This window comes from Molothrus aeneus, chromosome 7, assembly GCF_037042795.1.
Source record: "Molothrus aeneus isolate 106 chromosome 7, BPBGC_Maene_1.0, whole genome shotgun sequence".
Taxonomy (NCBI): Eukaryota; Metazoa; Chordata; class Aves; order Passeriformes; family Icteridae; genus Molothrus; species Molothrus aeneus.
In genome coordinates this window covers 23,351,135-23,609,493 of record NC_089652.1, presented here as the reverse complement: position 1 = coordinate 23,609,493, position 258,359 = coordinate 23,351,135, and the positions used below count along the sequence as shown (strand labels likewise).

At 55.2% G+C, this 258,359-nt stretch overlaps 21 protein-coding genes across 31 annotated transcripts; 14 read left to right on the top strand and 7 right to left on the bottom strand.

Moving 5' to 3' along the window:
• The first annotated feature begins 28,439 nt into the window (after positions 1-28,439).
• RUFY4 (RUN and FYVE domain containing 4) lies at positions 28,440-33,486 on the top strand. The gene is made up of 10 exons (XM_066553745.1): positions 28,440-28,485; positions 29,242-29,348; positions 29,686-29,811; positions 30,084-30,190; positions 30,339-30,482; positions 31,096-32,140; positions 32,216-32,322; positions 32,915-33,061; positions 33,171-33,302; positions 33,374-33,486. The coding sequence occupies exons 1-10, from the start codon at positions 28,440-28,442 to the stop codon at positions 33,477-33,479; spliced, it is 2,067 nt and encodes a 688-aa protein (XP_066409842.1). The 3' UTR covers positions 33,480-33,486.
• A 1,300-nt stretch (positions 33,487-34,786) lies between these two features.
• On the bottom strand, positions 34,787-38,170 carry LOC136558950 (C-X-C chemokine receptor type 2-like). Its single transcript, XM_066553746.1, has 2 exons — positions 37,988-38,170; positions 34,787-36,125 (listed from the first exon to the last, which is right to left on the bottom strand). The coding sequence occupies exon 2, from the start codon at positions 36,118-36,120 to the stop codon at positions 35,044-35,046; it is 1,077 nt and encodes a 358-aa protein (XP_066409843.1). The 5' UTR covers positions 36,121-36,125; positions 37,988-38,170; the 3' UTR covers positions 34,787-35,043.
• Positions 38,171-39,761: 1,591 nt separating this feature from the next.
• ARPC2 (actin related protein 2/3 complex subunit 2) lies at positions 39,762-59,284 on the top strand. Its single transcript, XM_066553215.1, has 10 exons — positions 39,762-39,928; positions 49,299-49,333; positions 50,291-50,403; positions 52,419-52,464; positions 53,068-53,254; positions 53,666-53,759; positions 56,012-56,138; positions 57,499-57,599; positions 57,948-58,048; positions 58,843-59,284. Exons 1-10 carry the CDS (start codon positions 39,855-39,857, stop codon positions 58,865-58,867), a joined length of 903 nt encoding a protein of 300 aa, XP_066409312.1. The 5' UTR covers positions 39,762-39,854; the 3' UTR covers positions 58,868-59,284.
• A 376-nt stretch (positions 59,285-59,660) lies between these two features.
• On the bottom strand, positions 59,661-63,817 carry AAMP (angio associated migratory cell protein). The gene is made up of 11 exons (XM_066553214.1): positions 63,683-63,817; positions 63,239-63,391; positions 62,718-62,837; positions 62,446-62,585; positions 62,217-62,361; positions 61,985-62,068; positions 61,609-61,724; positions 61,167-61,270; positions 60,602-60,692; positions 60,179-60,333; positions 59,661-59,926 (listed from the first exon to the last, which is right to left on the bottom strand). Exons 1-11 carry the CDS (start codon positions 63,768-63,770, stop codon positions 59,851-59,853), a joined length of 1,272 nt encoding a protein of 423 aa, XP_066409311.1. The 5' UTR covers positions 63,771-63,817; the 3' UTR covers positions 59,661-59,850.
• Positions 63,818-63,971: 154 nt separating this feature from the next.
• PNKD (PNKD metallo-beta-lactamase domain containing) lies at positions 63,972-75,569 on the top strand. 2 transcript variants are annotated; one of them, XM_066553403.1, is made up of 10 exons: positions 63,972-64,071; positions 64,480-64,687; positions 72,813-72,928; positions 73,130-73,242; positions 73,475-73,533; positions 73,674-73,766; positions 73,979-74,142; positions 74,250-74,336; positions 74,449-74,564; positions 74,756-75,569. In XM_066553403.1, exons 1-10 carry the CDS (start codon positions 64,044-64,046, stop codon positions 74,927-74,929), a joined length of 1,158 nt encoding a protein of 385 aa, XP_066409500.1. In that variant the 5' UTR covers positions 63,972-64,043; the 3' UTR covers positions 74,930-75,569. The 2 variants fall into 2 exon arrangements, with proteins under 2 accessions (XP_066409500.1, XP_066409499.1); XM_066553402.1 differs by lacking the exons at positions 63,972-64,071; positions 64,480-64,687 and adding an exon at positions 71,747-71,849.
• Positions 65,439-87,560, bottom strand: TMBIM1 (transmembrane BAX inhibitor motif containing 1). Of its 2 annotated transcripts, none has more exons than XM_066553405.1 (12): positions 87,466-87,560; positions 68,041-68,285; positions 67,857-67,939; positions 67,722-67,786; positions 67,557-67,610; positions 67,392-67,442; positions 67,193-67,232; positions 67,020-67,057; positions 66,711-66,798; positions 66,498-66,593; positions 66,177-66,230; positions 65,439-66,086 (listed from the first exon to the last, which is right to left on the bottom strand). In XM_066553405.1, exons 2-12 carry the CDS (start codon positions 68,255-68,257, stop codon positions 65,943-65,945), a joined length of 930 nt encoding a protein of 309 aa, XP_066409502.1. In that variant the 5' UTR covers positions 68,258-68,285; positions 87,466-87,560; the 3' UTR covers positions 65,439-65,942. The 2 variants fall into 2 exon arrangements, with proteins under 2 accessions (XP_066409502.1, XP_066409501.1); XM_066553404.1 differs by lacking the exon at positions 87,466-87,560 and adding an exon at positions 71,267-71,345.
• CATIP (ciliogenesis associated TTC17 interacting protein) lies at positions 75,861-78,959 on the top strand. 5 transcript variants are annotated; one of them, XM_066553329.1, is made up of 9 exons: positions 75,861-75,959; positions 76,204-76,416; positions 76,549-76,604; positions 76,925-77,011; positions 77,160-77,330; positions 77,513-77,637; positions 77,729-77,805; positions 77,902-77,986; positions 78,216-78,959. In XM_066553329.1, the coding sequence occupies exons 1-9, from the start codon at positions 75,884-75,886 to the stop codon at positions 78,517-78,519; spliced, it is 1,194 nt and encodes a 397-aa protein (XP_066409426.1). In that variant the 5' UTR covers positions 75,861-75,883; the 3' UTR covers positions 78,520-78,959. The 5 variants fall into 5 exon arrangements, with proteins under 5 accessions (XP_066409426.1, XP_066409425.1, XP_066409428.1 ...); XM_066553328.1 differs by having other exon boundaries at positions 77,148-77,330; XM_066553331.1 differs by having other exon boundaries at positions 77,898-77,986; positions 78,216-78,463.
• SLC11A1 (solute carrier family 11 member 1) lies at positions 79,257-85,567 on the top strand. Of its 2 annotated transcripts, XM_066553327.1 has the most exons (16): positions 79,257-79,348; positions 79,936-80,039; positions 80,717-80,839; positions 81,132-81,251; positions 81,974-82,080; positions 82,167-82,237; positions 82,331-82,398; positions 82,530-82,685; positions 82,823-82,981; positions 83,161-83,250; positions 83,439-83,558; positions 83,992-84,141; positions 84,222-84,295; positions 84,753-84,906; positions 84,986-85,083; positions 85,147-85,567. In XM_066553327.1, exons 1-16 carry the CDS (start codon positions 79,330-79,332, stop codon positions 85,367-85,369), a joined length of 1,836 nt encoding a protein of 611 aa, XP_066409424.1. In that variant the 5' UTR covers positions 79,257-79,329; the 3' UTR covers positions 85,370-85,567. The 2 variants fall into 2 exon arrangements, with proteins under 2 accessions (XP_066409424.1, XP_066409423.1); XM_066553326.1 differs by having other exon boundaries at positions 84,986-85,200.
• Positions 87,561-88,567: 1,007 nt separating the features above from the next.
• Positions 88,568-93,456, top strand: CTDSP1 (CTD small phosphatase 1). The gene is made up of 7 exons (XM_066553270.1): positions 88,568-88,641; positions 89,868-90,010; positions 90,168-90,269; positions 90,507-90,563; positions 91,023-91,115; positions 91,386-91,571; positions 91,678-93,456. The coding sequence occupies exons 1-7, from the start codon at positions 88,575-88,577 to the stop codon at positions 91,804-91,806; spliced, it is 777 nt and encodes a 258-aa protein (XP_066409367.1). The 5' UTR covers positions 88,568-88,574; the 3' UTR covers positions 91,807-93,456.
• Positions 93,457-96,531: 3,075 nt separating this feature from the next.
• On the top strand, positions 96,532-102,030 carry VIL1 (villin 1). 2 transcript variants are annotated; one of them, XM_066553422.1, is made up of 19 exons: positions 96,532-96,621; positions 96,829-96,903; positions 97,029-97,225; positions 97,476-97,584; positions 97,814-97,924; positions 98,023-98,225; positions 98,728-98,806; positions 98,926-99,024; positions 99,121-99,274; positions 99,384-99,484; positions 99,619-99,756; positions 99,913-100,071; positions 100,151-100,330; positions 100,446-100,591; positions 100,687-100,831; positions 101,109-101,297; positions 101,450-101,518; positions 101,688-101,825; positions 101,917-102,030. In XM_066553422.1, the coding sequence occupies exons 1-19, from the start codon at positions 96,547-96,549 to the stop codon at positions 102,028-102,030; spliced, it is 2,481 nt and encodes an 826-aa protein (XP_066409519.1). In that variant the 5' UTR covers positions 96,532-96,546. The 2 variants fall into 2 exon arrangements, with proteins under 2 accessions (XP_066409519.1, XP_066409520.1); XM_066553423.1 differs by having other exon boundaries at positions 96,547-96,621; positions 100,151-100,320; positions 100,454-100,591.
• Positions 102,031-102,683: 653 nt separating this feature from the next.
• USP37 (ubiquitin specific peptidase 37) lies at positions 102,684-137,485 on the bottom strand. The gene is made up of 24 exons (XM_066553570.1): positions 137,434-137,485; positions 136,395-136,604; positions 133,392-133,563; positions 132,204-132,304; positions 130,767-130,948; positions 130,365-130,439; positions 129,741-129,838; positions 128,161-128,245; positions 127,080-127,241; positions 126,416-126,547; positions 124,530-124,653; positions 124,077-124,282; positions 123,210-123,327; positions 121,929-122,008; positions 121,235-121,399; positions 119,705-119,770; positions 118,622-118,772; positions 114,600-114,852; positions 112,446-112,612; positions 110,571-110,631; positions 108,310-108,425; positions 107,386-107,455; positions 106,741-106,879; positions 102,684-106,145 (listed from the first exon to the last, which is right to left on the bottom strand). The coding sequence occupies exons 2-24, from the start codon at positions 136,548-136,550 to the stop codon at positions 106,058-106,060; spliced, it is 2,967 nt and encodes a 988-aa protein (XP_066409667.1). The 5' UTR covers positions 136,551-136,604; positions 137,434-137,485; the 3' UTR covers positions 102,684-106,057.
• Positions 137,486-137,697: 212 nt separating this feature from the next.
• CNOT9 (CCR4-NOT transcription complex subunit 9) lies at positions 137,698-150,602 on the top strand. The gene is made up of 8 exons (XM_066553308.1): positions 137,698-137,812; positions 142,748-142,927; positions 143,281-143,396; positions 144,856-144,965; positions 145,734-145,843; positions 146,292-146,390; positions 148,192-148,283; positions 148,969-150,602. The coding sequence occupies exons 1-8, from the start codon at positions 137,789-137,791 to the stop codon at positions 149,135-149,137; spliced, it is 900 nt and encodes a 299-aa protein (XP_066409405.1). The 5' UTR covers positions 137,698-137,788; the 3' UTR covers positions 149,138-150,602.
• A 3,064-nt stretch (positions 150,603-153,666) lies between these two features.
• Positions 153,667-161,087, top strand: PLCD4 (phospholipase C delta 4). The gene is made up of 16 exons (XM_066553444.1): positions 153,667-153,774; positions 153,911-153,963; positions 154,313-154,471; positions 154,943-155,171; positions 155,394-155,523; positions 156,051-156,282; positions 156,677-156,878; positions 157,137-157,281; positions 157,701-157,853; positions 158,217-158,357; positions 158,717-158,873; positions 159,278-159,394; positions 159,652-159,830; positions 159,965-160,100; positions 160,181-160,330; positions 160,458-161,087. The coding sequence occupies exons 2-16, from the start codon at positions 153,939-153,941 to the stop codon at positions 160,562-160,564; spliced, it is 2,262 nt and encodes a 753-aa protein (XP_066409541.1). The 5' UTR covers positions 153,667-153,774; positions 153,911-153,938; the 3' UTR covers positions 160,565-161,087.
• Positions 161,088-161,221: 134 nt separating this feature from the next.
• ZNF142 (zinc finger protein 142) lies at positions 161,222-171,164 on the bottom strand. 2 transcript variants are annotated; one of them, XM_066553834.1, is made up of 9 exons: positions 171,068-171,164; positions 170,301-170,628; positions 169,156-169,779; positions 168,647-168,910; positions 167,376-168,188; positions 166,973-167,150; positions 163,145-166,355; positions 162,151-162,256; positions 161,222-161,839 (listed from the first exon to the last, which is right to left on the bottom strand). In XM_066553834.1, exons 2-9 carry the CDS (start codon positions 170,581-170,583, stop codon positions 161,349-161,351), a joined length of 5,970 nt encoding a protein of 1,989 aa, XP_066409931.1. In that variant the 5' UTR covers positions 170,584-170,628; positions 171,068-171,164; the 3' UTR covers positions 161,222-161,348. The 2 variants fall into 2 exon arrangements, with proteins under 2 accessions (XP_066409931.1, XP_066409932.1); XM_066553835.1 differs by having other exon boundaries at positions 168,647-168,907.
• A 62-nt stretch (positions 171,165-171,226) lies between these two features.
• Positions 171,227-175,890, top strand: BCS1L (BCS1 homolog, ubiquinol-cytochrome c reductase complex chaperone). The gene is made up of 8 exons (XM_066553475.1): positions 171,227-171,271; positions 172,050-172,426; positions 172,683-172,822; positions 172,938-173,132; positions 173,337-173,400; positions 173,757-173,926; positions 174,374-174,491; positions 175,193-175,890. The coding sequence occupies exons 2-8, from the start codon at positions 172,107-172,109 to the stop codon at positions 175,443-175,445; spliced, it is 1,260 nt and encodes a 419-aa protein (XP_066409572.1). The 5' UTR covers positions 171,227-171,271; positions 172,050-172,106; the 3' UTR covers positions 175,446-175,890.
• Positions 175,891-176,684: 794 nt separating this feature from the next.
• RNF25 (ring finger protein 25) lies at positions 176,685-183,772 on the bottom strand. 2 transcript variants are annotated; one of them, XM_066553862.1, is made up of 11 exons: positions 183,720-183,772; positions 183,511-183,585; positions 183,336-183,438; positions 183,175-183,242; positions 182,383-182,452; positions 182,187-182,258; positions 181,341-181,481; positions 180,527-180,616; positions 179,894-180,028; positions 179,728-179,778; positions 176,685-179,523 (listed from the first exon to the last, which is right to left on the bottom strand). In XM_066553862.1, the coding sequence occupies exons 1-11, from the start codon at positions 183,755-183,757 to the stop codon at positions 179,056-179,058; spliced, it is 1,311 nt and encodes a 436-aa protein (XP_066409959.1). In that variant the 5' UTR covers positions 183,758-183,772; the 3' UTR covers positions 176,685-179,055. The 2 variants fall into 2 exon arrangements, with proteins under 2 accessions (XP_066409959.1, XP_066409958.1); XM_066553861.1 differs by having other exon boundaries at positions 176,685-179,778.
• Positions 183,773-184,063: 291 nt separating this feature from the next.
• STK36 (serine/threonine kinase 36) lies at positions 184,064-196,292 on the top strand. The gene is made up of 26 exons (XM_066553577.1): positions 184,064-184,147; positions 184,940-185,080; positions 185,776-185,853; positions 186,280-186,410; positions 186,661-186,910; positions 187,310-187,403; positions 187,669-187,838; positions 188,052-188,251; positions 188,330-188,450; positions 188,561-188,704; positions 188,974-189,153; positions 189,369-189,466; positions 189,813-189,918; positions 190,677-190,818; positions 191,099-191,226; positions 191,818-191,922; positions 192,132-192,230; positions 192,420-192,514; positions 192,832-192,895; positions 193,060-193,170; positions 193,315-193,389; positions 193,773-193,947; positions 194,344-194,491; positions 194,695-194,854; positions 195,113-195,853; positions 195,954-196,292. Exons 1-26 carry the CDS (start codon positions 184,064-184,066, stop codon positions 196,140-196,142), a joined length of 4,029 nt encoding a protein of 1,342 aa, XP_066409674.1. The 3' UTR covers positions 196,143-196,292.
• A 6,973-nt stretch (positions 196,293-203,265) lies between these two features.
• On the top strand, positions 203,266-223,401 carry TTLL4 (tubulin tyrosine ligase like 4). Its single transcript, XM_066553413.1, has 18 exons — positions 203,266-204,560; positions 205,244-205,353; positions 205,781-205,844; positions 207,825-207,949; positions 208,341-208,451; positions 209,374-209,450; positions 210,096-210,290; positions 210,374-210,456; positions 211,545-211,673; positions 212,298-212,420; positions 214,437-214,535; positions 215,095-215,229; positions 215,957-216,094; positions 217,930-218,029; positions 218,558-218,768; positions 220,973-221,043; positions 221,633-221,715; positions 222,517-223,401. Exons 1-18 carry the CDS (start codon positions 203,332-203,334, stop codon positions 222,656-222,658), a joined length of 3,225 nt encoding a protein of 1,074 aa, XP_066409510.1. The 5' UTR covers positions 203,266-203,331; the 3' UTR covers positions 222,659-223,401.
• A 1,459-nt stretch (positions 223,402-224,860) lies between these two features.
• On the top strand, positions 224,861-228,576 carry PRKAG3 (protein kinase AMP-activated non-catalytic subunit gamma 3). Its single transcript, XM_066553472.1, has 12 exons — positions 224,861-224,893; positions 225,753-225,792; positions 226,067-226,287; positions 226,372-226,453; positions 226,540-226,598; positions 226,861-226,906; positions 227,028-227,082; positions 227,183-227,309; positions 227,412-227,577; positions 227,741-227,778; positions 228,008-228,154; positions 228,234-228,576. Exons 1-12 carry the CDS (start codon positions 224,861-224,863, stop codon positions 228,348-228,350), a joined length of 1,131 nt encoding a protein of 376 aa, XP_066409569.1. The 3' UTR covers positions 228,351-228,576.
• A 2,304-nt stretch (positions 228,577-230,880) lies between these two features.
• On the bottom strand, positions 230,881-236,138 carry CYP27A1 (cytochrome P450 family 27 subfamily A member 1). Its single transcript, XM_066553471.1, has 9 exons — positions 235,905-236,138; positions 233,670-233,860; positions 233,201-233,400; positions 232,920-233,117; positions 232,621-232,781; positions 232,125-232,291; positions 231,815-231,896; positions 231,541-231,741; positions 230,881-231,444 (listed from the first exon to the last, which is right to left on the bottom strand). Exons 1-9 carry the CDS (start codon positions 236,136-236,138, stop codon positions 231,319-231,321), a joined length of 1,560 nt encoding a protein of 519 aa, XP_066409568.1. The 3' UTR covers positions 230,881-231,318.
• A 9,144-nt stretch (positions 236,139-245,282) lies between these two features.
• On the top strand, positions 245,283-257,503 carry WNT6 (Wnt family member 6). Its single transcript, XM_066553781.1, has 4 exons — positions 245,283-245,359; positions 253,329-253,549; positions 256,420-256,721; positions 256,999-257,503. The coding sequence occupies exons 1-4, from the start codon at positions 245,283-245,285 to the stop codon at positions 257,458-257,460; spliced, it is 1,062 nt and encodes a 353-aa protein (XP_066409878.1). The 3' UTR covers positions 257,461-257,503.
• The last annotated feature ends 856 nt before the right edge of the window (positions 257,504-258,359 follow it).

Genomic DNA, 258,359 nt, shown 5'->3' with positions numbered 1-258,359 from the left:
GGGCACCTGGTGCCCCCCACATCTCTGGGATTCCAGATGGATTCTCCATGGTCAGACCCTACAGCTGGGAAGTAAACAACAGGGCAAGCCCAGTGCAGTCCCACACCCAGCCTGGCACCTGGCCACCACACCAGCAGGACCAGCTCCCCAAGATAAGCCTGATCCCACAGGGCCAGTGAAGGACCCCAGTGGGAGCAGAGCCAGGGTCTGAGATGCTCAAAACAGGGGGAAATTTGGTGACATGCCACTGGAGAGACCTCTGAAAGGAGGCTGGGGACAGGAATTAACTTCCTGGGGTGGGGGAAAGTGTCTGGACCCCAAATATAGGAAGCAGGAGACAGATACCTCTGTCTGGGAATGGTGCCTGGGGCTGGCACAGCAAGAGGACCCAGCTGAGCAGGTCCCCAGATGGGAATCTTGGGACCAGGAGGCTGGAGGTCACCCCCAAAACCAGGCTGCTCTACTCTTGGCAGCAGGGCCAGAGCAGACATTTCCATCCACGAGGCAGGGCAAACCCTTTCAATTTCCTCCCAAAGCCACAGTAACGGTCCCAGCTCGAAGCCAACATATTTTTGCTGTCGATAAGTGCCCAAGGAGGTTGGCAGGGGTGAGGGATGCAGGCAGAGATTAAAGCCAGGGCAGATAACTACCATGAGGCCCCAGAGCAGGCAGCATGTTCCACTCCTACCCCATGCCCTGCTCACTTGGGCTCTCACACTGCCCTCAGAGCCTGCAGGTGGTCATCCCCTACACTCACTTTTCAGGTGAGACCCCTGCCCAGCCCAGGGCCTCATGTGAGGCATGGATATTGCGGCACTGCCAGGCTGCTGAGCCTGAGCTGAAACCCTGCCAGGGCCTCCTCTCCCCGGCGCCTGCCCCAGCAAGCCTTGGCACACGTCTGGAGCAAAAAGGAAGGGCTGCTGCACCAGCCCCAGGCTATGCCAGTCTCCCTGCTGCCACGTGCCTGCTCTGCCTGCTGCCACAGCACCACCAGGGTGGGGACGGGGCAGGGGAGCTGCTCTGCTGGCAAGATGCTGCCTGGTAGGCACCCTCATGTCATGCTTCCCAAACCCCTTGCTGGGCACAGCCCTGCTCCAGGTGACATCCAAGTGCCCTGGTGCCCCCAGAGCCCAGCCATGGCCTGGAGCAGTGTGGCAAAGGACTGTGGCTGTCTGCCCAGTACCCCCCACCTGCCCTCCCCAGGACAGCGTGAACGGAGATGATGCATCCAGCTGTTCTCCTCATGTCCAGAGAGGACAGGGTGGGAACAGCCTGTGTCACCCTGGCTCCAGCAGATTACTAAAGGCCCCTAGGAGAGACAATAGTAGAGGGTGACAATAATAAGAGCTCAAATGCATGGCCTTGGGCGCCCCGAGCCAAAGGCACATCTGGTACAGCCATCTCCGGGTGTGCAAGAAACCGCCCGAGCTCTGGCCAGGGAGGGAAGGCCAGGGGACCCCAGAGTCCTGGATGGTCACGTCCTCTCTGCCTGTCCCTCTCAGCAACCCTGCAGGCCCCTCTTCCCTGAAAGCTCCAGCTCCAGAAGTCCTGTGATAGTTAAGCTGCTCCAACTTTTGCTGCTCGATTGTGGGATGCCCTTTGGCCAGCAATGGTGGGGGGAACAGCACCAAAATGGGGGTGCCCTTTCCCCCAGCACAGGACCCATGTGGTTTTGAGGGTGGAAGATTCACATCCTGAAGCCCTCGGACAGAGAAAGCCCCATACCCAGAGCAGGATGCTCCAGCATCCCCAGAGCCCTGGCTGTCACCCATGGCTCACAGTGGAAGTGTCACTTACCAGCTCATAGTTGCCAGTGGGGGAGCAGGGGGTCACAGCCTGCAAGGAAGCAGAAGAGAGCCAGGATTAGTCCCTGAGCACCTTGTCCAACACAGGGCATAGGAAGAGGCTAGAATGCAGCATTCACCCCCCACCCATGCCACAGGGAATACAGCACCCAACCAAGGAAAGGATAGGGGCATCCATGGCCTTCCCACACCAGGCAGGAGCAAAGACATCATCCCAAAATCAAGGCAGGCAGTGGGAGCGGGCTCAGGGCTATGGCAACTGTGCCATTCATCCTTGGCCAGGGAGCCAGGACAGCCCCAGCCCCAGCCCGGGTGGGCATGGCGAGCACAGCACGGCACAGTGCAGGGCGGGCGCCTGGTGCCAAGAGCAGCTCCTGGAACAAACCCCAGCCCAGCCTCGTGAGCTCCTGCAGCCGCCAGCTGAACAGCCCAGCTATTGTTACCTTAATTACCAGCGGCAATTACTGACAATTAACCTTGGGTTTTGTGTGCACCCCAAGCAGCAGCATGCCAGGGTGGGAGAGGCAGCGCCTCGTAGGTGCTGGGGCAGCGGGCACAGGCACTCCAGCTCTGTGTTGGCCCAGAGGTGCCAGCAGTAGTGGGAGGGTGTGATTTGGGGCATTTTGTCCTCTACAAATCCCACCAGGAGCAGTGACCCACAGTAAGCCATCCCTTGCCCCATCCCAGGATGGAGCCAAGATGGCAAACACCACTCAGGGGCTGGTCCCCTACCAGGGCAGCATGGGGACCCACTGCACCCCACTCTGCCTCTCCTGCCCCGGGCCATAAACAGAAGGATTTGCCCCAAGTACCCCACTTGGAGCACCCCTATCCCATCCTATCCTGGTCTCCAGAGCACGATGCCCAGCACCTGCTCCCCTCCCCAGCTGCCAGCCTGTTCCCATCCCATCTCACTGTTTTCTTCAGGGGTTCCTCCTCCTCCCGCTCCCTTCCCCGGCGCATTATTATTATGATTTTATTCTAATGCAGAAACGCTTCCATAAAAGGCCCTTTTCCCTGCCCCGCGGCGCTGGCCCCGCGCCAGCCTCCCTGGAATGTTCTCCGGCAGCGGCAGCGAGCCGCTGCTGCGGACCGGGCCGGCGGCGAGGGCTGTGCAGTACCGTGCCCCGCACGCTGCCCCCGTGCTCTTCCCCCGGGGATGCTCAACAAGCGCCCCTGACCCGTGCCCAGCCCCACCTGCAGGGCCAGCGAAGGGGGGAAATGCACAGCTCCCCCACAATGGGACACACTGGTCCAGGTAGGGTCCATGCCCAGTCCTCCTCTACTGTCGGCATGAGGAAGTTTGCAGGCTACAAATGCACCTCTGGCTGGAAAAGGGAAAAACTGGGGTGCCTGTGGTTGTATTTCCCTGCCCTTAAGGATTCTCTGATGTGTAATATGGGCTTGTGCTCACCCGACACCACTCTTCCCATCCACGGGAGACAGTAGCTCAGGCTGTATGGCACTCTTGCATCCCAGAAAGGCAGTTTTACAAGGACTGCAGGAATGTAAAGCTGTTTCCCTCTCTCAAGTTTGGCTCAAACATGCCCCCAGTTCAAGAAGAAGAAGGAAGACTCTGTCCCAGACAATGGACCCCCCCCTCTAGGGAAGTCCAGTTCCCGACCTAGAGGTGTATGAGCACCCCTCCTGCCCCACGGACCGGTGAGAGGATCACTCCATACACTACTGCAGCGACCCCCAGAACAGCCACCATCTCTGTCCTCAGCGATTCCTGCATCCCTCGGTGCAGGGAGGGGTGGGAAAGGCAGGGGGACCCGCACACCCCTGGTCCAGGCTCCACTTTGCCGTGGCAGACACAGCGGCCTTTCTTCTCCCCCTCACCGGTGTTTGCATTCCTGCCGGCTGGCCCCCGCCGCCGACCCCGCCGCCCGGCAGCCCTGCCCAGGAATGCGAGGAACGAGGCGCAGCAGGGCTGCCGCCCACCCCACCAGCCCCCCACGGCCCCCCACCCGCCCACCCGGCCCCCCAGGTCGCAGCCCCATCCCTCCCAGCAGCCACATCCCACGAGCTGCTGCCTTGAGACCCGAGTTTTGCCAAGCAGAAAAATCACTTTCCCAGTAAATGAGGCCCCGTGGCCAGGAGTGATAGGAGTCTCTGATGTCTCATAAAGGGTTGGGCACACCCTGCAGCCTTCCGCTGGAAAGTGATGATGGGCTCCCTCGCTCATCACCAGCTGTCACTATACCTAGAGAAACTCTATCCCCTTGACATGTCCAAGCCCAGAAATAAACACCTGGCTGGCAAACCCCTGACAGTCCCTGGCCACACCGCCATAGTGCAGAGTAGCTCATGAGATCCCTCTTCCACCTAACCCCTCCAGCTGCAGCTCAGGGACTGACCTCTGCACCATAGATCCCGACAGGACTTCAGCACCATTTCACAAGAACTGAGCGAGGCTGGAGGAATGCAGACATCCACCTCCTATCCAGGGATGAGACACCTCAGGGCCTTCTCCATGCTGCAACCACTGCTCACACCTCCCTCCCTCAGCACCTCCTTCCTCTCCCTCTCCTCCCTCGATATAACAACTCTTGCACCCATGGAAGTGCCCAGGGCCACTGCCAGGTCCTGCTCCAGCAGAGCATCACCGTGGGTTGTAGCCCCAACCTGCAAGATGCCAGCAGGGCTGGGGGAAAACAAACCTCCATGGAGGGGCGCTGCGATTCAGGAACGGGCTGGATCAGAGCAGCACCGGGGTCTCCCCAGCCGGGCTGCTGGAGCCGGGTGAGCACTGGCCCACAGCCCACAGCATGGCCCGGCCGGCTGCCGGTGGGTGATCCAGGCCCATCTCTGACGCATATCCCTTCCTTTGGGTGGCGGTTTTTGTTTTTCCCTTCCCCAGGAGCTCCGATAAACATTCCGGAGCCGGACGATATCCGGGCTGGTGCTGACCCTTGCTATGCCAGGAGCAGACTCAGCACCAGCCACCCTGGCCCTCACGCAGACCCCCGCACACCAGAGATGCTTCCCATGGCTAGGCACTGAGATACTGGCATGCCAGCCCAGCTGGTGTGGTTGGAGCTGGAGACACGCTGTCAAAAGGGACACTGACGTGCCAGACCCTCCCGAAGCAAGCCAGATTCATGGCCCCACTATTTAGAAAGAATGTGGACCCCAAGAGAGGGCATCAAGGCACCCTACTCCCTCCAGCCCTGTAAGTGGTTCCCCTGCCCAAGCCACCCTGTGGTCTGGAAATGCAGTTGTCAAAAAGGAATGTGACTCAGTGGCCACATTGGCATCCCACAGGACAGTGCCTGGGCAGCATAAATGCCTTCTCAGCCCATGTGATCCCACCTCATGGGGTCCCACATCACCCCATGAGGGACCACTTCCTCTCAAGCAAGTTCATCTCAGCTTTGTGCCACTTAAATCCCAGCTGGGCTGTGAATCACTTCCGCATGCACCCCACGATTCTCTGCTCACCTCGAGACCCTGCCTCAAGTACAGGGGATCCCAGGGACAGCCACAGGCCACAGCAACTTCCCCAGCCATTCCCAGAGCCTTTCCCCTGTTTACCAGTCCCTCCAGCCCAGCCACAGCCACCAAGCCCTGCGAGCCCTCTCTTAGCCTCTTAGCCACAGTGTCGGGCAGTGTGAGCTGCCATCAGGCACCTCACAGCAGAAGATACTTTTAGGGGACAGGTTGGCACCACTAAATTGGGGATATTGGGGAAGGTTTTTCGCTCTCCAGCACCCCTGCTCCCCATTCCAACTGCAGCATCCTTCTCCCCTGCCAGGCATAAGGGACTGTGGTGTCTGTGCTCTGGTCGCACTCCTGCCCTGCACAGGGGTCAGGTACCCTCTGCCCACACCACGTGCTGGCTGCTCCTGCCCTCACATTTTTTGCAGCTCTGGCAAAACTCCTGTTTATGCAACATGTCCCCAGCAGGAGGACGGCATGTTTCCATGCACAACCACTCCCCCCCTCTCCAGCTCCACCCTGCCCAGCACAGCCCCGGTGTGTGAGGCATAGGGCAGCCACACAGAACCCCAGACCCCTGGCACGGGGGTCCCTGGGAGGAGGCAGCACCCCATGCACCCCACAGCCCCTCTCTGCCCCCACCAGTACCCAGGAGTGCTGCTTTTGGGACTTCTTCCATCGGGTGGGGGTAACTGGCAGATGCGCCGAAGGGCAGGGAGCGGCTTGGCCGGCGGCTCAGGGTGAGTCAGACTGGGCTGATGCTGGGGCACAGAGGTCCCACCGCTCCCAGGCTTCCCTCCAAGCATCCCCAGTCCACCCTGCAGCTGGGTCAGGGACTGTCACTGTGCCATCCTCTCCATGCCTGGATGCCTGGACAGCACCCATGCCAGAGCAGAGACCATTCTCCAAAAGGTGCACCAGGCAAAGAGCCACTCACTCAGGGATGTCCCCTGAACTGGGACAAACGCTGTCTCCTGTTTCTCCCCTGGTATGTTGATGAGGAGCCGCCCTGTGGCCCATCCCCGCCAGGAAGGCGGCAGCAGGACCAGGACAGAGGTTACCCAGTACACACGGCCCTGCAAATCAGGGATGAAATGCCACAGGGGACATCAGCCATTCCACCCCACAGTGGCCACGGGGGCCACCCCTGGCACCCCATGACACCCTGGGACACACAGCGCACTGGGACGGTAACAGCCCACAGCAGCCCATGGCTGGCCTGGCCAGCAGCCCTGGCACAGGGGTATGGGACAGGACAGGAAAAACAATGTACAGAGAAGCTTCAAGGGGTTGCAGTGGAGGCAGCTGCACCAAAATAGCCCTGGTTTCAACCCAAATAAGGGCAGGTCCCGGCTCTGGGGTGGTTTCAGCAATCAGCCTCAATGCTGCCAAGTGCAGATGAGGGGAAGGGAGAGAAGGTAGCATCCCTGACCCTGTCTGGGGAGAGAAGGGTGTTTTTGGGGGTCAGGAGGGGGACAGAGATGCCTCCACATGACCAGGACAGGGACTGTCCCTACTTTGCTCGCAGGCGCTGGCTCGGCACAGGGCCGGCCACAGGCAGGGATATGCTGTGCTCCAGTGCCTAAAAAGGCAACATCTGGAGGCAGCAGGTCTGGATCCAGCCTCACGGGCCAGCACGCGCCTGCCTGGCTCTGGCCCCACAGCACCAGCCCTGCCCTGCTCTGCCCTCAGCACCACACACATGTGCTGCCACCCCACTGCAGGGACAGCCCTCAGCCCAGACCCATGGGGACCCACAACCAGCCTAAGGAAGCATGGGGTCACTGCCCCCCTCTGCACCAGACTTCCCCCAGCAAAAGGACCAGGATCCCCCCAGCCCCTCATCAACTCCCCAGAGCCAAACCAGACACCAGGATTAGTCAGGGAGCAGCTTCTGCACCAGAGATAGGTCGGGAACAGAGTGACACCAGAACTGGCTGGGACAGACTCTGCTGCAGGGGGTTTTACCAGGACTGGTCCATGAACAGGTTCTTACATTGGATTGGTCAATGCATGGATTCTCACATGAGATTGGGCAGCAACTGGATTCTTATCTGGGGCTGGTCTGTGCATGGATTCTCACCTGAGATCAGTAAATGCATGGATTCTCACACAGGATTGGCCAGCACATGGATTCTTACACGGGATTAATCACTCACCAGACTGTCCCATAGGACTGGTCAAGCCCTGGATTCTGACAGGGGATTGGTCAGAGCACTGACTCTCATGCAGGATTGGTCAGAGCAGTGATTCCCACACAGGACTGGCCAGCGCTCGGATTCTCACATGGAACTGATCAACAAATGGATTCTGACATGGAGCACGGGCACTCCTGTGGGACTGGTCAGCACACCAGCCTGGCAGCAGGCTGTGCCCCACCCTGAGCCCAGGGCAGGATCCTTCCCATAGATCCACTCTGGTGAGCATCAGGCAAGCCCCTTTCTGTGCACTCAGACCCCGCTGCACACTTTTGGCAGCCTCCCCACATCAGGGGCATCTGCCAGTGCCCATGAGTCTGGGACCCGCCTCGAGGGGTGGTTCAGGTGCCAAAATAAGCCCTGGCTGCCCCTAGGGGTCTTAGCCCCCCAGTACTGAGCCCTACTTGTGAGAGTAGGAAAGGCCCAAGGCAAATGGAGACTGGAGTCAGAGCTGTGTCCTCAGCAGGACAGAGCTGAAAACACTACAGAGGACCTGAAATGCTGAGCAGCACCTCCAAAACTGGTGTCCCCCGAATCAGCAGTTTTGAGGAGATGAGGAAATAGGAGGGAGAAGTGGAGACAAAGATACACTCTCCATACCCAGGAACTGTGCTGTGGGACTGCTTTCTCTCTTGTGTCCCAAAACCCATTGGGGAAGCTCCAGTGCTGATCAGGGTCTGCTGGCACTGTGACCAGATACCCCGGGGATGAGCTCTCACAAGGCTAGGAACTAGACACTGGCAAAGCAAGGAAGGTTGCCCAGGGCATAAGCAAATGGACCCTTCTGCAACTCAAGACCCCAAAAGGACACATGGGAGAGCACAGCTCCAAAGCTCAGCACTTTGCCCGGGGCCAGCAGGATCACTAAGAAGAGGCTTAGTAGAGAGCTGCAGGCTCGTTTCCCACAGATACACTTTCCCTGGGGGTGACTTCAGACTCCAGACAGGACACACGTTGTCTTCCCAGTGCCATCACGCTGTAGGGAAAAGAGGTGCCTGCTGGGTTGCCCCCCAGAACGCCCAGAATCAAGTGCCATGAGCACCCAGGGGGTGCAGCCACTGTCACCCCAGTGTCCCTGCCAGCTGTCCCCCAGCACACACACTGGAGTCACCCACCCACCGCACCAGGGCTGACGCCAGCGCCGAGCGGGCTCAGGCTCCCGGGAACGGAGCACTTCTCTTTTTTTCCTTGTTTTCCCCTTAAACGCAAGCGGGCTGATGCCTCCCTCGCTCGGTCGTTTCCTCTCCCAGCAGCACAGCCCAAAAACATCTGCGCTGGGACCTGCCCTGACGGAGTTAACCCTCTGCGGGCCCGGCGGCGCCGAGGGGCCGGGGATCCCTGCCCGGGGGGGCGGCGGGGGGGCTGGCACCCGCCGAGGCTGCCTCGCCACTCATTAACCCGGAGTTTAACCATTGACGGTCCCGCCGGGGCGGGGGGGTTAACCCGTGGGCTGCCAGGGTGTCCCGGCCGCGGGGCAGCCCCCCAGAGTGTCCTCCCCGCGGGGTGACAGGAGCTCGGCATCGCCCTCCCGGCTGCGGGGCGGGAGCGGGGTGCCGGGGGCGGACCCCGCTTTCCCGCGCACTCCTCGCTCCTCGGGGACGTGTCCCTACGCACTTCGGGGAGGCGAGGGGGGGACGCAAAGCCCAGCGCCTGTGTGTCCCCCTCCGGAGCACCCTGAGAGTCACTGGCCCTGGCGAGGCGGGGAGGGGGGCACGGGGGACGCGGCCCCCGGAGCCGCTCACAGGTCCCTGCCGGCAGCAAACCGGCCCTCGCCCCCTGCCCAAGTCCTCCTCCCTGCGAGCACCGCATCGCCCTCTTCAAGCCCCCCCCGCACCCCGAGACCCCTTCTGGTGACAGACAGCTGCGGACGCCCCCAACACCGGGGGGCAGCAGCCCCCTCCACGCACCACCCCATCACCGCTCGGATATCACGCGTGGCCCCCGCCCCCTGGAGAGATGACACCCCCGCCAGCACCCTCCCTCCCGGGGGGCCTGGGGACCCTGCGCCCTCACCTCCCGCCCGTACCTGGTTCATGACGCTCCCGAAATCCATCCGGGGTCTCGCCTGCCTACATCCGAGAAGGACGGCACCGCAGCCTCACCTGGCCCGGGGGGCGCGGGGGGCGGCCGGAGGGGCCGCGGGGGGCAGGCGGGAGCCCGGCGTCGCCCGGGCGGGCAGGAGTGAAGGCAGACTGCAGGCAGAGCCCCCCTCCCTCCCCGGGCCAAGCCTGGAGAAGGAAGGAAGGAAGGAGGGAGGGAGGAGGGAGGGGAGGGAAGGAGGGGGAGAGCCGAAGGGTTTCGCTCCCCAGAAGCGGGACCCCGGCGATGGAGGGGCGCGGGGAGGTCCCGCCGGCTCCCCGCTCCCCTCCGCACCCCCGGGGCGGCCGGGGGCTGGGGAGCCCGGGGCGCCGGCCCCGGCCCTGGGGAGGAATGGGGTCTCGGTCGACTTTTTCCACCGCTCCTCTCCCTTCTCTCGCTTCTTCTCCCTCTTTCTTCTCCTCTTCCCTCTCCCCAGCTGCACGGCGCGCTCCAAGTCCGGCCCCGCTCCGCTCCCCTCGCCTCCCCCAAAAACGCCCTTAAAGGCAACCGGGAGCCTGACTCGAGCAGCTGGCCCTGGGGTAAGGGTGCCGGCAGGTGGGCAGACCCCCCCCCCCACCCCAAAAAAAAAAAAATTATCCCCCCCACACCTCGGCCACCTCCGCCTCCAAAGTCCCTGGCAGCCGGTGCCGAGGGGCCGCGGCGGGCGCCGGGGTGCAGCGGGGTCGGGGCCTTATCGCCCCGCGTGACGCCACCGGCGTCCCGGTGCCCTTGGCGGGGAGGTGGCAGGGACCGGTGTGTGGGGCCCTGCTTGGGGCCTGCCTGGCACCCCCTGGCACAACGTGGTGCCCCCCTGCCATATGCGGGACCAAGTGCCCATCTAATGGTCCTCGGGTGTCCCACACCCCCAGCGTTGGAGAGGATTTATCAGCCCGCCTCTCAACTAAAAATCAAAGCCAAAATGCTGGAAAAGCCCCGTCTGTCCCTTAGCACCTAAGGTCATGCCAGTCCCAGCTTGCCTGTCCCAAACCTGGAGTGTGCCCAGCATCCCCTGGCCTTCCTCCTGTCTCCCCTCCTCCTCCTCCTTCCTTCTCCTCCTCGGGGGGCTGCATGTTGATGGATGGAGCCCCGGTCTCCCTTGCTGCCCCTGGGGCAACCCAGCCCCAGCCCTGCTGAACAAGCAAGTGCTCAGTGCCAGGAGACCCCCCCAGCAAAGAGGGGAAGCCCACCAGCAGCAGCCCAGAGAGCGGCGAGCTGGCCAGGGAGGCGGTGAGCCAGGCACCCGGCCCAGGGCTGTTGACATTTTCTCACCCAACGCCTCCCCGTTCCTGTTTGCATTTCCGTCCTGAAGCCGTGGGCTCAGCCAAAAGGCTGGAACTGGCTCTGCTGGAGTGGTGCAGGACCCCAACACCCCTCCTACCTCACCACCCCTTCAAAAGTCACCAGGGAGGGGTCTGTGCTAAGGGGCTCTCCCATTGCCCACCTCCAAGTCCCCCTAAGGGACACCACCCCTGCGAGTACACTCCAGTTCAAGGAGATCTTTCCCAGTCCCCCCCATGCCTCAGCTTCCACAGCAACCCAACAGTGCCATGGGATGGGAGCACCAAAAGGCACTGTGGGGACCCTTCCTGCTGCCAAGGACAAAGCACCAGAGCCAAACATCTCTGGAGAGCATCTCCTCATCCCCCTCCCAAGCAAGCACCAGCCAGCCCTTCTGCCCTCCCCAGCACCCAACAGCACAGGGTCAGATCCCAACAGTCACCACTCTAGGGACAAAACCCCATGGCCAGGATCCACTGACACCCCTAAACAAGTCCCACCATCCCCACAGCCCACAAAAACCAGGCATCCCAAAAAGATGGGAGTGCTGCAACATGGATGGAGGGGCAAAGAACATCCTGCACCAGCAGTGCACAGCATGGACCCCAGCCCAGCTCCAGCACAGACCCCTGAACAGGCCCCAGAGCCCAAACTCCTCAGGAGGAGGCCACAGGATGGCTCCCAGGCCCTGGGAAACATCAGCAGAGGAAGAGCTGGGGCCAGATGGGAAAGTACCAGCAACTGAATGGGATGGAAATGAGTGCGTGAGCGAAGGGCACTGATAGCTCCTCGTCCCTGTCCTGGTCCCCGGGGCAGTGACAGGAACTGTCCCCTGGGGACATGACGTGTCCCTTTCACAGGACACAGCCAGAGAAGTCCTGACAACATCCTTGAACTACAGCTGCCAAAGTATCTCCCAGAGCCATAGGGTCAAAGTGCCAGTGGGAGCAAGTCCAGCAGTCTGCAAAGTGGCTCCAGTGACTCCCAGCCCCCCAGACAAACCACCCCTCACATGAAACAGCCCCTCTGTGACCCAAAACAAACACCCTTGAGCATCATTACTCCACATGTCAGTGGAAGAAAGGAGACCCGGGGACCAGGCACCCAGGTGTGGTTCATCTCCAGAGATTACAGAACACAGGAGGTAAGCCCCAGTGCAGGGTCTGTAGAACCCCTCTTGAGCCAGACTTTTCAGCTGTTTTGGGATCACTGACACCTCTTGGAGGTTCCTGGGAGTTCCCAGGGACCCAGCACCCTTCCCAGGGCAGGTATCAGGAGGAGTGACCATGGGGGATGCAAACTGGTCTGGCAAGGGAGACAACCAGTGGGAAATAAGGCAGCCCTGGACCCTGCTTCCCACCATGACAGGCTCTGGGAAGATGGATGCAGCCCTAGGAGCTGCCAAGGAGGGAGGCTGGCGGTACCCACTGCCTCATCTGACACCTCCCAGGCCAGTCCTGGCCAGTGCTCACCAGTGCAGTGAGCATGAGCAGTTTCAGCATGCCCTCTCCCCTGCCCATCCTCTCTGTGCAGCACCTCGAGGGTGCAGGGAAGGGCCCCAAGTCCTCCCAGCAGCCGAGCCGGCCCCCCACCAGAGCTGAGAGGCCGAATATTTGGGCAGTGACGTAAAGAAGGGGAAAAAGGAAAGAGGGAAGGGAGAAAAACAAAACAAAACCCCCTCCAGGACCTGCTGCACAAATAGGACCTGGCACAGCACCGGGGCAGGGCTGAGCCCCACAGCTCCCCATCCCTCCACCCCAGCTGGGCCCACACCAGGGTCAAGGACATATTCCTGCTCCATTCCTTCCCTCCTCCGCCCCGCCCCCTCTGTTGTGGAGACCAGGGGTGTTGCTAATTACCTGTGCCAAAGCACTGGGGGGGTGGCTTTGAAGGGGGCCATCAGGGACAGGGACCTGACGGGCAGTTCCCCTGTGACCAGTACGTCATCCCCTCTGAGAGCACGGGGAGGAAGCAGAGTGGCTGGGGCAGGGAGCAGGGACCGCACAGCCACAAATCCCTTTACAAGAGTCTTACGCAGCTGGGACATGGATCTCCCCTCCTTGCAGCCCCCAGGAACCTGCAATACATGGCCTGGCCATACCCCACAACACTCCCTGGGCCCCTGGCCATGGCACGGCTGGAAGGTGGCAATCACCAGGGCTCAAGCCTTCCTGGAAGTGTCCAACCACGCCTTGCCTCAGTTTCCCTTCCTAGTTCTGACTAGCTTAACAAGCAGGGGGTGTTCCCAGCACCAGCTGAGGGGTGGCACATCCCCTCACCCCCACCACCACCCTCTGCCATGGGTCCTGCAGCCATCCAAGGGCCCGTCACTGCCGCGGGCACTGGGAGCGATTGCTCTGGCCAGGACATGCCTCGCTGCCCGGCCCTGGCCCTGCTCCAGCCCCCGGTTTAATGATGGACAAACCTGCCCCCACCGGAGCCCCATCACAGGGGGCACTTGAAAAACAACCCAGGCCTGGCATGAGGCCAGCGGGGATGGATGGCAGTGAACTGGGAGCACATGCATGTGACCACCTGCCTGTGTGTGAGCGTGCTCCCGCACACAGATGGATGTTCTTGCACACACGTGCATCTCCTGCAGCTCATGCACTCGTGCATGCATCTGTGAGCACACACAGTCACACACACACATGCTCGCATACACAGGCACACACACACGTGTGTGTGGCATGGCTCCAATTCACACTTTCAGCTCCCTAGGAAGAGACACAAGGGGGACAACCCCTAGACCCCTTGGCCCCGTACTATGTGATGTGCCTCAGTTTCCCCTCTTGGCACAGTCCCGCACCCCCACTCCCCCAGCACTGCTGGGCCTCTGTGTGGCAGGGGCGAGCAGGGCAGGCTGGAGCCTTGCCAGGCCCAGGGGCTGGCACAGGCGCCATTTCCCAGAACCAAGCACCAGCAATCTCTAGCCAATCCGGCAGCCAAATGCCACAGCACTCCCTGTCCCCCAGCCAAACCATCCGTCATGGGGCCAGCTCCCTCTACGGGAAGCAGCACAGTCCCCCATCTTTTCCCAGCCTCTCCAACCAGCATCATAGCAAAATCTGGCCACATTCAGAGTGAAGGCATCCCGGGGGACGGAGACACTCCTAGGATATCCATTGATTTGGGACATGCCTGCTGGGCCCCACTGCTCAGAGCATCCTCGGACAGAGAGCAGTGTCACCACCGATCCTGGCTGTGCCACTGCCAGCACATGCCACCCACAACACAGGCTCACCCATGCCTGAACGCAGGCACAGAAGTACTGCACCCCACACCACGTTCCCTGCCTCCTGCTGCCCCCACACAGGGCTGGGTGACTCAGTTTCCCCGCTTTTCAAGGGAAGATACTCCCACACAGCTTTGGGCAGGCAGTTTTGGTGCAGGGAGGGAGGGAGGGGCAGGCTGTGTGTGTCACATACATACCAGTGTCCATCCATCCAACCGTCCCTCTCCGAGAGAGGGAGGGAGGTTTGCTAAGCAAGGAAAAATCCCTGAGCAGAGGCACAGGGCACAAGAAGGGCCTTACATGGGCATGGGAACAGTGTTGTGCTTCCCAGCTGATGAGTGTGCAGCTGCCCTGGCCCCTCCACAGCCACCCACGGGCACCAGGCATCCCACCAGCATCACTGCCAGCACAGGGCAGTGGGTTCCACCACTGTTGCCCCACTGTCTTTCAGGCAGGATGGAAACTTGAGGGATGCAGGTCACTGCCAGGGCACAGGTCCTGCCCTCCCTGCTACAGCTCTGCCTGCTCACTGCCTTCTCATGGAGGGGGCACTCACTAGCACCCCAAAAGCTCCCAGGCATCCCCACATACACTCCAGTGCCCCCCTCCCCTTATCCCCATCACACCCATGGTACCCCCTGGCACCCCACACTGATTACCAGGAGTGCAACTCTTTTACACCCCACCCACACCCCCATCTGTCCCCGCTCCCCTACACCCGGTCCATTTGAGGTTTATAAGTAGGGGCTTTCCCCCCAGGATGCAGCTGGCTGGGAGCTGGCCGTGCTAGGGGGCAGAACAAAGAGCTGGAGCGAGTGCCAGGGAGGTAAATATGGGGACCAAAGAGCAGACTCTGCCAGTAGCATGGTGGGGCAGACTCCAGGGCCAGGAGACACCAGAGCCAGGGGACACCAGGACTTTGGCAGCATATCCAGGGCAGGAAGAGGAAGCACTGGAGGGTGCAGCTGCCAGCACTTTGGGGGTGCGTTCGTCTTCCCTCTCCAAAGTATCCTGGAGGTGCAGGGGTTAAACATGAGGGACTTCAGGTAAACAAGAGGCCATTTTTGCTCCATGCCAAGCCCCCTCCCCACGTGCACCCTCCTCAGAGACCCTACAATAACAGGCTGGCGTGTGAGTCAGCTGGCCATCTGCCCGACCGGAGGAGCCCCTCCCTGGGCGCTGGCCCAAAGGAGCTCTGCAGAAGGCCCCTGGCCCTGGCCCCATGCACGCTCCCCCCAGCAGCAAACCCCTCGGCTAGCTGGCCCCACCGAGGGGCTCCAGCTTCCAGCGAGCGTGGGAAGGGTGATGGAGGCTAATGAAATGCAGCCGGCCGAGAGAGCGGGCCCCGGGCTGCCCATGCGCACAGCCCAGCCAGATGTGGGAGCCTGGTATGACCCCCCTTCTTGGTGTACAGCCCCCTATCAGACATCAGAGAATCCCCACCGGGCTCACACCCAGACACACACACTTCCTGACACTCCCTCCTGCCTGGAAACCACTGGCAGATGCTCCCTGCCACCGTACCACAGGCATCCCCCACTGCATGCCCCTCCCAGCTCTCCCCACAGCACCCCGGCAAGGCCACCTTCCCCGGCCTCAGCCTTCCTGGCATAGGCTGCCTGGGGTGACACAGGGTCCTGGGGCTGGCACAGCTCCACTAAAAAACCTCCCAGTCACCTTTGCCCAGCCTACTCAAGGTCCAGGGTACCCCACAGTCCCCATTTCCCCCCAAGAGCCCAGCCAGGGCTCGGTGCCAGGGCTGCTGCCAGCGCCTGCCCTGCACCACCACCCGTACCATGGCACCCTGCAAAGCCCAACATGTGCCCGGGCCCTGGCACAGCACCCTCCCTTCCTTCTCCCTCCCTGCCCAGCTGGGCACAGGCAATGGGCACGGGAACAGGCATGTCCCAGCCTACGCTGTCTGCCTGGGGCATGCCAGGCTCTTCCCGCCCAGGATGCCAGCCCCAGAGATAGCTGGCATACACGCCTCCCCAGGGATTAAGAACACGAAGCCTCCCCTGCCCCGGCAGCACAGTAATGGGCACCGTGCCCACCTCCAGCTCCTCGGAGAACCTGGGTTGCAGTAGGGTCCCCCTCTGCTGGTGCAGCAACTGGATAGACAGACACCACTGGGCATCCTCTGTCTCCTGCCAGCAAGATCCGCCCCTGGCTGGGCATCGGCAGAGCTGCTCAGCCTGTGTGCACGCAGCTGGCAGGGCTCAGCCACGGCGCATGGCACCCACGTGCAGCAGCACTCACCCTGGCAAAGGGCACTCCGCTCCAGGCACTGGGGCACAGATACCTGCTGGTCTGCTCTGACAAGGGCTGCACCCCAAATCCCAGCCTTGTACACAGACAGGCACATGCTGTCAGTGACCAGGCAGCAGGATGGCACTGTCAGCCTCACCCAGTGGTGACACAGTGCCACCATGACCAGCCCAGAGCCACCAGCCCATTTGGGTGCCCATCCAGTGGGGTCAGCTGGCATGGACCATGGTATGTCAGATGGCATGTCAGATGGCATGGACCATGGCATCCTTCCTCTGAATCCCCAGCACCCGCAGCCAGGGCTGGGGACACCTCAGGACACTGCCTTACCTTGGCTTGGCATTTGGTGTGGCAGGAGAGCTTGCAGCCTGCGGGAGAGAGAGGGAGAGAGGGTTATTGGAGGCAGGAGGGGGAGCAGAACCAGGGGGCAGCCTGCAGGCACCCCACATGCAGGGCAGGAAGGAGGGGCACCCAACACTGCAGGGCACTGCAGAGCACCTTGGCACTGGGCACTGCCAGGACGTGCACATGCGTGCAGGGACGCCCACACCTCACATTGGTGCACACACATTCCAGGTGGCACCAGCACAGCACAGCGGCAGGCACACAAAATGTGGCTCTGGGGCACACACGGTGCCAACGTGCCAGTGAGTGTGTGGGAGTGCAAGCCCCCATGCCCAGGGTGAACAGCATGGAGGCAGACCATGCACACAAAGGTCTCATGGGGTCTCATGGACACTGGCATGACTAAGAGCACCACAGGGGTGCTGCCATTGCTTGTGTTCCCTCCCTCCATCCCACGCACTGCTGCTGCACATTTTCACCCGTGCCCTGTGGAGGGCACCTGCTCATGGGCAGTGCAGGCTTGTTTGCCACTGCTGGGGACACACACTTATACAGGGCACCACTATGCTGCCTGAATAGCCCTGCAAAGACACATGTCCCATCCCCAGGGGACACAAGGGTCCCCACGCAGCACGGCCACGGCCGCACCCCAGTCCCTGTTCCCCTTGGGCCTGTTTCCTGCAGCACAGGAAGCCTCATTGTTCCCGTTTCCTCTGTCCGCCCCTCGCACGGGGCTCAGCAACACCGCACACGTGCGAGGGCTGGCGGCCCCACCTGCGACCCACTGGGTGCCACAGGCAGCGAGCACAGCTCAGGGGTGACACCCACGTGTGTGCACAGACCCCGACCCGTGCACACATACGTGGCGGCCGCTGCACACTCACTGCACGTGCACGAAGCTGACACAGCCATGTACACATGCGACACCTCAGTGTCTCCATGGGCCACCCTGGCCTCCCAGCCACCTTCCCACCCACCGCACACACTCTCTCACAGCCACAGCTCTCCCTCTAACACACAGGCACACGTGTGTGCACAGACTGGCACAGGTTCCCACATTCAGACCCTTGTGCATGCAGACATACACACACATCCCCAATGTCCTGACCTCCCCGGCACGTCCCCGTGCACCCGCGCTCCCACAGCCCCAGCTCACCTCTGCAGGTGCTGCCCTGGCGCGTGATGGCCTGCCGGCAGATCCCGCAGGCCTTCACCTTCTTGAAGCTGGTCATCTTGAAGGAGTGTGCTGGAGGGGCCTCCAGGTCCTGGGGCTGGGGGAAACACGGGGCTTCGTCAGCAGGAACAAGGTGGCACCAAGACCCAGACACTCAGCTCTGACCTGCCTGTCTCCCCTGGCCGGCAGTTCATCCTCCACCTGTGTCCCCCACACCCCTTCACCTGTGTCCATGTCCTCTGCAGCAGTGGTACAGGGTATGGGCTACAGGATAGGGGGTACAGGGGAAAGAATGGGGGGTATGGAGTGGGAATAGGGGATACAGGGGAAGGGATGGGGGGGATGGAGGGGTATAGGGGGTACAGGGCAAGGGATGGGGGGGTATGGAGTAGGGATAGGAGGTACAGGGGAAGGGATGGGGGGTATGGAGTGGGGATAGGGGGTACAGGGGAAGGGATGGGGGGTATGGAGTGGGGATAGGGGGTACAGGGGAAAGAATGGGGGGTATGGAGTGGGGATAGGGGGTACAGGGGAAGTGGGGGGGTGGGGCACTGCCTCCACCCCTTTAAATAGTCTCTGCCGCCCCCTGGCGGTGCGGGCCTCTGTGTAGTGTGTGTGTGCACGCATGCACACACTTGTGTGTTCATACGCTTGTGCATGTGCACATATATGTGTGTGTGCACGCACAGATTGTGTGCACAGATGTGTATGTGTGCACATGTGTGTGTCCACGCTGTTTGTGCTGTGTGTGTGAACATACAGAGGTGTGCACAGCTGTGTGCATGCACATGTATGAGCACATATGTGTGCGTGCCCAGATGTGTGCACACTCGTGCCTCCCTGCATGCTGGTACATCTCTGTGTGTCCCTGTGAATACGTGCCCTTGCACAAGTGTCTCTGTGAGCACATGTGTGTGGGCACAGCTGTGTATGTCTGCACACACAGGGGGTGAAAACGCTTGAATGCACATGTGTGCGTGCAAACTCGTGTGCACGTGTGAATGGGCATAGATAAACGTGTAGATAATAAATGCGTGCATTTGCATGTGTGTGGGTACACAAATATGTGCACAAAAACCTATGTGCACACCCGAGTATGTGCGAGTGCTGCCAGTAAGGTGCCCATGCTGGGGGTGTCTCACTGTCATGCTGTGTTTTGGGGTGCATGCCAGGCAGCATGTGCTGAGGTATGTATTGGAGGGGTGTAAAGGGGGCACAGAGCCCCCTGAGCATGAGCAGCCATGCCCACCCTGTCTGGCACAGCAAGAGGAAGCTGATGCCACGAGTGTGACTGAGTGCAGGATGGATCCAAACTGTGCAAGCATGAACTGTGTGTGTTCATGCATGGGGGTTGAGGACAGGGAGGGGTCTTGGCACAGCTGCAGGCAGCCAGTGATCCTCCCAAACTCCCATTTGACTGTTTTTGGAGGGGGGCAACCCTTGGCAGCAGGCCAGCCCTGCCCACCCACCCGCTGCCAGATGAAGACGTGAGCCCCTGTAAATCCGCCTTTTCATGCCAAGACTAATGAGATTAAGCAGAGGCCCGGCGGCCCCCCCTTGCCTTGGCGCCCCGCTCTCCTCCAGCCCACTGCACCAGAGCCAAAAGGGATGGTGCCAAAGTGTCAGGGGGCCAGGTACCTCCCCACAAAATTCTCAGCCTCAGTTTCCCCAGTGCAGAGAGAGACAGGAGATGGGCCATGCACGTGCACTGCACGCCCGTGTGTGTGTGTGTGCAAACACCCCTGGGGCTGTGAGGGTGCTGCACATGTAACGTGCAGTGCATTGTCATGGCACTGCGTGCACATGCACACCTGCAGGCACACATGTCCCCAGCAGCCACAGCAGAGCAGTGGCATGGGCTCATTGCTCCCATACACAGGCCCATGTGCCACTGTGCCCACACTCACACGGATTTGTTCATGTGCCTGAAAGCTCCTCTTCCCTGGGCACCTGCTCCCACAGGGCCGCTCACAGGTGGTGCCTTGGCAGCCCCCTGAGCTGGTGCCACCCTGCTGGGTGTGTACACACACACACACGAGTGTGTGCTCAGACGCGGCATCACCCACCCGGCAGCCGTGGGAAAAGCTCCCCCAGGACAGGGGCTCCCACGCCGCAGTTGCTGGGTGACAGTGAGACCTAATGATGCCATGAGCTCCTTTGCATATGCAAAGCAGCATCATTGCTGCAGGGCGCCCCGGGAAGAGGCCTTGCCCCCCGCTCCCAGGGACCCACTGGGATGCACAGGGATGCCGACACATCTCCCATGCACATACCCCCCGCTCTGCCCTGGCCTCCATGGCTTCATTAACAGCAATTATCCTCACTAGTGAAAGAGCTGGCCCTTTGATTCCCACACCCCCAGAGTCTCTTCTGTTTGTCTCATTGCCAACACCATCACTGTGCCAGAGGGGGACCAACGCAGCACCCAGCTTTATGCGCCCCCAGGACCCTGCTGCTGGAGGGGCACTCTGCCCACCCAGTGCCACTCTGCCAGCCAGGGAACCAGCCCATCCCACAAAACAATCCAGTCTCAGCTCCATACTGGCAGCATCCCAATTAGCCTCCCTGCCCCCAAGGCTGGAAACTGTTGGGGGGATGCAGGGGCATGGGCTGGAGGGCTTCTTGGGCACATCTCCTGGATATCCACCCATGGGTACCCACCTCCAGGGACCAGCACCCACATGGTGCACGAGCAGGGGTGCAAAGGCATCCCTGGCCATGGGGCCCGCCAACATGCAGACCAAAGGAGGCTGGAAGGGGACCCAGGTGTCCTGGGCTGGAAGAGGCACCAGACAAAGATGCCAAATTAATCAAGAGCTAGGAGACCTGGGTTCATTGCCCAGCACTGCAGAGAGTGCAGTGGCAGCGGGGGGGAACCTGTGACACCCAGTTCCCCTGAGGCTGCAAAGCCACGGTGGGTGGAGGGCACCTGAGTGCAGCCTTGTAGGCTCAGGTCCACCCAGAGTTTTGCAACCCGCTGGGCCCCGGGACCCAGCTTGGTGACTGGGGAGAATGCAGAGTCCCCCATAACTAACCGGATCCCCCCCCAGTTTTCCGAGTTGCCCTTCCCTCGGAAGGGCAGATGAAGTAGCAGATCCCCTGCCCCAGGGAATGGTGGAGCCCCCGGCCAGTGACGCAGGCTGGGCATCGTGGGGGATCAGCCTCCCACCCTCCCCAAGTCCACAGTCCTTCCACACACAGATCCTTCTACAGCCCAGTATGTCCCGCAACCCAGCCCGGTCCCCTCTCTTCGTGTACCCCCCAGCCCACTGCCCACGGCCACTTCTCTCTCGGGCTGCGTCCCGCTCCTCTCCCCACAGTCCCCGGGCTCCTCCCGGCCCCGCTCAGGTCCCCCCAGCCCCACCCCGATGTCCGACCGTCCCTAGCGGTCTCCGCTCCGTCCCGGTTCCCCCAGAGCCGGTCCTGGTGCCGGTCCAGCCCCGCCAGTTCTCCCTGCTCCCAGTCCGCCCGTCCCGGTGCAAACGCCCCCGCTCCGTCCCGCTGCCCTCGCATCCAGTCCCATCCACCGCTCGCTCCCGGGAGCAGCCCCGCTCCGCGACCCCGCGGCGCTGCCGTGCTGCTCCCCCCGGTGCGGCTCGTACCCAGAGCAGGCAGGAGAGGCACAGCCCGGTCATGCTGCCCGTGGCGCGTCCCCGGCCGGCCGAGCCCCCGGTCCCTCGCTCCGCCCGCCCGCCCCACCCCGGCCCCTCACCGCCCCTCCGGCCGGGGGAGGGGGGGAGCGGCGAAGCCCCCCCGACCCCGCAGCGCCCCAATCGAGTCGGCCCGGAGGCGTCTGGGACACCCCCCCACCGCCAGCAGAGGGGCTGCGGGGGCCCGGAGTGGGGCTGTGCGTGTCCCAGGCCCCCTCTTCCCCACTCACACACATTTGGGATCCATTTCCTCCGCTGACCGGGGGACACCCGCCACCCACGTCACCCTCATCCCTCCTCCGGCCTCTGGCGGGTCCTGCGGCGGGATGCACCCCCCCCATCCTCAGCCGAGTCCCCTGGGTGGTCCCGGGATGGGAGACGGGGAGGGATCAGCGGACATCCATGCGCGGAGCTGGGGGGCCTCAGCGAGGGGGGACAACCTCCAGGCGGGACGGAGAGCGGCTTGGCAGCCTGCGGCCCTGACGGGAATGGATTTGGCAGGGGGGTGCTCCAGCCACTCCTGGGGGGCTTGGCCGTGCGACACACGGTTCCCCCTCTCTCCGCCAGTGCTGACTCCGGCTCCAGCCTGGAAACTTGTGCTCAGCTGGCCGTGACCATGAGGGTGTGAGTCAGGGTGCGGGACGTGCCAGGGGGAAGGACACACCGACAGGACGAGCCATGGCTGGCATGGAAACCCGGGCATGGAGAGGACGTGGGCACTGTAATGCCCCCCTCCCCATGCCTCGGTTTCCCATCCATACTCTGCATAAAATCGCCAGGCCAGAAAGGAAGGACAGGGTGGGATGGGGGTAGGCTGCCCTTCCCAGAGACTGGGGTTGCATCTGGCTCCTCGCAAAGTGCAGCATCCCCTCCCCAAAATATCCGTGTCCCATTGCCCTCCACCCCACCACTATGCTGTGCTCACCCGGCCCAGGGTAGTGGATACCCGTGTGGGGATGTGCCAGCTGGGACAGAGGACAACACTTCCCACCTCTCCATGCCAACCAGATCCAGGCTGGGGGGACCGATCCTGCTCACAGCACCAAACAAGCAAAGAGCCACGCCTGCCCACCCCTCTCACACACCCCTCCCCATCATTACAGCCCGTCTTAATCAACCTCGTTACTGCTCACAAATGAAAGCCCCGGTGGAGAGAAGTGTCCACACCCCTCCATAAATCACCTCCTCCCATTCACTGGCGTGACAATCCCAGGCTCCTCAGAAGGGCAGGGACAAGGGTCATGCGACAGGGACAGGGTGACCGCAGGGACACAGCCCATCACCATCATTTTAGGCTCATTTTCTCAGCAGGTGGACACGTATGGGGTCACTTAGCACAGGGACTCCTGCACGGGTTCTACTGGTGTAGGCATGTACTCCCAGTGCAGGGCCAGCCTTGGCAGGTCTCCTTTGTGTCCTGGGGTCACCACATCCCCAAGGCCCCCACACCCACTTCCAGCAGAGTGTCTGCACACTGCTCATGTGTGATGTGTACTCTCACATGCACACATCACACATGTCCCCCCGTGTACGTGCTCATGTACACCACACACATAGCCCATGTCACACATGGTGGGTGGGTCCCACGTGCGTGGGTACCTGTCAGCACAGAAAGGTCCAAGACACCCCTCTGTAACAGCTCACACCAACAGAGAGCCCTGCTGCTGCTGCCCCCAGCATACACAAATGTGTTAGGGGATACACACCCCATGGCAGCTCCATCGAGACCTCCTGTGCACCCACACCGGTGTGAGCTGCAGTTCACTCTCACCTCAGCCCCACCTGCATGCCCATGAACACACACGCACAGGTACACGTGTGCTACAGCCCCCCACGAGTCCATGTCCTCACACCCACATCCGAAACACAGGGACAAAGTGGTGGACACAGGACTGCACAACCACCAACCCACATCTCACCAAAGCCACCCACCCACCCACAGCCCTGACCACCCCCCAGTACTCCCATCAGTTCATGGTCCTGCGTCCCCGGCACGCTCTGGGGTCCCCAAGCAGTCAGAGGCCTCTCCTTCCTCCAGGCTGTGTCCCTGTCCTGGCATATACTGGACTGTCACCAGCCTGCAGTGACTCCCTCAGGCGCTGCCCGACAGGGGCTTTGGCACCTGCTTTTCTGGCATGGTGCAGCTGAAGTGTCCCATGCCATCCTGCCAGGCACGGGGCAGCTTCCCAAAGACTGAGAACGAAGTGAGGGTGGCGCAGTGGGAGTCCAGCACCCTCCAAGAGCTTCCCCCCCTCCCCGCCTCAGCTTGCGCAGCCTGGGTGGCAGAGCAGAATGAGTCCCCACAGCAGGTGCTGCATGGGCACGGGGATGCCCTGTGGGGCAATCCTTCGGCACATGGAGCCCACACATGCCAGGTGCTGAGGGGCCCAGAGGTGCCCTACACAAGTGACCCCACAGGGGTCTCACACACTGGGCACAGGGAGCCCACACTGACTGGGTACTTTATGGGCATGGTGCTTCCCAGTGCCAGGTGTTTACAGGTACAGGGATCCCCCACACTGACCACTTTATGGGCACAGGGATTTCACTTAGGGGTGTTTTATGGGCACTGGGCTCCCCTCATGCAGGGCACAGCGTTCCCTTTGTGGGTTCTATAAGGACACAGGGACACCCCCTGCCTCTACGGTCTCTCTGGTTCTATAAGGACACAGGATCCCAGCAGATCCCTTAGAATGAAAGGCTGTACAGCAGATCCTCTCCAGGCAGGCACTGCAGGGCTCCTCGGGTGTGGGAAGAGAGGGTCACAGTGAGACGCTGGGGGGGGGGGGGGGGGGGGCAAAAGGAGGGACAAAGGACATGCCCTGCACCCGGGCATGCATATGCAGGGTTTAACCCCCAGCTGCCCGGAGCAGGCAGGGCCAGCGGCAGCCCATACCCCACTCCCCGCACCCCGGAGCCCCCCAGCCCCCTGTCCCGCGCAGCCCCTAACCCTAACGCCGTGCCCGGCGATGCCCGCTTACCTCCCGGCGGCGGCGGGCGCGGAGGGGCAGGAGACAGGACACCAAGGACTTCCCCCAGCCAACCAAGGTGGCAAAGCACCAGCTCAGCCGGGTCATGGTGCCCCTGCCAGGGGCTCACCCGGCGGGGGGAGGGTGCAGGGGCCGACCCCTGCCCAGTGCACGCTCGGACCAGCGGCCGAACCCAGCCGTGCGTCGGCCGCAACAAGCTCCGGCGGCCGGGCAGTGCCCCCGAAGTGCCCAGCCCTGGGCACGGGGCCGTGCGACAGTGATGTGCTGGGGGGCTGCGGTCCCACCGGGCCCTGTCCCCCCCGCCGGTTCCCCAGCGTCGCCTGCGCGCTGGCAGCCAGGCAGGGAGCACCGTGCCCGCCCCTGTCCTGCAGTGCTTGGGTGGGAGCCAGCTTCGACACGCTCCCCCTCCTCCCCCTCCTCCTTCTCCTCCTCCTCCTCCTCCTTCTCCTCCTCCCGCACACGCGGCTCGGGGCTTTGCACCTCCGGCGTTCACCCGCCTGCCCTCCGGGCACGGCATCCCTGGGGTGGATGTCAGACCTTAACAGGGTCCCCCACTCCAGCGCCGTCAGTTTTGGGGGTGCAGGAGGTCGCACACGGTGGGTTCGATCGCAGCTCAATCCACGACCCTCTCCCCGACCCTGCCTCAGTTTCCTTACAGTACCGCCTGCCCACCCTCAGCCCTAAGTGGCAGTGCCTACACACGGGCGGGGGGGACTTCCCTCTCCCCTGCCAGTCCTCCTTGTATCCCACCGAGCCGAGCCTCAGGAGCCTGAGGACACAATCAGGGACTCCCCACACGGTGCCCTTGCATTGGGGTCTCCCCAAAGCCTGCCTGGCTGACGTGCCATGCTGTGGGCACAGAATTATCGTGGGGAACCTCTCCCTGCAGGACAGCTCAAACCTGGGCATCTCTGCCTCACCATGGGCCTTGCACAGGGCAGGGGAACAGAGTAACAGGGTGCAGCCCCCTGGGCACCACACACCTCCATGCACCCATCGAGGTGGTGCCAAGAGCAGCAGGCAGCAGCACCCCTGGATGCTGCCATGACGCCATGCTGGTGCCGGGCAAGGACCCATCCCCACGGGGCAGCTGCTGGTGCCAAGCGTGGGCAGCGGCTATGCCAGGCATGGGCACTAATTGCATTTGCCTTGGGAAGCCTCCCAGCAAGCAGCAGCAGCAGGGTGGGGGTGCAGGAAGTTTGGGTGGTCCCTCACACTTCACAGCTGTCCCCCACAGCTCTGTCTGGCACCCTGGCAGTGGTAGAGGGCTGGAGGGCAGAGGGGGCCGGTGAGCCTCAGGGAGGTGACATCACTGCTGGCTCCACGGTCCCCCACCCCCATTTAATTAGCAGATGGCCCCCGGCTCCCCCCCTGCCCCCCCACCCCAGCGGGCAGCGCCAGGCCTGTGCGGGGCCATTAGCTTTATTGGCTGTGCTGAACCGGGGCCAGGCCTCGTTAATTGAATTGCACCCACGCCAAGGATGGGTGAGAGTCTTCTCTGCCCCCCCAGCCCCTGGCACCCTCACCCTGGCCCTTGGCTGGGGCAGGGAGAGGGGACCCTGCTGCCAGGCTGCCGCAGTGGCGCGACGGGCAGGGGCACGTTTCCCCTGCAGGTGTTGGGGTCCTGCCCTCGCAGTGCCTGGCACAAGGCACGTGGGTGGTGCAATGAAGGGCACACACTGTGCCCTCTCAGCCTCACACCCACGCCAGCCACACGTGTACAGCTTGCACCCACACACGCAGCCACATAGCTGTGCTCACACAGCCTGCACACACGTGCAGTCACATGCATACCTGCACACGCATGCACACACACACGCGGTGATGCTGCTCCTCCACTGCCACCCAACACCCTGCCCAACCCCTATCCAATATGGGGTGCTGTGCCCCCTGCCCACAGTGGCACACACTGCAGGCTGGCATGGGGCAATGGGGTGATGAGGAGGCTGGGGTCACCCCAAGTACTGACAGTGGCTCCCCTCTGCTCCCCAGCTGCACCTACAGGCCAACACCCACCCCAGAGCCAGGAGGGTGCTGGGAGGCCCAGGCTCCCACTCAGCATCACTTCCTACTTTCACTTTGGTGTCGAGCGAGGCCTGGCCGGGGTGACAACTGTGTCCCCAAAGACATCCAGGTGACACAGGTAAGGGCAACCTGCTCTACAAGGAGGGTCATGGCAGAGGATAGGACATGGGCATCGCTGTGGCCATCCACCAAGATGGTGGTGGGGAGCAGGATGGCAGTGGGTGCCCCTGCCTGGACTGGTGGGATGGGCTGGCATCACCTTTGACCTCCCCCCCACAGGGGTTTTCAGCCCCCGGTCAAGAAGGAGCCCACAGGACAGGACTGACACAGTACAGGGGTTCAGGCACAGTGAATGAGGTGCACTGCTGGGTTGGGGGCTCCCCAACAAGAGGGAGCCTTGTCCAGAATGCTCTGGAAAGAGCTTCCACGCTGGCTCTGGGTACAGCCCCCATGTGGAGGCCAGATGATTGGGGAGGGTTGTGGTCCTTGCTAGGGGGGGCTGCAGCTCCTGCAGGGGTCTCTGTGCCCACGGGCTGTTGTGCATGGGGGTGGCCTCTGTGCCAGGGTCTGCTGCTGGCTGCTTCTAGCACAGAATGGGTCCTGGACCCCCTCCACAAAAACTGCAGGCAGGTTCTTCAGAGCATTCCTAATTTCCAGTCTTATTGGAGAGCATCAGGGTCCCCCCACGTCTGACACTGTCCTTCCTCTGCCCCTGCAAAAGCTGCACAGGGGGACCAGCCTTGCTGACCCTTTCCCCAGAGCTGGCACCCCCCAAAACAGGGAGCCAGGTGCTGGAGGCTAAGCTGCAGTGCCTGATGTGGTGTGGGCCGGGCGGGCTGTGGCTTCTGCAGCCCCACCGACCTCCCACACTTCCTCCTGCTCAAGGTACAAAAGGAGAAGCAGGCAGGCACAGCGTGGGCACAGGGACATGCCAGCGCACCCGCAGCATTCAGCAACCACCCCGGGGCAGCACACAGCTCCTGGACACAGGTAAGGGGCTTCTCCTCCCAGGGGAAACTGAGTACAAGTGGGGTGGGCAGATGCAAAGATAGCTCATCCGAGGTCTCTCAAGGGCACTGGAATGGGAACACGGGCAGCCCCAGACCTGTGTCCTGCTCCCTCACTGTGCCGTGGTAGAGGGCACAGGGCACTCACACGCTCAGGCACGTTTGGGCACACCAGTGCACCCCCTCCTGTGAGTGCACATGCACCCTGCTGGGACACACACCCCGATCCCCAAAGTGCTGCCCCACACCAGCCACAGTGACAAGTCACAGACCTTCCACCCCCATGGGCTACTTCCCTCACCCTGTCCCCAAGCTGCCACCCACCCCAAAATCACTGCACTGTGCCCTGTGGCCCGTCACCTCATGCCCGCAGCTCACCCAAACCCCATGCCAGCCATGCAGGCAACAGGCTGTGCCAGAGGGCTCTGCCTAGGGAGCTGAGCTTAGGGGGCTGCATATCAGGGCTGGTGTGCCCCCGTGCTCAACCACCCAGAAGCCCCCGCATTGTTCGTGATGTGAGTGAGGGAAGCGAGAGCAGAAGCAAAAGCAGCACTTCCCCTGCGCCAAACCCACATCCTGAATCCTGGCAAGCAGGGACAGGGATAAGGACAAGGACACAATAGGGATGTGGTGGGCTCAGTCCCTGGAACTCCCCAAGGAATGGGAGCAGAGGCTGAGAACATACAGGGGCAGGGCACATGGAGAGCTGAGAGGGTGCAGGATGGGACACCTTTGTCCCCCCATCTGCTCTATCCTATATAGTGGGGGAACATGGGCAGGGTAAGGGGTGCCTAACCTCCCCTCTCCACCTTAACAGCAGGCAGCTCTGGGGTAGAGCTGAGGGGCAGACACTCTCTCTGGGACAGAGTTTGGGGGTGCCAGGGGAGTGCCAGCCTGGAACCTCTCATCATTGCCCCTGCCTCTGCAGATCCCTGTAAGCAGCCATGGCAGGGGAAGGGGAGCTCAATCGTGTCATCAAGGACCTGCAGAGTAAGTGTGCCAACCAGTGCCCTGCCAGCATGCTCCCTGCATGGCACATCTCACCCTGGCCGTGCCAGATCCCTTCTTGCACCCAAGTCATGGGCAGTGGGGGGTGTCACTGCCAGGGGTGCTCCAGAGAATCCTTGTGCCAACTCTTCCACTGCTGCCTGCTCCCATCCTCACTGCCAGTCCCTGGAACTGGCAGTGCCCAGGAGGTGGCCATGCTCCTTGCTCCCCCTGCTCCCCTCCTTCATCCTGAGTTCTTTTTTCTCTCTGAAGAAAAGTAGGCTCGGTGGGGGATCTTATCACTCTCTACAACTATCTGAAATGAGTGGGGGAACATGGGCAGGGTTGTAGCCAGGAAGGAGTCAGTCTCTTCTCCCCAGTTACAAGGGTTAGGACAAGAGGAAATGGCCTCAAGTTGTGCCAGGAGAGGTTTAGAGTGGATATTAGGAAAAATTTCTTCATGGAAATGTTTATCAAGCATTGGAACAGGCTACCCAGGGAAGTAGTGGAGTCACCACCCATGGAGGCATTTAAAAGACATGTGGAAGTGGCATTTGGCTACATGGTTTAATGGTGGATTTGGAAGTGCTGGGTTAATGACTGAACTTGATCTTGGAGGTCTTTTCCAACTTAGATTCTATGATTCTATGATTTCATCCACCATGAGAAATCCCTGAGGCTGGCCGTGGTGAGGCAGTTGAGGGAAGAGGGGTAGGATGGGAGAGGGTGCCATGCCAGCCCAGCCCTGCCATCCCGCAGAGACCGTGGCCGAGCTGAAATGCAGCTACCAGGAGCAGAACCTGCCGGTGACAGACGGGAGCCGGGAGCTGCACAGCCTCTGTGCCCAACTAGAGTTCCTCCTCCAGGTACTGCTGCTCCTCCATCTCTGCTGCCCCCTGCCTCCTTTCCCCTTAGGCACAGCTAAGAGCAGAAGGGACTCTGAGTTAACCATGCAGGGGATGGAGGAGCCCCACCCAGCATTGTCTGGCCCTGGGCATCCCCAGCCACCTGGACCAGGTTCTCCCTAATCCACATGTGTAATTACATGTGCTGCAAAAGGGAAACTGAGGTATGGAGTGAAGAGAGGGACATCTGGACCAATCCTGCTGGGGGAGCTGGCTGGATTCCAGCCCCACAGGGGACAGGCTGGGGGGAGCAGGGGATGCTCCCAAAAAAAAAAGTCCAAGCTTGTACCTCTGCCAGTTTGACCTCAAGGAGAAGAGAAGCTTCTTTGGGCAGCGCAAGGACTATTGGGACTTCTTGTGCCAGGGGCTGGCACGGTGCCGGCAGGAGCATGAAGGCATTCACTTCGTCACTTCCCTGGACAAGGTGGGCACAGGCTGGTGGGATGCCCAGGGACTTGTGCACATACACGAACTTCTGCTTGCTTGTGGGTGCACACACACCTCTGCACAGGCACACACTCGCTTGGGCACCAAGCATTTGCCCACTGGTGCTATAAACGGTTTTGTCCCTTTTGGGATCCCCACTGCACCCCAGGCTGAGCCCTGGGGACCCTCTTTCCCTGCATGGGCTGGAAGGGAGGTGTGTGGAGGGGCAGACTGGAGTGACAGGGATTGATAACCCCCTCTCCCCCACAGCTGAAGACCCCTGTGGGCAGGGGCCGAGCCTTTCTGCGGTACTGCCTGGTGCACCGGCAGCTGGCAGAGTCCCTGCAGCTCTGCCTTCTCGACCCTGAGAGCCTCTGGTGAGAGCAGGGGCACACTGAGGGCATGCTCCTGGTGGTGGGGGACATGGCCAGGGTGGGCAGTGCCCTGCAGCACCCAGTCAGCAGAGGTGCTGCAGGCATGTGTGACTGTCCAGGGCATAGAGGGATGCATGTTTTGTGGTTGCAGTGAGTGGTACTACGCCCGTAGCCCCTTCCTGAGCCCCAAACGGCGAGAGGAGATCCTGGGCAGCCTCTATGAGCTGGATGGTGTCACCTTCCACCTGGCTCTGTACAGGAGTGACCTGGACACCGCCTGGCCCATGTTCTCCGAGTGAGCTTGGGGACACTGGGGGCACCAGGGGCATTGGCAGCACTGGGGATGTCAAGGGCATCAGAGGCACCTGGGGCTTAGCATTGCAGAGAATCATGTATGCATTGCCCCACTGCCCTAGACCCCACACAGCACTCCAGATGTGCCAGCTCTCAATGGAGGGCACAGTCCCTGGCACCAGCATGCACACCCTGCCTGTGCCTGTAAACATGCCACATGCATGTGTACACACACACAGAGTGATCCTCTGCTTGAGTATATCCCTGCTGCAACACCATGACACTGTGACATCTGACACGCAGGGACACATGTATGTGCTTGCACACCCTTGCCCCAGGCACACTTGTGGGAGCATCATGGATGCAGCTGTTCCAGCGCACTCACACCTGTTCTGCTGCCCACACACCCGTGTGCACAGACTGTCACAAGCACACATGCTTGGGTTGATGGATGCCACATGTTCTGTGGGTGCTCAGGCTGGTGGCTGATCCCCTGCTCTGCTGCCCCCCAAATTCCTAAAGGCTGCTGTGCCCAGCAAGCCTAAATGGAGGGTGGTAATGCCCTTTTCCCCTTGGGGGTGACCTCGTAGTCCTGAGCCCTGTGTCCCCTCTAGGCCACTGGTACGGCCCAGCCTGGTGACCAGGAGCAGCCCAGCAAAGACAGCCCTGCAGACAGACAGGATCAGCACTGTGGCACATGGATGGTCTGATGGCACTGGCCATCTCACTGTGGCACTCCATGAGCCACCAGCCCATCCCTGCCCACCCACTTTGGCTGCCCTGCAGGCAGGGAGTGTGCAAGTGGAAGATATAGAGGAAGATGCAGAGGATGGGGAGATGAAGAAGGACATGGAAGAGGAGGATGAAGAGGACGTGGAGGAGGACGACAGTAAGGATACAAAGGAGGTGAAGGTGGAGGATGTGGAAGTGGATGTGGAGGAGGATTTGGAAGAGAAGCATGAAGAGTTGGAGGAGGAGAAGGAGATGAAGGATGTGGATGTAGAGGAACTGGAGGATGCACATGGCACTGGCAAAGCAGCCCAGCCTGGCATGTCCCCCCTGTCCAGTGGCACAAGGTGCATGCTGGGGTCCCTGTCCCTGGTGCCCAGGCAGCCGGGTGGGACAGAGGAATCCCTGCAGGCGCTGGTGTCGCAGCTCCGGGCCGAGCTGGGGCAGCGGGAGGCGGCGGCCCAGGCGCTGGCGGCGCGGCTGGCGCGGGCGGACCGGCGGCAGCGGCGGCAGGAGGAGGGCAGCGCCCGGCGGGCACAGCTCTGGGCACGCCAGGAGGAGGCACTGCGGGAAACCAACACCTTCCTGCAGCGGGCACTGGAGGCAGCGGTGGCAGCGGGGGAGCCGGGGGCACTGGCACGGGCACAGGAGGAGGCACGGGGCTGGCAAGAAGTGGCAGAGGAGCGGGGCACCCAGCTGGCCAGGGCGCTGGCAGAGACGGCGGCGCTGACCTCGCGCCTGCAGGAATGCCAGGAAGCGCTGGTGGCGGCAGGACGGACGGACGTGCTGAAGGATGCTGGTACCTCAGATGAGTTGGCTGCCGTGGAGGAGGTGCTGCGGCAGGCACTGGAGCTCGCCCGTGGTCTCCAGGAGCTCCCACGAGCCCCACAGGCAGAAGGGGAGCCCAGCACGGTCACCAGCATGGCCATGGTATGGGCAAGCCCATGGGAATCCCGTGGTGGGGTCGGGTTTGGGGTCCAGGATTGAGCCCCCACTCTCCCCCAGCGCTTGGCCAGCCTGGCTGCCTCAGCACAGGAGGAGACCTGGCAGAGCCGGCAGCAGCTCCAGGCCCAGCGACAGGAGATGGCACGGCTGCAGGAGGAGCTCAGCAGGTCAGGCAGTGACCCCTTCTTCCACCACCCATCACCCCAGAGTGGGACCTCCTATCTCCACCTGCCAGAGGGTTTACCAATGATGTCCTGCTTGGACACAGCCAAACAGTAGCTGGGGATTGGCAGGGGGAGGGAGGGAGGGAGGGAGGGAAGGATTTGAGGGGGGAGGACTGGAGGGAGGGGTCAATTTGGGACTGGTAGGTGGGTGGAAGGGTAGGTGGCAGAGTTGGAGTAGTTTGGCGTTAGTAGATAGAGGGAGAGAAGGAGGGATCAATTTAGTGTGAGTGAATGAAGATGGGATGGTGGATGGAGAGAAACAGGGATAAATTTGGGGTGAGTAGATGGGTGGGTGGGCAGAAGACCAGAGGTATGGATGTGGAGAAGGATGGATGAACAGAGGGAAAACGGATGGGTGGCAGTGGAAAAACGGATGGGGAGAGAGCTTGAGGATGGATGGGCAACAGCAGAGAAAAGAAGGGAGGGAGGGAGGGAGGGAGGAACCAGCGGCGGGAGGTTTATCCGCATGCATGGAGGGACAGAGAGACGACCAGCTGACAGACAGGGAGACCGTGTCGGCACTGTCCCGCGGCAGGGCCCGGCAGGACGGTGAGCGCTGGGCATCGGCGCTGCAGCGGGCGCAGCGGGAGGCCCTGGAGCGGGAGGCCACGCGCGGCGCCGAGCAGGCACGGCAGCAGGAGCTTATCCGCGACATGAAGGGGCGGCTGCTGGAGCTGCTGCGGTGAGAGCCCCGGGGACTCCACGCAAGGGCAAGGGGACCCACACCCCTTTGCCCAGAGGAGGGCACCAGAGCCCAGGCGAAGGCAGTGCTGACCTCTCCCTTCCCGCAGGGAGAAGGATGCCCTGTGGCAGAAGACAGAGGGCATTGACGTCCCGGTGCCCAGCCCGGTGCCCCGCGACCCAGGGCTGTGTGCCCGCTGCCACAAGGATTTCCGCCTCCTCTCCCGGCGGTACAGCTGCAGGTGGGCTGGGAGGGGAACGGGGGCTGGCTCTGGCACGGTGCGGGCTCAGCTCTCACCTCCTGCTCTCTCAGCAGGCTGTGCCAGGGCAAGGTGTGCCACACCTGCTCCGTGGACATGGGCAAGCACGGCCGCTGCTGCCTGATTTGCTACCAGCAGAGGCACCCGCAGGCCACATGAGCAGGGACAGCAGCCCTGGCACCATGTCTGGGACACCTTCCACCCGGGCTGCCTCCTCTTGGACTTACTGGGGTGTCCAGGGCCCGCATGCAGGTCCTGCTGCCCAGCATTTTGGGTTTGACATGTGTCTTTCTTGCGGCTGGTCCACAAAGAGGAAAACTACTCATTTCTGCTACCCCTGTGTCTTCCGTGTCATCCATCGGTCGCTGCCAGATTGACACTGGGGTTGGGTGCGGGTGGGGAATGCTGCTGTGGGGGTGTTCAAGTTCTCCTGGGGGGAAACCATCCCCAAAAAGGGTGTCCTAGCTGCAGCCAGGGTGAGCCACTGCCTGCACCATCCCACAGTGGGGAGAGTAGACACTCTTGGCCAACAGCTCTGGCTTCCTACCACACTGCAAGCAACCACTTGGGCAAGAGGTTTCTCAGATGCAAAGGTGATGGGCTGTCCTGGCTCAGCACCCCCACTGCCTCTGCTCTGCCCCAAGTCTCCAGGGTTCCCACCTGGGTGCTTGGGACCCCCGTACCCACCCATGAGCCACTGCATGGGTGACATCTGCTGATGTCCCCATGGTTATGAACCCCTAGGAACCCGGATCAAGGTCAATGGAGGAGCAGTATGGGACTCCAGTGGAGAGATGGGTAGATGTGTAGGTGTGTAGGTGTAGGGCAGACATCCTGAGGCTTGGCACACAGAGTGGAAGGAGACTCCTCAGCAGGGTCACAGTCCCCTCTTCAGCTCCTTGACCCCAGTCAAGTGTCAGCCCCAGTTGCCCAAGCCAGGGCGGAAACATCCCGGTTGTGTAAGGCACAGGTTCCCAGCCCTTTGCACAACAATCTCCTGACACCGTGGCTGGTGGGGAGAGGGGGTGCCTGGGGTGCTGGTACCCTTCAGGCAGGGGTCACAGGGCTGGCTCAGTGTGAGGGGCTGCTCAGAGATCTTTCAATTATTTGCTCTGCTGGGGTTGAGATTGGGTTGGAAAGGGAATGACTTTGTCCCCAGGTGGGATACACTGCACATAGAGATTATCGAAGTGCCAGGACCTGTCTGGGGAGCTGTAGGAAGCAAAACCTGGGCTTGGGTCTCCTGTGGGGATGTACAGGATGCTGAACCCTGTCTTGGAAGAAGGGTTACCCACACTCTGACAGGCTCAGCAGGCAGCACTGTTTTGGCACTGTCACCAGGGAGGTGCCCTCACCCTGACCTGCCATGTCCCTTCCCATGGCAAAGAGGAGGCAGACATGGGTGACAAACCCATCAACTCCTTTATTGCTGGATGGTCATCGGGTAAATACACCATCCCCACAGCAGGCTCACAGAGTCCACAGGGTCACAGGCTTTGTCCCAAAGAGAGGGAAGGGTGGAGAGTTGACATCACTCCCCTGGCAATGGGGTCCTACCACCTTGCCATCCAAGCCCCCTTCCAGCTGGGGTCCAGCATCCAATTGTGGCCCTGCCCATCCCCATGGCATCACCACCCACTTTCCAGGGGGCTGGATGAGGATGCTGAGGTGTGTGGGGTGCTTGGACCTGCTGGTACCCACAAGGGCTGGGTCCTAGAAGAGCTCAGAGGGTGGTGGATGTATTGCCAGAGGTGGAGGCATAGGAGGCGCGGCCGTAGCGGGCAACAGCATCCTTGCTGATCAGCCCACGCTGCGCCAGGATCTTGAGGAAGCTGTTGCGAAACTTTTGACCGATGAAGGCGTAGATGATAGGGTTGATGCAGCTGTGGGCAAAGCCCAGGACCTGCGTGACAGAGAGGGCAGTGTCAATGCGGTTCCTCCTCTCACAGGTCTCGGCAATGGCACGCGTCCTCATGAGGGTATCGCTCACCAGTGTGATGTTGTAGGGCAGCCAGCAGATGAGGAAGACCAGCACCACAGCGAAGATAACCTTCATGGCCCGCTGCTTCTGGGCATTCTTGGTCTGCAGGAGGGTGTGGATGGTGACGCCATAGCAGAAGAGCATCACCAGCAGGGGCAAGACAAAGCCAAAGGTCTGCGGCAGGATCCGCAGCACCACCCGCCACTTGGCCGTGTCCTCGCCGCTGATGCGCTCATAGCACACGGTGCCATTGTTGGGCGAGCGGAAAGCCTCGCGGAAGAGCAACACCGGCAGGGAGAGCAGCGTGGAGAAAACCCAGATGCCCAAGCAGACAAACTTCACCCAGTGCCTCTTCTCAGTGGCAGCCCGTGTGGCGTAGACGATGGCCAGGTAGCGGTCCACGCTAATGCAGGCCAGCAGAAGGATGCCACTGTAGAAGTTGGCTTCCTGCAGCACAGAGATGGCTTTGCACATCACAGTGCCAAAGACCCACTCGTGGGCTCGGTAGGCTGCCCAGAGCGGCAGGGTCAAAGCGAAGAGCAGGTCTGCCACAGCCAGGTTGAGCAAATAGACGTCGGTGACGGAGCGGCTGGTGTGGATGGAGGTCACCACCAGCACCACCAGCCCATTCCCCACCACACTGAGGATGAAGACGAGGCAGTAGATCACCACTACCAGGTACTTGTTGAGGGCAGAGCTTTCAGGCCGGCACGGAGAGGATGAGATAGCAGTGTCAGGCATGGCTGTGCTGTAGTCATAGGTGTAGTTGTAAAGGTACAAGATGTTGGAGAGATCCCCACTGTAGGACAAGGACTCCATTTTGCCTGTGGAGCACAGAATGGCATGAGCTGGGTGGGGTGGCAGTGTTGTGGACCAGGGGTGACAGCATCTCTGGGTCCTCTGGCATTTCCATTGTCCCCCAGGTCCTCTCCCAGCCAGTGGGCAGCAGTCTTTCGTCACTCCACTGTGATGGAGGACACAGCATCCACATTGTGGATGGCCAGTACTGCAGGTAAACACTGCTCCTCATATACCCCCTTGTAAAACACCCCCTGCATGCCTCAGTCTCCTGCATCTCACCCCAATCCTGTTCCTTTCCTGACTTCTGTGGAAGAGGTTCCCCCACAGATTGATCATCTTTTCTCAGTTTGAGAGGCTTCCCCATCAATGTAGCATCACATCCCTCCAGGAGACATCTGGCTCCTCCAGAAACCCTGGGCTACCCTGCTTACTGTGGGTCCTTCAAAAGCCTCTCAGCTCTTTGGCCATCTCAGGGCCCCTCAGGCACCTACAAAGTTCTTCAAGAACCCCTGTATCCCTCCAGCCTCTCCACCCCCTCAAGCATTGCTGCTGTGATGCCTGGAACGGAGCTGCCCCTCCTGCCACCTCAGCCAGCAGCAAGGCTGTGGTCATGGTGCCTGGGCAGCAGCACTCAGGAAGGTCTGAAGGTGTTTTTGTGCCCTTCTTCCACCTGGCAACACTGGTTTTGCTCCTGCGGGAGTGGTTTCAAGCCCTGGGCGGAAAGACATGTCGCACTTCGCAGGCAGCTTTGGAAATATTACATCTCTGGTTTTCCTGTTGCTCAGCTGGGCACTGCCGTGTCCCCCCGTGCTTGGCCTCAATGGGGAAATCACAGGTGCCAGTCGCTTTTCCTGTCTCCTCACACATAGGAGATGGTGAGCTTGCTCTGTTCCTGCCTCCCCAAGGACCACTGGCTTTCAGTCTTCTCCCAGAATGGATCTGGACTCTTGTTTCACTCTGGTTTCACCCCTCTGTCCCATTTCTGAGCCCCCAACCCCTCCAGGGCTTGGAGATGCCGGGACTGCTTGGGGTGCTGAGTCCCCCCAGTGGTGGGGGCCCCAGCTCCAAGCTGGCCCTGTTTGAACCCAAACCATCTCTGGAACCGACTTTCCCCTTTTGCCTGATGTGAACTCCCTGCTGCAGCTGGGCTGGTGCCACCGCCCAGAAAAATCTGTCCCTGGCCCTGCTTATCCTCTCTTGCAGTGATCCAGGGATGGAAAGCCTGGGATGGTAACCCCAGGGTGGTGATGCTGGGATGCTGAGACATCAGCATCCCGGAGGACTGCAACCAGGGATGCTGCCAGTGCTGATAGGGGAATGTCCTCCCTAGTGGGGCTCCCACAGGCACGGGGCAGAGCCCGATGCCAGTACTTCCCCTGCATCTATTTCTGGCTGCTGCTTTCTGCCTCCCCGCTCCAAAATCCTGGTGGTTCCTCTGGAAACATGTATTCCCTGGGTACAGCACACACAGACACCCCACAGCTGGCCCAGATGAGAGGAACAAGCAGCACTCCATTTCCCCTCCTGACCCTGGCAGGGCTTGGGGACAATGGGGTGGCTCTGGGGCTCCCAGTGGGGAGGAAAGAGGGACATGCCATGGGGAAGGATCCTCCTAGCTCATTGCTGTGCAAGGAAATGGGAGCAGTTTTTTTCCCCACGGCACCCGAGGTTGATGTCCCTGGAGACTATGGAGGGTTTGCACCCCAGATGAGCCCTCAGCACAGCCTTGGGCATTCTCACCCACCACCTTCCTCTACCAAGCAGCCTCTTGGGCAGCTGCAGCAACCCACCCCAGCCCCCAGAGTGGAATCTGATGGGGCTCAGATGGGAGCTGTCAAAGCCCAAGGAAAGCCACAATCTCCAGTGGCACACCCCACGGACTCACTGCTTGCTGCTGTCGCCGTCCCCTCAAATGTGGAGTCTTCTCCTGATCCCAAGTTGTTTTTCACTGGGAAGCACACAGGTACAGGTTTAAATCCAGATGTCACCCCCAAAGGGCTCCAGTACAAAATGTGGTGGGATGCAGGGCAGCCCCAGACCCAGGGATCTCTCCAGCCGGAGGATCCCTCACCTGCGCCTGCAGCTGTGCCACCTCCCAGCACCCCGTCCCTCCACCGCCCACTTTATACTGCCCGGGGAGGAAATGTTGCAAAATCTTCTCCCAGAATGAAGCGGAAGTGGCAGCCAAATGGACCCTTCTGTGGTCCCCCCAGATGCCTTTCCCAGTTCAAGGGGAGCCCTCAGCCCTCTGTCACCCTCCTGTCCCATCCTATCCCAGGATGTCCCAGGTGCACGGGGGGTGCACCCAGGGGTTCATTGTCATCCCTGTGATGATGGACCCTGGGGGTCTCCAGCTGGGGGTCTCCAGTTTGTCCCCAGGTCCTCAGTGGATGAGGGCATCCCCTTCAAGGCACCCCTGTGTGCTGCAGTCCCCCCAGGAGAGCAGAAGGTCTCCAAGGCCATGGCCAGTGGGTGATGGCAATGCAGGGCTCTGTGCCTCAGTTTCCCCACTGACAGAGCAAGGGTGGTGTCAGCATTTGGGGGATGCACAGGGGCACTGCAAGGCTGGTTGCCTTCTCTTGGGGGTTGCTGTGGGGGATCCCCCTAGAGTAGAGTCGCATGTCCCTCCTGCCCTGGCTGTGCCTTGCCAAGCGAAGCCAAGCCAAGCCATGCCATCAATGCCACCAGACAGAGCCGTGCCCCTGTGCCAGCCCCACAGACTTAGGGAGTGCTGTGGCTCTGAGTGCCCCCATTGCTTTTAGGGGAGAACTGCACACAAGGGCATTCCCCATGCACCCCCATTAATCTGGGGCTCTCACAAACCCTGTGAGCACCCCCATCCTCACAGCTTTCCATGCTTGTCAGTCATAGGGTAACCCACGTTTTGGGGCACCTGGCAAGTGCCACCATCATATGCCTTGGATATCCCCACAGACTCAAGGACACTCCTATTCTCTGTGGGAACACCTGCCCAGTTTTGGGCAAACCCCAGCTCCAGGGCACCATTACAGCCCCCCTAGGATACCCCCATTCCCTGTGTCACCTCACATTTTTGAGTCCCTGTAGCTGTGAAATTATCCATTTTGCAAGACACCATTTTTCCCTGTAAGCACCCCCATATTGCGGGGGCACCAATTCTTACACAGACCCCCATACACTGGGGCACACCTGCTGCTTCCTAGGGCACCCCTATAATCCTAAGGGCACCCCACTGTTTCGGGGACGCCCAACACGGTGAGCATTCAATTAACGTGGGGGGGAACCTCACACTCTTGGGGACTTCCAAACCGCAGGCACCCCGCATATCCCTGCCTCACTCCGGCTGGCCGTGATGCCCATACCACGAGGATCCCCCAGTGCACCCCTGCACTTGTGTCCCACCGTATTTAGGGGACACCCCCGTGTCCCACCGCATTCGGGGCACACCCCTGTGTCCCACCGCATTTAGGGGACACCCCCGTGTCCCACCGCATTCGGGGCACACCCCCGTGTCCCACCGCATTTAGGGGACACCGCCGTGTCCTACCACATTTGGGGACCCCCCCCCTCCCCCTTTCCCTCCCGCCGCGGGGCGGGGCTCCTTGTGACGTCATTTCATGTGGGCGTGGCGAAGGCGGGGCGGTGGCGCCGACGCCGAGCCGGAAGTGACGCGCGGGCGCGAGAGCGGAAGCGGCGGCGCAGGCTCGGGCGGGTCCCCGGTGCGCGCAGCGGGCTCGGCTCCCTCAGAGCCGCTCCCGGCACCCGGCACCGACATGATCCTGCTCGAGGTCAACAACCGCATCATCGAGGAGACCCTCACGCTCAAGTTCGAGGGCGCGGCCGCCGGGTAGGGACAGGGGGGCCAGGGCAGGGCGGGGACGGGTCCGCGGACCGAGGGAGGGGCGAGGGGGCGGTGGCTGGCGGGGCCCGGGCCGTGCCAGGCGCCCGGGCACGGAGCAGAGCCTGGCGGGTGGTGCCGGGGCAGGATGGGGCTGAGAGGGGCGGAAGGTGGGGGCCGGGGCACGGTGACAAGGCAGGATGTGGGGCCGGGGAGCGGCGCCGAGCCAGCGGGTGCTGTGCTACCGGAGGGCGGCCCGGGAACGAGGAGGGCAGAGCGGGCACGGGTGTGGGCCTGCAGGATGCCGGGCTGGGAGGGGGTGGTCCGGGTGCGGGACCTGAGCTGCGGGCGGCGGGGATGGGCAGAGCTTGGGCACAGGGAAAGCCTGGGGAATGAGGGAGCAGAGCGGGACAGGGCAGTGTCGGAGGGGACAGTTGGGCTGGATGGGGTCGTTAGTGCCGGAGCAATGGAGAGCCCCGGGGGAGCAGGACGAATCTGGGAGGGGTATACCGCAGATTGCCGTGCTGGGGTGGACTGGAGGACAGGGCCTGGACAAGGAGGAAGTTGGGAAGGGAGGAAGGTGGATTTGCAGGGTGTTTGCTTTGGGTAAAGTGGGCTTCATCAGCCTGGTGCCAGCGCTGGTACAGAATGTGTAGGGGGAGGCGGGGAACAGGAAGCTTGAGTATGGAGTCATGGCCTCAGCCTTTAGCTTTGGGCTGAGGAGCAAATTCCAGCTTGTTCCCTCTTTGCTCTTTCAAGTAGAAGGGATACAGGCACACGGGTCAGCCACGGCCGCTGGTGCCAGCCTGGTGGGTGTCCTGGCCTCGGGGAACAGGCTGGGGGTCTAGTTCACACCCACATCTCTGACTGGGACAGTTCAGTCCCTGGGGAGCCAGTGGGGCTTTTTACTGAGTATTGCACCAGGGCAAAAAGATGCTTGAGAGGACCCAGCTTAGCTTGGAAGGAAGCCCCTTAAAGTATCAATGTCCTTATCTGCAACCGAGTGGCCTGTGGGTTCGATGCACTGTCTGCTGACTGAGACACCTTTGTACAGACACAAAGCCTTGAGAGGCAGAGTAGTGTTATCTCTGGGGTGGAGCCTGCCCTGGCGCCTCACAAGGCAGGGCTCAGGCTGCTCCAGGAAAGGACCCCCCAGGCAGGTGCTTTTTTCTGTGTTACCATTTTTTCCTCCAGCGATTTTTGAAGCTCTCAGCCTTTTGCATGCAGAACATTGTCGGAGGTCACTTACTCTGCTTTGCCCCCACTCTCAGTTGACTTGTTGCTCAGATCCCTGTTTTGTTTTGGAGGGGTTTTTTTTCCATAAAATAATTATGCAGGCTGCTCTGCCTTGGAGGACAGCTGAGCTTCTCCCAGATTTTGATTTGTCTTGAGCCCTGATCATTAAATGCAACAAGTTTCCCCAGAGTACAGGCGCAGCACTGGGCAGAGAGAGCTCCCAGGTGACCACTGTATTGCAGCCACTTCCATTAGAAAATATGGCATGTACAGAGCTTCACAGTGAGTGTCAGAACAGCTTGCCTGTGCCAAGGCACTCTTCCTGATGGAGAGGGAAGAACAAGCATGTGTCTCTGTGTTGAGCTGATGTGGAGGGGCAGTTTGCAGCTTTACATGCACCCCAAAACTCTGTGAGCAGAGCTGTGCTTGCTTGCCCTGCAGCAGCCTGCAGGCCCCTGAGATTTCCATTTTGCTGCATGGCAAAGCCACCTCACTTGTGTGTTGGCACGTGTGCCTGACATACTGATTGTTCCTGGATCAATTTGTCGGGTGGCTGATGGTGCTCTGCTTCTGCCTTTTAGTCATCAGTGGCATGTGCTGTTCTTTAGATGGCGTTTCTAGATAACTTTTGTGCCTTGAGTGTGTTGCTGAACGTGAGGAAGACATTTACTTCTGAATTTTCTTCTGTGCTTGTTCTGGGGTCCCCCATGCAGGCAAGTGCAGGGAGGTTTCTCCTGCTTTCAGGTCTTGTAAGGAATGGATGTTTCAAAACATTTATTCAAGTTATTTCTTTTTCCTATGCCCACAGCTCTTGGGTTATTCCTGTGGTGCTCAGCCTGGAGGCAGGAAGGGATTTCCCGTATTTTGCTGTTTTGGTGATGGTTTTCCAAGGTGTATCTTGGGGCCGAACACAGGATAGTCAGGGCAAGGTCAAGCCTTGAAGAATTTGGTGACTGGGAGGAGTGAGTCTGGGCACTGGGGCAGAGTTGGGTTTACATTATTTGCTCTAGCCCCGAAGTGCAGCAGATGTGATGCAGGGATTTGTCAATAGTGGTTGTCTCAGAGCCAGGTGTGCCTGGTGGCTTCAGCACCAGCCTGCAAGTGGGGCAGGGCAGGGCTCATTTCCAAATCCAGTGCCAGAGACTTGTCCTGTGACATGGGCTGTGTTGCTCCCCTCTACTGCAGCGCAGCCATAGTTTGGCAGGTTCCTGCAGAGCTTTCCTGGGCTGTCAGGTGGGAGACACTCCACATTTCACCTTGTCATATAGAACTAGGTCACTTGTAAAAGATGGAATTCATTAACTGCCATTATTGTAATATATATGTCAAAATCTGCTCTGCGTGGAGGTCCATCAGCTGTCCCTGGAGTTCCCAGTGTGAAAGGTACCTTGGCAGGACTGCAGACAGAGATCAGCACTTGAGACAGGGCCTAATCCACCTCTAAGAGTACTCCCTGGATGAGGTCCTTGGGGCTCGGCAGCATCCACCTGTAAATAGGGTAATTTCAAATTTAATTTGGTTTTGTGGGCAGCCCCTATGGAAATCTCACCTCCTTGGACAGCCACTATTGAAACAGGATTTAGATCAAGATGGTAACAGATGATGGACTTCAATGCATCTGATTTTTTTTTCCTTACTTAGGTCTAGTAATTTCTGTGTTTAAATCTATTCTCTTAAACCAACCACATTTTAAAATAAAAACCTAAAGCTACCAGAATCTGTTGAAATAACTTGACTTAGGAATTTGCTGCTGCAATGTGGAATATCTGGTCAGTATCTGGAAATAAGTTTATTGAAATGAGGTTGGCTCATGACCTTTTTTCATGTCAAGAGGAAGTTTCCATAAGCTTTTGACCAATTCATTTGTACATGAGATGTTGCCTGGAAGCTCGTGTCACAGATGAGTTTTCCCATTTCTTATAGAAGTGTCGTGTGAGGAGAGGACCTCTACCAGTTGGAAAATCCTGTTTCTCATCATTGCTTTCCTTTGCTAACTGCACAGACATTAAAAAAAACCCACAAACACTTTAAGCATAAAACATTTTGATGATTGTGTCCTGTGTCTGATGAATACTCACTCTGTTTGACACTAGCAAATTTGCCATCCAGTTTTGTCCTGCACTAATTTAACTAACCCCAGGGAAAGTGTGGCACAGGACTTTGGTCTTAGGGTTTGGTTTTCCAGTCATACATAGCTTACCCAAAATCTTTAGTCAATTAATCATCTGTCTCAAACTGTTACTTATTATTTACCCACTGTGCCAAAGAACACAAATTTGCATAGCTGGGGTACAGCATGCCTTTTCCTAGGTTGGAGGCGGAGGGAAGAGAATCGCGGATTTAAATTGTTGGTTTCTTTACAGCCATTAGTAGGTGCAGCTCTGCAGGGCTCCCTGACAATTAGCTGCATGGGAAATCAACTGAAGCTTGGACTTCCCTGATGCAGAGTGATGATTCCCGTGAGCCAGTAGGAGCTGGGCTGAAGCTGCACCCACCTGATTTATGGTATTTCCCACCTGCAGTCACTTGATGATTGTTTGCTGCAGAGCTGAGCCTTTCAGACACAGAGGCTGAACCCTGACTGAAACCAGGCAGTGAGAACTTTGTGTTCATGGTGTTACTTGAAGTGAGTTCATCATGGGGAGACAGGAGTGTCTGGAGGCTGTTGATGTGCTGGGAGGGTAGAAGAGCTTTAAATCCTGCAGGGTACTACTGAGGAACTCTCTTCAGGAGTGGTTGTGGTTATATGTGGCTCCAGTGCTTCAGGGATGCTCAGAGACCCACACCAAAACCAGATTGTTCCTCTGCCACCCCCTTGTTCTTGCTGACACAGCCATTTTTGTGGCTTCAAGGGAAATGGGATTGGGGAAGTGACCTAGGTTAACATTAAACAGGCAAAACTGGGTATTTTTAGCTTAGATGAGTTTAGCTTAGATGAGTTTCCTCATCTCATTGTGTCATGGCTGCTCACCATGGACCAGGGATCAGATCTCCCTCCTTCAGCAGCAGTGGCAGCTGCTGGCTTAGTGTCGTCACAAGCTCAGCCTGGAGCTGCACATCCCTCCAGGCACAGCCTCACCTGCTGAAACTCAGTCTGCCTGAATGCAGAGTGCTCGGACATCAGGGAACGTGACTTAGCATTAACAGTGGATTGTGAGCCACCTCTGTCTGGAAGTAGATAGTGCTCCACTCTTGTGCAACAGCACAGGGAGCAGGAGGGAAGAAAAGCCAGATCTGAAAAGTGTTAGGCTTTCATAGGTGGTTCTGTCATCACTCCAGCCTCAGTTTTTATCTTGGGTTCCTAAGAGGAGCCTACTCTGTTTTATCTTCAGAGAGTGGTTCTCACTGCAGCCACCAATGCTTGACAGCAGAGAAGAGTAGGTGTCCATCACTGTACTAAAGAAACACAGTAAAAGTGTGTGCAAAATGAGGTTCTTACCTAGAGACTTGGCACAACTCTGGATCTCTCTGGTGGGGAACCACAGGCTAGCTGCCTACAGCTGAGGACGGAAGACAGCTGAGGACAAAGATCTGGCTGGAAGGGGATGTGCCAGTGCCAGCATGCTGCAGGACCATCTGTGCTTTGTCCACTGTGAATCCCACTGCTTTCCTAACCAGCCCGCTCCTCCAGGCTATCGGGCACACAGCAAGGGAAAAGCTTGGGCATAGAGGGGTCACTTAACCAGGAGGGGAGAATTGGCATGTGTAGGGTGCTGTACACAGCTCAGCGCCACCCACTGACAGAGCATTCCTGCTCGTGTTCATGGTGGGTGTGCTGCCAGAGCTACGGGAGCTCCTTGGTTGCATATGCTCCTGCAGCTTACGCAGAGAGGCTTTTGTTAGCTGAGCGGGGCCCAGAAGTGGAGGAACTGTTCAGAGAATTTTAGTCATTGCTCATAAATTTTTTTATTGAGGTGACCTTTCTGTATCAAGAGCCTGCAGTCTGTCACTGAATCTGGCTCACTTTATCTAAATTGTATGTTGACTCTGGTGATCTGAAAGCTCTGCTCAGAGCTTTAAGATTTGAAATACCCCTTTTTTTTCCCCTCTCCTATGGGACAAGAGGTTAGAGTATCTGCATGCCTGCAGCTTTTGAAATAATTGCCTTTCTCCATTATTTGGTAGAGGCCTTCATTGTGTGTGGAAGATGCTTCAGTATGGTTGTCAGCCCAGTTCTTAAATTTGTCATATCATACAGCTAAGAGCCTTTGTGGCCTGAGAATGAAACAGGGAAGTTCTCTGAATCAAGTGAGGAAGTGCTGTCAGAAAAAAGATTTGCTATTGCTCTTAAGTGCTCGCTGGTTCTCTCCATGGGCACCTGTGGCTCTTTACGGATGTTCTGCCGGGGTGAAAAATCTGATTTGGAGCTGGCCCTGTATTAGATAGACAGGGCGTAGGAGCCATTTGGAGATTAATAGAAGGAGCACAGGCAAGAAGACGTAAAACCTGTCAGGGTCTTTTATTGTTACAAGCAGAGGGCAGATGGGATTTGGTGTGGGTTTGACTTCAGACCTGATAACTGTTATCACAAAACAGACTGCTGCTGGGAACAGCTGCCATTTTAGCATCGGAGTTCAGGCAGGGGTTTGCAGAAAGGTCTGGTCTGTATTCAGTGCAGAGAGAAGCCATCTTAATTATTCCTGGTATGAGCTGGTTTTATTGTCCATTCAGGGCAGAGGGTAGCAAGCAGGGAAGGTCACTGAGGGATGCTGTGGTTCAAGTAGCATTGGAGGTGAGGAGCTTGCAGGGGTCACAGCAGCTCTCTGCCCCAGGAGTGGATGAGGTGTCCTGTCTGAAATCCTCTGAATATAGCTAGGGTGTGGAGAGCCTCCTCATGGAGGCAAGGGACACCAGAGCACACTAGACTGACAGAGCTTGTTGGGATCATGCCAGTAATCTGGCAGTAGCTGGTACCCACCCTCAGTGGTGCAGGCCCCATCCCAGGCCTTCTGTGAATCCTCTGCACTGAGCCGTGGCTGGCACAAGAACAAGAAGGACAGAACACGGAGAGGACACATTGTGCCTCCATAGAGTTATTTCCGGTGGTAGAAGATGGGGTTGCTGGAAGGTCAGGGGGAAGTGAACATGTGTGTTGTTGCTAATCCAGAAACTATGGAACCCTGGAGGTGAGAGCTCCTCTCTCTTCTGCCTGGGGACTTCTTGAGGTGGAAACAACAATCCAGGTAGCAAAAGGGGTGGTTTTTCTGTTGGAGAAAAATTTTGAGTAGCCAGGGTAGTTTTGATGAGGTGAGCCAGAGAAATAAATAGAAGCACTTTAAACACTGTGATTATAAAGCTCATGAACTGTGAAAGGCTAAGGGGGCTCACTTTGCTCCCAGCCCCACTTTCAGTGCTCTTCCTTGTCCTCCCCTGGGCCAGGCCAGGCCTGGCTTACTTAAGTGTGTGCCCGGTGAGGCAGAAAACCACTGTGCTGTAGGTGACAGGGCCAGCGTGGCTGCAAGGAGCTCTGTATGCAGCTCACGTGAGCTCTTGCTTCACTGAGGCTGTGCTGGGAAGTGGTTGAATATTCAGTACCCAAAGTTCTGCCCAGTTACCTTCTTTTCCCTTAAATACACCCCCTCCTCACCATCCCCGAGTACCGGAACTGAGCCGCTTGGGAAATCAGCATTAAAATAACTTCTCTAAGAAATGACGTTTGCACAATAACAGGCTCAAACCCAGCTGTGTTAGCAGTGAGCTTTTGTGTGCAGAACAAAGGCTCTGTGCAGAGCCATCAACTGGCTCCTGTACATGGTCTTGCTCGGCTTCTTCAATGATGTGATGAGTGATCTTCCTGTCATCCCCTGGGTACAGGACAACCAGATGGGGAATCATCCTTCCTCAGCAAAACTACTCCAGTGCACGGACTGTCAGCCACTTCCTTGCATTTCTCAGAGGGAGGTGCTGTGTTTGGAAGGCTCTGCTGGGAGCGGGGGCTCTGGGAGGTGTCAGCTCTATGTATGTGGGGAATGGGGTTTGAAAGGTGTAATTCTGAGAAGATGGAACAGAGGTTTAAGGATGCATCCTGTTTAATATTCCTAGCTCTCATGTGCCTGGCTGTGCTATCTTTAAAGCTTCCTACATAGGTTTCTTTTTTTATAAGAATTTATACTGCCATCCAAGCTGATTCCCACGTCTGAGTGTGGTGCTCTAAAAGAGGAATACGTCTGCATCAACTGACCGAGTGGGATCTCTGGGATTTTCTTTCATCTCTGCTCTGAGCCATCCTCAGTGAGCAGAAGTGGCTTGGACATGCTTGTGGAATTGCTCCCCTTTCCAAGAGCCCAAGCTAAATAAGCAGCCAGGGATGCCTGCTGAGCCTGTCTCAGCCTCAGCTGGGGAGGAGAAATGAAAGCAAGAAAGGTCACAGGTAGCTGGCACAGCTTTCAAACGAAAGGACCTGCTTTGGGTGCCCTTGCTCTGCTTCTTTCAAGTGTGTAGTTTTTATCCTCAGCAAGGTGGCACAAAAGACAAAGGCTCCCCAGCCTTCAGACAAAAAAAGGGCTGATGCCTTTCACAGCTGATCACTTTTAAGAAGCAGGAACACCTCCTCATTTTCACCTAGGTTCTCCATCTGGGAGTTAATTCCTCCCTTTCTGCTGGAGTAAAATGTTGTTGACCTGGTGAGTGTCTGGAATCAGTGCAGTGCAGTGTCCTAGTCTCCCTGTATTGCCCAGCTTGAGTTTTATCACATTGTGGTCATTTCTGCCTTCCAGGAATGAGGCTCGCTGCAGAAAAGCTGATGGAAAAAAACTATGCTTGCTGCTGAGATAAAATCATTTAAATTGTTACACAATATTGTCAGGGAAAATAGATATTGAGTCATCACTTCCCCCCACCTTCCATAGGGTATGTACCACAGTGTAACCAGTACCCAGCAGCACATAAATGTGTGGAAGAGCAAGTTTTGGCAAAACAGTTGAAGCTGGTCTCTGGGCAGCAGCAGCAGCATAGCTGAGACCACTGACTTTACTCTGGGGAGTTATTTCAGTATGTTGGTTCAGACAGGTGGGAATTAACTGTTAGAGACTAGATTTCTGTTAGCAGCAGCATTATTAGCCTGTATTCGAATATTATCTACTTTTGAAACATAAATGGAGATACAGTGTGAAACAGTGGTAGCAGACTGGCATTTTTATCCTGTTCTCATTTTCCATGCCTGCTCTCAGCAGTGGAGATACCTTTGCATCAATTCCCTGTTGGAGAATGACCTATTAATACCAGTCCCCTTGGAGCTGTGAAAGCAGTTATGTAGTGCCAATCCCAATGAAATGACCTTCCAAAGCAGTTACATCTTTCATGGAGTCCTACTCTTTCACAAATCGTGAACAAATGTCAAAATAGGGTTTGTTAAGAAGCAGTTTAATCTTCATAGTCACAGTGTGAGATGTGATGTGCCTTTGGCTTGCAAAGGGTTTTGTTGCTGGGGTTTTGTTGATGGGGTTTTGTTGATGGGGGTCCCAGAGACCACTCAGGACAGTGTTAGAGCACATCCAGAGCTACAGTTTTTCTGCAGAGGCTATTGGCAAAATGTTGGGGTGTTTTGGAAGGGGAGCAGGATGAAATGAACGTGTGGAAAGTTTCCTTCTTTGACCTGCTCCTGACACTAATACTTTCCCAACTTGGAAGACTTCTCTGCAAGCAAGTTATATCAATGCATCTGCAGAACTGGTATTGATGGCAAAGGGGGCACTGTGTCAGGAAGGATTACTCAGGTCCTTCCAGAACTGGTATTGCAGAACCTTACAAAAGATCCTCTGTCCCAAAACTTGTGTCATGGCCATTCTGTACAGAGCGTGTGCTTGTGAAAACAAACTTCTTAGAAGGGGTAGCTTTCTTAGGCATTTCTAACTGGAAATCTGTGATGTCAAAATTTATTAATAAACTAGAAATATTAGAAATCTGTGCCAGCTTCAAAGTCTATTTTATGTCATCTGGGGTAAAACTGGTGCTTATAGGAAGGGGAAGAAGTCTAAGGTCTCTTCTCAGAGGTTACTATTAGTCGGACAGCAGGAGATAAAAGGGTTTTGAGGAAGGGCTGCCTGTGAAAAATAAGGTGTTGGAAATTAATCCTCTTTCCTTTACAGCTTGGAGGCTGCTGTTAGAGTTCTCATTTACCTCCTTTGTTTTCTTTGCTTTTTAGAAATAAACCAGAGGCAGTAGAAGTAACATTTGCAGGTAAGCTCCACAGCTCTCTTGACTTTTCTGAACTAAGGGCTGGCTTGAACGGTCTGCCCACACCACTGGGCAGGGGCAATGTGGAGACCCTGCAGTATCCCCAGAATTGGCTGCCCCACTATTTGTCTGTCTGTCTGCCTTCCCTGGGACTTCCCTAGAGCATTGAGTTCACTGGTGGTAGTGCTTTGGTGTGTGCCTGCTACACAGCTCTTCTCTTTTACCTCATCTGTTCTCTAGTCCTGCCCTTGGTACTACTTGTTATGAGGTCTTTAGCACCATCTGGTTTGGGTTGTTAGGAAGCTGACTTAGGGTGACAGGCAAAATGGATTCATCACCTCAAGTTTGCTCTTCAGGAAGAGAAATGCCAAGAAAGTTCAAGTACTCATTCAGCAACTGATTTTTTGCTACTGTTATCAGGAATCTGGGTAAGCTGCAAAGCTCCGTGGGGAAGTGGAGCTTGCTAGGTAGCTGGAGGGTTGCCTTTCCCTTCCTCCTGCCCTCCCTGCCCATTCTGCAGTGAAGTGGAAGCTCTCACAGCAGGCGGCAGCTGCGCTACCTTTGCTGGCAGAGAGGTTTTCTCCTCCAGGCTGTAGCTCTGGCCTGGTGGGCATGTCAGTCACTTTCTGTGCTGGCCCTCCAGAAGGCTCCGTCTCTGCATGTTTGTATCCTTGTGCATTGAGCACAAGTGGACTTGCCAGGGATGCTAAATGACACTAGACTAAAGCTTTCTGTGATGGACAGGTGTCAAAATGGTTTCAGCCCTGTGAATGATACCAGGTCTCCCTACATGACATTTTCATTTCCCTTAATTGCGAGTTTCCCTCTTGCTGTCCGTGTGAAGGCTGGAGCAAGAGGAGCAGTGTCACTTTATGCAGTTACTAGAACTTGTAGGGAAAGCCTTCCTCAGAAATAGGAACTGGTTCCTGTTCCCTCACATTTCTCTTGCTTGCTTCTTAGACTTTGATGGAGTCCTTTACCATATTTCAAACCCCAATGGAGACAAGACAAAAGTGATGGTCAGTATTTCTCTGAAATTCTACAAGGAACTCCAGGAACACGGTGCTGATGAGGTGAGTAAGCATCTGCAGGCCTCCTGCCTACAAATACTGTGTTGATGGCAATGCCTTTGTGATGTTGATGGATCTAACATCTGACTCTTAGAGAAGCATCTGTGTTCCCATCTCACACTGGTCAAAGGATCAACCCTGTGCCAACCAGGAGTCCCACTTTGCTGAAAGACAAGGGCAAATGTGTTCACACTCTCTGGTGCAAAAGTAGTCATCCTGTATGACCCTGCAGCCTGAAAGGCAGAATGCACCACTACTTTTGCAAGTTCAAAGTGAAGCCTGACCATGTAGAAATAGTTTCCCTGACTGATGTGTTGAGCCCACAAGTGAAGGAAGGTGCCAAGACAGAGCTGTGGTGCTTCTCTTCTGACTCCTAACCACACTTGAGAGCAAGTGTTGGGCTCCTGTTGTGTGTGCAGACCTTGGTTTTCAGACTGGTTCCCTTTTCACTGCTGCTGTGTAAAGTCCCAGGCTCAGTTCCTGTTGACTGGGCCCTGTGGCTGCGGAGGGCCATTTATGGTAGAAAAAAGGAGCCTCTCTGAGCTGTGGTTGGATGGCAAGGCAGGAAGTGTGACTCAGTTCCTGAGTCAGTTTTCAAATCTCCACATGGTAGCGAATGGGGTTCACCCAGGGCTTTTCATCAGGCTTTTGCCTCTGGGTGTCTGTCCTTGGGAGAAAACAAGGAAACTTCTCCATCAGTTTGTTGTGAGTCTAGTAAGAAATGGGTGATTTGAACCCAAAGTGAATTCCTGCGAATTGCTATAAGACCCACCTAAGTCAGAAGAGATATGATTGAATGTCCTGCTTTCCTGGTTCCTGAAAGCAGAGCTTTCTAGGTGCAGCACTGCCTGCTACTGAAGGTACCACTGCTGGCATGAGGAGTGTCAAGCAGCCCAAATGGTGGAGCCTTCCCAGCATGTATAGTGAGGATCAGTGCAGTGTGTGATCCCAAGAAAATTCCTCTGGTGGGCAAGTGGCTGACAGCACTGTGCACCAGCAGCCATTGTAGTGGTGAAAGGCAACTTTTATAAACTTTTAGAGGAAAATGGGATCTGCACAGAACTGGCTTGGAAGTACTAAATAGAAATTACATTTTTCAGTCTCCAGTTGTCATAATGTTGCTTTCTGCACTTCCCTGCAGACAACGTTGCTTGTTTCTGCTCTGTCTTTGGTGGAACCCCACTGTGAGGAATGCAGAGTGGGCTTCCTGCTAAGACAGGGCATCTTCCTGCACCGCTGCAGGCAGGCTCTCTGCAAGGAGGTTCTGGCATGCAGAGAGTCTGTGTATCCTTTCCACGTGGTCGTGGGTGTCATCCCAGGAGGGCCAGTTCTGCCCTAACACTGTGTTCTTCTCTGTGAAATACGGCCTGTTCCCAGCCCCCTCATTGACACAGAGCTATGGCTCAGTTGGAAAATGGCATTGATGTAAAATTCAGCAGTAATTACGCTTGAAGAAAGGTTTTTGCTGTGCTGTAGGCGGTTCTGCTTCTGGGACGCATCCAAGCCTGCGTAGCAGTCTCCTCTCGATCCCCATCTGTTTGTGCACTAGGCTGAGACAGTCAGTGTGTGATCACCAGGCCATGGTGTGCTCTGAACTAACTTGCCATCCTGTGAGGAGAGAGACCAGGCACACTTTGCATCTGCCTTTGTATGGAAGGAAAAGTGGTAGCCCTCAGGTCTGTTGTGTCAGGCTCTGCTGATTGTTCTCCTTTGAAGGTATGAGCTGTAAGTCTTCTTCCCCACATAAATCCGACTAGCAAGAACTTGAAAGAGTTCCGGTTTTGAGTCCTCTCCTGCAGTATGTCCCCTGTCAGTGGAGTTCAGGGAGCCCTCCCTAGACCAGGAACAGCCAATAGTACTAGAAGCTGATGACTTAATATTTGTCTAAGTTCTCTTAGACTAGGGGAGGCAGGTGCTGTAATTTGATACTTTGAAAAGAAGATCAAATATAGCCTAGGCTGTGCAGGAGGAAACAAGTCTTGATAGCTTGTGCGTTCAATGTTTAATTTCTTTTCTAGGTATTGAAGAAAGTCTATGGAAGCTACTTGGTAAATCCTGAATCAGGTAACTCTGCAATAACATTCACTCTGTGTGTGTGTGTGTGTGTGTGTGTGTGTGTGTGAATTCCAAACTTACTTAAGTCACCTGAGAAATGCTCATGTAAAGGCCGCACTTATAGAGCTTGATATCTGAGGCTCTCTGTACAATGCATTGCAGTTTGAAATTGCCAATTTAAAAGGTGGCTCAGACACATCAGGGATGAAGTAGCTTGCAGCACAAGCTGTAATTCTTTATGCAGTCCTCCTCCAGGAAGCCTCTGTTCCTCACGGTTGGGGTCTTTGTTCTTCTCAAAGATGCTTTGTAAGACACAGAAAAACCATGGTTACCTGTGACAACATCTCTTCCTACTCACTGCAAAAACTTGGGAGCAGTTCAGCCAGCACGTGTGTCTGGGAGCTTGGGAAGGAGCCCCGGGAACGTTGCCATGGCCACACGCCGAGTTCAGGCATGGCTTTTGGCAAGTGCTTGGAGTGGGAATAACTCACCCCTGGGGCTTTTGGGAGGATTTAAGGCAAAGTGGGACTGTAGGTGTCTCTTAAAAAAAATGTCTCTGCTTTCATTGAGGCCCTATGTAGATTATTAAAGCTAGTGGCTGTCCTTTCCCAGGTTACAATGTCTCTTTGCTCTATGACCTGGAGAACCTTCCTGCAGACAAGGATGCCATTGTGCACCAAGCCGGCATGTTGAAGCGCAACTGCTTTGCTTCAGTCTTTGAGAAGTATTTCAAATTCCAGGAAGAGGGCAAAGAAGGAGAAAAAAGAGCAGTCATCCACTACAGGGATGATGAGACAATGTAAGTGTTCAAACTAAACAGCACGGGGGTTGGACAGTGGTCAGTAGTCTGCTCCTGTGCACAGCTGTAGGTTTTGGTGGAAAGTCAGGAAATCCTCCTGCTCCATGCTTTGGCCAAGGTAATAAGGGCCTGTTCTAGGCTGCCACAAGTATCCCATTAGGGTAATGCTTATGCCTCGGGCTGCTGGGATGTTACACAAGAGTCTCTGTTAGTGGCATCACTTGTGGCTGCATGCAGGAGAGGAACTGGCCACTCCCAACAGAAATGTTGTGCTCCCTGTAAATACTGTCTCAGGGGAGGAGAAATTTACAGCAGCCAGGCCTGTGAATGGCTGTTGTATCTACTTGACCTTGTCCAGTTGGAATGTCTTAGCTCTGGTTCACAGGTGGGTTCTCTCTCTGCCACCTACAGGTACGTTGAGGCAAAGAAGGACCGTGTCACGGTTGTGTTCAGCACGGTATTTAAGGACGACGATGATGTGGTGATTGGAAAGGTGTTTATGCAGGTATGGAAACTGAGTTACAGGGAAAGGGTCTGGTCCTCACTTCAGATGCCTGCTTGCTTGAAGCAGCATTGCCAAATAAGCTGCTGAAGTGAGCACAAAGGCAGTTTAACACATGAAAATGCTTTGCTCCATGCTGGACTGGGATGGAAGAACATGCAAATAGGCACAGACAGTGTATTTTCCTGGCTCTTGCATTGGCATCTGTATCATCAATAGTCTTGCTCATTTGGACAATCAAGCATATTATGTGTTACAGATGAGAAACACCACATGAGAAACACCAGTGAATACTTCAGTCCCCACATTGAGGCCCAGTAGTGTGGATAGCTATGGTGTAGGGATCTCCAGCCAGCTGAGGACCTGAGCATGTTGAGGAGGCTGTAAAGGGAGAGGAGGGGTGAGATAATGTCATGCCATGCCTGAGGATGAGCAGAGAATGGTCTTCACCTTGAAGTTTCATCCTGGTAATGCTCAAATCCTTCAGGAACACTCAGCAGCTCAGTGTGACAGCTCTCAAATCTCAACTTTTTAGAGCTATGAATATACTGAATTTGTGGGCTTGAACCAACCATTGCCAGGTTATGGACTGGACTCAGCTGAGTCTGGACTCAGCTACCTTTTCCAATTGCTGTTTAGCTGAGAAGCATTCAGAGACTTGTAGTAAGCACTTTGCATGTCTGTGAACAACTATATGCAGCCTGGGGAAACTCAGACATCTGTGCAGCTGGGGAGGCTCAATACATGCTCGTACCTGTGTTCATCTGTGCCACTGGCCCACCTCACTCATCTGCTTAAGCTCCTGGGGAGCCAGCCTCCTGTTTGGGCATGGCCATGGAGCAGGGCCTACAGGGTGTTCCAGGGACCTTTAACCCACCCATTCAAGGGCACCAGGCCATGCTGACAGGCTCATGGACAGCAAGTTACTGGCCCAGTTTGCTGGAGACCAGTGTACCTGTGTTGGGTGTCATCAGAAGGGGGTCTGTTGCAATGGCAGTCTTCACAGCTCAGTTTGCTGTGTTCATTTGCTCCAGACAATACGTCTGCTCTGGCTTTGAGGTTTTCCCGCACCAAGCATATCCCTCAGTCTGGAATTCAGTTTTTGAAATGGGAAGGGAGGCATGATGTGAACAAAATGGGGTTAGTGAGGTTCCTGGGAAGATGGCAGTGCTTCAAGGCAGCAGCTGTCCCGGAGTCTCCATGTCCCGAATTCTTGGTTTTTAGAACAGCAAACCCTGCCTCTGCCCAGCCACAGGAATTTCCACTCTGAGTCACACTGGCTCTTTCCCTCCAGCTATTGCTCTTGCATAACGCAGCTGGGCATGGTGTCTGCTCATCTGGGCTCTCATGGAGAAAATGTGACCATTAACAAACCAGTGAAGCCATTTGAACCATTTCACCCTCTGGCATAAGCAGGCAGAAGTGCAAGCTAAGCATTTCATTAAGGAAACCCCAGCAATCTACTCTAAAAGGGATGTGGATGCCCTGCCTTTCCCAGGGAAACTGGTCAGAGGAGAGGCCAAGGGTAGCTGATAATGTGTAGGTTGGGGTGGAGGTCAGTGAGGCAGAGGGAAGACTGCCCTGCCTTGGGGCAGAAGAATGGTCTCTGGACATTCCCAGCCCACATAGAGATGGTCCTTACAGTTCCTGAAATGCAGAGCTAGTACATTTCCTGTGAGGTGGGAGAAGGGATCTCCCTGCCTGAAGGTATTGTTTCAAGGTGTAGGGAAGCATTAAGAGGAGCAGACTTCACATACAAACTTCAAGCCCCCAGATGCATCTTGATGCCTAGGCAGACTCCTGTGGGAGATGGTTTCTCAAATGGCAGAACTAGGTGTGATGGAGACCTTGCAGGCCATCCTGAGAATTTCTGTTCCTCGGGAGTGATGGGTACTGTGCACTTTCACTGGAAGCATTGAAGTTCCAGCAGGAGCTGTGCTGTCTCGTGTGCTTGCTCAGACTGAGGTGTCCCTTTCACAAAACACCCATGGCAGGGGTGTGACACACTGAAAGGCAGTCCAGCTGAGGGACTGTGCTATGGTCATGTATAAACCCAGGACAGCCATGCATTTTGGGCCGGTTTTGCTGGGAAAAAGAGTTACTTTCAGGGTGTTTGGCCTGATGAACTTAATCAATTCAAGGAAAACTGGGCCACCTTCTGCTCATTGCCCTTTGGGAGTGAGGAACCCCATTTGCTTTCCCAGCATGTTGCTGAAGGGTCACAGTGGGAATCACCTTCACTTTGTCTTGTTCAGGAGTTCAAGGAGGGTCGCCGGGCCAGTCACACAGCCCCACAGGTGCTCTTCAGCCACAGGGAGCCACCCTTGGAGCTGAAAGACACGGACGCAGCTGTTGGTGATAATATTGGCTACATCACTTTTGGTAAGCAGGCAGCTCTGAGGCTTGGGGATGCCTGGGGAGGAGAGAGGTTCCTGTTGCTGCATGAAAAGCAGAAAGGAATTCACCTTCCCAGAGTGTTGAAGTGGGCAGTTCAGGGCTGCAAGGACTCTGGGGTTGCATTCTGTCCTGTGTGCCCCCTTTGGAGTGTCCCTTTTCTGTATCAGGTCACCACAGCTCTGCTGTGGGCAAGAAGATGTGGAAGTGGACAGTGAGTTTAGTGTGTGCCTACAAATTAAGTTCAGTATTTGGAAGCAAAGGGAAGAGTGGCTTTGCTGTGATATTTTGGAAACTAGAGGTTTCTTGTGAAAGTTTTCATGCAACTGTACTTGTAGGTAGTCCAGCTGCAGGGAGCTGTGCAGTGCTTGATCAGCAGAGGCAGTCAGAGAGCAGCAGCAGAGCAGTGCATTCTGCTTCTCCAGCTCTGCCTCTTTGCTCTGGGCCAAACACTGATGAGCCACTTTCCCCTGCCAGAGGTGCTGGCCAGCAGAGCCATGACTTCCCCCTGGGTAGCAGTGTTGAGGAGTCTAAACCCTGCCCTGTTGAAAGGGATAGGTCCCTTCAAGATGTTTGGGTGTGTTATTAGGGTGTCTCAGGCCAGCATTCCTGTAGTTTGGAGCTCAGAGATGGAGCACAGACACTGCAGGGAAAGGTGAAGATAGCATTGCCCTCCTCCTGTGCTGGAAATGGTGCTTTGAGGCCTGGGCAGCTGTCAGCTATGGAAAGAAGAGGTCCAGGATGGTACATACTTTTGTTCTTGTTGAGACTAAATTTCCCAGTTATCTCATCTGACAGTCTCAGGTGAGATCATCACCCAAACAAAATGTTCTTTCAGCCCTCAGATCTGGGACACCTAACAGAGCACCAGCTTATGGAAAGAGCAAGCTACCTGCTTGTACCCAAGTCTGTCTTATGTTACAGGGCTGGCAAGCTGCCAGGCAAAGATCCACAACCAATTTCAGGACCCCAGGGCAGAATGGACCTTGAAATTGGTTGAGCAGCCTGGGCTGGGTGCCCTGGTCTGCCTCCCAGCTTGCTCCTCCAATTCTATCTCCCAAGCACTGATCATGTGGTTTCCTACAGTGCCATTGTTTCTGGACACCTGGCCTTACCTGTGTCCTGCAGAGTGCACAGGCTGCTGTGGGAAATGTGGAAAAGTGCTCTTAAGCCTTGTATTTAAAATCACAAGTGCTGCTTAATCTTGGTACATGTCAAGAGTAAAGGGTTCTTTATAGAGAGCAAGGCAGGGATTCAGTGCAGCACACCCTGAAGCCTCCAGCACTGATCCTGAAGGCCTTGGCAGCCTCAGGAGGTACTAATGGTCTGTGTTGGCCTCTTCTTTCAGTGCTGTTTCCCCGTCACACCAATGCTGCAGCCAGAGACAACACCATAAACCTGATCCACACATTCCGGGACTACCTGCACTATCACATCAAGTGCTCGAAGGTATGAGGGCTGGGGAACACAGGGTGGCTTCAGCTCATCTAACCTGGCTGCTGAAGGGAAGAAGCAGGGACAAGGTGCCCCTTGAGAGCTCATTAGAGTCTGCCACTGCCCTCCCCAGTCATGCAGGGGTGGCAAGTGATGCATCGTTGCCTTCTCCCTGCTCTTGGACACAAGACTTTCCATTCTAGCAGTGAAGTAGGATTTTTCCCTTTTGGATCTGGTTTGTTTCCTTTCTGAGAACAGAAACGAGGGTAATTGTTCAGAGTGACCTGGCTTTGATGTGTCCTGAAATCTCAGCTATGAAGAAAGGCTCCTGACATGTCCCCATTTTGTCCTAATGAAACACAGGCCTATATTCACACGCGTATGAGGGCGAAAACGTCAGATTTCCTCAAGGTGCTCAACCGTGCCCGTCCAGACGCAGAGAAGAAAGAAATGAAAACAATCACGTGAGTAGCAAAGCAGGGCATGGCTGCCTGGGCTTCTCTGCCAGTCATGAGCTCAGTCTTGCTCAGTTTGGCATGCTGCAGTCCTGGGCAGGCAGGGGGTGACCCACAGCTTACTGCCTCAGATGTCCTGTGAGGAGCTGGGTCTGAGACAAAACCCTGTGCTGGCAGGTCCTTCACAAAAGGCTCGTACATGGCCTTGCAAGCCCTGGTATCTCCATTTCCCCCCACCAAACCCTTGGTGGCGTTCCTGGGGGCTTTTTCTCTGTTATATTAGAGCTGCCTTGTCCATGTCTGGGGGCAGCTCCGGCTCACAGGAAGCGAGAGGAGCCAGGTCCTTCCTTGGGGTTTGTGGGCACTGGACCAGGTGTTGCTGCCCAGTGTTTTGCAGCTCCTCAGTCACTGGCTGCCCTTGGCCAGCTGATGGCTGGGGCCAGGCCACCATGCTGGCTAACTCCTTCTTGTGAACAGCAGCCCACAAGGAAGTGCATGGAGGAGAGCAGTTGTGTGAACATGTTTCACTCAGGTCCCTTACCTTCTGCTTATCCCAGAGCCCCTTGGTGTCCTTTTTTCTCTGCTTGTCCTGTCATGTCCCCTTTGCATGCTGCTTTGGGGCAGGAGGGTTGTCCCCTCTGCAAAAGTTAGCCCCTCCTTCCCACAGCCCTGTGACTTGGTTCTGCAGCCACAGACCCTGTGACCTCCAACCCAGCAGTGCCTGCCTGGCTTCGAGAGCTGTGCCCCAGCACAAGCCCCACAGGTTGCTGGGGCTGTGCTGACCCCTCTCTCCATCCTTCCAGGGGGAAGACATTCACAACCCGTTAATGCCAAGTCACCGAGGCTGCCGGAGGACGAAGGTTGGGGCACTTGCTACCCCATAATCGTAGCTTTTAATGTTGCACCTCTGTGGGCTCATAAGGAATTCAAGCAATCGGGGTCTGTTTGTACGACACTTGGGGGAGTAATCTGCAGAAACGAGCTGTGCTTGCGAGGACTCGATCGTTCCAAGAAACAAAACTTTAATTCCAGTTTGATTGACTTAATTTCTTTTCTTTTTTAATTTTTTTTTTTTCTTTTCAAGCTGTTTCGCTTTGCAATATGTTACCGGAAATAAGTTGCAGTATTTCTTATGAGAATAATGCAATATTAACTTGTTTTCTTCTGAGTATTTGAGTTCAAAACTCCTGTATCTGAAGAAATACTGTTGGGGTTCATTAATAAAGAAGATCTTTCTATCTTAAAGGACTGTGAGGCTTTGGCTTGGTAATGCACGTGACTTTGCCCTGGAAGGGGTGTTTAGTCACAGCCCCAAGGGAGATAGTTCCTGTAATGTGGAACATATGCCTTCTGGTGAGCTTTGGGGTGCAGTATCCAGATCTGGGAATAGCGTGTTCTGTTAGGGAACTCCTGGACTGTACAGAGCAGGATTCTCCTTCCTTCAGCTAGCAACCTGCACCCTCCTATCCTGACCCCTTCATTCCCCCTAGCAGGGAGAGCTAGGATGGGAGTCTCTGCCACTGATCCTCAGGCCGTGGTTGGATGCCAGGGAGATCCCTGAGGAGGGAGCATAGCTCCCCAGATCCTCTTCCCCCCAAGAAGCAGAGTAGCTGGCATCCAGTTAAGTGAAATAATTTATATAATTAAAGACATCTTCATACAAAACCCCTGGCTTGGCCCCTGGATGGTGAGGGCAAAGCAGGGCAGGCTGGAAAAATTACAAAGCACGCACTTGGAGAAGGGTGGTGAAACCATGTCCCTCTGTACACAAGGCGCAGGGCAGCGCCGGGACGCGGTCCCTTGACACAGCTCTAGCGATCGGGCCGCTGGACGCAGAACACTTTGGCTTGGTGGTCACCAGAGGTGGTCACCACAATGGAGGCATCCCTGCAGGGAGACAGGGCTCAGAGGTGGGGTGGGGGCTTCCAGTATCCCTGACCATCACCCCTAGCCCAGCTCTGAAGTGCTGCACTCCCCCCTGAAGTGTCAGCATGGACCTAGGTTTGTCCCCCACCTTGGGCCCAGACCACAGGGGCACTCAGAGAAGAGGCAGCTTGTGATGTGAGCTCCTAGGCTGGAGGCCCCTGCTATCCCTGCTCCCCCCACCAGCAGGGAAGGGGTCTAGGGGTGCCTGCTCACTTGTTGACGGCGAAGTCGAGGATTTCAGCAGAGTGCCCTCGGTACTCGCTGATCATCTTCCCCGAGCGGGCGTCCCAGAGCCGCACAGCCCCGTCCAGGCTGCAGGTGTACACCACGGCCGAGCTCTCCTCCCACAGCAGCTGCACAATCCCTGACTGTGGCAGGGGGACACCACAGTGGGGACCTCCCGCAAGGCTCGGCTCCCCCCATGTACCCCCACCCCCTCATGGTGTCTGCCATCCCCCCAGGAAAGCCAGACCCCAGGGCCAAGCACATCCGCTTTGCAGAGACTGCGGCTGCCCTCTGGGGAAGCCCAAGGCTTAGGGAGAAGTACAAATTGGGAACTGGCCCTTGAGCTCCAAGGGAGATCTCCAAAAGGCCCAAACCCACCTCTTGGGCCTGGGTGGGGGGGGAGGGCAGTACCTCATGTTGGCACTTATGCCTCAGGCTCTGTGTGGAGAGGTCGTAAATAGCCAGTGTGCCGTCAAGATAGCCCACAGCAGCCAGTGGCATCCTACAGACAGGGGAAGAGGAATTACATGGGACATGGGGAAGCAGGGATGCAAACACAAAAAGGCTTCAGGTAAAAGGCAAACCCTATGCTGAAAGCTACAATGTATTAAGATGAAGGACAACCTGATGGCTGGAGCCATCAAACACCCCACTTGGGAAACCCAACAGTACAGCAAGTCAGCAATTAGCCCGTGCTTTGTGAAGATGACAATGTCCTGGCAGGAAAACAGCTGTCTGCAGAGTATCCCAGCCAAGCAGTGGTCCATCAGGCTAGCCCAGAATCCCAACAGTTGCAGGCAGGACTGAGCAGCTGGTGTCCCTTGGCCTCATACCAACGGGATCTGGCATCTCCACACACAGCTGGGGAGGATGGAGGCAAGAGGAATGCAGCAGACTGAGCGCAAGGGATGCAAATGGATCTGTATGACAAGCCCTGTAAGATGTAGCACTGAAGAGGGGCTGTCCCAATACTCACACATTACAGAAGCCCAGCGACTCCACTGAGTTGGACTCCACCTCCTCACCCTCACTGATGGGTGCCTTGGGGGTCACACTCTCCATCTTGAACACGCACACCACCTGGGTAGAGGGAGAGTGACTATACCCCGAGGGAAGGAGACCCAGATTCACAAAGGTCCCGTTCGTACTCGATACCGAGTCTGCGCCCTCATTAGAACAAGGCGCGGCCTCAAATCCTCAGCTCCTGGGAGCAAACAAGAGGGAACGAAGTTCCAGGAGCCGGGCGGGACCACCCAGCCCGCGCTCCACCCGCAGCGCGAGGGCGCCGCCTGCCGATGGCCGCACACCGGCCCCGCATGTGAGGGGATCCCAGCGCTCCTGGCTCTGCCCCCGGCCCAGGACAGGGGATTTCAGGGGTCCCTAGCACTCCTAGCTCTGCCCAGCCCCCACAGACGCACCTTGCCCGTGGCAGAGTTGATCAGCTTGGCATGACAGTCCACAGAGCCCGTCATGATCAAACTGCCATCCTGGTTGCTGGCCACACACGTCAAGGGGTCCTGATGGCCATCCTGGCCTGGGGGGTGAGCAGCAGGTATGAGCGTTATGTGCCCTCCCCACAGAGACCCAGTGAGCCTTGAAACACCATCCTGCAGCCTCCACCCTGCCTGGCTCTGCCAGCACTCCCACAAGCAACAGCCACCCTTGTGCCAGAGAAACCCTCCTGCCCTCACAGGATGCCTCCTCCCCACCCAGGCAGAGGTCAGAGCCCACTAGAAGGGGCTGTTTGCCCACTAGAGAGTAGCCCAGGTAATAAACCTCTTCCTTCTTCCTTACCTTTCAGGACATGCAGGGAAGTTCCCTGCTTGAGGTCCCAGATGCGCATGGTCCCATCCTCATACCCAACCACTGCTCGCTTCCCTGGGTGAGACAGAGACAGCAGATAGAGACAGCCCCCCCCCCCCCAATCCCCTGCCTCCCATTCAGCACAGCCTGGGAGAAGCAGGAGGACAGATGTTCCACACAGAGCTGGTGACATTTCACACTCCAGAGAGGCCCCGTGCCTCACCATCAGGCAGGATCCTGCCACATGTGGCTGGGCATGCTGGACCCTGAAAGGTCTTGCAGTCCCCACTGGGGATCTTCCACATCCAGGTGTTGCCATCAGCTGTACCAGCCAGAAGTACGTGGGCTTGAGGGTGCCACTCCATCCACTGGGCAGAGAGAGGCACAGGCAGTGTCACCAAAGTGCTGCCACCCCACTTGCTGGCTGGGCAACCCCTCACAGCACCACTCACCTCCAAATCCCCCACTTCAAAGGACCACACTTCCTCCTTGGCATCCACCCGCCACACTTTGATAAGCCCAGACATGTCACCTGTGGCCACGAACACAGAGTCGTGACTGAAGCCAGCACAGGTGACCGAGTCCTTGTGTCCTGTGAACATCAGGGGACAGAGACTGCTCAGGCCAAGCTATGGAAGATGATCAGGAGCACAGCATCAGCTGGAGGGAAATGTGTGCAGATAGACACTGCTGAGAGGGGACACAGCTGCTCACTGTACCTCACCTGAGCACTCAAACAGGAGCTCCCCATCACTCACGCGCCACACAAAGGCCTTGTCATCCTCTCCGCCTGTCACTGCCAGCGTGTTGGTCTTGGGGTCAAGGCTCACACAGAAGACAGAATCTTCACAAGAGAGCAAAGAGAGGCTGCATGGCTATGGTGCTGATCCCACCTCACCTGACGTTCCCAGGGGATCCAAACCCCATGCAGCACTGGGTCTGGGTGGGACATCAGCAAGCTGAACTCTCAACCCAGCCCAGTGGGAACCAATTCTTCACATGGGAGAAGAGCAGCACAAGCTTTCTGCTGAGCTTAGGGCCAGCTGCTAATGGAATGGGAGGCCCAAAGGGCTCTTCTGCCAGAGCACAAGGCAGAAACAAGCCCAGGGCAACTCTGAGTCCCAAGAAGGCTGGGAGACAGCAGCCGAGCAAGGCACTCTGCACCCCTGGACTCTGGGGAAAGCCAAGACGAGACCAGGTCCCGAGGGGGGGTCCCAGCTGCTTCTGCCCGTGCCCAGCACTCACCCGAGTGGAGGGAGAACGTGACCTCGCTGTCGTCCTGTGCCTCCATGCCGTCCTCCACCCCCTCGTCATCCTCCGACTCCCAAGCCTCGCCATCGGGCTCTTCTGCTCCCTCGTCCTCAAAGTCCACGTCCTCCATCTCCTCGGCCAGGTCATCTGCAGAGGGCGAAGGTCAGGGCGGGGCTCGCGGCCTGCCCGGCTCGGCGGGACAGCGGGGGTGGCTGCGGGACGAGGCAGCGGGGGATGCGCGATGCCGCCGGGGCCACGAGCCCCAGGGCAAGGAAACCGCAGAGGAACGGGACGCGACACGGGGAGAGGCCGCGGGCCGAGGGGATGCCCCGGCCGGGCCTGGCACTGGGGTGGGGCCGCAGCGCTCCCGGTGCCCCGGCGGGAGGCCGGACCCCCGCAGGCCCTGCCCGGTGCGTGGCGCAGGGCGCCCCGTCTCACCCGGCCCGGGCGGGCCCAGCTCCACCACCTCGATGATCTCCTCGTCGCCGTGCAGGTCCAGCGCCCCCGGGCCCTCCCCGGGCTCCATGCCGACCCACCCCGCAGCCGCCGCCGCTGCCGCCGCTTCCGCCACGCGCCCCGCCCCGGCCGATCCCCGCCCGCCCCGGCCAACCACAGCCCGAGCCCGCGCGCGGAACCCGCCCTTTCCGCCGGCAGCGCGGGCCGGCCCCGCCCTGCGCGGTGCACCCTGGGAGATGTAGTTTTCTGCGCACACACCGTGCGGCGCCGCCCGCCGACAGTCCCCGAGTGGCGAGACTGCAGCTCCCGGCATGCAGCGGAGCCGCTGGTGCACACGGGCACCATGGCGGCGGCGCGAGGCGTATTGCGGGGTAACGGCGGGCGGGCGAGCGGGCGGGCAGGAGCAGGGGGCAACCCCGGGGCGGGGGGGCCGGGACCGTTCCGCCACCTCCCTCACGGCACTGCTCCGCGGCCTTCGGCACAAGAGCCCCGAGACGGACGCACCCCCGCCCCGCCCCACCCCGCCGAGGAAAGGGCGTAGTGCCACGCCCCCGCTGCGCTTGGCCACGCCTCAGTTATGTCGGTCGCGCCCCCGGCGCAGGGCCCGCCTTCGAGCGCCCCCTGGCGGAAGGGCAGGGCCTATGGCAGGGGGACGGGAATGGGGATGGACAGGGAAGAGGGCCGGGGTAAGGGCAGGGACAGGACCTTCAGGCAGCCCGGGCTGGGCCCCCGACACTCTACCCCATGGCTGCCCCTCCCTAATGCTTCTCTCCCCGCAGGACTGCTGGTGGCAGCAAGAGCTCCAGCCAAGGGCTGGGGGCAGCCGGACGCCCGGGGCACACGGCTCTTTGGGCAGAACTGTCCCCGGCCCGCGGGACAAGGGGCAGGTCAGGAGCCAGTCAGGAGCGGGGGGCTCCCCGAGGGCGTGGAGTACATCCCCACACGCAAGAAGGGCAAGAACCCGATGAAGCCGGTGGGGGTGGCCTGGTGAGTGGCTCACTGGTGGGAGAGGTCGGCACTGGGAGGGCTGGGGTGGAACAGGGGTCCTGGGGGTCTGTACTGCTGAACAGGGCACTGTCCACGCAGCCCCAGCGTGGCTCAGCACCCTTGCTTCCCCACCCACTCTCTCCATCTCCATGACTGCTGGCTGTCCTGCAGGGCCATTGGATTGCCTTCCGGCATCATCCTCTTCCTCCTGACCAAGAGGCAAGTGGACAAAAACCGCCTCGAGCAGCTCAAAGTCCGCCAAGCGATGATGGAAGCCAACCAGGGCGAGTATGAGACGGATCGATACAGCAGGATGGCCAGGAGGGCATAGCCAAGCTGCCCCCATGCCCAGGCTGTCACTGCAGCACCCTGGAGGGACTGGCCAAGGTGACACCAGCCCCATGGAACACATGACAGTGGCATCTGCCCTGCCTGTCCAGACCATGCTGTGGTTGTGGAGCTGAATAGGAACAAATAAAGTGAAACAGCTCAGTGCCACTGTGGTTGCTCCCTCAGTGCTCAGCCCCAGGCTCTGCCTGCCTCAGCAGTCGGGGCCCCAGCTGTTCTGCAGCTGGGCTTCTGCCCACAACAGCAGGGGCTACAGGCAGGCGAGGGAGGCCAGCCTTGGAGCAGTGTGACCTTGTTTTTCCCATCCCAAATCAGTGTTTGTGCTGCACCAGGCCGCAGCCCCCACTGAGTCTGCCCACAGGTTTTTTGAGGGAGTTGCCACACAAGTAAGACTGGGACTGTCTGGAAAACTGAAGTGTTTTATTTAGCAAGTGCAACTTTGCTCACATCCGTGGCTGCGGGGCTCTGCAATGTGAGCTCTGCCACAGAGGTCCCAGCTGCCCCCTGCCCACACCGGGCACAGCCACAGCCTGGGAGGGGGCATGGCCAGAGCCACATTTAAGGCACAGAGTGAGTGACACCAACTGTTCTCTGCCAAAAAATCCCAACATGATCCCAGCAGCTGCTGCCAGCTCCCTGTGCCCAGGCAGGGCTGTGACATTCCGCTGCCAGCCCAATGCCATTGGCACAGCCTCCGCAAGCGGTGCCAAAGCTGGGCTAAACGCTGGCAACCAGTCTCCCCCACTGCCCTCAGAGCTTGTTGGGGGATGATCAAGGGAAGCCCTTTCCTTAGCAGCCTACAGGTAGGAATGCCAAAGCATTAAGAGTCACAGTAAGCAGACTATCCTGTACAGAGACCAGAGGAGGGGTGGGGGGCATCTGGAGAGGGACAGGAGGGGTCCCAGGGCTAATCCCGGCCCACTATCTGCAGGATGAAGGTGAAGATGTAGATGATGTCAGTGTAGATGGTGAGGGCACCATAGACATACTCCTCGGGGCTCAGCGTGTTCTTCCTGTTTCCCAGCACGAGTTGGGTGTCATAGGCAAGGAACTGCAGGGACAGAGAGTGTCAGGCAAGGAGCAAGGGAGAATTCCTCCCTCCCCAGTGCCCACCCCAGTGCCTCTGCCCGTCCCAGCTCACCAGTGTGAAGGCGATGGCCCCGATGGCCGCATACAGCATGTGGAGCCAGGGCACCTGCACGGGAAGGGAGCACAGCAGGGTGAGCCGGGCTGCTGGCAGGCAGCAGGCGAGGCAGGGCACGTCCCGCCTGCTCCCGGCTCCGGAGGAGCTGCTGCCGATGCTGACACACCCTCTCCCTGCAGGCAGGCTGCCTTCCACGGCTGGAACCACACCCTGCTTCCAGCAAAGGGACCACCCAAACCCCCCGCCGGCCCCAGCCCTGTGGACAGCCAACCGGGAATACCCAGGGCTCCCCACAGCCCCTCTCTCCTTCCCACTCACGTATTTGAAGGAGAGGACAATGGCAGTGATGATCCCGGTCACCATGACCACGATGCCCAGCACGCAGAACAGCCCCGGACACGATGTAAAATCAACCTGATGGGGGCGGGGGGAACACACACAAATGTCACAGGAGAGCCCAGGGTGTCCCCACTGACCAGCTCCCCACACCTGGCCCATACAGAGAAGGGCCGGGTGCATCCCTCTCCTTGCCTTGGTCTGGAAGCAGAAGATGGTCACAACGATGGCCACAATGGCGGTGATGAGCATGGCAATCAGGACAGCTTTCGTGTTGTACATGCTAGAGACAAAGAAAGTCACCTCCCACTTCAGTATCCGACTGTCAGAGGGGTGTTGGAGACCCTCCCTCACAGCCCCAATCCTGGACAGGAATTCTGCAGTCCCTGAGCCCAAGGGACTGGAGCATCCCCTGGCTCCTGGCAGCCTCTCAGCTGAGCTGGCTGCATAGTGGGGGACAGGAGGGACCCCAGATTCTATAACAGCAGGGTCCCCAGGGCATACCTGGCAATCGTCCCCGTCATCAGCCCCATGGCCAGCGTCTGTGGGAGAGAAGGGTGAGCTCAGTAGTCTGCCCACCTGCCCACATGTCCTCCTATCCCGCCCAGCACACCCAGGGGGAGCTGGAGTGCCATGGGGGCACCACCAGGACCCCCTGCCAGTCCCAGCCCACTCACAAAGATGCTCAGCAGGATAATATTCCAGGGGAAGCGTCTCCTGAGAACGAAACAGGAGAGAGGTAAGCTAGTGACAACAACCATGTCGTGTCCCCCTGGCCCCCACCACCCAGGGGCAGCCCTAGGCAGGAACCTATCTTGATGCTCTGGAGATACCCCCCATACCCACGCACCCACCCTGGGGGCCCTAGGGACTCACCGGGGACCCTGGCAGCAGGCCAGCACCAGGTAGGTCACGAGGAACACAGCACTGCAAGGAGAGACAGCAGGTGTGAGCCCCACAGCCCCCACCAGGATCAGCCTGGGAGGCTGTGGATGTGGGGGCATGAGCTGGGGGGTGCGAGCTAGCAGAGCCCCTACTCACTATGAGGCGTAGTAGATGGCAGCATTCCTCTGGACAAAGGAGCGGACAGGGTGGCTGTGGGACAGGAGGGACAAGTGTGAGGGAGAGGAGACAGCAGCTACTGTCCCCCCGAATACCCACGGAGGAACTCAAGCTCCTCTTTTTCAGGAGGAACCCTGTACTCACACAAAGGTGAACACAGAGATGATTCCCACCGTCACCAGGAGCTGCAGGGAGATGATGGCATAGACCTGCAAGAGACAGGAGGGTCAGCACTTGGCCCCCCACCCTGACAAGTGCCCCTGGCCCCTTGGGACTCACCTTGCGGATGAAGGCATGCCGGACTTTCCTATCGTCCCAGTCGACTGATTGGAAGGCAGAGCCATCCCCAAGGCCACTGTCACCTGTGGGGGACACCCCTCAGCACCAGGGTCAGCATGCAGCCCCTCACAGCCCCCCCTGTTTCTAGTACCCTCCCCCAAATAAACCAAGGTGCCCCACTTACCAAACCGCATGGGCATGGAGGGCATGGCCATGCCGGGATGAGGGTACCCCCCTGATGCTGGGTACCCCCCTGGCTGCGGGTACCCCGCCCCCGCAGGGTATCCCCCAGGCTGCGGGTACCCCCCGGCATAGTGGGGGGGCGGGGGGTACGCCCCGGGGGGCGGGGGGTAGAGCGGGTTCTTGTCATCGTAGAGCGGGGGTGCGCTGGGATGTGACATGCCGGCTCCCTGCACCTCCCACGGGCACCTGCAGGGGACAGAAGACGCGGGGGCTTCAGCACAGCTCACCTGGGCAGGACCTGTTCCCGGTGAGTGGAGCCGCAGGGACAGGGACAGAGGGGATCGTGCAGCCACAAAACCTCCCCCTCCCACTTTAATAGTGGCTCCTAATGAGTAAGGACAAGGTGGCCTCAATGCCAGCAGGTCAATAAGAGACCAGGGATATCCCTTGGCTGGGGCCACCCGCATTCCTGTGCCCTGAGTCCCCGGCATCCGCGTCAGTGGCCGGCCGCGGGCAGGGCACAGCCACGCGCTGACTCAGGCTGCACCGGGGCCGTGACCTTTCCAGAAGGGACCTGACCCCTCTGGCCGTGACCTTTCCAGAAGGGACCTGACCTCTCCGTTCTTTGAAGCCCGCCCTGAGATTGCCAGGGAGGAAGGAGCAGCACCCCTGGCTGGTCTGTGGCTCCTGGTGGCACCACACTGAGGACAAATGGCATCACCCTGCCAACTGCCTGGGATGGAAACACAGGCTCTGATCCTCATCACAGCCACGCAGATCCCACTGCCACTCCCATTTCAGGGGTGTCCCCCACCCAACAGCCACATGCGTCACACAGGGGCTCCAGAACTCCTGAGTCCCCTTATAAGGGGACTTATAAGATGGACTCTTCCTCTGGGAGCGGAGTTGGGACCCGCCTGAGGCTGAGCTCCCCTGCTCAGCCACACTAGGCTCCCTCACAGAGCCCCCAGCAGCTGTGAGCAGGCAGCCCGGGCTCAAGGCCAGCTGGGCTTGGTCCCAGCAGGAGGAGGAGAAGGAAAGCAGGATCTCCAAGGCCAGGAAAACAACAGCGCTGCCAGTAGAGAGTGCCAGGCCTTTACCCACCTCCCAGCCCCTCAGCACTGGCACCCCAGACCCCAGGAAGGTGCCAGGACCCCCCACCACCCTCCTGCCCACAGCAGTGATATGATCTTGGGATCAATCCCAGGGAAGGAACGAGGATCTGATGCTAACCAGGCCCAGGCTAGAAGGGGATTGGGCCCTTCCTCCTGTGTGACGCCAGTGCTTCCTGCAACCCGGGGCACACCCATGCCAGCCATGCCAGGCTGGGAGAGCAGTTCCGTGTCTGTCCCCCCATCCCTCCTGCCACCCAACTGTGCCAGCCATGGCAGAGCTGCCACAGTCATGCTGCCCTTCCTCATCGTGATGACGACAGCACCAAAAATAAATAACCGGCATGGCAGTGACCATGCGGACAGGAAGTTCACTTTCTCCACACTGGTTTCCCAGAAAGCACAGGGGACCCCCTGGTGCCGCCTCATCTCTGGGGCCAGGGAAGGGCCCAAAATAGGACCTTGACCCTAGGAAAGCCTCTGTGACTGACACTCAAGTTACTGGGGGACCAGAGTCCCCAGGAGGGAGCCCAGGTGTCTGGGGAAAGCGAGGTGTATTTAGCTGGCACCAGATCAGCAGGGTCCTACCCTGTGCCCATGACCAGCACCTTGGGACTGCTCCAGCCCCTCCTGCTTCCACCGCATTGGGGTAGCCTTGGGCACAGGGAAGGAACCAGCCGGACGGGTCCCAGCAGCTGCCACACCCAGGGAAGCAGGCAGCCGAACCCTCCTAGGTCCATGGCACTGCATGGTCCCGAAACTCAGGTCACCAGCTGGATGGTAGATGGCAACCCGGGGCCAGCTCAGTGGCATGACATGGTCCCTGGGGACAGGGTGCTACTCTGCACTGGCACCGTGACTCAGCACAGATAAGGCACATATAGCAGGCACATGGGGCACAGCCAACCATCATCCCTTCCATAATCTCACAGGCAGCACAGGTTGCGTCCCCACCATCCACCGTGGCACTCCTGCCAGGCTTGGGGCCCTGCCACAAGCTCCACAGGTTCCTGGGGGAAACACAACCACCTTAGGAGCGGATCATGGTTTGGAGCAGGGAACAGAGCTCCCCACATTCAGGCTGCCTGAAAAAGCACCTCACTCTTGAGAAACCTGGAAGCTCCCACCAGTACAGCACAGGTTGGTACAACACAGCCTAGTATGGCACAGCAGAGTGGCACAGCCTGGCATGGCATGGCACAGCCTGGCACAGTACAACAGGGCACAGCTGCGTCCTGCAGCACAGCACGGCTCAGTACAGCACAATCCAACAGCACAGCACAACACAACTTGTCCCGGCCCGGCCCAGCCCAGGCCAGTTGTGCTCAGTTGACACGAGAGGGTCAATACGGCCCACCCAGGCGGGATGTCCCTGCTGGCCCACACCACTCACACACTACACAAGCTTGCTGGGGTTTGGCATCACCTCTCCCACATCTCTGCCCCTCTGCAAGCTCTCTCCCGGGGGCACAGATATGGGACAGAGGCATCCTCCTGTGCCCCAGCCCTGGCACCCCCACGCTACCCAGTGCTGGTCCCCACGCACCCCCATGGTGTCACCCCCACACCTTACCGAGCACAAACCCGTGCCCACCCCTCCTGAGACACCCCACGGGGTCCGTGAGGACACTCACGTCCGTGAGGACACCGTCCACAGCACAAGTGTCGCTGCCCTCCCACGAACCACCCCGCACCACGCCCCAATCCCCTGCCACGCCATCGCGTGGGGTCCGGAAAACAGCACCAGTGCTACAGAGGGACCCCGCGCGTAGGGGTCCCGTCCCCCCGCGTCCCTCCCCGCGGGACCCCGTTCCCTCTCCTCCCGCCGCCGGACCCCAACCCGACGTGCCCCCACCCACTCCGGTGACAGGGGAGCGGGGTGTCCCCGCTGTTAGCGACCGGCCGCCCACCCTCGCCTAGTCCCCGTCGGCCTCCGGGACGCTCGGGAGAGCGCTGGGACAGCCCCTCGCCGTCTGTGGCACCGGAGAGCGCAGGGTCAGGGGGGTGAGGGGACGAGGCGGGCGGAAAGGAGTCGAGAGAACGAGGGGGACCGCCGGGGGCCGCGGGCGGGACTCGGGAACGGCGGGGGTCGCGGAGCGGGGCGGGCCAGCCTACCTGCTGCGCGCTGCTCCGCCGGGCTGCGGCCGCCGCCGGACGGGACGAGCCGGGACGGGTCGGACGGGGCGGGGGCAGCCACCGCCCACCGCGCCCCCCCGCGGCGGCTCCGCGCCCTGCACCCGGGGCGGCCGGGACCGGCGGCGGGGCGCGCTGTCCCTCCCGCCTGTTGCTCCCGGGGACGGACCCCGCTGCCCTCGGCCGTTCCCCCGGGATTTCCTTCCCGCCGGCTCTGACGTCACTCAGGGACCCCCCTTCCTCACGAAATGACGTCAGCGGGGGGACACCCCTCGCGGCGGCGGGGGGGGAATCCCCTCCTCTCGGCGGGTGACGCGAGCGCGGTGCCGAGTGTGTGCCCCCCCCCGCTCCCGGTGCCGTGGCGGCGGCGGGGCCGGCAGGGGGCGCGGCGCGGCGGGCGCGTGACGCCGGTTGGCGGCATGGCCGCGGGGCCCGGCGGGGCGGCGGCGGCGGCGGCGGCAGCAGCGGCCGGGGCGCGCGGGCTCGGGGCCGCCTGCCTGCGCCTCCTCCGCCGCGCCGCCGCCGCGCTCATGGCCTTCGCCGCCCCGCTGCTGTTCCGCCTGGGGTGAGTGAGCGAGAAAGCGAGAGAGCGGGGGCCGCTGCGGGACCCCCGCAGGGAGGCGGCCGCCACCGCCCGCCTTTGTGCTGCCGCCGGGAGGGAGGGCCCACCGCCTCCCCTGCTTCTGCGGAGCCGTCCGGGGAGAAACCTGCGGCCGCGCCGGCACCGAGACACCGGGCTGGGGCTCAGCCCGCTCCGGCCGGGGGCGTGGGGGCGGGCGGTGTCAGCCCGGCCGCCGGGGCCGGGGATCAGCCACCGGCTCCCCCCGCGCGGTGCCGGTCACCCTCCCGTGCGGGGCGCCTTCTCTCGGGTGTCACCGCTGACCTGCCCCGGTGCCCCGGCCGTGGTCAGGCTACCCGGTGCTGGCAGGAGCCCCTGCTCCCCGGTTTCGGGCTCCCACCGCTACTACAGGGATCGCTCCCGGAGTGCCATCCAGGGGTGCCCTCGGCCGGGAATGGGCTTTGCAACCCGGGTCTTTACATGTCCGTCATTGCAGCATTCCCCGTCCGGTCCCAAATTGCTGCTGTGCAAACGGGGAGGTCCCTCCGAGCCTTATGTCTTTTGCACCCCCACATGCACGGGGGCATTTCTTGCCTCCCTTTTCCTCGACCCATTCTCTCCTAATTCCCCGGACCATGGCAGGCTTGGGCATGTTTCCCCCCCCCGGAGCATGGAGAGGAACATCCAGCTCCAGCCCCTCCTGGTGAGCACCCCGCAGCAATGTCCCCCCCCCCCCCAAGTCCTTGCTGCTCGAAGGAGCTGGAGGATGCCTGCTCGGGGAACCAATTCTGCCCTCACTACACATCTGGATTGTGGGGTACACATAGAACACCTGTAGCCCCCCCCGAATGAGAAAGCAGCCATGTATGTGTTCCCTGTGAGAGTGACAGCCCCGGCAGTATTCCCCTTCCCAAGTGGGCTCCTTAGGGGAACTGGGGTTTAATGCCTAGGAGTGTCTGCCCTCCCTAGGTACAGCCTGTACGCCCGCACACGCCTGGGCTACCTCTTCTACCAGCGGCAGGTGAAGAAGGCGAGGGAGCGGTACCCGCACGGCCACTCCGTGCCCCAGCCCTACTGCTTCCCTGGTGAGTCCGGGCAGCCCCTCCCACACCTCGGCCCTGCAGAGCCCCCAGCACCGGCGCTTTGGACTGGGGAGAGGTTGCCATCACCGAATTGCCCGAAGCATGTTTAACTAAGAATTTGATGTAAGATGTGGGGAGTTTGACCCGGACTCCCCATTTTCCAGCTGGGGGGGATCATGCCCTGATTGTGTCTCTTCCCCCCAGGGGTGAAAATCCTGCCCATTCCCGTACTCTCCAACAACTACAGCTACCTGGTCATCGACACTGGCTCCAGCCAAGCGGCCGTCATCGACCCCTCTGACCCGCTGGCTGTACAGGTGGGACCCCCACAACCACTCTGACCTGGTGTTTGGCTGTCTCCAGGTGAGGGGGTGCCATGTCTCTGCATTTTGGGGTTAGAGGGGAGCAAATTTGCTCCTAATCTGCAGTCCTTAGTGCCCAAGGCAAGACTGGATAATGACAGGGGAGCTGGGAGAGAGGGTTTAGGGAGGAAACTGGTACTTGGGCTCTCTGTCCCCCCTTATCTCTCTGTCCATATTTCCTCCCCAGGCTGCCATCGAAGAAGAGGGGGTGATGCTGGAAGCCATATTCTGCACACACAAACACTGGTAAGGGGCAAGAGGAGGCTCTGGAAGGGTTAGTGGCTGCTGTGAAGGCAGCCCCACCTGAGGTGACCCCCAGCCCTGCCCCATTTAGTGGGGAGAGTAGGGCGGGGTACATTTGGGGTCTCTGACCTCCCTGTCTGCAGGGACCACAGCGGAGGGAACGAGGTGCTCTGCCAGAAGCACAGCTCCTGCAGGGTGTATGGCAGTGCTCTCGATGCCATCCCACGGCTCACCAAGTAAGTCCTGCACCCCCCTAGCACCCTGTAAATCTGGGGGGGCTTCATTCCCAGCCCCCACTGTCTGCAGCACTCACCCAGCAGTCCATCCCCGCAGTTCCATGATGGACAGAGTCCTGGCACGCTGCTGACACCAGTGTGCGAGAAGGGTTGCCAGGGGAGGTGCTGGGTTTGGGGGAGCACCCTGACGGTGCCCCCTGTTCCCGGCTCAGCCCACTTGCAGACAGGGAGAAGGTGACTGTGGGCTGCCTGACCTTCGAGGCTCTCGCCACTCCTGGGCACACTGTGGGCCACATGGTCTATGTGCTGGACGGGGGCCCCTTCGGCAGCCCCCCCTGCCTCTTCTCCGGGGACCTCCTCTTCCTCGCTGGCTGTGGTGAGTGCACCCAACCCCAGACAGGGGGTTGGGGGTTATCCCATGCTGGGATGGCTTAGGGGTACCCCCCAGACCCCCCCGTGACAGGCAGTTGTGTGGGGGTGCAGGCAGGCCGTTTGAGGGCTCCCCTGAGACCATGCTGGCCTCCCTGGACGTGGCCATGAGCTTGGGTGAGGACACGCTACTTTGGCCAGGTGAGTGTCCCCAGCAGCAGCGCAGAGCTGCTGCTGCTGTCCCCCTAGTCCCACTGCCAAGGGGGAGAGCCAGGTGAGGGTGATGCTAAGAGCTGCATATGGGGGTCCACAGGCCACGAATATGCACTGGAGTGCCTGACCTTCGCCAGCCTCCTGGAGCTGGACAATTCCGCACTGGAGCAGAAGCTGCAGTGGGCGGTGCAGCAACGCCAGGAGAAGAGGAGCACGGTGAGGCCTGGGGGTCCCTAGGAGCAGCCCCCACCACCCCAACCCCTCACGGGGTTCCCTTGGCAGGGATGCTGCATCCCAACACCCTCTTGCATGGGGGGTGCCATAGGGGCAGGGGGCTCTGGGGGCATTCCCAGCTCCCTGCCGGGGGTGCTGCCTCCAGCAGGGGAGCTGAGCTGCTGCCCCCACAGTGCCCCTCCACGCTGGGGGAGGAGCAGACCTACAACCCCTTCCTGCGGACCCACCGGCCCGAGCTGCAGGAGGCACTGGGACTGTGGCAGGCCGGGGGGGAGGACCCCGACGCCTTCCGTGCCCGTGTCCTCAAGGAGGTGCGGAGGCGCAAGGACCTCTACCAAGCCACCTAGAACTGCCCCCCACTCCCCGGGCCCCCCCTTTCCACGGGGCTGGGTGATGGTTGGGCACAGGGGGCCCAAGACTGTCTGGTTTGTTTTGCTGTGAATCTCCCTCCTGGGGTGCAGGGTTGGGGGAGGGGGAAGAGTGGACACCCCCTTAAGTGGGCACCCCATAAGTGATCCTTGCCTTTGCTCCCTCGAACTTGGGGGTCACCAGCTGTCACGTAGAAGCACCTCAATCCCCTCTCGGGGGGTCTGTAGCCCCCCACCTCACTGCTGGGGCTATAGAAATGGCACCAAGGGCTTCTCCTACAATCCTCCCCCCCACTTCCCCGTTTTTCTGGGAGTCTCCATTTTCCCCTCCACCACCACCACCCTCTCTCTCAGCCCCCTCCCCTTAAGCCCCCAGTGTTGTGAATCTCCTTTGTGGGGGCTGGGATGGAGCCAGCAAGGGGAGGCGGGCCGGCAGTTCTACCTCCAGGCACGGGGCTCCCATCCTTGACGCCGGAGCCCCCCTGTACGCACACACACGCACGCACACACTGCGACGGGGCCAGAGGGTCGCACTGCTGGGGTATGGGCGGTGCTGCTTCGCTGGGGATCGGAGCCACAATCACCCCCACGCCCCAAATAAAAGACTGGATCAATTTTACACCTGTTCCTCCTTTTCTCTCCCCCTCGGTGGGGAGCCCCCGGCGCTAAACCCCGCGGCGGGGCGCGGCCCCTTTAAGGGGTGGGGCCAGGGCGTTGCCGGGAGACGGAGACGCGTCGGGGGCACCGGGTGGGTCCGGCAGGGCGGGGACCCGGGGGTGGCGGGGCCCGGGGGGACCCGACAGGGGCTGGGGGCTGCGGAGGCAGGGTGGGTGTCACTGCCCCCCAGGGTCACGCGTGGGGTGGTCCCGAGGTTCGGGGGAGCCCCGCCGCACCCTGACTGAGACCCCGGCAGCAGGAGCCCCCAGGCGAGGCATGGAGCCCCCTCCCGAGCGCCCACGGGACAGCCCGAGCGTGGCGGACACCGCTGCCGAGTTCCTGAGCCTCATCGGTGCGTGCCTCCTCCAGCTTCCCCCTTGTCCTGCAGGGTGAGGGCACCGGGCCCGGCAGGAGGGAGCCGGAGAGTGAAGGATTGAGAGGGATAAATGGCGAGGGGCTCGGCCCGGCCTGCAGGGGGAGATGGAGACAGGGAGCACGTCTGCAGGGGGCGGCAGTGACTTTGGGAGGGAGTGACCAGTGACCATCTCCTCGCGGTCACTGTCCCTCTGTGCTGGGGTCACCATCCCTCTATGCAGGGCTGAAGGAGCTGGAGAGGTGCCTCTTTGCTGAGACGCTGGCAGTGGTGGCCGTGGGGGGCTCACCGAGGGACAAGGCACAGGGCCAGTGGTGGATGGCAGCCCAGTGGGCACCCTACCAGCAGGAAGGTGCGCCGATGCAGAGCTGCATCCTGGTGCAAACCAGGTTCCGAGGCAAGCAGAATGGTGTGCCTGCCTCCAGCACCCTCAAGGGTGAGCCAGGGATGGCCTTTGGGGGGTTCCTTCCTCCCCAGGGCTGGAACATCCCTGTCCACCAGCCCCAGGGCTGGGAATGGGGACAGTCCAATCCAACAGGATTGTTTGAGCATGGCTTTGTTCTGCCAGCCTATGTGACCTGGCAGCTGGAGACCCTGGAGCAGGAGGAGCAGGAGTGCCTGGAGGTGACTGATATGGTGGTGGCATTTCCCCTTCCTTGTGTCCAACCCGCTGCCCTGCGGTGTGCCCTGCAGTGGTGCCCTCCTGGGGGCTGCGCCCCCTGCAAGGCTGCTGTGGGTAGTCTGGTGTCCTTCGTCATGCTTAGACTCCAGCTCTGCCCCACCAGCCTGGTCCCCATGCCCTCCTCTGGGTGGCAGCTGGGGTGGGGAGTTTCCCACAATGCATCTGCTGTGGTACCCGACTGACAGCGGGGCTGGAGTCGCCCCCTCAGAGGAGGGGTGCCCTGGCTCTGCCCTCCACCCCGTGCCTCCCACCCCTCCTGCAGCTCACACCACACCCCACCGAGAAGACGACCCACATTGTGAGCCACGAGCACGGGATGACGGTGACGAGGACCCTGCAGGAGGGAGGGGTGAGGCTGAGGGCAGGGTGACATCCTGGGAGGGAACAGCACAGCTGGCCTGTCTCACCGGGGCTGCCCAGCTCGGGGGGGATGCTGCCCCTGGGGATGCAGGACAGCATCTGTGGCTGTCCCATGAGGCAGGCAGGTCTCTCTGCAGGCAGAGCCGCGGTGCCACAGCTTCTCGTACGGCCGGGCCAGGCTGCGGGCGCGGCTGCTGGAGGGCGCCAGCCTCCTGCTGCTGCGGGTGCTGGCCCGCCGGCAGACAATGCCCCCCGGCCTCGTCTTCCCAGCCATCAACAGCGAGGGCGACCTCTGCACCTTCAGCTATGTGAGCCGCCAGCCGGGAGAGCCTGTGGGATGGGCGGGTCTGGGTCAGGCTGGGACACCAGGGTGGGATGCGGGAAGTGGGAGTGGGCAGAATGTGGTGGGCAGCATGGGGGACACGGGGGGATGGCAGCTGGGGGCAGGGGTGACCGAGCCAAGGCTGACCCCTGGCTGTACCGCCCCCAGTCTGCCCTGGGCATCCAGCGGCAGGCGGTGGGCTCGGCAGAGACAGAGGTGTTCGTGATCCGCCGAGCCGTGCGCGCCAGCACAGGCGCCCCCAGCGTGTGGCACAGCAGCTTCCTGCCCAGCGGGTAAGGGCAGCGCCCCGGCCCGGGGCACCCAGCCCTGCCAGGCTCGAGGGACCCTCGATGGGAAGGTCAAGGGCTCTGCTTCCCCTCTCAGGCATCTGGCTCAGCTGATGCAGATTGGCTCCCCAGTGCTCATGCTTCTCCAGGATGAGTCCATCCTTAGCAAGTCAGGTACTGAGCAGGGGAGGTTTGTGCTCTCCCAGCACAGGCAGCCCCTCCCCGCTGTCCAGGGGAAACACCCTGCCCTGCCTTTCTGCTGCCAGGTAGGTTTGAGCCCCAGCTCCCCTTCCCCAAAGAACCCCTGGACTGGGAGGAGAACATGGAGCTCTACTCCTATTTCCTGGACAGGAAGGTAAGATGGGTGGACATGGGGACAAGGGGACCTGGGGCTGTGCCAGTCTCCAGCAGGGTCTCCCCTGGTGTGCCCCCACACAGAGGGGGCAGGGGACAAACATCCTTCCTCACACCGTCCTAAGTGTGGGAAAGGACACAGGCTCCTGTCCCCCTCACCCTGGCACAGTGCCCAGGGGGGAAATGTGTGTTTCATGCCCACCCCACCCATCCTGTCCACCCCACTGCAGGAGGAGCTGCAACTTTCCCATGCTGCCTACCTCCAGCAGCACCCAGAGGTGCGGGCACTGCTGTCTGACTTCCTCCAGGCATTGCTCCACCAGCAGCCACACGACACCATCTCCTTTGCTGCGGAATTCTTCGCCCACCAGAGGCCCATTGGGACCCCCTTTGCCTCCACTGGGGCTGCCAGCCCCCTCCCCAGCTCCCCAGCTGGCCACCCTCCAGCTAACAGCAAATAAAGCAGACAGCACTGCCTGTCCAGTCTTGTTTGCTTTGGGGAAACTGAGGCTCAGGGAGGGCAGGTGGAGCTGAGCTGTGTGCTGAAGCCCCACCATTCCTTCTGGTAGAACCCTGCCCCTCTCCCAGCTGTTCCAGCCCTCGCTTAGGGGGTGGGGGTGCCTGGAGCATACTGTGGAGCAGGGCCAGGCTCACATCCCTGCACCTGGCACCACCTCACGTGTTCCTGGGGGACACCCCTTGCCCATCTCCCTGTAGGACACAGCCTGGCTGGCAGAAGGGCACCCACTTTTGTTGGCACAGCTTGACACTGCAACGCCAGCACGCCATCCTTGGTGTGATGTGAGCACCCTGCGCCCCAGAACCCGCCTGGCTGGGTGCTTCCCCAGCAGCCAAGGCTGCATTTTGATCTCCTTGTGCAACACGTGCCTGCTTCCTCCTCACTCCCACTTGTATGGCATTTCCCCTACTCCCGTGGGGCCAGTCCTCCCTTCTCACCCTGTGGGACACTGTCCCCTGTCCCCACAGTCACCCCAGCAGAGCCTTTGGCATGTGATGGACAGTGACACGCAGAAGTGCTCCCACGCCCAGCGAGGGTGCCTCGTGTTTGCACGTGTGTGAGGCAAAGGGGAGGGAAGGGAGGGAAGGGGAGGGAAGGGAAGGGGAGGGAAGGGGCCTCCTGGCACGGGAGGGGGGGGGAACCGAGACTGTGTGTGCTCATAAGGGTAGGGAAGGAGCACTTCCTTCTCCTATCCTCCTCCTCTCCTCCTGAGGAGGGGGAGGGATGACACAACTGCGGGGGATCCTTTAAAGGCAGGGCAGCGGGCACTGCACTCAGAGCTGAAATCAGGAAGCCTCAGCACTGTGGCTGGATCGGGTCTAGCCATGGCATCACTGGAACCAGGTGAGCCTCTCAACACTTCTTGAGACCCCTTGTGCATCCTTTCATCCCCTAGACCCCCTTCCCTCCACCCTGGGACCCCTGGCTGTGCTCCATCTTTCAGTGGGCACCATCCCCCCCAGCCTGTCCTGGATTCCCCACCTGCCCCATCCTCTGTTCCCTCGAGCCTGGGAATGTGATTCAACCAATTCCCAGGATGCAGGTGGGCTGCAAAGGGGGGATTAGGACCAGTACCAGCTTCTTGTCCTCACTCTATGCCCATCCAGCAGCAGGAGCTGGAGTAGGGTCTCCTCCTGTCCCCGCTGCCCAGAAACGCACTTGGCTCTTGGACTGCTGAAGACAGGGCTCAGACCAGGGGTTTTAGGGACACCTGAGCTGGAGGCGGCATCTGATCCCTTTGGGTGGCCTTTGATAGATCCCAAATAGCCATCCTCATGCCCCCCCTGGAAAACTGGTGCTTTTCCCTCATGGGGTTCATCAGGCAGGGTCAGGTGGGACTGAAGGAAGCTGGTACCAGGGCTGCCAGCCCACCAGTGTCCTTGTCCCCCTGGCAGGCTGCCACCTCCCTTCCTCTTCCTTGTCCTCCTCAGGCCTCACCAGGTCCCTGAACAGGGGCCCCGTGCCCCCACAGCGCCCTGGCACCCAGGCCCAGACCTACCTGGACGAGCTCATCAGCATCCCCAAGGGCAGTGGGGTAGGTGCTGCACGGCTCTCTCAGGGAGGGCAGGGGAACGGGACAGTGCTGCAGGGAGCTGGAGGTGGGGAGGCAAAGGGCCACTGCGGTGGGGAATCTGTGTCTTGGTCATGCCCTGGGGACATGCCCCCAACCCCCCAGACCCAGCTCAGGCAAGTCACGGCCCCAGGTTGAGTGTTTCCATGCTTAGAGTTTTCCAGATGGAGAAGCTGAGACAATGGGGCAAGGTGCTACCCAGCCACAAGGATCACCCCACAGCTCACACAACACTCCTGGGCCACCCATGGATGAGCCCAGTGGGGCTTCCCAAGGCTGCTTGCACCCCACCAGCCCCCCCATCCTTGTCTGGTCTCGGGGCAGTGGAACAGAGAAGGGGAAGGAATAGTATTCCCTAGAGTAGCAAAAGCAGAGGACAGCAGTGGAATCCTATGGGTGCCTGACAGCCCTGGGACCCCCCTGCAAACCACTGTCCAATGGTTCAGAGGGGCCTCACTGCCCCTCCAGCACTGCTGCTAACAGGGAAAGGCTGGGGGCACCATTCCCTCTCCAAAACTGTCAGGAAAATGCCCTCCGTGAGCTAAACACATCCGTGCGGGCAGCACCGGGCTAAGGGGGTTGGATTAGGAGACCCTGGCTTTGAACGGAGCTCCCGGCTCTGACCTGCTGCCTTGTCCCAGCCCGGGTTCAGCTTCAGGAAACTCTGGGCTTTCACCGGTCCCGGCTTCCTCATGAGCATCGCCTACTTGGACCCAGGCAACGTGGAGTCAGACCTGCAGGGCGGGGCACTGGCGGGATTCAAGGTGAGCCGGCTCCCCCCGGGCTCAGGAAGCAGGCGGGGGTTTCGCAACCTCTCCAGCGCCAACGGCTGCCCATGGCAGCTGGCTGCCCCGGCCCGGGAGCAGGAAGGGCAAGGGGGCCTCGGCACAGGGTGAGCACACCCGGGGGTGCCGGGGGGCGCCCCTCTGACTGGGCTGGGAGAGCACCTGCACCCCCTCTCTTCCCTGAAACCCTGGTTGAACCGGGGACCCCCGGGCGGCTGGGTCCTGCCCAGCACACCCAGTCCCTGCTGCCTGCCTCCCTCCCGCCCCCCAGCTGCTGTGGGTGCTGCTGTGGGCCACCGTCCTGGGGCTGCTGTGCCAGCGCCTCGCCATCCGTCTAGGCGTGGTGACCGGCAAGGACCTGGGCGAGATTTGCTACCTCTATTACCCCAAGGTGAGCAACCACGGGGAGTGACAGCCTGGGACCCTGTGCTTGAGCTGGTGACAGTCCTAGCAGGGCCTTGCAGGGCTGGAGAGGAGCAGGAAGATGCTGTGAGCAACCTGCCTCTCTCAGCGGCTCCCCAAAGTCCCCCAAGCCCTGCTGTCCCCCACCTAGTGCCCCACCCCTGCAGTGCAGGGGCCCAGGGTGAGAGGTGGTAAGCAGCTGATGTGACCTGGGGACACATGAGAGCGTCCCCGCAGGACTGAGCCCAGGCGTGGGGCAGCAACGCGAAGCGGAGACGCAGGAAAGCCTGAGCGTGTTGGGGCAGAAAGTGGGGGGAGCTCCAGAGGAGGGATCACATGACAGAGGAGGGGGGAGTTGGGGGTCCCATCTAAGTGTCAAGATCCTGATGGGAGGAATGACAGATCTGGGTGAATGACAGATCCCCAAAAGGAGGGTTGGATGCATTCCTCTGCCCCACCTCCCTCAAACCCCCCTATCAGACAGATCCTATCCTCAGCTCTCACTGGGGCAGGGATGAGGAGGGGGGAACAGGCCCGGATTTAGCATCCATCTTTCAGCCTGAGATTGTGTTGAGAGGGGTCTTCTGGGGTCCCCATGCTGCTCTGCTACAGCCTGGAGACAGGGATTTGCACCCAGGATGCTGAGCTAGCTTGCCTAGAGCTAGGCACCACTGGGGGCTCAGGCACCTCATGGTGCCCTGTCCCCTCCAGGTGCCCCGCGTGCTGCTCTGGCTCATGATTGAGATAGCCATCATTGGCTCTGACATGCAGGAGGTGATCGGGACAGCCATTGCCTTCAGCCTGCTCTCAGCTGGCCGGTGAGCCTCCCCACAGGCACCCCCAGCCCCCCGGCCCTGCTCCACAGAGGGCCATGTATCTAATCCCACCCCTGGCCATCCTGCAGCATCCCCCTCTGGGCTGGGGTCCTTATCACCATCGTGGACACCCTCTTCTTCCTCTTCCTCGATAAGTATGGTGAGCACCAGGATGAGGGCTGGGGGTATTGTCAGTGCCCATGTGGCACCAGTGTCCTCTGCTCTGTTCCACCCCCTCTCTTGACCTCTCTAGGGCTCCGCAAACTGGAGGCTTTCTTCGGCCTCCTCATCACCATCATGGCCCTGACCTTTGGCTATGAGGTGAAGGGGGAAGCTGGGGACAACCCTTTTCCTGCAAGGCTGGCAAGGGACCCCGCCACACGGTGTCCCCATGCTACCAGCCTGTGCTAGGGGGGTGGCAGCTCACAGTGCCCCCTCTCACTGCTTCCCAGTACGTGGTGGTGAGGCCAAGGCAGGTGGAGGTGCTGAAGGGCATTTTCCTGCCCAGCTGCCCGGGCTGCGGGCGAAAGGAGCTGCTGCAGGCCATGGGCATCATCGGCGCCATCATCATGCCCCATAACATCTTCCTGCACTCCTCCTTGGTGAAGGTGAGATCAAGGCACTGCCACGGGCACGGTTCCGTCAGGGTGCCTCAGGGTACACTTGGTGGGGACCAGATGGCCCTGGCTGTGGGACAGGGGTGCTCAGGTGACCCCTTGTCACCCATGCCACTGGCCATGCCCAGACACGTGTGATCGACCGCTCCAAGAAGGAGGCGGTGCAGGAGGCCAACATGTATTTCCTGACCGAGTCCTGCCTGGCCCTCTTTGTCTCCTTCCTCATCAACCTCTTTGTCATGGCTGTCTTCGGCGAGGCTTTCTACCACCAGCGAAACGAGGACGTGGTGAGTGTCACCTCACGGCCACAGGGAGATGGCAGCTGTGCCCAGCTGTGGACATGGGTGGGACCAGCATCCCCTGGGGACTGCACGTTCTCCTTCCCTGAGACGTGATGTGTGGGGGTCCCCTGTGCCTGTGGGAGCTGCTGGGTGGCTGTCACACTCGTGCCTGCCATGCCTTACAGCACAACAAGTGCATCAACAGCAGCATCAGTCACTACGCCAGCATCTTCCCCACCAACAACGAGACAGTCTCTGTGGATATCTACCAGGGGGTGAGTGCCACCAGGCTGTGTCCAGTGAGCATCCATTCCCAATTGGGGGACATGTCACTCTCCCCATCCACCCCTGGCACTGGGGGGGGGGGGGGGGTGGGTTATAACCCCACTAGAGATCTGAGAGCTGATGGGAATGCCTGGGGTAGGGGACACTTTAGGGTGCCCACTGGAGTGTCCCTACACAGGGTGTCATCCTGGGCTGCTATTTCGGGGCAGTGGCACTGTACATCTGGGGCATCGGGATCCTGGCAGCAGGACAGAGCTCCACAATGACCGGCACTTATGCAGGGCAGTTCGTCATGGAGGTGAGAGACAGGGATGCTGGCTCTTGCCCCACGGGGAGGGGCTGAGAGCAGGGAAATCACAGGTGAGCCCTGGGTAGGGGGTTCTATGAGCAGCACACTCCCCCAGGAGTGCTTGGAAGCGTTAATTGCCCACCATTCCTGCAGGGAGCTGCTGGGTGGCAGCTTGCGAGCACCAGTGTCCCTGTTCCCCAGGAGGTGGGATGGAGACAGTGCCCACCCACTGCACCCTGTGGGTGCCCCACGCAATGTTTCCCTAATTAATTAGATCCTCTGTTAACGAGTCGGAGCTGACACCTAGTGGGGCCCGGCAGCCCTGCAAGAGCCTGCTCAGTGCCCTGGCACAAAGGAGGGGGAGATGCCGCCCATGTTCCCCCCAGCCAGGGTTTTGGGGGGACACAGGCACAGCGATGGTGCGGGCTCTGCCGTGTTCCAGGGCTTCCTACAGCTCCGCTGGTCCCGCTTCACCCGGGTGCTCCTCACCCGCTCCTTTGCCATCCTGCCCACTGTCTTGGTGGCCGCTTTCAAGGACATCAGCCACCTCACAGGCATGAATGACCTGCTCAACGCCCTGCAGAGCATCCTGGTAAGGGGGTGGGAGGGCATCACCTGCCCCAAACACCCCGGCCTGGCAGCCATGACATCCCCATCCTGCTCTCCTTTCAGCTGCCTTTTGCCGTCCTGCCTGTGCTCACCTTCACCAGCCTACACCCACTCATGCAGGATTTCAGCAACAGCCTGTGAGTGCTAGGGCACGGGGAGGCACAGGGGAGGCAGAGCAGGGAGCTCTGGCTGCAGGCACCTTCCCTTTGGCCCTTCCTGCCCCCCAAACCATGCCATGGGGCAATTAGTGTACAGACATTGGAGGGATATGTTCATTCCCACCTGCCCAGGGCAGCCAGAGCGGAACAGACCCCATCACTACCCTCATCATCCTCCTCCCAATGACACATCTGGTTCCTTGGGCACCCCTGGACCCTCAGCATCCTCCTGGCACTGCCAGTCCTGGATTTGGAAGGTGGCCAAAATCCACACCTAGAGCCACAACCACGGGGTGAAATATAGTTGTGGGGTGCAGAGATGTTCCAGTTGGGGTCTGGCTCACCTACAAACTCAGTTCCCCCAGCCCTCTGCGCCCAGTGGCACACAGGCTGGGTGGCCCTGCCCTGGCACTGATGCCCACTGCCCTGCTTGCAGCCCGGGGAAAGTGCTGATGACCCTCATAACCGGGCTGGTCTGCGCCATCAACATTTACTTCGTGGTGGACTTTTTGCCAACACTGCATGGCCTGGAGTACCACATTCCCCTGAGCCTGCTACTGGCTGCCTACGTGGCTTTCGTCGCCTACCTGGTAGGGCTGGCACCACGGGGTAGGGGCGGGACAGTGTCCCTGGTGGGTGCTCATCCACCTGTCCTCTTCGCCCCTGCAGATCTGGACATGCAGCATTGCACACGGAGCCCGGTTCCTGGCCCGGGGACACCACAGCCGCTTCAATTTCGGTCTCACCCTCGACCCAAAAGAGACCCGGTGACAGATCCCATCCCTGCCTGTTATCCCCATGTCCCTGCCCGAAGCGGCCTCGGGGACAAGGATTTGCTGCCACTCTGAGTCCGGGCATGTTTTAGCCAGAGATGCACCCAGCAAGGAAAGGGTTAACAGACAGGCAGACCTCCCCCCAGGATCTGAGCACTCAGCGCTTCTTCCCACCCCCAACCCCCGTCAATTCCGGGGTGCTGGTCCGGGCTGGATGCGAGGGGAGTGGGATAGAGCGGGACATTCTCCCATCCACTGGCACAGACGCTCCAGCGAATGAGCCGCGTCGGAGACTTCCCCTGCTCATTACTGCCAGGAACGGCCGGCCCCCGGGACCGCTAATTACCGCTGGGGACCGCTAATCACCGTCGGGGACCGCTAAGCACCCCCCGCCGCCCGGGACCGGCCCCATCCCCACGGGGGCCTCCGAAACTCGGGGGGAAGGGGATGGCTGATAAACGGCGCGTTTGGAACCCGGCCTCGGCCTCGGCCTCGCTGCTGCTGCTGCGCGGCCCCGGTGTGGGGCGGGAATCCCCCGGGCCCACCCGTACCCCGGGGGCGGCCCCTTTACCCCGGGCGGGGGAGTGGCCGGGGTTGCCAACGCGTGGGGGCTCGGCGCCAGCTTTTCGCATTCCGCCGGGGGGAGCGGGGCGGTGGGGGGCCCGTCCGTGCCCTCTCCGCCCCGGATGCCCCGTTTCCCGCCCGCCGGTACCGCCGGATGCGGATGCGAAGCCGCCCGGGTCCCGCACGGCGGGCGGGGGGTCCCGGCGCGCTCGGCCCCGCCGCGGTTCGGTTCGCACTTGCGAGACGCTCCCTGGCCGTTTCAAGGCTCCCCCCTCTGCCCAGGACCCCCCACCCAAAATCCCCCTTCCCGACCCCGCTGCTGGACGGGGAATTCTGGGGCCGGGCACCCCCCCCGGCCCGTGCCCCCCCACCCCGGGAAGGGACCCCCCCCCCCCCCCCCCCCGCGCTTGTTTATGTGAAGAATGTCCCCTTCCTTAAAAGGGCGATGGCGGACGGGGTGGGGCGGTGCCTCCCCCGCCTCCGCGGTGGCCCGGCCTGAAGGAGGGGCCAGAGCTGTGGGGCCCGCTGAAAGGCGGGGGCTCCCCTGAAAGGCGGGGGCTCAGCCCACCGAGCCACGGGAGGAGGAGCAGGAGACGCCCCTGGCTCGGGGTGCACCTGCCCGGGGGTACAAAGCTTTTGGGGGGGGGTCCTCAGCGGGTGGAAGGCTTGGGGGACTGGGGTCTGCAGGGTTATGCCTGTGGGGTTTGCTGTTCTCCAGCTGGAACCTGCAACCTAGAGCACCCTCAGCCCAGGGACACCTGCAACCTAGAGCACCCTCAGCCCTGCCTCCACCCAACCCTTAGGAGAAAGGTCTTGGAGTGGGACACTATCTCTGTGGTCTTTTGGCCGTGGGGCTGCTCTTGGTGGGGCACAGCAGCCAGGGCTAGGTTGGAGAACAGGGGAAAGCTTGCAGGACCCCAATCTAGGAGCAGTGGGGTGGGACAGAAGGGTCCCTGAGTGCCCGATTGAGTGGAGCCTGATGCTTTTTTGCCTTGTGTCCTCACCCTGCAGCCCAAACAATCCAGCTAGGCGCTGCCTACTCCTGGCCTGGGCTTGTCCCACAGCCCCAGGACAGGGACAGCGTCTCCCTGAGCTTCCCAGCTCAACCTGCCCCCAAGCAGGCAGTGGAACTGGAAGTAGTGCTCCAACCACCGCTGCAGGCACTGGCCCGGAGATTTTTCTAATTGCATTAATTGGTGGACTAACAGGGCCTGTCTGGATTCATCAGGGAGAGAGGAGGAGGAGGAGGATGTAGCCAAAGGGACAGGGGTCCTGCAGGGGGACAAGTGTGTGGCCTCTGCAGCTGTCCCCACAGAGAGCAGCATCCCCCAGCAGCCCAGCCCAGCCAGATGCTGGGGATGAGGCAGACATCCCATCCAGCTCCACCTGGGCTAAAGGAGTACAGGGGTCAGCCCAAAATAGAGAGCAGAGGAAGCACAGCCCCTTTCTTCTTTTTCCTTCTGCTGGGCCAGGAGACAGCTGTGGCTGCCCGATGTGGGAGGCTGCTGCCGTACAGAGGAGGGGCAGCGAAACTGAGGCACGACCGCTGCCCGCCGTCAGAACCGGCGGAGGAGGTGGCAGGATGTAATGTCCCTGCTCCCAACAGGGGCTGGTCCCTGCCACGGCTCGTGGTGCCGGGATGTCCCGCGTGGAGCCGAGAGTGCGGGAACGGCAGGTGGAAATCGGCTTTTGTACGGCCAGAGCTCCGCCTGCCCCGCAGCACCGCGGCTCCCTGTGCGGGCACCTCCCAGTCCCGGACCCCATTCCCCAGTGCGGTCCCTGTGGGCATTGGGCCAGAAAAGGCGATCTCACCTCCTGAAGCTCCCAAACCGCAGGCGGGAGAGGTGGAAAGATTTCCAATGAGCTCAGATGAGAGATTTCCAACCTGCTGCACCCTCGAGGCAGCGCTGGCAGAGCGCGCAGCATCTCCTGCCACCGCGGTGGCGGGGTGGGGACCGGGACGGGCCCCTCCAGGGCCGGCCGGGGCGGGGTTGGGGGGCACGGCGGTGAGAGGCTGCCCGGACAGAGCCCCCCAGGGCTAGCGAGAGGAGGGGGCTGGGGGATGCTGCGCTTGGGGGGCTTGGGGGGCGGATTGAGAATTTGTGCCATCCACAAGCTCCCGTCAAGAGTCGCTTTTCAGAAAGCGCCTGGAAACAGCCCGCCGAAGGCAGGAGGGAAGGAGTTGTAAGGAAATATACGTATTGATAATAGAGACTTATTAATTGCCCAGATAATTGGGGGATTGCAGGAAAAAGAAGAATAGAAAACGCGGCGGTTGTTGGTGCAGCCCGCAGCACCTGCTGTCCCGCACGGCTGGCCGGGGCAGGCAGTGCGGGATGTGCCCTCGGGAAAATGGGGACCCCCAGCCTTGAGCCGCTAGTGCAGGGGCTCTGGCGGGACGGGCACATAGGCCGGGGGCAGCTGCAGAGGGATCCCCGGGCTGCCAGCAGGATGTGGGGTGACAGCAGCACTGATCCCCCTCTCCGCGCTCTCTCAGCCGGAGTGTGGGACAGCCCGGCGGCGTGTCGGGGCCTCCTGCACGGTCACCATGGAGCAAGGGGGGGGGTGTCCTTCCCAGCCAAACCACAGAACACTCCCCGTCTGGGTCCCAATCGCGGCTCGGCGGGGACCCCCACTCCTGCCGGGCGGCGCGGGTGCCGTGAGGAGGGAGGAGGAGGGAGAAGGAGGAGGGCCCCCCCCCCGCCGTCGTTGCCCTTTTAAGGGGTTCCTTGAAACCGCGCCCGGGATCCATGTTTGCAGCCCCAGCCCGGGCGGAGGAAACTCCATGTTGTAACAAAGTTTCCTCCGCGGCGCCGCTCCCGCGCCCGCCGCCCCGCGCCGCCGCCGGCCCCCGCCCCGCCTCCCCCCCGGGGGCCGCGCCGGGGGGGGCCGCCCCCTCCCACCCCCCCTCCCCGGCGCCCATGGAGCACCAGTCCATCATCGCCCAGGTTAGCAGGGAGGAGGGGAGCGCCCCGCTTCAGGAGAAAGGTAACGCCGAGGGGGAGATGGCTCCCCCGCACCCCCTTCCTGCGCGGCACAGGGGGAGGTCCCCGGGGGGCTGGGGGCCTGCTCCCGGAGGGTTTGGTGAGCTGCGCGCCGCCTCAGCCCGCCCCCCTGCATCCCGCCGCCCAGGGCTGGGAGATGCGCAGGGGCTTTAGCTCGGAGCGAGCGGGGCTGTGTGCAGCCGCCCGGGCGCGGGGGGCTGTGCTCCGGCCGCCTCGGAGCCCGGCGGGGCCCTGGAAGGCTCGGGGCGTTGCTCGGATTATCTGCGCTGTTTCCTCGGGAGCCGGCGAGAGGTGCGCGCAACGCCGGCGGGGAAACTGAGGCAGGAAGGGCGCCGGGCGCTCAGCTGCATGCCGGCGTCCCGTCCCCCGCGTCCCCTCACCCCGCCAGGGGGGTTTGTCGGGGGCCGCTGCCTGTCTCCCTGGCTTGGGAAGCTGCCAGGGCCGGGAGGAGCAAACGTGGGAACGGGCCCCGTCCCCAGTGGGCAGCTCCTGCCCCACGAGCTCCCCACTGCGGGCTCGGGGCCCTGGCCCGCCTGAAGGGGGGCACAGCCAGGGCGGGGTGCAGCCCCGGGCCGGGCTGCGGCAGGACCCGGACCCGGCGGGGCCGCTGGAGCCGTCGCGCTGCCCCTGGGGCACGGGGTGGGCAGGAGCAGCTCCTCTGCCTCAGTTTCCCCTCGCTCCGCCAATGGGGACTGCGGGAACGGCGCCCAGGGGCGGGCGGTCGTCCTCATTGGCCTCTCGCCTCCCGTGCACTCGAGTCGGCCAATGAGACGAGGGAGTTGTCTGGAGGCGGGGAAAAGAACGGGCATAAGCCCCGCCCCCTCGGAGAGACCCCGCCCCCAGGGCCCCCCTCCCTCCCGAGTGGGGCCGTGTCCCCCGGGGAGGGACAGCGGGGACCGGCCCCGAACCCACGGCTGCCCCCGGGCTCAGCCCCGCACCCTCCTGAAGGGTCTCCGGCCACTCCACGGGGGTCGCTTGTGGAGTGGGATGTGCCGGGTGAGGGGCTGCGGGGGGTCACCAAGCACTGGTGTCAGCGACGCTGCCCTGGCACCGTCGCTTGGCAGGGCAGGAAGGCCGAGCGGATGGGTGTCGGCGTCTGATAAGGGCACGGGGGCTCTGGGGCAGCACCCAAACATGGCTCACCTGGCCCCCAGTGCTGTGCTGGGAGTGCCCCGGGGTAACCCTTACCCCCCTTGTGCCCTCCCGCAGGTACCCAGACCCCTGCCAAGAAGCCTCGGAGCCGCAGCATTCTCCAGTCCCTCTTCTGCTGCCTGTGCCGCGATGAGGGGGAGCCCTGCACCGGCACCACCGGCGCGCCGCTGCTGGTGGAGGAGAACGGAGCACTGCCCAAGGTAACCCCCATCCCCAGCCCGGAACCGGCGGGGCCGGGCTGCCATCCCCTGCGCCTCCCCTGTGGTGTGGGCAGGGCTGGGGGGTGAACAGTCGCTCCTCCCCGTGCCCCTCCGGCCTCCCTGTGGATACCCTGCTGACTGTGTCCCCCTGCTGCAGGCTGCTGTCAAGCACCTGCTGCCCGAGATCAAGCCGCAGGACGCCAGCAAGCTCTGCGTGGTCATCGACCTGGATGAGACCCTGGTGCACAGCTCCTTCAAGGTGGGGGACGCCCTGGCCCACCCCACACCTCTCCCCCACATGCTCCCCCAGCTGCTCTGCCACCCTTTTCCCCCAAAGTGATGCCCAGCACCCAGCACAGCCTGGCTGGCTCAGTTGGGGTGTCCCTGTGAGGGGGCTGCGGGGCTGGCAGGGGTGCACAATGAGCAAAGAGCAGGCAGTATTTGGGCAGGGGGTGCCTGGTGTGCCCAGTGCTGATCCTGGTGTGCCCTTCCCCAGCCAGTGAACAACGCCGACTTCATCATTCCGGTGGAAATCGATGGCATCATGCACCAGGTAACAGCGGGGTGGGTGCCTGCTGGGAGGGGGGCATCATTCCACCTCCCCTAGGACCGGCAGCCATCCCGGGGTAATGGGAGGTATCAGGGTGCCAGCTTTGTGGGGGCAGAGGTGGGTGCTCCTCTCTTTGCAGGGCAGGGAGGTGAGGGGTGCCCTGGCATGGTGCCCTCCTGCAGTGGCCAGCCCCGGTTTCAAGTAATCCAGGATAGGCTGTGGTCTGGGCAGTCAGCCTGTTCTCGGTTACTTGGCTCTGGAGCCGGCCAAACTCTTCACCCTGCACACTCCTGTGGGGCTATGGCATCCCCCAGCCCCCAAGGGCAGCTCCTGTGAGGTGTGGCCAGGGAGCTGCTGGCTGTGGGGTCACACGTGTCCCCTGGGCAGGACGTGGGGGCGCCGGGTGAGCCGTGGCCGGTGCCAGCAGCGCGCTGCCCTCTGTCCGTCTGTCCGTGCCCACAGGTGTACGTGCTCAAGCGGCCGCACGTAGACGAGTTCCTGCAGCGCATGGGCGAGCTCTTCGAGTGCGTGCTCTTCACTGCCAGCCTGGCCAAGGTGGGTGCCCTGACCTGCCCTGGCATCGCCCACCCCTTCCCAGACACCCTTCCAGTGGCACAGCTCCCTTGCCTGCCCACCTGCAGGCATCACTGGCCTCTTGTCCCCTGTGTACCCGCAGGCAGCACCAGCACTGGGCAGCCTCCCTACCTGCCCCTCCAAGGCACTGGCTAGGGAAACTGAGGCACAGTGAGAGCTGGGTGCCACTGTCACTGTGCGGTGGGCAGGGCGGTGTGGTGTGCCATAGTGATCCCCTTCCTGTGCCTGTAGTATGCAGACCCTGTGGCTGACCTGCTGGATAAATGGGGGGCTTTCCGGGCACGGCTTTTCCGGGAATCCTGTGTTTTCCATCGCGGCAACTACGTGAAGGACCTGAGCCGCCTGGGCCGCGACCTGCGCCGCATCATCATCGTGGACAACTCGCCCGCGTCCTACATCTTCCACCCGGATAATGCCGTACGTACCCGCAGGGCACGGCTGGGCCACCTGGGGAGGTCATGTGCTGGGGGACCCTCTCCCAGCGTTGTCCCCCATGCCACTCTGTCCCCTGTGCCGCCTGCAGGTGCCTGTGGCGTCCTGGTTTGATAACATGGCGGACACAGAGCTGCTGGACCTGCTGCCCTTCTTCGAGAGGCTCAGCAAGGTGGAGGACGTGTATGCAGTGCTCAAGAAGCAGCGGACTAACAGCTAATGGCCCCCCCACGCTCCGGGTGCTGCCAAGGGGCACCCCCGGGGGAGCCAGGTGCCTTATTTTGGGGGAGGGAGGGTCTCGGTGTGCCCCCCATCATCCTCCCCAGCCCCGGCGGGTGCCCTCCGTGCCTGCTGCTGGTGGGAGATGTGGATGCCCCCCTTCTCAGAGAAGGGGGGCCATGGGTGACCCACTGCCTTGCTGTGCTGAGGACCTATTGGGGGGTCCCATCCTCCCCCACTGTCCAGCTCCTGCCCCTTTCTCCCCCAACCTGTGTCCCCACTCCACAAAACGGTTCTCAGGTCCTTTTCCCCTCTGTCCCCCGACTGGGGAGGGGGGTGGGGTCAGCAGCTGCTGCTTTCCACTGCCTTTGGGAGGACTGGATCTCTCCATCCAGACTGCCTGCTGGGAGGCTGGCAGCCCTTGGCCCCTGTCTGCCGAGGCTGCGGGACAGGTAACACCTTGTCACCCTCCGAAAACGCAGGGAGTCTTACTGCCCTTGGTGCATAGGGCTGCCACCATACCCTTAACTGTGGTGCCACCATACCCTGGGTGCAGCTGATCACCTCGAGGCGGGCATGTCCTTGCCTCTCCTCATGCCTGCTGCCCCCACCTAGGGGTTGTGTTTTGCAGGGGCAGCCCAGCCTCAGGGCTGAGCCCCTGGGCACAGATGCCTCCCATGTGCCTTGAGACGCCGTGTCTCTGTTCCCCCTTAGCCCTGCAAGGGGTGTGCCTGGGGGGGGGGCTCTTTACTCGCCCCCTCCAACTTCGGTTTCTTCTCATTTTTGGGGGGGGAGGTGGCCTCCCCCCCTCTCCAGTTACACTGTGTCACTGGGAGCCACTCTGGTCACCCACAGAAGGGTCCCCTCCCGTGGCAGGGGGCACACCTCTCGCTCCACATCCATCTGCAGCTTCACCAAATGCTGCTAGTCCTGGGAGAGAGGGACCCCCATATCAGCCTTAATGTGCCCCTCCCAGCCTTTCCCCAGTCCCCAGCTGGGAGGGGGTGGGGGACACTGCAGCCCCCCCATAGCCTGGGGTTGCCCTGACCCCCGTGGGGTTGGACTTTTGCCAGGGTGTCCCCTGGCTTTGAGGGTCTGGGGGCTCTCAGGGAGGGTTTTCCTGGGGAGGCTGAGATCAGCCAGGCCTTTTTTAATGTCACAATATGGACAATGCCTCATATCTTTTTAGAGGGAAAAGCAATGGTTTCCCAAAAAATCATGGGTGCCTTTTTACCGCAGTGCCAGCGCAGGGAGCGGGGCAGTATTTGGGGGGTGGGTGTGAAGGGTTTTAGCTTTCTGGTGCTGTTCACTGCCCTGCTCCCGCTGCTGGGGGTGAGCAGGGGCCCCCAGCCACAGCCACAGCCCCTGCCCTGTGGTGGGGGCTGGTGCAGCACAGCTCCCTGGATCCCTGCCAGCCCCGGGCTCATCCTGCCCTGCCAGGAGGGTTGGACTCAGCACTTTATGTCAGACAAGTCAAAGGGCGCCAGCACAGCCGCTGCCCAGCGAGTGCCTGTGGGTGTACAGCCCTGCCCTGGGCATCCTTGGGAAGGGAGGTCTGGGGGATGCAGAGGCAGCATGGGGGGCTGGGGAGGGCTGGGATACCAGATCCAAGTGCCTTCATGTGATTAAAGCTGTCAAACCATCTTGGAAAGAGTAGTCCCGAGTATGTGCATGTGCGGGCAGGGTCCGTATCACACGTGTGTCACTCGTGGCTGTGCACAGTGTGGGGACACGGAGCCCCTGGGATCCCCTGAGTCCCCTGGGCGGGGGGGGTGCTACAGGTCTGTGCAGGGGGAGCACCCTTGGACTGCAGGGTTGAGGTGCCACCCCTTGCCTGGTGCCAAGGGGACACCCTCACACTGGAGGACAGCCCCCCCCAGGCTGCCCTGGTGCCTCCATCCAAACTCCTTCCTCCTCCTCCTCCAGGGGAAAAGGCCCCTGGTGCCACATTGATGGCTATCCTGCCCCTTAACAAGGAGGGGTAAATCTACCACATATGCTGTGCCCTCCTCCCAGCTTTGAGACCTCAAATGAGTTTGCTCCAAGGAAGGTGTCAGGCCTTCCCCATACAGACTGAGGGGAACCTGGGGGGACAACCTGTGATGCCCTCCCGCCATCCCGGGCAGTCTGCTGCCAGCATGCAGCCTCTGGGTTCCTGGGGGGAATGTCTCTTAGCTGCCCCCTCCCCCGTGCCCTCACTGGCCCTATGCCTCCCCTCATTAATGAAATCTCCGTCCTCCCTGATGGCTGCTCTAATTACTGAGTTCATTAGTGGCCCGGCTGGGGGCCCAGAGAGGGGGTGAGCCCTCTGGGGCCGGCGAGGGGGCCCCTACCCCTGTGCCACGCTGACAGACTGCCCTGGGACGTGGCCACCGAGCAGAGGGTGACAGCGGCCACCCAGGTGTCCCACCCCACCCCAAACTCGGCCCCATTGCGGGATCTGCACTCAGGTAAGGGTTCCACGGGCACACTCGAGTGGGGTGCAGGAGGTGGGAGCTGGGTGGAGGGCTTTGGAGGGTTTGGGGGCCAAGGAGTGGAGGGCAGAGCAGAGCCCACCCCTGTGGCACCAGGACACCCCCCTGTTGGTGGCTGACATGCCCCCTGCTCTGGGTCAGCCCGTGGCCATCGCTGCGGGGATCCCTGCGGGACGGGACCGTCAGGCAGGATCTGGGGCTTGCTGCAGGATGCCCACAGCGCTTGGGGCCAGGGCTGCTGGCTCAGCAGGGCAGCCAGGGTAAAGCTGCAGCAATCCCGCAGGGCTGGGGGCGGTAGGAGAGCAGGACAGGAGGCCCGGGAACCTGCCTGCTGCTGGCACCTGCCCATCCCACCTTCATGGATGCTGTGGTCATTCCCTAAAACCACCGACAGGCTCGGGAGCCACTTCAGTCCCTTCTCTCTGCCAACATCAAGGGCATCATCAGATACCAACCCTCGGCATGGGGTCTGGGGGCACAGGACAGGGCTTACGGCTTAGCCGTGCCACCGTTTCATGTCCTGTGCTGTCCCCCCAGGCCCCAGCTCCATGTCTCATCTCCCTCCCTTGGGGCTGTGGAGACTCCCAAGGCAGGGAGGCACAGCCAGGAGTGACCAGGGATCTGGCTTCCAGCTGGGGTGGGAAGCAGCCTGGGGACAGTGCCATGGTCAGGGTGGGGATGTGCCAGTTAGGGGGTGAGGCCGAAATGCCCCAGGTGCTGCATTGCTGTCACTTTATGGAACCTTTCTGGGGGAGGAGGTACCAAAAAAAAAACATTTCCATGGCCTTAGTGCTCCATGTCTGGGAGGGTTTGGGCATTTTAGGGTCTGGGGAATGAAGAACAGTGGCCATCCCCATGGCATCAAGGCACCTCTGTTGGTGGCTGATGCCCACATGTCCGGGTCCAGCTCATTGCTATCACTTTATGGATCTTCTTGGTGGAATGCAAAAGAAAAAAATTCAGCATGGACTCAGTACCAGGGGCCAAGAGGGGAGGAGGCCTGGGGAGGGCAGAGGAACCACCCTGGGCACAGCCAGCCTGTGGGCAGGGTGCAATAGCATCTGGGGGGGGAAACACCCCATGAGTAACGGGGCTCTTAGGTGCCACAAAGTCTTGGAGGGCTGCGGGGACCTTGACTCTGGGCTGTCCCTGCCCTTATATGGTGAGCAAAGGCTGGGACATGAGGGAACAAAGGTCTCCTGGGTGCTGGCACCTGAGCACTCCACCTAGGTACGCTCACCTGTGCACCCAGCTCTGCAGGGAAGGTGAGCAGTCGGGGTAGGGTGAGGGGACAGAGGGTGGGCATGGGGTGGACAGCACATCCCATGGACACCATCACTGCTGGCATCAGGTTAGCCTGGGGATGGGCCTGGGGACCCACCTGAGCCCCATCTTGGGGCTGTGCTACGGGGGATGCTTCCCCTGGGTCTGAGGTATGGAATGTGGGTGCTCATGGGGCAGCACAGTGGGGTCAGGAGGGGTTTTGCAGGGCTAGGAAGCAGAGACCTCCCATCTGGGCAGTGCCAGCACTCCCTGCCAGCCTCCAGCCGGGGAGCACAGGGTGGCTTTGCCTGACTCAGCCCCTCTGCCTGCTTGAGGGGAGCACTGTCAGCCTGGCAGAGATGGCTGGGCACAACCTCAGCAGCACTGGCACTCAGCAGCCCTGTGGAGCCAGGATGTGCCCTCCCTGGGGGGCATGGATGGGCTGGGGGTTTGGAAACAGGGGATCTGAAGCAGGCATTGTCTCTGTGTGTGTGTGTGTGTGTGTGTGTGTGTGTTTGTGTGTGTAAGCAGTGGCCATGTCATGTTGTTCCACCTCATGCCAAGCCGTGCCAGGACAAGGCTGAGCAGGGCCAGTTCCTGCTGGTGCTGGGGAGGACAGGCCACCGTGCAGCAGTGTCACCCAGCTGTGGGTGCCCTGCTCTGCCCTGTCCCATGCTCAGAGACAGGGCAGGGCACTGGGGCATTTATGGGACCCTGCACCTTTCCAACCTGGACCCTGGTACGGACTCATTAGCGGCAGTGCCAGCCAAGCTGAGGGGATGGCAGCCCCACCTGTGTGCCACATTCCTGATACCACAGCGCTGGGGGTCCCCTCGCCCCTGCAGCTCCGTACAGGGGGGTTTACAGCTGGCCTTTCTGCAGAGCAGTCAGGGAAGCAGATGGCACAGCAGGTTGGCTGTGTCCCAGCTCTTATTGACACTGCCTGCCATTAACGAGGGTGTTGCCAATGCGGGCAGGTCCCCGTGTCGGTGGTACCTGTCACCATGGTGGAGCTCAGCGCCAAAGTCTCCAGGACACTGAACAAGACCACGCCGGGCATCCAGATATGGCGGATTGAGGTGGGAACGGGGGCACATCATTGGGGCTGCCTTGGGGGGGTCTCTGTGAGGGAAGATCCTCCCTTTGTGTCCTCAGGACCTGGGTTTGGGGGTCTCAGTGCAGCACCCAGGGTTAAACCCAGCAGCTCCCGGTGCTGGGGGCAGTGGGGTGGTGGGGCTGGGCTGGGGGTTTCCCCACCAGGGCTGATGTTTCCCTTCCTTCTGCAGAACATGGAGATGGTGCCAGTGCCCACCAAAAGCTATGGCTACTTCTACGAGGGGGATTGCTACGTGCTGCTGTCGGTAGGGCAGTCAGGGGTGGCACAGGGGACTGGGAACGGGCTCTGCCCTGAGGGGCCGGGTGCAGGGAGGGATAGGTGGGGCCTGGGGACACGGGGGCTCTTCTAGCGGGGACCGGTGTCCTGCAGACGCGCAAGTCTGGGAGCAGCTTCAGCTACGACATCCACTACTGGCTGGGCAAGGAGTCGAGCCAGGATGAGCAGGGGGCGGCGGCCATCTACACCACGCAGATGGACGAACACCTGGGCTCCGTGGCCGTGCAGCACCGCGAGGCCCAGGGACACGAGAGCGACACCTTCCGTGCCTACTTCAAGCAGGGACTCATGTATGTCAGTCACCCCTGGGCACCTGTTCCACGGGGGGCACACTGGGAAGGGGTCCCCATCCAGTGGGGATGGGGACAGCTCTGTCTCAGTGAGGTGGGGGAGGAAAAAGCAGGATCTGGAGCTGGGCTCCATCTATCCATTACCACGTGGGTGTACCCCGAACACCTCCCTGTGCATGGAGGTGGGAGGGACACCCCAGTGGTGTGAGGAGGGGGACCCAGGGCTGACTCCATGTCTGTCCCCTCCCAGCTATAAGAAGGGTGGGGTGGCCTCAGGCATGAAGCATGTGGAGACAAACACCTACAACGTCCAGCGACTGCTGCATGTGAAGGGCAAGAAGAATGTGGTGGCAGGAGAGGTGAGTCATGGCATGTGTGGAGTCTGGATCAGGATGAGGCCAGAGCTCCCCCAGACGCAGCTGCCTCCAAGCAGGGCACACAGTGGGTGTGGGATGATGCTGCCTTGCCTTGCAACTGCTCCCCAGAAAGCCCCTCTCGGTATTCCTGAGTAAGAGGGGCTGCAGAGCTGTGGGCATCCAGGCATTCGGCTGCTTGCCACCCACCCTTCTCAATCCTGTCCTGCTGCAGGTGGAGATGAGCTGGAAAAGCTTCAACAGAGGAGACGTCTTCCTGCTGGACCTGGGCCAGCTCATCATCCAGTGGAACGGCCCTGAGAGCAACCGGAACGAGAGGCTGAGGGTACGGCCAGGGGGTGCCAAGGTCCCCTCCTGCAGGAGGGGGGGGTCACCAGCCACCCCCTCCCTCATCTGGGCTTATCCCTTCTCCCCTGGCTGCAGGCCATGACCCTGGCCAAGGATATCCGGGACCGGGAGCGTGGGGGCCGTGCCAAGGTGGGCGTAGTGGATGGTGAGGATGAGGATGCCTCACCGGGACTCATGAAGGTCCTTAAGCATGTGCTGGGTGAGAAGAGGGACATCCAGCCCGCCATCCCTGATAACAAAGTGGATGAGAAGCTCAAATCCTCCCTCAAGCTCTACCAGTGAGTTTTTGGGGGTGGGTTACGCACGGGGCGTTTTTCCTGGTGTCAGAGGGAGCCAGCAGCCACCTCTGCTATGTCCCACAAATCCCAGCCCCATGGACAGATGCCAAGAAGGGTCAAAGCTACAGCAGAGGTGGGGATAAGTGACTTGGGTGCCATTGGAGCTAGAGGAATCCCAGCTGCCAAGAGGATTGGGACCCGATAGAGATGCTCATGCAAGCATCACCTTTGTATGCTGTGGCAATGCGCCTCAGTGGCCCCACAACATCTGACACCCTTCTGTCCCTCCTTGTGGCCATGAGTGAGCTGCCTGGCAGGTCATGCTACAAAACAGTTTGCCACCATGGCCCAGCCAGGGAGCCCCTGGGCACCATCTGTGTCATGATCTGGCTGGGGAAGGGGATGGGGAGGGGACAGCCCCACAAACCCTACCACCCTGTAATGGGGATGGGGTTTTCCAACCCACTTTCTAAGCCTTTTTCATCTCTTTTTCTCCTGTCAGTATCTCCAACGCCAGTGGAAACCTGGTCATACAGGAGGTGGCAGTTCGGCCCCTAACTCAAGACATGCTCCTGCATGAGGTCTGTCACCCATGGGATGCTTGGGGGTGCCCAGTTTCCTTGGCAGCTTTAATCCTTCAAAAGCTGAATTTGGTGGACTTGCCTAAAGTCCTAATTTCTATTGTTGCCCCTTCTTCAAGGACTGCTACATCCTTGATCAAGGAGGTATCAAGATCTTCGTCTGGAAGGGCAAGAATGCCAACAAGGAGGAGAAGCAGCAGGCGATGAGCAGGGCGCTGGTGGGTGCTGGGTTAGGGGCTTGTTATGGGACAGCCTGACTGCTCCCTGGCGTGCCAGGCACTCCATGGCCACACTCTGTGTTTGGATCCCACCAGGGCTTCATCAAAGCCAAGAACTATCCAGACAGCACTAGTGTGGAAACAGAGAATGATGGGTCTGAGTCAGCTGTCTTCAGGCAGCTCTTCCAAAAATGGACTGTCCCCAACCAGAGCAGTGGGTTGGGCAAGACCTACACTGTGGGCAAAGTGGGTGAGTGTCTCCTTCCAACATGGCAGGACTTCTTGGATTGGGATGGGCAGGCTGTGGGAAATTCCTGTGGCCTGAGGGGTTTGGCTCACCCCTCTGCCCTTCCCCACAGCCAAGGTGGAGCAGGTGAAGTTTGATGCAACCACGCTGCACGCCAAGCCCCAGATGGCTGCCCAGCAGAAGATGGTGGATGATGGATCTGGAGAAGCAGAGGTAGGGTGACCATGGAAGAATGTGGGACCCTCTCAGGTACTCCCTTTGCTATACCAGGGGATGCTGTGAGGTCCAGGGTCTGCAGGGCAGGAGGATGCACCGGCTCTGACAGCAGTATATGCCTGTCCCACCAGGTCTGGCGTGTGGAGAACAATGAACTGGTGCCTGTAGAGAAGAAGTGGCTGGGCCATTTCTATGGCGGGGACTGCTACCTGGTGCTCTACACCTATTTTGTGGGGCCCAAGGTGAACCGCATCATCTACATCTGGCAGGTGAGACCTCCAGGTCACTGCCTCGTGGGTGGGGGACAGGGGTGTACCTCCCTGGACTGGGGGTGCTCTGCCCCTTGGGAGCAGCATGAGAGTTGCCTCTTCTTGAGAGGGCAAGGGGGGCTGTGATGGGTGCTGAGCCCCCTCTGTCCTGCCCAGGGCCGCCAAGCCAGCGCAGATGAGCTGGCTGCCTCTGCCTACCAAGCCGTCGCCCTGGACCAGAAGTACAACAACGAGCCCGTGCAGATCCGCGTCACCATGGGCAAGGAGCCGGCTCATCTGATGGCCATCTTCAAGGGCAAGATGGTGGTGTATGCGGTGAGCTCAGGGATCTTGGGGCATGGGCTGGCTGCTGGGCTTGTGGCACTGGTGGTGACCTCCTGTCCCTCTCCCCCAGGGTGGCACGTCACGGGCGGGCAGCACAGAGCCCACACCCTCCACCCGCCTCTTCCAAGTGCATGGCACCAACGAGTACAACACCAAGGCCTTCGAGGTGCCTGTCCGCGCCTCCTCCCTCAACTCCAATGATGTCTTTGTGCTCAAAACCCCCAGCTGCTGCTACCTCTGGTATGGGAAGGTGGGTACTGCTGGGCACTGGCGTGGGGGCCGCCACCTCCAAGACAACTGTCCCCACCTCCTCTTCCTCCTCTTTGGCCTGGGCCAGTGATGGAGCAGCTGTGCTTGCTTGGCAGGGCTGCAGCGGGGATGAACGTGAGATGGCCAAGACTGTGGCTGACATAATCTCCAAGATGGAGAAGCCAGTGGTTGCAGAAGGACAGGAGCCACCTGAGTTCTGGCTGGCCCTGGGGGGCAAGTCCCAATATGCCAGTAACAAGAGGTACCAGTCCTGTCCCTGCCCATGCCCAGGGGTTAGATGGGCCACCAGTCCCCAAGCAGGATGAGCCTCATTCCCATCACGTTGACCCCTCTCAGGCTGCAGGAGGAGAACCCCTCTGTGCCCCCTCGACTCTTTGAGTGCTCCAACAAGACAGGCACCTTCTTGGCCACAGAGATCATAGACTTCACCCAGGATGACCTGGAGGAGAGTGATGTTTACCTACTGGACACCTGGGACCAGGTGAGCTGGGGGAGCATGGAGTAGGGGACAGACCTTTGATCCCCCAAGCTGATGTTCCTGCGGTTGGAGGACCTGCATCAGCCACAGTTGGTGGGATGGGAGGCTGGAAACCTGCCTATTTGTGGTCCCACTATGCTTTTTCCAGCCTTCTTGTTCAAGGGAATGCTGAGGATGGACTCCCAGAGTCCTCCCCCATGGACAGAGCCCATCTGCCTCCAACCATGGCTCCAGAGGGCTCCATCTCACCCCAGTGGTGGACCCAGTAACTTTATTGCAGGTTTTCCTCTGGATTGGGAAAGGCGCCAATGAGTCAGAGAAGGAGGCAGCAGCAGTGATGGCACAGGAGTACCTGCGGAGCCACCCCAGCGGGCGTGACCTTGACACCCCCATCATTGTGGTGAAGCAGGGCTATGAGCCCCCCACCTTCACCGGCTGGTTCCTGGCCTGGGACCCTCTCAACTGGGACGTGAGTCATGGGGGGTTTTGAAAGACCAGGGAGTCCCTTTGCAGAAGGGGCCAGATGTGGGTCTGGCCCCAGGAGCATCTCCAGGGTGTGGGCAGCAGCTTGCCTGACCCCTGTGCATGGTGAGGGGCTGAGCACTTTTGTCTCCTTCCCAGGACAAGAAATCCTACGAGACACTGAGAGCTGAGCTGGGTGACGAGAGCAGCCTTGGGCAGCTCACCTCAGTAAGTGGCACAAGGAGAAAGGCAGCTGGGCTGGCTGGGGGCACAGAATTCTCTCCCATCCCCTGGGCCGGTGACAGGAGGAGCTGCAAGGACAGAGCAGACACCTGGAGCCAGCCTGGTGCCTCCATCCCTCGGCCAGGCCCTGATGTGACTCTGCCCCCCCATTCAGGCGCTCACATCCAGGGAAGAGGTCTTCACTGCCACCACCACCCTTGTCCCCACCAAACTGGAGACCTTCCCCTTGGATGTGCTGGTGAACACCTCCGCTGAGGACCTGCCCCGGGGTGTGGATCCCAGCAGGAAGGAGGTAAGATGAGGCCAGGGGGCTGCTGGAGGGGGAGACAGGGAAAGCCCCTCCCAGTTCTTCAGCTCAGCCTCCTTTCTTTCTCTGGCCCCAGGACCACCTCTCCGATGCGGACTTCCAGGCTGTTTTTGGCATGAGCCGCTCTGCCTTCAGGAGCCTGCCCTTGTGGAAACAACAGAAGCTCAAGAAGGACAATGGACTCTTCTAGGGCAGGAGCCTGGGCACAGAAACAATCCCAGCTCTTTAGAAAATAAAATAAGTATGAAAAATAGGGCTGTGGTCTCTCCTCTGCAACCCCAAGGCCCAGCCCCAGGTGTGGGAGCTATTTCCTTCAGAGCTGGCACAGAGACACAGGACTTGACTGAGGGCTAGCAGCACAGGGGAGGATTCTCAACTCCTTTTTCCCAAGGCCTTCCTTTGTCCTGGCTGTGCTCAGAGGTGATGCACAGGCTGGGCATGCTCGAGGTGCCAGGACTCTCCCATCCAGGCACCTGCAGCTCCAGGCTAAAGGTCCAGTGTGCAGCTGGAGCCACTCCCTGCCTTATCACTGGAACTGCAGTAAATACGTGTGGTACCAAAGGTAAATGAGGGGACATTGTGCCTGCGGGGACAGACATCAGGGATCACTTGTCCTTGGACCCAGGAGGGGAGGAGGGTGTCTCCCTTCTACTTGGGCTCTGCAGGGATGCTGAGAGGCACTGAGGTGTCCCCTCTCTCAGGGGGGCCAGGATGGACACGTGCTGAGGGGCACTGAACACACACAGGATGTTCCCAGGCAACCAAGCTAAGTCCCAGTGCAAAAGGGGAGGTGGAGGTGCAGTGGCCAGGAAGAGCCAGCAGAAATAAGATTCCAAATCAATAGAGGGTTAATAAAGAGGTTTTAATTTCACAAAAATCTATCTACACATCATTTAAAAACGGGCAGGGGGAACCCAAGAGCAAAAACTGTAAAGAATAGAGAGGAACAGGTCTGCTAAAACACAGAGAAAAGCACTGCTCCACATCAACAGTGTAAAGAACCAGAAAGTCAGGGTGCAGGCAGAAGCCAGTGGGAGGCAAGGCTGGAGTCTGGCAGCAAACCACATGGACAGCAGCTGCCAGGGGTCCTGCACCCCTTTTTCTCTCTTTGGCGGGCAATTACAGGGATAATTAGCTCCATTAAAACAAAGCAGATGAGTTATTCCCAGCCCCATGGTGTTCCCCACCTGCCTCGTGCCAGGATGAACTGAAGCAGGAAGTGCTGAGCTGGCAATCAGCACTTCCCTTCCTCGATGCAGGACGGGCAGGAAGATGCACGGGTGATCTTATCTGTGCTGCACTGAGCAGGGGGAAGGCCAGGCCGGGGCCACAGGTGCTGCAGAGCTCCTCCTGTCAGTCCCACTCTGCTGCTCCGGCTGGGAAAACAGTCCTTGCTCTGCAAAGGCTCTTGGTGCAGCCCTGCTGGCCAGGGCTCCCCAGGGACCCGCACACGAGCTCCAGTTCAGTGACACCAAAGCTCTGCCCCTCTCAGATTAGGGGTGTAAATCAAGAGCAAATTATTGCAGTCAGACAACGAAGCGACGAAAGGAACAGAGGGATGGGAGTTCCTTGAATTTCTGTGCTGAATCACACTTGTACTAAACTAGGTTGATTCAGAAGCGGGTAAATGTTTAACTGAGGAAGAGCTAGTACATGTTCAGGGCCCACAAGTAAGCTTCACCTACCTATACCCAAAGACAGGTATCCCACATGGAAGGGCCAACCTTACTGAACTTGCTGCTGCAACAGCGTGAGCAGTGGGAATGACACAACTGGTGGGCAGCACATCTCTTGAGAATTACACACCTGTCATCCTCCCCCCTGCTCTTGGGTGGGGAAAAAGCTGGCTTCTGCAAGGAAGGGGCTCTGTGGACACTCCTGCCCGGGTGAAGGTGCAAGTGAGCTGCCATATGCCAAACAAAAAAGCTTAAATTATAGTATATGTCTGCAAATTCTTAATGACTAGAATAACAAGCAAGAACTTCTCATAACACAAGGAACACTGTTTTCAAGCACCAGCTTTTTCACCTTGATCCAAACAAAACTGGTTTTAAACAAAAGTTACTGCACTGAAAAATCAGGCTATGTTTGCTTTTATTATAAATTAACTGGAGTGCAGCGCCTTGTAAAAACAACCTTGCCACCCAAAAAAAGCAGAGCTGACTTCTGATACTACAGGAATACCAGTTATTTACAGCACAAGCATAGGATGTGCTTGGGGAAAACAGGTTTGCCCTCTGGACGGAGCAGTCCATCACACTCGCAGGGCGATCAGTTCAAAGGACAACTCCCATGTCACCACCTCTTCCCGTTGCCCAGAATTCAACCAAAATCAGTACTGACAATAGAAAAGTATAATGCTTTGTAATAAATTAACACACCCCCCCCCCCTCGGGCTGCATCTCACCAGATAAACACTCTGGCATGTCTGCAGCCAAGCCTTTGCTGCTGGCTCAGAGACCAGGAAGATCCACCGTGCCCAGGGCCCCTGGGCTCGCCCCACCTGGGGACTGGGAGGGAGGTCAGTCTTCACCACACCAGGGTCCCCCAAGTGCTCGGGGTGGGGAGTACACCCACGCTGTCACTTGCTGCTGCTGTGCACACAAGTGGGAAGAGTCCCCTGAGGGCAGTGACACACCCAGCCGGGATAAACTCCAGTGTGGAAGTGCCCGTGAAAGGTGCCTGCTGTCTCCTAAGTCGATGGTTTTGTCTGCTTTGCTGCAGCCAATTTATTCCTGAGAAACTCCTAATGATAGTTTAAAAAACTCACAAACTATCTCAATGGCGAAAAAAGTGATTTTCTTCCTTTTTTTCCTTAAAGAAGTCTTTCATCTCTAAAACTCAGGCTGCAAAAATCAGAACTAGAGGCCAAAACAAGAGCAACTACTTTGCTTACAGCAATAACTTCTCTGAAATGAGTAAATGTCAGTGAAAGGAAACATCTGCCCCTCCTTAATTAGCGCAAAGGTGCTGAAAAAAATGAAGTTAATATGCTTCTCCCCCCACTGATGAAACAAGCTACAAAAGGAGTATCATGCTTCTAAACCCAGCAGATAGCATCACTTCTTCCTAACCATGTTCTGTTAATGCTGAGCAAGGGCCTTCTGAAAGCTTTCCACCTGGTTAATTTCAGTTTGAGCACTCTCGCACTCCTCAAAGAGGAGAACTGAGACATGGCTGCAGAACAAAGCCTCTTACCCTGCGGTAACACAAGACCACGGCAAGACCACGATTCAGCCACAGGGCAGTTCAAGTGCCAGGTACTGCACAGGAAAGGTAATGCCAGAACATTCTTTCCCTCCCAGAACTGTAGCTCACCTCCTGGCACTGCTCTGTTTGCTCCAGGTACTCAGCTCTCCCAGAGTCACATCGGAGCAGCCCTAAGCAACACAACTCCAGTGTGAAACACAGCACACCCAACGAGAGACTTGCCTCTCCAAACGGCACCGATGCAGCAACCTCATGGAGAAAATGCAATCAAATAATAGAACTTGTAAAACAAAAGAAATCACATATATAATCTCACATCTAAATGAGGATGACAGTGAATGGTGTGAAAAAAAAACCAAAAAAACAAAACCAACAGAGCTGCCACCAGGTATCAATACATTCCACAGCACCGACAGTTTGTTTCCTGGAACCGCATGGAAATCGCAGCGCGCTTACAAACCCATGAATGTCACAACGCATCAGCTTGAGTGATTCCAAAATGCCTGTGAGCCAGATGACTGGCAAGAGCCTGCTCAGTGATCTGGCTTTCCAGTGAATATTACTAACACAACACACGCCAGGTTACAGTCTATTGCTTAAATTGCTCTTGGAGAAAAGAAACAAAAGCGCCAAGTGATATGTAAATCTTCGCCACTCACGTCTCAGAGGTGAATGGGCTTTTAAAGTCGAGTCTCTTTTTGCACTATTTTTTAAACCAGTTTATGAGCAGCTATAGTCTTGTGGCTTGTTACAACTCTTTAAGGCTCCATGCTGACAAAATCATTTGAGAAACATTGAAAATTTCACCACAGGAGGGTCGCTCTGGATGTCAAGGTTTAAACACAAAGTTCAGGCCCAGGACTTGCACAGATGGTTCAACAAACCGAGCATCCCACATTTCTACCTTTTGTCTCATGTTTTGGCCCTGAGCTGTTTGTTACTCCTGTGTGGCTGGCACAAGTTCAGAATCTTCCTTGCTCCTCAGGAGGAACAAGGTGTTTTACTCTTCACAGAGGCTGACGAACTGATCTTCCTACTTCCATGCTAAGTGGCTGTGCATTTTTTTCTGTTTCTAGTAACTCATCGAAGATATCTCTAGAACAGAACAAAAGACCAACAGTGAAAATTTTGCACAACAAAAAATCACTACATAAGATAGCCCTGAGGGAATCAGCAACTGGATTTACTCCACAAACTCAAGCATTACAAATCTGGCAAAGAGAGATGTCTAATCTGACATCTCCAAGCAGCAGCAACAACAGAAGAGGGGGATACAAACCTTCTTCAGTTCTGTGTGCCTGAGAACATTTCTACCTACAAACCCCATTTTGGCTGTGTCCTGAGATGACTATGGCTGCAACAACACAACTGTTAGGAGCAGGGGTAAGAGCATTTACAAATATCACAGCACTTAAGGAAAAAAACCCAAGCTCCATTACGATTCTTGGTGTAACACATGCACTGAGACACTGAATCCCGTTCTTAATGTATTTATTAAAACACTCTAATGTATTTGTTAAAACACCATGTATTATTGACATACAATGCCACACCTCTGAACCCTGAGCACTTAAATTCTGTCATTCTGGAGACATTTTTCATCCCAGCAGAGGACCAGAGGAAGAAGAGAAGCCCCCTTCCTCACAAGCAGCAGGTAATTTCTATGACCAACATTCCCCAAGACACCTACTTGTGCATGTAGAAGAAGATGTATCCGCTTCGGTCTCTGTCACACTGAACGGTGGTCTCCAGAGTTCTAGAGACTTCCAGGTCATTGTAGGTGAACCAGGACTGCTTCTTGATATCATAGACATCACTGATATAATGACCTGAACAACAGAATCACAGAATGCTTTGGGTTGGAAGGGACTTCAAAGGTCATCCTGCTCCAAACTGCCTGCCATGGGCAGGGACACCTTCCACTACACCAGGCTGCCAGAGCTTTATCCAACCTGGCTTTGAACACTTCTGGGAATGGGGCAGCCACAACTTCTCTGCACATCTTTCCATGCTGCACTTCAGCCAGTGAGCTGGTTAGCCAGGTACCCTGGTCCAGCTACCTATGTCACATTTAAATGCTAAAAGACCCTTAAGATCCTGGTCCCTCAATCAGCTGGTAACGAGCACAAGCAATGCTACAGAGCCCACCAGCTGTACGTTTCCTACGTGCCATAGTCAGGCACCATGATATCCCCAACCTGCTCCCCTATCAGCAAGTCACGACAGATTTGCTTTGCTGCCTGAATTCTTTCCTATAAATAATTATGCTATGGTAATTCTGTACAGATTTTTCAAGCTAGGTAAGAGATGAAGAATAAAATGTGGCATCTTTTACCTGAAGATGATGTGCTTCCAATATGGCTGACAATGCTGATGAGACGATAGGAGTGAGGAAGCTCTCCTGTCTGGGGAAAAAAAAGTACAATTAAAGCTATCAGGCATTCTTTTTTTCCCCCACACAGCTTATGGACAAGATGAATTATACCTGAGATATCAACTCTGGCTACTGTATTCAAAGCTGCAAACCAGTGAAGGATTACAGAAACAGACACCCTGCTTCACACCAAACAAGGAGTCCTTCCAGAAGTGGGAAATGTGTATTTAATCTATCAGCAAGCCAACGAGCATGCCAAGGAGCCTCTCTGACCTCAGAACAGATGCTGACATGAGCTCTACACTGCAAAGTTTTCTAAACAACCATTTCCTGAGCAACTTCCACTGATGTCAGAATTAATCCAGCAAATAAACAGAAAAGCCAAAAAGGAACACCATGCTTACTTCTGAAATATCAAAGACATACCATTGATAATGGTACACAGATTCAACAGCTAATACAGGATATGTAGCCCAAATTCTCGTCCTGCACCTGTAATGTCAGTGGACAACACCCTCTTTACATACAGGAAACATGGTCTTTCTATTCAATAGCTTTTGACACTTTATTTTTTAATACTCTCTTGACCAGGAAATGTTACCTCTAGAATTCACTGACAATAATGTCAAAAAGAGTATCTTAGAGAAACTCAGAAGGTCTCCACAGCTGATTTTTTAATTTTATTTTTTTGGGTTTTGTTTGCTTTGGTTTGGGGCTTTTTTGTAATTAAAATAACACAGTAAGACTTAAGTACAGAAATTTTCTATGTTTTCACTTTAGAATATAAATACCTTTCTAGCCTCTACACCTGCTCTGTAAAACTACCTTCAAGACTATAAAGAATAGCTATATTTCTCAGCTGGCTTTTGAAATCATGGATCACACCTCAGCATTTCTTTTCAGCTCTTCTGCTTCAGCTTCTGAATACTCCATGTCCAGAACATCCTCATTCCCAGAGTCTTCATCAGAGCCAACGCTGTCTAGGAGAGAGCTGTTAAACTCTGGATAGCAAGGAAACAATGATAACTGCATGACAAGCTGTGGACCACACAGGAATTTACAACAGGTTGAGGTATATCTACCCACATAAACAGGTGTAATAAAATTTCAAGCTTCATTTTTAAGGAAAACAAGGGGATACTGGAATTTCCAAAAAAAAAAGCTCTTGCCCTTTTCCAACTTGTCAGAGCAACAGTTAAGTATCTTGGAATTAATTTTAGCACCATCTCCCTCATACTTTTCCAAAAGGGCACTATGGCAATGACAGCTGGGTGACAAAAGAGCAGTTAACACCCAAGTGGCTCTGGAGCACCAGTGGGCTGCAGACAGGACAGACAGCAAAAGAAGGACAGCCAGTCTGGTCAGTGAGCTGCGAGTTCCTGCAACGAGAAGCTATGAATTACACTTTTAACTATAAGTTGCATGAACAAAGTGCATTTTTGAATTAAAACTGGCATCAAAATGCTACTGCTGGCAGCAGGCATCTTTTCATTGTTTTCAATGGTAAGAAGGCTGCTCACCACAGGAACTTCCAGTTTGCTTGGCTGAGCAAAATGCACGCAGCTTTCTGTAAAGAGCCGGAAGGCACCACTGCTCCCTGTACATGCTGTTCCAAACTTCCTGGGGTTCTGCAGCTACCCAACTAATTTAAGATTTTGTACAGTTCTCATTAGGAGAAGTAGCTATGCTTTCACCAGTTAAATTAAAGCTGTGGAGTCCCGGGTGGATAAGAAGTTGAGATTAACAGGACACTGCTCAGGAATTTTCTCTCGTCTGTTTTCAAGAGACTATCACGCCAGCTGTGATGGAGTTGTTTTGCCAAAGAGATTCTCACACTGTTTGTCCTGTTAAATCATCAGTCACTGGATTAGTGTAATCTTCTTGGGAAGTTTACAGATGTCTCCCTTACTTAACTGGGAATCCTTTGCTGCTGCTTTCCACACTCACTTGGGCTGTAGGATAGACTACAGCCTAGAAACACAGCCACCTTGGTAGGTTGGTGCACGAAGCACCTCCCAGAGGAATTGCTCAAGGCCACTGCACCAACAGTGCCAGGAGGATTACTGGTTCTCTGCTTATGGCATCACTGGGATCCCTCATAGGACAAACGTGACCAGCTCTGCATCCAAGATGTTGTACATCTCCTTGAACAGCTGCTTCCTGATGCCTTACAAACGAGACAGTAGCAGGGAAATGCTCATGTTTAAGCCAAGCAACTGCAAATCAAGGGGATGAAAGATCTCTAGCCTTGAATTCTTCCTGGATATCAATCAAGGAAAACTCAAGAAGGACTGGTCACTTTGTCAGAGCTCAGGGTGAGGGGTGCCTAAGCAGCATTCAACTCCTCTTTAGGAACTGCCACAGATTTATCCAGCAACAACTGAGGGCCTTTGAAAGGCCTTGAGCAACTACAAGTATCTTAACACAATACTTTATAATCCCTCCCTCTCCCTCTTTGGAGCAGGAATTTTCTCTCAGTTATGCTTTGCTCTGCCAGATTGTATGAAATGACTTGCATCCCAGCCTCGCACAAATGTTAAACAGTGCCTGAGGAGGCCTACAGCACTGTCTGGACTTGGAGGAGACAGATAGCACATTTTGGGTTTCTTTCTTCACCCCCAAGAGCTATACCTTGCAGTGAGGTCTGTCCTCCTCCCATCCCATATCTGACAGAAACAGCACTGATTCATTTTTCCAGGCAGGGCTAGGGCATTTATTAATCAGCCCTAAAATAGCAATGCAAGTAACAAATAATCCTTATGTTCTGACTAGGGCCATTAGCATGCTGGCTTTGCTGGGAATGCAAAGTTTCAAGATCCACTGTGCTTTCTCTAAATTAATATTATGCATTAATGTGTATTATATGTGTTGCTTATAATATATTACACATATCTCTCTATATATCTCTATATCTAACTAAAAACTAAAGAGACTGAAGTAAGTAATTTTTCAGCTTAAGTTTTTCCTGGCATTTGCTTTCACAACCAAGAACAAGAAAAACTGACCTCGAGCGCCAAACACAACAAAGCACACACCAAAAGAACATGAATCCCAGCTGTCTTACTGACAGGCAGGAGCTGCACTCATACACACATATCAATTTTCTCTCAAAAGCAACATACTGGAAGAACTTAAATAAGTTTCACCTTGTAGACTTAATTCCGTGGCTCGTTTGAGGTCATCATCCTCTTTCTGTTCTCGTGCCTCCTAATGGGGAAAGAACAAAACTTAGCTCATTGAGACATTTCACTGTTTAAAATTCTTGTGGTGCTCTTTTTTTCCATTGAAACTGTGCTGCTCTGGTTTCTACAACAAACCTGACATTGTAAATTAAAGGTTCTGTGTGAAGGAATGTTTGCAACCACTGAGAGTCCAATGTTCCCGTGCAACAGAACCTGGGACAAACCTTCATTAAGGCTTGTCAAAGCTCCTGAAGTTTGGTATGCAGCAGAGCGAGTCTCCAGTAACACCAAATGCTTTCCCTGGATCATTAATTTGAAAAGCATCTGAATGAATTTGTAACCCTGTGCTCAAAAAAGCTGTCACTTACACACAAAGCTCCTCACACTTCAGCAAAATTTAGTCTGCTTCTGACCAAAGCCAGCTGAGGACACAGTCATTAAATCCTGACAGATTTTGGTATTTTTAAGCCATTTGAAAGTGGAGCCAATGGTTGTATCTAACAGGTGCAATCCACAAAGGCAGGATGCAAAAAGACATCACTAAACAACCAGGTATTAAAAATATTACCATGACCAAGCAGCAAAGAAGCCTCAAGTCAACAAACACGTCAAATGTTTGGATAATATCATGCCCCTATTCCTCCCACTACTCTTGAAAGCCCAGAGCTATGGCAAGCCACTCAATAATATTTAATGAGCTGGCTTCTTAATTTAGGGTTTGAGTGCTTTCAGCACACCTGAATGCAGCACCCCAACTATGTATTTCAAATCAAGATAACCACAGCTACCGCATTTCCATGCCCAAATCATTAGAATAGCAGATTTTTGCTTCAGAACTGTAGCAGAAACACACTCAAAGGGCAGTTTTACATTATTAGCATGAGGTCTTTTATCTCACTATTTCTAAAGAATTTGGGAATCTTTGTTAAACTACTCGGCATTGATGAATCAAAGCTACATCTGGCATGGAACATACCAGCACCTCATAATGAGTAATGGGAGAGAACAAAATCCAAGAGCCATGGAAACATCAGATCTCATAAGGAAAACCATGACAGCTTTGGTATTAATAGAGAGCAGACAAGGGCACCTGTTTAACGGAAGACCTGGCTAAGTGTTTGCTTTATTCTCTGCTGCTTGGTTAAACTTGTAGAAATCAGTTACAGGTCCTGCAATTCAAGTGGAATACAGATAGTGAGCACACAACTCAAGAAACCCATTCTTTCCAAGCCTAATTTAAAGGACTTGTTTTCAACTAAATTATTTGGAATCTTTTTTCCACTTTACTAATAGGGAAGGATCACATAAATGCTCAGTTCCTACATTCTTCACCAAGCATCCCCTGCTCTCTAGCACCAGAAACACACCTAGGATAGACACATCTTTAGCCTGACCTGACATGGCCAATCTTAGCCTTGGCTTTGAAACCTGCCTCTTTCACTAAGTCTTGACATGACACACTGCAAGAAACTGTCAGAGAAGCTAAAGGTGGGCTGGGATCTTGATGTCAGAGAGGAAGAGTTTAGTTGAGGTTATCATGGTTTTTAATATAATGTGACAAATGAGTGCACAAAAGTGCAGAGGGAGCTCTGAGAAATCTGTGAGTCTGTGATGTGATGCACAGGTTTCAAAGCACATTCAAAATGTGCCCAGATGTATCCAGTGTCATCACTCTACTGACACTGGAGCTAGAAGAAACCCAAAAATTTTTCCATCTGGTTATGTCAAAAAAAAGCAGAATAATTCCTTTGCAGTTACTGCCTGAATGCAAGCTTTTCCTTTAGCTTTCAGGTAACCAGTGTTAGGGAAGACAGCTTAAGAAAGCAAACTATTTCTTACTTGCTCTTGAAGGCTTTGAGCCAGTGCCTGCTGGAGTTCTTGTTCTTCCCTCTCTCTCTCCATATCGTACTGCTGCAGCCAGTCAACCTCCCCTTGGGAGCCTTCTGGAGTTTTGTTTTCCTTATTCTCATCAAAATCTTTAGTTATCTCAGTGAAATTGGCAGGACCTGAGGAATCACAAAGTACAGTTTATACTTTTCTGAGTCTTCTGTTTGTTACCAGCTAAGTCCTCTTTAAATCACCACAATCCTTGCAGCATAGTGACATCTATTGACAGGGAGCTCACCCACCATAAAACACCCACACAAGAGTCAAATGGAAAAAGTTCCAAAGTGCAATATCATACTCATTTTAACTGGTGCACAATGAACCATTTGATTAATCCCTGAACCTGTTCCCTTCTTAGCCTTTTATGTTCACTCAGAAGCAGCAAGTTTAACTACAGAAGCCACACACCACTAGGTTTCTCCAGCCATGAACCTGAATTTCTCTGTAAGAAAGCATGGATTATAAAAATTTGCATTGCATATTATACCTCAGAGTACTACAGATGAAGCCACAATAAAAAACAAACCAAATGCAAGATGAAAAAAAAAGCACAAATCTCAAGCACTGTTTAAATGTGCTTCCTTTTGCTTCAGCTAAGAGCCTCAATCTTGTGAGCACTATGCACAGCTTTAAAAGGTGCATGAAGATGGTAACTTTTTAGTTCACCCTTGAAGCAAACACGAGGGCAGAAGTGCTTTACAGAACATCTGAAATGAACATTCATTCAGCTGCTGCATACACTCCTGCAGATGCAGGACACTTTGATTCTTGCTTGCAACTAAGAAAGTGCAACATCTGCTCTAACAGCTATCAGGCAGCAGCATGTGAAACTTCATGGTTTTATCCTGTGCAGACTTCAACATCTGCTGATTAGTGATTAACAAGGATAATACAAGGCAGTCTCAGTATCTGTGAACCCTTAAACACAAGACCAACAGCACCAGAACCATAATCCATCAGTCTAATCCTTTCAAGATGAAAAAAAACCCAGAATATATTACATGAGCTTTGAAAACTTCCAGTATAAGAAGAAATACAGAACTTATATTAAACACATACTTTTTGCTTAAGAGTCACAAAAAAGCCTTCAAATAATTACATTGTACTTTCCAAAGAAAACCTGGACAGAAATACGTTTATATGGCCATATTCTATCACAACTCTATTTCACACCACCATAAGCAACATTGCTGTATAAAAAGGAGGGCATGAAGCAGGATGATCATATACGTAATATTATTCTTACAGCCTTCCACCATCAAGGCTGTCAAGAGCTGTCCACTGAAATAAGAGTAATTTTTGGTAACAGAGGGGAGATATTCTGTTGTTAATTAATGAAAAAAATGTGCTCGTGTCCTCCTGGCTCTTAGAGGATACAAGCACATTGTTGGTCTCTTTTTCCATGCTACTGCAACTAAAAACCTGATGGAAAGCATGCAGCATACAATAAATGATAAACCACTTCTATTTCCTTCAGCTGGCTAAAGGAAGACTCAATTTTCCCACACTGAGAACACCCAGGCTCCTCCTTGTACTTAAACATGCCTCTCTGTCAGAGGCCACAATTCGCTTGAGTGTCTTAAGCTTAAGTCTACTCTCACATAAAAAGCTTTAGAAAAAAATACAGAGATATAGTTAAATTCATTGGAAATTAGTGACAAAATAGCTGCATTTAAGAAAGCATTCTAGTCTTATGCCATGAGAACATTGCTACAGTGCTACCCAGGCTGCAACACCTACAGAAATGAAAATACTTTCTGCTCATGGAACAGTCAGTTCTAGACATGGCCAAATATTAGGAAATTGAATTGTCTGGCAGAGGAACCTGTGGAAGCATGTGTTAATCAAGAGAGGAAAAAAAAAAGGAAATTAATTTTGAATCATGGAGGTGACAGACTTACAAGAAAATACATTTTCACAGTTTGATGAATTAAATGCTTTATACATAGGGAAATTATAAAGTTTAAGTTCTTAAAACTCTGAGCAAGTCACAGTTTCAGCAGTGCACTTGCATCTAGTTCCTACCACCAGCCATTACCAACCTGATGTTATCAGTAACCTGCTTTAGCCCACTTGAGTCCAGTTAAGATGGTTGCTTTGCCTTACCTGAGTCTAATACTGTTTTGGGTTTCTCCATCTCCATAGATTCCAGGTTTTCTGGCAATTCCTGAATTTCATCATCTCCAAAACCAGTGTCTGGGCTGCTTGTGGGCTTATCTTCATCATGGCTCAGAGACAGAGAAGCTTCCCTTTTGCTAATCTCTAAGACAGCTGCTAGGAGCTCATCTTCGCTCATCCCATCAAAACCAGCATTACCCAGCTCGGGTTTATCACCCTCCATTTTACTTCTTTTTGAACCCTAGAGATGAATGGAGTTATGATTAAGTGCTTGAATAAACAGGTATGTAACATCAGTTTTACATTTCCGTGGAGATTTATTTTTATTAACCCCAGGGAGGTGAGAGCTTGGCACTGTCAACATTCAACATAGTTATATGAGACTCAAGGGAGAGACAGCCTTTATAGCTACACTTACTCCACAGAAAAATATTTAAGCATACACTACAACCAGTTTTTACAGGCCTTATGGATTAACATACACAAGATAATTCTTAACTCCTCCTTCCTTTCCTTCAAAACATGTTTCCCCTTTACGTTCTGATGAATTCTCAAGCCCTTGGCAAGTCAACGCTGAGATATAAGCAGGGAAACTACAAGTTTGTTAACAAAGGACGAAGCAGCAACATGAGAGTAACTGAACTCAAATACAGGGATAGATGAACAGAAACTAAAATTGAGCTGGTATGAAGAGCAATTAAAATTAGGTTTTGTGCTGCAGATTTGTCATATGAAACCGTGATGTGAGTAGAGGAAGGAGTGCAGGAGTTGCAAACCAAGTAAGAAAACAGTAAAGAGGGAAAAGGGGAATTATTCTTTCCCAAGGAGAACAGAATGACTTTCATTTGGAAGAAAGAAAAAACACCTTAGTCTTAATCTCAATTTTCCTTTTTATAGTTCATTTTCCTAAAGCTGATGCTCATCAACTCCTACACCACCATAATTTGCAAATAATATAGTAATTTCAATCATTTTAATATTAACTGTTAATCAGGAGGTTAACCTCCATGTATGCATGTTTACACAATTACACTATTTATCATATGCTTAGAATTTCTTTTCCTATATTATGTTAAAATGGGGTAAGATAGTTTCCATTAAAATGTACTTATCCAGATCTTACTGCAAACTGCATTAGGATGAATCCCAGAACTTTGTTGAAATGAACAAAATTACATTTTTACTGCTGCTTTTTACTCAAATACAGCAAGCATTTCAGTATTAAAACTGCCTTATCAAACAAGATTAGTAAATGAATTAGCTAACTAAACTGCTTATTCTAGACCTGTTGCCCTCCAAGAATTAGGGGTGCCAAATTTAAACCTTTCTCCTCACAGGTATTTATGCACTGGATAAGTAAAGCAGAATACCTTTCTAAGCTTTCTGATTTCTCTCTCTGCACCTGTAGGCTACCAACATCAAAACTGGTTTAGCTCTTCAGCAAGTCCTAGTTCCAGGATCTCTGCCAACAACTACCACTAATTCAGTGGATGGACTTTAAAGACTTGGCAGCATCTGTGCATTATTTGAATACAACTCTTCTACTAGACATTATTTGCATAGATTTTAAATAGCTTAGGCTCTGAGACAGGCTGCTTTAAGTAAGCATTTTTAAGAAGTCCTTCAAATACTACTTCATCTGCAGAATCAGAGATCACAGGAATTGCATCTGTGCCCTGTTTAGCTGGACAACTGCTGTTTGCCCCTACCATCCATAGCCATATACATATGCTATTCCAGCTGTTCTCCCACACAGCAGGGACATTTTGCAAGGAGTGCCTGGCAAGGGATGCACTTGCCAGACAAAGTGACCACCAAGCCCTTAATGCAACCCCATCCACAGCTCTTTTGAGAATCATACCAAGAGAAACGGTGCAGCAACAGTACTGTCACTTCCAAAAACCAGGAGCAGGTCTCCCAAGACAACACTGAGGTGGTCAGAGAACCTGGTTAATGGTAACACACGGATGGCCAGGCCTGTGGTTGAGAAGTGGCCAATATGCATGGCCACAGAATAAAATAATTTATGTGGAATCATCACCACCAGTGTCTCGTTCCCACAACAGGCTGTAAAGCCTGTAATTAATTTGTTATTCAAATTAGTATGCTTTATTCCCACATTTCTGCACTTACAGGGATTGTGCAGTAGAAACTACCTACTCTTCCCCACAAACAAAACTCCAGGAAGTTAGGACAGTTTGAAATACCTTTTCTGAAAGGTACATAACAGGGACTTCAAAGACAAGCTTGTTTCCTTCCTCCAGCTGCAGCCAGGCATAGATATGTCATGAAGAACAGCAGACACAAGACCTTCAGCAAAGGGTTTTCAGTGTTTTCCCACAGCAATCCATTCCATCCCTACATATCCTGACCATCAGGAAGTGTTCCCTAATATTTAATCTAAAAATTACTGTCTGCAATTTAGTCTATTACTTCTTGTTCTATCCACCACAGGCACAGGAATCACCTCAAGTGTTTCTATTAACTTCTTCCCCTTCCTTGATGACACAAGCCTTGCTTACATTTTTCTTTGAACTAAAGACCAAACTGAAGACCACTTGCCTGGCTCTTTCTCTCTCAAAATCTTCCTTTCTAGACCTCTGACCATTCATGTTCCTCTCCTGTGGCCCCTCTCTGGTTAATCTATAACTTTTCAGTCCAGAGCCTTAAGATAGATACAGAACTCCAGCTAAAGCTCAATTCTGAGGAAAAAAGGAGGGTTACTTCATACAATGTGTATGTAGGCTATGGTTCTGTCTAGATACTTGTTCTTTCAACCTGCCTGACCTTGAGATTGTCACCTTTCGTGACCTTTCTGAAGGCCCACTGTTTTCCCGGCTGTTCCTATCCCACATTTATAGTCAATTAATCCTGGTAAGATTAGCACCTTTAGCCCGTTCCTACTGAACAACCTCTCCTATTTTTATGCAGTTTCTCAGATTTGTAAAGATCATTCTTATCTGTAGTTCTGAGCTTTATCAAACTGGCAGCTCTTCCTAGCTCTGGATCTTCTAAAAATTTAATACTCAGTATCTGTCATTTATTAAAAACTGGGTCAGGATCCTCCCCTGGTTTGATTTTCCCATCAGATCAAAAACTGTAGCTATCTTCCTCTTGTTACTACTGCTATTCATCCACATTTACACCTGTCTCTTAATATCATAATCAAGGCCGCAAGTCTCTCCTTGATTAAAATAACCCTTTATGAGCATTGTCAAAAACTTTAGTGAAGCAAAAGCTTTACAGAAGCAGAGATGCAGGAAACTTGTCCTATGCACTAGGCCTGCAGCACTCTCAACAGAAGAAAGTGGTACTGCAAGACAATCCTCTAAGCTGCTGCTATTCCCTTCTGGGTCATCATTTCTTCCCACACAACTCATCTACCTGCTAATACACTGGCCTGACAGGCAAAAAAAGCATCTTGGCAGCATTAACACTAGTCACAAGGAAAAGCTCAAAGGCAATTTGAAATTAACTGTGCCATTACACCAGTGAACTTGGTCTCTTCACACTTCTGTGTCCGCCTACAAAGACTGTTAGCTTCAGATTCCAAAAACATTGAAAAGCCACACTTGAAAGGGGACATGGATTGGATGTGCAAGAAATTCTCTCAACTGAATATTTTGCTTCATCCAACTTGTACTGGATCTAATTTCATCAAGGGTTTTACTGCATACTTTTATTATTTGACAGCACATTATACTTCAGCCCAGGAACTTATTAGTGGAAGTTACCCAAAGGACTGACCAAACTGCTAAGCAGCTGGTATCCATAACCTGAAAACTCAAGTTCAATTGCAATGCAATTACTCCTGTTCCCAGTGGGAACCCAAGACAACTGTATAGAGAGGTCAATTAGCAAAGCACTCCCTTCCGGCACTGCAGTGCTAATTAGGAGGAAAAAAACCTCATCTGACATCAATGTCACTCAGTTTATGCTAAAAAAAGCACATAGCAGACGTGAGCACATACAGGATCTAGTACATGAAAGTTTGTGGGTTTTTCCCTTACCTTTTCTGGCTCATCTTGCAGTTGTTGCTGGTCTCTACTCTGTATGTTACACAACCTTTGGCTATGGGCAACAGAGCGTTTCAATGGCTCATCATCGCTGTCAGAATCTACATAGAGTGCTGCAGAGCTCTTAGACTTGAAAGTGTATTTTCTGTAAATTAAAAACATGGCTATAGAACTTCACAGCATTGTAGCATCATACAAACATGTCTCAAAGTAACTGTTGAAACACTGCTTTCACACTGTTCAACTGGGGAACAAACTGCAACAATGGACAATGACAATTTATTAATATAACAGTCAAGGTTTTCAGAAAAGCTTTTTTCTGTTGGGTTAACTGACATGTTTACTTGAAGCCTGCAGTAACAGCTTACAAAGTTAAAAGTAACTAAGTGTGTGGCTCTTCCTTTTATGGCAAAGGACGCTGTACTTTATTACCTTGCAATCCCAGACTGAAGTAATTTGAGACAAGGCCACATTAACACATAGAATTTGGCATAAATCATTTGACTTGAGTTTTTTAAGTTGGACATAGGGCTTGTCACAACATTATCCAGATATAAGAAGTACAAAAATGCACCAATTTTTCATTTTGCTGTTTGCAAAATTCCATTAAGATAAATTCTTGCTTCTTTAGAACAGAAGACAAAGGAGTCTGGGAAAGTCACAATTTCTGTTTTATTAGTAAATCTGGTCTTTGGGCATCTCTCAATGCAAAACCATCCAATGTGATATCACATTTTTCACAGTATCAAAAATTGGCCGTCTCATATTTGCAAATAAACTTAAGGAATCAACCACCTGCTCCTAAAACACCCATTTTGGCTCCATAGAGTCAGAACAAAGAGCTAGATTGCAGAAGTAGAAATAATTTTGCTTCTTAAACAAGGCAAATTGCACCACTGATGTTAATTTCAGCTATATTCATGTAATACCAATAAAACTCAGATATGAAAAAACACAGTAGCTGAAATAATTTACAACATAAAACCCAGAAAAAACTAGAAAATCTAAAAATGCCTTGGAACCTAGGCCACAAAACCCCAGGCCATTGGACATGGACATTCCAGAGCTATAACTCACCTACAAGGTGTGGAAGTGCTTACAGTACAGGAATTCACCACCTGGGAGGCTTTCAATGGACGGGAACTATTAAAAGAGCAAAATAATTTATTGCAGTACTTACAGTCTTTAAAAAATAAGTTTACTTGTCTGCTATGCATGCAAATCCATGACCAAAAGAACAAGCAGAATACCATTATGTACTTGCTAATTGCTTAGATTTACAGTAATAACTTCATCACACTATAAATAAACAACAGTTGTTCAAAACCATGTATAATCCTTTAAACTTGATTCACTTCTTGGCGATGCACCCTCAGGGACCAGCTCACAAATTAAAGGCTCTTGGCTCCCATGTCAAGACAACTCATTCCTTTATATTTTATTCCCACCAACACTTGAGTTCCTGCTCCCAAACCACAGTCTCCTGCTGTTGTCTGGATCAGCCGGTTTTCTGACATATCCCACATCTTAATTTCTCCTGCCTTACCCAGATTCCTCTGAACCAACTTCCTGCTCCATTTAATCCTTTCATGGGCTCCTCAAAGTCCATCACTATCACTACACATCTATCAAACAGATGGTAGCCACTCCAGAAATCTTTTCTAATCTTCCCCCTAAACCAGGGCTGCTTCTCTCCAGCCTAGTTCCCCTTCCACTCCCTGGTCAATCACAATGGTTTCCATGACTTAAAAAAACTCCAAACATTGGAAAGCTATTTCCAACCTATTTTCAAGTATTGCTGCTCTGGTTAGCATAAACTGTTTGTTGTGTTTGAGATTTCTACTGTTAAAACAAACTCATGGGAAACATCCACTTACATCTCAAACCACCACTAAACATTTGGCAAAACACCTGCCACACTGCTGAACATATGCACCAGATGTGTCCTAGCTCACTATGGATACCCTGGCTATGTCACTCAGCAGAGGCCACAAGAGACCTAAGGGTTTCTTGTTCCTCATTCTGCCACATGCTTCCTATGTGACAACTGCCACATTTTATCTCTGTGTCTCAGGTCAGGCAGCTGTACAGAAGTAACAGTCTCAGAGAGAAGAAGAGAGTATTTTCAGCATGCAAAGTGCTCAGATACTACAGTGGCACAGGAAAGACAATGAAAAATGAATAACAGCACAAGAGGCTCAAGTGGAAATTAGCAGAAAAGGGTAGGATGTTTTGTCTTCTAAGCAGAGTTAGAGTGCTCTGAAGGGAAAGGTAATCTAGATTACTTTGGACTGAGAGGCCTACATTTTAAAAATTACTAACAGAAGTGTTCTTAGAAAGAATATAAAGTTATTTTCAAGGACAGTGAAGAATATTATCTTACCAAATATTCCCTAGATAATGCTAACTATCTCTTCCTACTGCTTCTAACATGCTTCCTTTCCAAACATGTTCTTATGACAGCAGCATTACAAACCAGCAGCACACATCTGAAGCTGCATAATTGTAATGCTTCCTTGCTCAGACATCCTCTAGAGGAGATCTGACAAGTGCCTACCTTGTGACAAACGTGATTTAACAGAGCAGGGACCAAAGCCGCACACTTACATGGCAGAATGGACGCTCCATCCCAGCGTCAGTGGCAGCCTGGTGCTTTCTGTGCAGTGGGAAAGCAGGGTTAAGTATCTGGGAATAACCACCTGCTGCCCCACTTTATGATTGAGAGACAATGCTACATTGAAGCTGTATCGTTTCAGATGAAGAATCAGGACCCTGAGAGAGATAAGAGAAGGACAAATGTTCATCTCAAGACAGAAGTCATAGAAAACCTATTCAAAATCCAAGTAAGCCTTTTTTCCAAAGGCATTCACCTGACCAAACCAGATTATCACTTTGGGGTGGTAGGCAAATGCTGACCATCCCTTATCTGCAAGACACAGGTAATTACACCCCCTCTGTTCATCACTTAACTTGTACAATATTGAAATTCCAAAATATATTTTCTGTATCTGCTTCCTTCACATCCCAGCAATCCCAAGAAAAGGGGAAGGGGAAAACTTAGAACTTAGTCCTCCTTGTGTAGTGATAGGGAGTAAGAAACAAGTACTGCTGAGGGTTTCCAAGGGCTTCTACAGAGTGAAACTGAAGAACAGCATGAACACTGACTGCAGGTGCACCTCTTTCTCACTGACCACAGTACATGCTGTCCTGCTCATTTTCCCAGCATTACTCTTCAAGGGATTTTTGCTTGCACTTCTGTAACATGCTTCCAGGAAGGAGAGGAACAGGTGTCAGCATTTACCTGGGAAGCCTGTTGAACTTGTGTGTGACAACAGCAGACTTTCCATTGCACTTCTCACAGGAATACTCAATCTCCTCTGCCTGTTTAAGGGAGCAGAGAAATTACTTGTGGAACAAAAGAGAAATCAAAGAGATCCCAACCAAAAATACATCACATCTGTTACACAAACTCTTCAAAACAGCAGTAACCACTTAAAATTATAATCACCTTCAAGTTGAAGCAGTAAGAGGACATTTAATAGGAGGACAGGCAGCAGACCATAAAATTTCACATCATATCCACTAACACAGGTGGAATTCTTCTTGCAAGTCTACTGGAGACCAGAGAATTAGCCACCATTATGACACAAAATAGCTTCCAAAGGGAGGAGACTATCTTGTGAGGTTATCAGTTTTCTCTCCCATACACAGAACTTGTTTGTTGGTTTGTTTTTTTTTTCCCCTAATAATCTTCTTTATTTTCTCTCTCTTGTTCAAAACCTCTGCTGTGTTCCTCAAAAGGTATCCTCATCTAAACTTACCAAGGATATGCTACATGAGAGTAGAGGTGTGGACAGACATCAAAAGGGAAAGCATTCCTTTCCTGAAATTACATAACCTGCCCATCAAATATTCCTACAGCGCTTCACCTTAAGTGAAGTCAAATTACATTAAAATTTTAGGGTTTAAGTCCTAAGACCTCCACTACATTTTAGAAGAAAAAGCACGTCAGCTATTCTCTCTGTTGAAAGTACTATCTATACAGAGAGGAAAAAAGTTTGTTTGAAGATATGACAAAATACAACACCAATTCACAGACATACAGTTCATTTTCAGCTTTCAGAAGCTTCACCTTGGAGCTCTACTTAGAAAGCAACCATCCACATATTACAGCTATTTTTTTTTTAATTATTGTACCTGCATGACTTTTTTCCTTCATGCTAATTAAGGCTTGTACACAAGCTGTTGAAGCATCCTAGCCCAGGAGAGGTAGCACTTCCTGAGTGATTATCCCAATGTGACAGCCTCCCTTCTCTCCTCTGTATTTGTTTACACCTCAACTCTTTCATCACAAAATTGGGAAGTTTACCTATTTTACATCAGTTAATTTCTGCACAGCATTTTACAATATAAACTTCCATATGCTGTTAATGGACAAACCTCAAAAAAGTTCAATGTTATTTCACATGCCTGCAAACCACTGTCATAGAAACTAATAATCAGCTGTACAATCAGAATTTCCATATGGTGCATGACCTGTACACACTCCACAATGCATAAAACCCCCCCTCAAAGTACATACCCGAAAAAAGAGGTCAAGAGAGTCTTGGATGGATCGGGAAGGAAGGAATTTCTTCCTTCGAGGAAGGTCAATGGAGAGGTCATTAAACTGTTCTCGTTTAGTGACTGTTTCACCACACCTAAAAAAGAAACATGCTTGTGCAAGTCTGATGAAAAAATAAACTTGAAACTAACAAACATTTGCATGGGTTTAGGGTAAAGTGACTTCCCAGTTCATCCTATTTTTACTCATCAAAATGGAAGTGTTTGATGCTCAGGACAAAGTTGGAACTTGCAATTTCTTTTTGATGCTTTAGAAGTTGAAACATTTGTTTAAGGGTTAGAACAAAAATGCACAGATTGCTTTGGAGAGGCAAATGATCAGGTATGGAGGAAATCAAAGTGATTGCTATAGCTGAATACATCTGCTGCAGAGGTCACATGCAATGAGTGCCCAAACATATTGGTTGACATCTTTTTCTGCAAGAATGTAGAGAGACAGAAGAAAATGCCATTTCCTGGAAGCCCTTAGAAAGATCAAATTTAAAATGTGGCATGCCCTTTTCCTAAGAGGAAACATTACTTGGCTGAAACCCCCTTTTCTCTCTATTCTCATACAACTGGTATACAAAGAGCAAAGCACAAAGGCTTTCCATTGGAAATGCAATGAAGAACTAGGTGGTATGAAACTGTTTAAAGAAGGCCTGCAGCAGCAGCCAGCGTGGTGCGAAGTTCACAGCATTTGTAGACAAGAGAGTATTCTTCTAAATATCTAGCCTTGGATAAAGCACAGTTCTTAGTTGTGGTTACTGCAGCTGAAGTCTTGTGAGATGGGAACACTTCCTAGTCTTTTAAGGTAAGTGTGAAAAAAGCTGTCAAGCACACTTACATTTTACAAATAATAGAATGCTGAACCTCAAACTCTAAGTTACTGATAACGGGACATGTATAAACTTTGGTGGCTGAGAGGTCATCAGAAGCACGTCCTGGTGAGTTATCCTCATTAGGGATTGGTTCACTCTTCCAAGTTTTGTTTAACTTTTCCATGTCTTCCTTCAGCTGATCCAGACACTGGCTCAAGAATTCATGTGCATCCTAGAAACAGGGCAAATGCAATGAAATGGCTTTGTATAACTTCATTCAGTATTTTTCTCCAACACACACAGACTGGGGAATTATGTTCATTTCACTGCATTCAGTAATACTGAGGCAGTTCTGCTCTAACAATCATTGCCATTCAACCAAAAGTCACTGTCAAACACAGCTGAAGCTTGACAGGTGTTCAACACAGTCCAAGCACTGGACAAATTGCACATAACTGTTTCCAGACAATGATACTTACATTCTGCATGTACCCAGAAAATCTCTCTGCAGTAGCTGAAATGGCACTTTTCACCTTCTTGAGCAGCTCTTTCTTAACCTCAGGGCTGCAGACATCTTTTTTAGCAAGCAGATGGGCAAAACGTCTGCAGAAGTCAAGGCAATGAAACACTGGTTGGTTTTCCAGAACTTTAGAGAAACATAATAGAACTCATGATACCTTATTTTAAGAGTTCCTAAAAGCTTCTGTCCTGTGATAAGTGGTTCAGGGGTTCTGTATGAAAATATCCCACATCTAATTAACCATTTAATTAATTAATTAACATCTAATTAATTAATTAACATCTAATTAATCAGATTTCAAGTATTTTGAGATCTCATTTGAAGCCATCATCAAACAGCATTCAAATGAACAAAAAAACCCAATCCACAATCTTTTAAGGTAAAGAGAAAAAGCCTTATAAAGCTCTAATAATGTATTTCTCCTCTTTTACAATGAGGAAAAAACCTCATAATGCTTCTAAAAAACATTTGTACTGATAGGAAATATGATATCACACAGTACCAAAATAAGCAATACAAAATCACTAAACTCAACTTGAATGATCAGAACGGTTTCTATTTATGTTTTATTTTTAAACTTCCACTCATTTTCAAGCCTTACATCTTTCAGCAGTAAAAACATTTTAACAGAGAAAAAGCTGTAGCAAAAAGAGCCATGAGGAGTTCCTTGGTTCAAGCTAGTGCTTCTGTCAGCTTTGCTACAGAACTTTTGAATTAACTTTACTTGTGCCTCTGAGCTACAGGACATACACACCAAATATATTCCAAGCAAGCACATGTTTTGGTCATGCTAGATACACATAGGAAGGTGATAGGAAGATGTCACATTGCATGACACAAAGAACCCCCAACCCAAAGACAGGGAAAACCTGTGTAATCCCCTTGCATCCCAAACCCAACAACGCATACTCAGTTAACCCCAAGAATCTCATCAGTTTATTGCAGCTTGACAAGTTTCTGCTACTCTGCTGAACTCCAAGAACAGCATATGCTGTCCTGGCCCTCTACAGCTGCTCTGTGAAGCACGTTAGGAAACCACAGCACAGTTGATAATCAATCACTGATCAACCAGAAAAACAGTCACCAGGTTAGATGGTATAGCCAAACCAAGAGAAGACAAAGTAGATGCTTTGAGTATCAACTCTGACTTGTACAGGATGACACACTGCCCATTAGGTATATGGAGCACAACCTTCAGAGGTCTTTCTATAAAAATTAGAGAAAGGACATTTCAAGAGGCACATGGAACAACCTCTGATCCCAAGTAGTGTAGAAAGAGTTCAAGATGACACACCAAAAATAGAAAATTACCTCAAAAGATATTAAAAATTGATGGAACAGAAACACAAGTGGTTCTGATAATCCTGCATCTTATTTATTGACAGAAAATAAATGAGGTGCATCAGAGAAAATATAATAAAAACCCCAAATGGCTGAATTTAGAGAAAGATTAAGTATGCAAAACTTGAACACTTTCCACAGCTACCAAACAAAAGGCATAAGCCCCCACATATCAGGTGAAGTTAGTGATCAGCTTAAACTCTACCTGGCAAAGTTTTTAAAAGAAACTTTTCTGCATCTAACTTATTTTGCAATTTCTTACATTTTCTTCGGAAGCATTTCACTCTGCCACTAGAAATACAGTAAAAGAATGCCTGTAACTCAATATTATAAGTTTTAAGAGCTGATTTCCTATTTCAAAAGTAAATCTCCAAAATACAGACAGCTCTAGGATTTCTTTTATTATCTATACAGGCAAATGACCCTCTACAAGGATGCTTCAGTATTAGAAAACCAGTTTCTCAGTAAAGGAGAAAAACAGCTTTCACAGAATGTGAGTTTTACCTGATAAGTGCATTGAGTGGAATTTTTTTCCATGGGATACCCTGTTTGAGCAAATCATTAGCAAAAGACTGAATTGAAAACAAGGACTGTAGAATGGCATTCATATAGCAGGTGTTTCCCAAGTTTGAAAACCTGAAAAAAAAAAAAAATTTGAATACTTTGTGTCTAATGGTCAATGTGCAATGTGCAAACCTGCTGCCAGAGTCAAACACAGCACTACTAACACACAAGATTTTCATCCCAACCACTCCCCACAGAGCATCTTACTGGAGCTGTTCCCCAGCCCTTCAGCCTAAACTGAAAACTCATTTATCAGGAAAGCACCCACGAATTTCTACAATCAAACTTTTAAAAAATGCACATATATATATATATATATATATATATATATATATATACACACCCATACACACACATATACACGCACACATAAAGACAGAAAAATGAATCATCATTAAAGGAACATTAATTACCTGAAATTACTATGTCTCTCAAACTCCCAAGATGTGAATTCAGGAATACATATCCTCCAAACTAAGAAAAGGGTTCCCTCCCTCAGTGTTCATTAATTTCAGGATTATTTTTTTAATTAAATAATTACAACAAGAATGGGCATGTTCTGATGATCAAAGTATGAACACTAGATAAAGAAAATTAAATTTACCCTTGCAACTGTTGTTGAGGATGGGTGGAAAGGGGCACTCGGGGTTTGTTCCATCCTGTGTAATCTTGATTAGATCTCATTTTTTTAACAGAAAGAGGGGCAGGCTGAGAAAGGAATCCCAGGCTTCTTTTGGCTGAAGAGGTCTGGCTGGATACACTAGACCTAGAAACATAAAAGCATAAGAAGACAGAAAATTTGTAATGTTCTGCCTTAAAGAGCTATAGTCCACGACACTGGAATCGCAGCACCATGGAAGACAAGGAGTGGTGAAGCCATACAAGATAACTGGAATGTATCACAGTGAAAAAGAGCTGTGACAGAGAACACTTCTTTCCAGAAGTGTTAAATTCTTAGCTTGGTTAAATCTTCTTATATCCACTGGTGTACATGCAGTATAACCAAGTCTTTGGTCTTAAAACATTTAATAATTCCCCAAACTCTATGATGAGAGGAAGAATAATTACATAGCATGAGATCACTCCCAAGATAGGCTTAAAATTCACATCTGGGCCAGAGTCTTAATTTCCAGTCTCTTGTTCTTGTAACCTAATCACCAACTATGGACCTCAATTCCTAACATTTAAACATGGACAATGCTTCTTTTCTCCCTTGATCTTGTATCTCATCTATCTAGGACAGGGACCATGAGTCTGACTGCACAGCACCTGACAAATAAGAACCCCAAGCTCAGCAGGATTTACTATTTGCTAAAATACTGTCATTAAAATATAGAATTGCATGCTATCTATCTACTTGGGAAAAATGAAGCACGAGTTAAGACAACTTCCAGAGTTCATAGAGTATTTGAACTATCTAGTTATTCACAACAACTATAACTGACTTGAGTGATTTTACAAAGTCTTTCTATTGCAAGAAGTAACTAGAGTTTGTAGATGTAAGCAGGGCAGTTGAATTCAGGCACTTTGAAGAACTGCACTGTGCTCCGGAAGGAAAAAAAAAACCAGCAGAACCCACCACGTTATGCATCTAAGCACCATGTGATCAACACACAGGAAACTGAAGAGCTTAATTCCTGTGAAACAACTGCTATTTACAGCTCATTCTAGTGAATCAGCCCTACCTGTCCAGGGAGGAACTGCCAGTGGAGTACTCTTTTGAAGAGGATCGACTACCATAGAAAGATGATGACTGCAGTGGTAAAACACCTTTAAAAGAGAAGGAAACATAGGACATTTTGTTCCTGGTTACACAGTTATTTTTACAATAAGCAACTTGTTTGAAAGTATTTAGTCAAAAGGTTTAAAAATCCTCAAATACTGGTTTCTAGAATTGGTTGGGAGATGACTAATACATATGCTTAGAAGTACTAAGTGAATATTAATGATGTATAAGTAAAGGCTTGATGGAGTTTCAGGTATTCAATTCAGTCTCCATCAAACCCTAAGTGCAATATGAAATATTAAAAAGTCATTATCTTCACTACATGAATGTTAATAAATATCTACCTCTTGTTAAGAGAGACAAGACACAGGTACAGAAAACTCCTGATTTTCAATGCAGTGCTCTCAAAATTCAAGGTAAATATGCAGAAGTGAAAACAGCTTCTCCTCTGACTCCCAATTCCCACAGTAAATTACTACATATGTGGGGAAAAATAAGAGTTATTTTATTGATATGATATCATTGTGACAGATCCTGACACTTTAATGCCTCAGATGGTGCCACATTAAAAAAATGCTCTCAAGAGTTAAAACCCCACCAATTACAGTGAATCTCAGTGTAATTTAATTTGAATAATGAATAACTGTTTGCTTCTTTTCCAGCTTGAAGTTGTTTGAGCCATGCGATTTTCAGAAATGCAGATATATGAAAGAATTTTGCAAGAACTTTGCAAGAACTTGCAGGGATACACAGACTCTAATTTTGACTCTGAAGACAAAACCAGATGTCCATTCAGAGGTCCATTCAAATATTCACCTTACCAGCTCTTCCAGCAACGTATTTGTGCCATGAGAGATGCATTAAAAAAAGAATGCAACCACCACCATTCCCCCATAAAAAGAAGATCTTGAATGCATTCCACTTTTTGAGAAAAGAAGCTAAGTATTTATTCATAAAACTGAAGAACAGTGCTGCTTACTAGCTTATCTACATATTGTCAGTATTTTTGTATTGTCTGTAAAGCCTTGTCCCACAGCAGTATCCAACAGAACTTTGGTACAAACAGGACCAGAGTCCTGGCCCCTGTAAGTTCTGGGGAAGAGATAAGGAAGCAAAAGCAAACAGGAGACATCTCAATCACAAAAACCAGCCTACAGTTCACATGGGCATTAAGAGCAATGGGAAATTTTAAAAATATATAAGAAAGCAAGCAAAAAGGAGTTTACAGAAATCGCCTCCCACGTGAAAGGGCAGCTTCGAACAGTTTGAAGCTGCTTGTTGGAATTTTCAAGCAAACTGGCTCATGGGCTGGCATCAGCACTGAAGAATAAAGGTCAAGGCCACACTAGAGCAGGACAGGCTTTGAAAATGAAGGCAGGTTATTTGCATCTCATATATGGCTCTGGAGGAAGCAACAAAGTTAATGGCATAGCAGATTAGGAAAAAACGCCTCTGCAACAACTTGCTGAAGTTGTACCAAAGGGGCAAAATTGTACTGGTCAAGGCTAGGTATCATTTGGCTTTACATTAATTTTTTACCTGATGTCCTATTCTCCTCAGCCTGCTTCAGGTTCAATTGTTTCTCTCTGCTACTATTCAAGTACTTCCATGCTGGATCACTCAAGGCTTTATTATTCCTACAGAGAGAAAAGTAGAAGGCAGTGCAGTTATGGAAGATATGGGATATTACTGTTCAATATTTACAACTTATTTTAAAGCATTTCTCTCCTATCACCTTTAATACTTGACCATGAACAGTAGAACTTCACTCACACATAAGTTTAACTCACATAATTCATTTAAAGAAGCCCTCTTACAATTAAATTTGACTTCAAACACATGGAGCTTCTTCTTCAAATGGCAATTCCCCTTTATCAGTTTTGTTTTGAAAAGGGTCAAAGCACATGTAGTCCACATGCAGTTCTGACTGACATAATCAACAAAAGATTGATGACACAAAATTTGTATGTGCCAGTTCATGGAAATCAACTGCTGGAGTAGTTTGTATTTCCCTTATTAACCCTGAACACATACCTCATTTCAAGCACCCAATGTATTCATAAGCTGACTGGCCTGGTCTATGTGGCTGAGAGTATTCTTTTAAGAAAAATATCCCTTTACAAATGAACAAGGAATGCAAAATCAAAAACAAGTGTTACTTACGTTGAAGAATCATTCTCTTTGGGATAATCTTCACTCATTTCTGAACCAGGGGGTTGTGTTCTTTTCCTCTTTTCACTGATGACAGAAAAATTTGTGGTCATTCTTTCTGAAAGGTTAGCAAATGTCCCTCTTCCAACTGAATACAATTCCTCAATGCCTTCCATGCATTTTGGACCTATCTTCTGCAATCTCCACTTTTATAGCATACAGTGAGGCATTTGGTCTGCCCAACTCTTAAGCTGTACTAAAAGCTCTAGTACCAGCACCAGTCAGAGGCTATAAAAGCACGTATTAACATCCTGTTAAAAGTAACAGCAAAACCAGAGGAAGATTTATATCCACCTGTAGCTCTATAAAGAGCTGAATTTTTACAGTACCATAGTAAGAAGAAAACCCTCCTACCGATTCTCCAACAAGCCTGTCCTGTGCGGGACTGATGATGCAGGAGATGCTGCAATGTTTGCCCTGTTGCTTGGTGCTCCAGCTCCAGCAGAATTCTTAATAGAGCCTCTCGCTGGGGTACCCAGCACCTTGCGGAATGTGTTCTCCTCCTTACTCTCCACAGTCACTCTTTTGGGAGGAGTCTGCAAAGCCCAAGTGGAGTGGGCCAGGGAGAAAGCCCAAGAGTGAAAAAACAGGATCATCTTTAGTCTAATCTATGATTCCCACCACTTTTTATTTGCTACAGTGTGGCATCCAGAAGTGGAGAGATACTACTTGTAACACATTCAGAGAGTTTAAATACTGATTAGACATAGGTAAAATTTTGACTGAGTCATACAAATCATGAACATTAAACTCTACTGCAGTAACCACTTTCCCTTCTCATTTTCCAATGCTAAGTCAGTTGAACTTCAGTTTTTAAAATCTCCTTTACAAGCTTTGACATTAAAAAAACCCAAGGCGTGATTCCTACCTATCCCCAGATCAATCCTGGGTGGTATTACAATTAAAAATATTAAAAGACCGTACTAAAACCCACATAATTAAAACAGTGCCCTGACTGCCTTGGGCCAAACAAGCTCTATACATGATGCAATGCAAAGAGGTAATAATTGGTTGACTAAGGAATGTTGGTCAATTTTAGACTTGAAAACTGAACATGTCTAATCTCACCACTGTATATACAGCCTCGAGTTTTTGGAGTGAGATTGCCTTTAAGGTAACATGTAGAATTTGTTTTGGGACAATGTCAGGAATAGTCTCCCTCAGGGCAGTAAGATAAGTGTATTCACAGAGATAACAAAGTAAATTAAAGCTAGTAGATACACCATGAAATCTGGGGAGAAAAAGAAGAAAAAATATTTTGAAGGGAAACAACTTCTGGGGAAAAGACTGTGAAATTTACACAAAATGTGAGCAGAATTTACACAAAAATTTACACAAAAATATTCTGACATAAACCTGGATCATCTGCTTTTCAATGTACAGATTTGGCTGAAGTCTGCTAAGCCCATTGAGACCTATGCTGACTAAGACATGGTCACACACATGTAAGGTGTTTGGCATAAAACAAAGGCAGATTCAGAACTATGCGAGAAGCAAGTCTCAGTCATGTACTTTCCTTCTATTTCTACTTCTCTGCCTAAACCCTCATATGTGAAGAACATAGTCTGACTCCCATAGCTAGACACTGACCTTTCTCATTCATGATGTCTCCTCACAAACAAGATACAGCACTGCCAACCAACCTATACCCATCTATTCCAAGCTCTCTTGATTACAAGCACTTTGGATGTAAAGTATTTACAGTGCCATTACAACATACAGTAAAGAGAATGAGAGGAAGAGAGGAACATAATAAAATTAGAGAGGAAAAATTTGAATAATTTAACAAACCTGGTTCTCTATGTAAGAGAATTGCCTGTTAGCTTCCTTCTGTGTGGTCCTGCTGCCCAGCACACCTCCAAAACTGCCAGATCCTTGTGAGGGTTTCCCAGCTGACAGAGAAAGTACACAATATTTGATCTGATTGTTGTTTAACTGACTGCAATTTTTATTTGCAAAATATTTAGCTGGAGTTGATTTTGGAAAGGGCATGCCAGATTTCTTGCCAATGGACTACAATATTCTGAATGCACAGACATAAGCATGTGTTTATGGATATCCCTCATACTGGTCATTTAGCCACTTGGCAGCAAACCTCCTATCCTTAAAAAATAAACAAAATAAAGTAAGTAAAAGAAAAAATGGAGAGACTGTGCATGGGAGATTAACAACTTTTCAAATACCAACACACAATGTAAACAAATCCCTTATGTTAATCTCTGATTTTTGTTCAGCATGAGAAAGGTATAAAACAAAAAATGGGGTTTGAGGCCAGAAAGAAGCATTTACAGAAGTGCAGAGAAAGCCAGGAACACAAGGACAAAATGTGCTGAAGATATGTGCTGGTTTTGGCTGGAGCAGTTAATTTTCTTCACAGTAGCAAGGATAAGGCTATGTTTTGGATTTGTCCTGGAAATAGTGCTGATAGTAGAGATGTTATAGTCATTGCTGAACTCTGCTCACAAAGAGTCAAGGCCTTTTCTGCTGCTCACATCACCCCTCAGGAAGCAGGGGATGCACAGAAAGCCAGGAGGGGACACAGACACAGCTGACCCCAACAGACCACAGAGATATCCCACACCATGCAGCATCATGCTCAGTGTACAAAGCTGGGGAAGAAGTAAGGGAGGCACAGTGATGGTGTTTGTATTCTCAAGTCACCATCACACATGGTAGAGTGCTGCTTTCTTGGAGATGGCTGAACACCTGCTTGCCCATGGGGAGTGGTGAGTGAATTCCTCATTTGTTCTGCTTGCGTGCTCAGTTCTTGCTTTACTCACTGAACTGCCTTTGTCTCTACCCACAAGTTTCCTCATTTTCACTTTCTCATTGTCTTCCCAACCCCACTGGGAAGACTGAGTGAGCAGATGCTTGGGGCTTAGCTGTTGTTTAATATGGTTATACCATGATAAGATGGGGAAAAGAAAACACACCACCTCTCCATAATGTTATAACATGATTTACAACAATTGCACTTACCAGTATGAACCCTGTCTTGATGGACTGCATCCAAATACATCCGCATTTCATTTGCATCTTTGAAAGGTACCTTATCAATTGTCAGAAAGCTGGTATCCTTTAGTGTTAGCATCAGGCAGCACAGTTTTCTGCCATTTGGTCGTAAGGTCACAGTTTTAATGTTATGGCTTAACTGAAAACAAGAAAGTGACTATAAGCATAAATCCAACTTTAAAAGGTCAAAATACTTACAAATTCAAACAAAATAGTTCAAATAGACAAGCTAAGAGAAACTCCCAGCAAAATACTTCTTGCTCCACTTCAAGGAAACATTAAACCTCATACAATTAATACAATCTGTGACCTTGGCATCTGACAGGACTGCAAGGACAGTATCACTATTGCTCAACAGTCTCTAGAATCCTGGATAAGCTTTCTGAAACTTGCTTTTCTACTGAGTGTGACATCTGTAAATGTAAAGGAAAAACAACTTTATGAAGTCCCACTTAGTAAAAACTTCCACATCAAGTGCAAAATACAATTTAAGATGGGGAAAGTTTCAAGTATTAAACACAAGTGTCTCACTTCACGATTTGCTCTCAGAAAAGACAGATTTGAAATAACTTAAAAAATCTGCTGAGGGAGTAAGTCAGTAAGAAACATGCTTACTCTGCATGCAACATCGTAACAATTAAGCAGTACCAAAACTTTCAGGGTTATGGTTGAGCACAAGAATAATTTTAATAAGACTCTGAGCTCCCTAATGATGCCACTGCTATTTTATAATATAATAATCTTACTTGTGCTTCATGCTAAGTCACCTGCAAAAATTGGCTGTTGGGTAAAGGTTCTACTACTCATGCAGGTTGAGCTTATCACAAAAAGACTGAGATAGTAAAAGACACTTCATGTCCACCAACAAGATTTCTTTTTTTCCATTAAGATCTCTAGCTTCTTGGAAAACCAATCTAGACACAACAGCAGCTTGTAAGAGGGGCTGGAAAACCACCTCGATCAGAAACTAAGGGTTTGTTTTAATGGGATCATTACACTTTTGAAACACTTTGTGCTCAATCCTTGTATTTTGGGTTGGGTTTTTTTTTTTTTTTGGTGGGCTGCTGGGATTCTTTAAAAATACAAACTAAAAATATTTTCAAATACCTAAGAATAATAGGCTCCAAATTTTTCATGCTCTCTTAAAACACTGAGTCCACTGCAAAGGGATTACAATTACTTCACCATCTCAGAGCAAAACAACCCATTTCAACTCAAAATGCTGTCAGAAGACTCCATCCATACTCTTCATGCACCTGTTATGACCCAGTCAGTGTCACAAAGTTTTGGCAGGTGTGGGGAAACAAAGTATTTTTCTTAATACTATCTAGGACAACTTAGTTAAAGCTCTGAAACATCTCTAAGACTTCATCTGACAGAAGAAATTTGATGACACACCAGTCACTGTAGAAAGAAATATAATGCTGGATCCATCCAAACCTTCCATTACAGAAATCTAAAAACAGGTAGGGAAACCACTCACAGTCCTCTCAGAGCAGCCTGTCAAAAAAACAGGGAATGCTACTTCTGAAGCAAGATCATCAGGAATTTGTCACACCTGAAATGGCATGCCAACAGCCTGGGGATGTCTCACACAAACTACCCTCCAGCTCAAGCCTCCTTCTCTTCCTTTGCTGCAGTCCCAGCTGCATGGTGGCTTACTACCCTCTCCGCTAGATTCTGCATTCAGTCCTTTCCCCAAATTTCTGTGAAAACACTCCCCTGAGCTCACAAAGAGATCTGACAAGTGCCAGAGACAGCAGCCATGAGAGGCTGGGAAGAAAACCTGCCCCTTTAGGCCATGGTTAGCTGTTCTGTAGGCTCATCCTCCCTGTGGAACCTCCCTCTGAGCTGCTGTCACACCACATCACTCATCCAGGCAGAAAGGAGTGTGTGAGAACAGGCACCCAGGGAATGCACCAGGGGAAGACAAGACTGCTCTCCTCAGGTCCAACAGTGGGTTAAAGCAAACCTGCAGCCACAGCAGCACACGTGAGAAGGCAGAGACTCTTTCCAAGTCTACAGTAACACAGGTGGGAACAATCCATAGCTAACAATTTCCTGACAGCCTTGATTTCCAGGCAACACCAGCTACCAGACTGTTTGCCGAGACTTTTCAGCACACTAAGGCAGCAAAAACCTAACCTTTCAAAAAGAAATTAACTTTTCTCCATAGCATCTGTACACACAGAAATAAATGGCTCAGAGAACAGACTGGTGAACATTACTGACAAAAAACAACAGTGGCATGAAAAAGCAAAAGTCAACATATAGATCAGTTTAGGCTGTTGCAAAGTTGCTAAATAAGCTGGGATTTGTCTTCTTCCAACTGCTCTTGTGTCATTTAAATATTTCTAAAACAGGTATGTATTTCTTATAGAAAAAGCACTCTGCTTTTGATTTGGGGCATTTTGCAGAAAATCTAGGAAGACTGACCTGAAAACAACTATAGCATGAGAAAAGATTTTGCTGAATATTTCAAGAGAATCTTTAACAGTGATCTGCATCTGCATTTAAAACCTAAAACTGTAACAAGTAATGTTCAACAAAGTCTCACTACAGGCTACAGGTGTATTAACATCATTACACTTCAGCTAGGGAAACAGCTAGTATAAAATGGTCAGGATCTTCTCCCCTAGAGAACACAAATGTGCCAGTAAGAGAAAGGTTACAGGTTCCAAATATCCAAAATGTGAGCCACAATGCTGTACACTTCTGTAACTTCTCTGTGTTTCTTTGGTTCTTCCCATTCAGTGGTATATCAATGCCAACCTCGGTAGATCCTTTAACAATACGTGTAAATAATTTACTGGAGAGTTATACAAAGGGATTAGTGTTCAGGAAACCAGGAACAAGAAACAGTGATAGAGGGAAGTCTGTGGGACACTTAATAGCCTTGAAGACGACAGCTGTTCACAAGAGAGCACAATCCATGCACTGTTAAAACAAAAGCCTTAATGTCTGGCATACCTGAAACGTCGTTGGAATTCCTCCAACATTGTAGTGAACTACTAGATTCACTTTGTTGTCCTTCTCCACAATTTCAAAGCTCCCTTCTTTCCATTTTGTAATCCCAGTCTGCATGCTGCGCATCCGGACAGGTCCGTGCACCTTTAACAGAGCCATGCTTTTTCTCACAGAAAAGAGCTAACGACAGTAAGCGTGCTCCACCCTAAAAACCTGTTAAAAAGGATAAATGTATAACTTGGCAGGCCAAATAATGGCTAAAGGAAGACGGAAGCGTGGCTTGAACTTTCCGCAGAAGTTCGGTAGAAGCGTTTTAGTATTTTTAAACACAGTAAGGAAGAGCTGGACAGCAGTGAAGAAAACTTATATTAATAAAATCTCTCCCAGTATGAACAGCAGGGCACCGATTCCTTACTGCTGAAAGGTGAGCAAACACAATTCCAGACACAGAAGTCATTAAAATCTCTTAACTTCAACGGATTTAAGATAAGGAGAAAAAAAAAAAAAAAGTGCCCGAGGAAAGCCAGTATGAGATGGGAAACAAAGTTTTGGAGGAAGTCTCCAAAGAAAGAAAACGCGCTCGTTCTGACGGCGCGGGACCCGCGGTCACCTGGCAGGGCCGGGACGGGGGTCCCCGGCTTCCCCCGCTGCTCTCCGCCCGGGCAAGCCACGGGCCGGGGGGCGAAAGCCACAGCCCAAGCGTTGCGGGAAGCAGGGCGAGGCGTTTTCCCGGTAAAAGCCAGAGGGAATGAATGGAGCGGCCCCGGCGCGCAGCCCGGGAGGCGCTGCCGGGGAGGTTCCCCCAGGCATCCCGCGCTCCGGCGCCGCCGCTCCCGGCCGGGCCTGGCGGTGGTCCCGGCTCTTCCCGGGCCTGGCCTCGCTCCGCTCCGCTCCCGCCGCTCACCCGTACAGGGACGCGGTGAACACGGGAGCGCCGCCCGCCCTGGGCCGGGCCGCTCTGAGGGCGGGCGGTCGCCGCGCGGCGGGAGGGGCACGCGGCCGGCGGGAGCGGGTAGGAGTCGGTGGCGGCGATCCCCGGTACCTGCGTTCCGGCGCGTTCCGGCGCGTTCCGGCGCGTCCCGCGGGGCCCGGGGCCAGGCCCGGGGGGGGCGGGGGAAGGGGGCGGCGGCGGCGGATGGCGGGAACCGGCCACAGCAGCGCGAGACGGCGCGCAACGCGCGCCCGCTCACGTCAGCGCGGCAGCGCCTTCCCGGCGCGCCCCGCGCGCGCCCGCTCCGCGCGCAGGCGCTGGCGCCGCAGCGGCCCCGCCCGGCCCCGTCCGGCCCCGTCCCGGCGTGCCCCGCGCGCGGGTGAGAGGTCGCGGCGGCGAGCGCTGAGCCCATGGCGGCGGTGACGGCGGCGGCCTGAGGCGGCGGCTCCGCTCCCATTTTCCAACCATGCACAGCCTGGCCACGGCCGCGGTGAGCGCCAGGCTCCGCGCCCCGCGGGGCGCACGACGGGACGGCGTTGGGGATGGGGCGCTGTTGCGCGGGCCGTGCGGGGAGCGAGAGTGCGGCCGCTTGGGGGGAACTTGAGGCCACGGGGTGGCGGAGCCCCGGTGAGCTCCATTCCCTCGGCATCACCCGCGGGGTCCGTTTGGCAGCTGCTGCACTCCGGCCGCTCCGTGCCGGCGGTGCGGGCTCTGCTGTGGCGGGGCCCGTCCAGGGCCTGGAGGGTTTCCCTGCGGGGCGAGCCGGCTCTGCCTCGGGTGCCTCACACAGGGCTTCCCTTCCTGACCCCCTGCCTGCCCTGCTCCCTCTTCCCCTCCTTCCCCCTGCCTGCCTCCTGTAGCCAGTCAGTGTTTTAAGGTTCCTTAAAGAACCACTAGAGAAGCTATCAGCAAAAGTAGCTTTAATACAAAAGCAGAAGCATGATAAATTTTGTTGATAAGGTTTGCTCTACTAAAAAAGCACATAGAGGAAAAGCAAACAAAAGTCTAGAATTAATTAATCTACAACCAAAATAAATCCAAATAATTATCCATAGAGTGTGTGGCAGGGGAAGAGCAGGGAAGAAAAGGATAAAGATAGGGTAGGATAAGAAGGGATAAGGAAGACCTTCCCACTGAGGCAAAAGGTTCAGAGTGGATCTTCTTTAAGTGACCTTAAAACACTTATCTGTGACACCTCCTGCGTGCCCAGCCACCTCCTCTGCCCTCTGGGAGCTGTTGTACTGCTGGCCTTGACAGCAGAGGGAAAGAGTAGGCAGTGAAAAGCCCCTCGAGGCAGCAGGTGCTGCCTGTTCCTGCTTCCCTTTTGCCCCACTGCAGTGCAGGACCGGCTATGGCTGGTGCTTGCCCTCATCCCCCTGAGGAAGCTGCCAGGATTGGATATGGTGCCTGGGGTTGAGGCTGGCCGGAGTGGAACGGTGCCCCGGCCTGGGTGGGTTCAGAAATGGAAGCTGAATTTGAAGGATGCAGTTATTGCTGTGTATCTGCCATGTGATTGGGTTTGTGTTTTGGTTTTCTCTCCTCCAAATGCTCGTTCATGGCATGTGTAAGACTTCCTAGAGCTGATTGAGTCTCTGAGTACTGAGTGTGGGAGGTGTATTGCAAAAGCAGCAGTTAGAGCTGTTTCAGGTGAACTTGGATCAAGGGTCTGGTTGGACTACCAAGGTAATGAGTAAGTACAGTTTTGATGAACAGCAGTTAGAGAACTTTTTAAGTTTCTCCTCTTTGTTTAAATGCTTGTGACTTTAACTGGTTCTTGGAGTGCTGTCAAAAACGTCTGATTTGAAGTACTGTTCTCCAGAGCATGGAAGGGTGTGCCAGATCAGGTAAACTCTCTCAATCAGCATTTCCATTTTTATAGCACTGTAATTCTTTAGTGTTTGTTGAAATGCATGAAGGACTCCCATTATGCGTATCTCCCATTAATCCTCTGTCTGTGTTCTAGTTACCTCTCTTTTAAAGACAATTTTAACAAAAATTCAGAATAGAGATCAACTTTATTTTAGGACTCACTTGAGTGTATATTCAATTTATGCATAGTTTATGCTAGCTGGTAGTTCTGTATTGAAATGTTTCCTACCACAGTCAGTGAGCTTAGGCTGGAGGTGACAGGGAAGGGTGTTTGGCTCTGGAGATGTGCTCAGCACCTGTGGTAAATAAAGTCACCTCTTAGTAAGGTCAGGAATTGGCTCAGGAATCCCTTTGGGTATTGTGAGCACTGCTGTGATAAAGCTGTGGTGAGCTAGAGCATTGGTCTTCATGCAGTGATGCTGATGGCAGAGCTGACACTTAGGTGTCTGCCCTGAAGGCATCACAGTGCTGAGGACAGACTGAAACCACTAAATGTAGCTGTGATTGGCTGTAGGGCAGTGAACGCCCTGCTAGAATCAGCTAATTCACTGGTGTGGAAGCTCAAAGTTCATTTTTGGTGTTTCTGAACCAATGGCCTATCAAAATAGTTTAAAAAGCACATGTTATCCAGTTAGTCAATGTGTGGCTTTGGCTGACCAGGACTTTTACCAGTGTGCCTAGCAGCAACTGCTTAATTAGGAAGAGAAAGCCTTTTGCCTAAATCAATTTGTTGTGTGAGTGTTAGAGATGTCTTTTCTCCAAGAAGGAGAAAAGGTGTTACAAGATTTTTCCTGATCTAATGCTGTTGAAAAGTGTTGCTTTCCCTGTGTGCAAAGGAAAGTCTGCCTGGTGGGGTTCTGGACTGGAGCTTGCAGGATTTCTGTGGCCCTCAGGGTTCCCCAGAATTTTGGGTCTTAGAGGGAGAAGAAGAAACAATAATGAAATAGGGAATTAGGAAAAAAAAACATGTCTTTCTATATAAACTAAAACAAAAAGAGCAACTGTAGAACCTATGAAAAGCAGTTTGTTCTGGCTAAGGCAGATATTGGACATCATAAACTTAATTGTGTGGAAAATCTACTTAGTGTTCTCTAGGGATCACAGGCACATGATTGTGCTTTTAAGGGGTCGATGTATTTAAGCTTACAGGAACTGAAACTTCCAGTGAGTCTAGAAAAATAGATGGAAGCTTTAGATAATACAATTATAACAACAGTATTGCTACACTGCTTGTCAACCCACCATCTCACATAAAAACAAATGAGCTCTGTTTATTCTCCCTCTCTTTTTGAGCTTCAGTGTAGAAGTAAGCATTGCAATTGCACCCACAGTTGTAGGGGCACAAGAAACTTGGCAGGATCACTAATTTAGTTTGAGATTTGGGGGGAAAAAATTACAAATTGTGTAGGTGACTGTCCTAGTTCTGGCCAGAACAGAGTTAATTTTTGCATTAGATGGGAAGGAGCATAGCTAGGCCCCAGAGATTATTCTGTACCACCTCACATCATTTTTCAGAGAGGGAGGAAGGACTTGATTTGAGTTTGGGCCAGTGTGGCCCAGGAAGCAGTTGGGTATTGTAGGGGGATTCTGTGGGGTGAGCAGTAGCTTTTCTTTTCTTGTACCCTCTGTCACTAATATTAGTTAGTTTTCTTATCCCATTGCTGTTCCCAGTAAATTGTTGCTATCTCAACCTGTGATCATTACCTTTTGTGCCTCCAATTACCCTTTCCATCTTGGAGCAGGGGGTCTGGGAGGGTAAGGAAGGAGTGACAAGTGATTTGGAGTGGTTTCAGTGGGAACAGTAAATGGGAGATTACCATCCCTAAACCATGACAGTGAGAAAAAAGAGGACAGGAGGAAATACGAACAGCTAAAAAAGTACTTGAGCCCAAGAGTACAGGGACTGATAACACTACATTGGCTTATGTATGAACATTTAAGTTAAATAATACAACAGAGCTGGCTGGAGGAGAGAGAAATCCCACAGCTGGGGAATAATCTCTTTGGATGTGACTATGGAAATAAAATGGGGATAAACAGAGGAGGGAAACCTTTGCAGACATAGAGAAAGAAAGCTGTTGGTGTCTGCCAAAGGTTGAGAAGTCTCTCTCCATCCCTCCTGCATGCCTTCTGGGACTGCCTCTGCCATGTGGCTTCAGGTTTCGCTGCAGCCACTTTCAGTTCCTGTATTCTGTGTGTCTCAGTGGTGAGCAGCTTGGTGACAGCATTGCTGTCAGTGTGGTACAGGCTCTGCTTGCATCTGTTGTGGGGAGCACGTGAAGAATTTCAGTTGGGGTTACAGAATGAAGAAATACAGTCCTGTTCCCAGCTGGGATCACTGCACAGTGGGATGCAGAGCTGGTTGCGTGCTGGTTGGGCTGGCTCAGGAGCAGCAGGTGCCAACAGGGCTGTGCTTGGCTTCAGTAATAACCACTGCAGCAGTGTTTGAAAAGGTTCTGACCTGGTTTTTGGAAATGTTCACACAGGAGGCTTATTGATGGTTTTTGTCTCCTTCAAAATTTTGTATCTGAGTCACCAAACTATCTCCTTAGGAAACCTGCAGAGCATTTGTTTGCACCAAGTGCTGCCTGTGCCAGCAGAGGCAGGAGACAAAGTTTCAGTGAAAGACTTGTGCCTTTTTTCTCCACAGAAATTATGATACAGTCCCTCTTTTCCCTCTTCTTCCTAATTTTTTTTTTTTGTATTGAGAACTTGTTGATCTTGATACTGTTCTTTCCCTGATGTTTCGAGAGGCAGAAGCAAAATTTGGATTTCCCCTGAGTAATCCAAATACAGATCTAGGAATACAGGATCTGGAATCCTGTATCAGGAATACAGGCCAGGAATACAGATCTACCCTTCTCTGGGCTTATTTTGTACAGGAATCAAATCATCCTGAGATCTTGCGCAAAGCCATTCTTGAAAAATTCCCTTTTAGCTCCATGCATGTGAACAATGTAGCTGGTATCAGTACAAGCCATTGGTAACAGCAGCTCTTACTGGCTGTGGCCGGTGTCATGCTGATGGTGAAGTAGTGAAAATTTTTCTACTGTTCATATGAATATTTTTCTCATGTGCCTTGGGTGAATCTCATTGGCAGCTTCCAATGTCATGGGTGTTTGTGGAGAGAAAAAGGTGACCTCTGCTTTACTCTGAATCTGTGGAATCTTGCACTTAAAGCATGAAATAAGTGCATGCCAAATGCAGGTGGAGCCCATGATAGCTGGCTGAAGTGTGTGTTGCTCCCCAGGAGCTCTGCACACATGGGCAGCAGCTTGGCTCTCATGCTGAATGGAGTTAGAAAGGTACTGCTTGACAAGGGGATTAAGAGAGACTGTCTTAACAAGTTAGGCCAGGAAATAAAGCCTTAGAATTTCAAATAGGTGAAATACTAACACTAATCTATGGAAAGGATGGATCCATGTCCAGGACATCTTAATAGAGCTGTAGGTCCTGCCCTCTCAGTCAGGAGGTTCTTTTTCTGTCAGATTGTGGCAACGGTTTGGGTGAGAACTGGATAAAATGTTTGGACTGAAGCTTTCCTGTTTCCTCCCAGCCTGTGCCAACAGCACTGGCTCAGGTTGACCGTGAAAAGATCTACCAGTGGATCAATGAGCTGTCCAGCCCTGAGACACGGGAGAATGCACTGCTGGAGCTGAGCAAGAAGCGCGAGTCCGTGCCTGACCTCGCCCCAATGCTGTGGCACTCGTTTGGCACCATCGCAGCACTCCTTCAGGTGGGTCAGGCTGCAGCATCAACATGTTGCAGGGCTTGTGCATCCATCAGGTGGATCTGGGGAGGGAATGGTGGGATCCCTTACTACCATTGCTTGGGAGTATGGTCTTTGTTGGATCGTGTGGTGGGGGGAGCAGATGAAGGTTTGGATGCACTCCTGTGACTCCATGTCAAATAGCTCCTGACCCAGCTCTGCCCTTGCCTGGGCAGCATGGTGGCTGCCATTTAACTTGAAAGTAACTTGGTGAAAGCAGACTGTTATCTGCTGTCACTGCACTTCCTTGCCAGGCAAGTGCTTTGGTGTAGCTTTCTGATATTTTTTCCTTTAACTTTCCACTCTCTGTTAATTTTTAGGAAATTGTAAATATTTATCCATCAATCAACCCTCCAACTTTAACAGCCCATCAGTCCAACAGAGTCTGCAATGCTTTAGCTCTACTACAGTGTGTTGCATCACACCCTGAAACAAGGTAAGTGTTTCCAAGTTGTGTGGGCTTTCTGAGGTGTTGATATTGACACCTCAGCCCGTGTGTTTGACTTTAGAAGCACTTTAGCTCCTTTCTTTTTTTTTATGTGAGAGAAGTGAAACAGACAACAGAGCTGATAGATAGGCAGCTGCCTGCTGCTTTTACTTGTTTGCATGGATTATCAGGATGACAGCTTTATGGTCCTAAATGCATTGCATTCCCTGGATCATTCTGAGATCTTGTAAATTCTCTGAACACTGGGTTGTGGCAGCTTCTGGGAGGTCAGCCAGTGCTAAGGGTACCTTTGTGTTGAGTGCTCTGTGCAAGGATCCTTGAGCTTACAATTATTTAGGCAAGGAGCTGTGTTGGTGCGCAGTATCAATAATGCCAAGGCTGTGGGTTCTATCCCCATATGGACTCTTCACTTAAGAGCTGGACTCCATTATCCTTGTGGGTTTCTTCCAACTCAGAATATTCTGTGAAGTCAAAAAAGAACTCCTTAAATTTTAGCTTACAGTTTTTTAGACCAGCTGTTGAAAGGGTGGAATGAACACAACTGTCTTTCCCAGGCAAGTGTGAGGCAAGGGAGCAATAGCAGAGCCATTTTTGGAGTCCTCAGCCAGTGTCTGACTTCATGTTTTCTCAGTCTCTGCCCAGTTCATGTCAGTAGGGAGAAATATGATGTTGGTTCAGCCAAAATCAGTAGCTAGAACTCAGAAGGAAACTACCTAGAGATCCACAATCTCATGCTTCTGTTACTGCTGAGCAGCAGCATAGCTGAAGTTGGTTTCGAGCTGCTGCAAAGCAGTGTTAAACAGCAACCCTCCCATGAGATGATATCCAAAGAAATAGGGTAGTTTTACACGACTCACCTTTACATGTAAAGTTTGAAAACTGAAAATGTAAGAAGTATTTTGTATGATTGTGCAAGTGAGCTTCCATCTGTTAGCAGAGCAATTTCCAGCATTCTACCTGCAATTTTTATTTTTCACTACTGCCAGATGGCAGTGTGAGGACTCTTGGGGAAAGGTGTTGGTGCACATTTAAACTCTGGTGATGCCTAAAGCTCAGCCAGTCTGTGTTTCCAAGAAGTACTTCTTACGGGCACTGTAGCTGACAATCCTTGCCATTGGGAACCTGCAGGGTGAAATGCAACAGTGAATGTACAAAACAGAGAGTCTAAGTGGCAGGAGGAGGTAATAAAAACAACAGGGTGTTCTCAGTTCCTGGTCAGCTGAGGCAGGAATGCAGGTAATGGACAGATCAGGTGTTAGGTTTTGTGCTGTGCCCAGTGCAGGATTTGCTTCGTCCCTTCCCATGAGAGAATTAAGTGTTACCCACTTTTGAGGAGCAGTAGCAATGGGGTCCACCAGGAATAGTCTGAGGCTCTGTGTGGTAATGCCAGATTGTGTGGCATTTGTTTCCCCTGTTGTTCAAATTGTGTGTTCTCTGTTTCATGCAGATCAGCTTTTCTGGCAGCTCATATTCCTCTCTTCCTGTACCCCTTCCTGCACACGGTCAGCAAGACCCGTCCGTTTGAGTACCTGCGGCTCACAAGCCTCGGAGTCATTGGTGAGCAGCCAGACGGACACTGGAGCACTGATCTCCTCCTGAGTTAGAGCACCTCGTGCTGTGGGCATAGAGACCTGCATGGCCAAAGTCAGAGGTCTCTTGTGATTGGGATTTTCCAAGTCCTGTAGCAGTAAGAGAAGGAGCTGCTCCTTTTCCGTTGTGAAGGCAAACTTGTCTGCCTTTTCACTAATAAAAACCCACCGAAGTCTAAATGCATTGCCAAAAATATGTTTCTTTGAGTACAAGTACCTGCAGACTTCTTGTGCCTTCACCCTCAGCCCTCTCAGCTAGGCACTGGGATGGGTGGGGGCAGGCTGGGCTTACTCTGGGTTTCTGTCATTGATTGACTTGGGTGTATTTTCCCTGTCTTCCTCTTATCCTGTTTTGTTTTTTTTTTAACTTTCTTCTTTCTGCCCAAATAATTTTTCTCTCAATGCATAAAGAGTCTTAAAATGGATTTCTTCCTCCCAGAGGCTTCTGTGGGTGCCATGATCCTTTTGTGTTTGTCTTACTACTGAGGGAGAGCCAAGAATGCATCCCCTTTCTGAAAAATAAACAACCCCCAAACACATTACTTTTACACTGATTACTTTTACCCTGCCAGAATGATTTCTTTTCCAGCCATGTGCTGCAACATGTCTAGGATGACAGCCTGGCATTCAAACTGAATAGTTTCTGGGGAGGGCAGAGCACAGGCCATCCTTGAAAGCTGTGATTTTTTGAAACAGTTCATCATTTACTGATTTTGGATTTTGTTTTTACTTCAAGGGGCCTTGGTGAAAACGGATGAGCAAGAAGTGATAAATTTCTTATTGACAACAGAAATTATCCCCCTGTGCTTACGTATTATGGAGTCTGGCAGTGAGCTCTCCAAAACGGTACCTTTCTTTTGTTTTAATAAAGACACTTCATTGTTCATCTCCTACTGACCAGGCAGCCAGTGCCCTGCAGAGCTGGCTTCTCTGCTCTTGGAAATGCTGGGACAAGTCTGGGTGGAGTTTTTACCTCCTCAAAAACCAAACATACCAAGACCTGAGGCTGCCTGAGTGGTCTGGGAGTAGTTGGCATCTTATGCAACCTGAATCCAGTCATCTTGTACACTCTGCTTTGTGTCCATCTCTTTTCTTTAGTCAGAGATGCCAGGCATTGTGTACTGTCCTGCATTTCATTTTGGCTTCTAACTTTCACTGAGTAAAGCATTTGCTGCCTGCTGGAAGACTTTTCAATTCTGGGGCTGACTTGAAAAGAGCACCACACAAAGGCTGTCTCTTTTCAGGGTAGATAAGTTGTTTATATGCTTTGTTTCCTGCTTTCTCCCCATTCTAGGTTGCTACGTTTATTCTTCAGAAAATCCTCCTGGATGACACAGGGCTGGCATATATCTGTCAGACTTATGAGCGGTTTTCCCATGTTGCCATGATACTGGTAAGATTATTTGTTTTTAAAGTGTTTATATTTAAAAAAGAAAAAATTATGCTACAGCAGCCAGCCTCTTCAGCAACTACTTTACTGCTGTCTGGCTGGAGCAGCACAGGATGAGGGAGGCAAATCTTTCTTGGGCTAATTGCTTGTGGCACTGTAGCTCTTCTTCCATGTTTCCTTGGTATACTTCTGGTTTGCATGTCAAGAGAACACATATTAGTTGTGATATACTAAGTCCCCAAGACAAAAACAGGTAAACCTCTTCAGAGAAGAAAAAGATTTTCCAGAGTTGTAGGTGTTTCCATTTGTAGGTAGGACGTGAATTGATTTTTTTATGTAAGAATGATCACACTGTTCGGATCATGGATCTGTGTCCCATCCCTGTCTCTCACAACGTGTTGAAAGGGCAGGGCAAGTATATATCATACTTGTCTTCATGACTTCATAGCTACCAGCTACTTCAAGCTTTGGATTTCTGGGGTCACTTGTAGGGTTTCTATGTAGTAACCCCCTGAACCCATGGAAACTTTTTGCACCCACATTGTCTTTGGCCAAGGGGTTTCAGACATGAATTCTTCCTTGAACACAGAAGGACATGGGTGTGTAAAGCTGTGTTAGCCTGTATAGTCCCACCATTAGGTGAAGCCCTGGGCAAGATCAATATTCCATAGTGCAAGAAAGAAAGATGAAAATGTAACAGACTTTTTCATTGTCTATTTCAAAAATCAGGATAGTGTACTCCTGTCTAATGAGGGTGATGATTTACTTCCATGTCTGCTGATAACAGAGTAAGATGTCACACAAGTATTATATGCTTTTAAAAGAGCAGGTTACTACTTTCCATCCAGGAGCTCTCTGAGGAGCTTGTGGTTATTTATTTTGAAGAAATAATTGGTAATCCTGGGGAATTGCTAAGAACAGGAAGCTTGCAAAAGGGCAGATGAGGGGGACCTGCTAGTTGCTGATGGCCAGGATATCCAAATGCAGGTGAATTTGGCTAATGGGGAAAATGTAGTTTACAGGAAAAAAAACAACTTGTTGGACAGATGTGATTGGCTCCTAAATACAAGCCTGTAGTCTGTTAAATTCTTCAGAGCAGGTGTGTGAAGGCATCCACACTGTTTGCTCAGCTGGGCATGTTCAAAGGTGCAGCCATGTGCAAAGTCCTACTTAGTGTGAGTAACAGAGACTGGGCTGGGAAGATCTGTCTATGCCTTGCTTCCCTGGAATGGCTTCATGAGGGAGGTAGCAGAAAGAAAAAATACACTGCTTGGATGCAGGCTAAGACCAGATAAGGATCTTACTACAAGTGTGGGTGAACCCAGTCCTATGGCCTGGCTTTCCAGGGTATTGCTGTTGTCTTAAAAGGATGTTGAAATGAAGGGAATGTGTATGAGAACAGAGGGTGTTGCAGAGCTTGGGACCAGACCTCATAGTGTCACTCAGCCTGAGCTTATCAAACTATTTGGAATGTGTCTGTTTTCAATGAGGGGGAAACCCCAGGGTCTCTTTAATCTCAGAAAGAGTTGCTAAGTAGTCCTAGAAGGTAAAAATTAAACAGAAATGAGGTGAGCTTTCCTCGAGCTGCTGTTAGAATCCTTTCCAAGTCATGGCAAGCTGCTATTCTCAAAGGCATCTTGGCAAGCAGCACCAGGCTCCCTGCAGGGGTATCTAGATAAAAGGTAGTGGCCTGTGCTGCACAGGAAGCCAGAGTAAGTGATCTAATGATCTCTCCCAGTCTCTGTCGATTGTGAAGCTGTTCTTTTAAAGACTTTAACTGGTGGCACTGGCCTCTGTCAAACAGGGTAAAATGGTCCTGCAGCTCTCCAAGGAGCCATCGGCACGGCTGCTGAAACACGTTGTCCGCTGCTACCTTCGCCTTTCTGATAACCCCAGGTAAACATTTTAGGAGTTTGGGCAAGGGCTTCTCCTGTGCCCTTGGAAGCACAGCTCTTCAGTTCTCCACAGTGCCCACCTGGGGGGAATCAAGGTTCCTGGTCTGTCAGCTTTAGTACAGTATGGAAGATGGGTGGGGTTTTTGCTTTGATTTTTTTTCTTGCTAGTCACAGGAGCTTTTATGGTGCATGGGAGAAACAGTGACTGTTGGGGGATTGTGTAAATTCCAGCTGTGCAGGTTACTAGTGCCTGAGCTCATATGTATCTTGAACAAGATACAAAGGAGGGCCTGAGGTGGAAGGTACACTTTGCTCTGCCTCTTCCGCATCAAGAAGAGTAGTAGTAGATGAAATTCAGTTGGGAGAATACAAACTGATCTCCTGCTGACCAGTAGCTCTGCCCAAAGCTTCTGGTAGTGTATTTGTTGCCTCAGTCTCTCCTAGCATCGCATCACTTTGCTGCTGGCTGTGGGGGTGCAGGGGCTGCTTGGCGGGGTTTAGTGTCAGGGGTGGGAGCTGTGCTGGCTGAGTGCCACATGCTGCAGTGCTGCTGCTCAGTGGTTTCCTTGGCTGGCTCTAGCAGGGAGACCTCCAGGCAAAGGAATGCTGTGTCCCCAGTGGGGTTTGCTCCCCTCTTGCCCCTGTGAGTTTATTTGTTGGGCCCCGTTTCTTGTCTCTTGATGTAGGGCACGTGAAGCTCTCAGGCAGTGCCTTCCTGACCAGCTGAAGGACACCACCTTTGCCCAGGTCCTGAAGGATGACACCACCACAAAGCGCTGGCTGGCTCAGCTCGTCAAGAACCTGCAGGAGGGTCAAGTCACTGACCCACGGGGCATTCCTCTTCCTCCGCAATGACTGCTGGGGGAGGTGGGGCACTGGGGAAGAAACAGCTCAGGTTTACAAAGAACCAGGAACAGGTGACCTCTTCTGCAACAAACTGGGCACGCCAGCTGGCTGCTGGCCTGTCGGACCATCCCACCCAGCCAAAGGGCTGCTCTGTAGCAGTGCAGCAAGCCTCCGGGGATCCCAACACCAGCAAATGCTGATACTACAGCTTCAAAAAAATCAATAAAAACAATCTGTGTAGATCCCAGTCTCTCCAGGAGGCTTGGGTGGCATCTCTTCCCCCACCTCCAGGCAGGGGGGCAGTGCAGATGTCCACTCTTCCAGCAAATTCAGCCTCTGCCCAAGTGGTGCACAACAGCGGGTATGTGCACTACGTCCCTCCAGTTCCTTGTCAGTTCTTGTTTACATGTCTGTTTAGATGAGTGAACTGAATAAAAGCTGATCCAGTTGTTTTATCCCCTCCTTATACTGCTACTCAGCTGCAGGTAGTCCAGGGACAGCTTTTTTCCCTGCCAGCACATCCTTGCTCCTGGCTCTGCATCTGTCTGGCACAGTGAGCTTCTCTCTTCTTTCCTTTGGCATGGAGGGAGTGGCTGCAGCCAGGCCACTGCGGTGCTTGCCCCAAGAGGAGGGATGGATTACTTGCAATGAACCCATGTGTCATAAGGTTGCTTCACAGAGCTCTGGGGAAGGAGAAGACAGCAGGATTGTGCCTCCTGTGCTGTAAATAGTTCACTCCCACAGCTGACCAGCGGCCAGAGGCTGATGTGTGCTGGCCTCTCATCTAGACCTGGGAAGGCTGCTGGCTGGCTTATCACACGGAGCTCAGTGTGAGGGCACCTGCCTTGAGGTGGTGGTCAGGCCACCGACTGATCTCCTGCTGCCTGCAGGCTCCAGGTATGCTGCCTTCTGCTCCCGCTGCTGCTGGCCGCAGGCGCCTCTCAGTCCTGTTCCCTCCCTTCCCCCCTCCTCCCGCTCCCTCTGCCAGCCACGTGCATCCATTTCAGCTTTGAAACCTGCCTTGGCATCTGCCACGGCCCCACTGCAATTAACCTGGACCAGCAGCCACTTACCTGCCGCCCCTGTGCCGAGGGGCTAATGCAGCCACAGCAAGCTCTCGGAAGCAGTGGAGGAGCTCCCAGGCTCTGCGGCAGCAAAGCCTGCTCTTGGCTGCAGGCAAGCCTGGGCAGCTACTTAATTTCTCCCCCCTCTTCGAGTAGCCCATTTTGCTGATCATCTGCAGTGTCGTGCCAACAGTGTCTTAAATCCCATCATTTCCCTTCCCTCCTCCTCTCGCAGCCTTGCATAACAAGGGCAGAGCACAGCCTCTTCCTTGCCCTCGGGTTCCTGTTTTATAACCATTGCCTTTTCCCTCCTTTTCACCCTGACCTTGCCAGGGTGTGAAAATGCTTCTGTTTGGTTGACTGTTTTTTTTTAAAATTCCGATTAATAAATAATAAAACCCCAGCCAGCACAGATTGGTCCCGGTCTGGTCTCTCGGGGGGAGTAGGGGCAAGCGGTGCGGTGGGGATTTATTGCAGATGGGAGGAAGGGCGGGATGTGCCACCTTGGGGGTATGAGCGTGGAAGAGCGGCCTTTTCCCAGTGCGAGCTGGCTATATCCCTGTGGCGCCGCATCTCTTCTGGGACAGGTACTGTGGAGGGGATGCTGCCCTGTTTTGCTTCGCAGGAAGCCAGCGAGCCTGCCAGAGAGAGAAGCGTCTTTGCGAGCGCTGCCGCACTCCCCCGGCGTCCAGGTCTGTCAGAGCATTGCCCACCCCAAAGTTCAGTCCCTGCCCCTCACCCTTTGCCCCCAGCTTGGATCCCTATGCGTGCAAGCGGATCTGGGGACAGACAGGCTCAACCGGAGGATAAGAGTGGGGGTTTGACCCCAAACGAGGGGCTCCGCAGGGTGCTCCCAACCCTGCCGGCCCCTCCGCCGCCTTCTTTACCTGCCCCCCCGGCTCCGCCTCGGGAGTGGCGTGACCTTAATCCGAAACGACCTTGAGAGGCAGCGGCTGCGGGGCGTGCGGGGCCGGGGGCGCCCCGCGGGGGCGGGGGATCGGGGCCGGGACCGGGGGAGGGCTCGCTGCCCGGGCGCTGCCGAGGGGCGGGCAGCCCGGCTCCGTGCGGCTGCTGGCGGCGGAGCACCGGCGGAGCGGAGCGGAGCGGCGACGGAGAGCGGGTACGGAGCGGGCGTCCTGCGGAGGGGAGGGGGCGACGGCGGGTACGGGACTGCGACCTCCAGGTTCTGGGAGCCCCTCTCTGGGGCTGCGGTGCCCCGGAGCGGCTGCGGACAGAAGTGCCGGCGGTTTTGTCTCCTTTGCCATAAGGTGTGATTTGTCCCCTGAGCTCTAAATGCCTTGGGGTTTACCGCCCCATCCCGGAGCCCCTATTTCTGTTCCCCGCCTCACCTCCAAGCCCTTCTGCCCCCGGCCAGCTGCCGGCTGAGCGAAGCTCTAGAACGAGGGCAGTTTGTAAGCACACCGGGCCAGCGAGGTGTAGGGGTGCCTGAAGGGGGGTGAGGGGTCATCCTTCCCTGTTCTGGCACGCTCACCCGTGCGGTGGCATTTTGTTCTGACGGGCTGCTCTGCACTGGAGCGGCTGGGGACCGCTCACACTCACTGTCCCTCCGGCTCTGCTGGGGCCTGTCACCACCAGGAGAGACGCTGCGATGGCTCAGAGTGTGCTGGGGTAGCTGGGGCTGTTCTGGCAGCAGGCAGCTGCCCTGCGGGAAACTCTCGGGTTGAGTTTCTCCATACCCTGGCTCTCCTCCCGTTTGGCTCAGCAATGTAATTCAGACTGGGGCAAGGGGGCCTGCATGGGGCCAGGCTGTGAGGGGCTCATGGCATCCTTCACACAACAGGAGAGGGCAGAACAGATGTGTCCTTGCACTCACATGCTCTTCCTTGTGCTTTCTTGTGCTTCCTTGGGTTGGAAGGGGGCATCCCATCTTTGCTGCACTTGTGGGGAAGGCACTGCTCCATGGTTGGGACTGGGAATGCTTGGGCCGTGCTGGGAGCCTGGAAGGGGTGGCACTGGGGGAGAAGTTTAGCTCCAAATTCTCAGTGTGGTTAATGGGCCCCAGGGCTATGAGCTGCCCCTTTGCATGCTGCCACCTTGTACACATGCATGGCAGGGTGCCAAGACGACAGAACTGTTGGTGGCACTGAGCCCATCTTTGTCCCAGTCCAGCATGTCTCCCTGCTTCTCCAGTTCTGGTGCCACCCCAGCTTCCCTAAGACATGCCCATCTCCCTCATCTGCTGTGGCACAGGGGCTGCAGAGCTGGTGAGCACCTGGAGCTATGGCCCTGTGAAGTGGCCGTGCCAGGCTGGGTGCTGCTGGAAAGCAGGAGAGTGCAGGCAGATGGGTGACTGGGGTTGTCCCTCCTGATTCCCTGAGGGCCATGGGGTGCAGGAGCTGAGAGCACACTGTGGAGGGTGGATGTGGGGCACTCCTGGAGCTGTGCTAGCCAGCATCAGGGCACCAACTCTGAAGGGCACAAGAGGAGCACAGGGCTACCCCCCATTTTTGGCACTCCAAGTCCTGGGCCAGTGGGTCAGTGCCCTGTGGGTTGGATATGGGGGGATACAGGCACTGCAGCAAGTCCTTGCAGTCTGAGCCTTGCAAGAAGGACCAGTGTTGGGGAAGCACAGCCCCAGCACTGGGAACTACTGGAGGGCATTTGGGATGGCACCCTCACTACTCCATGTCTGCAGCAACATGTGAGGTCTCCAAGAGTGGACAGACAATCCCTGTGTGCCCTGGGGACAGTCAAATAGCCATGACTAGGGTGTCTCACAAGAGCAGGGCCACAGCCTGGCCAGCCTGGCCAGTGCTGTTCTGCCCTGCTGAGCCACATGGAGCAGGGGCTGGCTGCTGTCTGGCCTGAGAGCCCACAGGGGTCTGGCAGCTGGGCTTGGCAGCTGCCTGCACGCTGACGGCACCGGCTATTCCCAGCCCTGCGTGACCGGTGCCTGTGCTGAGTCAGGGACCCAGGGCACAGCTGCCACCCCTCCAGCCTGGCACAGAGCCCTTTGCTCCCAGGGACCCTGGGTCCCCTCCTGCACCCAAACCCCAGCCCACCAGCTGCGGCATCCGCTCCTCCAGGCCCAGCTCCAGCACCTGGGTGACAGGCACATCCAGTGATTTGTCAGCGTAATAAAGTCTCAACAGCCTAATCAAAGTCTCATTGTCCAGTAGTATTTATAGACACACTCACTGCCATGTGCTCCCTGTACAGCTGCGGGTGCAGTCACTGCCTGGGGTGCTGGTATTCCCTGGGGAGAAGAAGCTGTAGGAGCTGAGGGTCATTGCTCTTCCTTGCTATCACAGCTGTGGCTCTCCCTTACTTTCAAATTTGCTGGTTGGGGTTGTTTCCTAGGTGGTGGGGGTGTCCTTGGGCACTGCCAGAGCAGTTTTTCCTGGTTTCAGGCATTGCTTCTTACCTGGGAGCAGCAACCTGGGAGCAGCAGGGCTCTAGTGCCCGCTGGGCTGTGGGGCGTCTGCGCTGGCAAGTTTTTCTGTTTTCCACCAACACCTTTTGAGCTCCGGCTTCCCGGTAACACAGATTAATATTTCATGAGTATGGCGGTGTGAACTCGACACTTAAGGAATGCAATGACCCAGCAGGAGACAGACACAGGTGCGCTCAGACGCGGGCAGGGGCACACACACCTTGCACACACGTGGGTATGGCTGGAGCCCACTCAGCAGGACCTGGGCACAGCATGAGGGTCTGACCTTGCTTCCCCCAGCCACCTTCTCTCTTCCCTCCCCAGCTGCTGCCAGCGTGGAGAAGGCAGAGCTATGGCATCGCTGCTGTGCAACGCCCGTGAGTGCCCCAGCGGAGGATGGGTGCAGGGCAGGGCATTGGGCCATCTGGATTTATGCCGAGGCAAATCTGGCTTCTGGGTTGAGCTCACCTGGCTGCACTCAGAAGCATCCCTACCCCACTGTGGCCATTGGGATTTGGGCTTGGAAGCACCAAGGGTGGATGGGAAGGGTTGATGGGGAATTACCCTGTGCACCTCTTGTGGTGAAGGGAGTTTGTTTCTGGTTTGTGCCTCCTCCCTCACGGATTGAGGGACCATGTGTGACCCCAGAGGTGAGAGGAAGCAAAGTACCAGGGCGTAGTGCCTGGATACCCCCACCCTCAGTGATGCAGCCCATGCTGCCCCCAGGCATCCAGCTCACAGACACGCTGGAGCAGATGCAGCAGGGGACTCTGATGCGCAAAGTCAAGTCCAAGAGCTGGAAGAAGCAGCGTTACTTCAAGCTGCAGGAAGACTGCATGACCATCTGGTACCAGTCCAAGAGGACAGGCAAAACTGAGTCTGCCTGTGAGTACCAGCTGCTGTGTGTTATTAGTAGGTTTCAGAGTAAACAGGGATGTGAAGGTTTGTAGATTCTTTAGCCATGCTTGCTAAGGGTGCTGGGGGATTGAAGAAAGGCTCTGCATGCATTTGTGATCTCACCCACACCTCTCCATGAAACATCCTGCCCCCAGCAGGACCCGTGGGTCAAAAGGGCTGAGTAGAAATTGCAGCTGATACAAATGGAACCTCTGGAATGCCAGGGCAGGAGTAAGCAGGCAGAGGGGCAGATGGATGACTGGCTGACTTGATAGTTCAGCAGTTAATGGATAGATAACTAGCTCAGTGGATGGATGGATGGATGGATGGATGGATTGATGGATGGATGGATGGATGGATGGAGTGGAAGAAGGAATGACTGGAAGATGTCTGTGGGCAGTGCCCCTTGCCCTGCGGTCCTTGTCTCCTGCAGACAGGCCTGCCCTCCCTCTGCCCCAGTCTCCATCAGCGATGTGGAGACGGTGCGGGAAGGGCACCAGTCAGAGGTGCTGCAGAGCGTGGCTGAGGAGTTCCCCCCTGAGCGCTGCTTCACCATCGTCTTCTATGGCCGTCGTGGCAACCTGGACCTCGTTGCTGGCTCGGCAGAGGAGGCACAGTGCTGGGTGCAGGGCCTGCGTCAGCTCATCGAGGTGGCCACCACCATGGACCAAAGGGAGAAGATAGACCAATATCCTTCCTGAGAACATCGCTCTGCCCCCAGACCCATTGCTGATCCTCCCCCAGGCCCTGTGTCTTCTGCCTTATCCCAGCATGTGTGTAGCTGTTGTGGGTCTCACCATCTGCATCAGTGCAGGGCACAGGAAAAGGAGAAGATGCTCTCTGATATTACCCAGCCCCTTTTCTCATAGCCAAGGTCCTTTCCCTTAACATTTGCCCTGGTTTCCCGCACATGGATTCGTGACTGGTTCCAGAAAGCTGACAAGAATAAGGATGGGCGCATGAACTTCAAGGAAGTGCAGCGTCTCCTGAAGATGATGAATGTGGACATGAACGAGGATCATGCCCTGAGGCTCTTCCAGGTAAACACTGCACCTGAGAGCCTGGGGGGATTGGAGAGGGACTGGAGGGGCTGGAACAAGCTGTACAACACCTCCTTGCAAAGGGATCTGGTCACTTTCCATCCATCCATCCATCCATCCATCCATCCATCCATCCATCCATCCATCCATCCATCCATCCATCCATCCATCCATTTGTTCAGCCAACTACCTGTTTACCCAAACAAACACCCATTTGCTCATTTATTTGTTAAACTAGTACTCTCTTCCTTCCTCCCATTCACTTGTCCATCCAGCTGCTTATCTGTCTACCCAGCTAACCAGCCATCTGCTTTCTTATCTCTCCCTCCCATCCATCCATCAGTCCACCCTACCAGCTTCCATCTGCCCCTTCATCCATTCCCCACTGCTCAATGCCTGCCACTGGCACTGGCGTGGGATCTCTGTGCCCTCTCTTTGGGGTGGGAGAATCCTCCCACAACCACTTTGGTGGCCAAGATACCCTGCTGTGCCCCATCTGGATGCTGAGTGAGCTCCCTTGCAAACAGGATGCTGACAAGTCAGAGTCGGGGACGCTGGAAGGGGAGGAATTTGTGCTCTTCTACAAGGCTCTCACGAAGCGTGAGGAGGTGCTGAGCCTCTTCCAGGAATACTCTGAGGATGGAAAGAAGCTGACACTGCTGGAGCTGGCGGATTTCCTGCGGGAGGAGCAGCTGGAGGATGAGGGCACAGAGGAGCTGGCCATGGAGCTCATTGACAAGTATGAACCATCAGAGACAGGTGAGAGCTGGCTCAGACATCAGCTGCCCTCTGCTTGGGGGCAAGGAGGGGTCACAGACTCACAGTACCATGGCAGAAGCATTCCCAGCCCCATCCTGGTGTGAATGGAAGACTCACCAAGGTGTGATCTGGGTGCAGTTCCCCTTTATTTGGTCCGTTCCTTGACCATTTTGGTGTAGAAGTTTGACCACCCATGGTGTGCAAGCCCCAGCTTTGGGATCCACTACCCACCTTTCCAAAGTTACTGCTCTGCTGTGCCTTTCTGTGCCCCAGACTCTGGCAGCAGCTGTGGCCATCAGTTTAGGGATTCTGGGAGCCTCCAGCAGCTCTGTTTGCCCCCATTCTGCCTCTTCCATGTCCCTGGCTGTTGCTGAACCTCTCTCTGTGCCTGCAGCCCGGGCCCGCCATGTGCTGAGTGCTGATGGGTTCCTCATGTACCTCTGCTCCCTGGAGGGCTCCATCTTCAACCCCCAGCACCGGGGGCTGTGGCAGGACATGAGTCAGCCACTCTGCCACTACTTCATCTCCTCCTCCCACAACACCTACCTGATAGAGGATCAGATCCGGGGCCACAGCAGCATCGAGGGCTACATCAGGTAAAGGGACTGCTCCCTTCCAGCTGCCCTCCCCACCCCAGCGTCATGTCCTGAGCAGCTCCATAGAGTGAACCCCAGAAGCTCCTTTGCTCCTCTGCAGTCCAGCACTCCTTTGGCCATGCTCTGCATGCAGCAGCATCCCCATCCTTGGTGGGTGTCCCCTGGTCCCTCAGAGGTGACACCCACGGGCAGAGGGGAAGGCAGGGAGCTGGTGCCCTGGATGAGTGCAGGGTTCCAGGGGTGACAACCCACCCCCAGGGCTCTGAAACGAGGCTGCCGGTGCCTGGAGGTGGATTGCTGGGACGGGCCAAATGGGGAGCCCATGGTGTACCACGGCCACACCTTCACCTCCAAGATCCCCTTCCGGGAGGTGGTGAGCACCCTGGGGAAGTACGCCTTCAAGGTAAGGCACCCTCCCCCAGGTGCTGGTGGTTGTGGGTGGTCCTTGGTGGGTGAGGATGCATGGCAGTGGTGGGGCAGTGGTGCTGAGGCTCACACACCTGCTGATGCAGCAGGACTGGTCCCACTGCGGGGAGGGGGGTGGTGGCTGTGTCACTTTCTGGGGGAGAGCACTGGGGGGTCTGACCTACAGCCTGCACTGTGCAGTGCCAGGGCTTGGGGGCTCCTGCAGACGTGGACTGTTGGGGTGCAGGGGTGAGAGGGAGTGTGGGGGATACTGGGGGATTGGAGGGGTATGAAGGTCTCAGAAGAGACACAGACACAAGGGGCTCCATCATGGCACTGATCACGCCTGGATGAAGCCCTTGAGAGAGCTCACCAGCCCCACCAAGGTTATTTCCAGGTGTGCGTGTTGCTCCTCAGACCTCGGACTACCCGGTGATCCTGTCCCTAGAGAACCACTGCAGCATGGAGCAGCAGGAGGTCCTGGCCCAGCAGCTCAAGGACATCCTGGGGGAACAGCTCCTCACCACTACCATCGATGGGCATGTCCCCACCCAGCTCCCATCCCCAGAGGTATGGACAGAGCACAGCTGTGCAGGGCATCTCTGTCCTGCCTGAGAGTGTGGTTAGGAGGTGGATCTGCAGTTCAGAGAATAGGCCAACCTGTCCCAGCATTGCCCTGCTCCACTGGAGCATTTGAGAACACTGGGGGTGGGTACTGTGTCCTCATGTTCACAGAAGTGCCAAGGCTGTCCCCAGGGTTGTCTCCCCATGTCATGCAGAATCAGACAGTGGGGCAAAACCCTCCTACCCCATCCCCTTCTGAGTGCTGAAGGGAGCTGGTGATGCTGGCCTCCCGCAGTGCAGGATCCCAGGGCACAAGGCCCATGGAGGCACTGGGTAGCTCAAGGTGCTTCTCTATCCCCAACCCCACAGGAGCTCAAGCACAAGATCTTGCTGAAGGGCAAGAAGATTGGGCGGCTGGAGGACACCTTGGACGGGCCAGGGGATGAGGCTCCTGATGTGTCTGACGATGACAATGGGGCAGAGGCAGAGGAGGAGAGGCGGAGGGCAAAGGTAAGCGGCCCAGGCTGGGGACCAGCTGGGAGAGCTGAGCCCCTGGACACAGCTATGAGCTGTGGTGACATCTTACTGCATAGAGGAGAGACAGAGACTGCAGAGACATCACCAGGCAGGGAGGACAGCCTTTTCTGCCCCTAGCCATGCCAGCCCTCTCTTTGTTGTGGTGGCAACATATTGGAGGTCCCCTGCTTGCTCTATTTCTGGCAAGAAGACTGCTCACAGTAGGGATGCTGCCACTCACCAGCACACCCCTGGCTGCTCTTACCTGCCCTGGCTCTAGGGCCCCTGGCCTGGGTGAGTGCTGGTGGATGGTGCTCCCATCAGGAGGGACCTAACATGGCTCTGCCTTGCAGAAGGACAAGGAGACCTTGGCCCAAGCATTGTCCGACTGTGTCATCTACTGCAAGAATGTGCCCTTCCGGGGCTTCCAGGAGGCCCGCAGCCATTCCCGGCCCTCTGAGATCTCCTCCCTCTCTGAAGCCAAGGCCAGGAAGCTCATCCGGGATGAAGGTGAGATGGGGGGGGGCAGTGGCACCAGGTGACTGGGACAGAGTAGAGGGGGCTGACGGCTTCCTCATGGAAAAAGCCTCCTGACACTGGGGTTCCCTCCCTGTCTGGGAGAAACAGGGCCCAGTGGGGCTTTACTGTGGGGTTTGGCTCTGGTAAGTGATGAGGTTATTGGCTTAGAAAACAAGGCAGGACACCTGGATTCCTGAGCAGGGAGAGGGGTGAGAATTGGTGGGTGGGTGCATAGATAGATAGACAGACGGATGGATGGATGGATGGATGGATGGATGGATGGATGGATGGATGGATGGATGGATGGATGGATGGATGGATGGATGGACAGTACATGTGGGTGACTATACAGGCAGAGAACGACCCCACGAGTGGGCCTCCTGCTCTATCCCTAGGAAATGAGTTTGTTCGCCACAATGCCTGGCAGCTGACACGCATCTACCCCAGTGGGATGAGGACTGACTCCTCCAACTACAGCCCTCAGGAGATGTGGAATGTGGGGTGCCAGATCGGTACGGCTGGGATGGAGCAGGGCTGTGGGCTGGGGACATGCCCTGAGTCCTGTGCTAAATGCCACCCTCAACCCCATCTGGAGCCAGGTCAGGTTGCCAGCTCTTGCACTGCCCTGGGGATGTTCAAGCATTATCACCTTACTCCCGTATGCAACTCCACATCTCTCTGGCTGTGGGGACAGGCTGGCTTTCAGCCCAAAGCAGAGTGTGGTATCTCCAAGCTGTTCTGAACCCTTTTCCCTGCCACCTCCCTCCAGTGGCCTTGAACTTCCAGACAGCTGGCATGGAGATGGACCTGTGTGATGGGCTCTTCAGCCAGAATGGCTGCTGTGGCTACGTGCTCAAACCACCCTTCATGAGGGACAAGGAGACTCTCTTCAACCCCAGTGACCCCAGCAGCCGGGAAGGCCCTGGCCCCATCACCCTGACAATCCAGGTACAGTGTGTGGAGAGACCCTGGGGAAGCTGTGACAGTGTCCTGGGGCTCTGTTGGTCCCAGACAGATGGGGACACTGTTGGGCAGTGTGCTGGAGCCAAGGAGCCTCACAAAAGACAGATTTGGCCCTGCAGGTAATCAGTGGGCAGCAGCTGCCCAAAGTGGCCAACAGCAAGGAGGGAGCCATCATTGACCCATTGGTGCGTGTGGAGATCTACGGGGTCCCCGCGGACCAGGCGCACCAGGAGACCAAGTACATCGAGAACAATGGTGAGACCCAGAGCAGCACCATGGCCCCTGCTGTGTCCCTGCTCTCCTTCCCTCTCTCAGCACCTGCTCTCTCTTCCCAGGGTTTAACCCCCGCTGGGATGAGACACTGCAGTTTCAGCTCCACGTGCCCGAGCTGGCTCTCATTCGCTTTGTGGTGGAGGATTATGACAAGACATCCAGGAATGATTTTGTGGGTCAGTTCACCCTAGCATTTGCCAACATTAAACCTGGTGAGTGGCTCCTGCCCAGTGGTTTTGGGTGCCCAGAACAGCCCTGCAAGCATGTGTGGGGCTCTGCTGGGTACTAGAGAGGAGAGTGGGATTCCAGTTAGCCAGAACCTTGCTGTCCTTCCTGCAGGATATCGGCACATCCATCTCCTCTCAAAGGATGGCACCAGCATCCCACCCTCTTCGCTCTTTGTCCATATCCGCATCACTGAGCCACCTGGCCCTGAGCAGGACTGAGCTCATGGGGTGAGCAGCACCCAGATGGAAGCCATAGAGCCAGCTCCAAGCAGCTGGGGCCACAGAGCCAACCAACTTGCCCTCTTGTTGACCTGTTTCTGCCATCCCTGTGTCATTGTTGCTGCTGTGATTCCCTTTGCAGTAGCCTCCGAGGGCTGGGAAAAAGCACTGACCTCCCCTTTCCAGGTTCAGGATGCTGCTGCCCATGCATGAGTGTGGGGTCTATGCCAGTGCAGCTCCCTGCACCCTCCACAGGCACCCTGCCCTGGCCCACGGTCAGAGCTTAACTGTGGGGAGGAGGAGAGATGGTGTGTGGCCCAGCTCTGCTGCAGGGGCTGGTCCCCTCCCAGTCAGGGGAGCAAGGCTGGAGCTGAGCAAACCCCAGGGCTGGGCACAGCTGGGAATGGAGTTGGTCCTCACAGCCCCCTAACCCTGCAGAGCCCGTTGGCCCCTACAGCCCCAACTTAACCCTTATCCCATCCTTTCTCTGTAAGCAACTTAATAAATTGTTCAGTGACAAACAGGTTCAGGTCTGGGTGCAGTGATGCTGGGGAGAGATAGGGAGCTGAGCTTGGGTTTGTGCTCCTTCCCTGTGGGCACATGGCCCACTGTTCACACAGGGGTTCCAAGCAGCACAAATAAACAGAAACTGAGCAATTCCATTTATACAGTTGTGTATTTTACAGCCCATATACATATATGCCTGTATATACACACACATACATCCCTGCAGCAGGCCTATGCCACCAGCACCTTAGAGCAGCTGGGATTCAGTCTCATTGTGCTATGCCACCTTCTCTGCAGGGCACTCCCCTTCTTGCTCCATCCTGGGGGCCCCCTTGGCCTGGCTCTCCCTCTGCACGCTGTGAAGGTGGACGGTGTGTGTGCTGGGGTCCTTTCCCACCCCCTGGCTAGGGTCAACAGCCCTGTGCTCAGGGTGATGCCGCTGGATGTGTTTGATGACCTGGAACTTCTGCTTGGCCTTGTAGGGGCAGTAGCGGCAGAAGAAGGGGTGCTCGTTGGTGTGGGTCAGGTAGTGGTGGCGCAGGCCAGCTGCCCAGCGGAAAGCCCGCCCGCAGGCGTTGCACACGTAGGGCTTCTCCTCGCTGTGCTTCTTCAGGTGGGTTTTGAGGAGAAAGCGCGTCTTGAAGGCCTTGCCACACTGCTCACAGATGAAGGAACGGGCCTCCTGGTGCCGCGTCTCCTTGTGCACCCGCAGGGCGTCCGCGCGGTTGGTGCAGTACTCGCACTCATCACACCGGTATGGCTTCAGGCCTGTGGCAACAGGGAAGGGGATGGCACCAGGATGGGGGCACCGTGCTCTCCAGTCCATTCCACAGAGCATCAGTCCCCAGGGAATTCCCCCTACATCCCATTTTGTTAGCAGGCACACCAAGATCCCCATTTCCAAGCACGCTTCCCTCCCACCTGAGAGCACTGCCCCCACCCCATTAGCACAGGATAATGTGCTGCCCCCTAAATGTCCTCCTCTGTCTCTAGCTGGGCCACTGGCAGAAAAGAAGCATGGAGCAGCCCCAACACCCTCCCCAGTGCTCGACAGCTTGTCCTCAGTGGGCAGCACTCACCAGTGTGCTTTGTCATGTGGTACTTGAGCTGGTTCACCCACTTGCATTTGTAGCCGCAGTCAGGGCAGAGGTATTTCCTCTCCTCCTTGTGGATCCGCATGTGATACTGGGCAGGAGGATAGGGTCAGGATGAGACCATGTCCCCAGCCCTGGGGATGTGCAGGGCTTTGGGGTGGCAGTGAGAGGCTCAAAGACAGTTCTGACATCTCCAGCTGCATGGGGCAAGGAGGGCTGTGTGCTTGCTTGGCAGGCTATGGGCAAGGGGTATCCACACCAGAGTCAGGATGAGATTCCTGTACTGATGAGCTGCTCTGTCCCAGCCTGTGGATGGCACAGGCTTTGCTCCCCAGTTTGATATGCAACACAGAGTCAAATTAAAAACTCAGCCCAACAGAGCTGAGCACATTGCACAGCCTGTCCCAGGCGGCCCCAGGAGACTCCAGCTCAGCCTGGCCATTAAAAAAGTCAATATTCTTTTAGCAAAACCAGACTGTTTCTCCCTCCATTACCCTATGTCTCCATCACCCACGCATTTCCTGTTCTAGAAAAAGCCCTTTACCATGCATCAGGATGCTAATAACCTAGAGCAATGAGAGCAGGGTCATACTCTGCTTCCAAGAAAGCTGGAGGTTTCCCTGCACCCTGTCTAACTGGCACCACAGAGTATGCTGAGGCCAGCAAGGAGCCAGACTTGGCTTCGAATGGTGCAAGGCTGCATCCAGAGATGTCAGCAAGAAAAGAAGTGAACTTAGACTGCTGCCACCTTCGTACTTTGTTAAAAGTCTCCCTTGCCCTTAAACTGCAACAGCAGAGAAGAAATGTATTGTATTGACAATGACTTTTATCTGCTTGACTCCTATTTCTGTTCAGTATGAGCCACTGAACACTGAGGATGAAATCTCCCCTTGGGAACTTCTTCTCCAAATCCCTGTGGCTGGATGCCCCTCCAAGCAATGCAGATGGAGTAGGATACATTCCCAAGCAGAGCTCTTACCTTGAGACGTGAGGGGTCAGCACAGGCGTATTTACAGAGGTGGCACTTGTAGGGCTTCTCACCAGTGTGGATGCGGATGTGCCATGTGATCTTTTGCCTGTTCTTGGTGGTGTACTCACAGTCTGAGCACTTGTACACGCGGGTGCCCCCATGGCCCTTCATGTGCTGGTCAAACACAAGCTGGTGCCGGCAGGCAAAGTCACAGAAAGGGCAGTGCAGGGGTTTGTCCTGGGGGGCAGCCGGCTCATGGCTCTCCACATAATGCCGCACCAGCTGCTGCCGCTCCTTGGCTGCAAAGCTGCACAGCTCACAGCGGTGGCTGAAATGCTGCGTCTTGTGCTCCTCCAGTGCCTCCCGGGTGGCGAAGGTCTCCTTACAGGTGCTGCACTCCAGGTGTGGGTGCTGCTTCTGCACGTGGCACTTGAGCGTGGCCTCACTGTGACACACGAAGTTGCAGCGTGGGCAGCTGTAGGAAACCTTCTCCTCGTGCCGGCGCAGGACGTGCTGCTTGAGGGCCGTCTCAGAACTGAAGCGAGCCTCACAGCGGGAGCAGCCGAAGTTGAGCTCGCCGTGGTGGCAGCTGTTGACGTGGCGGGTGATGTCGTTCTGCAGGTAGCTGCTGTAGTCGCAGAGTGGGCAGAAGTGGGTGGGCGTCTTCTCGTGCACGCGCAGGCGGTGGATGCGCAGCTTGGAGTTGGTGCCGAAGGTCTGGCTGCAGATGCCGCAGGCAATGCGCCCCACGCCAGTGTGCAGGGACTGGTGGGCCTCCAGGCGGTAGCGCCGCGTGGTGCTGAACTCGCAGTAGCGGCACTTGTGCGGCTTCACCCCCTCGTGCTTGATGCGGATGTGCTGCCGCAGGCACCGGGCCTGCTTGCAGGTGAACTTGCACTGGCGGCACTGCAGCTGCGGCCGCTTGCTGTAATGCTTGCGGTGCAGCCTGCGGTGCAGCCGCAGGGCTTTGGCCACCTTGGAGGTGAAGGGGCAGGAGGTGCAGCGAAACTCACCCAGGGTCACGCAGCCTCTCTTCTTGTGAGTCTTCATGGCCCTTTCCTGGTGGCAGGTGAAGGGGCAGGTGGGGCAGGAGAAACGCCTCCTCTTGGGCAGGGTGGCTTTTGGTGGGGCTGCATCCAGTGGGAGCTCACTAGTCTGGTCTTTCTCAACCAGTGGGTCCCCCTCAGGGAGTTCAGTCCTTTGGGATTCATCCTCAGGATGCACGATGTGCTTTTCAGAACAATGGCTCTTGAGGGCCCGCCGGGAGCGGAAGGTTTCAGGGCACTGGGAGCACCAGAACTGCTCCAGGTTCCGGCAGCCATCCTCCACGTGGGAGGTGATGGTGGTGACACGGGAGCACACAAAGGAGCAGGCATTGCAGTGCAGCTTCCCTCCCTCCAGTCGGTATTTCTCTGAGGGTTTCCCAGACTGGGAGGCACCAGCAGCTCCACCTGGCTCAGTCCTACCCCCTTGCTGGGGAGGCTCTTCTGCCACCTCTGTGCTGTCACCCAGCAGGGATTTCTCAGAGGCTTGACAGCCTGATGTCTGTGCCCCAGCCAAAGGAATGCCTGCATCTTGTGTTTTATCAGGTAGCTGGTCAGCTTCCCAAGGGCTCTCAGCATGCCCAGACTCCTCTGAGCCTCCCTTCTCACTCTCTGCTGTTTCTGTACCATTATCACCAGGCTGGTCAGCAGGTTGGCACAGTCCAGGTGCCTCCTGATTGGCTGGTTTGAGGATCTTGTTGTTCTTCAGGAGAACAGGGCACTTCTTTAGGAGGTGGGTGTTGAGTCCCCTCTGCTGCTTAAAGCTGGCACCACACTCACGGCACACGAGCGGGGCCCGGCGGCTCTGGCAGCTGGCTTTGGAGTGCAAGGACATAGATTTCTCCTTCCGTGTGATGTACGAGCACTTCTCACACTTAAAGACCTGGCTCTCCGACTGCACCACCAGCATCTGCACCCTGCCCTCCAGTACCAGTGTCTCTGCCTGCTCTTTGTCCTGCTTCCGCAGAGCCTTCAGCACTGATTCCGAGCCGCCCCTGGCATTGTCACCAGAGGTGGGCACATCCTCTGGGACAGGCAGGTGGCCCTGTTCAGGTGTCTTCAGCATGCTGAACCAGGCCTCTGGCAGCTTGGCTTGGCTGGTCTCTCTCTCCTCAGTGTCTGCCACGACCTTGTGGTCTGAGCATGACCCCTCAAGGCGGCCCATGTCCTCCTTCAGGGTGTCTTTTCCCTGGTTGTCTCCTACTGCTACACTCCCCTTCACCACCTTGTCTTCCTGTACATCTACCTCTTCCTCAAAGTCTGGGATGTCTTCGAGTGTACTGCCACTGTCCTCCAAGCCAAGGCCATCCTGGGAGCCCAGCATTTCATAGGCTGCAGGAGGCTCCTTGCAGGACAGCATTTCCATGCTCTCTGGCTGAGTCACACAGGCCTCTCCAGTCAAGTTCTCCAGGAGAGGATCAGATGAGACATTCAGTGCCTCCAAGTGCAAGGTGCAGCCTTCTGTCACATCTTCAGAAACAGTGAGCTCAGCAGAGCCTGTGGCAGCATTTCCTTGCATGCAGTCATCTTCCAGGGCATTGTCAGCAATAGGACAGCTCTGCTCCCCCTCGCCTCTCTCTGCCTCGCTGCTGCTCTCTGGTGGAGCGGCATCCTGCTCAAGGAGAGGCACCACGAACACTTGCTGGTAGCCCTCTTCTCCCTGGCACTCCACCTGGGATGGCTTCTCCTTCATCCACTGCTCTTTGCCAGTGAGGGGGGAACTGGCATCCACGTGCAGGGCTGCACCGACCTCATAGCCAAAGAGTGCCTCAGATGAGCTGATCTCCAGCTCCTTGCTGGCGTAATTTTCCAGCCAGTCCTTGTCACCAGGAACGTAGCCATGAATCTTGCGCTTATGGAAGAAGAGGCTGGTGTTACTGAAGGTGCAGTATGAACAGAGGGCACAGCGAAACTCCTTCTGCTTGGTGTGCTTGCAATTCTCATGGTTCAGCAGCGCCTGCTTGTACTTGGTCTGGTAGGTGCAGTATTGGCACTGGAAGACAGGAACCTGGTAGTTCTGCGAGTGCTTCGCCTGCATGTGCTTCTGCAGCTCGTACTTGCGCTTGCAGGCGAAGCCGCACACCTCGCAGATCAGGCTTTTGCCCTGGTGCCGCAGCTTGTGGCTGCTCAGCTGGTCAGCACGGTGACAGCGGTACGAGCACTGGTTACACTGGTACCTGCAGGGACAAGCAGAATCGGTCAGGCAGCACGAGGAACTGGGGCAGGCTGAGCTTCATCAGGCACGCTGAACTCTCCTTCCCCATCCCAGACAAACAGGGAAGGGGTACTGTTTGGTTTGCCAGATCTGACCTTTGCCATCCAGACAGCTCTTACCACAGGCAATTCCTCCCTGCTGCTGGTGCTTTACATCCCCAGCCTGGGGACTGGAGATAGATTCCCTGAGTATTCCATACAGTGACTGTGTCAGACACATGCTCTCACATGTGCATGCCAACAGCACTTCCAGCATCCCTGGAGCCAGACTAGACCCAAAGGAGGTGATAATCTGGCAGTCCTGAACAGGCCTTGACCCACAAACATCAGCAGACCAATGAACCCAAGCTCAGAGTTGCACCTCTGAGGTAATATACCTTCTTGGTGGCATAGAGACATCAAAAATAGCTTTGCGTCCACAGCACCACGCTGTAAGTTCAAAACCCAATTTTCTTATGTACCAGAAAGGGCAGGGCAGGCATGAGAAAGTCTGGCACACACTGCAGCCAGAAGCAGACCTCTGGAGCAGGATTTGGGGAGCCCTGACTATGCTGCCAGGGCAGTGGAGCAGGGGTCTTACCGGAGATCTCCAGTGTGCTTGCGCATGTGGACATTCAGGTAGTGCTTCCACTTGGTGATGTACCCACACTCGGTGCACATGAAGTTCTTGTCGTTGGAGTGGGTCAGCATGTGCTTGGACAGGTAGCTCACATCCCGGCACGTGAAGTCGCAGAGCTCGCACTTGTGAGGTTTCTCTCCTACATGCAACACATAAATGCCTTCAGCGTGAAAGCCAGATAAAGCAACATGGCAGGGAAACTAGCTCAGCAGGGAGCATGCAACAACTTCAGGGGAGTGATCCTGAGCTGGCAAAGCTGGTGGTTTCACCCAGGAACCCTGACCCAACCCTCCCTGCCCACCCAGAGGCAGGACAAGACACCTTCCCCAGCTCAGCTATTGGGACCCCTACAGGGGACACCCACCAGTGTGCAACAGCATGTGCCGGATGAGCACCCGCTTGTGCGCTGTGGCGAAGGCACACTCAGTGCACTTGTGGATCTTCTCATTGGCGTGCATCTTGCCCACGTGGTCATGATACTCCACAGGGTTGAAAGTGGCATAGGGGCAGAAACTGCACTGGAGCTGCTCGCTGCCCGGGTGGCCCTGCTTCTTGTGCTTGCGGAACACGTGCTTGTTGGAGCAGATGAAGTCGCACTGCTGGCAGTGGAAGGCGTAGTGGGTTTTCCGGTGAGCCTCCATGGCCTCAGCTGTGCCGAAGAGCAGGGAGCAGGCATGGTACTTGCACTCCACCGCCTTGATGCCATGAGCATCCTTGAGGTGACGGACAAACTCCTTACGGTCCTCTGCACAGTAGCTGCAGTCCCCGTGGAAGCAGCTCAGTCTCTTGGGTTCAGCTTTGTGAGTCTTCAAGTGCTCCTTGAGGGCCTGGCTGAGTCGAAACTTCTCCTCACAGACAGGGCAGGAGTAAACATCGGAGTAGAAGTTGGAGATGTCCTCGTGCATGCTGGCCATGTGGCGGTTGAGAGCGTTCTTCTCCACTGAGCTGTAGTGGCAGAGCGGGCAGCGATGAGCCTTCTCGCCTGTCTCCCGCATCATGTGGATTTTCAGCTTGCTTTTGCTGGTGAAGTACTTGTGGCAGTTGGGGCACTGCAGGCTGGGGTCAGGGAAGTGCAGGTGGAGGTGCTCCACCAGGTGAGTCCGCTTTTTGAAGCACCGCTTGCATTCAGGGCACATGTGGGTTTTGTAGAGGTACTCGGAGCCTTCTGCAACATCCCCTGCGGGAACAAAGGAGGGGGAGCAGTTAATAGAGAAAAGATGGAGAGCACAGGCAGATGTTCTGTCCCTGATCCAGTTGTGCCAGGATAAGGGTTTATACACATGTGCAGTCACACAGCCACCACGTACTAAGAAGGACTGTCCCCACCCCAAGGCACCAGCATACTTCAGGTGAGTTCTTTCCAACTCACGCTGGCAAAGCACAGCCTACATCATGCCTCCCCACGTGCCCCTGGTCCCCAAAGCCAGGCAGACCTTTGCCTAAACCTGGCAGCATGCATGAACAGGAAAAGAAGAGACATATTTGCTTGGGCAGAGGTTGGGGGAACAAGTGCACTGGTATATGCAGGAGATGTGAGGTCACCCACCAACCTGGGCCACATTTCCCTGCCAGCCCTGAGGATGTGGTTCTTGTTCACAAAGCCTGAGCAGCTCCTGGTAAAGCCCTGCATCCTACCTTTGAAGTGCTGTGCCTGTGGCACTCCAACTTTTTTGGGAGCTGCCTTCCCATCCTCTTTGGCCTCGGCTTCGCAGAGGCTCTCACCATCCTCCTCTGGTGATTCATCCCCACTGCTGTCCAAGTCCTCTTCTCCAGCTGATGCTTTCTGTCCCTTCAAGGAGCTGTTCCCAGTACCTGCAGGCTTTGCTGGCCTTGCTTCTGCTGTGCTGGCTTTCCAGCCAGGGTGGCAATCACCTGGCTCCTCCTGTCCTTCTGATGCTGCTTCAGTGGAGAAAGATGAGAGATCATCATGTTCCATGCAAGAGGAAGCCACCCTCACACACCCACACACATGCAGAAAAACCACCTGGCTAAGATGGAGGGCACAAACCGTGCTGCAGGGAGGCACAAACGCAGGGTTCCCAGCCCTCCACCTTCATCCCTGACTCCTCCAGCTGTAACTGGGATGCACAGACACAGCCAGCCTTTGCAGCACCCACAGGCCCCAGCCCCCCAACCAGCCATACCTGATGGCAGGATGCAGCACTTGCCAAGGCCGTGAGGGTCGCCTGTTGTGGGCATCTCAGAAGGGGACTCTGTGGCGTGACCCTTCCTGTGCTGCCAGAAGAGCTTGGCATTGGCTGTGATGAAGTCGCAGTGGGAGCAGTGGAAGGGGAAGTGTGTCCGGTGGTGCTGCTCCATGGCCTGGCGGCTGGGGAAGAGCAGCGGGCAGGCGCGGCAGGCGCAGGACACGGGGGAGGCCCCATGCAGATGGCGCAAGTGAGCACGCAGTTCCTTGCGGTCCTCTGTGGTGAAGTGGCAGCCCCGCTCGGGACAGGGAAGGGCTCCCGACGGGGCACGGTGCGTCTTGAAGTGCTCCTTGAGTTGGCCAGGCTGCAAAAATGCCTCCTGGCAGACGGGGCACAGCAGGCACTCCGGAGCAGAGCCCTCCTGTGTGCTGGATCCGGGCAGCTCTGAGCCCCTGGGATCACTCTGGCTCTCGCTGGCAGAAGCCAACAGTGCCCCTGGGAGTTCCAGGTGCTCTTGGGGGGGCAGCAGCAGGCACTGGTGCTGGGACAGCAGGGAGGCCTCTGAGAAGCTCTGGCCACACCTCTCACAGAAATACAGCTCCACCACTTTGACCAGAACCTCTGCAGAGAGCAAGGGATGAACGTTAGAAGGAGCTTTTTCCAGGCCCAGAGCTTGGGACTGGTGGTTCAGTTCCAGCTCTGGACAAGGAGAACATATCCCTCTTGCCACAAATTACATTTTGGGAACCACATCCCCCATAAGAGGCTAAATACCACCACCCAGGTGGCCACGATAACCAGTTCCGTCCCTTTGCACCTTTGAAGCATGCAGAGATGAGAGGCTGGCTTGGCCTCATTCCTGTTAGGATGTCCAGTGCCCACACTGGACCCAAGTGGGAAGCATGCTGGGGGGTAGCAGTACAGGTGGGGATCTCTGCCTCGTCCCTAATGACAGCCTGGAGCAACCCCCTCACGCAGCATGCAGCTCCCACAGTCACTCTCCCCATCCACACACCCAGCTGGTGCCACATCTGTGCTCAATGGTGGCACCAGACTCATGATGCAGGGTCAGAGATCTGAGGGCACCTGGGACAGGGACCTCAGCCAGAGCTCTCTAGCTCTGCAATCCCTGCACCCCATACCTGTGGCACTGGCCGCGTTGCTCAGTGTCACATTGCCAGCCACTGCCTCGATGAATATTTCCACATTGCTTCCTTCAGCGTGAGCCCCTTCCCCAGGCATCGATGCCTCTGCCAGCAGCAACTCCTGGCTGGCAGCCAGCGGGGGTGTCCCGGCCAGACCAGCACTGGCCACACCAGGGCTTCCCACGGCTCCCACCTCTCCTGGTGTGGGCAGGAGCAGCTCCGAGCACAGGGTCTCCATCTCCCTGCTGGGAGCCTCTGATACAGTCACTGCTGCGCTCATTGCCACCGGGCACTGCCTTGGCGCTGGGCTGGATGACCTCTCAACCTGAAACAGAAGAAAGCACTTCAAATGAGGGACATCTCAGAGGCCAAGAGGATTTTGGGGAGCAGCCAGTCTCGAGGCAGGGTATTTCAATGCTGGCTCCTTTCTGCTGTGCCCCAAGCAGGCTGCTGGCAAGCCCTCTGTCACGGGGTAGACAAGAGTGCAAGGACACCTGTACGTTCTGCCCGAGCCCAACATCCAGGGCTTGCTCCCTGGCTCCAGCTGGGCCGGCCCCCGAGCCCACCCTCAGAGCCATGCTCAGCCTGCAGCCAGCAGGTGCCCCACGAGTCCCGCCAGGCCAGGCTCCCCCCAGCCCCTCGCCTTTCACCCCGGGCTGTCCCCGGCACCCCTAGCCCCTCACCCCAGGCTGTTTCCGGCCCTCCCAGCCCCTCACTCCTCACCGCGAGCTGTCCGCGGGTGCCCCCAGCCTCTGGCCACTTACCCGGGGCTGTCACCGAAGTGCTCTCAGCCCGGGCTGTCCCCGCCGTCCCGGGCCCCCCTGCCCCGGCACATCTCGGTGGTGCTGTCGGGCGGCGGAGCGCCGCCCTTTGTGCCTGTCGCGCAGCCGCTCTGCCCGGCCCGGCCGGCCCCGCTCTATGGTGCGGCCGGAAGCGGCGCGGGCGGGAGCGGAAGCGGCGCGGTGCAGGTGAGCGATGGCGGCACCGGCTGCAGCGGGGGCGGGAGCGGCGCGGAATCCTCCGCGGAGTGGCCGCGGCCGGGCCTCTGCTGCGGGGAAGGCCGGTGTGAATCCGGGTCCTTTGCAGGAGAGGGTGCGGCTCTTGCAAGGGGGGGGGGCTGCGGGACCCTGCCCAAGAGACGCTGTGCCCGGGTAAGGAGGGTAAGGAGGAAGGTCACACCTTATTCTAGCGGAGGTGGGATTCTGTACCTGAGAGAGCACAGCGTGTCTGTCTGGCTGGGAACGCTTCCCCTCGATCCCAGTACATGACAGGCCTGCGGAGGGAGGTGGAGAAGCTTCAGGAGCATGCGGCTGTAACCTAGACATGGAGGTGTGCCTTCTACCACTGTCGCGTCCCTGTTCTCAGCAGCAAAGACCCGGCTCTTGGCTCAGCCTGGGGATTGCTTCAGCTTTTTCAAACGATAAACCTTAAATAAGTGCTCATGATTTCTGGCTGTTCAAATAATAAAATCTTGTGAAACTCTGGCCTTGTTGTCATGACTGAAGAAGCTACAGAAGCTACTGTGCTTCTTCAAGAGCTCCTGGCCCCCTCCTGCTTGGCTCACCCAGTGGCCTGCAGAGAGGGAGAAGGTTCCTGCAGCCAGCAGGAACACTTGGTAGTAAGCACAGATGTGGGAAATCCAAACGTGCCAGGCACCCCTTCACCTTGAGGCCTGGCCATGATAAAGGGCAGGGAACTGTGGGTGATCTGTTGTGTTCCTTGCTACCATTCAATCTTTCCTCACAGGTTTGTTGCTGGAGTACAAAAACAATGCTGTGGAAAGGAGCTGCCTGACCTCCCACAATGCCCCTTTCTGACTTTGTCTTAGCACTGAAGGACAACCCATATTTCGGGGCTGGGTTTGGCCTCGTCGGGGTGGGCACATTCCTGGCAGCAGCCCGTAAGGGGGCCCAGTTTGGGCTGGTGGCTTTCAGGCGCCACTATATGATCACCTTGGAAGTGCCCAGCAAGGATAAGAGCTACCAATGGCTGCTGAACTGGGTCTCCCACCACGCCAAGCACACGCAGCACCTCAGTGTTGAGACATCATACCTGCAGCATGAAAGCGGGCGTGTCAGCACCAAGTTCGACTTTATCCCCAGCCTCGGGAATCATTTCATCTGGTAAGGGAGGGTAGGGGAAAGCAGTTTGGGGATTCAACCTCACTTTTGCAAGTTGGGGGGCCTGTAGAGCAGTGGAGAGGGTCCTTCTTCCTCTCTGCGTCTGGGTTAGGGCAGGAGATGAAGAGTAGCAAGAGCAGCCCGTACTCAGCAGTCTGAAATGATTTTCTTACATGAGATGAGTGTTCTTGACGCATGAGCCAGGTGAGGTGCAGCTGAGGGTGCTGGATCACTGTACACACCTGTCTCCCCGCCCCAGGTACCGCAGGAAGTGGATTCGCATTGAGCGCAGCCGGGAGACGCAGATGCTTGACCTGAACACAGGGACCCCCTGGGAGTCTGTCACCTTCACTGCACTGGGCACTGACCGGGAGATCTTCTTCAACATCCTTCAGGAAGGTCTGTAGGGGAACTGTGTGGGGTACTGCTGGGAACAGCCTACTCTCTGGAGATGCTCAGGGCTTCACGGGAGATGCTGTTCCCTGGCAGCTGTCCCCTGTGCCTCTCTCTGCAGCCCGGGAGCTGGCGCTGCAGCAGCAGGAGGGGAAGACCATCATGTACACGGCCGTGGGATCAGAGTGGCGCCAGTTCGGCTTCCCCCGCCGCCGCCGGCCCCTCAGCTCCGTGGTGCTGGAGGAAGGCGTGTCAGAGAGGCTGGTTCAGGACGTGAAGGAGTTCATCAACAACTCCAAGTGGTACAATGAAAGAGGCAAGGCTCTGGTGTGGTGTGTGCTGTATGGTGTGGGGCTGGATGCTCATGGTCCTCTCTGGAATTGGCTGTGGAGAGACTTCTCCCTGCTGCTTACCTTCCCCAGGTGTATCCTCTTTGCGTGCTCAGCACAGCACCACAGCTTGGAGGGAGGGAGCACAGAACAATTCATATGGTTACCCTAAAAGAACACTGTTTTCTTAGGGATCCCCTACCGAAGAGGCTACCTGCTTTATGGTCCTCCTGGATGTGGGAAAAGCAGCTTCATGTGAGTATTGTCACCTCCCTGCTCTGAGCCACAGCAGTCTTGGATGAGAGGGTGTGGATGAGTTTGGGTTTGGAATACTGGAGTGGGCTGTGCCTTATGAGTGGTGCCTATTGTAAGCATTTGCATTGTTGGCACTGTGACAGGTCAGGGTGACAAGCCCTTTGTGCCCTTGCTTTGCACAGTGCTGCATGGTATGGGTGGGCTGAACAGGGGCTTCTGCCCACCCGTTAGATCTGATCCTTGCTGGAAAGGGACTCCTCTGCCCTCTCCCTTACTGCTAAGGGTAGAAATCCGATTTTTCCTTGACTGTGGGCTTTCCCACTGTGATTCATCCTTGTGGTTTGTGTCCTTTCCAGCACAGCTCTGGCTGGGGAACTGGAGTACAGTATCTGCCTGCTGAGCCTCAGTGACCACAGCCTCTCTGATGACCGGCTCAATCACCTCCTGAGTGTAGCACCGCAGCAGAGCATCATCCTGCTGGAGGATGTGGATGCTGCCTTCGTCAGCCGGGACCTTGCTGCTGAGAGTAAGCACTCCCCCTGCTCCTGGGCCAGCAGCAGGAGGGAGGTTCTGTGGCTGTACCTGAAAAATGTTTGGACTCTGAGCTGCTCAACTGCTCCATCAGAAACCAGGAGTGGGGGAGTCTCTCAGACCTCAGGGCCCAAACTGGAACTTGTCCAGTTTTGGCTAGGTTGTAAAAGGGAATTTGGATCCTTTATCCTCTGGCAAAGGTCCTTCTGCCCAGCTACTTGCAGGATGAGGGAGAAGGTGGCTTTCCTTCTCTTTTTCTTTGTGTTCCCATGGGTGTGTGTGGGCAGGGGAGGAGAATGTGCTGCCAGCCAGGCAGAGGGTCAGCCTCCAAACAAGGAGCGAGTGGGGAGCTTGACATAAGCCTCGGGTGATAGGAAGGTGGCCCTGAGCCTGTGCAGGGTTAGTGGCCAACAACTACAATCTCAGACACCTCTGTTCCTAGACCCAGCTGTGTACCAAGGCATGGGGCGCCTGACCTTCAGCGGTCTCCTCAATGCGCTGGACGGTGTGGCCTCCACAGAAGCCAGGATTGTCTTCATGACCACCAACTACGTGGACAGGTCAGAGCTGCCCCTGGGAGGGAGCGGGATGGGTAGCACAGGAAAACCTTGCTCCCTTTTGCTGGGCTTTGTTTATTAAATCCTCCAGCATGAAGACGGGAGGTTCAGATTTCCCACATCCTCCCTTGGGATGCAAATCCTTTGACTGCTGATCAGGATCCCTTTTGCTGGAGCCTCAGATGCCTACTTGGTGTTTAGAACATGGTTGTGTCCTTCAGGAGTGGTACCACCTTCCTGCCTGTGGGGAGCTGCAAGTTTTGGGGTTGTGTCCATGCTGTGAGTGAAGTACTGGTCCCATGTGCAGCCCACTGGGTTGGTGGGATGCAGCCTGGGCTCATGGTGCCTGGACAGCTGCTGTGCTGTGGCAGGCTTGATTCACTACAGACCGAGCTGGCCCAGGGGTTTGTTCAGAGGTTGCTCATGGGACAGAGATGGGGAGAGCTGTTTCCTAGGACAAAAGCTGCTTTCTTGTCATCCTTTGGAGTCAGTCCTTCCCCAGCTCTCTCCTTTCTTTTCAGGTTGGTTTCTGCCCTCAATCTCTCCAGGGTTGAACCTGTTTGCCCCCTTCACCATCTCACAGTGCATGGCACTTTGCAGAAAGGACAGGGGCTGTGCTAGTGTGGATAGGGGCTTCCTGCAGCACCCACCCTAAACAGATGCTTTGATCAGGTTTTCCAGTGCCACCCTTTGTCTCTTGCCAGGCTGGACCCAGCCCTGGTGCGTCCTGGCCGTGTGGATCTGAAGCAGTACGTGGGCCATTGCTCCCGCTGGCAGCTCGCCCGCATGTTCCAGCGCTTCTACCCCGAGCAGCCCGCGGCTGCAGCCCAGCGGTTCGCGGAGCAGGCGCTGGCGGTCTCCAAACAGATCAGCGCTGCCCAGGTTCAAGGCCACTTCATGCTTTACAAGACAGACCCTGAAGGAGCCACTTCAAACATAAGCTCCAGCCTGCTGTGACCAGAGGCCAGCTTTCCCTTGTGACACTGAGATGACTGGACAAAGATTCGACGATCATGCCATGAAGCCGCCCACCTGCACAGGCCAGGTCTCTGTTCACCTCTACCTCTCCTATGCCTTGGTTTGGGAGAGTCAGATCTGCCAGCCTCCCTGCAAGGGAGGGAATCTGGCTCTTGCTGCTCCCCAGACTTGGGTGCTACTGCACCAGCCCTGCTCACCAGTGTGTGCCTCATGTTGGGATTGCTGTAAGCTACCGAGGCTCCTGGTGTGAATCCCCTTCCTTGGGAGTCAGCCTGGAGGTGCCCCAGAAAGGCATTTCCTTTGGGCAGGACATTGGGGTTCTGTACTGCTGAAAGTGTCTTGTTTTTTTTAAAGGACAGTGGTCTCACTGGTCTGTGAATATCCTCTGTGAAATGCACAACACAACTCTTGTCTCTCTGGTTCATTTTCCTGTTAGTTGTCCCTCTATCCAGCTGCTGCTCCTGACCAGGGCCTGGAAAGGCCAGTACTGCAAATCCAGAATGTTTCTGAAAAAAAGCAGCTCCTAAGAGACAACTCATATTCCCTCAGACTCCAGGCTGGTGCCACTGGTCCTGCTGAATTATGATGCCAAGCCACAGATCTGCTTGGATATTGTTCCTACATGGGCATGACTGTCCTTCCCATCAAAGATGTGGGGCCCTGGAGCTGTATGAGGACAGATGAGAGGCCTTGGCCAGTTACTGCATATCTTCCCAAGAGCTGTCCCCTTCCAGTCCCTTTTTCACAATCCTGAAAGTAGTTTCCTCAGAGCCAGTCCTATGTTAATGTGGTCAGCTTTGGGGGTTGCATCACCTTGCTTGGGCTGGGGAGTGGATTCCAAGCCAAACCCAAATTGTAGGTCACTGCTTAGCCCTCCTCTTGCCTCTGCCCTGTGGGACCAAGAGCACAGGGCAATACACAGGGGCACAGTCAATTGGCACCTGGATGGATTTTGGTGCAAATAGGCACTGCTTTAATGCAACCCCAGACTTCGACAAAAGTTTCTGCAAGTGAAGGAGCAGGATGCTGCTGGCTGGCATCTCAAACCCTGAGTTTGGCCATCCTGCATAGGCTAGCTACTCAGATCCAGCCTCTTCCCTCAAAGCTGCGGGTCAAAACTGGCCAGTGAGTGACTGGCAGATGTCCCACAGCAGTCTGGGAGGATGGGGAGTGTTTGTGGGGGAGCCAGAGGGACCCAATGCCACCACACGCAACATCTCTTGCTGCTTGCTTTTAATAGTGTTAATGCTACAGCTGCTGCCAGTGCCTTTCTGCCTGGCCTGAGGGTTTTTGCCAGTTAAACCTCACAACAGCCTTGTGAGGTAGGTGAGTGACACAGGTGGACACCAAGCAAGAGGACCCAGGTCAGTGTGCAAGCTCTTTTCCTCCCCTCTGACCTGGAGGTTTGGTTTGTTTATCCCAAATTAATTTTCACATACTGTTGCAAAATGCCCTCTGCTCCAGGCTGACAGCAGTGAGTCAAAGAGGGCCCTTACTAAAGCACTATTCCCAGGGAAAAATCCCTTCCCATTAACACATCTGGCATTTGATTGAAGTTATCCAAGTCCTCACTCTGATTTCCATGGCTGAATCCCAAGCTCCAAACATGGCACAGCAACATTTCTGCTGAGAGTAATCCTGGCTCACCAGAGGAAGCCAAGGAGCTTCAGCTGCTGTGAGGGGTAGAGATCTTCCATGTTTCTTTCAGGACATAATCAAATGCCTTTCTTGGAACACAGCAGTTTCACCAGAGAAGACAGGAGGCAGCAGAACAAGCACCAATGTCAGGTAAAGTTTGCACCTTTTCACCCAATTGTGGGCAGGCCATTCCCCCAGAAACCAGCTGAACAAGGACAGAGGGAGCACTGAAGGAAAATTAGGGCTCTCTTCAGGGCACAAGTGCTCAGCCCTCATCTGCAGGAAGGCACAACATCTGTCTCAGATCAGCCAGCCCAGGACAGGTAGTGTAGGCTCAGGCCAAGGAGGAAGAAAAAAAGAATGGTTTTAAAGCATTAGGCTTGAAAATAGACCAGTATTGGAAATTTAAGCACAGAAGATTCTAGGGCAGCAGGTTAAACCAACCCCTTCAGGTCAAGACCAGGCATGGAGTAAGCAGGGCAGCAGATGAGGAGTTCTCAGTCAAGAAAGGGGGTAGTGCAGCTTTCATGTGCCAAAGGTCAGCCAGACAGATGTGTGCACTGACAAATGCCCTCTTGGCACACACTGCTGTTGGTTTCCTGGGGATCTCATGTGAAGTTCTGGCAAGTCCATTGTAGCACTGCTATTTTTGTACTTAGCAGAAGGAGGAAGACAATTAACAACCCATGTGTGGGCACAAGAGGTGGGGGACAAGGCACAAACGAGTGTGAAGGTATCAGTCCAGGTGAGGCAGAGAGCTTACACTAAGCCAGGCAAAGCAGGGAGCCCTCCTGCCACCCAGAAGTTCCAGGGGAAGGTCTCTGCCTCAGCCCTGGTTATAGGGAACAGGGAGGGAATTGAGAAATACCAGGGATCAACACCTTTGCTCCAAAAAGCAACAAACAGGAGCAAGAGGGCAGAGGAAACAAAGGGAGCAGGCTCTGGAGAAGACCCAACAAATTAATTTAATAGCATTGCCCCACTTCAGAGGCTTGGGATCACTCTTCATGGCTTCTAAATGGTACACCATTTACATCTGTGGAGCAGCAGCAGATGGAACTGCACCAAGTTTTAAACAGCAAATCCTCATTTAAGCAATATCAGCGTGAAGATTACAGGAGGGTAAGCTGTATCCAAAATACTGGGGCATGTCTTCACTTCAGGGTTGTCAGAAGTGCTAAGAGACAGCCTGGCCTTGGAGGGGGCTTCTGACACATAGAGGTTACAAAGCAGAGTACTCTCTTCCAAGGTTCCCCCATCAGCTTCAGCCTGCACAAAAGCAGCTGAAAGACAGGGCAGGAGCTCCAGCTAAATATGGGCTTCCTGGAGAAGCAGGAGCCAAGGTGAAGACTTAGCCACCAGACAGCCGTGACCTGCCTTAAATGCTGACTTAAGCTTAATTTGGATGTCCTGGCTGGGACTGGGCAATGTCCTGTGTAATAAGGATTTGCCTGGCCAATCCTAGCAGTTGAGAAAGTGCTCTGAGAAGGAATGGAGGTCAGAGCAAGTGGAACTGAGCTCCAAGATACTGCCCTGGCACTTGGTACCACAGCTCCACTGGCTTCCAGGGAAGGTCTTGTCACACTTTGGCTCTGCCATGGCACCATGCTGGGCTCAGACCTTTGCTCTGTAGATGTGCACATTTCTTGGCATTTCACCTATAGGGACAATAGCTGCAGGTCCCCAAAGCTACCTCTGTCTTCTGGGTCCTCTGAGACCAAGGCTGATATGATCTGTCAAGGTTCCACTTCTCCAATGCTGGTAACAGCCAGCTGCTCATGCTAGGATGCTTTACACTGCACATACCATGGTGACACTGCCTGTCCCACGCTGTCCCATGTGCCATCTGTCTCCTCCCTTCCAGGGGGTACAGTATCTGCTTGCTACTGCTTCATTGTTCTCTCCAGAAACAGCCCTTTTTTTCCCCCTGCCCAGCCCCTCATCATTCCTGCTAGGAGCCACTCTCCTTCTCAAGATGGGCTTCTCGATGTCCACTGGGCCTGAACACCCCTCGCCCTCTTGGTGCTCTGGGGTAGGAACCACGCTCCTGAACTCTGGACCTCTCCCACCTTCCACAATCCCAGGGCCTGTGGTGGCCCTGCCAGTTGGGGGCAGCTTTGTGGTCACTGCGGTTGAACATCAGGTTCTCCTTTTTCCTGCCCCGGGCCTCAGTCCCCTCCTCTGTGCTCCATTTCTCCATGTCATGGTGCTCCTCTTTCAAGTCCACAGTTTCTGTTGCTGGTGAGGGATCTTCACGGCACAACTCCCTTCTTTCAGCCAAGGGAGCAGCCCTGCTTCTACTGGGAGGCTTTGAAAACTCCTGGCTGTGCCGTCCAGCAGGCCTACGCTCTGCCCTCTGGCTGAAGACCCTGGGCCCCCTGGAGCCGTGGAGTGGATGACAGGCTTCTTCTCCTGCTTCCTGCGAGACACTGCACAGCTGCCTACCCCGGCCTCTGGAGCCTGGCCTCTCCCCTCTGTGCCTCTCCCTCTTGCTCAGTTGCTCTCTGGGCACAGCACACCTCTCAGGCTGCCCGGGTTCCACCCTGGGCTCTGACGCCCCGGCTGGCTCGGGAGCTGAGGCTTGGCTGGGCGGCTGGGGCACGTCCGCAGCGCGGGCACTCACCGACAGCTCAGAGGCAGTGGCTGCTTGGCCTGGATCCACAGCAGCTGGAGGCTGAAAGAAAAAAGCCACTGGTTAAGAAAAGGACAGGGGTGTCCCACAGCAGATGGCAGTGCTTGGTGCTGCAGCCCAGAGCCCCCTCAGAAGCTCTCTGCCCCCAGTGCCGTACCGCCTGGAGGCTGATGAAATATCGGTTCCTCTCTGCCTCGGGGTCGATGATTCCCCCTTTCTCTTGCTGTCTCTTGAAAATCAGGCGCAGTTCTTCCTGGTGCTGCAGCACCTTGGCATCTGGCCTGTACGGCTCCTGAGCAGAAGAAAGCAAGGCAAGGTAAGGGCTCTCTCAGCACCTAGCATGGATAGGCATGGCAGGGCTGGGAGCTACTGCCCAAACCCTTCTTGGCACAGAAGCAGACAACCCGCTTCCTTCTGCCACACTGACCAGGCCTACAGATGCATGGGAAATCCCTGGACAGAAGCCAAGCATCCCAGTGCAGACCCACTGTTTCTGCAGTGACTGCCTTGGGCTGTCCTGCTGTGGGGCAGGATGCACAGCAGCTACCATCAGGTCACTCTCCTGACATGACTGTATCCCAGTGAGTACAGAGATGTTCCCCATGGCAGAATCACCTCTCTCTCAGCACATCTGCTCAGCTCAGGGCTATAAAACTGAATCTGCTTGTGAGCTGCCCTTTGGATGGGACATCTAGGAGGACCTGAGATAGAGTGTGCATGCATTACAATGTCCCAGTTGAAGCTACCCAGTGAGGAGGCACAACTGGGCAGGTGAGCCCCCATCTCTTACCAGAGGGTGCTGCGGGGGGGGCGCTGCCTTCAGAGCACAGAGATCATAGACCAGGGTCTCCCGGCAGACAGGGCACTGCACACCAACTTCCTGTGGGGAGGCAAGAGAGAATAGCAAACCCTGTCTGTGATCCAGCTCATGCACTGCCCCATAACCCCACCCTGGAAGTGGAACAGGGTGGTCTTCTTCACTCTTCTGCCAAGGTAAGGAAGTCAGAGGGGTTCCAGCAGCATGAAAGCAGCCTGGTGTCTCAACAACAGCTATGGAAGGTGTCTCCACATGAGGCATGCTGGGATTTGTGCTCCAGCAGCTGACTGCTTTACAAAGCACCTCTGTCAACACATATGGATTCACCCCTCAGCCTAGGATGTATTTTTTCTGCTCCAAAGTGGAGTGTGTCATCAAGGCAGCACCTCTTTGAAAGGGTTTGTAGGAAGGAGCCTTTGATTTGTTCCATGCTCAGCTGTTCTGTTTCCCTCTGCAGTTGACAACTGTTCCAACACATGCTAGGCAGGTTTTATCACCCCAAAACACAGGTGATTTGTGTTTACCCTGCTGCAACTTGCCACAGTTCAGGACTAGGACTAGGGAAGGAGTCCTTTTTTCTAACTTCTGTGATTCCAGAAGTCTAAAAATGCAACTCTCTTACCCCCTCACAGCAGGCACTAACCCAGAGATCCAATAAACCAACTTGTTTGGTCAGAATAACTCAGTCTAGTCCCTGTTGATTCTCAGCACAGGCTCCATGTGCCAAAGAGGGTGATACAGATGTTACAAGGGTCTGTGCAGCGGGCCAAGGAAGGAGCCCCAGTACCTGTTTGGGGGATGGTGCAAGGTGCTGCTCTCTCTCCTCCTGCTGCATGAGGATCTCCTCCTCCATGTGCTGGGCATAGCGGGCCAGACAGTGGGAGTGGAAGTAGTGGTAGCACTGGGTCTTTGTGAAGGCTTCTTTCTCCTGTCAGGAGAAAAGGGCATCTTTGAAGGATTTCTAAGCAAAGAGTTGTGTAACCACCCAGCTGAGCTGGGTTTTCACTTCCATGTCAGTGGTATCCATGGGGAACTAGTGCTAGCAGAGCCACCCAACATCATCTGTTGGGCTGCAGCTCCACTCCCTCAGCAATTACTGGGATGCTGCTTCTTGTTTCAAATGTCAGAAACACTCCTAATGTCAATATGCAAAGATTTTATGACTGATTTCTCAGCATGTGTTCCTGTGTAACCAGCAATCTTCCCACCTGGTGTGCTCTCCTTCCTAGGCAGGTGTTGACTTTCCTTGAAATCCTAGTAAGGCCTGCTCCCCTGTCCCCACAGACCTCAGCACCTGCATGGATACATTCTAGTACTTCCTGACCACCTGTGTGCTGAACTCCTGGTGAGGTGTAGCCAACACAGGGAAACTAAAATGCACCATCAACTAGCCCCAGAACCTATGCTTCTCTAGAGATGCTCCAGCATGCCCCATGTCCATTTTCTGTAGAAGATTATCTAGAAGTTGATGGGAAGAGCAGCATGTATTGCACTAGGAAGGGCCCTGTGCAGACTGGGAGGCAGGGGGCTGCTGGGGTGTATCTTGGACCCAGGCTGATATCCCAGTGTCAGACTTCATGTTCTCTTGCCTCACTTCCCAGTCAGTTTGTGAGGTCAGGAGCCACATGCCTACCTGGAATCCATAGAGGCAGATTACACACTGTCCTTGAGGAATATTGTTGTCAGTGAGGATCTCCTTTCCCTTCTGTGAAAGCATTAAAGCAAACGTTTTACTCACTGGCCTGCCCATGGGCTCAGGGATGTCCCACCCCATGGGCAGTCAGGGATCAGAGTCTGTGGCTGGTCACACCCAATCTCCTGACTCTCACCTCGATCAGTTCATAGAGCACCTCTGTCCCCAGCCTGGCTTCAGCAACACTTCTGAGGGTCTGGGAAATCCTACAGCAAAGCAGCAGAAATCCTTAACAAAAATTTAGCTACACCTTTTCAGTGTCCCACATACCTGTCATCCTGCCATGATGACAGGAGGAAAAAAGAGAACAGTGGCCTTCAGGTTTTGCTTGGAGCACAGGATGGGCACACATGCACACACATATTCATGTGCTGTCCTGGTTCCCCACAAGCCAGTGCACAGGAAGCCTTTTTATGACAGGACTTGCAGGAGCAGGTTTGCTGATGGCCTCAGCTTGAGCTCAGCCAGCACCCTTTGATTTTGGTGAATCCCAGGCTTTGTCTATCTGATGGCAGCCCCTGTGCAGGTCTGTTGGGAGCCACATCCTCTCGTACTGCTGGCAGAAACGACGTGTGTCTCTGCACACATTCCACTGCGCCAAGGACCAAAGCACAAAGGCAACAACGGGCTGACCAAGGACTGGGATCAGTCCCACCTCTGTCAGGGCATGACCAGCAATTTTCAAGGCCCCAGGGATTCAAATAACATTTCAGGGGAACTACAGGGGAATAACCACAAACTGGACCCCTCTGTGTTAAATTCGGCACCAGTGGCTCCTGAGAGACTTAGGACAAAGTGATTTAGGGACCTGTATCCATCTGTTAACCAGACAGGGAAGTCATGTGAATTACAGAAGGCTTGTCCATCACTTCTGCCTCCTGGATCTCTGGAGCAAAGGACTGCCACTCCCCACCCTCCTGGCACTCACTTTTGAATTTGCTCATCTGACAGCCCCCGCGGATTCCTGATGGAGATCTCCGGAGCTTTATCGGGATACTAGGATAAAAGAGAAACACCCAAAGCACAACAAGGAAGGTGGAGAGGCCCGAGGCTCGGAGGGGCAGGGGCGGGGGGGCTCGGGCAGCCTACCTGAGGGGGCACGGAGAGCACCAGGGTGAAGCGGACGTACTGGGAGTCCTGGTCCTGGGCCGTGGCAGGGTGCAGGGTGATGCTGATCTCCCAGGGCTCCCACCTGCAGAAGGGGCAGCTCGGGGTGAGGAGGGCGGCGCGGGGCCGGGCCGGGGATGGGGAAGGCGGGCCGTACCTGCCCAGGCCCCGCGCCACCTGCAGCTCCTCCAGGTAGATGGACTCCAGCACCTCCACCTCCGGCGGCAGCGCCCTGCGGGAAACGACCAGGCAGGAGTCAGTCGGCTCCGGCGGGCTGAGGGTGCGGGACAGCGGGGGTGCGGGGAGCGGAAAAGGTGCGGGCACGTGGGAGGGTGCAGAGACCGGGCAAGGTACGGGGGCTGTTACCAGTCCGTCGCCTCCGCTTCCTCAGCGGCCGCCGCCATCTCCCCGCTCGCCCCGGAAGCGGAAGGGCGAGCCCGTTGCCAGGAGACGCCTCGGCGGCGGGTCCGGGGCGGGAGCGGAGCGCGGCGCGGTTCATCCCGCAGCTGGAGCGCTGCCACCGCGGCTCGGGGTTCGTCCTGCCTTCCAGCCGGTGGGCAGCAACAAAGCCTGGGGCAGGGGCGACGACACTCGCCCCGGGGAACGGGGGCCGGATGCCGCCCCGCGGGAGGAGAGGTGCCCGCGGAAGGGGACTCGCTGCTCCTCACCGCCCTCCGTGCCTCGGCAGCTCAGCGGCCCCGTCCCGGACGATGGAGAACTACCACGTCCTGGAAATGATCGGCGAAGGGTCCTTCGGGCGCGTGTACAAGGGGCGCCGGAAGCACAGCGCCCAGGTGAGGGGACAGGGCTGGGGCTCTGCTGTGTGGGGCCGGGGCTGATTTCTGATGCCTTTTGAATTCTAAGGCTCTGCCAGAATTTTGGGACTCGGCATCCATTCGGCTTTCTGCTGATGTTCCTGACCAGCTCCAGCTGGCAGTAAGATCTGGATTCAAGGGACATCAGGAGCGACCTCAGGACCTCAAAGCAGAGCCAGCACTAAATTTAGATCCTCTGAAACCCCCAAGACAAGCACCCCATAGCTGGTGCCTGACTATTACTAGGATGAATGCGTTTTCCTCTTAGCAAGTTGAACCTCTCTCCATTTCAATTTGTAATTCCCGTGTCATCCTCCCACATGCTTCAGTCCCCTCACCATCATGGGTCTCTCTGCTACACCCATTCCAGCCTATTGATGTCTTTCTGGGCCAAACACCTGGCCACAATATTCCCAACATGGTGCACAAGATTAGAAATAAAGGTCAGTAATCACTTTGCTGCAGTTCCTGCCTGTTGGTACAGCCCAGGGTGCTGCTAGTGTTCCTCATTTCCAGGGCACACTGCTGGCTCATGTTCTGCCTGCTGTTCACCTGCATCTCAAGGTCGTGTCCCATGTTAGTGTGAAGAGAAGTGTGAGCACCAGTATTGATGTGCAAGGGCCTGGGGAGAGCCCTAGGTCCAAGTGAACAAATGTCTCATTGTTCTACTGTCTGTGTTCAGCTGGAACCCTGTTTGGGTTAAAAGCAGCCTTTGCCAGGGTGGGTCTGACCAGGAGTCTGGCCTGATCCCAGTTTTTCCTTCTTTGAAAGGTGGTGGCCTTGAAGTTCATCCCCAAGGTGGGGCGGTCTGAGAAGGAGCTGAAGAACCTGCAGCGGGAAATTGAGATTATGAGAGGCCTCCATCACCCCAACATCATCCAGATGCTTGACAGCTTTGAGACTGCCAAGGAGGTGAAGGGGATAACTCCAGGCAATGGCTTTTGCTTGACTGGGGAGGGGAACAAGGGCTGTCCCCTGCTGTTGTAGGGACATTTTTCTCAGGAGATGCTGGTGACTTCATCCCAGGGTCTGGTTAGTGTTTTTCAGAGCCCTTTTGTATGTGCTGTGTGGGGAGCCAACACCTGTGTGGGCTGCACTAGGTCATATACAGAGGTGAAGGAGCTGACCAGGGGCTGTGTGATGCAGAAAGAGTGGTTTGAAATCACAGGATAAGGGTCGCTCTTCACTCATCAGTCTCTTCAGAGACTGCCTTTTCACTCATTTAAATTCTCATGGATATAATATGATAAGAGAGGATTGAAGACTGTTCTATGCACATAGGAACATGAAACAAAGTCATTGGACAGCAGATTCAAAACAAGCTCAAGAGGGTGATTCTACCCACTGGGCTTGGCAGTACCATTCTGGGCTTGTCCTGTCCTCCCCTCTTCTCTTGTTTTTGCTGTCTGGGATATGGACAGCTACAAGACCTCTGCCAAGTGCCAGGTCCTTGCTGCAGTGCAGCCATGGGAGCTCTCTTCCATTCCAAGTCCCAACCCAAGCTGATGGACTTTGCATGATGGCACCCCAACACCTCCCTCAAATTTCTTACCCTGCTTTGTCCTGGTCCCCAGGGCCTGATCTCACCATGTTGCTCTTCCCTCCAGGTGGTGGTAGTGACTGACTACGCAGAGGGAGAGCTCTTCCAGATCCTGGAGGATGATGGGAGCTTGCCTGAGAACCAGGTGTCTATCATTGCAGTGGCCATGCGGTGTTTGCTGCAGGCTAGAGAAAACAGGACCTGTGTGCCTGCAGGCAGAGGGTCTCTGCTGTGAGCCAGGAGATGTCAGGAGGGTGAGGGTGCCTCTGGGACTTTACCTAGCAGAGCTTCTGAAAAGGATGGAGAGGAGGCCAGGTTGGCATTGTGGGACAGTGGGGTCCTGCAGAGACTTCAGTTTCTCTGTTCCCTTTACAAGGGCCCCAGCACTAGACTGCCTTGGCTATTGGCCCACTCCAAGAAACTGCTGGCCCGCAGCTGGGGGTGGTCCCTGCCCCAAACAGAACAAAAGTAGAAGTAGTGTGGGAGCCAGGCTGTAAGGGACCTAGCCCCCGTGGTTGTGCCAGTGAGTGTCACCATGGTACACAGGGTGAGGTTTCTGTGTCTCTGGCAGGTGCAGACCATCGCTGCCCAACTAATCTCTGCTCTCTATTACCTGCACTCCCACCGCATCCTGCACCGTGACATGAAACCCCAGAACATCCTGCTGGGCAAAGATGGTGTTGTCAAGCTCTGTGACTTTGGGTGAGTGCTGGGGGCCAGCTTGAGGGGAATGCTGGGCCTTGGAGCAGCTAAGGAGTTTCCTGCATGCTGTAGAGGAGGAGTGGGGGTGTGTGGAAGGGGGTCTGGATTCTGTACATATTTAGAGGTTAAGCAGAGAGGGGAGATTTTGTCCTCCAGAGGGAAGAAGTATTGATAAACTCATAGGGAACTTGCTGGGAGCTGCAACAGATGTTTCAGCCTGAACTTGAGATCTCTGCTTTGCTTTGAGCAGGTTTGCCCGTGCCATGAGCATCCACACCATGGTGCTGACGTCCATCAAGGGCACCCCACTGTACATGTCCCCTGAGCTGGTGGAAGAGCGGCCGTATGACCACACAGCAGACCTGTGGTCTGTGGGCTGCATCCTGTACGAGCTGTTTGTGGGCACTCCTCCCTTCTACACCAACAGCATCTTCCAGCTTGTCAGCCTCATCCTCAAGGACCCTGTCAAATGGCCCATGACCATGAGCCCAGTGTTCAAGGTAAGGGCTGAGGCCCTGTCTGCAGGGTGAGATCTGTTAATGCAGTTTTGGCCTCACCTGCTGCCCTAGTGGGTCACTCTTAGCTTTTATGTCCCCTAGCAGGGACTTCAGAACACAGAAAAGTAATGAGAGCTGGACCTCCTGGAAGGGGAATCCTTATCACTGTTATCAAATGTCTGCTGTCCATAAGCTGGGAAACTGGGTCCAACAGCAGAGGAGTGATTTATTGGGTTGTGAAGGGAAATGTCTTGCCATCTGCCCTAAGCACTAGAGGTACTCCTTTCCCAGAGCTAGGCAGGAAAGACAGGCCTCCTGGTGCCCTCCCTGAGGGAGACTGGTGGGTACACTGTGCTCACTGGTGGGTGCTGAACATGTATCAGTGATCCTGCTGTTTTGCAGGACTTCCTTCAGGGATTACTGATGAAGGACCCCCAGGAGCGCCTGTCATGGCCAGAGCTGCTTTCTCACCCCTTCATTGCTGGACGGGTTACTGGTGAGTACTTACTCCTTTTCCAAAACTGTCCAGGTCTGTTTCCTTCTACTACTTTCTGGAGACTGGGAGGGATCTCCCTGCCCTGCTATTTTTACTATCCCGGTCTATGCCTCTCTCCTCTCAGTTTTTTCCAAGCACTGACTCCTAGCTCCTGCTCCTGGTCTTGCTCTGGGTTCCTTGGGATTCCCCTGGGATCTCAAGAGAGATCACTCTCTCTGTGTCCCACGAGAGAGCTGCTGCTGAAGTTCTCCTCTTGCCTCCCCAGTGATTGATGACACAGAAGAGCATGGGATTTCAAACCCCTTCACCATGAAGCTGTCTCCAGAGCTGCAGGCCCTGAAGGAGCAGCAAGTCCATTCCGTGGCCCCCAGGAGCAGCTCATCCAGGATCTTGAGAAAGGCCCAGCAGAAGATGGTTGAAGAGACACAGAAAAAGGTGGAGAAAAGTCTGAGGTTCCCCATGCTATGTCTCACAGTCAAGGCAAAGGAAGGATACTGAAGTGGGCCCTGGGGGAAAACACAGGAGTACATGGGTCAGGCTGGGGTGTCAGCAACACACAAGGCAGGATGTGGGGTGCTCATGGTGGTGGGGTCTAGGGGACTCATCTGACTGAGTAATCCTGCCCTGACCAAACTTCTCTGCCACCAGGAGCAACTGAAGGCAGGTGATCCATCTATGAAGGATTCTGTCAATGGACATCCTACACCTAGACCTAGAGCAGCATCAGGGAAGGCAGCCCCTGAGGAGAGGGAGCCATTGACTGCCGCCAATGAGAAGAATCCATATCTCCTGCAAGGAAAGAGCAGCACAGCAGAGTGGGAGTTTGAGGAGTCTCCTCCCACCCTAGGGTGAGGGAGGCAGAGGCTGGGGCAGGAGGAAGAGGGAAAGGAAAGGTCTTTCACTGACTATACTCTTTCCTTGGCCAGGCAGCACAGCTTCTCTCAAGAGTATGAGTGGGAGTTTCCTGGAGCAGGTTCCCCTCCACAGCCTGGTGCTGGCAGGGCAGAGCCCTGCAGCAGGCACAGCATTGTGGACCTGGAGACTGAGGTAAGATGGTGTCTTCAGTGAGGACAGCAGGGCCCAGTTGCCAGGGGCTGATAAAGAGACCCTGGGACTGGCAGGGTCAGTGGCACCAGTCCTCTCTCTTCTGTGGCTAGGAGCTGGAGAGTGATGAGGAGTGGCAGCAGCTGATTGAGGACACTGAGGCCTCAGCCATGCAGCTGAGCATGCCTCTGGGCCTGCTGAGGGACCCAGCTTTCCAGCACCGTGTCCGGGACCGCCTGGTAGACTCTGCTCAGCAGGTAAGGGATGGCTGGCCCAGGCAGCTAAGACTGGAGACTTGGATGCTGCCTTCTTCATCAGGATTAGGTTGGAAACATATGGAGAAACCTCAGTTCAGCCAACAAAAAGATCCTCTGCTTCTCCAGGAGTTGGAACTGTCTTGTGCACTTGGCTTGCCATCTGCTCCTCTGCTGTCCCCTGCCTGAATGGGTTGAAGGGCTGCTCCATGGCTGGTGGAGACACCAAAACTGCTGATCATTATAAGCTCTTCTGCCTTCTCTGTGTCCAGGTGCTGGAAGGGATGCTGGAGGGAGCCTCCCATCTTCGTTCTGTGCTTCGTGTTATTGGCAACCTCCTGTCTACCCAGTGTGATGCTGAGCTGCTGGACCACTTCTGCCAGGAGCTGAATGTGCCTCTGTCCCTGCTGTGTCTAGCCAAGCAGATCCTGGAAAGTGCTGTCACCAAGCAGGTGGGTGTAGAGCCCCAGGGAAATATGGGTGCCTTCCAGCCCTACAGAGTGCTGGTGCTGAGGAGGCCCTGGTGTCCTGCTGGATCTGGCTCACAGGTTCCTCTTCCAGGCACCCTTGAGAAGGGGGAGGTTCTGGTAGGGAAGAATCCTGTTGTAGTGGTGTGGGGATGGTCAGCAGACAATCCCCATTTGTGGTTTCTTTCTGGATTCTGCAGCAGCCCTGGTGTATCGCTGTGCTGACAGACCTCCTCATGGTGACCAAAGTTTATTTCAGCAGTGAATGTAGCCTGGAGGAGAGTGGGCAAAAGGACAGGTAGGGACAACCTTCTGTTCCCTGAGGTCTTGTGTGGCCGCTTTGGGGACCACAGGCAGCAGGTGGAAGGGTGGTGTTCATACTGTGCAGCTGGAGTTGTCTCTGTGGGGGAGCATCATGGTCTAAGTGCTTCATGCCATATTGCTGTGCTCACAGAGGAGCACTTTCCTTGAATGGGATTAATTGAAGGAAAGGCACAGCTGACAAGTCCGGTGGTGCTGCCTGCTGACAGCAGCTCACAGTGTGAGTGTGTGCTGCCTGCTCCATTAGCCAGGGCCATTTGGGCCTGTCCTCACAGCAAGGGGCCGTGTTTCTCTGCACTCATCTGTCCCTGCTCTCCCCCTAGTCTGCAGGCTGTTCAGGAGAGTGCTGACTGCTTCCTGGCCCTGCTGCCGGAGCTGCTGGCTGTGCCCGTTGACAGTGAGATGAGACTCTGCCAGCAAAGCCTCCTGGTAAGGGTGCTCCCATCTCCCTCCTTCACACCCTCTGCCCCCCGGGGACAGAAGCCATGGTGGTGTCTGTGTATGTTGGAGGAACACAGCCTGAGGACCCTGCTCCTAACTATGGGGTCTGATGCGTTCTTGTCAGGGCAGGCTGTCTCACCCATTGGGGTTTTTGTGGGGAATTGCATACAAAAGAAGGTCTCTGAAGGGGCACTTTCACTGGCCTTACCATTCTGGTGTGGCTTTACTAGCTGAGTCAATGGCAGGTGCAGCCCCTTATACACACTCTGGCACAAAAAGTGTCACTTCACCAGACATACCCCTGGCTCTGCTGCCAAGAGTTCTGCTGCTGGGATTGTGCTGGGTGGGCACAGCAGGTTCTCAGCATTGGAGTATGATTCACATGTGGCTTGGGCAAGAGATGCATATAGGCTTGCATTTGATATCTTTTAGCCTTTGTTTTTGAGCTGCATGTTTTAGCATCAGAGTCAGCAAGAGCAAAAATAGCTGTTGGGCATGCTCTGCCAGGCTGTGATAGAGGTGAGGAGGGACATGTGCCTCTATGTGTACCCCTCACTTTGGCAGCATGCAGGCACATGTGGGTCCCATACAGTAACCTGGCTGGAGTGGACATTTGGAGGTCCCTGAAGTTCCAGCATGAGTCCTTCTCCCATCTCTGCTGTCCTCCCACAGCTTCCTCCTGTGCTGTCCTTTTCTTTCCTCTCAAACTCAGTCTGCAGTGATGGCAACCCCTGTGTCTCCCCCAGTGCTTCACCCAGCTCTGTGAGAGCCTGGACACGACAGACCCTTCTATCTCTGCGCGCTTCTACACCAGGCTGCAAGAGGACCATCAGCCCCTGCTGAACAAACTCCTTCAAGGATCCATCTCAGAGCAGCCTGCTCTTCGAGGTAGCAGTGGTAGCAGCTCACCACCTCTTCCTGGGGTTTCTTCTCCTTCCTCCCCTTGGGCTCCATCAGAGCACTGACGGCCATTGTAGTGCTGTTGGCCAGAAGAGGTGGCTGAAATTTATCTGTCCAGACCCCTGCTAACTTGGGCTCTCCTCCCTCAATCCCAGATCTCACCCTCATTATGTCATAAGCCTGACTTTTTCTCTCTTGCCATCCAACCCTACCCTGCTGCCCCTCAGCACCTTTAGCACAATGACTCCCCAGCTCTGCCTCTGTGCAGGTGCAGCAGTGGAAGGCAAGTCAGCCCATGACCAGAGCCCATGTGTGGCAGACCTCTTCCTGGCTGCATTGGCTGCTGCATGCAGCATCCCCCTGGAGAGAAACAGATGTCGGGAAGCCAAGCAGCAGGTCAGACCAGCTCTCTCTACAGGGTGAAGAGGTGTGGTCCTCCCAGGGACAGCAGCCTTTTCTAGGAGGATCCCTTTCTCAACAGTAGAGTGGAGGGCTGGGATCCTCTGGCTGTATTGACTGTAGGGCTCATATTTGTGGGCTGCCAACCTCTCCAGCCAACATGTGACCTTAGGAATGTAAGGATTCTTGAATTAATTAAGAGACTCAAACTTAGGATCTCAACTGTGAGATGGACTAAGCAAAGAACTAGGCAACGGAGGGAAAACGTGAAGAATTCTTTTATTACAGTGATATGAACTGTAGGAAAATTGAAATTGAAGGGGCAGTAAGTGTGAAAACAATTACAGGTTTACATTTGATTCTTTAACTCTGAGTCAACAAGGAGGGAAGCAAAGGAGAAATTTTACCTTGCTCATCTCAACTCTGGGACTGTGCATCAAAGCCATGCTAGATAGGCATCCCTTAGTAGACACAGGCAAGATGTAGGAAGCAGATGCTTTCTTTCATTAAATTGTTGCTAGCATTAAACTCTTCTAGTCTGGGTAGTGCTTCAGGTGCCCAGAGTGCAAAACAGGCTGATTTCTGCAGGTTGCTCATGCAGTAGTTGAAAACCTTATGGAAGGAGAGAGTCAGCAGCTTGCAAGACTGCTGGGGAGACTGGAGGGCCCAGGCTGCTCCTTGAACGTCCTGAAGGTAATGGCACAGTCCTTTTATCTGGCTCTGCCCAGAGATGCCTGGGCCTTTGCTCTGGAATTAGGAGCATGGTGAAGAGGGAACTGTGAGCTTAGCCTTCAATGGCTCCCATCTGCCTGGTGTCAGTTGTTGAATAAATGAGCCCGTGGTAGCCATGGGGTGGAACCTGTCTGCAGGGGCTGGTGGCATCTCTCCCCTCTGCCTTGCAGATACTCTATGCTGGCTGCCATGCCTACCCGAACCTGTGCCAGCACCTGGGAAGGAACCAACCTCTGTGGGGTTCCCTCATGCAGCTCTTGAAGGGTGAGGTAGGACTGACCACAGCCCTGGTGGAGGGGTAGGAGTGTGGGCAAGCAGGATGCATTCCTCTGAGCACTGGTCAGATGAATCTGTGGGGGTGGAGGAGTTTTGGGGAGTTTAATCGAAAGAGTGCAGTTCTCCTCCAAGGCCCAGAAACACCTCCTCCTTCCCTGCTATGACTTCTGTTCCTTTGGTAGGTCCCTGTGGTGGAGGTGACCCAGGAGGCAGCCTGTGAAGCCTCTCTGTACCTGCTGGCCCTGCTCACCCTGCAGCTTCAGGCATCCCCTCCCAGGTAAGCAGACACTTTCACTCATGGGTGGGAGAGGAACATGCCCTGCCCTGAACAGCATTCTGTCCTGCACACTGCCTGGAGCTGGGAACCTGGTCCCACTGATCCCTCTGACCCAGACATACCAGCAGAATGCTGGGCAGTGTGAGTGGGTGCTGGGGATGTGGTGAGGAGGATCCAGTGCAGACAAGGAGGTCCTGTGAACCAGGGCTCCTCCTGAAACGTGGCTGCATCCCACCGGTGTGGATTTGGATGCTACTGTTCTGCATGATGTGAAGCTGTGGGAACATAGTGCTTCTCTCCTGGTCCCTGCATTTCAGGTGTGAGGAGATGGTTGCCCTGGCTGTGGATCTCATCACCCAGTCTCCTGTTGTGTCCCTTGTGGTAAGCCACCCCCCTTGCCAGAGCCACTACTGAGAGCCTTGCAGACCCCTGCATCCCATTTGGTCCTTACTGTTCCTCACTCAGGGTGGGATGAGGCCAAGGGATGAAGGGTCAGTAGAGCAGATGGAAAGTCCCAAAGGTGCTGAACTCTCCTTGTCCCACAGGGTGCTGCAGCATTTCTCCTGGCACAGCTCAGTCAGCATGGGGTGGCTTTGGAGCTCAAGAGAGAAAAGATCCTACCAGTGGTAACAAATGCACTGACTGCACCTGCTGAGGTATGGGATGGGGACAGAGAAGCTGGTGACCCATGCATACCCCACTGCAGAGGTGTGCAAAGATGGGCTCAGAAGGGTGCAAGTGTGATGTTGCTTCCCTCGAGCCCAGCACCCAGCTTCAGAGTGTCTCCCATTCTCTTACAGCTGCAGCTCCCCCTGCCAATGGGTGCTGGTCTCTATGATGGGTTGTTTTTCCTCCTATTGAAACTCCTTGAACAGGTACCAGTCTAGCCATCTCCTCTGCCTGGTCTCTGCCAAAAGGTGTGGGGGCAAAAAGGCCTGAATGCACATTGGTAATGAGGCTTAGGGAAATCAAGAACTGTGCAGTTTTGGCTGCACAACCCCATGAAAGTCACCTTGTGTCCCTGCAGGGCTGATGGGAGAGTGGTGGGTGGGGAAGGGTGATCCATGGGCACACTGGAGTGAAGGAGGGCAGAGATGCCCCGGGACTGACACTGCTGAAAGGTGCAGCAGGACACCTGGCCCATGGGTGTCTAGCCCTGACCTTCAGAGGACCATGGGACTGGCAGAGCCATGTATCAGAACCCTGGGGAGCCATGGAGGACCTTGAAGGCCTCTGACATCTGCCTCTCTGCCTCTAGGAGGATGTGGTCTTGGAGCAGGGCTTTGCTTCCTCTGAGCTATGGAGCCTGGTCTGGCATTGTGTTGCTGTGGTGCTTCATGTGGGCACCACTGGTGCAGTGCTGGAGGGAGATCCACCCCCAGGTGCTGGTCACCCCATGGCAGAGCCAGACTGGAACCTCCTCTCCCCTCAAGGTAGGAGCTGTGGGACAGCAGGGCATCTGCCTTGGACCCTGCTTCACATCCTTCCATGTCTGTCCCTCTCCACATCTGTTCCCTGAGGCCAGAGGACTCAGGTGGTTTTTTTGAGGATTGCAGTGTCTGCTGGGGAGAGAGGGCTGGGCTGGCCCATGCTGTGCCCAGTTGGCAGCAGCTCAGCTGAGCTGGCTTTGGAGGAGCAAAAAGGATGTCTATACTGCAGGGAATGTCCACTCTGGCAGGTGTGACCATCTGGGTGGAGATTTTCCTGTTTTGGGCAGGGAATCACAGAATCTACCGTGGAGCAGCCTTCAGGTAGCACAGACAGAAGTGAAGGAACTTTACAGCCTTCTTTCTCTAGCTTTGCCCTTCTGTCTGCTGTTTTCTCTGCAGGAACCCTGTTATTCCTCAGCTTGGCCCTCAGCATCTTCACTCGTGAGTCCCACCAGTGTCTGCCTCAGCTCACCCAGTCCCATGGCGTCCTCATGCTGACACTGAAGAGACTGCTGTCCCCTGGCTTCCTGGCATGCATGGCACAGATGTGAGTTGTGGCAAGGGCTGAAGTGGGCAGAGCTCAGCTGCTGAATGGGGCATGGACATGAGCACACCAAGGGCTGAGAAGTTCCTGACCTGGAACTTGCAGAGCCTCTCCTTAGTGCCTGGCACAGGGAATGCCCTTTGCCCCTTGTCCTAAGGTTTTTCTGATCATCTCTGTATTAAGCCCTCTCTCTTTCACAAATTCAGGCAAGCAGGAAAGGATGGGGACCCTGAGGTTGTCCCAGATGTGGTCATCCAGGTCTGCCAGCTCCTCTCTTTCCCTTTTGCCCTGGATGTGGATAAAGACACCTTAGCACTGATTATGGAGGCTGTGAGAGATACCCAGATCCCTGCCCAGCTGCTGCAGGTACTCTCTTGGCCCTATGTTCCTCCTTCCCCCCATACTGTGGTGATCCCTTCCTACATTGCAGTCCCCAATGCATGGCACCACTTCACATCCTGTTGGCAGCACGCAAGGATGTCATTTGGGTGCTATGCAGCCCTTGGAGAAGCTGGACTGGCTGCTAAGCTTGCACTGACCTGCTGGCTGCCTTCAGCTGCTGCTTGGCTCGGCTCCTGTGTGAGCACAGTGCACTCAGCAGTGCTGTCTGTCCTTCTGCCTTAGGTCTGCGCTCACCATCTGCCCTTCTCGTTCACCGAGCTCCCCATGGGCCTCTTGTGCCAATTTGTGGTGTCTGATATACAGGTCATAGACCAAGTGGTGAGGGAAGCTGCTGCCTCAGAGCACATTGTTGCCTTCTTGAAGTCTGTCTTGTCCTCAGACAATGTTATACTCACAAGTGACCTCCTGTCTCTCCTGACCCACGTGGCCCGGGTCTGTTCAGAGCACCTGCCCTTTCTCCAGAGGATCCTGAGGGACTCAGATGTGGCTGACCGGCCACTGACCTACCTGCTCAGCCACAAGCAACACCTGATACGGGCCAGAACCTGCAACTTGTTGGGCAACCTGCTCCGGCACAGCTTTTCTCCAGCGCTGGAGAGCCAGCCGGGTTGGCTGGAGAGGCTGCTGGAGTGCCTGTGGGACCCGGAGAGCAGCGTGCGCAGGGCAGCCACCTTTGCAGTGGGCAACGCCGCCTGCCACGCGTCCTGCCCGGCGGGGATGCTGGGCCGGGCCGTGCCCGCGCTGACCCGGCTGCTGAGCGACTCGCGGGCCCAGACGTGCCACAATGCGGCCCTGGCCCTCAGCAACCTGGGCCAGCGCGGGGAGGAGCTGCGGGATCTGCTGATCCAGAGCGGGGCCCCCGACCGCCTGCTGCAGGTGACCTGCCAGGACCCGCGGAAGGCCGTGCGGGAGGGAGCCCTCGAGGCACTGCGAGCCCTCAGCCAGCACCCGGGGATCCAGCAGGTACTGCACGAGGACCTCGGCTCCTTTGGGGAACCTGATGGAGCTGTAGGGACAAGGGTCAAGCTGGTGGGTGACTCCTGTCCCTCTCTTGGCTGTGCAGGTCCTGCTGTCCCTCAAAGCCACCGAGAGGCTGGCCGCGCTGGCCGCTGTCAGTCCCCAGTCGCCTTTTGCCCGGCACGGCGAGCCGCTCTTCCGCCGCCGGTGCGAGCAGCTCCTCCGCCGCCTCGCAGCTCCGCCCGGCCGCGCGGAGCCCAGCCCGCTGTCGCCGCGTACCGGCGCTGAGCGGTGACGCCCGGGCATCCCGGGACGCCATGGACGCTTCCTTCACCCTCCTCAGGCTCCAGCCGGATCTTCTTTGCAATCCGCATTGTCCGCCTGAGGGGGGCTCTACCCGGCCGTCTTTATCCGGGGTGCCCCTCGCGGGAAGCCGGCCCTGACAAAATGCCCGTTCCTTCTGTAACCGCGCGTCTCTCGCCGGCTCCCGGAGCCCCGCCCGCCGGGCTCCGCCGCGCCGCCAGGGGGCGGCACGGCCCCCGCCGCGCTGGCTGCCGGGAGCTGTAGTCACGTGGGCCCGCCGGCTCCCCATGGTAACGGCGGCGGCGGGTCCGGCGGGCCCGGGCGGGTGGTGAGTATGGCGGCGTTGCCGGCCTGTGGAGCGGGGCTTTGCTCCCCCTGTGTCTCCCTGGGTTGCACCCTCAGAGTTCCCCCAATGGGGCGTACGGCCCTTATCCCCCCGCGTTGCCTCCCCGGTCCCTTCGCCCCATAGCCGTGCCCGGGCCCCGAGGAGGCACCCCGCTGTCGCCCGGGCCTGCTCACGGGGCTCGCCACGGCCTTGCCCCGTGACACCGTAGGGCTGGGGGGCGGTTCGGGAACGCTCTTTAGCGAGACATGCTGGGGTTGGCGGCCTGGGCGGCGCTCCGGCGCCAGGATAGCGCATCCTGGCAGCAGCTTCGGCATCAAAGTCTTTCACTTGGAGAAATGAGACACACAGCGTGTTCCTCGGGCGAGCGGCAGCGAAGGAAGGGCTGGCTCCCCAGCCACCCACGGCCCCAGGGAGCCTCTCCAACGGTACTTGGAGTATTAGGATGGAGCTGGGATCGACCAGGCCCAGGTGGAGTGCTGGGACATCCTGGCTGTCCATCCTTTCACTGGGGTCTTGGCTTGGCTGCTCTTGTGTTGTAAAAAGGACCGTTGAGTCTGAAAGATGAAAGGCAGAGCTGAGTTGAGACAAGCCTGGAGTATTTCCTGAATGCCTCTAGAGTTTGGTCAGGGAATGAGGAGTGAAGGTGTGGGGAAACCTTGTGGCATTGTGCCAGCCTCCTGTGCATGTCTGTGGATGTCTCATGGGAGTTCAGAGTTCAGCCCCACAGCTATACATCAAAACCCTGCCTACATGACCCCCCAAGGCTTGCCTGTCTTTCTTATTCCTCATGGAATGGGCAGATGACATCTAGTGACTCCCGGATAGTTTGGGGGAATTTACAGTCGAGTGTTGGCCCTATTATAGTTTTATAGAATAATATTTCCACAATTCTTACTGTTTGTACCCAGCAGATAGTAGCATTTCTCTGTCCTTTCATTGTTCTCTTGCTGCAGTTGTGTTAGGTAAAGTTAGTTGATGACAATTGCCCCCTCCCACACCTCAGTTGGGGGGTCCTTCAGCACAGTAGGGATTGTATTTCAAGGAGGAGCTGAGGGGACAAATGTCACCATCCTCACATAACAGCGCCTGCGTGAAGATGTCAGATCACTGACACGGGTTGGGGGCTTTGGCTGCTGTACCACCCTGGCTGGGTGCCACTCCTTGACATTTCCCAAGTTGCTGCCATGCATCAGGTCTGGGAGTATTTGGCAGCTTCTCACCTTGAGTCTGTGTTTCTTCTCCACTCCTGAGCCCTGAGAGATTGCTGTATGGAGTGAGAGTTTTGCAGTGAAATTCTTCAGAAGAATTTTTCCCAGCCCTGTCAGGACATGGAAGAGTCCTCAGCACATACTAAAGGACAAATCTGGGAACCTTTTCTTCCAATTGCAGCTATGTTTCAGTAAAAAGTATCAAGAACAGAAGGTGGGCTAAGAAATTATGTGTCTTGAACTAATTGGGTAGTTCTTGTCTCCTTGCTGTATGTTGATATTTTATACTTGTTTCACTCACTCAAAATCCTCCACTTCTATTTTTCTACTAAGGGCTAGTCTGCCTAAGATCAGATGGAGCTGTGCTGACTGCCATCACATCCTACACTGGTGGCCAAACTCTTCCCAGGTCTTGCCACGTAATTCTCTTTTGTCCCATCATGGAGCTCAATTGAAAATGCTGTCCCTTCAGTCTGGATCTTCAGGATTGGGCTGTAGGCCTCCATGGTGAAAGGCTGTTAAACACCCACCTGGTTTAGCTTCTTGCTTTTAACCCAGACTTGTTTCTCTGCTCTTGTTTGTGCTGCAGTACAACTGCTTCTGTTGCCCATATGATGAAAAAGTACAAATTGGGTGGGAGCAAGGGCAGGCACTTACTAGCTTCCCTGCTGGGGAAACAGAGCTGCATGATCTGCTGTCAGTGTGCACTGCATCTGCCTTAGGGCCTGGGGAGTCTGCCAGGGAGAAAAGTTGATATCCTTTGACAGCAATAGGAGCTCCATGCTCTGCCCTTTGCTGTGGCCCCTGCACTGTCCGGTCATGGCCAGGTCTGAGCACTGAGGGCACTGAGGTGAGCCCTATATCTGAAGTGTCCTTGGTGCACTCAAGCTATAGCCCTGGATTTTCTGCCTGTTGTGCCAGAGTTCCCCACTTCATCTGGCAACTGTGCTTCAATGCCCTTAGAGTGATAGGAAAGTCCCTTGTGAAGTCAAGCAAGGAGCTTTCAGTCCCCAGCCCACTCTGTGTGTGCATGGAGGGAGGCATTTGCTGCAGCACAGGGTGAGGTGCTGGCTGGATTGCAGCTCTCCCATGGCTTGCTCCAGCATCCTGCTGTCCCTGAGGTCTCCTCCACCTTGGGAACAGGAACACACACCTGAGCTACTCTATTTCTCTTGCAGGGCAGTGCTCTGCTTAGGTAAAGGGTCTTTTCAGGCAGCCATACACTCCTCATACTTCCTCTATTCAGTGTGGAGTGGAGTTCAGCACCACAGCTGATGAATGGAAATGACCAACCCTGGCACAAATGTAATCCTGGCATGCAGGTGGAATTTGCTGATGCATCCTCACAGAGGTTGATTTCTCACTGGTTTTTTGTTTTGTTTCTTTTTTTTTTTTTGTTTTTGACCTGAGTGGCCATGTAAAAACTTGACGTCTTGATTGGGACAGAAATTGGTTGTCATCCTCTGGATTTGCACACAAAATGTGGTTCTGCAAGGATTGCAGTGAAGCTGAGAGGGAACAGTGATGCTTAACTGTGTGGCAAAGCAGCACACCAGGCTGATGTACCCAAGAGCATCTCTGCAGTGGCCAAGCTGCCTCTGAACTGTGTTGTCCTCTTGGACAAATTGTGGCCAGCAACACCCTCTGCTCTTCAGCTTGAACTTGCTGGTGGCCTCAGGTGCTTTGGCTTGGTGTGTGGCTGCCCTTGAGGCCACTAGTTTCTTGGAGCTGACAGTGGGGAGGGAGGGCTCTTTCCATGCTGTTGAAACACAAGTTTGTACCTAGCTACGAGCTGTTGGAGCACTTCTAGGCACTCAGTTTGTTTCAGATCAATGTTGTTGATCTTGTTCAAAGTTTTAATTTTTTGCAGGGATACAAACCCTTATTTGTAAATGTATTTTTGTTTTAAAACCTGTTTGTTTTGCATTGTTGTTAACTTGCTTGTTCAAGCTTTAATCAAAAGTCCCAGAGCTGCAAGTGAGGAATTTGGTGTAAACTCAGGTCTTGTTTAGAAAAATGTGTTATCCTTTTTAATAATAAAGAACAGAATACAATATGCACCCTGCAATGGCATAGAAAACAATAGCAATTGCAGTTGTCTAATCTCTCTTCCTTGTGATTTCAGGCTGTGTGTGGCTGACAACACGTTATCAGGTCAGCTTGCAGTGCATACATTTACATCTTGTTATTTTAAGTGTATCACCAAGCTGCACTTTAAATAACCTCCACAGCCAAACTCTTCTAACAGTGGGATGATGTGCACACCCGGGCTCTTGAGGTCTTGTCCTTTCCTGTTTGGAAGAGGGCTCTGAGGAGCTGCCACGCTGCCATTAGAGGAACACATGCTGCAGTGGGGCTCAGGCTGGAAGAAAGGATTTTGATTGCTGCATACTGGGGTGTGCAGAGGCTGGGCACATGTTGGCCCTGTGCTCCAGTGATGTCACATTTGTACAGGCTGTGGCAGTGCTCCAGCTGACCTCCCAACACTTGCAAGCAAGCTGTGTGGCAATAAAAGGTGCTGGCAGAGTAATTGTGCAGCTGTATAGTCACTCCAACAGTGACAGCTTTGGCCTCTGTGTTGTGTGTCAATAAGTCCAAGCCAAAATCCATTAATTACTTGGTTGAGTTTGAATTCCAGCCTGGCCACTTCACCCAGGGCTTTTCCTAGCTCATGTTTCTACAATAAAATTTCAAGAGTGTTATTTTATTGCCATTATGAGATGCAGAACAGACCCCAGCTCCTTTCTCATAGAATTGGGTTGGCAGAACTAGGGATTGCATCAAGCTGTGACCTTTGTCCATCCCAAAACTCCAGCTGAATTAAACATAAAGGGAAAGCTTCCCTGATGGTAACCAGCAGGGATTTACCCTGGGGCAGGTGACGTGTTTCCTACCCAGAGCTACAGAGATGTGGCAGCTGCTGTCCTGTTGTGACCACAGCCTGGCACGTGAAGGTGCCTCCCTCCATCAGGTCTCCTGGATGCTCAGCAGCTGCTTTGTCAAGCTGTCCTTGCAGTAAGGATGGGATACAGTTTTCAGGTGGGCATTAGAGTTGGCTGTGCTGGCGTGCAGGAGGTGTGAATGGGGGGAAGGACAGGCAGCATGGACTGGTGCTATCAGTCTGGATGCATCCTGACCTGCCTCCTGTGAGGGCATCTTCCTTTCATCCTTCCTGCCCCTACCTCTGAGCTCCTGTGTCTCCACAGGGAAACAGTGATGGTGACTAGCTCTTGGCCAACCTAGGCCTTACCTGAAAGCTCTGCTAAAGGCCCTGCAGCTTTCTTATGCAGCTGCTGCTTCCTGCACACCCCTCCCCTGTGCTGGCCCAGACACTTCTGCAACTCCAGTGACAAAACTGCTTGGGAGAGGCCAAGCTCAGCACGTCTTTGTCTGCTGCTGTGGGGCTGGGTTCCAGGCAGTGTTAGCTAAGGCTGTGCCATGCCCAGACCTCCACCCTGGCAGCCACAGCTGTCAGCACCCCCGTGTCTGTGTCATTCGCATCTGTGCCACCGTTTTCACTTACTCCAGATCAGGGTCACACAGGACTTGTGCTGGCATTTTCACACCTGTGTAAAAGCTGACTGTAAAATTCACAGCCCTTGTTACAGCTTCATTAGGCCACATCACTTTTATTTTTACAGCAGGATGATTCACTGATAGCTGTAAAGCCGGGTGGAGATGAGCTGCAGATGGCTTTCACTTCAGGCTGGTTTTACAAGGTCATTCACAGCCGGGTGAGAGTGCAGGCGATGGCCAAACTGGCAGTGCAGGTGGTGATGCCAGTGACAGATCCTCTAGGCAGGAACACTTTCATTCTCCTTGGATTTTAATTTGCTCTTTAACACCTATGTTCACTGGTGTGCTAGGGTCACTTTGTGGTCCGGGTGTGCTTGTGAGCTGCAGGGGGCAGCGTGTGCAAGGCAAGCTCCGCTCCCTTGTTTACTGGTGGAAATTTGAGCTGGGCAGGTGACGGCATCTGAGCCACAGCTTCTTCGCTCTGTGCTAATCGCTGTGAATGTCACAACACAGCCAGGTTTGCTGCTGGGGGCAGATTGGGTAGCAATGGAATAGTGTTGTACATCTCAGTTGTGGGATTCTCTTCCCCGGGGTTTGGAGGCCCTCTGGGCTGCCTCTCCCAGTGGGATGCAGGTGCCCTGTCCTCATCAGAAGTTCTCAGCTTGACTGTACAAGCACTAACAAACAATGCAGCCCTATGGGTGTGGTACGGACTCAGCACTTGCCATATTTCCTTGCAGAGCTTGGCAGGGTAGCAGCTCTCCTTGAGGATGTATACCTCCTATGGGATCCTGCATGGAATGTTCCATCTCCCACATCCTCTGGCTGAGATGCTGCTGACCTGGTATGTGCTGGAGACTGGAGCTGATTTGTAGGTTGAGAAGGTCAGGCAGGTGTAGGTCTGTCTGACCCAGCTCTGTGGTGGTACGAGCTGCTGTGATGGTGCTGCAGAGCAACCTCAGGGTCTCCAAGCTACACTTTAACTGCTGCAACTGAGGCTTGTCTTTCAGGTGAGAAAGGAGTGTGTATGTGTATGGCAAGAAAAGGAAGAGTGTGATGGCTGATGCACTGCTTATCCTTCTTTTTATACCTTTTTTTTTTTTTTTAACATGCAAGCGTGTGAGAGCTGGTGGAAGGTGGAAGAACCAGCCAGCCTGCTTGGAATACAAATTCCTATCGCAGCTGTATCCAGGGGCCCTCCAGGCATCTGTTAAAGCAATAACTGGCTAGTGGTTTGTTTTCTCTTTTCCCTTCTCCTCAGGCAAGAGGATGTTGCAGGTATGGTGCAATAGTTCATTCTAGGAAGATTCAGGGCACTTATATCTGCAACTCTGTGGTCTACCAGTTTGGTCCTTGCAGGAGACTTTTCTGAAGGACTGCAGTGGGGAGAGATGTATGGGCACAGTACTGCCAGTCTCTGCTGGAAACGGATGTTGATGTTAGAACAGCCCTGCATTTGGTTCTTGCTGCCTTCTCAGTCCTGAGCTCAATAGGAAGCCTTTAGCCCTAAGGAAAAGCACTAAGCTTTTCTACAAGAGTGAGAAACATATTCCTTTTAAAAGCAAGGGCTGAGGTTCTCATCTAGTTGTGTAATGTACTGAGCTGAAGCTTTAAGGAGCAGGGAGAGAAAATAAGCAGATGTTTTGGCGTTTGTGGCAGAGTCAGGAGGCTGATGTTGGAGACTCAGAGCTGTAGGAGTGGGCTCCAGCTGCCATGTGGGTCCCAGGCAGGCAGCCTTTGTTGCAGACAGGGTGACTGCTGGAGCTGCTACCCCATGGCACTGGCTGGTACTCAGGCACCCCTGTGTGTTTGCAGGGTGCAAGCTTTCCTGCAGATGGCTCTCTTTACATTGTTCTTTGCATCCTCTGGTTTCATGTGAGATGCCAGCCATTCTTTGACTTGGTCTCCAGAGACTCTTGGTGAGCTCAGTAAATGGGAGATGTGATTTTCACCCTGCAGGAAAAGCAGCTCACCCTGCTTTCCTCATGTGGCATTAGGCTGGGTGCTGTGCCCTGACAGGGCAACAGTGTCTTTCATGCTATCCTTTTGTTTCAGGCCAGCAAAGATGCTGCTGTAGATGACTGACTGTGCCTCAAGTGCTATGGCTCTACATGGCGTCTGCAGGACCAGACCATGCTAATGGGGGCCCCAAACAGCAGAAGAGCATTGGGCTGGAGTCAGGCAGCCTCCCGGCAGAACGACCTCAGCCGTCCTGGCCCTGGCGCCTCGCTCAGCAGCAGGCCAAACCCGTCTGGAATTTAGAGAAGAGATATGCGAGTGCTTTCCAGGATCGCATCCTGCTGCCCTCAGGGATCCCTCTGCAGCAATCCTGCTTCTTGTGCTCACCATCACTATGCCACGCACAGCCCACTGAAGACAGCCTCCAAAGCCCTCGACACGCTGGCTCTGCCACGGGAAGGGTGATGTCTGCCACGGGAAGGGTGATGTCTTCCCTGCTGATGGAGCCCTGCCTGCTGGCAGAGGAGCGCTCTGGAGCTGGGGTCAAAGGCTCTGCCCTCAGCTCAGGTCAGCAGGCTGCCAGCTCCTGTCGACCAGTGCTCAATAACGACTCCTTCCTACGGCCAAGCAGTGCTCAAGTGCCTTTTCTGCAGTCATTGAAGATGAAAAAGGTGGAAAACATCCGGAGTTTTCCTGCTACTTCATGGTCCCTCTCCGGGGACAGTAGAGACAGCTTCGGTAGCAGCCTGATTAACCGGGCAGTGACGAACAGCAACGTTGTGTCAGAGCAAAACAAAATCCCCTCCCATACCCCTGTGCCAAGCAGTGCAGTCCTCAGGAAGGATCAGTGCTCATTGGAGGATGCTAAGGGGAGACCTCACAGCTCAAAAGAGAAGGAACTGGAGAAGAGCCTCTTGAAGGCGGTGCAGCAGCTACCTAGTCAGGCTGCCACACACAGAGGCTTTGGGTCCCAAGTCGAAAGTTCTGGCCTTATGAGTGTGGGCAGCCTGTCCAACCAGAGCAGCAGGAGGAGGCAGCATGCTGGAGTGCAGATCACCCAGAAAGAACCTCCTGCTCCCCCGAACTCGGAGCTGGGGAGCCACTGCCTTAACAGTAACTCGAGCCTTAGGGGCACCTGCGATGCCATTGCCCGCAGTGAGCGGATCAGTGTCCGTCCCTTGGCCTCGTGTGCCAGCGCTCCTCTCTGCAGGACTGGCTGCCATCCCGTGGGTGTGCTCAGCCCTCTGTGTGCCGGGGACCACCTGGCAAGAGCAGAGCCTCTGCACTTTGCTGCTGTGTCTGAAGTGGCAGCACAGGTGTCCACCATCCAACTGGAGGAAGAAGAGAAATGGGCCCAGGCTGTGGTCTCAGGAAAGCTTAAGTAAGTAAAGGCAGGAGGAGGAGGGAGGCTGCAGCAGGATGTGCCAGGCTGGCCGTTGTGTCTGTTTGTGTTGGGAGAGGATGCACTGTGGGCAGTATGACATGGCCATAAGGATAACCATGGGCTGTGTCCATGAGCAAAACCCAACTGCAGCCTCCTAGTGGGTGGGGCACATTCCTGCACCCCCCAGCTTGATGAAGGCACTCGGGATGGCTCCAAGATGTTCCATTTTCTCCTTCAACCACAGCATGGAATTACTGTGTGGCATTTGTAGTTTGTTCTACTCAGCGGGGGGGCCCTGCCTGCAGTTAAAAGCGCTGCACATATGGTGAATGAAGCCTGCTGTTGAACCAGGCCTTCCTAGTCAGAGACATGGGTTCATAAAAGGACACATAGCTAATACAGGATAGAGAAGGTGTGAGGACATGGAGTTCTTGCTCTCCTGCTGGGAGAGGGTGTCCTTTTTCCTCTTTTTTCTAGCTGCTCTGGAACATGTTCCTTCTCAGCATGGTCTGGGGCCTCTCCATCTTGCTAGCTTGGGATGCGTGCTTGTACATCAGTACTGGAAAGGGCAGTGCTCTCATTCCTCTACTCACATTATCTCATGCTGCCTCATGGGTTTCTGGGTTTTTGGCCACAGAAAGCATGTGCCATTCCTTTTGATGTGATGTCCTTTGTCCCAGTGCTACTGCTGAGAGGTCACTGCTGCAGCCGAGCCATCCCCAGGACGAAGCAGAGGAAGAACTTCCTGATGGTCTGGACGAGAGCTACAGTCAAGAAGAGTATGAGGACAGTGAGTGCTGGTACCCCAGGGAGGGCTGTGCTCCACGCCTCAATGTGGGGAGTGCAAGAGCTGTCTGGGAGCTGGACTCAGCACAGCTGCCCTCCTGTCTTACATTCATGCTGTCATTTCAGGATGTATTGAACCCAAAAGTGATGTAACAGCAAGGAGGAACTGCATGGGTTCCTTCTGGGAGCAAGCTAGGGCTCACCAGCTGTCCTTCTCCAGAACTTACCCATCTTCTCTCTGTGCAGGGCTGTCAGCTCTGTTCCCTTCCCTGTTTTTACGACCCCAATTGGTGGGCAAAAGCCAGGATCTAAGGATTTGGGGTAGCTGGAAGATTCTGTCCCCTGCAGCATTTGTTTCCTCTCTTCCCTCCCTAACTCTGTGTGCATTCACTCCTCATGGAGACAAAACCTGAGTTTGTTTCCTCCTGCAGGTGACTCAGATACTTCCTCTGATGCTGATGTGTTGTCCAGCAGCTCCGCCGCTCCTGCATCCAGGTTAGTAGCTGTAAGCAGTGCACTGAACTTGGTGTATTTTTCCCAGACTTGTCCCAGGACCTGAGGGAATGGCCTGAAGTTGCATCAGGGGAGGTTTAGGTTGAATATTAGAAAATGGTTCTTCACCCAGAGTGTGGCTGGGCACTGGAACAGGCTCCCTAGGAAGAGGCCACAGCACCAAGCCTGACAGAGTTCAGGAAGCATTTGGACAATGCTCTTGGGCACGTGGTGTGACTCTTGGGAATGGTGCTGGGCAGGGTGGGCAGTTGGACTCAATGATCCATGTGAGTCCCTTCAAAATCAGCATATTTAGTGATTCTGTCATCTTTACCCTCCATGGGGACAGAGGAGGTGGTAGCATGTGGGGTAAAGGAGTGAAGGTAGGAACAGATGTCCCAGCCAAAACAGGTTTCCTTGCTACCCTGGAAACTAGAACTACCTCTCTTGCTACCGGCAGCAGCCTGTAAAGTGCTAAGGGCGCATCTACAGCATCAAAACAGGGGTCTTAATTTCACTGGCACTGACAGTTGCTGAGTTAGGTTTACTGGATTAAATTGTGCTCTTGCAGTATCATTGCCCGGCAGATGAAGCAGAGTGGAGGTGTCCTGGGCCAGGGACTGCAAAAGCGCCTTGGAATTTTGTGTCTCAGCATAGCATCCTAGAAACAAGTCCTGGAGCCTGGGTTTTTCTTTAACTTTCGGGAGAATCTTTGTCTGGGGAGCACTGGTCAGCCTGTGGTCATCTGAGCCCTGCCTTCATGACTCCTGGCTGACCTTTGTTGGACCTGTTTTTGCCCATCCAACAGTGGGAGCTCGTCTTGCACCAGGGCTGCCTCAGGCTTTGCTGTCTGCCTGACAGCTTGCTGCTTCCCATCATGCCATCACTAATCTGGGAGACAAGCAAGCCTTTCTGTGAGCAAGTGTTGAGCCTTAGGGTGCTGCAGGGCTCTGGGTGTGCACATGTGGTTGTGAAAGTCCTGCAGAGGTGATGTAAACTGGCCCAGCAGCTGTTTGTGGCAGGATGTGTCTGGTTGGCCTCTGGGGCAGATGGGGAGAAGCAGTGCTTGGGCTAAATGCCTCTTACAGCAAGGAGGGAGAGGTGTTGGCCACTTCTTTGTGCAGGCTGTGTGCCAGCCTGGCATTGAAACCTTTGCAGCTGTCACCTGCCTTCACGTTGTGTGGGCAAAACCAGTTTTGTGCCAGAGAATATTAACCAATATAATCCTTTGCCAATTAATAAACTTTTAATTATTGATTTCAGTACTGAAAAGAAAAAAAAAAAACAACAAACCAAGGACTTTGATAAAACACCTCTTCTTCCCTCAGCCTGGTCTCCAATTCTTTGTGACAAGCTACACTCAGTCCCTTCAGTGAGGCAAGGGGTGGCCTGAGAGATTTGTGGTAGTGTGTTGTAATTCCTTTTCTTTTGCTGCTCTTTGTTCTCTATTGGATTGCTCTGGTGTGGCTTCTTCCACTGGCTGCAGTGGCATATATTTGAATATATGTTCATTGCAAACCTTACTTTTCACTTCATCACAATCTTAATAGAAACATTACAAATTCTATCCCTCCTTCCAGGTATTGGGGCTTGCTGTGGTAAGGTGTACATATAGTGGGTTAAACTCCATCCCTCTTCCCTGCAACACAGCAGAACCATGAGGGTTGCAACAGTTAAATAATATGTATTACAATCTCCACCCCTTGTTCCCTTGGACTAGATTATAGGGTTTGTCATGTAAAAGACTCCACTCCTTGCCCCAGAAAATCAAAAACCCCACAGTGGGTACTTGGCATGTGCATTCATTGCAGACTCATCCCCTCATTGCTGCAGACTGAGTTACTGACCTTAGTGCCTGCTGCTTGCACCACATTGCAATGATGGTGCAAATTCCTGATACCCAGATTAAGGCTTCTTCCGGCTTCCCTCTTCCTTTGTTACTTTTCACTTTTAGTCAGTTGACCACTGCTTCATCTTTCTTAGGAAACGCATTGAGTGCCTGGCCCAGCCTTCTGAGGCTCAAGACAAAGTGCTCAAACCAGCTCTTGTCTGCAGTTTATTCCCTAATGTGCCTCCAACTATCTACTTCAGTACTCGGGATGAGGCAGGTGAGCCAGAGTCTGTTGTTGCACAAGGTGAGAGTGGCCAGCCCATTATTAGGGAGCAAGTGGTGCCAGCACACAGCCTGGAGCTAGCTGGCAGTGGCTGCCCTTAACCCTTCCCATGATGATACCCAACACTGCTGTGAGATCCAAATGACTGCAGTAAACTGTTATTTCCAATGTCTGGAGCATGACTCAGGCTGCCACTAAATGTTCCAGTGTCTTGGATCTCCCCCAGCTGTGGAGTCTTCTGCTCCATGACAGTTCTGCAAAGAGGGCTATGCACCCTCATCTACAGGCCTGGTGCCTGTGCAGCAAACCATAAGAATTTTGCAGCTGTAGTAAATCCAAGTATTGTGTTTGTTTTCCTTCAGTGTCTAACTTTTTGCTTTCCTAGTGGAAAAGCTGCCTTGGGAGCAGAGGAAGCTGCTGCGATGGAAAATGTGCAGTGTCACGCCTAACATAGTGAAGCAAACCATTGGCAGGTCCCACTTCCGAGTTAGCAAAAGTAAGTTGGGGAGGCAGCATTGTGTCCTTCCTTGCCTCCAGTGCTGGACACTAGAAGGCAGAATGCCTGCAAAGAACAGAGCAGAAGCAATACAGGCTTGGCACTGCAGGACGCTAGGTTCATGTTTTTGCCTGTCTGACCTGCAGTATCCAACATCTGTGGGTCCCAGCAGGGCCTGATCTGCCTCTTGGCTTATTCCTGGCATAGTCCACAAGGGCTTGCTCCTGGGCTGTCAAGAACTGAGGCAGATGTGAGGCAGGTTTGCTCTGGCTTGCCACTCTGAGTAGGCTGGCCCTCATGTAGTGCCAGGCCCAGCACTGCTGCTCCTTGTCCCCATGTACTGAAGAGGAAAACATCTTCTCTGACCATAGCCAGAGTTCTCAGGTTGGGAATCTTGTCACTGAAGAGATGTGTAGGAGAAGCACTGAGCATCTGCAGCTATGATCCATACTCTGGAATGCGATCTCCTGGAAGTATTTATTGGACTCCTGCATGTATCAGGAGACCTCTGCACAGATTTTGGGGCTATAATGAAACATGGAGGGCAGAGGAAGTCCTAAGAAGTTATGGCACACCTACCTGTCCCTCAGCAGCACAGCAGTCATTAGCCAACTGCTTCATTTGCCAGCTGTAATGCAGAGAAGTCAGGATGCTGGGGAATTAAAGGCATTCCTTTGACCCTGTACCTCTTCAGGTCCTTGCAACCAGTCATATTTGCAACGATATGACCCACTTGGTTAACTGGATGCCACTCAGCCCTTGTTTTTGCAGCTTTGCAGTAGCGAGTGTGAGTGCTTTGTGCTATAGCTGTACAACATCCCTGGCACACTTCTGCTAGCCTAAGGAGATGGGGTGCTGTGGGTTGAGCAGGTGTTATGGGTGGCAGGGTGCTCAGTCATGGACTTTTCTGTTTTTCCTGAAGCAAGCAGCGACTGGCTGGGTTGCTGGGGCCACCACATGAAATCCCCTGGCTTCAAAGCCATCAGGGAGCACCAAAAGGTAGGGGCTGTTTTTTGCTAACCTCTTTCATGTGCATGGAGAGTGTGTTGCAAGCAATTTGGGTGCCCCTCTGCTCAGGGCCAAGTGTTTGCTGTGCCAACTGTCCCTGCAGTGTCCCTTCCAGAACTGGGAGAGGAGTCCAAGAGACAGGCATAGCTGGATGGGCATCTCTGCTGTGAGGGTGATTGTTGTATGGACTGAGGCTGTAGTCAAATTGTGTTTATTTGTGAGCTTCTCTAAATTCAGTCATTGCTGCTTAAAGCAATGCAGTCCTCCTTCTGGCAGAACTGAGGGCTAGGGACAATGCCCTCACTGCCAGTGCAGCAAAGGGCATGTACCTTACTGTGATCACAGAACAGTCAGGTGTAGCTCATGGCATGAGAACCTGCAAGGGACCAAAGGTTTGGTATCTGTCACAAGTACATGCCTGTTCTGAAGAGCTGTGATGCTCCAAACGAGGTGGTTTGTCCCTGCAAAGTTTCAGGAACAGGTGGAATCAATTTGGGTGCAATCTTGGGAGGGGAGCAAAGACTGTTACCCTGCACTGTATTCAGATAGGATGTATCCTCTGCCAAGGGAGTAGAACGGGGTGGGCAGGGAGTAGGGGAAGCAGAGAGATCTCATAGCATCTGTGTTCCTTTCCAGCTAAACCACTTCCCTGGTTCATTTCAAATTGGAAGGAAGGACCGTCTGTGGCGCAACCTGTTAAAGATGCAGGCTCGCTGTGGGAAAAAGGAGTTTAATTTCTTCCCTCAATCCTTCATCCTGCCCCAGGACATCAAATTACTCAGGAAAGCATGGGAGGAAGGAGGTAGCCGACAGAAATGGATTGTGAAACCAGTAGGTGTAAAGCAGAACTCAATCCTCTGTCTTTTTGTAGGTGCAGGGAGAAGATCTGATCCTTTCTTGTTTGTGTTTTGCAGCCAGCATCAGCAAGAGGCGTTGGTATCCAGGTCATCCACAAATGGAGCCAGCTCCCCAGAAGGAGACCACTGCTAGTACAGAGGTGAGTGAACATAAAACCAAGGTTGACACACAGCCTGGGACCTCTTAATGTCTTGTATCTCTGGCCAAATCTGGGCCCCTACCAGTATGTGACAAAGCAGAAGTACCTGATTTGCATCTGGAGGTTTCTCTGGAGACTGCCTGGTTGTCTTGCTGCTGGAAGTTTGGCTCTGTCAGCTGCAACTGGGCTTACTGCAGTGCTGCTGTCTCTGTGTAGATATTTGAGGTCTCAGACACAACTTGGTTTCATGAGCTTTCTGGAGCTTCTGTCTGGCAGGTGGACAGCTTCAGCTCTGCTGTGATCCGGCTCTCACTGCTCTGTACTCTGGGGTTTGGCATGTTTGGAGACAAACAAACCTTATCCAGTTCACACAAGTACAGTGGGAAGAGAAGTCCCAGGGAAGAGGGGCAGTTGTCAAAGATTTGTTCTTATCCAAGTTAGAATGGTTTAGTAAGAGCCTCAGTGCTTGTAGATGCAAATGATTTTCTTGAAATAAGTGTTTCAAGTGTTCTCAATCTCCTTCCCCTTCTGCAGAAAAGTGGAATAGTTCATCTTGATTTGAATCTGGGAAGATTCTTGTGAGAGCAGGAAAACTGCAGTGTTTGGCAGACAGGGAACTGTTGTGTTTGCTTGTTAGTTCTCCCTGTCCACTTTCCATGCAGAGAGATAAACTTTCCAATGGAAAATCATGCACCTCTGGGATGAATAATCAAATGAGTTGGATTAAAATACCCAACTGTTTCTGCTTACTGTACAAAACCATCTGTGGTGTACTGCATGTCTTAAATGTTCCTGAAAATTGTGATCAGCGTTGTGGGTGTGGAAAAGCTACTGTGCCTTAAAACTGAGGAAAATCTCTTCAAAATGGAAGTGAGCAGAAGGAAACAGTTCTTATGTGCTGCAGGAGCTCCTTGTGAATGGAAGAGCTGCTCTTTCTCTCATTTTGTCTGTGATGTGATTAACTTGAAAATGCTGTGCAAAAAGGTTTCTGCATTGATCCCTTGTTTTGCCAGGGCTTCTGATTTGGGGGTTAGAGATGTTCCTGCATATGAAAATCCTAACCCTTATGTGCTTCCTTCCCTCTGCAGATACCTGCACAAGCCCTACCTCATTGGCGGGAAGAAGTTTGACCTGAGGCTCTATGTTTACGTCACTTGCTATGATCCCCTCAGAGTCTACCTGTTCAAGGATGGATTGGTTCGCTTTGCCAGCTGCAGGTTGGTTGTGCAGGAGAGCAGTGCTGGGGGCTGCCTTGGTGCCCAGGCACCTGTGGCTGTGGTGCCTGCCTTGGCTGGGGCAGGAGGGAGTCAAGCCCTATAAGGTGATGCTTAAAGCTGTATCTTGCTTGCTTAAGAGGCAGTGTGGAAACACACGAGGTCGCTGCAGGTGACTGTTGAAAGGGAATGTGACAGGATGCTGCCTACATCCAAACTTCCCAATGAAAGATCAGCTCAGTATTAAGCAGTTCTTGAAATACATCATCTGTGCTTCATTCTGCATAAGAGCTGGCACACCAGAAACTAAGACATTTCTTCCAGTTTTCATTGTATTGCCTCAGGCTGTTGGAGTTCCATCAGTGCTTCTGCTCACTGATACTCTGGCTTTTATTTCTTGAGGGTATGCTGCACGGGTGGGATTGCATGCCACTGTCCCAAGGCAGCCTGTTTTGTCTCATGTTTTGTTCCATTAGCTCTGGGCCTGTGAGGACAGAGAGCTGCAGGCAGCAGGGCTGGTGGATGGCTGAGAGTGGTCTGAGATGAGAACAAAGTCTGTGCCTGCCTCATGGACCTGGGGACAGCCACTTCAGTCTTGGACAGCTTGTGTTCCTCTTGCCTTCCCAGGTACTCCTCCTCAGTGGAGAGCCTCAGCAACAAGTTCATGCACTTGACCAACTACAGTGTGAACAAGAAGAACGCAGCGTACAAACCCAACTTGGATGAGACTGCTTGTCAGGGACACAAATGGTAGGTGCTGCTTTTAGGGTACAAGGCATGTCTTTCTATTTCCCATTAAGTCAGACTTTTTTCAGTATTCTTACCCAAAACTTGAACTTGCTTTCTGTATCATCTGCTCCCACTTGGGAAAGTGGAAGAACAGAATGATTTTAGCATGAGTTAGTGTCAATGGAATCTGGATGGTCTCCCTGGCTTGTGACTCATCCTGTCCACTACTGCTTGAGCTGTAAGTGCTGTTCATCCTGCCTGTGTTTGTGCCATTCCCTGCTTCCAACACTGCACTTATCTCTGCTCATTCATCCCCTTCCCCTATTGTGGGGGTGATGGGATGTGGTTAAAGCAGAATCTGATTGGGTTTTGTTAGATATTGAATGGGTGATTCTTAAACTGTCTTGATGGGAGCTTCTGCCCATCTCATTCTTGACTTTGCTGTGGAGGCAGAGAAGGGGACAGCTCTGGTTCAGAACTGTTAATTTAGTGCTACTCAGTGGGAATAGGAGCAGTGGTGCTGTTTCTAGGCCTTTGGGAGGAGGGCTGCAATTTTGCAGGGGTTCCCATTCCTTGCTTTCTCATGGGTGAATGGATACAAGCCCCAGGAACTTGTCTCTGATTCCACGGTGGTGTTTGAACCCTTTTAAAAATAGTGCAGGATTGAGTTCTCAATTCTCAGCCTGGGCAGGGCTACTGCACTCAAAGGGAGTTGCAGAAGATGTTTGGCTGTGGCCAGATCACTTAGACCTGGACCTACTTCACAGTGGTCTCTTCCTCCACTGGGACTTTTAGCAGGGTCTGCTGCCCCTCAGCAGTTGCAATTGTGTGGAGGTGGGATTGTGTGGGTTTCCCATACTTGCATGCAAGTCAATGCTGGCTGCTCCTGTGTTAAAGATAAGTGTGGCTGTAATCCACTCCATCTTGTATGCAGGAAGCGTGACCTTTGGATTCCTGGCCATTAGCCACATGGTCTCACTTGAGAAATATCTCAGCATCCTTGGCTCAGTGTCAGAGTAGCTTGCAGCACTCAGTGTGGTATGGGAAACTCCTGTAAAAGCATAGATGCTCCCCCATACCATCTTGTTACCACATTTTTTAGAAATTCTTTTCATCCCTGAAGCCTCAGTGAGGTGGCTTTAGCTAAAACATTTTTGGGGTCTTGTTGGATTCCTGCTGAGCTGCTTTGCAGTGCTGCGGGGGAAGGCCTGCAGGAAGGGGAGGTTTGCTGAGGACATGGAGGGGGAGGGAAGAGAAGATCTGGGCCTGACTTACCTTGCTCATGTGCTAATTTGGGACTATGCTGAGAGAAGTCTATGACAGATTCATGTTCCTAGTAGCTTGGGCCTTCAAAACCAGGGGCCAGGCTGGGGAGAGCAGTAACTAGGAACTGAGAGGTTTGAGGATGTCAGGAGGATTGCCATGCCAGGGAAGAGCACTGTCAGGGTTCCCCTCTGTTGCTTTCACCACCAGCAGCAAGGGGCTACATGTTGGAATCCAAAATGCAAGGAATTCTGAGAACTTTGGGCCTGTAAGCCAAAGCTTAAAATTAAACACAGGATTTGATCTAAGACCTTGGGAAAAGCTTCCAAACTTAGGTGCTAGAAGCGAGAATATAGATTTATAATTTGAAATAGAGACATGTTAAACTAAGTGGAAGAAAATTTAGAGTTTTAGAGTTTAGTGTAAGTTTGTGTGTCATAACATTATTGATATGTTATGACACACAAACTTACATAACAGAAAGCTTTCACTGTAACATGAGTCCATAAGATGAAATATTTAAAAATCAGGTCAAAAACATAAATGTCCTTGTTAGCAGTGTTTTATTAGTCAATAAATCCTTAAAAGGTCTTGTAACTAGCCATCTTGTGACCTTCTGAACCATGCAGTAAAGATATGAACCAAACTCACCTTTCCTACGTATGTAGAAGATAAAAAAAATAAACCACATCATCTAAAACAACTGGAAAACCCCATCTGTAACTCATTCAAAATTCCTTCAAAAATCCTCATCCTTTGCTTTCTCTCTCACAGGGCGCTCAAAGCTCTCTGGGGTTACCTGACCCAGAAAGGAGTTAATAGTGAGGCCATCTGGGAGAAGATTAAGGACATCGTTATCAAAACCATCATTGCGTGAGTCTTGGCACCCCTTGCTCTGTGTGTCTGTGAGGTGCACCTTGGCCCTTTTGACTGTCCAGTCCCTTTTCAGCCACGTCCTTTTGTTCTTAACTGAAATAGTATCACTGCTGTTGGCTTCAGTATTACTCTGCAGATCCCTCCTTTCACCCTGTTACTTATGCTCCTGCTACAGTAGCTGCAGTGGGTAGATAGATCTTACATTTCCCTGACCTGCCTGAAGGCCAGGAAGGTGCAGTGTACCCAAAATTGCCCAGCTTGCCACCCGCTCCCCTGCTTTGCCTGGGAGCCTGAGAGAATGGTCCCTGATGCAGGATAAATCTTGTATTCAGAGATGGATGCTGCCTGACAGAGCAGGGATGCTCAAGATGCAGTGCTGGATCCATATGTGGTGAGGCAGCAGCAACACACAGGCCTGTGTTGGTCCCTCAGCCCACCTGCTCCCGCAGCACGTGGCTGCATTACACTTCCAGAACTGTCAACACGTGCTGTGAACAGCCAGAGCTCTGCTGTCTGTGTGACTGTTGGAAACAAGCATTTTTTTCTTGGCTTGCAGTTCTGAGCCCTATGTGAACAGCCTGGTGAAGATGTACGTGCGCCGGCCGTATTGTTGCCATGAGCTGTTTGGGTTTGATATCATGCTGGATGAAAACCTCAAGCCCTGGATCTTAGAAGTCAACATTTCCCCAAGGTAAAGCATATTCTGAGCCACAGCAGAGTGGATAATGGCCTTTCTTTTACTACAAAGTGAGTTTGGATTGCAATGTCCCCTGTAGCTGGTGCTGAAAGATCATGGGCTTTGAAGCCTCCCTCTCCAGATTGCAGGAATCAAAGCCCTCCCTGTCTGTGAAAGCAACATTCCTCTGCAGTTCAGAAAGCTTTTCTGGGCATGCTCCAGCTAGAGCCAGGGAAGAGTATGTTAAAAAAGGAAGGCAAGGAGGGATGTGTCTTGTACAGAACGGGTGATGGCAGAGATTTCTCTGCGTGGGCAGAAGCAGTCAGCAGTTCCACTGCCTCGTGCACTGTTCTTTACTTCCTGACCGCATCCGGCCTTGTGGTGTCGGCTGTGCAGGCAGGGCCGGGAGCTGCAGTGTAACCAGCATGGCCCCTCCTGTCTGTGAGAGTGGGTGGGCATGAGCTGTACACAGAGCCATGCACACGGCTCTGGGGATGGATTTGCCTATTTCTAGCAAAATTGGGAAGAGATGGAAAAATTAACTATTTCTGATAGGAACCCCCCCCTTCAAAGCTCTATTGTCAGGATTTTTCTCTCAGTGTCTTGTGGGTGGTTTCATGAGGCAAGGGACAGGCTGGTGTTTGTGTCCCAGTCAGTGATAACCCAGGGATTGATCCTGGGGCCATGGGGCTCAACACCTCCATTCTAGCACTCAGGCTGCTGTGATGCTTCCTCTCTGCAGCCTCCACTCCAACTCCCCACTGGATGTGAGCATCAAGGGCCAGATGATTCGGGACCTCCTCAACCTCGCTGGTTTTGTTCTGCCCAGCATGGACAGTGTGGCTTCAGGGACACAGACAAGAAGTGGCTCTACCTACAGGTTATCCCCCTTCTCTGTTAGAGAAGCAGGCTTTTTTCTTGAGGGATTTCATCTCGGGGGGCTGCTTGGAGCCAAGCAAATACTGGCTTCTAGCTGTTGAGAGCCTGTGCTTGCTGGTGTTTCAGCTATGGGTCCAAAGAACTTGTCTCCTTGCCTGAGTATCTGGTTCCTGTGGTCTCTTCAATGCAGAAGGATTTATGGCCTCTCTGCAGGTCCATAGTTGGAAGTGAGGCCAATATAATTTGTGCTTGCTCTGCAGTTTGTCAAGTCGTGCTCTCTTGTCCTTCCCCCTGCCAGAACTAATATGATGCTAAGTTTCACTGCCTCTCTGTTTGCTTGGAGGACTGGCTGGCTCTGTTGAGGCTAGATCCACTTACCCTCTGACTTACCAGAACTGACATGCTGCTGCCTGGAGCAAGAGGAGCACCTGTTATTTTGCAAATGCTGGAGTGATCAGTTCTTTAGGCAGGACTGCAGGTGTCACATGCTGCCAACCTATGGGTGGAGGTGTGCACAGTCTTACTTCACAGCCAACATGGCTGTTTTTACAGAATGCTAGTTCCTGGGTGTGTGTCCAGCCAGACCCCTAATACTTCTGTGTTTCACCACAGCTAGGGCTTATCCTGGTTTCAGACCTGATGGCTGGAAGGAAACCAGTCTGTTCCCTGCAGCAGAATGGCTGCTGGCCATATGTCACTGAAGGATCAGCTTGCTTGGTTAAGCACCAGCATGCAGTGATGTGTGGGCATGCCAAAAGATGGGACTCTTGCCCTGAGTGCCCTGTGCCTTCAGTGGAGAAGCTGGGAACATGGGTCTGTTCCAGATGAGGAGCTCTCACCAGCTCGTCTGCGGTGCTTTGATCACATGCTGGTTTGCCACTTCCAGTGGAAGTGCTGAAGGGCAGGTGTCCTCAGAAAGACCTGCAAGGGATTAAGTGGATCTTTAACATGGTTCAGATGATCCATTACCAGATTTCTTGCATCCAGAGGCAAGCTTGTTTAACTGTATTTCCTGCCCTGGGAAGCATATGAAGGGAATTTTTAGCATATGGGCAGAATTCCAGTAGATCTGCATGTTCCCCAAGCACCATGTGGCACAGACTCAAGGTTCTGCTCTCCCTGTTTGGAGATACACACAACTAATAAGCTTTGCAGCAGCAGAAAAAAAAAAAAAGCTATGTTGGTAGATGGGTTAAAAGGTTTTCAAGAAGTATCTCCCAGATTCTGGCATCCCCACATGGTTAAATTGGTGCTTAGAATAGATGGTTGCTGGTCAGATAGTAGAAAAGGCCAGGACTTCCCATGGCATGTGACTGAATTCGAGTCCTGAGAGTACTTCAGTATTGCCAGAGGAAGTTTTTGATCTAAGAATTCTCTTCTTCCTTGTATGGTACCAGTACTGGGTACTTGCACTCCCATCCCTGTGCTTGCAGTTAGGAAGCTGTGTTCCAAGTGGGATGTAAACATGAGATCCCACCAGGCTTCATGTGCTGTGAATCACATCATGGTGTGTCTTTGACCCTCTTGCATCCTATGTGAGTGTGAGGTGATGGCTCACCTTTTGGGTGAAGGATCACTGAAATGCCTTAGTGAGGGTCTGGCAGAGTCCTCCCAGTTTCCCTGCCCACATCCTTCCCATGTTCTGTGCTGGTGCACAAGGCCGTGGATCCATCACTGATCTCGGAACCAGTGAAATCCTTGGAGAAAGTGTTCTCTCCTCCATGTCACTTTCATGAGGGTGTCATTACTCTCTCAGAAGTTGCTGGGAGCAGCTCTGCCATGACAGGACTTTGTCTTCTCTACTTAAATGCTCTATTGTCTCTCTTGTGTCCTCAGTCTGGGCAGTGCTTTGAAGAAGTCCAAGCCAATATCTGAGCATTTGAGAGCAGAGAAGATGAAGAAGGTCTATTACTTGATGCAGAAGATACCTGACCAGGTACAAAACAACCTCCTCTGTTACTTGCCGAGCCCATGTCCCAGCCAGTCCCACATGTCTGTCCCTCTTCAGATTGTGCTCTTCTCTGGAGTCAACCAGATGATGGGGTGCACCTGGGCTCCAGTGGGTTACAAGACAGCTGGTCAGAAATAAACTGGCTTTGCTTAAGCCACAGTCTCACTGACTAATCTGTACATTAAAATAGATGTGTCCTGAGGGGCACATTACCCATCAGTCCCCAAACAGAGTCTGAGCACTGCCTGCTCCCCCTTATGTGTCTATGCAGCTCTTACAGCCTTTGCCAGCTGATCCCCGTGCTGGGTTAGTAGGGTCACTGGCCTTGTGTGCCTTCTGCCAGTGTGTTTAAGAGAGGCTGGGCTGCAGAACTGGTGTTCTCTTCAGTTCTGTGCAGTGTTGGTGTCACCATTGAGCCTAGATTCCTTCCACAGTTTCCCAAAGATCTCAGACACATGGAGACCTCTGCTTGAGAGATGTTTCTCCCTGACCTTGGGTTGCTCTTGTCTGCAGGATTTTTATTCTTCCGTCTTGGATATCCTGACTCCAGATGATGTTCGGGTCCTGGTGGAGACAGAGGATGAGTACTCCCGGCGCGGGCAGTTCGAGCGGGTGTTCCCCAGCCACATCTCCATGCGGTACCTGCGCTTCTTCGAGCAGCCTCGTTACTTTAACATCCTGGTGACCCAGTGGGAGCTCAAATACTACTTGAATAGACACAAAGGTAACTGCCCTCCAAAGCATGGCACAGCCACCTGACTCAGGCAGGCTGCCTGCCAGCAGTCGTGGGAGATTTCTGAGCTATGCATGTTGAGGGGGAGCTGCCTGCCTGCATACTAACCCCCAGGAAATGTGTTACCTTCCCAGACTGCTTCAAATGTCACAAAAAGCTTATTCTGACTCGATGAGAGGTGATGATTGTTCTGGTACACACAGCACCAGCACTTCTAGGTGCCCTGGGCATGAAGCAGACTGGGATTTTGCCTTCAACCTGTAGCTTTGGCCTCTTACTGTGTTTCTCTGCTCTCTTTTGATGGAGAAACAGCTGGATTTGCTGGGCTTTGCTCCTGACAAATGATCTGTGAAGGAAAAATTGGGCCTACTCCCTGGTCTCCTGCAGCTTTCTAATTGATGAAAAACAGTCAGCATACAAATGGAAATTTTTCCTAAACACTAGAAATCTAGCTAACATTTCCATCCTTTCAGGACACAATTCTGTATTTTAATAAAAACATTATACTTTAATGAGGCATAGCTGGGCTGGACCAATTCCTTCTCACCCAGGGTCGCCTCTATCAGGGCAGCAGTGAGGTCTAGCATGAAGGGTTAGAGAAAATAAAAAGAGACTGTGGCTGAGGGCTTTCCATCCAATAGCTGATCTAGATGGAGAAGCTTCTGGAGGAGCTGGCCCTCCACTGCAGTGACTGTATGTGTGTTCCTCACCTGGCTATCAAGGAGAGAAAGAAGAAAAATGCCTTTGTCACTTTTCACTGGTGTTAAAGCAAGTATCAAAGGGGTCAGTAACAGTCTTTCACAGAGAGATGGTAACATCATAGCCTTCTCTGGCTGTGTTGTCAGCATGTGTCATCCTTTGCCTTGCTAATATCTTTGCTGGATGATCTTCCATCAACTGGAAAAAAGATTCTGTCATTGTCCTCTCTGAAGTGCTGCCCTGAACTTTGCCGCTCAGGCAAGGGTCCTGCTTCAGTGCTCCAGCTTCCCCAAAGAAGCCAGGCGAGCAGATTTCCTTTATCCCATCACCGCTCTTTACCTCTGAGCAGAGCTCACTCTCCCTCTCCCCCTATCCCCTTCCTGTTCCCCTGTGTTCCATGCAGCACTCCTCTTTTCCTAGCCAGCACGATGCAAAGCCCAGGCTGGTGCTCAGACCCAGCACAAGGCATCTGAGCCGCCCTGCTCCCCTTGGCCCCCAACAAGCGGGGGTTTTTTTTACAAGGTTCTGGGGCTTGCTGAAAGGTCACCAAGGAACAGGCTTTGGACAGCAAGGATTTCTCCTGGTATCTTATAGAAAACCACAGTAATGCCAGCTGGACAGCATCAATGGACTAGCCATTGCTCTGCTGGTTCTTAATTCTCAAGTCACTCTGGCCTTCTGCTATGACCCTAAGGCTCTTAAATAAGAAAACAGGATGGGATTTCTCAATATTTTTGGGTTAGCCAAAGAGCAGGGTGCTTGGCTGTAGTGGGGACAGCTTGAAGGAAGCCCTGGAGGAAGTGGAGCTTGTTCAGTGCAGTTGAACACATGGCTCTTCTTCAAAATGACCTTGTTGTGCTCTGGAGCACCATATCTTGTGTGTGGTGAGAGGACTGGTCCCTTCCATTCATACCAGCTATGATCTTGGCTTGTGCCAGTCTTACCCTCTGTCAGGGAGAAGTCTCAGCCCATCTTGAGCTCTGGATGGATCCCTGTAGGGTGGAGATGATGCACTGGGATGCTGCAGCTGATCTGTGCTGTGCAAGGAGGTTGCCTGAGCTGCCCTCCTCTGGGAAAGGGGTCGATGACAGCAAAGCTGCTCTACATTTGCACGGTGGGAACTTTCACCGGTGCAGCCCAAATCAGGTACTGCTGTTGGCAGGCACTGGGCTCAGGGGGACAGCCAATCTGGTCTAATTCGGCAAATCCTGTGTTGCCCCAGTTTTCCTGTTTCGCTGAGCCTGCTGCAAGGAATGTCTTGGCTCCCTGGGAGGAAGGCAAGCACTGCAGCAGCCCACGCACTGATGTTTGCTCATACAAAGGGTGAACGCCCTGGATTTACCCCGTGTTTACTGGCACTCAGGCACGTGTTCAAGTAGTTATTGCATAGCATGCTCTATGTGGTCAGTGCAGCATATTTGCATGCCCTGAGCTGGGAAGGCTTAACTCTTTGTAAACCTGGCTGTTTGTTCTCACTGTCTTCTGTCACTTCCCAGGTCTGGAGCTACTGAAGAACTGGTGTGTCAAAGGGTACCACACTGGGGCAAGGACGGATTTGGCCCAAATGGTGCGTATAAGTGGGGGTAAGGTAGGCAGAGAATGGTTGTTTACTTGCACAGAGTTGGGTAGAGGTGCTGCTTGTTCTGCTTCCTCTGGCTCCTGTCTTACCTGTTTGCCTTCTTCCCTATTTGCCAAGGCCTCCAGGAGTCTGGAAAAACCCATGCTGCCCTATTTCCCACAAACATGAAGTCATGAACAGTATATTAGATCTGCAAGTATTTTGCATCTGAATATCCTTGGGTGCTCTGGGCACAGCCCTACATATTTGGCACCTGTCCTGACCACTGTTCTTCTCTGTGAGGGAGTCGTCTCTGTCTGTCACTCCTGTGCCTTACAGCAGAATGCTGCTCTGAAAGAAACCCACTCTTGACCTCGAGATGCTCTACTCCCACTTTCAGCAGAGGGATTCATTAGGCAGAGAGCAAAGATTGCTCTGTTTGCTATTCTGGGAACAGTCTGGTGGCAGTGACAATGCGCAGCAGTGAGGCAGCTCTAGCTCAAGCTCTCTAGGGCAGCCTATGGCAAAGCACAGCAGGCTTGAGGGATTTTTGCCATGACTTAAATAGCTATTCTGTTGTCTTCCTCTCCTTCCACAGTGGTCATTGCCAAAGTCGTTGTTCCTCCAGAAGAGTGGCATTCAATCAAATGGCTTCAGCAAACTGGAACTGGGCAGACTGGGGTGAGTTTGCACTGGCCATGATGTTCATGGTGTTCATAGTGTGGCTTTTGGACTGGTGTCCTGGTAGAAAACTGGCAGCCCAAAAAGCAGCTTTATTAAGGGGAGAGGAGCAGATTGGTTTGCAGGCTCTGAAGCCTCTGCTCTCTGAGGAGCCAACAGATGGAGCTGGCATGATGTCTGTGCAACTGGCCATGTCTCTTGGCACTGTACACCCAGCTTAGATGGGAGTGAAGCTCAGAACAGCCAGATTAGGTGATGCTTGGAGCTGTCATGATCAGAACATGCTGACAAGATATTCCCTGCACTGGAACTTGTATCACTTCTGTGGACACTGATGTGGTTAACAGTGAGCAGAGGCTCTCAGCTGCAGCACTGGCTGGGGGAACAGTGAGGTCTCCAGGTCTGTTGCACTCTCTCAGCTTCCCCAAGCAAAGCTGAGCTGCTGACAGCTTCCTGCAGAGGTGGAGGACTGGAGTTTGTCTGGGTGAAACAAAGCAAAGGGGAGGCACACCCCGGTCTCTGGTTCTAAGAGAAAGGTCATCACTGTTCCTGTGCTAAGGCCAAGGTGGAGTTGGGTTTACACACAGACAGGAAGACTAAGCTGTGACCCGGCCGTCCCACTCATATTGGGATACATGTTGGGGTCAGTGGCACTGCCTGGAATGGGAGATGGAGTAGATAAGCCTGGCAGCACTATCTCTGAGTCCATGTGTCGTGATACAGCAGATGATTATTGCACCATGGTCCTTTTGGTTCTTTCTCACTGTCCCTAAGAAGCTCAGCGTCTCCTTTTCATTGCAGTGCATGCCTCCCTTCAGCTGGTGAGGATCTCACAAGATGCCTGGAGCCCAGCCCTGCTCAGAACTTACCTCTCAACAAGTGCACTGATGGAGCCAATCAGAGACCTGCTGGCTGCCTCAATGACACTGCCCTGGTGATGTGACCAAGCAGCCACCGTCCCTCCCTGGGGACACATCAACCTACCTCAAAGGAAGAGACAGGAGCTGGCTCTGTAGAGCAAGGACTGTGGGAGCCCTTTGCACTGCACACTTGTTTTGGGGCTGGTTGTAGAGAGAGATATTTTCCTAGGCAAAGAGGAGACCTGTGTGACTTCATTTTCTAAAGCAAGTGGCAAAGCTTGAGGAAGTGGGGGTTATCTGGCCTTTGTCCTAGGCTGTTCTAAAAGCCTGACATTGTGGTTTCTTTGCTGTGTGAGAGCTGGCTGAGCCTGCCCTTCTAGTCCCCAGTCAGCACAGGCTGAGCCCTTGCTCGCTTGTGTCTGTGTCCTGAGTTGCTGGCAGCTGAGCCTGCTCTTGCCCTACTGCAGCCTGGCCCCTGGAGATAAGTCCCCAGTCCTCATGCCTGGGAGAGTGTAAAACTGCCCAGTTTTATCCTTTCTGAGTGTCTGTGCCAAGATCCTGCCCTCCCCAAGCAACAGGCCCCATGGGAGACCTCAGGCTTGCACATTGCAGCTCCAGAGAGACCATGGGTACCAGTGTGGCTCCAGTTGGTTGTGGGGTCAGTGGGGCTGCTGGGGAGGGAGCATCCTTCTCAAGGCCATTGGCTCTCTGGTGTGCCCTGCAGCATGTGTGCATGGACTGCAGGCTAGTGCTCTTCTCTTGGGTCTGCTCTCTATTTTCCCTTTGTTTCTCAAGGATTTCTATTAAATTTTAACACTCAACTGCTTTTCTGGTTCTCATCTGCCTTCCTTTCCCTGACCTCTTTGTGTCTGGTGGGAAGCTCACCCCTTCCCATGCTTCACTAGGCTCTGATACAGGGAGGGTTTGTGCTACCACCCCACTTCCCTGTCCTTCCCAAGCCTTTGGGTAATTCTTGCTGCCCTGTGGCAGGTAAACATACTCCCCTGCATGAAAAAGCAGATCCCAGCATAACTGCTTTGGTCTGGAGTCTTTCTTATGTCTTAGAGACTATCCCGTGCATCATTAATCAAGGAGGGCAGTTCAGTCCAACCTTACAAGAGGGGTAGGAAGGGTTGGGTGCCCAAAGCTGGCCCTTGCTGGTTCAGGGTTCTGTCCCCCCGATATGGTAGGTGAATGCTGGCCAGGTGCATGGGCAGGTTCTTGGGGCCCAGACGAGTTACTGATGTGGGGGCCCTGGGTCTGTTAGAGAGCCTTTCCCTCCCCTCTCCTCACAGCCCACCATTTCCCAGTACTGGGCCCTGTTTCTCTGGTCTCCTTGGTGACAATCTCATCTCTCCTCGGCTTCTCTCCAGCACCTGAAAATAGCCTCCGAAAGTGGAGATGCCTGCTCCCTTCCCTGCTGCCAGCACCCGCGATGGCCAGGCTGGAGCCAGGCTGCTCTGCACAGCACAGCTGTAAGGGTCTGGCCCCATGGGCCCCTGCACCACTGCGGGATTTGGACCACCCTGTGAGCCAGCACCGAGCTCGTCCCTCCTCTTCCTGCCTGCTGTGAGGCAGCACCAGGGAACTCCTTGTACCCCGCCATGGGCCCGTATCCAGCTGTCCCCTGCAGCCGGAGAGCTGTCCCTTTGGCCCTGTAGCCACCAACCCTGCAGCCAGCCCACAGCCTCCCAGAAATAGAAATCGGAGCCGGGAGCGGGCAGAGGGCGAGCAGGAGGGGATGGCCCCGCGGCAAGGAAGGAGGTTACCCCACAGGTCGGGCTGTCCCCGCCGTGGGAGCAGGGTCACCGCGGACAGTGAGCTGCAGCAGGATCCCGGGCAGGGACAGGCAGGGCTGGGCAGCGCTGAGGACAAAGGGTCCGCATGCACGCAGCCCGTGGCTGGATCCAGCCATTCTCCAGCATCCCCGTGGAGGGGGGGAACGCTGTGCCCCCACCGCGACGGGGCCGGGCAGCACCGGGCAGGCTGGACCGCTCCTGGAGGGCGGGGGGAGCAGAGCGGGGTGTCCCTCCGCTCTCTGCCCCCAGCTATCCCTCCATCGCCCCCTCCCTCGGGTCCCCATGGCCAGCGCTGCCCCCGGGGCCGCCACCACCTAGTTCAGCCCGAGGCTGCGAGGTGGCTGCGGGCGCTGCTCGCTGGTGCCGGCCGTGCCCCCCCCCGCGGCGGTGGCGGTGGGGGCATGGCTGGCATTGCTCGCTGACACTCTATCTGCCAGGGCCACGCCAGCCGCGGGCCCAGAATAGCAGCGCTGCCCCGCAGATAGCATGGAGCAGCTCCGTGGCCCCGCCGCGTCCCAGGTACCGTAAGGCTGGGTGGGGGGCGCGGCCCGACAGACCCCCGACTGGGGACAGGCCACCCCGGGGGCGGGAGAATGTGGGCGACTGACCGGCCCCTTCCCACGGACATGCAGCCCTGGGGACAAGGACGTCCTTGTCCCAGCTGTGCCAAGCCCCTTGGGAACGGCTGGGCCAGGTGGTGCAGGGTCTCTTCTCTGTGTTGGCTCTAGGCTCCTTAGGAAGTGGTCCCTTCTCTGTGCTTTCATTATTTTAGGGTGGCCTGTAAACTTTGTCTCTGTCAGGAATGTTTGTGGGCGGGGTAGCTCTTCCCTCTGCATGTGCTGCTGTGTTATATAGGGTGTCCTGGGGACTGGGGGAACGGGGTCAGCCATCCGGCCCTGTGGACTCCCTTCCTCGGGCTGCTGCTTTGTTAGTATAGGTTTCCTGGGATGGACCTGGTCCCCGGGAGGGGCCAGTGGGGTTGGCGAGGCTCTCTGCACGGGAAGAAGTGAGAACGGAATTTACACCTTGGGATTGGGAGAGGATGGGTGCAGAGCCACTGTGGGACATGCTTGGCTCCAAGAGCAGAGAGAGAAGGCAGGAGGTCCTGCCATCCATGCCTTGTCCTGCTCTGGAGACCCCTGCTGTCTCCCCAGAGCAGGAGAACAAGCTGGGTGTCCTGGATTGGAGCTGCATGGAGACTGCAGGCTCTGGGGGTCCTGGGCTGGTGGGGGGTGCCCACATCCCCACCCTGAAAAGACAGTTCTCTCTGCCTGGCTTGGGTGGGCCAGAGCAACTGGGTGGGTGCAGGCAGAATCCATGGATGGGGAAAAGATTGGGTTGATTCCTGCTGACCCCTGCTCACTGTGTGCCCTCTCAGGTGGCGCTGCTGGAAGCTGTTGCGTGCCCTGAGGAGGAAGGTGGGTAGCAGGAAGAGTCTAGGTGTGTAGGAGGGGGGACTGCCTTACCATGTGACAAATGCATTGGTCCTCTGCCCACCCTGCCCATACCCCTCTCCTCAGCTGGAGTCTGCCCCAGGCTGGAGAACTGCTATGTGCTGCCCCTGTGGAATAGGGAATGGGGGCTCTGTCGGCAGCATCTCCTGCTCTCCCCAGGCAGGAGGGTGCTGAGTCCCAGCAGCTGAGACCCAGCAGCTCAGCTTACTGGCTAGGGCTGGGGTGACTTCGCCTGCAGGGTTTCCAAAGGCTGTATGCACCGGGGAGGAGGAAGAGGAGGAGGAAGAATACAGGAGACCTGTCACCTTCACACTGGGAAATGAGATACTCGGGCTGGGCCCAGAGACCGAGTTTCAGACCCCTGATGCTGAGGTCTATATGCACTTCTTGAGGAGCCACTGCTGCTATGATGCCATCCCCACCAGCTGCAAGCTTGTTGTCTTTGACATCTCCCTGGAGGTGATAACCTGGGGGATGAGTGGGGATGGGCAGTGAAGAAGCAGGCTTGGGGATCCTCTGAACCCCTCTGCACTCTGCCAGCAGATCAAGAAAGCCTTTTTGGCACTGGTGGCCAACGGGGTTCGTGCTGCCCCTCTCTGGGACAGCAAGACGCAGAGCTTTGTGGGTGAGTGGCAGAAGCAATGCCTGGCCCCATCCCCTGCCTGGCAGAGTGGGTACAGGCAGCGCTGCCAGCCCCACGTGTCTCCACAGGGATGCTCACCATCACCGACTTCATCAACATCCTCCACCGCTACTACCGCTCACCTTTGGTGAGTGCCACAAGGAGGGCTTGGGGGATCGGGACACGCATGGCGCAGGGAGTGGCTGTCCCCACCACTCCTGATCCCTTCTTAGTCGCTAGACAATGACCAGGGGATGATTCCCGGCCAGACCAGCATCCACTTCTTGCTCCCCTGCCCCCAAAATGTAATCCCTGTGTTTGGGTGATGGGGCACGATGCCCAAGGAAGGGGGCAGTGTCTCAGAGTGCCACCATAGAGCCACCATGACCAGGGCATTTCCCTGCCTCCAGGTGCAGATCTACGAGGTGGAAGAGCACAAGATTGAGACCTGGAGAGGTAAAAATCATGTGGGTGGCTGGGCTGATGTTGTCACACAGGGCATGGAGGTGGGCTCTGAGATTGTGGGGCTGCAAGAGAGGGCTGGAGGACCTCCTCTCATAGCTCTCCTCGTTGGCAGAGGTGTACCTGCAGGGCTCCCTCCAGCCACTGGTCTACATCTCTCCAAGCAATAGGTGAGAGCCTGTCCACTGGGGGAGAGCACACCCCTTGCAGTGGGGTGTGTGTGCACCTGAACACAGCCCTGTCCCACAATGATGTCCACATCACCCACAGCCTCTTCGATGCTGTCTACTCCCTGATCAAGCACAAGATCCACCGCCTGCCTGTCATTGAGCCTGTCTCGGGCAATGTCCTGCACATCCTAACGCACAAGCGCATCCTCAAGTTCCTCCACATCTTTGTGAGTGCTGGGGCTGTTTGTACACACTCGTGGCTGGTGTCACAGGCAAGGGTGTCAAGGTACATGCAGGTGCCAGCCCAGCCCTGCCCTGTCCCATTGAAGGCTTCTACCATCCCCAAGCCACGCTTCCTGAAGAAAACAGTGCAGGAACTGTGCATTGGCACCTTCCGTGATCTGGCCGTCGTGGCTGAGTCTGCCCCAGTCTACACTGCCTTGGAGATTTTTGTGGATCGCCGTGTCTCTGCCTTGCCTGTCATCAATGATGCTGGTACCTGGGGAGGGAAAAAGTGACGTCCTCATCTCCCTCTGCTAGCAGCTCCAGCACCATCCCTGCCCAGAACCCCTCTCCTGGCCCCTGGGCTGCCCCTTGGGTATGGGAGGAAAATGGCAGGTGGTCCCTTCTGCAGCCCCTGCACTGTTTCTCTTTGCAGGGCAGGTGGTTGGCCTGTACTCGCGGTTTGATGTCATTGTGAGTACCCTGCATGTGTGCATGCCCAGGCTCAAGTTTGGCCCCTTGCATGCACTGGTGGGGTGCTTATACCTGTCTGTGCCCATGCCAACCCACCCCACATGCAGTGTCATGCATGTGCCAGTGCACATCTGCTCTGTGCATCTCCTGGGCTCGGTGTCCCTTCTGTGGTGGCACAATGGGGTGCAAGGACACCTTGGGGCGCTGAATGGGGACACATCTATCACAGCACCTGGCAGCCCAGAAGACCTACAACAACCTGGACATCAGTGTGAGGGAGGCGCTGCAGCAGCGCACTGTCTGCCTGGAGGGGGTTCTCACCTGCTACCCCCACGAACCCATGGAGGACATAATTGACCGCATTGCCAAGGAGCAGGTGAGTGGCCGGGGTGCTGTGTGCCAGCCACGGCTGCCAGCTGCCCAGCCTGCCCGTGATGCTCTGCCTGCACCCACAGGTCCATCGCCTGGTTCTGGTGGATGAGAACCACTACCCACGGGGCATCGTCTCCCTCTCTGACATCCTGCAGGCCCTTGTGCTCACTCCTGCAGGTATTGATGCTCTTAGCTCTTAGCCCACGGTGCTCCATCTCTCTCCACTTGCACCCTCAATTTCTCTCCACTTCAGGTAGGCACCACCCCCTCATTGCTGTGTGCCTGTCCCCTCCCTGCTGCTGGGTCACCTGCCTCTGCCCCATCCAAAGTGGTCCTGGGGGATGGAGGAGGCTGGGGCTGGGGTCTGGTAGCGCTGGGTGCCCAGGTAGGGACAGCAGGACGCAGATACTGCCTGTCCCAGGGGTACACAAGGATCACAGGGGATCCCTGGTGACTGTGAGGAAGGATGGGGGCACCTTCCATGGAGACACTCTGCCAGAATCCCATTCAGGCAGCATGTGGAATGCAGGTTTTGCAGGTCCCTGGGCTTTGGGCTAGATGAGGGTTTTGGGGTGTGATGCACCCCAAGATAAAAGCCTATTTTTTATCTTGCCTCATTCTCCTCCTGAGACCTGAGCACCTCCAGTGCCATTCCCAAAGGACACAGAGCAGACAGACCCCCACTCACACACCCCAGACCTGCTGCCCACCACTAGCCATAAACAAAATGTGGCCAGCCCATGGGCCCCAGCTGGCAGAGCCCCCCACCCCCTCCACTTGCAGCAGCCCCAAAACTGTCTGTTCCAGAGACAGGGCTCACTCCCAGGTGGCACTGGAACCACACTGCCTGGCCACCTGCAGCCAGCTCTGCTCACCCACTGCCTGGTGAATCCTCACTGGCTATGGATGGGTATGGTCCTGACACCCACTGTGGCACCTCTTTAGGGGTGAAATGAGGAGGGGGGAGCTGGCTCCAGTTCCCAATTGCTTCCCAAAGGTAATTATGCTTTTTGGGGTGGTGGTGGGCAATGGGTTGGGACAGGCCTGTGCCTACCAGTTCCCCCAGCAATGCCCACCTGCTCTGCACAGAAGGGGACTGGGGATGGTGTGTGTTAGCCACAAATGGGATATCCCCCTTGCCCCCCTCCCCCAATCACAGTGCATTGCTCACCCTGTTCCTGATGCCCACAGGGGCGGCTGTATCAGGAGCTGCAGGGGGCCACTGAGATGTCCCATGCCAGCCAAGCTTCCCTCCCTCCTACCCCAGGGCTTGCATACAAGCAAGGACTGGAGGAAAGACCCCAGTGTCCACTGGGAGGGCTGGAGGGGCCATGTCACAGAGTGGCCAGTCCAGCACTGATTGGAGGTTATGGTCTCACACGCTCTCTTGCCTCACAGGCATCGATCGATCCTCACTCTGAAGACACCAGGGAAATGCCACTGTCTTGTCTGACTTGGGGATCTCCTGCGTGACCTGTGAGAAGGAGGCTTGGGCCCGAAGGCTCTCTGTGGGGAGGACATGCCTGTTCACCCCAGTCCTCAGGCTCGTCTTGAGTCCAGGGCTAGATCCTGCTGGTCTTGGAGAGGCAGAAACACTGAAAATGGGACCCAGGGGTGCCTCCGGCCAGTGAGCACACAGTGATGCTCAGTGGGCACTGTGCTGAGGGGCTGCAACATGCCTGCAGCTGGGCAGAGGACCTGGCCACCCTCTGCCATCCTGCTGATGGATCTGAGCGTTTCTGTTGTGGCTCCCTCCTAGTGAACACAGTCCCGCTGTCTGTGCTCGGTGCCTGGTAGCGTAGGCTCAGCTGCACACACAGGCTTTTTTATTTTAGGGTCACATGGGGCTGGGGCTCTCTGGCAGAGGCACAGTCTGTGCCAGAGCTGGCAGCAGGATGGGCACTTGCATGGAGACCCTGTGCACGTTTTGGGGTGGGCAGGGGATATTTATTTATTTGTTAGTCTGTTCAGCATTGCTGTAACAAAACAGCCTGATCCAAGAACTGCCTCTTGCCTTTCTGGGGTAAAGCTGGGCATGACTCCTCTGGAGAGAACCAGGCTGGGGAAGGGGTACTGGCTGTTTGCCAGCAAGTTTGGCACTAGCAGAGTAGTACCTCGGCACATGTGGGTAGAACCAAGGGGATGGGGACACAGGGCATGCAGTCTTAATCATCTTGGTGCTGTGCAGATCCCTTCAGGACACACTGAGGGACAGAAGCTTTGGTACCAGCAAGGTTTCTGCCTGCTGCTTCCCTCAGTCCAAGAAGAAGGAACTTATGAGGGGTTCACTGTTAAAAATGTCCCATGCTCCATCCCTCGAGGTCTCTGGGAAAAAGGCAATGCATCCCCTGCCTGTGGCTGCTACCAGCTGTGAGCCTTGCAATGGTCCTGGCTTGGGGGTAGGGGATGCTGAGCTGATCTTTTTCCTCCTGCTTTGCCTGCAGCAAGCCCTCCCATTCCTGTTACCCCATATCAGCATCTCAGTGCAATAATGGCTGACAGTGGAAAGTCCCAGGAACTAAACACCCCTCCTGAGCCGGCTGGCTCTTCCAGGGGATGCAATACCAGTGATGGGTGGTGACAGGCCTCCTCCCATCACAAGGAATGTGTTATTGCTGTGCTTTCCCAGGACCAGGGCTGGCTCTGTCCCTTGGGAAAGGTGCAAACCCCAAACACCACCAGCACTCAACCCTCCCCTGGGGGCAAGGGGAAAAGTGAGGCACAGAGAAGTTTCTGAGGCCAAGGTCAGCTGTTCAGAGAGGACCCAGATGTCCTGGCTCCGGGCACAGATCCACGCGCAGCTACACAAGGACAGGATGAAGGAGACACCGAATGGCTGCAAGCCCCCTCCCTGCTTTCCCCCAGCCCCAAAAGAGCTCCCAGGTTCCTGACACAGCCCAGCTGGGCACGGTATGGGGGGGGACACAACCCCCCTGCAGTGTGTCAAAGGCACAGCAGTTCCCCTAGCCTCCTGCTGATTTTGGGCAAGGGGCTACTAGTGGCCCAGGGGTGATTTGGGGGCAATCTCTCATCCCCCCCACCCTTCCCACTGTGGGGCTGTAAGCCCCCTGGCCCAAGCTGGCCAGGGAAGGGGTTTGCCTTCCTGTCCTCCTTGTGGGGCAGTAAGGGGATCTCCATTTGGCACCCAGGGTGGGGGTGGACGTGCAGTCAGGGGGCTCCCGGGCGAGCGATGAATTCCAGGTTGATGGGCTTGTCAGCCACCAGGACAATGCGGGACACAGACGTCACTTCTACGCCACGGGGGTCCGGCCGCACCTCAAATGCCTGGATCATCTGTGGGGAGAAGGGGTTGGCAGTGCCTCGAGTACTCCCTGGGACACCCATCCCAGCTCATGGCAAGACACCCAAAGTGAAGGGATCCCTACTTACCCTGGCAAGGGCCAGGTGCATCTCCAGCTCAGCGATGCGGCGCCCAACACACGCGCGGACCCCGTAGCCGAAGGGGATGGAGCTGAAGGGGTGGTGAGGGGAGCCGTGTCCCCGGAGCCAGCGCTGGGGCAGGAACCGCTCGGGCTCGGGGAAGTAGGTCTCATCATGGGACATCGCGTAGTGCGCCAGGACAAAGAGGGTCTGCAGGGGGGAATTGGGGGTTAATGACCCCGCTGAGTGCAGCGGGGGTCCCCACAGCACGGCCCCCACTCACATTCTTGGGGAAGAGGTAGTCTCCGATGACAATGTCCTTCTCATAGAAGACCCTGGCATTGGTGGGCACCACAGGGTAGACTCTGGGATATGGAGAGAGTTAGTGGGGGAGCAGAACTCATCTGGAGATCCAGGAGAGAGTGAGATGAGACACGGGCAGGACAAGGCTCAGCAGCTCCCCAGGGGGGAGGTGGATATTCACAGTCCAGAGGGACTGAAATCCAGCCTTGCCTCCTGCCTGGTTGGTGCATGCCCCCTGGAGAAGGAGCTGATGACCAGGACCTCAGGGCAGGGACAAGGCTGGGATGTACCTCAGAGTCTCCTTGATAATGGCCCGAAGCATCGGCAACTTGGGGATATCCTCAGCAGCAGGAAACCGGTCGGGAGGCACAACAGCTTTCAGCTCCTGGTACAGGGTCTCCTGGATGTCTGGGTCCCGGGAGAGGTGGTACAAAGCCCAGGACAGCGTGTTGGAGGTCTGGGGAGTGGAGCACCAGGGGGAGTGAAGGAATTGGGGCCAGTAGCTGAACAGCCTTGTGCCAAGCACAGCATCAGTATGGCACCAGAAAGCCCCTGCTCTGGTATGCAGAAAAGTCAGGGGTGAGGGGCAGCAAGCACAGGGGAGAGGGAGGCAGGGAGCAGAGGACAGGGTCTGTACTGACCAATCCCTGAGGGTTTGCCCTTGTGGAGCATCAGCCCCAACTGGGCTAGAGCTCGCAAGGGCTGGGTGGAGCATGGCCCAATGCTGGGTTCCCTTGGGCATGGAGCACAGCAGGGATCCCCTGACAGCAGCTGCCTGGCTCTCACCGTGTCCACACCGGCCAGCAGCAACTCGGCTACGCTGCCATAGACCTCATCCAGGCTGAGTCTGCCACTGGCCAGCAGGTAGCTCAGGTAGCCAGACACCTCCGTGCCACGCTCCACCTGCCCCTCCAGCTCCTCCATCTTTCGGTCAATCAGTTTCTTGCCTGCAGGGACAGAGAGTAGGAACCAGAGCTCACAGAGCGAGGGCTGCCAATAAGACATTTGGCCAGGGACTGCCCTGCTTTTGAGGGTCCTTAGGGAGCCCAGTGCCACCACCCTGGATCCCCACCATCACCACTCACCAAAGGCAAAGATGGTGTCCCAGCTGTCCAGGTAACGGTCCCAGAAGGGCAGCACCTTGCGGCTCCATCGGGGCAGGACGGTGGCAAAGATGGAGTTCTTGAACATGAGGTTGATGGAGTCAATGAAGCGCTGGGTCTCAGCAGGGACCTGCTGCTTGAGGCACCCGATGCGGGTCTCAAAGAGGATGTAAGAGATACCTGTGGGGGACAAACAGCATCCAGACCTCTGGAGGAATGGGAATGGTGGGACAGGGCAGGGGTGAGGGAGAGGACACCCCTACCTTCCAGGGCAAAGCGGTAGAGCAGGTTGGCCACGTCCCCCACCAGCACCCCCGAGGGGCTGCGGCTCCGCTCCTCCCGCAGGCGCACCATCAGGTCTGACACCACCTCCCCGATGGCATCCGCGTACAGCAGCGCCTCCGAGGGCTTCAGCAGCCGCTTGTTGAGGACCTGGCGCAGGCGGTACCAGCGCTCCCCTTCCCTGGATGGGGACAAGGTTCAGTGCTGGGGGCACGGACGGGCAGGGGGCAGTGGCTGGCAGCAGTTCCCCAATCCCTTTGTGCACACTCCCCACCCAGGCTGGAACCATCCCAGGGGTCATTCCGCCTGCTGCGGCCATGCCCTTCTACTTGGTGGGGACAGGCAGCTTGCAGGAGTGGGAGTAATGCCAACTACCACCTGGGCCCTGCACCTAGGGAGGGGGCAGGAGATGTATGCTGGCCCAGAGAGCACAGCCAGGGCGGGACTCACTCGGTGAAGGGTCCGTAGGGCAGGCGCCGGGTGTCCCGGTGCTCCTTCCACAGCGCCATGTCGCTGCGCATGGGGTACTTGCCCTCCTGCCGCAGCAGCTGCTCCAGCACCACTGGGCTCCCAATGTTGATGTTCCTATAATGTCCGAAGGTTGACTTCCAGATAGGTCCATAAAGGCGTCGGGATATCACCTGTGATGCACACAAAGCATGGCAGGGCCAATGGGACAAGTTGGGTCAGATCCTCCCTGCCCCAACCCTGAACGAGCCTATCTGCACCCATCCCATGGACCCCTCTGCATCACCTCAGCTCATGCACCTGCCTCTGACCCCCCCCAAGCTGGCAGCATCCTTGAAGTGCTCTGCAGATGGCCTGGGCTGGTGTCTCCGGGCTCATTTCCTCTCCCAGCATTAAGTACACCAGGCACTGACCCCTCAGCACAGACTGGCACATCCTTCATCCACCCCAGAGATGCAGAGACAGCCTGGTGGGTCTTTTGGGGAAGGACGACCAAGAAGGGACAGCAGGGACAGAGACAACTGCCAAGCACAGGAGTGTGCTGAGATGCAGGACCATTGCAGCAACCACCAGCAGGGCTAAGTCCTGCTGCTTCCAGCATGGCCCAGGCTCTGCTTAACCTGGGGACAACAGTTGCTGAGTGAGTCCTTGAACTCACCACCCAGTAAGGGTGGTTAATGATCAGCAGTGGGAGGGCAGCACCAGGCTAAGGCATGACTGGGCTGCTCCCAGAACAGGCTGTCACGTCCAGGGCATGGCCCTGGGGCCACAGGCCAGCTAGGGGATGTTCACCAGCATCAGCCCTGCTCTGGGCCCTGTTGGCTGCAGGTGCCCTCTGCTTGTCTGCAGCCACAGGTGCCATGCCTGCTGCCCTGGCCGGGAGAACCGTGACCTCCAAGTGCATCCCTTGGGGGCAGCTGGGCAGCCCTTTGCAAATCTGCACAGGGCCGTGTCCAAAGGCCACTTTCCATCCCACCCAGGCACAGCCAGAGCCCCTGCAGAGCATGTCCAAGCATGGGGGGGATGCAGGGGACTTAGCAGGCAAGCCCTGGTCCCCATTCCCCGTGGCTGCGGGGATGCACGTGGTACAATCTCCCTTGGTGACTGTCTGCATCGCAGCCTGTGCCTGGATTCAGCTGGATTCGTCACCACGGGGAGACGTTCCTCGTTCCTCGTGCATGGTGGCAGGAGGAGGGGGAGGGACGGCCGCCCCGGTATGCAGGCAGCTCGCGGGCATGGGGCAGCTGTGCCCCGGCTTGGAGCCTGCCGACCAGCATCTGCTGGCAGCCAGGACCTGACACAGTGCAGGCCTTGGAGAGCTGGGCTGTGAGGAGCTAGTGCTGCCTGGATCTGGGGAAAGACACCTCCAGAGAATGTGAGCATCTTTCTGCAAAGCCAGGCTGTGTCCCAAGGGCAGGAGGGAGCTCCAGTGTCTACACCCCAAAATCCCACTGTCCTGTGACAGCACCCTCTCCAACCAGCAGCGCCTGGTGCTCTGAGATGCCAGGGAGGCCTGATCCCGCACGCTTCTCAGGCTGGTCAGAGCTCCAGGGTGCTGGAAGATGCCGCCTGGCTTGCAGCCAGCCAAGCCCATTGCTTGCTTCATCCGACGTATGAGGAAGTGTTGACAGAAGAAAACAAATACCTCTGCCTACCCCTCCCCTGTCTTGTATCATCTGCTCAAAAACCTGCCCTGTCACCTGCACCCAAAACCGCTGCTCCCTCCAGCTGTCACAGCCGGGAGCCCAGGGATGCCAGGACCCTGTGAGATGCCCCCGAACCTTTGCCCTCAGCTGCCCGGCCGGCTCGGGGATGCTGGAGCAGCCCTGGGCTGGCTGGACCCTCCGGAGGTCACTCGGTTCTGCTGGTTCCTCTCTGCCTGCTGCCCCAGCATCACCCTACGGCGCCGGGTGCCCCCCACCGCCCAGCCCCTCTGCTCCCCGGCACTGCCGCCCCCGCTCAACTCCCTGCCGTCACTTGTCGGCAGCTAACCCCCTCCCTGGAGCCCATCTCCCCTTGGCCCCAGCCCGCACCCACTCCCTCCCCTGCAAAGCCCCCCGGGTCCAGCATCCTCCCTGCAGCCCCCCCGGCAGCCCCTCCATCCCACGCACCCCTCCGAACCTTCCTCCCCGCTACGCCCCCGAGCAGGGTCGCCAGGCCCCCGCGCAGCCCGAGCCCCGCACGCCCGCAGCCCCGGGCCGGGCTGCCCCGGCGCACCTGCAGCCGGTGCGTGTGCAGCAGGTAGCCCCGCAGGAACAGCCAGACGAAAGTACGGAGCAGCCCCGGCCCCGGCAGCTCCTCCGGTCCCTTCAGCCGCGCCGGCCCCGCCGCCGCTGCCGCCGAGCCCCCGGTCCTGCGCGGCGGTCCCGGGCTGCTGCGCGGCGGCGGCGGGCGGGGGCGCAGGAGCAGCGGCAGCAGCGGCCACCGGGCCCCGCCGCTCGGGCCCGCCATGCTCCGTCGGCAGCGCACGGGACGGGGCGGGGCGGGGAGGCACCGAGGGTGGTGGGGGGCGGCACCGGGGGCGGTGCTGGGGGCGGTGCGGGGGCGGCGACCGGGCACCGGCACCGGGGACCGAGCATCGCGCACCGGGTACCGCGCACCGGGAAGAGAGAATCGCGCACCCGCTGCCTTGCGCAACGGATACTGGCCCCGGCTGCTGCGCTCTGGATGCGGGGTACCGGCTGCTGCTCAGCGGGGACCGGGCACGGGGCAGTCCGTACCGTGCGCCGTGTGCCGGCTGCGGCACACCTTCCACCGGGCCGTGGAGACCGGCTGCAGCGTGCCACGTACTCGGTGCAGCACACCGGCTACCATGAGCCATACACCGAGTACTGGACAGTGGTGACTGCTCAGCAGCATCACAGACCAGGCAGCGGGTGCTGGAAGTGGCACCAGCGGTGCCCAGTGCCATGTAGCAGGTACTGGGTGCCAGGTGTTGTGCCTGGTGGAGCTTTGCACAAGGCAGCTAGCAGCCAGCACTGACGTGGCACGGCAGGTACAGCGCCCTGGCACGATGCAGCCAGGTGCTGCTGTATCCTGGGCATTGCACATAGGCAGGGGGTGCTGGGCATTGTGCACCAGCCACGGGCAGGAGGACTGGGCACAGCACCAGCCAGGGCACAACATGTGCCAGCACTGGCATTGTGCTCTGGCACTGGATTTCACATCCCAGAACTTGCACACCTTGTATCAGCTCCAGGTTCGCTGCTGGGCTGCTCTTTATGTCTGCTTGCCCTCCTGGACTGAGCCCTCCTGCCCTGCTTCTGTTCCCTGCCTGTCACCCCCTGGGTCTGCCTTGTCCCCCAGCAGGGCAGGATGATGCTGTGGAGAGCTGGGTCCAAACCATCCCAGGCTCTCTCTCAACACTTCCTCCAGGCACTGCCAGCCAGGACCATGGGTGGGGAGACCTTGGTAAGCCCACTGTGGCTGCTGGCAGCACACTGGAGGGAGGTTTGGTATGTTTTCATGCCAGTGACAGAACAGTGCCAGCTCCTGCCTCAGGCTGGTGCAGGCCAAGCTGTCCAGCCCTGAGCAGGACCCTGCTGGGGTGTCTGGGACCATGCATGCAGGACGTGTCTGCTCTGGCCAGCCTGGGACAGTGGGGCAGGCAGGATCCTGTCCAGGTGTCACTCCAGGGATGTCCCACGCCATGTCTCTGGGACACCAGTGCTGATCATTAACCGCCCTTATCGGGCATTGGGTACAAGGTCCTGGCCAGGGAGGCTGTGTGAGGCTGGGCAGGTATCTGGGAGCCCCGTGAGTGGCTGTTCTTGCCCTCGGTCCTGTCTCACCAGGGCACCGGGAGTGTCCCGTGCCAGGCTCCAGGCTGATGCTTTGTGTGCTCCCTGCCAGCGGGGCCAGGACTGGGGTGCAGGACACGGGCACCCCCGAGTTTGTAGACACCCCTGAGGCACCCCAGGCTGGGACAGCCAAGAACGAGCGCCTGCTGCCATCTCATGGCTGCTCACAGCCAGCTCTGCCGCTTGCCTTGCCCCGGCCGGGTTCAGAGCCGGTGCAGCAGGAAAATCCCCGCCCGAGGACTTCTGTGAGCTCTCAGCCTGGGAAACTGAGACCCTGTAGCTCTCACACCCCCTTGGCCTTGGCCTCTCCCAGCCTGCTGTGCTTCCCCTTGCCGGGCAATGGAACCCTACCACCTCTTTCAGTTTAAAACAATTGCCTCTTGCAAAAAGAGTGAAAACTACGGCTCCTGGTAAAAGGTCTCTATCTTTCTTATAAGCCTGTTTATATATTGAAAGGTTGCAATAAGATGTTCTCGAGCCTTCTCCAGGTTGAACAACAAAAATCTCTCAGCCTGTCTTCACGGGAGAGGTGCTTCAGCACCCCGATCATTTTGTAGCCTTGTCTGGCTCATGCAAACCTGCTCCAACAGGTTCATGTCTCTCGCACTGAGGACCCCAGAGCTGCTCTGCTTCAGGTGGGTTCTCACAAGTGTGGAGTGGAGCAGGAGCAACCACCTTCCCTGCCCTGCTGGGCATGCTCCTTATTTTCCAGTCTCAGACCTGATCTGCAAGTTGTCAGCTCATTTACTATTTTTGATCCACCAGTGCCTCTGACTCCTTCTCCACAGGCCAGCTCTCCATCCATCCATCCATCCATCCATCCATCCATCCATCCATCCATCCATCCCGCAGACAAAACCGGTACTAGGGTCGCCCCGACCTGTGTTCAGGACCTCGCACTCGGCCTTGTCAAGGGCAGGGCTGTACCACCGCAGCGACTCCCCAGGCCTGTCCCCGGTGCCCCGCAACCTGCTCGGGACGTGGAGCGGGGCACCGTTATCCCGGCTCCTTCCCGCTCCTGCCGCTAGGCTGTGCTCCCCGTCCTCGGACGGCGGGAGCGGCGCGGGCACCGGCGGGGACCGGCGGGGCCGCTGCCAGGGTTGTGGGGGAGGCGGTGCTGGGAGGGGGGGGCCGGGAGGGTTGGGTGAATCAGCCCCTCTCAGAGTCTCCAGGCGGGGACTTCCGAAGGGAACAGGCTGGGCCATAACCCATCCAGGCCGGAGGATGCCGCCCGGAGCAGGGGACACCGCCAGCTCCCGGGAGGTCTCGCAGTGCGGGGCCAGCCCAGCCTGGCGACAAGCGCAGCAGAGGCGAGAGAGCAAATGCTATCTTCAGCCGTGGGGATGTGGAGCTGGGGATGGCATGTCACATCCTGTGTGTCACTTTGCCTCAGGGATGCTGTGACTGTATTCATCCCACAGAGCCATTGTCAGGTCTGACCTCATCTCCCTGGCAGGACCTGTGGGTGCAGAGGCAGGCACTGTGGGACCCCCTGCCTCTCTGTCCCTCAGCCATCCACCACACACTGCTTACAGAGGGTCCTGGCTGCTGGTCCCCCTCAGAGGGAGGGACTCCTCCTTTATGTGACTTGTGCAGTGTCACCCAGGAGCTGGAAATCTTTCCCAGAGCTGCATCCACTGACCCCGATTTGCTCTCCCACAGATGGGGGGAGGAAGTGGGGTGTCCCAGGGGAGGGCATCCCTTGACTCATCCCCAGGAAAGCCCAGGCTGTGAGAAGGCTGATCCTGGGTCTGAGGACTGTAAACAGAGCATTGAACTGGAGATAGCCTGTTACATCAACTGTGTGTCACCACACTGTCACTGCCTGAGTCATGAGCCACGCTGGGGCCAGTGGGGCTGCAAAGGAGGACATGGGGAGATCAAGAGGAATGTGCACAGATCCCAGGTCTGGAGACAGCTGCTCTTCTCCGACACAAAGAGTTCAAGTGGGACCCTCTTGGCCCTCTCCCAAAGGTCCCCTTCCCCTCTGTTCCCTCTATCTGACCCCTCAGACCTGAGCAGAGGCCTGGGGGCAGCACAAAGCTTTTGAAAAAAGAAGCAAATCAACCAGCATGATGGTGTGTTCCCCCGACCACCATGGAGGGCTCAGCACCTGGCAGAAGGCTCTGATCCAGGCTCCCCTGCCTTGTGCCCCATGGGACTCTGGTGGGCCAGGACCTTCCCTAAGGACGTGAGAGTGGGATGCCGGAGAGAACCCGGGGCTGGCATGCTGTTATCACAGGAGACGGGAGGCAGCCCCAGGCTGCTCTCAAGTGGTCCTGGCTGATTAGTGACTTCAAGTGCCTATGGAGTTATTCTAAGTCAAGTAGGAGCAAAGGGAGCCGACCCAAGACCAGCGCTGGGCTTTCCTGGAGTTTCCCACATCACCTCTGCTCCCTGCCAAACTCTCCAAGACGGGGAGGTGTCTCCTCTTTTTCCATCTGCTCTCCCTGTCCATTACTCCTCCTGCAAGAGGCTGTTTGCTCCAGCCTAAAGCAAACCTGATTTTATCTCCTGACTCCAGTTCCCTTGGCTGTGGGCCATGGTGGATGCCTCCCACGCAGAAGTTGTGAAGCCCATGCGGGGACCCATGCACAGAGCGGGCTGTGTGAGCCACATGTGTGCCACATGACATCATGTTTACAGCCCCGGGGGCCCAAGGACAGCGGCATCGCTCGCAGCCCAGATATGCGTGTCCTTCCCATGGATGGACAGATGGACGTGTGGGGAGCTGGAGCGAGTGGGACTGGACACACACCCATGCCTCCCTGGTGGTTTCGGCTTTGTTGCTCTGCAAGCCAGTTTCCTTGGCCTCAGTTTCCCCTTTGGCCAGTGGAGAGCGGATTCTGTGCTAGCAGTGAGGGTGCACTGCTGCAGCAGCATGAGGTTGGGCCCTCAAATTGTCATGCAGTGAGAATGGCAAATTTTCTCCCCTTGGGATGTGGATGTTCCCTTCTCTCCCAGAACAGATGCTGTGTGAAACTTAGGTTATTTGGAAAGAGCAACAATGTCCAGAGTTACAGGCTAAAAGTGCTGCTAGGGCCTTTTCTTTCTCCTGTCTGTCCATCCATCCATCCATCCATCCATCCATCCATCTGCACTCGCAAGCAGCTTTCTCACAGCCATCTCTCTATCCATCTCCTGAGCTGTCTGTACACTCATCCATCCATCCATCAACAAATGCATACATTACTCTTCCCATCCAGCCCCCCTTACCTGTCCATCCTCCTATCCATCCATCCATCCATCCATCCATCCATCCATCCATCCATCCATCCATCCATCCATCCATCCATCCATCCATCCCCCGCCTGTCAGTGCCCAAGGGATGACCAGCTCTCCCTGAGGTGTGTGCTCACAGGTGTGTGCACATGTGTGTGTGGGTCATGCTGGCCACGCAAAGTGCTGTGGGCCGTGATGTCCCAGGCCATGTCCAGCCATGGGGCAGGGTCAGGAGTGCTGGCCAGGGGGAGGGGGACTTGTCTAATTTAAGAATGGGCCCTACAGTCGCTGTCAGCACCGGGCTGCTGTCATCTGGGGACAGGTCCTCATCAGCTCTGCTTGCCGCCCGCCAGCCTGACATGAAAGGGCTCTGCACCCCGATAAGGCCCCAGACGCTTGGTCCCAGAGGTGGGCAGCACTGTGGCCAGGCCTGGGGGACCCTGAGGAGTAAGTTCTAGCATGGCTGTTCCCAGATTCACTGTCACTTCAGCACCATGTGGCTTGTTTGTTTGCATCAGTTGGGAGCTCAGCCCTGGGGGCCACCCTCCACTTTGAGCACTGGATCATGCCCTGTGTCACCCCCATCTCCCACTGGTGACATAACCCCAGGGAGGGCACCATCCTCATCGTCCCCCTGGCTGCCACAGGCCTGTCTGCTGGCTGCTACCCTGCACTGGAGTCCCCCAGCTGTGAGCAGCCATGGATGGGGACCGTGTTGTTTTAATAAGATCATTTTGCTCCTGCCGTGAGGTCGCAACCCAGGCTTATGACATCACAGTGCGCTGCCATGGAAATGCCGGGATGTCACAAACACAGCTCGATGACCTCACTGCAGGAGCAGGAGAGGAGGCCAACGTGGGTTTGATTGCCAATGTCCTCAGGAATAAAGGAGGGGAGGGACGCTGGGAAAGTATGCGGCCGCTGAGCACCGGGGTGTTTGGGTTGGAAATCGCCACGCTTTCCCCACAGCGGGAAAGGCCCATTACTTCCTCCCCGTCCGCTCCCTCCCAGCAGCCAGAGCCCCCACCAGCCTTGTGGCCGTGGGGTAGGAGGGCTGTTGGAGCAGGGCACCCCCATCCACACCCTTGGGGCTGCATGGCTGGGAATGAGAGACAGAGCTCAGCAAGTATCAGAGCACCAGCCTAGAGGCAGAGGGAGTTCAGTGGGGGGTGCAGGATGGGCCACTCAGGGGATGCTTTCTCCCACAGGCAGGCTGTGGATCCCTGGGGATGCTGTCACAAGAGGCAGAGTGGGCTGGAGTCCTGGGGAGGTCTCCTCTTTCTCAAGAGGACTTCAAAGTCACACTGCTATATGGAGATGATTCCCCAACACAGCACCCTCAAAACTGGACCACAAAGCACCTCTTGGTTGGGGCCAAAAACTGTCCCTTCCCCAGTCCATAACCAACAACTTCTCCTGGGGACCCCAGGCCCAAATGTGGACCCCAAAGCCCCTCTGTCCCATCACCCCTTCCACAGCTGAGTTCTGTGTCCTTTGCCACTGGGAGAAACAGGACTGCTTGGGGGGCACCCGTCCCCCCAGCTCTCTGTTGCAGGGGTGCAGGGGTGTCTGCTCTCCCCCTGCATCCTCCATCATTAATTTCCATCAGTGGCCAAGTGGGGCCAGGGCTGCCTGGGGGTGGCCGAGGAACACGGCGCTTTCCCCTGATAGCAAAAATAAATACATTAAAATTCTTGCAGGAGGCAGAAGAATGCGGGACGGCAGGAAAAAATTGTTTTATAATTTGTAATAACACAAAAGCCGGGGGGGGGGGGGGAGTGAGCTGCGAGAGGCGAGGAAAGGCAGAGACAAAGAATCAGCTGTGATGGTGGAGGCTGCTTCAGAGTGGCAGTGGCATCCCTGTCACCCTGGATTAGTACGACCACTGTCACCTTGTCCCCTGAAGTATGTGTGCCTTTGGGTCTTGTTGCAGAAGGGGAGGAAGCAAGAAAATTACCGGGGCTGAGCGAACAGACAACCACTCCCCATCTGCTTAAGCAGGTCTCAGCATCTCTGTGCCTCAGTTTCCCCTTGCTAAAGGAGAATTTTTATGCAGCTGTGAGCAAAGCTGTGAGATAGATAGGGGCAAACTCCTGGCACACACCTCATCCCAGATCCTCTGACCCAGACACAGGGCAAGAAGCCCACCTTTGTCCACTCTGCCCCACCAGCCCCTCTAAGTGGGCTTTGCCCTAGGACCCAGACAATGGGGCCAGCTCCCCTAAGTGTGCTGGGGGCACGGCAGCCCCCCCGGTCCCCTCCAGCCTCTCGCAGAGCTGACATGATAAGGCGAGTTGCTGAGCACCAGCCGCACCTGCTCGCCGAGACGGCACCCCCGCCCCCCCGCTCCCCTCTTCGGGGCAAAATCAAAGGGATTTTTCTGCCCTTAGGAAATCAGATAAAGGCTTCTCACCTGCCCCGCGCTGCCTTTGCGAGGAGGCCAGGCGCTAGGGGCGGAGGGACAACAGGCACTTTCAACACGCCGGCAGATGAGCCGTGCGCTGCGGCGAGAGCTGCCGGCAGGGCTGGGCCCCTGGGCACGGCTCAGCCCCGGCCAGCCGCAGCAGGGATGTCCCCTCTCACCAGCTGCGGCTGTGGACTATCCCCCAAATCAGAGGTGATGGGGTCCCTGTAGGACAGCTTGCATGGAGGTGGTGGGTGAAGGCAAAGGCAACAGGGACAGGTGCTGCATGGTGCAGCAGCCCAGAGGCAGTGCCCAGCCCAGAGGCAGTGCCCAGCTCAGGGACTGAGCCCATGTCCCTGTGTCCCCGTGTCCCCATGCTGTGGCCAGGGCAGCTCAGTGCTAGTCACCATGCCAAGGGTGCAGACCAGGAGCCCATTTCCTGTGTGGGAGAGCAGAGAAGGAGCAGGTGTGAGTCCTCCAGAGGTGGTGGGAGTCTCTTACCTCCTGTGCCCAGGAGGGAGAGCATTGTGCCAAGGTGCTGATAAAGCCTGAGTCATTCACCACCGAATGCTGTTAGCAGGGAGCAGACATGCCCAGGTGAAGGGATGAAACCCCTGGTGATCAAGGCAAGGGGAACAGTTATGGGCAAGCCAGGGGCTTGAGGTGGGCAAGGTGTGGGAGGCCATGAGGAGGGACAGAGCACAAATAGCTGCTGGAGGGAGGGCTGATCTCACCAGCAGCAAGGGTGTTCTGCTTTGCCCATCACGAGTGGAAGACACCTCCTTTTCCTTTGGGCTAACCCAGTGGGCTGGCTGGTTGCTCCGTGGAGCTGGGTACAGAGATCAGGTGAGACTCCCCCAGGGTAGATCCTCTCCTGGGATCCATGGCCCAGATGCTGCAGGGCTGGGAGGTGATCCCCAACCTCTGATGGCAGCCATAAATGGTACAAGAGGAATCAGAGATGCAGAGCACTGGACTGAGCGCTGGAAAACCATTCCTGAGGCTCCTCTGTGGGGAGCATTGGTGTGGCAGGCTATGGGCTCCTCCTGTCCCCAGCTGCACAGCCCTTGTGTGGCCCCCTGCTGCCTTCTGGGCATGTCAGCTTCCTCCTGCCCCAGGCAGCTCCTGCTGCTCCTGCTATTATGAGCTGGTCCTGGGAACTGTGTCTGCTCTGGGTCCCCAGCACCTGAAATGAAATCACCATAAACAAGATGTCCCTCACCACACTCTTCTCCTGGTCTCCTGGTCTCCTGGTCTCCTTGCTCCTAGGGCTGGCTCGATCATTCTCCTGTGTGTCCCTCTGCCCCAGGCGTGTCTCTCCAGAGTGCTGGAGCTAAGTGTGGGGAGATGCTCCTTAGGAGTCACTCCTCCAGCTTTCCCAGGTGGGACAGACTGGTCTGAGGACAGGCAGGGTCATGGAGCCAGGGTTGTGCCAGGCGAGCCCAGACAGGGACAGGGGCCGGGCAGGGCTGTGCTGGGGGCAACCCAGGGGCGCCAGGTTTGGGCAAGGCCATGCCAGGGGTGTCAGGGTCGGGCAAGAGTGTGACAGGAAGGTGTCGGGGACACCTCGAGGCCAGGTCGGGTTTGACAGGGCTGCGGCAGGACCCCGAGTGGAGCCGGGCAGGGCTGTGCCAAGCAGGGCTTTGCCAGGCAGGTCCGCAGCAGGTCCGGGGCTTCGGAGGCAGGGCTGTGCCAGCCAGATCCGCAAAAAGGGCTGCACATTCAAACGCGGCGGCGGGACGCGGGGCCAGACGGGCTGCGGCCACCGTCCTCTACCGGAGGGTGCCCGTGCTCGCATCGTGTCCGTGGCTCTGCGCTGGGAACGAAGCCTGGCACTCGGGAGTCCCCCCGCCCGGCCCGCCCTGTCCGTCCCCCGGGCTCCGGTTTCCCTGTCGGAGCAGATGCTTTCGCAGCCCCGTCCCTCCTCCTTCTGCGGAGCAGCCTCCGCGCCGCGCTCCAGCCGCCCGGAGGTGCCTGCCCAGCCCAGCCCAGCCCAGCCCGGCCCGGACGGCCCCGCCGGCCGCGCTGCCTGCCCGGCCCGGCCCGGCCCGGCCCGGCGGAGGGAGACAGCGGGCACCCACCCGCCGGGGCCCCGGCCGGACGTCAGGGGTGCCCGGCTCCCGGCCAGTGGCGTGGAGCGAGTTCGACGCTTTCCTCAGTCCTGGCAGGATGCTGCCTTCCTCCCGGACCCAGCTGGGTCTCTTCTTCATCCTCCTCTGCCCCGCAAACATCATCGGGCTCTGGTGGTGAGTAGGACATCCCGCGGGGGGAAAGCAGGAGGGCGCGCAGGGTATCTCGATCTCCGGGGGCAGTCCCCCCCCCAGCTTGGGGACAAAAGAGTCCCCTACACCCAGGCACCACTTGGGTTGGAATTGCTGCTCGCTGGCTGTTCTGGTCCAGCCTGGGGCACCCACATACTGTCAGGGTTTGGGCACACAAGTGTGCTGGAGGCAGCAGCTGGGGGATCCCCAGGAGTACAGGGTGCACGGGTCCTGTGGTGAGAGTTGCACTTTGCCTCCCCGCACCCCCAGCCCACTGCCTGGGAAGCTTGCATGCCTGAGGGGTGGGCAAGGGGGCTTAGTGGCTTCCAGACCCCTTCAATAAGTCAAATTTAATTAAAAGCCTTAGGGTCCCTACAGTGTCCCCCCTGAATGGTGGCCCGGACACAGCAGGGACAAAACCCCTATTTGTAATGGTGCCCTCATCAAAGGCAGAGACGGTGCCTTGCAGGATACCAGAGGGGGTGGGGGATTCATTACAGGCACAGAACTGGGACCCAGCCTTGGAAAGCCCAGGTATCTGTCGAAACATGAACTATTTAAATCTATTAAGAATTTCACCCAGCCTGTCTTTATCCGGTTTTAAGTGCTTAGATTCCAGCTCCCCGGCGTGCCGTCCGGGCTATCATTCATTATCTGAGGCTATTCGTCTCCACATTGTCACACTCTTTTGACCCCTAAAATAAAGCTCTCCATAAGCCTTTCCCCTCACAGTCCCCTGCCTGCCCACCAGTGATTTATTCCACATCTCCATTCCCTCTCCTAGCCCTGGCTCCAGGGCTGCACTGGGGGCCTTTGTGAGTGTAAATGGTGCTGTTACAGTCAGTTGTACATCAGCTGAGAGTTTGTCCCTGGAGCCCAAGCGTTGAGTTTATTGCCAGGCAAGGGTTTAACATGGGGCTGAGAGGGACTTGCCTTGGGTTTTTGTGCTAGAAGAGGGGAGAGTGAGGTAGGGCAAGCCTGGCCAAGGCAGGGTGCTTGTGGAGGGTCTCCATGCTCCGTGCCACCCACCTCAGGGTAGCTGTGCCATTGCAGGGCATGTGTCATCCTGCTGCTATTTCTTCCTGGCTAATTCTCAGACACACACACAGAGCTGTCCCTTCAGCTGTCCATGCTTTCTCTGCCCCATCCTCACCAATATCTTCAAGTTCATGGTGCTGTGCTCTAGTTTTGAGGACATCTGTCCATGACTGGAGCAGGTAAAGGTGAAGCAGAAGCTCATTTTGCTGTCATTTCAGGGGCAGGCAGACAGCACCAGCCAGAGCTGGATATGGGGTACTGGTGCCCCTTGCCCCAGGTGCTCAGAACTGCATCTCCCCATGGAGTCTGGGTCCTGCTGGTGCCATGTGTGCACAGGAGCAGTGACTTCAGGAGATTAGCAGGATTTGGCAGAGGAGGGCAAGGGGTCAAACTTGTTTTTTTTCTTTTAAAAGAAGAAGAAGAAAAGGAACCTTTATTTTAAGAATAATAACTCAGCTGCCTGATGCATGGCGAATGCACTGGGCAGTGGAACGGCTTCAGGGGGATCATCAGCTCACACTCTGCTTCCCTCTGGAGCCAGAGAGCTGGGAAGAGGTGGTGGGTGGATGAGGCCACCAGCGCTGCCAAACGGATGTGCCAGGCTTCCTGGGACCGGGCATAGGAGCAGCTGGGTGATTCATGAACTGCTTCTCTCAGAGTTTGGTGTTTTGGCCCCTGGCTGAGATGATCTCAGGGAGCCCTTCCTGTGTGGGGCAGAGGAGTCTGGGCACTCATGACAGGCATCTTCCCGTGTGCCTGCTCCTGGTACTCGTCCCCTCTCCCAGGTCTGGGTAGCACTGGTGTCAGTGGGTTTTGCTGTTGGTGGGGAGAGGTTCAGGGGAGCAGCTGTGTGTTGTGCCAGAGCTCCTGGAAGCCCCAGGACTGGTGGCATTGATAGAGCTGCTCCTTGCTGTCACTGTCACTGATGCATGGGGACTTTGGTGGCACACCTTTGTGTGTGCATCACTGGGCACTTGTGGGTGCTTAGCCAAGGTGCTCAGCCATTTTCCCCTGGGCAAGAAAGAAATGTCTTCACAACTTCCCCATCCCACCCCTGAGTACATTATCTGTGTGCTGGGTGGGATACAAGGGGTTGCCTGTTTAAGCCAGCATTTTCCCCCACTGACGACCCAATTTCTGACAGGGCTGCAGCTGGGCTGGATCTCAAGATGCAGTCCCAGCCCAGGCAAGCAGAAGGCCCTGGCCACTCACAGGTGGTAACTGTGCCCATTGGGATCCTGGCACATGGCTGTATCTGTGGAAAAAGATTTAGGTGTGGTGTACAAGCACTGACACCCTGCTAGTGACATTGTAGCCTGAGAAAGAGCGTCCCCATTGTGTTAGGATGTCCCCAGAGAGACACAGACCTTTCCATGGCAAAAGGGAGCAGGCTGTGGTCAGTGCCAATGGAAGATAGGTCACTCAGGTGCTGCTGGCACCTTGATTAGTGCCAAGCTGCAGGGAGTAGGCTCTCCTTGTTCCCAGTGGCTCTGTAAATCCTCTTTCTTCCTCTTCCCCTATTCTTTACACATTTCTTGCTCAGCTCCTTGTGCAACAGTGATTTCTCCCTGAGCAGGACAGGTAGGGACTGCCTGGGGCTCCTGGGCTGGCCCAGAGGCTGCAGAGATACAGAGCAGGCAAACTCAGTGTCTGAGGAGCCCCAGGCAGGTTCAGGGCAGGATTTCAGCCAAGCCGGTTTGCAGGAGTGCAGAGGCACTCTGGGGATGGGGGCAAGCAAAACCAGCTTCCCTGGTGCCTCTTGTCTGTCCATGGGCATGGCTGAGAGCAGCTGAGAGATGGAGGAGAAAGCAAGGGAGAAAATCATCCCAGCTGAAATGTGCTCTGCTCCAGCTGTGGGTCTGAGGGGGCCCAGAGGGATGGACACCTGCCCTCCATCCCCTTCCTATCCATGCACGAGGGCAGTGCACCTCCAGCTTTTCTTCAGAGGTGCTCAGAGAGGACCTCTCCCACCAGCCCCTGTGGCTGTACCCACGCTTGAGGGGGTCCCAGTCCCATGTCCCTCAAGCCACACAACCTGTGTGACCACCCAGCAGTGGTCTCTCCTCTTTCCTGCCCAGCTCCCACACTGCAGGGCTAGAGCCTGTGAGGGCAGGCTGCTGGGCTGGAGGGCCCTGCCTTGGGGTGAGCCTTGTGAGTCACCCCGGCCTTGCTGACCCACAGCTGCTACCCCACGGCGCCCCACAGACTGGGCTGCCCAGCCTTCCCCAGCATGTCTTCTGCCCTGGGGCAGCACCATATGGGCAGGAATGAATCTCCCACTGGGAGAGCCCCTGCCTGACGCCATCTCCCTGTGCCCTTGCTGGGGCAGCTGCTGACCTGCTGGGTTTTTCAATGGGACAATGTTTCTCTTGCACCCTTTGAGATGACTACTGGCTCCAGCATTGGGTGACTTGTTTTCTCCCACAAAGGCAGCTGAACTTTCCCCAGTGCCATCCCTTGTCCCTGCTCCTGGTCACATCCATCTCCCATGGTGACACCCAGGTTCCCTGGCCATGCCCTACACATGCACACAGCTGGAGGATCGGTCTGGCCTTTGCATCAGAACCTTGAGTGCTTCAAACCCCCCTCATGCAGGAGGATACTGGGCACATTCTGACATCTTTTTAGGCTTTGCAGCGTCCCCCCACAACATGTGGCATCCACATCTGGGCATGAACTAGCCAAGCCCTCGTGCTACCCCAGCTCCAGCCTCTGTCAGCACCCAGAAGAATGAGGTAGTGACCATGAGTGGGTGGACTTCTTTCCTCTTATCCCAGCCCTTCCAGGGTCTGGACATGGCTTTAGGACCACCACCTCTGCAGGTGAATGCTCCCTCCATGCCCCCTGTACCTGCAGCACAAGTTTGGGCAGTTCCTGCTCACGACAGCCTGGCCTCAGCACGACCCTGCAGCTAGCAGGTCCGTGGCTTGGTGAATGCCATGCCAAAGCCTCTATCCTTTAGGCAGCTCCCCAGCTGTTTGCATGCCATCCTTGCCAAGGAGATGTAAGGAGGAGGGTGGGGAATGGGGGGTCCCCCTTCTCTTCCCAACCCATGGCATTTCCTGCTGCCTCAGTGCCCCGGGTGCTGCTCGGCAGCCAAGCCCTGGCTGTGCCCCCCAGGGCAGTGACTTGCTGCTTACTCACCACACCCCCATGGGCCCCTGCTCTGGTTCCACACCCAGTGCCCCGTTAGTGCCAGCACCCACACATGGCCTGGGTGAGGGGCTGGGTGCCCACCACATGCCTGCATGGGCTGAGGGAAAGCTGGGTGGGTGAAAATTCATCTGTGGGTCCCCCTTGCCCTGTTTGCACAGCTTGGAAAGAGATGGGCTCCCTTTGGGTTTGACTTGTAGGCTGTCGCACAGTGTGACACCATTGTGTGGGGTGTGAGGTGACCTATGTCCCCAGGGATGGAGGTCAGTTGTCCAGGGCTGTCACCCTGCAGTTCTTACCTCTCCAGGTGGGTGCAGAATTACCTGTGGGCTCAGAGTGATGACCTGGGTACCCTAGTACCTACATCACCCTGCTGAAGGCTTCTAGAGGCTGGGATAGAGACCTGTATGTGAGGCAAGACACAGACTTACTGCCCTAGAGCAGATCCCCCTGCCCCACAGGAGTGCCCAGGCAGCAGTGCTCAATGGGTGCAGGCCTGTCAGATCCCACATGGAGCTGGAATGGCCCAACCACTGCTCTCCTGCAGGTGTGACTTTTGAAAGCTGACTATCCTCCTCCTCACTGCATAGTTCTACCAGCTTCACTGCCTTGGCTTCCTGCAAACCAGGACCCTGCTGGGTCCCCTCCATAATGCTCTGCTGGCAGGGGCCAGAAGTCCTGCTCCACATCATCCCCATGCCCAAGAAGAAGATGGTGACTTGGCCCAGGCTCCTTGGTCCATGATTTTGGCTGGGAATGAGATTGGGGCATGCTGGAAGCCCCATGACCATGAGCTGAGCTGTGAAAGAATGGTGATTGTATCTCTTGGGAACCCCTGTCTCTGTGGCAGCAGGCACAGCATCCAGAGCACAGGGGTTGCATCAGGAGCCCTGGTGACTCCTGTTTGACGTGTGTCACTGGGACTGGGCTCAGGCTGTGGCTGTGGCAGCCTAAGGGCTGAGAGTGGCAGGGGGGCAGTGGTTTGCAGCTCTTTTTCTGTGCCTCAGTCTCCCCTTTCAGCAATGGGGGCTGTTTCCCTTACACTGGGCTGCTGGGAGGTTGGATAGTGGGGCTCACCATCCCACTGGCTTTTGGGGCAAGACAGAGCCCCCAGCAGCAGTTCTGGCAGGCGGCAAAAGGCACCAGGGGCAGGTGGCAGGGATGCTCTGTGCTGCTGAGCCTGGCTGGGGGCTCCAGGCAGGGGCCGGGGTGCCCCAGGCGAGGTGTGGGGAGCTGGGCTGGCGACCCTGTTCCTTCACCAGGGCAGGGGGAGGAGTGCCCGGCAGCAGAGGTGGGGCACCTTAATTGTAGATGCGGGAGGCCTTGGAGCGGGACAAGCTCAGGCAGATCTGGGCCCTGCGCCGGAGCCCTTGCCAAAGTGGTAGCAGTTTGGCAGCATTTTTCTTGCCCTTGTCTCCCCCCATTCTCTCCCCCCTCTAAACCCTCCAAAGCAAAACAGCTCTTGGGCTCCCGGCAGCCTCCCCGTGCCAGAAAGAGGAGCCCAGCGGAAATTAATATCGCTCTGGACTTAGGCAGCCCACCCCACGCCTGGCCGGCAGGGACAGAAGCTGCTGCTCTCTCGCCAGCCTCGCTGCCGCCTGGACCATGGGTGGGGACCCCCGGTGAGCCGCCCATCACCCCCAGACCCGCGGGGCTGAGCTCTCCTTCCTGGCCTGATCCAGCGGGCCGGGGTGAGCCACAGTTCAGTATTTGATCTGACGGCCCCGGGGGGCTGGCGCATCGTTTTTATATGAGTACAAAGAGTCGTCTCTTAATGAAAGTCCCATCCCGGCTCCCCCTCTTCCCCACTCCACCGGCGGGGGCAGCCAAACCTCCGCCATCCTGCTGTGGTCACAAAGGACAGCAAGCTTGGAGACCAACATGGAGGCTTGGATCCCTCTGCGGTCATCACGGGATGGGTCTGGACAGATTTTCTGGTCACTTTCCACGTGGGCCTCAGTTTCCCCATCTATGGAGGACCTGTACCAGGCAATCTCCGTGATGATTTCCTAGCTGCCCCATCCCTTTGCAAAGGTCCATGTGAATCATGCAGCAAAGGGAAACTGAGCTGATGGGAGCAAAGGGACATGGGTTCTCCCTGGCAGGAGTGTGGACTTGCCTCAGTTTCCCTGCTGGAAGTTCCCTTTCCAGGCTATGCCTCTCTGTTGAGCTGTTTAACCTTCAAACCTCCAGCCAAAGCATAAGGACTCCTTTTCCAGGCTGTGTGAGAGGGCACATCCTCTCCAAGCCCAGCTGGGGTCTGGTAGGCAGGAGATCCAGGCAGCTGGGGAGCTGACATGAATCAGGGGGATCCTGGCAGGGCCTTGAGCTTCAAACAAGGGGCTTGGAGGGGGTTTGCACTGGGGACAGGATTGCAAGCAGAGTACTGCAGCCTGGTGTCCCAAACACAGCCCCCCAGCTGCACAAGAGTGAAAAGGAAACCCAGAACACAGTTAAACACTGAGATTCAGCTTGTGATTTTTGAGCCCCTGGGGCTTGGCCAGACTATAAAGCTCTGGGTTTGGAAGCTGTGCAGCTGATGCTCTCCAGTGAGTGGGGCTGAAGGCAGCACGGCCGCCCAAGCACTGCTCCCCAGGGAATCCCAGGGAATGTAACCTCCCAATCATCAGGCATATCCTGATCCTGGGGTATGCTGGGTCCAGCCCTGAGCTTCTGTGGGCATCCGTGGCCACGAAAATCATGTTGTTGAGCAGGATGAGCTCTGAGCCTACAGGAGCAGCGCTGGAGGCGGGGGTGGGCTGAGTTTAGGGTGTGCTAAATTGGTGTGGCCCATGGCTCCGGAGTTGCCCGTGGCAGAGCTGGAGCACGGCCCGTGCCAGCACGAGGCAGGGCGCTGGAGGCTGCGCAGCTGCACCATGGAGGGCACTCCAGGCAAAATGTGTGGGGAAAGTACAGGAGTTTCTGTAGCCCATGGCACACCGGGGAGCACAGCAGTGTGCTCAGACTTTGCCTTCAGGGCCAGGGAGTCAGGCACCTCGCGCCAGCTGTGCTGGCAAGGAGGAGCTGCCTCTGACGTGGGCCCAGCCAAGACTTGCCCTCCCTCGCTGGCATTGGCAAAGCTGGCAATGCCACCTGCATCCCTCCCTTCACTCCTGCAGCCGCCTGCGGCTCCATTCCCTGGAGTCAGTGCCTGGATTTGGGGAGGTGAGTACAGGATCCTGGCCAGCAGCCGAGGGCCTTTATCAGAGGCAAGGTCACTCTTCTAGTCTCCCACGGGGTGAAGCAGCGAGAACCCGTGCAGAGGAGGAGACTCACCAAGATTGCTGGCTGGGCTCCTTGCTGCGTCCACAGCTCTGGGAGACGCAGCTGCATCGGGCATCAGTCACATGGCAATTCCAGGGCTGGGTTAGATCAGTGCCAGCCCCAAAGAGCAGGTGCTGAGTTGCACAATATTTCTGCCATCTCCCTTGGGGACACCACCATCACCTCCATGGATGTCCCCAAGGGTGTAGAGTGTAGAGCGGTATGTGCCAGCATACCACTGTCCCACAGTAGGAGATCCACCCAATTCCCCAGTGGATGGACAGGGCAATGTATTGCCTGGATGAGCCACCCATACCTATTGTCCTAGCCCCACTGCATATGTCTCTCTGTCCCCTTGTCACCCGGGCTCAGCATGGAGCTGGCGCTGCCCCGCAGCCTTGCTCCATCCCTGGGGTAGGTCTGCTCATGTCCCACCCACACCCTGGTCTCTGCTGGGCTTGGGTGCTGGTTTTGCTCTGCTCGCTGTCCCCTCCTGCAGGGCAGTGGGGAGCCCCCTGGTCATGGACCCCAACAGCATCTGCCGCAAGACGAAGCGGCTGGCGGGGAAGCAGGCAGAGCTGTGCCAGCTGGAGCCAGAGATCGTGCAGGAGGTGGCCAAGGGCACCAAGCTGGGCGTCCGGGAGTGCCAGTACCAATTCCGCTTCCGCCGCTGGAACTGCACCAGCCACAGCAAGTACTTCGGCAAGATCCTGCAGCAGGGTAAGGCCAGTGCTTCCTCAGCTTCCCATTTCCCAGAAAGATCTCAGCCTGGGGAAGCACCTCCCTGGGGCTCCTGGAGCAGAGTCTTGGCGTGCAAAGCTCTGTGTGTGTGTGTGTGTGTAGGGGGTTGCTCAGTGCTCCCCGGTGCAGTCACACCGAGGTTTTACTGCCGGGACATGTCTCTCTGTGTTGTAATGAAGCAATTACCAATGCTCCCAGACAGTGCGGGGCTTCATGAAGCCCAAGAATGCACCCTCGTCTGGCAGTGATTTACTGCTCCCCCGGGACCCCAGGGTGTGCTGTGGGAAGGGGCCTGGCTGTGGGGCAGTGTGCAGCCCTTGGGAGCTGCCCCTCACCCCGTGGGTGCCCTTCACGTCCCTCCTCCTGGCCTTGCAGGGAGCAGAGGAGAGGATGTTTGTCTCCTGTCCCAGTCCCTGTCCCTGGATGGGCAGCCTGGTGTCACCCTGAGGAGCAGGGCTGGGTGGCAGGAAGGTATGTGCAGCTCTCAGACAGTGGGTACAGCAGTCCAAGCCAGGCCCAGCTGCAGCAAAAATCAGAGCAGGGGCAGAGCAGGAAGGCACCTGTGAGTGTGTGAGGGATGGGAAAGCCCTGCCGTGCACCTCAGGGAGAGTAGCTGGGACTGGATGATGCTCCAAGCAAGAGGGGTTTCTTGAAACACCTTGGGCTGGTAGGATCACTTAATGGGAAGTGAGTTTAGCCCTGCCCCTCTTCCCATATTTGTCCCTGTGCTATGGCAGATGAAGATGCTGGAGCAAGCCCCAGTCTCCTCAGCCATCACATCTGTTGGTGCTTGGCCAGCCCAAGGCAAGGTGGATATGTCCATGGGCCATGCAGGGGGGGGAAGGTGGCATCCCTGGGGGGATTGGAGAGGGTGGGGTGCCCTGGGCACCCAACTGACTGCAGGTACTAGTGGGGGTCAGAGCTGAAGCCTCGAGGGAGGCACTGGCCCATGGGAGGGGGATAGGCTCATTTAAAAAGCTGATTTGCAAATGTGGGTTCCCCCCAACACAGGGAGGTGTATTCAGCCAAGAGGCAGAGAGCCAGGGCACATGGGGGACTCTCCTGTCTCTGGAGTCACCTATTGTCACCAAAAACTGGCAGTGAGGCAGGTGGGATCTATGCCAGGCAGGGATCTACTCTAGAAGTGGGGTGGTGCCAGAATGCAGGGCCAGACCAGGTGGGGAGTGAAAGGTACTGCCAGATGAGCTGCTGGGTACCCAGGAACAGCTTGTGTTGGAGGAGGCACAGGCACATCAAGCATGGGGATGCTGAAGGAGCCACCATATTGGTCCAGCCTCACTGCTGGAGTGCTGGAGATAAGCAATGTCATAGGGACAGTGGTGAGTTTGAGTCCCTGGCACTCTGAGGACAGCTAGAGGTGTGGCGTTCCCCAGGGCAACAAGATGTGTGTTAGAAGCCCTCAGAGGTGCCAGCAGGCATCAGCCTCCCTGTAAGCCTGCAGGGACTGCAAAGAGTCTCAGCATTTCTGGGGTTCCCAGCTCCATCAGATAAACACCTTCCATCCGATATCCTTTTCTATCCAAGGGTGCTGCAAACCTCTCATTCCTGGCCATGGCTTCCCTGGCACAGTCATGGCTGTCCCTCTTCCCTTGCTGCCACCTGTGCCAGGTGTGGCATGCCAGGGCAGGCTGGCTTGGGGGCAGCCACGTGTCTGGAGGAACTGTCAGAGGAGCGGCATCCCCCCAGGGCCCGGCTGGCAGGGTGGCATGGGGATCTCTGCCAGCTTTGGGCTGTCTGCTGAGGGTTCTGCCAGCCCCAGGTGGGAGCAGGCGGGTGGTCGGGTGGCTTGCAGGGGTGGGAGGGCCCGGGGAGGGAGTGGTACCCCCTTGGTGGCACTCCCAGAAAGGCACTGGTGTGCCCAGCTCCTGCTAACACCAGAGGGATGCAGGTGCTGCGTGGGCTTTTGGAGGAGCCGCTCATGGAACTGGTGCCCTGGTATCCCTCTTCCTGCAGCCTCCCCACGTCAGAAGACAGAGGGATGGGAGAGCCCGCAAAACCCCCCTTCCCCTCCTTGCCCAGGAATCCCCTGCAGGCCGCCCCCTGGGCCAGCCCTGCCCTGGCATTCGGGCGGGCAGGAGCGAGGCTGGCACGGTGCAGGGGGTGCGGGAGCCCCCCGAGCAGGGCGCCGCACCCCTGCCGCCAGAATCCCCCGCTGGCTGCGGCTGCGAGCGGCAGGTCCGGGCAGGGGAAAGATGCTTGGAATTCGTGTCCCGGAGCAGAGAGAGACAGGAGCAAATACTAATAATAAATAATCCTGCAGGGTGGAGGCTGTGCCGGTGGAGAGAGGGGGGCGGGCAGCTCCCCATGGCAAAGAGGGTAGTGGGGGGAGAGCAGGCAGCACAGCTTCATCACTGCTGCCCTGCAGAGGGTGAGTGGCACCCTCGGTTTCCCTCACAGTGTGCCCTTCCAGGTGCCAGTTTGGAGCTGCGGTTGGGATTTTTACTGCTTGGAGGGATATTGCAGGGTAGTGTGAGGAAGCTGTGGGTACCACCTGGTCATCTGGGACCACCCTTTGCTCTCTGAGCTTCCCTTTTTCCTATGGGGCAGCATCCAGACTTGCAAAAGGAGATGGGAGATTTGTTTCCTCTCCACAGCTGAGTGCAGGAACACTGGCAGGGCCTGAAGATCCCCCAGAGTCTTCAAATCTGCTTGCAAGAGGCATCTTGGGCTCCAGGCAGCCTGTTCCAGGGTGGGTGCATTGCCCAGGGAAACAGCACTGAGCACATATGAAGAGGGAGAACGGGGAAGCCCCTGGGATGTCAGCCAGGGGGTGGTGCTTTGCTTGCTGGAGCTGACCCCACATCCCAGCCCTGTCCATTCTCCTGCAGATATCCGTGAAACAGCCTTCGTGTACGCCATCACGGCGGCTGGAGTGAGCCATGCCATCACGCAGGCCTGCAGCATGGGCGAGCTGCTGCAGTGTGGCTGTGAGCTGACACGGAGCCGGGCACCCCCCTCGCCCACGGCGGGGCCGGGCCCAGAGGGCACCGCCTGGGAGTGGGGGGGCTGTGGGGATGATGTGCAGTTTGGCTACGAGAAATCCCAGCAGTTCATGGATGCCAAGAACAAGAAAGGAAAAAATGATATCCGAGCTCTTATCGACCTGCACAACAACGAAGCTGGGCGCTTGGTAAGGCCCCTGCACTCCCTGTCCCCTGCAGCCCTTGTGCCCCCGCCCAGCCCTCCACCTTCAGTGTCCCCAAGCCGTGTACCTGCACCAGCTTTGGCTGAAAGATGACCCAACATCTTTTGGGTATCCTTTGCAGGTGCTTTGGAAACCCCTGGGCCACTCTCCACCCTCAGCCCCTCCCGCGGGCCAGGGCAGCACCACGGGGCAGGGTTTTGGCTGGGGGTGCTGGGCAGCGAGAAAGGGCCCTGAGGGCTGAGCATGGCTGTCTCTTCCTCAGGCGGTGCGCAGCTACATGAGGACAGAGTGCAAGTGCCACGGGCTCTCGGGCTCCTGCACGCTGCGGACCTGCTGGAGGAAGATGCCCCATTTCCGCGAGGTGGGCGATCGCCTGCTCGAGCGCTTCAACGGGGCTTTCAAGGTGATGGGAGGCAACGACGGCAAAACCCTCATCCCTGTGGGCGACAACATCAAGCCTCCCGATAAACAGGACCTCATCTACTCGGCCGATTCGCCTGATTTCTGCTCGGCTAACCGTAAGACGGGCTCGCTGGGCACCAGGGGCCGTGTCTGCAACAGCACGGCCATGGACACGAGCGGCTGCGACCTGCTGTGCTGCGGGAGAGGGCACCGGGACGAGACGGTGGTGCTGGAGGAGAACTGCCTTTGCCGCTTCCACTGGTGCTGTGTGGTGCAGTGCCGCAAGTGCTCCGTCCGCCAGGAGCTCAGCCTCTGCATCTGACAGCCCGGGGTCAGGCGAGGACAATTTGGGAGGCCTCCTCTAGGCTCACAGGGCCCCCCTGGGACAGAGACAGGTGGAGCCGGTGGCAGGGTCGGCGTGGGTGAGCTCAGCTCTGCACTCTGGGGAGTCCTGGCTTCCCCAGAGGGCAGCACAGGGCTGCCTGGCACCCCCATGGTCCCCATGGCACAGAGCTTCCATAATAAAGCTATTTAAAGCCGTATGCCACAGAGCTTCCTGGGGAGGGCTGAGACGCGCTGGCCACCGTACTGGAATGGGCTTAGCCAGAGAGCTGCCTTTTCCCAGCTGTGAGTCCCAGTTAGTCACACTCTTACCAGCCCCTAGCCCTGCTGGGACCTGTGGCAAAGTCTAGCTCATTTTTTATCTACCTCTGTTTTTTCTCTGTGGTTGTCAAGCCTGGAGATGTGTGTGGATGAGGGCGAGTAGTCTCCTGCCCTGCTCTGCTGCTTCCAGTGTGTGAGTGCTCTCCTCCCATCACCCACAGCTGTCATTGCTTGGGGTGCCCGTTTGTGTCCTGCCACCACTGACCTGGGATGCTTGCAGTCCGTGGTGCCTCCACTCATGCCTCATGCCAGAGGTACATCTAGCTGCCCTAACACTGTGCTGTTGTGCTCTGACTTTCTCGAGGGGACCCTGTATTCTTTTCACCCCAGCCATGTCACTGCAGTCCCCGCTGCAGAGCCTGGCACACAGAAGCCCTGGACAGCGCTGACACTGTTGGCTTGGTGGCATGCAAGGCATTCACTTGGCATGCCATGGGCCACGTGCAACCCCACCTGGGTGGCAGGATGCCAGGCATGTGTGTCTTTATAACCTGATCAGCCTGTGCCCCTCATGGACAAACACAGGGTGAGGAGCAGCCTGCCTGGCTGCCCAGCAAG

Bases quoted from the DNA above. Each gene is read 5' to 3' on its own strand.
- RUFY4 (XM_066553745.1), top strand. From the start codon at position 28,440: ATGGCAGGGGAAGGGGAGCTCAATCGTGTCATCAAGGACCTGCAGA. The intron at 29,812-30,083 runs GTGGGCACAGGC...TCTCCCCCACAG, and splicing joins TCGTCACTTCCCTGGACAAG to CTGAAGACCCCTGTGGGCAG. The intron at 30,191-30,338 runs GTGAGAGCAGGG...TTGTGGTTGCAG, and splicing joins CTCGACCCTGAGAGCCTCTG to TGAGTGGTACTACGCCCGTA.
- LOC136558950 (XM_066553746.1), bottom strand. From the start codon at position 36,120: ATGGAGTCCTTGTCCTACAGTGGGGATCTCTCCAACATCTTGTACCTT.
- ARPC2 (XM_066553215.1), top strand. From the start codon at position 39,855: ATGATCCTGCTCGAGGTCAACAACCGCATCATCGAGGAGACCCTCACG. The intron at 53,255-53,665 runs GTAAGTGTTCAA...TGCCACCTACAG, and splicing joins TACAGGGATGATGAGACAAT to GTACGTTGAGGCAAAGAAGG. The intron at 57,600-57,947 runs GTATGAGGGCTG...AATGAAACACAG, and splicing joins ATCACATCAAGTGCTCGAAG to GCCTATATTCACACGCGTAT.
- AAMP (XM_066553214.1), bottom strand. From the start codon at position 63,770: ATGGAGCCCGGGGAGGGCCCGGGGGCGCTGGACCTGCACGGCGACGAG. The intron at 60,693-61,166 runs GTGAGTATTGGG...CCCTGTCTGTAG, and splicing joins TCGCTGGGCTTCTGTAATGT to GATGCCACTGGCTGCTGTGG. The intron at 60,334-60,601 runs GTACTGCCCTCC...CCCCTGCCACAG, and splicing joins GGCATAAGTGCCAACATGAG to TCAGGGATTGTGCAGCTGCT.
- PNKD (XM_066553403.1), top strand. From the start codon at position 64,044: ATGGCGGCGGCGCGAGGCGTATTGCGGG. The intron at 73,534-73,673 runs GTAAGGGGCAAG...CCCTGTCTGCAG, and splicing joins TTCTGCACACACAAACACTG to GGACCACAGCGGAGGGAACG. The intron at 74,565-74,755 runs GTGAGGCCTGGG...CTGCCCCCACAG, and splicing joins GCCAGGAGAAGAGGAGCACG to TGCCCCTCCACGCTGGGGGA.
- TMBIM1 (XM_066553405.1), bottom strand. From the start codon at position 68,257: ATGTCACATCCCAGCGCACCCCCGCTCTACGATGACAAGAACCCGCTC. The intron at 67,058-67,192 runs GTGAGTGGGCTG...TCTCTCCCACAG, and splicing joins TTATCCTGCTGAGCATCTTT to ACGCTGGCCATGGGGCTGAT. The intron at 66,799-67,019 runs GTATGCCCTGGG...CTTTGTCTCTAG, and splicing joins ATGACGGGGACGATTGCCAG to CATGTACAACACGAAAGCTG.
- CATIP (XM_066553328.1), top strand. From the start codon at position 75,884: ATGGAGCCCCCTCCCGAGCGCCCACGGGACAGCCCGAGCGTGGCGGAC. The intron at 75,960-76,203 runs GTGCGTGCCTCC...CCCTCTATGCAG, and splicing joins CGAGTTCCTGAGCCTCATCG to GGCTGAAGGAGCTGGAGAGG. The intron at 77,638-77,728 runs GTAAGGGCAGCG...TTCCCCTCTCAG, and splicing joins AGCAGCTTCCTGCCCAGCGG to GCATCTGGCTCAGCTGATGC.
- SLC11A1 (XM_066553327.1), top strand. The intron at 83,251-83,438 runs GTGAGTGCCACC...GTCCCTACACAG, and splicing joins CTGTGGATATCTACCAGGGG to GGTGTCATCCTGGGCTGCTA. The intron at 84,142-84,221 runs GTAAGGGGGTGG...CTCTCCTTTCAG, and splicing joins ACGCCCTGCAGAGCATCCTG to CTGCCTTTTGCCGTCCTGCC.
- CTDSP1 (XM_066553270.1), top strand. From the start codon at position 88,575: ATGGAGCACCAGTCCATCATCGCCCAGGTTAGCAGGGAGGAGGGGAGC. The intron at 90,270-90,506 runs GTGGGGGACGCC...GCCCTTCCCCAG, and splicing joins TGGTGCACAGCTCCTTCAAG to CCAGTGAACAACGCCGACTT. The intron at 91,116-91,385 runs GTGGGTGCCCTG...CTGTGCCTGTAG, and splicing joins TCACTGCCAGCCTGGCCAAG to TATGCAGACCCTGTGGCTGA.
- VIL1 (XM_066553422.1), top strand. From the start codon at position 96,547: ATGGTGGAGCTCAGCGCCAAAGTCTCCAGGACACTGAACAAGACCACG. The intron at 98,807-98,925 runs GTCTGTCACCCA...CCCTTCTTCAAG, and splicing joins AAGACATGCTCCTGCATGAG to GACTGCTACATCCTTGATCA. The intron at 100,592-100,686 runs GTACCAGTCCTG...GACCCCTCTCAG, and splicing joins CAATATGCCAGTAACAAGAG to GCTGCAGGAGGAGAACCCCT.
- USP37 (XM_066553570.1), bottom strand. From the start codon at position 136,550: ATGGCTCTGTTAAAGGTGCACGGACCTGTCCGGATGCGCAGCATGCAG. The intron at 114,853-118,621 runs GTAAGGGAAAAA...ATTCATCTCTAG, and splicing joins TGCAAGATGAGCCAGAAAAG to GGTTCAAAAAGAAGTAAAAT. The intron at 107,456-108,309 runs GTGTGATCCATG...TTTTTTCCCCAG, and splicing joins AGCTGAAAAGAAATGCTGAG to ACAGGAGAGCTTCCTCACTC.
- CNOT9 (XM_066553308.1), top strand. From the start codon at position 137,789: ATGCACAGCCTGGCCACGGCCGCG. The intron at 145,844-146,291 runs GTACCTTTCTTT...TCCCCATTCTAG, and splicing joins GCAGTGAGCTCTCCAAAACG to GTTGCTACGTTTATTCTTCA. The intron at 148,284-148,968 runs GTAAACATTTTA...CTCTTGATGTAG, and splicing joins CGCCTTTCTGATAACCCCAG to GGCACGTGAAGCTCTCAGGC.
- PLCD4 (XM_066553444.1), top strand. From the start codon at position 153,939: ATGGCATCGCTGCTGTGCAACGCCC. The intron at 155,172-155,393 runs ATATCCTTCCTG...GGTTTCCCGCAC, and splicing joins CAAAGGGAGAAGATAGACCA to ATGGATTCGTGACTGGTTCC. The intron at 158,358-158,716 runs GTAAGCGGCCCA...TCTGCCTTGCAG, and splicing joins AGGAGAGGCGGAGGGCAAAG to AAGGACAAGGAGACCTTGGC.
- ZNF142 (XM_066553834.1), bottom strand. From the start codon at position 170,583: ATGAGCGCAGCAGTGACTGTATCAGAGGCTCCCAGCAGGGAGATGGAG. The intron at 162,257-163,144 runs GTAAGAGCTCTG...CCTCCTGCCCAG, and splicing joins CTGACCCCTCACGTCTCAAG to TATCACATGCGGATCCACAA. The intron at 161,840-162,150 runs GTGAGTGCTGCC...CTGTTGCCACAG, and splicing joins CCACATGACAAAGCACACTG to GCCTGAAGCCATACCGGTGT.
- BCS1L (XM_066553475.1), top strand. From the start codon at position 172,107: ATGCCCCTTTCTGACTTTGTCTTAGCACTGAAGGACAACCCATATTTC. The intron at 172,823-172,937 runs GTCTGTAGGGGA...CTCTCTCTGCAG, and splicing joins CTTCAACATCCTTCAGGAAG to CCCGGGAGCTGGCGCTGCAG. The intron at 173,927-174,373 runs GTAAGCACTCCC...CTCTGTTCCTAG, and splicing joins CCGGGACCTTGCTGCTGAGA to ACCCAGCTGTGTACCAAGGC.
- RNF25 (XM_066553861.1), bottom strand. From the start codon at position 183,757: ATGGCGGCGGCCGCTGAGGAAGCGGAGGCGACGGACTG. The intron at 180,617-181,340 runs GTACTGGGGCTC...GCCTCCCCACAG, and splicing joins TTGCACCATCCCCCAAACAG to GAAGTTGGTGTGCAGTGCCC. The intron at 180,029-180,526 runs GTAAGAGATGGG...TCTTCTGCTCAG, and splicing joins CCCCCCCGCAGCACCCTCTG to GAGCCGTACAGGCCAGATGC.
- STK36 (XM_066553577.1), top strand. From the start codon at position 184,064: ATGGAGAACTACCACGTCCTGGAAATGATCGGCGAAGGGTCCTTCGGG. The intron at 186,411-186,660 runs GTGAGTGCTGGG...TGCTTTGAGCAG, and splicing joins GTCAAGCTCTGTGACTTTGG to GTTTGCCCGTGCCATGAGCA. The intron at 190,819-191,098 runs GTAGCAGTGGTA...GCCTCTGTGCAG, and splicing joins AGAGCAGCCTGCTCTTCGAG to GTGCAGCAGTGGAAGGCAAG.
- TTLL4 (XM_066553413.1), top strand. From the start codon at position 203,332: ATGGCGTCTGCAGGACCAGACCATGCTAATGGGGGCCCCAAACAGCAG. The intron at 215,230-215,956 runs GTAAAGCATATT...TCCTCTCTGCAG, and splicing joins GAAGTCAACATTTCCCCAAG to CCTCCACTCCAACTCCCCAC. The intron at 221,716-222,516 runs GTGAGTTTGCAC...TTTTCATTGCAG, and splicing joins CTGGAACTGGGCAGACTGGG to TGCATGCCTCCCTTCAGCTG.
- PRKAG3 (XM_066553472.1), top strand. From the start codon at position 224,861: ATGGAGCAGCTCCGTGGCCCCGCCGCGTCCCAG. The intron at 226,288-226,371 runs GTGATAACCTGG...CTCTGCCAGCAG, and splicing joins TCTTTGACATCTCCCTGGAG to ATCAAGAAAGCCTTTTTGGC. The intron at 228,155-228,233 runs GTGAGTGGCCGG...CTGCACCCACAG, and splicing joins ACCGCATTGCCAAGGAGCAG to GTCCATCGCCTGGTTCTGGT.
- CYP27A1 (XM_066553471.1), bottom strand. From the start codon at position 236,138: ATGGCGGGCCCGAGCGGCGGGGCCCGGTGGCCGCTGCTGCCGCTGCTC. The intron at 233,861-235,904 runs GTGCGCCGGGGC...TGTGCATCACAG, and splicing joins TGCACACGCACCGGCTGCAG to GTGATATCCCGACGCCTTTA. The intron at 231,742-231,814 runs GTGAGTGGGGGC...TCCCCCCTGCAG, and splicing joins ACTACCTCTTCCCCAAGAAT to ACCCTCTTTGTCCTGGCGCA.
- WNT6 (XM_066553781.1), top strand. From the start codon at position 245,283: ATGCTGCCTTCCTCCCGGACCCAGCTGGGTCTCTTCTTCATCCTCCTC. The intron at 245,360-253,328 runs GTGAGTAGGACA...CCCCTCCTGCAG, and splicing joins AACATCATCGGGCTCTGGTG to GGCAGTGGGGAGCCCCCTGG. The intron at 253,550-256,419 runs GTAAGGCCAGTG...ATTCTCCTGCAG, and splicing joins CGGCAAGATCCTGCAGCAGG to ATATCCGTGAAACAGCCTTC.